Here is a 288358-nt window from a genome sequence, read left to right on the forward strand (position 1 = left end):
ATGTAAGTACACAATTAGCACAAAAATATAGGATGTTAAAGGGAAATAGCTGAGTTATTAGTGTGACAATGAACAAATTATATCTAAGATACTGAGAGAAACCAGGCTAGCCATCCGGGTTCTAGCCACATCACATGGAGATAACACAGAGGAGTAGTATGTTTTGGGCCAGTAGGTCATACTTAGATAAGCAGGTTAATCCAGTGAGGCATAGGATGCGAACAAGAAAGAGTTTAGAGAGACAACCGTGAGTGACACTCCAGGAGAGAGGGGTACTGAGTGGTAAGAGAAACCAGGCATACCCATCCAAGTTAAAAGTTGCTTGTTTATTTATATAACAATTTATTACACTTATTAGTAAGCAAAGAGATTTTCAGTTAGTGCACCATTAGTTTCTGTATATGCGCGAGTGTCTTGTGTTGGCTTGTAAGCAGCTTGCAACCCGTGCCCGACAAAGCCACTCTGTGTTTTTATTTTCAAAATGAAAAATGCATTTTGAACTTTAACTGAGGAAAGGTTCAAGCAAATATATGCCCCACAAGCACAGGCTGTGACCCTAGCATTTACACATACACATACACATGGTCTATAGTGGTTGTCCAAGGCCTACACAGGTAGTAAAATAAATGCACTTATCTGAGAGGGGAATTTCCCAAGTGGAAGGTTTAAAGTTTTCAAACATGACATTTGGCATACTCTCTTATTTTGCTACTTCAAGCTATCATAACATAATTGATCACCATTTGTGTGTCCTTGTGGTCGCCTAAACATATTGCTAATACAATTGCTTGCTTGGAGAGGAATTACACCAATGCCAAGCACAGTCTCTCTTGTCGCGAAGACATATCTCTTAGGAGAAATCCTCTCTGGTTGGCCATCACTGATAGGGCTACTTCTTATCACTCTTTTTGACTTTGTCATCAGAGGGCTTCTCTGTGGCTACGTCATCATCTTTTGGGTCCGTGCTGGAAGACTTTTCAGCCTTCTCAGTTTTGGGCTTGCTGGGTTTGGGGGATTCCTGCTCTGCCTCTGGCTTTTTTGTGACCTTCTCTACTTTTGCTTTAACATCTGCTTTTGGCTTCTCCTCTTTTTCTGTCTCTTTCTTGTGTTCTTCCTTTGTTTCCTTTTTGGGCTCCTCTTTCTTTTCTTCCTTTTTTGATTCCTCCTTCTTTTCCTCTTTTTTTGATTCATCCTTCTTCACCCCTTTCTTGGTTTCTTCCTTCTGTGTCTGTTCTCCCTTTACTTCCTCTTTTTTCGACTCATCTTTTTTTGCCTCTTTTTTAGATTCTTCCTTCATTACTTCTTTTTTTGCTTCCTCTTTTTTGGGTTCTGTCTTTTCGTCTTTCTTAGGTTCTCCCTTTTTCACTTCTTTCTTAGGCTCTTCCTTTTTTACCTCCTCTTTCTTCAGTTCCTCCTCCTTCACCTCTTTTTTGGGTTCTGCTTTCTTCACCTCTTTCTTGGGTTCTTCTTTTTGTATCTCCTCTTTCTTAGGCTTTTCCTCTTTTACAGCTTTTTTTGGCTCTTCCTTTTTCACTTCATCTTTCTTGTGCTCTTCCATAACACCTCTTTTGGGTTCTTGTATCTCTACCTCTTTCTTGGCTTCCTCTTTTTTAGTGTCTTCTTTCTTAGTCTCTTCCTTTTTAACCTCTTTTTTCGGTTCATCTTTCTTTGTCTCTTTTTTGGGTTCTTCCTTCGTTACCTCCTCTTTATGTGGTTCTTCCTTTTTAATCTCTTTCTTGGGCTCCTCCTCCTTAGCCTTCTTTTTCGGTTCTTCCTTTTTCACCTCTTTTTTAGGTTCTTCTTTTTTTACCTCTTTCTTGGGGTCTGCCTCCTTTACCTCTTTTTTGGGTTCTTCCTTCTTTGTCTCTTTCTTAGGTTCTTCTTTTTTTAATTCTTTCTTGGGTTCATCCTTATCTACCTCTTTTTTCAGTTCTTTCTTACTTTCCGTTTTGGGTTCTTCCGTTTTCACATCCTTTTTGAGGTCTTTCTCTTTAGTCTCCTTTGTCGGTTCTTTCGCCTTAATTTCCACCTCTTCCTTCTTTACTTCCTTTTTAGGTTCCTCCTTCATCACTTCCTGCTTTGGTTCTTCCTTCTTTAATTCTGTTTTGGGCTTTTCTTCTCTAACATCCTTTTTGGGTTCTTCCTTTTTTACTTCCTTTTTGGGTTCTTCCTGTTTTAATTCCTTTTTGGGTTCTTCCTTTTTGACTTCCTTTTTGGGCTCTTCCTCTTTAACATCCTTTTTGAGTTCTTCTGTCTTTATGTCCTTTTTGGGTTCATCCTTCTTTACTTCCTTTTTGGGTTCTTCCTTTTTTACTTCCTTTTTGGGTTCATCCTTCGTCACTTCCTGCTTTGGTTCTTCCTTCTTTAATTCTGTTTTGGGCTTTTCCTCTTTAACATCCTTTTTGGGTTCTTCCTTTTTTACTTCCTTTTTGGGTTCTTCCTTTTTTACTTCCTTTTTGGGTTCTTCCTCTTTAACATCCTTTTTGTGTTCTTTCTTTATGTCATTTTTGGGTTCTTCCTTCTTTACTTCTTTTTTGGGTTCTTCCCCTTCAGCATCCTTTTTGGGTTCTTCTTTTTTAACCTCCTTTTTGAGGTCTTCTTTCTTGATCTCTATTTTATGTTCCTTATGCTCCTTATCTTCCTTTGGCTCTTCCTTCTTCTCATCTGCTTTCTTCACTTCAGTTTTTGTTTTTTCTTCCTCCTTGTGCACTGGTTCCTTAGATTTGATCTCCTTCTCTTGAGGTTTTGGCTCAACCTTGGTTTCTGCAGGAACCTCCTTTACTTTCTTTTCTTCTTTTGGCTTTGTTTCCTTCACTGTTTTCTCTTTTTCTTGCTCAGGCTTCACTAAATCCTTCTGCTTAGGGGCAGCACTATCTTGTACCTCAGTTTTAGGAGGATCAGCCTTTGCAGTCAATTCCTTATCATCTTGTGCTTTATCCACGACCTTAGCAGGTTTGGCAAGTTTCTCTTCTGGTTTGGGTGTTTCTTTTTCCTTTGGCTTCTTCTCTTCTATCTTAGTTTCCTCTTTAGGCTGGGGCTTCTTTACAGGTGGTTCATCTTTTTTGCTATCTGTTTTAGCCCTGGGCTTATCCTCAGTCTTCTTGGGAGGTTCTTTTTCTTCAATCTCACTTGACGTTTCCTTAGTGTCTTTCTTTGTCTTTTTTTCTGTCTCTTCTTTTTCCTCCTTATGTTCTTTTGGTTTAGGTTTACTTGGTTGTTCTTCAGGAGCCTTTGATTTTTCATGAGTTGGTAATTTTACGTCTTCTTTCTTTTGAGATTTGGCATCTTCTTCCTCTGGAGACTTGACGTCCTTTTTCTCCCGTGACTTTTTCTCTTCATCTGCAGGCTTAGCTTCCTCTTTCTGAGGAGACATGGCTTCTTCCTCTGGAGACTTGGCACCCCCTTCTTCTGGAGACTCCACAATAGGAGACTTGGCTTCTGGAGACTTAGCCTCTTTTTTCTTAGGCAACTTGATCTTTTCTGTGACTGGTGATTCAGCCTCCTCTACACCTGGGGGTTTGTCTTGCTCAGTCTCTGGGGTCCTGGCCTCTTCTGTCTCTGGGGTCTTAACCTCCTTTTCTGGGGACTCAGTTTCTCCTTCCTCTGGGGACTTGTCTTCCTCCTCCCCTGGGGACTCAGCCTCCTTTTCAGCATCATCATCTTCCTCAGTTACCTCTTCTGTCACATGAATTTCCTCAGTTTGCTCTTCTACAATGACTCTTTCCTTCTCAGACTTTTCCACAATCGTGGTTTTCTCCTTACTTTTCACCTTGATGTGTTTCGGAGCCGCAGGAACTTTAGTAGAACTGTCTCCAAATGGCAACATGCTTCCTCCATAACCAATGCGACATTCCTCTCCCTCCAGAAGTTTTCTGTAGGAAACAGAGAGAGGAAATCTTGAGTGTTTACAAATGCACATGGTATATGTGATATGTGATTGTAGAAAAATGTAGGTAACTTTTTCGCATAAATTATGTTTAGATCAGTGATATAAACAATGTTTAAATGCTCTTCTGCACAGTACATACAACTGAGAAATCTTCCACTGGTTTACAAGGACACACTCTTGTAATATGATGGAAATAACTAAGGGCCTTGTGAAGGAAACAGTACTAACAAGTCTTAAGAAATGTAAGAAGTTACATTTAGACTTTAAGCGACTCCATTCCCGACCCCTTGACAAACATTACACCCGTTCCAAAATCTATAACATCCATATTATGTGATGTAAGTTCTCCTATGTCAGTAACCCCACAAAGCTGTACTCCTGCTTTATTTTTGGTGGACGATCAACTAAACAGTGGTAGGTAAGGGAGCTTTGAGGACAAGGGAAAGAAGTATAAAAAAGTACTGGTGGCATGAAAGCTGGGAGTGAATCTGTAGAGCCCTTGTGCTCTTTTATACTGTGACTGGTCTTGGTGCCTGGAATCTCTCAACATGCAGGTATGTGTTAGGCTAATTGTGACAGAAAACTGCACAGATAAACATTTTATGTTTGTATCAAGCGTAACCTTTTACCAAACTTTAGCATTTTTAAAAAACTTCCAGGTGGACAAAAAAGCTGTGCACTTTGTGCAGTTTTAATATTGTTCCTACAGGTGGTGCTACCCAAAGCCCAGGCTCAGTCAGCCGTCTGGTAGGTGCAAACTTAAGCATTTAGGGGCAGATTTACAAGCCCCTTGTGCCAGTTTTGCGTCATTTTTCCCTTGTTAAAAATTACGCAAAAGTGGCACAAGGGGCTTGTAAATTTGCCCCTTAGTACATTTGTGAAGAGCAGTACGTCTTCCACACCAGCTTCCTCTTTTGGCGAGTGCGCATTTTCCAAATTTATACCGTAAGTTCCTGGTCCCTATTCAATAGGGAGTAATGAGCCATTCAACCCCTCCCCCGCCCCCATTTCTCATATGCCAATTAATAGGCACTAGAAGTAAGGGCGGCGGGGGTGCTGCAGCACCCCAAAATAATCATGCGGAGTTCAGAAGGTGAACGAGCAATAAAGATGAGTTTAAAGACAAAGGTTAAATGTTGGCTATGTCTTTTGACAAATTGCTGCTTATTCTTTTAACATGAAGATTGGTGTTTAGTTTTCTTTCCCTTGCTACGATCTTAGTGCATTTTGTAAGGTGAACTATATGACAATATTGCTGTGATATAGAATGTGTGAAAAGGAAAGCTGTAGGATATCATTTCTTTTCCAACAGACAATTTTTTTTAAACCTGCAGATGATCTGTACATCTGTTTCAAAATATATCAGCAGTTAGGAAAGCACAAGCGAAGCCCATTTTTGTAATTCTGAAGTGTGATAAAAACAGAGATTTTAATAACATCAAAGCAAGACATCTGAGGATGTGCAAACGATAAATGTTTACAAAAACCCGATTTTCATCCATATCCTTTGTGCTGTTAGGTTATATCAATAAAACTGCATTTTAGTGCACAGTTTGTGGTCATTTAATTGGAAAATGGGCTGACTCTAAAAGTAGTAGATTTGGGAAAGGATGCTCCAAAATGCACCACTGGCTACATGCCACACCCTTTCCACCCTCCTGTTGAAATGTTGTGACATTAGCTGTACTTATTGCTTATGTGACACTTGGATTTTTGACGATCCCTATGACTTCAGTGATGTAACATTGATGTCAGCACCCCCACCCAGAAAATTGTTTCAGCACCACTGTGCCAATTCCCAGACCTTGGTCAGGTTCTCCTCAGAGAATCTCTTTCCCCTGACAAGCGAGCAGCTCCTCAGTGTACAACGAGCAGATGCAGCATTTTTCTCGGTCTTTGGTTCTACTGCTAGGTGACTTCTCTCTGACTTGCTTGCTTCGAAGCAAATATTCTAGACCGCTTGCTTCTTGCTCCAGAAGATTTATTTTAAGGAATGCATCTCCTGTAAGATGAAAGCCAGGATAGTGACCCCAGTATCACCCAGCAGTGATTTCTAGTCCCAGTCGCTAATCAATTAAGATAAAATTCAGACTCCTTAGTGACCAGGACTTGGAAAGCTGCTTATACCGGTGACAGGTCATCTGTAGAGCACGCGCGCACTTGAAGCTTCATCACTTCATTGCTCGAAGCAGAGGATAGGCAAAGACATCTCTTAACAAGACCCTGATGAACTGCTTATCCCAATAGATAGGTCGGGAAGAAAAGTCTCTATCTAAATCTCTCAGCGCACCATATAACCACTTCCTCGATCAGGGGTGCCCTTCAAGAGAACTAGTCACAAGTGCTACCATAGACCACAGCTTTCCAAACTTTTCATGTTGAAGACACACCTTTTTGTGAAAAAGATTTCAGGGACACGGTAAAGCGAGGAAGCGCTGCGAGCGAGCCCGAACCACCTATGGTGGGTTACAAGCCCCACACCCCACACACACATACCCCACACACACCACCCGACAAACACACCACCCCACACACACAACCCCACACACACCCCACACAACCCCCAACACACACCCCACACCCCCACACACACCACACACACACCCCTACACCCCCCACACCCCACCCACACACACCCCACACAACACACCCCACATCCCCCCCACACGCACACCCCACACACACCCCCCACACACACAACCCCCCACACACAACCCCCCACACACACAACCCCCCACACACACAACCCCCCACACACAACCCCCTCCACACACAACCCCACACACAACGCCACACACACACAAAAATGCAAGTGTCCGTCTGTAACACGACTGGTGCTCATATAAAGCACTCTGATACCTTTAGCTCTAGTTTGGATGTTTTCTACCATATCTTAGCTTGTAAAAACAAAACAAATGAAATGCATGCTTCCAAGTGGAAATACTGGCCCCGGGAGAGAAAGAAAGGGTGGATATGCAAGAGGATGAAACATAAAAGGAGGAAGGCGTGTGAAAGACAAGTAGGGGGAAGGGAGAAGCATTGGCACTTTGCAGACTGCGCCTGACATGTGTAGGATCTTAAGCAGGAGTCAGGCACCAAGCACATCTATGAAACACTACTTCAGAATGAAGGCAATGCAATAAACACCCCGTGTGTCCCTGGACTCGTTGCTGTGACAGCAGGAGGCAGCTCCATCTGACCGAAGTGTGGGTCTGGGGCAAACTAATCCCTGCCCTCCCCTCCCCCCTTAGCTACAGAGCTCCCAAAAAAGTCAGCATCGGGCGGCCTCAGGAAGCCTCCCTCCGAAGGGGCATATACATAATAATAAACAAGAAGTGCTAGTCTCACTCCTGGCCCTGGTCTCCGGGGAGCTGGACGGGAGCCTGCAGAGTTCGCGTCACTTTTGAACGAGTGTTGTTGTTATTTTTTTGCAAAAGAGCAGCCCTCGGAATCGCTCGCTCCTGTAAAGGTGCCCAAGGCAGCTAGCTCCTCAAGCAGTGGTGGCAGCGCTCCCCGCGAGAGCTTCAAATGGAACAAGTGGCAGAGTCCGGAAGGAGACTGGGGAGCCAGCGTCAAAAGACACGCATTGAAGACAAAGGGCATGGACACGCGGGGTGCGCACTCCCACTGACGGCTCGTCTTGAGGGTCTGCCATACATTGCAGCATTACACCTCCACTAGGAACCTGCGCACACCTCACTTTTTCCCCCTGTGTTGCGCCGTTTGCTGCCTCTTGCATTTGGTTTGCTCACAATTGTCCCTCGTGTAACTTAAGGTTTGCTTTTGTAATCTTCTCCTCCTCATGGATCATTCCTGTTCCTATTGTGAAGCGCTCCAACGCCTTCGGGTAAAGTCGGCGCGAAGAAAAGCGAATCCCTGCACTGGACCGAAATTACAGAGCAGGCGGGCGCCATCTCCAACTTTTCAGCCCCCACCCCCATTAGCATCAGAGGGCTTCAGCCCCAACTCATCCTCCTCCGTCGTGTGTGGCAGCCCGGGACCGCTCACAGCCGCACCCAAGCACTTCTTTTTTAAAAAATTTATTTATTTTTTTAATCCTCATCTGCCCGACACACGTTCCTTAGATGCAAAGAAGACAACCCAACCACCTCACTGCCATTGGGAGCAAGGCCCTGGAAATTGAGCCGCTACACAAACTAGGCAGAAGTTATTATGAGTTGGTAGGAGATACAATGCACCTTGTTAACGTTCCTCTAGGCAACTTCATGCCTGTAAGGCCAGTATGTAAATAGCGGAGTCGGGGCAGACCACAATACTGAACCAAGGAGTAAATGGGCATAATCATCTGATCTTTGGGGGGGGGGGGAAACCCAAGGAGGCGAAGAAAGCTTCACTTCCAATCTATCAAAAGTTTCCAAAATGTGAGGCTCTGGACTCTACAAGTTCTTTTCAAATCTACCTTAGATGTTTCATAGAGTGAGGTTAGCCAAGCGGAGTGAGTGGGAGGGATGGTATCCACCCAGTGCATACATATCTGCCGTCTTGCCAACAGGATAGCATAGAATAGAAAGGACCGCACTGCCCCAGTGATATTCTGATCAAACCCGAAGATGACAAGTGGTAGGGTTAAGGGAATGTTGGTCTTGAGAATTGAATCTAAAGTGACTTAAATCTCATTCCAAAAAACGGATATGTGGGGACATTCCCAAAACATATGTGTATCTGAGGCTGCTGGTAGTTGGCATTTATTACAGCATTTCCCGTCCTGATATTTAGATAGACGTAAAGGGGAGAGATACGCCCGGTGTAAGGTAAACAGATGATTTCGTCTAAGCCAGGCGGGTTTAACTAGTTTATACAAAAGGGAAAAGGAATTTATCCACATGTCCTCGTCTAATGACACAATTTCTCTTCTCCATAGCTCCCTTGGGAGATTGAAATCCCCATCTATCTCTTCCAATATGGACCAATACCAAAGAGCCATCTCCTTACCTCCTGTCTGTTTTTCTACTAGATGTTGTTCTAGGGGGCTAAGTCTCCCAATATTAGGATTTTTCCTGATTAATTCTCTGGCCCAACTACTGATTTGTATGTACTTAAATCTTGACAGAGTCGGCCTTACTTTCTCCCTAAGCTCCTCCCACTCTATCAAGATGCCTCCAGATATCAATTCACCCCATCTTGAGAACCCAGCTGTAATTAGGGGGGTTGCCAGGGAATCTTGCAGGCACAATGGGAGCCCAGGAGAGTCCCATATCTGAGCGTGGTTAGAAAAGTATGCCAGCCCTACTCTACGTTTAATTTGCACCCATGACTTCAATAGTGTTAAAAGAGTCTTGAGCCTCACCTTTTTGAAGAACTTTCGGTCTCCAAACCTAAATAGAAACCCGTCTGGCGGGAGGTTTGCCCCTACCAGCATTGCCTTAAACAATCTCCCATTTGAAGAGAGATCTGGTGACTTCAGGAGCATTCTTGAGTGGGAGAGCTGGAATGCCCAAGAGTAATACTGCAAATCTGGGAGGGCCAAGCCACCTTTTCCCCTCCTCCTCCTTAATTTTTTCCAGGCCAACCTAGTAGCTTTATTGCCCCAAATGAAAGAATTAATTTCTTGCTGGCACTTAAGAAGTTGCTTGGAGTCAAAAGCGAAGGGAATAGAATTGAAAATAAAAGTCAGTTTCGGAAGGATAGACATTTTTACAATGTTGACTTTCCCAAAAATTGATAATCGAAGACCCACCCAGGATTTCAATAGGGCCCTACATTCTCGGAAGACCAGATCTAAATTAACTTTTGCTAGGGTGTCAATGTCTTGCGTGATTTTATCTCCGAGGTAGCGGATTGAGGGTGCCATCCCAACGCCCGGATTAGCAATATTCCACGTCATGAGCTCAGTCTTCTTAGCGTTGATATCATAGCCCGATATGTTTCCAAATTCTTTGGCCTTTTCAACCACAATGGGGAAGGCATTTGCTGGATCACTGGTGTAAATTACTATATCATCGGCGTAAAGCCCTACTCTTCTTTCCCAACCACCGAATTCGAATGAGGAAATTCTTGGATCGTTCCTGAAGGATTGTGCAAGTGGTTCAATATACATGTTAAAAAGTAGAGGAGACAGGGGGCACCCCTGTCTTGTTCCTCTACTGATCTGAAAGGGCTGGGTACATGAACCGTTGACCAAAATGCTTGCACTGGGATTGGCATACAACAGACCAATTGATCTCCGAAAGTTTGGCCCGATTGCAAATTTCTTCAAGACCTCAGCTAAATATGCCCAATTTACTCGATCGAACGCTTTTGTAGCATCGAGGGTCATAATGGCCAAAGGAAGGGAGAACATTGAGGCGATATCCACTGCCCCAATTAGGTCATACGTAAGGTCTGAGAGCTGTCTACCCCGTATGAAGCCCTTCTGGTCAGTGTGTATTATTGAGCCAACCTCGCGTCCCAACCGATTCGCCAACACAGCCGCAAAGAGCTTATAATCGCTATTTAAAAGCGAAATTGGCCTATAAGAGCCACATTTGGCCGGATCTTTCCCGGGTTTCGGGATCAAGACGATAGTTGCCTCCCCCCATGATTTAGGTGGGGTAGCACCTTTGGCTAAGATGTCATTAAAGAGTCTTGTAAGCACTGAGACTATTTCGGGTGCCAAGACCCAATGTAATTCGCCGGGAAGACCGTCAGTCAAGTCAAGTCAAGTCAAAAGATTTATATAGCCGCTACATACCCAGAGCAGAGGGTCTCAAGGCGCTTGAAGAAGGGTGGGGAGTTACTTGTCGAATATCCACGTTTTGAGTTGCTTTCTGAATGCTAGGTGGTTCTGAGTAAGGCGAAGGTGAGTGGGAAGTGAGTTCCAAGTTTTAGCTGCTAGGTAGGAGAAGGATCTGCCTCCCATGGTGGTTTTGTTGATGCGTGGTACAGTGGCAAGGGCTTGTTTGGAGGATCGTAGCTGGCGGGAGGGGGTGTAGAAGGATAGTCGTGTGTTGAGGCATTCGGGTCCGATTTCGTAGAGTGCTTTGTGTGCGTGGGTTAGGAGCCGGAAAGTGATCCTCTTATTGACGGGGAGCCAGTGGAGGTTTTTCAGGTGATCAGAGATGTGTTCTTTACGCGGGATGTCTAATATGAGCCTGGCTGAGGCGTTCTGGATGCGTTGTAGTTTTTTCTGGAGTTTTGCGGTGGTGCCGGCGTAGAGGGTGTTTCCGTAGTCCAGTCGGCTCGTGACCAGAGTGTGGGTGACTGTTTTTCTAGTTTCGGTAGGGATCCAGCGAAATGTTTTTTTGAGCATGCGAAGAATGTTGAAGCAAGATGAAGAAACGGCGTTGACTTGTCTGTTCATCGAGAGTGAGAAATCCAGGATGACGCCCAGGTTCCGTGCGTAGTCCGTCGGGATGGGTGCTTTTCCAAGGGCCTCTGGCCACCAAGAGTCGTCCCAGGCGGAGGGGGAGGTACCTAAGATGAGGACTTCTGTTTTGTCTGAGTTCAGTTTCAGACGGCTGTGCTTCATCCATTCGGCTACTTCTTTCATTCCTTTGTGTAGGTTGGTTTTGGCCGTGTTAGGGTCTCTGGTGAGTGATAGGATCAGTTGAGTGTCGTCGGCGTAGGAGATGATGTTGAGGTTATGTTGGCGTGCGATGGCCGCGAGGGGGCTCATGTAAACGTTGAAGAGGGTGGGACTGAGTGAGGACCCTTGAGGTACGCCGCAGATGACTTCAGTGGCCTCTGACTTGAATGGTGGAAGGCGGACTCTCTGGGTTCTTCCGGAGAGGAACGAGGTGATCCATTCCAGTGCTTTTCCTTGGATTCCGATGTTTTTGAGGCGCTGTAGAAGGGTGCTATGGCAGACTGTGTCGAAGGCTGCGGAGAGGTCGAGGAGGTCCATTGTCCAGTAGAGTTCGAATGTCGTCTGTTGCTGCGATGAGGGCGGTTTCGGTGCTGTGCTTGGCTCGGAAGCCGGACTGTGAGGAGTCGAGGGATTTGTTGGTTTCGAGGAATGCGGCGAGCTGGTTGTTGACAGCTTTCTCGATGACTTTGGCCGGGAATGGAAGGAGTGAGATAGGGCGGTAGTTTTTGAGTTCGGTGGGGTCAGCTGTGGGTTTCTTCAGGAGGGCGCTGAGTTCGGCATGTTTCCAGCTTTCCGGGAAGGTTGCGGAGTTGAGGGAGTAGTTGATGACGTCTCGGAGGTGCGGTGCAATAATGTAGTCTGCTTTGTTAAAGATGTGGTGAGGGCAAGGGTCTGTGGGGGATCCTGAGTGGATAGAGTTCATCAGACGGATGGTGTCCTCAGTGGAGATTGGCTTCCAGTCATTGAGGATGTTCAGGGGGGGTGGGGGTCCTGCAGGGGATTGGGTGGGTTGGTCTCCGGGTTGGTTGTCGAAGCTGTTGTGGATGTCTGCAATTTTGTTGTGGAAGAATGAGGCTAGGGAGTCGCAGAGGGCTTGAGAGGGGGTGATGTCGTTGGAGTTGGCTGAGGGGTTGGTAAATTCCTTGACGATGTTGAATTATTCCTTGCTGTTGTGGGCGTTGTTATCTAGACGGTCCTTGAAGGCTGCTTTCTTGGCATTTCGGATTAGTTGGTGGTGTATGCGGGTGGCGTTTTTGAAGGCGTCCTTGGTGCTGGTGGTTGGGTCTTTTTTCCAGGCCTTCTCGATGGAGCGACAGAGTTTCTTGGATTTCTTAAGGTCATCGTTGAACCAGGAGGCCTTCTTGCTGCCTAGTTTGATTTGTCGTTTTTTCAGTGGTGCTAGGATGTCGGCGCTGTTGGATAACCATTGGGTGAGGTTGGTGGCTGCTTGGTCTGGGTTTGAGGAGTGGGCGGGGGGCTTTTGAAGAAGTGATGAGGAGATCTGGTCGATGGTGATTTTGTTCCAGTTTCTTTGCAGAGTGGGTTGGGGGTGGTTGTTGGATGTGGGCTTGTTGTAGGTGAAGTGAACGCAGCTGTGGTCAGTCCAAAGGAGAGCTGTGGTGTGACTGAAGGAAACATGTTTGCTGGAGGTGAAGATAGGGTCGAGTGTGTGACCTGCGACGTGGGTGGGGGTAGTGACAAGTTGTTTAAGTCTGAGGTTTGCGAGGTTGTCCAAAAGGGTGGTGGTGTTGCGGTCGTTGTTCTTTTCAAGGTGAAAGTTGAGGTCTCCCAAAAGGATGTAGTCCTCGGAGGGGAGCGCGTGTGGAGTGATGAAGTCCGTGATGTCTTCACTAAATTGTGCGCGGGGTCCTGGTGGCCTGTAAAGGAGGGTGCCTCTGAGTGTGGTCTTGGGGTCGATGTGGATCTGGAAGTGAAGGTGTTCAGAGTTGGCGAGATTGACGTCTGAGCTGGTTGAGATGCGGATGGATTTCTTATGGACGATAGCGATGCCTCCTCCTGTGTGGCCGGTACGGTCCTTGCGAATGATCTTATAGCCTTACGGGATGGCAATGGTGATGTCTGGGGCTGAAGAGGCATTCATCCATGTTTCTGTTAGGAAGGCGACGTCCGGAGAGATGGTGTCGAGTAGATTCCAGAGGTCAATGGCGTGTCTGTGGACCGAGCGGGTGTTGAGCAGGATGCATTGTAGGTGGTTGGGATCGGGTATCTGTTGTGTGTTCGTAGATGAGGAGTTGTTCTTGGTGCCGTCGAACTTGCAGGAGTAGCAGGAAAAGGGTCCATGGGTGTGTCCAGGAGCGGCTTGGACGCAGATGGGGGAGCGGCCAGGGTTAAGGGCTAGGAGGGTGGTGGCATCGTAAGTAATGCGGGAGGGGTGGGCATTACGAGGACCAGGGGCTCTGGCGCTGGGCGCGGTCCAGGCGCGGACGGGCGTAGACGGGCTTACCTTTGGCGCACCTTCGGCGGGGCCGTAGCGCGTGGACGCTGCGCGTTGGGACATCTGACATTAATGGATAGTGGAGGGGGCGGAGCGTGGGCGGGTCAGCTGGGAGGCGGTAGCGGGGAGGCGGGGCAGGGGAAAGCACAACAACAAAATGGTGGGAGGGATAGGAATCGAAACCAACACAGTACAATGCCAGCTATGAAGGAATGCACTGTAAGCAGTGAAAGCGCAAAGGACTGAATACTGCTACGAATATGTAAAAAGCGCTACCAAATGCAGCTACGTTAAAGTGGTACCCAAATGAGCAAAGCACAGAGCACTATGAAATAAACACGAAGGCTGATTGAAGGTGCCTCAGCTGTGGGCAAAAGCATTAACTTTTAAAGCGCCACCACAATGAGCAAAGCACAGAGCACTATGAAATAAACACGAAGGCTGATTGAAGGTGCCTCAGCTGTGGGCAAAAGCATTAACTTTTAAAGCGCCACCACAATGAGCAAAGCACAGAGCGCTAAGAGCTACGATACCACACACGAGGGCTGATTGGAATCGCTTCAGCTGTGGGCGCTGGGAAGAGGATTGCAGGCAGGAGCCAGGGAGCGTGGGGGAGCAACCGTTCGGGACGAGGTCCAGGCGGTCACCTGGACCAGGGCCCGCTGCCTTACCCCGCTTCACCTTTTTAATAGCTTCACTCACTTCTTCCTCTGAAATAGGTCTATCAAGCCGGTCACTTTGTTCCGAGGTGAGAGTGGGAAGAGTAATCTTCTCTAACCATCTAAGCTTAGACATCGGGTCGTCCGAGATCTCCTCCTTATAAATTTGCTGGAAAAACTCCAGAAATGCTTCTCCGATGTCTCTAATAGAAGATCTTTCGTGAGTCTCCCCCTCTACGCTGATGTGCTTTATGTGTTTTTTGGCATGGTCAGATTTAATTTTCCATGCGAGGACCTTACCCGCGGATTCACCATATTCAAAGTTTGAGAGCTTACTTGCTGCCCATCTCAATGCAACCCTCTCTTGGAGAATACTATCTAGCTTCTCCTTTAATTCCTTACGTTGTTCCTGCTCTTTATTAGTCCCATTTCCGGAGCCAATACGTTGGTCAAGGAGGGCGATTTCCTTTTCAATGTTGGCAATCTTTGCCCTGTATAGTTTCCCTCAATAAGAGGCCCTGTTGGTTATATGGCCTCGCAAATTTGCTTTATAAGCCTCCCATACTATACCTAGCTGAGTAGAGTTTATGTTGGTGTCCATGAAGAATTTGTTTCTTGGATGAGGAGGTCAGTTTCCTCTTCCTCTAAAAGAATCGTACGGTCAAATGACCAAGAGGTATGAGAGGATTGCTGAACTAATTGTAAGGAAAAATATATGGCAGAATGATCTGATAGGTGCGAGGGCAAGTACACTAAATCCTTCAAGGGGTCTCTTAATGAATAACTAAAAAGAGCATAGTCAATTCTCGACTTGCATTTGTGATTGTGATATGATACGCCAAGTGCATCGTCTGCTCTCTCCCTCCATGGATCCGCCAATCCAAGCGTTGACATGACAACCCCCAGCGCCTGCCTGGATTTCTTATAGGTTAATGCCCTTGAGTTGGGGGATTTGTCCAATTTTGGATTAAGTACTAAATTAAAATCTCCCATCCAAATTATTGGATCATGAGTTGTTAAGAGGTGGCTCTGAATTTTGTTCAAATATGAGGGGTCGTCCTGATTAGGTCCATAATAGCCTACCAGATTATATGGTCTGCCCTCTAGACTTACTTTGACATATAGCCACCTACCACTGAAGTCTTCCTCATAGGCAAGAATCTGTGCTCTAACTTGCCTTTTGAAGATGATAAGGATACCCCGGATATTCGCATTATGATTGGTACAGATAAAACAGTCTACCCATCTAATTTTCCTCAACATATCCTTCACTTCTTGTTGGAGAAGATGTGTTTCCTGAATGACAATGACCTGCGCTGGAGAGTCCCTCAAATATTGTAGCATTCTATACCTCCTACTCTTGACACGCAGGCCATTGACATTCCAGGACAAGAATTTTATTCCCATCATCTGATATCCTTACTCCTACACCGACTCACTGAGTCAATATAAAAAAAACAAGTCCCAAGGCAGGTTAAACAGAACTGAGATGTGTTTAATGAGGTTTGTAAGTGTAAATCGGTGTCTGACAAATGAGGATATGTTGCAGTTTTACTTTGTTGATGGTCACTAATAGAGGCCAGGAGTTCATCTGCCTCCAGAGGGGAATGGATGTTGTGCATTTTGTTATTATACATAACCCTCAGGAGGGCAGGAAACCTCATCTGGACAGTAGCTCCCAGAGCCCTGAACTTCTCCATTCTCTGGCCTAATTCCCATTGTCTATCAAGGGTTGTTTTCGACAAGTCAGACCTAATAACATAGGAGAAATCTGAGGCTTTTAAAGCTGTAGATTTAAGCGCTAAGTTCAATATCTTCTCCTTGGTGGAATAGGTTAGAAAGTTGACTAGGATCTTTCTCGGTTTTGATCTCCCCTGCTTTAAACGAAACGGGTCTCTATGGGCTCGTTGAATATCCCTTTCCAAGTCTTCAACAGATTCCTCCAAGTTCAGGGACTCTTTAAGCAAGGAGGCGATGAATTTTTTCATTTCTCCCCCCTCTTTTCCTTCCGGAACCTTCAGGAGTCTGATGTTATTCCTCTGTGAGTAATTCTCCAAAGATTCCACTCTTTCTTTTGTTGCATTTCCGTCACGTCTTAAGTAATATATCTTTTCTTGTGCAGATTCCAATTTGGCTTTTAATTCGCCTACTGTGCTTTCGAGAGTTTCTGTCCTTTCAGTAAGCAGGTCTACTCTCTTGTCAAGGGCATCAAACGCCGCTTTTATCTCTTGCTGGTTACCCTTAGATTCAGCGAATCCGCTTTTGATCTCATGTAAAAGATCTTCCATTGATATCCTTTCCTGCGTTTCCCGGGTTCCACCCACTGGGGGGATAGATTCATTGTTATTTCCTTTGGCATGCAGAGTTGAAGGTCCAATCTCCTCTGAGATATTATCAACAGGGACACCAGAGTCCGCGGCTGCCGAATTTGAAGAGGCAACCCCATGGGTATTGTCTATACCACTCATCTTTTTTATTTCTCCTTGAGGTCTATTCTCCCCCGCTCTACAAGAGACTTCTAGGACCTGTGGCAGTACCTTGAAATATGACCTAAGTGAGGGAGTAAGCCTCACAGCGCTACTTTTAATATTTCTGGGTTTTGGTTTGGTGCCTAGCTTTAAGTCTTTTAAGTCTTTTAAATCAGGAAGTCGGGGAGTAGTAGCAGTTGTGGCAATAGTGGCCGTATGTTTCCCTGTGAAAACAAAAATAGAAGACCCTAGGGTAATCTCGTTAGTGCCACATTCTACTTCATTTGCTCCCTCCTTCACTTTGCTAGAACCAGGTCCCTGCTCAATAGTAGTGTCTATGTGGATATCATCAATAGCTACAGCCCTTGTCTCACCTAACCCACCCGCTGGGTTATTGGTATCCTTGGCCCCCCCACACCCCTGCCCGGTCACCTTACTTGAGGGTAATTCTTGATCCGCAGCTTTTCCTGCTCCTTCCTCCTCTGCTGCTGCCTTAGCCTCAGTTTTGGTTTTAAGGCGACGTATCCGCTGTTTTATTTTGTCAGTGCGAGGGGGGGGGTTCGACACCCAGTCGCGTTACCTTTAATGTGGCTGGGCACTTTTGGGATGGTTGCAGGCTATTAGTGCCTCCAAATATCCCGCGAGCCGCCGCTCTGCGGCTCCGTCGCAGCTCCACGGCTGCCTCGGCCCACCGGGGAAGAGAGGCGGAAGGTGGGACCCTGAAGCCGCACATCCACTGGGTAGGAGTTCCTTCCCTACTCCGACTCCGACCTCTCCCGCAGAAACCAAAGCTGGAGCCGCCAACCTACTGCACTGTATCACCACAACGGGCGGGCGTCCACGAAGAGACCAGCAGAAGCCAGAAGTCCGAAAGTGCACCAGCGGCCAAACAGCGGCAAAACAGCGGCACGACCCGCCAGGGCGGACAAAGCCGACCTGCGCCACACAACACCGCCGCCCGGCGTCCACCGGCGTCCACCGCTCACCAAACTCAGCACTCCCCCGTGTCCACGCAAAGGAAAGGCACTCAACAGGGAAGGAGTACGTGTCCTTTAAGACTTGCTCTACCTGTAAAACATGGCGGCCGCCGGCTAGGGCAGGTCGCGTCTCTCTAACGCACCCAAGCACTTCACAGGTCGTTAAATTCCTTGTACATGTTAATGGGGCCTTGTTGTTGGCTCACCCCTTCTAAGAGCCCCTGCAGCTCGACAGACAGACAGATGAGATGCCGGCAGACGGCATCTCATCTCATCGCGCGACACACCTGTGGCTGGGGCGCGACACAGTAAAGTGTTGCGCCACACAGTTTGGAAAGCTGTGCCATAGACCATTGTTATAGAGATAGCTGATAGAAATATGCCTGGTCATATCAGCTTGGGTTTTCTGTTATGTCCTCTTCCATCCTCCATGACATAGATTTTTTGATTGTGAAACCCATTACACCCTCCTAGGACATTTAACCCCTTTAAGCTGTCACTACATCAAGCACTGGCAAAATCATTAGGTCTGTAGCTGGCTACCAGCTTTTGACTTTGTCAGTGCTGGCCAACCTCTACCATAGATACCCTGGCTGCTGGAGTACAGAAGGCTGAGTGAGGTAAGAGCTAAATGGTTTTCAGAGGGGAGGAAAGGATCTTTAGTGAGTGGCAGAGAGTTCACAGACAATTCCTATAAAACAAGCATTTGCAATGCAATAGGTCTCGCATTTACGCGAGTTTGAGCTATTGACATTGCAAATAACAAAGCCTTTTATTTGTGTTTTAGTTTTTAAAACAGAAATAAAAGGCATTGGCATTATCTAGAGCTTAAACTCGTGTAAATGCAAGACCTATTGCATTGCAAATGCCTGTTTATATAATTTAGCAGAAACTGAAGACATTTTGTGTTGAGTCTGAAGCAGAACTAGTTTGGGCTCTTGAGCTGAAGGGAACGGTTGCCTAAGTGCGTATTCACAATAGGCAACAGATTTCATATAAATATCAATCACTAGCAGTATATTGATGTACATTTGCGCTTGTGATGTGTACATATGTATGTGTATAAGTAAAGAGAAAGGGTATTTAGGTATATATCTATGGGCATCTACGTTAATGGAACAATATATAGATCTATGCTATGACAGTGAAAATATGACCTAAGTGAGGGAGTACTACCGACCGACCCCTGCCCTCACCACGTCTTCAACAAGGCCGACGCTGTCATCGCACCCCACCTGCGAGACATCATCAACACATCCTTCGACACCGCCATCTTCCCCGAAAGCTGGAAACACGCCGAACTCAGCGCTCTACTCAAGAAACCAACAGCGGACCCCACCGACCTCAAGAACTACCGCCCCATCTCGCTTCTCCCGTTTCCAGCCAAAGTCATCGAGAAGACCGTCAACAAGCAGATGGCCGCCTTCCTCGAGACGAACGGATCCCTCGACCCCTCACAGTCCGGCTTCCGAGCCAAACACAGCACCGAGACCGCCCTCATCGCCGCCACCGATGACATCCGAGCCCTGATGGACAATGGAGAAACAGCGGCCCTCATCCTCCTAGACCTCTCCGCGGCATTCGACACGGTCTGCCACCGCACCCTAATACGGCGCCTCAGCAACATCGGAATCCGGGACAAGGCGCTGGAATGGATCATCTCCTTCCTCGACGGAAGAACACAGCGAGTCCGCCTACCACCGTACAAGTCAGAGGCCTCCGAAGTCATCTGCGGCGTCCCCCAAGGATCATCACTAAGCCCCACCCTCTTCAACGTCTACATGAGCCCCCTCGCGGCCATCGTACGCAAACACCACCTCAGCATCATCTCCTACGCCGACGACACCCAGCTGATCCTCTCCCTGACCAACAACCCCGCCGCCGCCAGAGCCAACCTGCACGAAGGGATGAAAGAGGTAGCCGAGTGGATGACGACCAGCCGCCTGAAACTGAACTCGGACAAGACGGAGGTCCTCATCCTGGGCTCTTCACCCTCCGCCTGGGACGACTCCTGGTGGCCTCCCGCCCTGGGCACCGCACCCAAACCGACAGACCATGCACGAAACCTGGGCTTCATCCTGGACTCCTCCCTCTCCATGACCAGACAAGTCAACAGCGTCTCCTCGGCTTGCTTCAACATCCTACGCATGCTACGGAAGATCTTCTGGTGGATCCCCTCAGAGACCAGGAAGACCGTCACCCAGGCCCTCGTCACCAGCCGACTGGACTACGGCAACGCCCTCTACGCCGGGACCACCGCCAAGCTCCAGAAGAGACTCCAGCGGATCCAAAACGCCTCAGCCAGACTCATCCTCGACATCCCACGGTCCAGCCACATCTCCGGACATCTGAGAGACCTTCACTGGCTCCCCATCAACAAGAGAATCACCTTCCGCCTCCTCACCCACGCACACAAAGCCCTACACGACCAAGGCCCGAGCTACCTCAACAGCCGAGTCAACTTCTACGCTCCCAAACGCCACCTCCGATCAGCCAACCACGCCCTCGCCGCCGTCCCCCGCATCCGAAGAGCGACTACAGGAGGAAGGTCCTTCTCCTACCTGGCCGCCAAGACCTGGAACTCCCTCCCGTCCGACCTGCGCCTAACCCAAGACCACCTCTCCTTCAGGAAGAAGCTGAAGACCTGGCTGTTCGAGCAGTAGCGGCACCCCCCCTCCCCAGCGCCTTGAGACCCTACGGGTATGTAGCGCGCTTTATAAGTGTCACTGATTGATTGATTGATTGATTGAAAATGTATGTGGCTAAATTAAATATGCTACTGGGGAGAATGTATACTAATACATGTATGCCCCCCCACTCCCATTTTATACCACAGAATAAATGTCAAATGTTATGTTATTGCCATAGACCAACCCATCTAATGTGGAATAAACACTCTTCTTCCTCAGAGATTATTTGCTACTATGACTAGAGTATACTATCTCTGCTGATGCTCACAAAGCCTATTCAGTGTGCCTGCATCTCACTGTACGGATGTAATCCACTATCTCCTCTTAAATTGTTATTATATATGAATGTATTTGTTTATAACTACTACACAAGCCATAAATAAAATATGCAAAGGGTAACGTGTTATGGACTACCAATTTTGAGTTAGGCAACAGTCCTCAGGACACATTTGAGGCTTTGCTTCTTGTAAATCACTTCCTCTCCTATCCAGAACATTGCTGACAAAAAATAGATTACACTTTGCCCATAGATAGATCGATAGTTAGATAGATAGATAGATATATTGCGTTTACTCCTTGTTATTTTTCGCGGTTTTTCTGAGTCCCCAGATAGATCATGCAAAAACTATGTTTTCTCCTTTGTACTGCCGGTCACCGGTGTATTCAACTGTGTAGCCTTGGCCCGTGTCATGTATGTGCATGTAACTTGCATGATCGAGGTAACTATTAGCGGCGATACTACGTGTCTCTCGGACCTCTTTCAAGTGCTCGCCATCCTTTTTGTCAGCCCCCTCCCCCCGCCAGGGGCGGCAATCTGAGGGATAGCCCCAGACGCCACAAGCTCTAGCTACGCCCCTGGTCTGAGTGGGTGTATCAGTGTCTGAGTGGGTCTGACAGTGGGTGTGTGAGTGCCTGAGTGTGAGTGGATGTCTAAGTGTCTATGTGGGAACCACACCTCCCCCTTTATCCAACAAGAGTCCACAATTTTGCACAACATATCTCCCCAAGTTGAGTATTTTCTACTGGTTAATTACTAAGTATGCTACCTCCTTGGGTAAATGTCTAGTGCAAATTCTACACTACATCTGCATAATGGAGCATGAGGAAATGCCACCAGTGACCTTGTGTGTGTTTAATTTCTGCAATGTATGTTTTTTGTTTTAGCATTGTACAACGCTTTGAAACCTAGCTGGTTGAACTTGGTGCTACATATGACAAATAAATTAAACAGAGTGCAGGGTGTAACCGATCTCGCTCCACTCTCTCCCCTTTTAAAGGACTTGGGGCCAGATGTAGGTAAATACTATTTACTGATTCTTAAATACCGAATTTTACCGATTCGGTATTTAAGAATAGGTAAATAGTATGTAGGTAATTTTTCGGTAAATTTTACCGAATCGGTAATTACCGAATCGGCCCATAGGAATGAATGCGAATTACCGATTCGGTAAATACCGATTCGGTAAATGGGAAACACATACAAGGGTGGCAGGGTGTCACATTGACACCCTGTTGCAGCCCTGAATGGTGCATGGGTTCACATGTGACACACATACATGCTCTAAGGGCATGTATGTCTGCCACATCGCAGTGTTGTAAAAGCAAAGAATTGCTTTTTCAAAGGTTTTCTTTATTTACCACCAACTTGTAGTTGGTGGTAAATAACGAATCCTTAACTGAGGAATGCACTCACTTGAGTTTCCTCTACATTACGGATTCGGTAATTTACCGAATCGGTATGTTAAGAAATCGGTAATTTACTGATTACTTAAGTTACCGATTCAGTAAAATACAGAATCCTACAAAAATGCCACCTACATTCCAAATACCAAATACCGGTCGGTAACGGCCAAAATGTGGTAATTTCGGCCGTTACCGACCGGTATTGGGCGACATACATCTGGCCCTAGGTCTTCACTGTATAACACCAGATTGCCTACATGCCTACATTCCAGTCTATTTCAGGGGGAGCACTGTTATGTTGTTTGCCTTTATCATATAATGTTTATATTTGATATGTTTAGCTGATGTCTTTTGTACCGTATGTTCTTATGCTCGCTCTGTGGAATCGCGTTCCATAGAATATGGAACGCGAAGCTAGAGCAGTTAGCCAGAGCCCTGATGAACATCGTGCTGTCCGGTTGGGTTGCAAGTACCTGCTTGTATTTTTTCGACAATAAATTAGATTTACCTATTAAATCTTTCTCCGAGTGTTGACATAAAAAGCACTGAAGCTAGGCATCGGTGACATGTTATTTATGCTGGTGAAATATGCAACATTTCTAATAAATTTAACGTAGGAGTTCTGGATCTTGCGAGAGATAAAACTATGTGACAATGCAAAACCCAAGACAGAGCTTCTTGGCATGACTGCAGCTTGTTGTCACGAGGGAGGCCCCAGGGAGGTGGGGGTCCCTAGGGCTAAAAAGAGCCTTAAGAGGGGCACTCTAAAACCACGCCTATGGGTTCAGGGTATTCCTGCCCAGCCCCCCTTTTCTTTGTTTTTAAATTTTTATGTGGGAGTCGGCTGAAGCCGTGTTCCAAATGGCTGCCAACACTTCCTATTTGAAATGTTGGCAGATTATCAGATTTCAGCACAGGGACTATCGGATCCGCGCCCCCAGATATACAAGTTTGGTTCTCATTGAATATCTCTAAAACTACTGAACGGTTTTAAGCTATGCTTCCGTCTTTTGGAATGGTTTGGCTAAAGAGAGGTGCTTTTGGAAAGGCCTGGCTGTCCATTTTCAACAAAATATTTATAGTATGTGGTGCTGATTTGCAGCAAAAATAGAAGGCATAAACCTGTGTGTTGGGTTACCCTATCAATTTGATTTGTGGCCTGTATTGGCACTGGTGATACTAACATATTGGGAGGAACCCTTTATGGAGAAAGGGAATGGGTCTATTTATGAGCAAAAAATACAAAAAAGTCCGTTTTCCTTTTTTGTTGAATATTGAGACTTTTGTCTCAGAAAAGACCTTGGTTCAAGCACTGGGGATGTCACAATGTATATGCTTTGCATAACATTTGAGATAAAGGGCCAATGAGCTTGCAGCATTGGTAAGCAGTAGTTAATACAGGGGTGTCTCCTCCTGAAGAGTGGAGGAACGTCGCCCCACCTGCTGCAAGCGGAGCAGGCACATACAAACAACTAAAATGGCAGGTCAATGCCATTTTACTTATAAGGGTAGTGTGAGTACAGGGGGTTGGGCTGAATCCTGCGATTGCAGGATTACAGCCACCCCTGCAGTGCCCTTGTCGGGTTGGCTGGCTGGTTTGCTATGGCCAGCCCGACATGTGCAGTGCGCATCCAGCAATCCCATGTCTGTGAAAAAGGTGATGGGTAGCTGGTATAGACCCCCAGACTCAAAATAAGCGCTGGGTTAGCCTACTCCCACCAATCCTGGAGCTGCTCTCATACTAACAACAGCTCCAGAATTGGTTGTTGGTGTTCCACTGAGCGGGAAGGAGTCCTTCCCTTTCCAGCTCCAGGAGGATGATATGGGGAAAGAAGTGCCACACCCAGGGAAGCAGTAAATACAGTGAATTTCCTGCTGTCATGAGCCACCATATGTTTATAGTTACAACTGGGGACATGGCAGCAAGGGATGATTAAAGCCGTACTAACCCTTTAATCACTAAATATGTTTGGAATAGAATTATAATCTGGTGTGTGCCCACCTCTGAGGTCCACTGCCACAAGACCTAATAAATTCACATAGATAAACAGCAAAGAGAGGCACACAAAAAAATTGCATATAATATGCAACAAATGACATCTTTCAGAGGCTTCAATGTGGAGTCCAAGTCTTGGGCAAATTAACAGTATCCACCGAGCTCAGGCTGCCATCACCTAGCAAAGCAAACACAGTCGGATTGACGAGTAATCTAATCCTTCTGGATAAGGATTAGAATTCTCGTCAATCCAACTGTGTTTGCTTTGCTACGTGATGACAGCCTGAGCTCGGTGTATACTGTTGTGCTTTCCTGAGCTCTTCCAAAGACAGCTATTCTTGTCCATTGGAGTATTAATTTGCTTAAGACTTGGACGTGTGTTCAAAGAAGAAAAATAATTTTTAAGTACCAAGTAGAAGATAGAAGAATGGATACCAGTCCACGGTCTATCGAGCAATTTGTCCTGTATTTAGCCCTGAGGAAGCCCGTTGGGGGGAAACGCGTTGGCTGAGGCTGTGTGTATCACTCATCCTGTGGAAATAATAAAGAAGAATCCTCCACATTGAAGACTCTAAAAGATTTGTCATTTGTTGCATATTATATGTGATTTTTTGTGTGCCTCTCTTTGCTCTTTATCTATATGTTTATAGTTGTAGCCACCACTGAGTTGATCTTTAGTTGTTAGATTTAGAAGATGGACATAAAGACTAAGACTATGGGGAATCACTGGGTGTTCCCTAGGACTGTGGCACCACACCACAGCGATACTAAAAGAATTATATATAGTAATATGTGACATTAACAAATTCTTTTTTTTTTTTTAAAATTTTTGGAAGACCTTTATTGACAAAAACCACATACAATACAGCAACAAGCCCGAGGGCTAGCAAGTACAGTACATTGCAACATAAAGGGTACTAAGGACATGTAACAGGATCAATGAGGTCTAATTTTAAAGATTTTCCCTGTAGGATAGACAGAAGCAGGATATCTAAGAACAACGAGTTAGATCTGGCGTCATAGGAGCAGGATTGACAAATAGGAACTGTAATAAAATGCCAGATTCGCCGCCTATCGGACATGCAAAACGTCTAAACCCAGAAAAAGAAAAAAGAATAGAGGGCCCATAGAACCTAAAAGAAAAAACCAAAACCCCCCCCTCGCCACCCCCCATCCTGCACAAATGCAGCTGGCTACGGCCCAACCCCCCCCTAGCAATGTGCCTGTCGCCCAGAAAAAGGAGTCCCGAAATATAGAGAGTAAGAAAAGAATCCTAATCTATAACTCTCAAACATAGGAAAGGTGGGCAGGAGCCCACCACCCGTCCCTCGGCCCCACCGTCCCGCAAAGCCAGCAATAACACAGAAGGAGAAGCCCGGTGAAATGAAACAGTAAAATCAGGATGAATTAGAGTACCAGAATCAACACATAGCACAGTCAGGAGCAGTGACACACCACCCACAAGCCCAGGTCAGAAACAGGAGATCTGTAGACCATGGTAAGAAATGTTCACCCCTGTCCAGTTCTTTCTCCGCCTCCACTGCTAACCACGGAAACCCAGAGAAGCCCGGGAGATGTACACGATAGTCCAAACGGGGAACATCGTTTGGAGCACACAACCCTGTCCCGTACATACAAGGTCAATGAGAACCAGCTGGGCCAGGAGTACCCCACACCAGTGGTGCACAGCGAGGTCGATCCAAGGATGGAAATCCCATTGTCAGGCCCCTCCTGGAGTGATCTCCGGGTAGATGGGGATATAGTGCTGGAGTAGGACACTAGCCGTAATTGCAGACCGCACTTTCCATTTTGGCCAGGGCAATAAACAGCAGCAGCAAGAGGCATCTCGGGGTCTGGGGTCGCTGAGCAGGCACCGCTACGCAACGCCGCCATCTTGTCGCGGTCAGGCAAAGAACAAAGAGTCTCGCTACTGTCTAATGAGGCGGCCTTTTTAGAGCCTCCACGAGCACTTGTTAGATCATCCACCTTGTCGATCAGGATTTTAGCGGAGTGTAGCACTTCGGAGTGAAGGGAGACAATAGCCGCCAATAGTTCTCCATAACCCCGAGCAGTTCCATGTGCCTCCCCAGTCAAATCGCTTCGCACCACACATCCACCAGAACACCATGTCACAGTCTCTCCGAATACGCCCTCCATTGTGCACTTCGTAAACACCACTGATGAAGACCTCAATTAATGCAAGGCCGCTAGTATTGGCGTGCAGCTCTAGGAAAGGCAGGAAACAGGTCCAAAAGAGGCTGTAAGCAGCGCCCCAGAAGCGAGCCGCTCCGCCCGTCATCGAGGGGGGTAGAAAGATCGGGGGCCTCCCGACGCCAGCGGGGTAGTGTGCAAGCCTTCGCCCGCAGTCGCAATGTGGATATCTGCACTCATGCAATCTCCGTGAATAGTTCACCAGGCACAACCAACGCAGTACCTGCAGTCCAAGGAAGCTCACGTTCCAAATTCGGCCGCGTTTGTCGAAGATGGTCCGACCGGGTCTGACGCCCGGTGTTGATCACCCGGCATCCGGCCCCAGCATCCACTCGAGGCCCCGGACTCGGGTCCACTGCGGGCTGCAAACTTCAGTCGGACATCGCTCCCTCTTGCAGAAAGTCACAAGCCTCAGGATTACATCGCAGGGTGCCTGGGCACATCGGCTTCGACGTCGTGCCTTCTAGAAACAGGATCGCCGGCAGGATAGTCGCGAAGAAGGAGACGGTCTCCGGAGCCGAGGGACTACACGTCCGATCAGGTCGCCATCTTGGCTCCTCCCCCGACATTAACAAATTTAGAGGCACATCTTCAAATGATCGCCAACTCTTTTTCTCCTTTAGAGGCCAAAACATGTGGCAAAATATGCTCAGCTGAAACTAAACATTTGGTGTGACCACCAAACGTTTTATTTACTAATGTCAATGAAATCTTCAAGGTTTTGATCGCTCAGTAGAGCAATTCAGAGTCTGCAAACTATCCCCCAGGGTGAGAACTTTCTTATCATCCACCACCATTTCTACCTGCTGACAAATGTGACCTTATTGGCCCAGATTTAAAAAGTCTTTGTGCTGGCCCAAAGGGGTGCTTTGTATTTACTATCGGGCGCGAAAGGTGCACTGCACTGAAAAGGTAACATTTTCTCAGTTCAGAAACTACTTTACGATGTTTTGCATCAAATGGGTGTTACCTGTGTGGATCAGCACAATCAACCATAGATTTGATGTAAAGTATGGTCTACTAATATAGCCTCTCTAAGCTTTATGGCAAACCTAACACCTGCTTGAAGCAGGCGTAAACAAGGGGAACAGTGTTCATTTCTAAAACAATTTTTAAAACGGATGCATTGCATGTGTGCCGCAGAGAATCACACATGTCCAATGCATTGGTTCCTTCTGACTTCTATATCTAGGGTTAAGAATGTGTACAAGAAGTGTAGGCTTCCTGTAGAAATCCTATGCCAGAGAGTGCCCTCTCACCTCTGCACGATGGATTGTGGCTGTGTGTCCTGCAAATCACCCTTGCTTAAGTGCTGGTGTAGGGGATAACAGCAGCAGCAGGCCAGTCTTTATACACATATCATGTGCTGCATTTTCCGTCTTCCACAATTTTCTCCGTTGCACAATACTGCATAGAAAATGTGGTAACTGTGCTACGTCGTGTCAAGAAATAATAAATATGGGTCCCTCTGTTTTTTTTTTTTTTTTAATTTTTGAAAACCTTTATTAGAACAAAGCACACAGCTATTCAGCCTAACATCCCGGAGGCAAGGCAGCATGAAAGTACAGGAGAGCATTAGTGCAAAAGTATCAACACATAATCGTTGAAGGTTAATTTTATGTTTCATAAGAAGAATTAAACCAAAAAGAACGCCCTAGGGCGCGAAATGATGGCAATGGAGTCCAATGGTAGTCAGGGTGTCAGGGACGGGTAGGGGAGGATGAGCAAAGAAGGAGAAGCATTCAGGATAAGAGGAAGGGGGGGGGGGAGAAAATCAGGAGAAGGCAATACAACACATCACAGTTGGCGTCACAGGTCAGGGCGACACATGTTCATCTAAAGAGACAGGTTCCGGTGGTAGACAAACGTCCCCTCTATATGCATTCCAGGCCCCCCATACTTTGTGCCATGTCTGGGGTCTCCCTCTTGCCACATAGACCGTCTTTTCCCGGAACATACACCAATCCATATTGGCTTTCCATTGCACCACCAGGGGTGCCGTGGTCTCTCCCCACTTCTGAGCAATACCCCGCTTGGCCACCATGTTTCCCAGGGTCACCCACCTAGTCTGCGCTGTGTTGTGGTCAGACGGTTCCCATACGTTAAGGAGACACCGCCGAGCCTCTGCGTTAACGACCACTCCAGTAACTTCACCCATGATCCGGTGCACCCTCCTCCAGTAGGAGGCTATCACGGGGCATTCCCACAGAATGTGGAGGAAGGTAGCGAGGGCACCGCAACCCCGGCGGCAGAGTCCGTCTAGCGAATACCCCATGCGCACCAGTCGGGGACCTGTCACATATACCCGGTGCAAGATCTTGAACTGCACTAGACGGAGGCGAGAGGAGATTGCAACCTCCTTAGGGGAGGAAACCGCACTCTGCCAGTCCTCGTTGTCAATTTCCAGACCATCCGCCACCCACTGATCACGCAAGCCAAGGAGAAGGACTGTACGTACATTAATCAGTTTTTTATAGGAAAGGGAGATTGCGCTATCTGGCATGTGCCCATCTAGTATTCTGTCCTTCAATGGGGAGCTCTTGGGATATCACCGTCTGTTGGCATGGCCGAGAGCAGTGCATGTTTCAGCTGGGCGTAGCGGAAAAACTCTGTGTCACCCAACTGGTATTCGGTTTGTAGCTGAGGGAAGGTCTTAACGACGCCCCTGGAAAGCATGTCCTCCACCCTGGTTATGCCGATAAGGTCCCATTTATCAAAGCCCTTGTTGTGCCACAGTTTACCCAGAATGTCTGAATCATATAGAGGGGTGAATCTGGTCAGTCTACCCTGCCAGCCCTGTGCCTTGGTAATCGCCCGCCAAATATGGACCGCCGTCCTTGTCGGACCCGACATCCGCCGATCTAAGGATCTCGAGTACAGGGCCCGGTAATAGTTGCCGCCACCCAGGAGCCATCTGTCCATGGCATATCCGGGACTATCCCCAGGGCCGTAGAACCCATGATTGAGGGCCGCAAGCTGGGAGGACCAATAGTACCGACGCACATCCGGAAGAGCGATGCCGCCGTCGTACCATGGAAGCGTGAGCTTATGGATTGCGACGCGAGGTCGGCCGTCCCAAAGAAGGGTCCGCTGGAGACTCTCAAGTTCCCGGAAGTAGCGGGCCGGAACCGGGTCCTGGGCATTCTGCAAGGCGTATAAGAACCTGGGCAGGGACATCATCTTAAACAATGCCGCACGGCCGAGGAGGGAGAGCGGGAGTTTACGCCAGCTATCCACGTCACGCCGTAGACGCTGGAGAGGAGGGAGTAGATTGTGGTCGTACCGCATCTTTGAGTTCCCGGAGATGTAAATGCCCAGGTACTTGAAGCCATGGCTGGCAATCTGAATATTACAGCCTCTGGGGAGGCGTGGAGTATCCCCTTTGAGGACGTACAGGGAGGACTTGGCCCAGTTTATAATCAGGCCGGAGTAACGTCCGAAAAGTTTGAGCACGTCACAGGCCACAATGAGGGACCTACAAGGGGAGGTCAAATAAAGCAGGATATCATCCGCTTACAGGGAGATCCTGTCTTCAAAGCCAGGGGCCCAGGTGATACCACGTAAATCCGGGTGCGTACGCAGCATGGCCGCGAGCGGCTCAAGGGCCAAGGCGAACAGAAGAGGCGACAGGGGACAACCCTGTCTGGTACCCCGATAAAGGGGAAACGATGCCGATAAGCGGCCATTGACCGTGACATTGGCCAGCGGCTCGGCGTATAGTAGCTTCACCCAGCTCACAAAAACCGGCCCAAAACCGAGCTTCGACAGCACTGCCCAGAGGTAGGTCCACTCGAGGGAATCAAAGGCCATTGTGGCATCGAGGGACGCATGTATCGCCGGCTCTGCGAGAGTGTGGGCTCTAGCCATAACGCCGTGAAGTCGGCGCAGGTTCAGGGCAGTATTGCGGTGGGGGATGAAGCCCGACTGGTCAGGATGCACTAAATCGCCAATGACTCCAATCAGTCGATTGGCGAGTAGTTTGGCAAGAATCTTGGGCTCCACATTAAGGAGAGAAATAGGACGATACGACCGGCAAACGTTCCGCGGTTACCCCTCCTTATGGATGACCACGATAGTGGCCAGCCTTTGATCCAGGGGAAGATGGCCCGCCTCAAATGCTTCTAAGAACATTGTTCGCAGGTGCGGGGATACCGCATCCGGGCGAACTTTATATAGCTCGACCGGGATGCCATTGGGACCAGAGGCCTTACCGGTACGTAGTGAGCGGATCGCCAAGGCGATTTCATCAGCAGTTATCTCTCTTTCCAAGTCGGCACAGTCCTCCTCAGAAAGGCAAGGAAGATCAATCGCCGAAAGGAAAGCCGTCGAATCTGCCTCGGAAAGGTCCGAATTGGACGCGTAGACCCCCCGGAAGTAACCAGCAAAGGATTCGACAATGGCACTCGGGTCCGTGAGGACAACACCGTCATCACCCAGAATTTCAGGCACCACGCGGCTAGCCATCTCTTTCCTATCCAACCAGGCCAGCAGCTTCCCGGCTTTATCGCCTACATCGTAGATACGGCCCTGCTGTTCCTTAGCCAGAGTCAGAGCGACATTCGTCGCTAGGTCATGATATTCCGCTTGCTTCAGTGAAAGGGCATGTAAAACCTAAGGGTCAGGCTCGGGTCCCAGTTGGGACTCAAGACGCAAGACCTCTTCCTCGATGCTCAGCAAATCGGCATCCCTAGCCCTTCGGGCCTCTGCGATGAGCGCAAGAGCCTCGCCTCTAAGCACAGTTTTAAAGGCCTCCCATAGGGTGACGGCCGAGCCAACCGAACCCACATTTTCTGCAAAATAGAGGTCTATGGCTTTGGCCAGGAGAGAGCGAGTCTTAAAATTGCGGAAGTACCACGGGTTAATCGCCGCTGGCCGCCCCGACAGGACCACGTCAAAATCGAAGGAGACCCACAAGGGGGAATGATCAGAGATGCCCCGTGCCAGAAATCGGGCCTCAGACACGGCCGGCGCGTGCGCCGCCAGTGTGAGAACATAATCGATACGGGAGAGACTGCTGTGTGCACCCGAGAGGAAGGAAAATTGGCGGAGCGTCGGATGGAGAAGACGCCAGCCATCCACCAGGCCCATTGACTCGAGAAAGGAGGGCAGCCACTGTTGGGAGCTACGGAGGTCTCGAGGCGGTTGACGGTCAAGGGAACCAGAACAGACTGAGTTAAAATCACCCCCCACTATCAACAGACCAACCGGCAAAGACAAAATGGCACCACCAAGGTCCTGAAAGGTACTGGACTGCAGTCCTGGGGGGACGTACACCGAGAGTAACGAAAGGGAACGCCCTTCCCATCTCCCCGCCACTGCTGCGTAGCGCCCCCTCTCATCAATCACAGTGACGTCTATCTCTAGTGGAAGGGACGCACGCACCAGGATACCCGCCCCCCGAGATCCGGAAGAGAACCCGGAATGGGCCACCATCTTGTAGCCTTTGCGATTAAGAGCCTTACACGAGTTACCCACCAAATGTGTCTCTTGAAGGAGGACAATATCAGGCATGTGTCGCTTAAGCAATTGAATTACCACCCCTCTTTTGACCCGGTCTCCCAACCCATTAACGTTCCAACTGAGTACTCTTAGTTTCTTACCCCCCATCACCCCGCAGCCCGCCCCACCCAGTCCCAGCGGACACCGACATCAAGTAAAAGTCAACAGCGTACACGACCCATTGCCAGAAAGAAAGAAGAAAGAAAAAACCAGCAAACAAGAAAACTCGCTCGAACATACCCCCCACCCTGCACCCCTGCATCAGACTAAAAAGCCCCCCCAACCAGCAGTGTGCCTGTCGCCCCATTAACTAGTCTACAAAAAGTCCCCAGAGGAGTAAGGAATCTCCATGAACACGTCCCGCCACCCACCATGTAAGCGCCAGGAGAGTCAAGTTAGATAACGAATACCAGCACCGGCAGTCACTTGAAGCGGGGGTGCCGTAAGCCGAACCTTACAGTAGAGCTGAGTCTCACTGATCCGGACCACCAGAAGCACCTCCATCTTGGTCCTCTTGCTCGTCCCGCCGAGGAGATACAGTGTCCAACCATTCACTCACGTTGTCGGGGAAGTCAAAGAACAGGGCACGGCCCTTATGTTCAACACGGAGCTTGGCAGGGAACATCATAGAATATTTGTAGCCCATTTCCCTGAGTCGCCGTTTTACTCCCGCATAGCTCTGGCGTTGACGCTGCACTGTCCTCGTGAAGTCAGGATAAAAGTGCACCTCCGCATTCTGGTAGTGAAGTGGTCCATGTTTCCTGGACGCTTGCAGGACCGCGTCCCGATCCCTAAAGTTGAGGAGGCGCGCCACAATCGGGAGAGGCGCCACGCCTGACTTCGGCGGGCCGCCCGGTACCCGATGGGCACGCTCCACTGAGAAAAAGTTACTCAGTCCAGTGGGTTGTAAATGGGTTTGGATCAATTCCTCCACAAATAGGTCCGTCGCTGCTTCCTCGGAGCCCTCCGGTACACCAACTATGCGGACGTTTTGCCGCCTGGCTCGCCCCTCAAAATCCTCCAGTCTCCTAGAGAAGAGGTCCGTGGTCATCCGCAGGTTACGGACCTCGGTCTGTAGCTCCGAGACGTCGGAGGTTAGGCTGGAGGTTTTAATGTCTAGTGTCTTCACACGATCATTGGTCTTGCCCAAGTCGGCCCTTATAAGAGTGATATCAACAGCCATTGAGTCAACCTTATGAGTCAGAGTTTCATGCTGCTGCTGCATATCGGCCCGGAAGCTCGTGATGGCACCCATGATGTCGCTGAGGGTAGGCTCCGACCCATCAGGCGAGCTCGTCGATGGAGGGCCCTTAGCCGTGGCCCCCGTTGCGGGCGGTGTCTTTGGCTGAACATAGCGCTCTATGCGGTTCAGTTGCGTTTGTGACTTGCCTCGACCACCTTTGTTCGATGCCCTGTTGGGATCGCCTCTGCCCGCCATGATGGGTCCGATGAGAACAAAGGCGGAGCGCCACCCAAGCCCGGGTCCGCGGCGAGACGGTGAGGTAGGGCCGAACACACAAGACCAGGTTGTTGAAAGCGTGAGCTGGAGACACTATCACTTCGCCAGTGGGGACGGCAGGCAGCCACTACGCATTCCAATCATGCGAAGTGGCGGAGTCCGGAGGGACAATGGCGCAGTCCCGACACGGAGTTCAGCTCGACGCAGCTCAGCACTGGAACCACCGATTCGAAGGCGGAAGGCAGCTCCCGCTTCAGCGGACCACCAGCAATAAGGTACCACCACCGTGGATCAGGATTTCAGGCAGGATATATGAGGCGAGTCGGACGGTCCACGGAGCTCCGAACTTACGCGGCCATCTTGGTTGCCCGCGAAGCTCCTCCCATGGGTCCCTCTGTTATTGCTTTTGGTTCTCTCCATTCTTTCCTTAAGTCACAATCCTCTGCAGTCTGCTGTGTTCTGTTTGTGACAGAGGAGTACACGAGCCCCTCTTCTAGTTTCCTTCCTGTGGCATATCTACATTTAATGGCTTCAGCACGTCTGATGTTGATTAAGTTGATCATGATGTCGTCATTTTGTTAGCTGATTCCCACCTGCTGGTGCAGAGTCATGTCAGAGATGGAGCCTCTGGAATGTACCATTTGGTACAACTGTTTATTGCCCCACAGCATACAGGCAGATTGCAGGAGAGGTTTTGGGCCCTGAAAAGAAAGTATCTTCTGTACATTTAGCAAGATGGAAGCTGCTTTTCAACTCAAACCTTGAGCACCTAAAAGGGTTGGGTCTATTTCTTTCTGCAAAATCTTAGTAAAACTAACCAGTAAGGGTAAAGCAGGTAGAAGTTGTGTTTTGCAGTACCTAGGGCATGCACTAATTCTGTTATTAACGTTTGACTGACACCCAATCACATGCACAGCAGTGGTACCTGTAGGCGGCAATCTCAATGTCAAGGGCCATCTTCACATTGAGCAGGTCCTGGTACTCTCGGAGTTGGGAAGACATTTCCCACTTGGTGCTCCTCAGCTCGTTCTCCAGCTGTTGGATGGTGTCCTGGGGGCAGAAGAGGTTGGAGAGAGATTTAGAAACTTGTGAAGGACCATTAAGGCTGGAGAAGACTTAACACTTTGAGTTCCCCCGGCTCAATGTTGACTCTTCAATGAAACGAATCAGGAGTTGAGAGAACTAATGCCCATTCTGTTAACACTGGTAGGACATCTACCAGTGTCATTACGCGTGGATGGAGGCTTCAGTCGCTAGAGGAGGCAGACAAGTCCTTCAGGCTGTGGCCTTTCCCAGAGCCCCAATAATTACAAATAAAGGGGAGCAGGGAGAGGTTTCGTCCCAGCACACACCCTCCCTAAATGAATTATCGAAACAACAAAGGTGTGCAGCTCTGTGAAAAAAGGGGATGCCAAAGCCTACAGTGCCTGCCTTTCAGTGACAGAGTTTGTTGCAATGCCTCCAGTATAAGTTAACACTCATACAAATTTTATTTCTCCAAATCAGAATATTATTATAGCATCATAGCCAGTGCAGAGGGCACTAAAGGGTGTTAAAGGCCCTCTTTATATTATGTCAACGCCACAAGCGAGGCCATATTAAAAGGCACAGGGCCTTTAGCAAATGTTGCAGCTTGAGGCAGAAGGGATATAAAGCTATTATAAAACATTCCACTTCCTCTGTGTAGAATGTTCTAAAATAAACAGGGTGAAACAGAAAGGCAAGCGTTAGAATGTTGGAGCAGAGACTCCATTGCAGCCATTATTGAGTGTGAGCCACTCCATTCAATAGAGCTTTTCAGTGGAGCTTACAATATACCAATGTTTTAATATAACCTTATAGTCTGCTGTAGTGGGCTATACCAGCTATTAAAGGCCCGCTGAATCGTTAAAGGCCCGAGCCGAAGGAGAGAGTGTGGCTTTAATGCTGGTGTGGCCCAGCTCCAGAGGGCTGTAAGGCTATTAGAACACTCCACCACTAGAGGGCAGAATGTTCTAACAAATAAAACAAAGGCCGCATGGAGCCCGAGAGTATTGAAATCCCCTTGGGCTCCCTGAGGCCTGTAATCACAACAACCGGTGAACAACAACATTGGAATGTTGGAGATCCGGGCTTCAACCAGTGATTAGATGCCTGGGGCACTCCATTGTTTTTAATGAAGCTCCCAACATTCCAATGTTTTAATATTTCTTTCTCCCATTAATTGTTCTGAATAGATCTCGGAAAATGAGACGTCTATGATGAGCAGCACAATATTCCAAAATCTCAGCTCAGAGAGTCTGCCCAGTTAAACATCTTATAACTGTCCTTCGACCTTGTGTACTTTCGATTCTGAAGTCCACTGTAGACATTATCACTCCCATGACAGAGTGGCAATGTTCATATCTGTGTGTGTAGGCAGTCTAAAGGGTGGCATCCTGCGACACAGAAGAATCGACAGGCCTGAGGCTGTATGTCATGCCTCTCAGAACCCAGATACCTGGGGTTGAATACTGATCTAGTGTAAGTGGGAGCTACATTTATAAAGGGAATTCATTATCTTATGGTCTCAACGTTGTCACTCTTTCTCCCATCTAAACTGATCTTGTACACGTTCACTGTGCTAAAATCGTTTCCCTAAACATGCGAAACATTAATTTCTACAGACAGCTTTTACAAAACCTTGTTTTACTATGTATCTATTACTTTGACCACTTTTTACGCATTTTGACCTCCCATTTTAACACTATTTTTTTACTTGGGTTTTTTACAATGTATTTAGGTTTGTTTAATACCATGTCAATGTAGGTCAGTAGGGACCTAAACCTCTTTGCATGGTCAAACCCTTTTCTTTTCATTAAACTTACCCCCACATGCATCAAACTCCCGTTTTGCGTTTCCAAATTTGCGAATTTTACCGATTCGCAAATATGGATTCGCAAAACGGGATGCATCAAAAAAAGTGCATAATATTTCCGAATCTGTAAAAATCGCAATTTTTACCGAATCGCAAATATTATGCGAATTCGCTATTCCCATTGATTCCTATGGGCCAAAAGGCCCATAGGAATCAATGGAAATTGCGAATTCGCAATTTTGAACTCGCATAATGTTGATGCATTCCATGGGTGCAGGGGGGGGTCCAAAGGACCCCCCCCTGCACCCCTGAAATGTTTGTTTAAATGGATGTTTCACACACACATGTCCTAAGGACATGTGTGTCTGTAACATGACATTGTTTAAAATGTAAATTTGAACATTTTAAACATTTTTCGCAATTTACCACGAGGTTCAACCTCGTGGTAATTTGCACTTGCAATCTTCAAAATCGCAATTTAAAAAAAAATGATGCATTGCATTTAGGGAATCGCAAATTTGCGATTCCTTAAATGCAATCGCATTCTGGAAAGTCGCAAAATTAGCGATTTCCTTAACAAAATAATGATGCATCTGAAAAAGCATTTTTGGAATCGCAAACGGACGATTTTAAGGAATCGCACCGTTTGCGACTCAAAAAATGCTTGATGCATGTGGGGGTTAGTTATGTGTTGAGCTTCCGTATGCATTAACCTTAAATATTTGTCTGTCACACCAAACACACGTTTTGCTTTTAGATAGTCCTCTTTTCTGAATTGTATAAGTTGGTTACTAGATATAAATTTTGTATTATAAAATGCACATTTATTCACACTATTATTCATTGCTATGTGATAATCAAGTCTGCTTGAATGCATTCATGTCATTGCTTATGGAAGAAGTCTCTAGTGCTAGTGATTGCTTTGATAGATAAAGTACACTGCTCACTATTCTTTTTAAATTAAAAGTATATTTTCACGGAACAAAACTACATGAAATGGTCCTAAGGCCTTTTCTGCTAATTGTTTATTCTGAAAGATTCAACAATTAATAGATATGTTATATAAACTAAGAAAATAATGTGAAAAGAGAGCGGAGACTTCAGACCAGAAATTCTAGACAGAAGCCATACAGAATTGCATCACCTTTCTTTGCTGAAGGCTAACATGAGCACACATAGCCTTCACTCTGTGGGCCTATTTGCCTTTATTTTAACACAGATGAAAATTGCAGTAGTTGCTATTTCATTAAACATTGACTTGATTGTTCCGCAGAGATTAGCAGGTGTGGACCATCTTTAAAACTCAGGATTAGGCTTTTCCTTTAGTGTTTGGGGTAGTTTAGTTAGCCAGAGGGATGAGGGGGGGGGGCTACTGATTTCAAATTAAAATAGTCTTATGGCTTCACCAATATGTGACAGAGCTATGTGTTGCTCTCTCTATTGGTGAATTTGGTCATGACTATATAATTGATTTTTATAAGATCACTATTCATATTGTGTGCCCTAGAATAGATTTTTGATTTAAAAATGAATATTTGAAAATATCCTTTGTTTTCTAGTGTTCTTGAGTGTGCATTTCCATTAAGAAAGAGGGTTTGGATTAAACAAACTGTCCCTGTGATATTCAATAGGAATGAGCATTACCTGAAACTCATTCCAATAGTGTCCATTTAGTTTTGGGAGGTTTCTGTCCAACTGGCTTTCTGTCTTGGGTTGGTACATTGACAAAGTCCTTGGTGCCATGGCATCTAGAAAGGCTATTCCCAGGCCATCTTCTAGAAGAATTAACCGCAAATCGTATCAAAGCAACTTTTTGAATTGTACTAAATTGCCTATTGACATTTTGAATTTCTTTTTCAATTTTCTGTTCGTTTTTTAAATAGTAATTCTTTTCTTACGGATTAAAAAAAAAATCTTAAAACATTTCAACCTTTACTTTCATGAGTAATATTTACACTCTTTCTCAGTTAGGGAAAAATAAAAAAATTTAGTTTTAGGGGCCATAGAACGCAATGCAAGAATTGGTCTAAGATGTTATGGAGGCTGAGGTTATTTTAAAAGATGTTGAAATAAAATAGCAAATGGTGCTTAGAAAAACTATTTACTCATATGTTGCTCTTTTAATATCATCTTGTGTTATGGGACTTGCTGTGAGCATCACTGGCTTGATGGAGGGCGATTCCTCACTTTCCTCTCCTTTCACTTATAATATTTAAGATAAAATTACTACTGTGATTCTGAATTGTAAAAAGGGTGAAGCCCACATTACCCCACTCTTTCCCTGATCTGACTAGTGAAAGAGACATTGGTCAAATGAAGTAAGTGCCAGGAGATTACCCAGGCCATTGTGCACTCTAAAAAATAAGCACCACTGATTAGTGGAGGCCCAGGCCTGCTTGGTGGAGGTGTTACCTGATAGGACAGCACATCGGCATTGTGTTGGTCCTCCATATCCATGCGTTGCCTCTCCATCGACTCTTTGGACCCCCTCAAGGACTCCAGGTCGTTCATCTTAGACTGCAGCTGGCGGCGGTATTCTGAAATCTCCCCTTGGCTGGAGCGGATGGCATCGGTGTTCACGTGGGCCGCCTCAGACAACTTCTCTAGCCTCACTGCCAGGGCGGTGCCGCAGAGTGAGGAAGGGCGCGGGTGAAGGCGAGTACATGCAAAATTGGAGAAAATAAAAGATGTGAAGGAGTATTAATAAAAAAAAAGTATGTGAAGAGGAAAGCAGACAACTGATTATTAAAGATAACGCATACAAATACTTTATTTTTAATATAATATTTAATGGTAACTTAATTTCACATTCATTAGCGATTCTGTCCCAGAAGGGATTGATTAGACCTAAAACCTCTAAAAGTGCCCCTTATACATCACTTATTGCAACAGCTGCTCTTTTGAGAATTCTGAAGTGTAAACAGCATAACAGCAGAGGAACGTCTGAGCTGGTATACCCTTTTGTATAGTATAATGAATCCCTAGTAGAGGTAAGCAGCTGAAAAGAGTCAGGCAGGGGCAACACACAACCCTGAGTCAACACAGAACAAGAACCTGTGGTTGTAGACATTTTGCACTATAACGACATGCTCCCAAACTCTCTGCCTTGCTACAGCGTGTAATGCAGGGCCTGCAGCCCTTAGGGTGCGGGGAGGCCTAAGGGACTGGAGGGTCCCCTCATGCACCCATGCAATGGCAGTGCCATGTGGCAAAATAAGGAACACCTCCTGCTGCCTGTCAAAATCCTACTACCCGATATGCTTGGCAGTTTGCCGAAAGAAACAGAGTTGCAACTATTCTTGATTTATCCAGTGGCATCCGGCATCTCGGAAGAGTGGTGGGGCATTGCACTTTTCTAAGCCCCTCCCGTCCTCAGGCACACGCTCCACTGGACAATCCTGACGCTGCTCTCATGCTGCTGGTGGCACTTCAACCTGAAAGCAACATCAAGATTGGCCTGAGCACCATGAATTTGCGTCTCCAGTTAGACTGGGAACCTGTGCCTGCTGTCATCAACACGGCAATGCAGCTCGGTTTGGAGACAGCTTCGGTGCACATGGCAGTTTAGCTGGCCTGAGACGGCCGGCCAAACAGTCATGCGCACTGACACCAGGGAAAAACACTTCCTCTAGTGCCTGTCCATGACTTGGGCCAGCCGCCAAAACTCAGTGCTGGAAAAAAATCAAATACTAATAAACCTGGTTTATTATCGTTTTATTTTTCGTGTTTAAGGCTGCTGGCAGGGGGTGCAATGCTTCTCCACCATATCGGAGGAGCTGCCGCTGGATTTATTGCTGCAATACAGAAAATCACAGGGAAATGGCACCCATGTGACTGTGTCACTTCAAACATGCGCGAGAGTAAGGACAGAGCGAATGAACCACCAGGGAAAGAGACATTATGAGGAGAGAGGGCACTACGAAGAGTCCACAGAGACAGTAAGAGAGATATCTGAGTGAGAGGGAAAGCGAAAGAGTGAAAATAAGGTAAGTTTACGGAGCAATAAGTGAGCTAAGTAGCTGCTTGTGAGCACAGGAGAGAGAAAAGAGACAGACGCCAAAGAGATAGAAGAGAGACATATTGAGAGACATTGAGGCTAGATTCTAGAACAAACACAACTGGCTAACAGACACCTAACAGAGAGACAGAGGAGGAGATAGCGAGCGAGAGAGAGCAAGAGAGGATATAAAGAGATAGGGGGAGAGAGAGAGCAGGTGAAAGAGGAGAAAGTGAAAGGGAAATACAGGACTTGATTACCAGTGTTCCAGTGGTGTATTCAGTATTTATTGTACCTGATAAAGTCCAATACTCCTCGGTTTAGAATTTGTCAGGTGCAATAAATAGCTCCTAATTCGCAGGTATTCGGAGCTTTCCTCAGTAGTGGACAATACAATACTCCAAAATCTCCTTGTCCCAATAATCGCTCAATCAATCGGATTTGCATAGAGTGTCTAATCCCCCCCAAGGGTCTCTGTGAAGCTTTGCAAAGGTAGGCTACCGAGGACAAGACTGGCTGGGCTGTGGAGGGGGCCTTGCAGGGGGGCTCCCTAAGGTTTCATTACACTACTGTCTCTTTCTTTTATTTCTTGCCTTTACTCCCACCTCTTTTCTCTATCCATGTTGCAGTGTTTTTGTTACCATAAAATAACTCTCACCTGACCATAACAGAGGCCGTGGACCACTCAATGTGACTAAACAATGGATAGTCGTGCTTACACCGGTTGTCCCATAAAAACATAAGAAATTACACAATGGAATTAAACCTACATGGACAGGGTTTGATTATTTAAATAATAAACAACACCAGTCTAACCAATAATCAGGGCCACTTGAATTATGCCGCAGTGGAGGACCAAATTATGGGGCAAGAAAAGGCTAATTATGCGGCTTACTGTGGCACAACCTGTAGCAGTGTTATTTTGTCATTTTAACAAATATTTATAATCTTTGACCAAGGTTGTACCTCTTTAATTCTAGTTTAACACCCGATACAACAGCTGAAAGTAAAGGATTGCAAAGGATCTGCCTCCGGGTGGAACTAATTGTGTCTCATTTTGGTTTAGTAAACATCTGCACTGTTTAAGCTAGAATTTTTTCTGTAAATTATGATCAGATGCTGGATTATGTGGCAAATGAAGCAAATCCATGATTATGCGGAAACTATTGTGGACGCAGAATCGCATAATTGTTGACTTCCTTCAGCAAATTTGATAGAGAGAGAGCGAGAGGGGATAAAACAGTGGTGCCGTGCCCAGCATGTCTAGTACGGCCAGAGAAGAGTCAAAATCTCAGTATAATCATAGTGTATGTAAATGACAACTATTTAGAATAATTGTAGGTAAATTAATCTCCAACATAGTTTCAGATTTCCTGCACCTATATTTGACGTAAGGTTTCTGCCGTGAAAGGCTTAGTTGGTATGCAAAGGGTGGCAGATCTGGTCTTGGTGGCAGGGTCTGGCCAGGAGGGTTCTGTGCTCTCTGCTATATACACATGTTTCCAGGCTTGCTGGTCCGACACCGGGACCTGGCACCGTACTCCTTTGCGGAGGAAGGCAGAATTTCCACTTTTTTCATGCATAAAATGGACATGGAGAAAGGATGGGAAATGGCACCCGCCTCTTCCAACTGAAAATTTGGTGCTTCGAGATTCTAGAAGAGACAGACAGAGACAGATAGAGGCAGGGACAGGAACAGACAGATAGAGGCAGAGTGACAGAGAGACGGAGAGGGAGACGGAGAGGGAGATAGAGGGAGGGAGAGGGAGAGAAAGGGAGACAAAGGGTGACAGAGGGACGGAGGGGGGAGAGAGAGAGGGAGAGAGAGAGAGGGAGACAGAGGGCAGCAGACAGAGGGAGAGGGAGACGGAGGGAGTCAGGGGGAGACGGAGTGAGGGAGAGAGAGACAGAGGGAGGGAGACAGAGGGAGACAAAGGGAGACAGAGAGAGAGGGAGACAGAGAGAGACGGAGACAGAGGGAGGGAGACAGAGGGAGGTAGACATAGGGAGACAGAGAGAGAGGGAATCAGAGGTAGGGAGGCAGAGGGAGGGAGTCAGGGAGAGACAGAGAGAGGGAGACAGACAGAGGGAGGGAGACAGACAGAGGGAGGGAGATAGACAGAGGGCGGGAGACGGACAGAGGGAGGGAGATAGAGGTAGGGAGAGAGATAGAGGGAGGGAGACAGAGGGAAGGAGATAGAGGGAGGGAAAGAGAGGGAGGGAGACAGAGAGAAAGAGAGGGAGACAGGGAGAGAGAGAGAAAGAGAGGGAGACAGACAGAGGGAGACAGACAGAGGGAGACAGACAGAGGGAGGGAGACAGAGGGAGACAGACAGAGGGAGGGCGACAGAGGGAAGGAGAGAGAGGGATAGAGACAGAGAGAAAGAGAGGGAGACAGTGAGAGAGAAAGAGAGGGAGACAGAGGGTGACAGACAGAGGGAGACAGACAGAGGGAGACAGACAGGCAGAGGGAGGGAGGGAGACAGACAGACGGAGGGGGACAGAGTGAGGGAGGGAGACAGAGGGAGAGAGACAGACAGAGGGAGGGAGATAGAGGGAAGGAAAGAGAGGGAGACAGAGAGAAAGAGAGTGAGACAGAGTGAGACAGAGAGAGAGGGAAGGAGGGAGCGAGAGAGAGACAGAGGGTGACAGAGGGAGAGAGTCAGACAGAGCTAGGGAGACAGGCAGACAGAATTAGGGAGACAGACAGAGGGAGGGAGACAGACAGAGGGAGGGAGACAGAGGGAGGGAGACAGAGGGAGGGAGGGAGACAGAGGGAGGGAGACAGACAGAGGGAGGGAGACAGAGAGAAAGAGAGGGAGACAGAGAGACAGAGAGAGAGACAGAGAGAAAGAGAGGCAGAGAGAGAGAGAGAGGGGAGACAGAGGAAGACAGAGGGAGACAGAGGGAGAGAGAGGGAAGGAGGGAGCGAGAGAGCGAGATAGAGAGAGGGAAGGAGGGAGCCAGAGAGGGAGTGAGCCAGAGAGGGAAGGAGACAGAGAGGGAGGGAGAGAGAGGGAGACAGACAGAGGGAGACAGACAGGGAGACAGAGAGGGAGACAGAGAGAGGGAGAGAGAGAGGGAGACAGAGGAGACAGAGAGAGGGAGGGAGAGAGCGAAAGTGAGGGAGGCAGAGGGAGGGAGACAGAGGAAGGGAGGGAGACAGAGAGGGAGGGAGACAGAGACAGAGAGGGAGAGGGAGAGGGAGAGCCAGAGGGGGAGAGAGAGAGAGAGAGAGAGATGTGTGTATGCCAGGTCTGTTGGCTCAGTGGACGAAGGCGTCCACTGCAGGGGCCTGTGTTCAACCTCATGGTCACAGTTTTTTTTCTCTAACCCCTCCTCCCTCCCCCACTGACCCCGTCTCCACTGGTGCGGCCCTCGGCCACAAACCACACTGTAAATTCGGCCCCCAAGAGAAAGTTTGTGAGTACCCATGTTCAAGACTCTTCACTTCAGCATCCACCAATTTTTGGAGACTTGACATCTTCTCTCTTGGCGTTCACAGTATTCGATGTTTAGTGTTGGTTGCTGGGTTTCATGCAAGCCTCTGCCCAGTGGAGTGATTCAAGTCAAGCAAGCGATTTTAAGGCTAACCTATGTTTATAATAGATTGCAGCTGTTCCAGAAACTCTTTTAATGTGGACGGGGTTTGCACCTAGATGTAGTAAATGCATGCTAAGTCCACATTTGAACTCCGTCTTCTTCTGCAGTGCCTTGAATGATTTGATTTTTGGAGCCTGTACGCTTGAACCCGAGTACGTTTCACTCATTCCCTTTCTAAAGCTTGTTATCACCCTCACCTTCCTGCAATGGCTTTCTATGAGCACTATTTGTTCTTCCATTAACTTTTTTTGCGTGAACCTCTTTTGCCGCTTGTATTTGGTTTTGCACACTTCTCTTTGGTAGTGTCATCAGCTCCGGAACTGGAGTTTTTCTTTGTCCTGAGTGAGCCTTTATAAAAAATCTCTCCCTCCTCAGGAAAGCATGTTTGGGTTGGGAGAATACACATGGAACCTTAGGGGCGACTCTCCTTGGTGAAATTCTTCACTCTTCATCTCTACAAATTCCATACACCAGCAGCAGGTACACCTCTATCTGCCCTCAATATTCTAGTCTAGGCCACCAGCCCCTATTTCCCACCACCCCTCTATATGGCAGATTCTGGGACCTCAATATTATCTTGATTCTCTAAGACTTTTTAAGGACATGCTAAGATTATATCATTTCTTCCAAGGAAATACTGCAGGATTAGGTTGCACCTGTCCCTGGGATAGCTCTGTATGGTCCACAAAGATACCTCTGGCAGAATCTATTTAAAGAACCCACATATCACCTGCTCATGAAATACATAATTTTTGGGCAGAGCAGAGCAGTTATTCACCTACAAACAATTTAACCACCTCTTAAAAGTAGACCTCATTGTATCGCATTGATGCTCTCACCCAGTGCTAATGTTGTGGTCCAGATAAGTCAATTCTCCAAGGTGGCAACAGGGAAGCCTAGCAGATAAGCTATTCTTTAGGAATATTTGACTTACAACGCAAACAATTACAACACATGCTTTTACAATGCAGTTTTTACATCGCAACTACCATTGCATCGCATGAATTTACAACGCATGCCATTACAACACATTTTTTTAAACTACCATTACAACGCATATCATTACAATGCATACCATTACAACGAATAATACTTTTAGGACAACAGTAGGGTAAGTGTTGGATAGTGTAGGGATAACAATTACTATTCTCAATCCAGTGAGTGCAACAGTAGGGTAAGTGTTGGATAGTGTAGGGGTAAAAATTACAATTCCCACTCCAGTGAGTGCAACAGTAGGGAAAGTGTTGGATACTGTAGGGGTAAAAATTACTACTCCCATGTACCCCAAAATCCATACCCACCCTAAAACTAAAAAAAATCTCCATTACTTACCTTATAATTAGTTGTAATGGCATGTGTTGTAATAGTATGCGTTGTAATGGAATGCGTTGTAGTGACATGCATTGTAATGGCATGTGATTTAAAGGCAGTTACATTTTAATGACTGCATTGTAAAAGTTGTGTGTTGTAATGACTGGGTTGTAATGGATGTTTCCCATTCTATAGTGCATGGTGTGCATCATACTGTAGACTGAGACACCCCGCGATCCTGTGCAAACGGCCTATAAGGGTTGTTGAGAATGGAGGTTTGTTCAGCAGTGAGTTACACTGCACTGCCAGCTGGACCCCACCTATAAGCCGGACCACTCTGTTCTTCATGCATGAATTGTGGAGACTAAGGGATTGTGCATCTGAGTTATGGAAAATCCTCCTATTTCTGGAGAAAGGGTTAACTCTGGTGGAGAAAACACTGGTGTAGTGTCTTCCACATTGGGTATGGAATGGTAGAGGAAATTGCACTGATCGATTATTTTCTGCATTTAGCATGTCCTCCATAAAGCAGAGGACTTCCTATAATCCACCAACTATAAATCAAGTCCTAAAACCAAATGTAGTGTCCATAGCATGTGGATTCCACACTGCTGACTGGTTTCTATGCATTACAGCAGGGCTTCATCAGGGGAAATATAATTCAGCTCTTCAGGACTAAGGAACTTATAACGAGTGCCCCTGTAAGCTCAATGGATCATAAAAGAAGTTACCAGTCCCATCAAAATGATAAAATCTGTGCTTTTACTTTGGATTCCTTGTGTTTCACCAGAGGCCTAGGGGCCCCATTATGAGTCCTTTGGCTATACCAATCAGACTCTTAACAGAAGTTACCAGCCCAGGGGCTGGTAGCAATAGTTATTTGTCCTATTGGAGTTACGAGATCCACTGGACCATTGTGGATCCGTTTAGAGTTTGTCTGCTGGCAGCAGGTGAGATCTCTGTGGCACACTCTAGGGAAAATAAGGAATTACAAGTGAAATCAAATCTGGAATTAATGTTCCTCCGGCAATTCCTAATTTCAAAGGGGACCCTCAGGTCCCCACTTGTAAACCTCTGGTAACTCTGTACCCCCAAGGATTACTGATGCCTCTGATATTGGTAACAGCATGGGGTGGAGTTACCAGGCAAAACAAGCATTGAAAATGCAATAGGTCTTGCCTTTGATTAAGTTAAAGCCATTTGCTTTGCTAATGGTATTGTATAGCAAAGCAAATGGCTTTAACTTAATGAAAGGTGAGACCTATTGCATTTTTAATGCTTGTTATGTCAGTGCCCCTTAAGCACTGTCACCCGTTCTGGAAGTACCGGTATGTCACAGGAGCTTCCTGCAGTTCTAAAAGCACGGTCAGAAATCCAAAGAATGCCAAGTGTATTTATGTGGACTGAATGAAGATGCTGTCAGTCATTGTACAGGAGCAGGGGATATGGTCAGTCATTCTACCAAAGCTAAAGGAAGATGAGGGCAGTAAGTCCACAGATAAAAATAAGACATCAGAGACTGTATAGGCTCATACAAGGTGGCAACATTTCGGTAGGTGCAGTTGTTGTTCTCAAGACAAGACACAAGTATGATGTCAATGGATTCAAAGATCCGATTGTCAAATGGCGTAGAGGCACTGTCACATGAGGTCTCTGGGTCTCGCAGCCAAACCCCTTCATAAGCACCCTTACTTGAGCCTCTGCTTCTCCGCCCGGCCCATGGCGGCTTCCCCCTGGTGGGCGCTCCCAGAGAGAAGCACCAGGAAGAGCAGCGCACAGCCCTGGGATGGGCACATGTCCCGGCTCTTGGCAGCGGAGAGTGAGCTAAGCCCTCGGGCAGTGCGAGAGCAGCACATCCTCCTACTGTGTCTGTGCCCATGCAGAGGCCCGAATGTAAAGCATAATCTAATAGACAATAACACTATCACCATAAACAGTACAAACGTTCCTACAAAAAACACTAGTCTCCACATGCAGTAAACTACTTGGAACACCCAGGCTTTTGTAGGTCATTGAAGATACATTAAGCAAACCACCCACAAGGCTGTTTATAAAACGCAAGGCCCAGCAGTCACTGACAGCCACAATGTGGAAATGAGGCAACTCTCTGTCCAGTGACCCCTCCCGGCTCCGCCTCTTCTTTACAAAATGGCGGTGGATGTATGGGCCTTAGTCCTTCCTAGAAGGGCTGGATACAGGACGCCCCGGTGGCCCATCCCGGCAGCCAGCGACTCGGGGCCCGCCCTACCGCGGAGGATGCGGCCGGCACTGCACAGGCTGCGTATCAGGCCAGACCTTTCCATGAGGGTTTAGGGGGAGCGGTCAGCACCCCACGAGGAGAACTGTCACTGACTGGGATTGCACAGCTGTAAAGGGGTGGTAGAGTCTAGACCCTTTCTTTAAACAACACTTGACTGCCCCTCACGTCAAAGGAATACACAGGCACAATGACTCCCCGTCACTGTCATAGCCGTAGACTGGATCCCTTCCACACAGACCATTGCGGATGGCCAAGAGGGGTGACACTGGCCTGCTGGGAGGACGGCCAGGGCGGGTAGCGTTTGCGCAATGCAGACTGCGCCGATTGTCTATGGGTGAGCGGGGAGCTGAACTGACCTTGTTCCGCTTGCAACCCCTCCCCAAATTAACAGGAGAATCTGCCTCTCTCCCCTGATCCCTCCAGGACCCTTCTCAATCCCATTAACTGTCTGAAGGGGGCGCCAACCAGAGTCACAGACCTCTCACAGAGGAGGCACTTCAACGTTTGCGTGGGAGACTGGGTGTCTTCGCCTCTGTAGCGTGGGGGCACTTTACCTTTCAGCGCTGAGCTGCGCCACTCCAGGTTCTGTCGCCGCTCCCAGGCCTCCTCCTACGTCTTCCGAAGTGAAACCAAAGCTCCCGGAAGGCCCCGGTGTAATCTATTATTAGAGGGTACCCATGTGTGCGTTGGAAGCATTCGGCTTACTTTGATAACTGACGTGAATGCATGGGTTCTCATTCTCAATAGGTGTCTTTTCCTGCAAAGGGTAGAGGATATGAAAACAAGAGCGGTATCCCAAAGGCATCCGCGTGTTTATTTTTGCATTGCACTTTCACTTTAAGTGAAAGCGTGATGCAAAAATCAACACGCAGCTGACTTTGCTAAAGCTGAAAGTCGAATGCGAAGAAAAAAGTGCATTGGGAGTAATGAAGTGGAGAGAGTCACGCCACCGGTAAAAGATCCAATCCTGGTGGGCGTGGCCGAAAGGAGACAAGGCGGCAACAAGGAGGGACTAAGAAGCCTCCTTTACAATCGAAAGCCAGCGTTTTGCATGGAAGCTTACACTAGCCAATTAAAAAGATGGGCTGGGCTTCAACTCTGCCACCGAGAGCTTCGAAATCCGTATTGATTCCAATAAGCTCTCGGATGCCGAGAGCAGCGCATGCGTACTGCTATCTCCAGCCAAGACCTAAAAATGGGTACTTCTTCATAAGGCCCTAAATCTCCACGTGAAACCACGCAGAAATGGGTGGTGAGTTATTCCTGATTCCCTAGTACATCCAAATTTCGAAAGAGGCTGGGTCTGGTAAATATATTCTAGATTCCAAACTGCTTTCCGCATGTCCTGGTGGTTACCGAATAAGCATGGGCGAATTTTGCGGATCTCGCGTTCGCAAATTTTGCGGATTTGCGGATTCGCAATCCGCAAAATCCGCGAATTCCCGCGAATTTGCGGATTTTTTTTTTTTTTGTTCGCCCGTGTTTCTGCCAGTTCGCGAGGGTTTTTACAATTTCGCAATTTGCGAACTTACCTGTCGGGTCGCAAGTTTTGCGAACTTGTTGTTTCTACGTGTCCAGCCTGTTTGGAACACTCTTCTTCATCACTGCCACTCTCTGTCACCACTGCCACTCTCTGACTACTCATGCCACCCTCTGGCCCACCCATGCCACCCTCAGTTTCATCACCACACCCTCTGGTTGTCCAGTGTACATTATTTTCGGCAAAGCAAAGCACACCTTCCCTGCCTCAAGTGACCTGAATTAATTTGGGGCTGATTAATGTGTCACAGAATATTTTTTTAGCTGGCACCTGCTTCCTTAGTGCGCCCTGATTAGTGATCTTTTGCACTTGCTAAGTGCTTTCATTGTTGCAAAATTAGTTACAACACCTGCCCTGCCCCAACTGACAATAATGAATTGGGGGCTGATTAATGGATTTTAACTTCCAGCCTGGCTCCTGCTTGTCTCCCTTAGCTGTAATTCAGGACCTTTGTGGCATATGTGTAACTATTCTGAGGTTCAGAGCAGGGTCACATAATAGTTTCAACTGGCAACTGAACTCTGGAGGGGCCCCTCAGGAAGCACTACAGGAAATGGCTACTAATGATGAGCCTGAACTTTTGAACCTGGTAAGTAGTTACTTTCAGTTTTGCTAAGATCGTATTTCTGCAATTTTGCACTTATTCGCGGGGCGCGAACTCACGCGAACAGTGCGAGCAGTGCGAGCAAAATCCGCTGCTCGCGGATTTGCGGATTTTGCGGGAGATTCGCAAATCTCGCGGATTGCGAATTTCCCGAAAATCCGCAAAATCCGCGAGCGGAACGGATTTTCCGCCCATGCTTATTACCGAACATTTTCTCTCAGGTTTGACCTACTGAAATTGGCCTGGTGATAAATGCAGAGGTGCGGAGTTTATTGTACCAGATAATTACCGATTGTGGGTGTGGTAAACGACCTTTCATTCTGATCTCTGCACAAACAGTTTGCGCGGATACCGGAATCTTAAAGCCCACTTGTGATCGAGGGCTGAAGTCAAGTTATGAGACTTATATAACCTTGCCTGCATCCTGTTCTCCAGTCAGTCTATATTACTGTATTGACTTTGCTCCTTTATTAATTTTTTATCGTAAGTGTGGTCTCGCTTCCATTCATTTTCAAACTGTGTTAGACTGGATTGCTTCTATTATTTATTGACCCAGCCGGATACAAATTCTGCTTGGCTTGCTAACACAAACTGAGTACTGTGGCACACAAAAAAAGAGCTTTCCAGGTTAGAGGACAAAACAGTTGTCTTTACTTTACTCGCTCCTTCATCGTTCACAATCACCAGAAATAGACTTTTTAGAATCTTCCGTTGTTTTTATGAAGTCTGGTTTGAGGCCTTTTGTGAAATCATTCACCGGATGGCCCATAGAGGGTTCATCTTCCACCTCTTTATCAATGGTAAACTGCTTTAAGGTAGAGTTCGGGTCTAAAGTGACTTGCAGTCCCTTCTGGCAATAAATAATACTCAAAACTCCTGTAAAAGCATAGATCAAGTGGAGGTCAAAGAAAAAATAAATTGTTATTTGTACAAAAACGGGGAATAGTTTTAGAAAACACTGTAAACATATTTTTTTTATAAACCGGCTCTACTAGTATCATGCCACATGGTATGAAAATTAGAGATCAGGAAAGTTTTGGAATATGGTAATGTGTTACACCATCAATGAGTGAACATAAAACATATGTAATGTACATTACCCACTGCCGACTGGCTCGTTAGCTTCTAGGACTCCCTCTGTAGCAAGGGTAATTAAATTACAGAACGTTTGTACTATTACCAAAATTGTTTGGCATTTTGGCACCACCACATGTGGTATTTTCAAAGCGTGAACCTAGCCAAAAGATGCAGGAGCACTGTACAGGGTCGAAGGCAGAGGTACAGTCATAGTGATTCTAGGCAGGAATGCTGGATTGAGGGAGGAGTGGACTCTTTACTCTTTCACATTGTAGTGTTCTTTAAAGAGATGTTTTTTCATCTCTTTTCTAAACAGAAGAACAGTATGGGTGGCCCTCATCGTTGCAGTGATGTTGCACCAGATCTTGGAGAAAGCCTGTTGCCTTGTTTTTCAGGTTTTTTTTTCTGTACCATTTCATCTACAGTCTGATGGTGCCTGGCACTCGTGGTAACCGATTACATGGGGAAAAATGTGTTGTAGTATAAATGAATATTGAAAACTACTTTAGTTCATGTTTTCCTGCATTTTTCTGAGCTTGGACACTAAACTCTATGGCAATATTGCTCATCCAAAGTGTGGTAACGTTACTGCACCTCCTGGTATTACTACAGGACTAAGTGCTGTAAGGTTATAAAGTGCTATGGCAGTTTTGAAAACTGTTTTGGGAGTCCAGGTAGCTTTCTTCTGTTAACAGGGAAAGAGGTGGAAATTTGGGAGACCCAGACCTCTCACCAAAAATCTCCGGATGTTCATCGGTCCCATCTTGAGCCTGGTTTGGGTGAGAAACTGTAAGTTTAAATAGGCACTGGGGTCATATTGAAAACTAGCAAGCTACCTAGAGAGGTATATCATTCTTTGTGAATAGACTTGAACCCATTCCACCACTTTGAAGATGGTCTCCTGTCCTGGTCAGGAGAAAATGGTGTGGCTGCAAGTCTGGCCTCAGGGAACTGCAAAGATTGCAGCCGGCCTATGTGTTGACCCATGAAGAGGCTAATATAGCTCAGCCTTCCATTCACTGAGTTGAGGACAAAGACTCCGTATGGTTCCAGTCGGTCAAAATAAGTAGGACTTTAGTACCCTGACTTCATCGCAACTTTATTTTGTAAGCTTAGAGGTTGGGGTACTTCACTCCTTGATCAACAAGAGGATCCCTATTGAGGACATGCCAAAAATCTGTACATCAGATACAAACCTTGCAGTTAAATCAGTGGTCAAGATACCAAAAGTTTAGGTTGGTCTCGGAATATGAATATTGAGGGGCCGATTCCGATTCGGTAAAATCCCGTACGAATAGCCGTGCGGAGCATTTTTCCCGTACGAATTGTATCCTCGAACGTCCCCGTACGTACGATGTAGTACGATGCGTACCCAAAGCAGTTCTCCGTCCGAATCATACCAAAGCCCGTACGACTCAATAATCCGTACGAATTGCATTCTGAACGCGCAGACCGTAAAGATCGAAGCATCATTTTTTGACCCAGCAAGTACGATTCGTCCAGTCAACACTCCGTACGACTCTTTTTTTACGAGAGCTCAAAACGTCCGGAAAAGCAGAATTCGACTCAAAATGTGTGCAAAACGGACTTCTGGTACGGTTCGTACACCCCATGATCTTAGGGGTACGGTTCGTACACCTACAATCATGGGGTACGGTTCGTACACCCCATGATCGCAGAGCAGGGCCGGACTGGCTACCGGGCAGTTGTGTGTGCTGTCGAGCAGGGGGAGGATTTCTCCATGGTGTGAGCTCATTTCGTTGATGGGGACCTGCGTGCGCTGTGAAATAAAAAAAGCAAAACGAATTTCGTTTTGCACACACAGGTCCCCATCAACGAAATGACCTCCCTGCTCGGCAGCACACATAACTGCCCAGTAGCCAGTCTGGCCCTGTCGTAGAGGGACGGTTCGTACACCCCAGGATCGTAGGGGTATGGCTCGTACACCCCATGATCGTAGGTGTACGAACCGTACCCCTACGATCATGGGGTGTACGAACCGTACCCTATGTGATTTTGTGTCTCTACTTACGAATTGCTCATACGTGACGTTTACTGTACGAATTGGTTACTCATTCCCCAGTCCGGATCGTACTTGTCGGGTCGTATGGCATGTTTACGATTCATACGGTTCACTTTCAGGGTCTGTATCGTACGGATTTTCCCTTGCTTTTCGTACGGTTCGCAACGATTCAACGTATTTTTTTACTACGGATCGTACTACGGTTGGGTGTGATGTGGGTTAGTCGGGAGGATGTCAAGGACGGGTCTGGCTGCAGCGTTATGTAAAGTTTGGAGACTCTGTAGGAGGTGTGCGGCGTTTCCTATATAGATAGAATTGCCATAGTCCAGTCCTCTTGTGATGAGAGCCTGTGTCACGGTGCGTCTGGTATGCAGCTGAAGTCACTTGAAGATTTTACGTAGCATGCGCAGAGTGAGGAAGCAGGAGGAGGAGATGGCTTTGATCTGTAATTTCAAGGTGAACTTGTTATCTATGAGGATTCTAAGTTCTCTGGGGTAGTCAATGGGTTTGGGGCGGGCCTCAAGTCTGGCAGCCACCAGGCATCGCTCCATGGGTTGCAGTTGTTGTCGAAGGAGAAGGAGCGTCTTCCACTTCTGCTTCGGTAGATTTGAGGACCAAAATATCGCTTAACAGAAATATTGTGTCATAAATGTCATTGTACTATTGAAGTTACATATAGAAAATCTGCCCCAGAATGAGTGATAGTTATGAAAAAGATGTTTAAGACACAATAGTTCTATTTTTGCTAACAATATTCGGATTAATCGGACATACACATCTTTATTTTTATTTCAATTTTTTCATGCTTTAGTTTTATTACCATACTCATCTATCTGTCTGTCTGCCTATATATTCCATGAAAAAGCAAAGTTTGAAGTAGCTTTATAGTTAGGATTTGTAATTCTAGCTTACTTTACATTAAAAAAAATTAAAAATTGGCCAAATAATAGCACTTTTTTAGTAAGTTCTGTGAAGATTCGTTAAACAGATGAAAGTTATTGGCAAACCAAAGAAGGCATTTCCAATGGAAGCACAGACCTAACTATAAATACCCAGTGATGACCGCCACTGGGCTATCTATCTATCTATCTATCTATCTATCTATCTATCTATCTATCTATCTATCTATCTATCTATCTATCTATCTATCTATCTATCTATCTATCTATCTATCTATCTACCTAGGTTTTATTACACTATTTGTGTAATATTCACTGAAAAAGCAAAGGTAAAAGTGGCGTTATAGTTAGGTTGAAATTATACAAATTAACGTTAAAATACCCAAAAAAACACTGAAGTACGCCAGTTATAATTTAGTCAATTTGACCTGTCTCATGTTTCAGTCTCAATGCTGACTGAATTAATTGTAGTCTTCCTCTGCTGACATAAGGCGATTTATTAAAATGTTGCAGTGAGCACTCCATAGGTGTGCATGTGATTCTTCTCTCCACTTGTCCTCTGTCTTTTTCAGTGATGCTCCTCAGTGCTTTGTTCCGCCCCCATTCCTGCTTTCCGATGTAAATATGTGTTTATTTATTTTTTATGCTGTCCCAGATGTTGCAAAGTGCTACAGGGCCGCTGGTTTCCTTTCTTTGCACTGGTGCATGTTTGTGTATTCACTTTTTTTTAGATTTTAATTTACCATCAAAACATGGTCCTCGGCCATTTTAGAAGGGTAAATAAAAGATGGCTACCATAGTTTTCCACGCATGCTTAACAACCCATACATGTAGCTACGACATGATTCATGCAAGATGATGGCCTAGTATGCATGTGTTACAATGCAAGCATCTTGGGTCAAGTTTGCGCTATATAAAACTTTATAAATAAAATAAAAAATCTATCATATTGTGTACACATGAATGCATTGAAAAACATGCTTCCATTCCAGGCTATCTCCTGTGTCGAAGCTGTGTTGTAATGCTCGCCAGGCTGGTGATTTATACAATTTTTAAAACTTGCTTGTAACTTTTGTTTTTAATATTTTAAACTTATAAAGTGTTACCTCACTTTCTTGCTATTTTGCACATAAAACGCACTGGGCACTTTGTTTTTGGTGCCACGCGCTGATTGCACGCTGTTTGCTGCTTGATTGGGGGAATCACGGGCAGGACACTGCCATCTTGGCGGTTAACATTCTAGCTTTCTGTTACCTAGAGCTATAAATCCTCAGGCTGACACGACCGGGCAACGCTACCTCCTGTGTCGAAGCTGTGTTGTAATGCTCGCCAGGCTGGTGATTTATACAATTTTTAAAACTTGCTTGTAACATTTGTTTTTAATATTTTAAACTTATAAAGTGTTACCTGACTTTCTTGTTATTTTGCACATAAAGCGCACTGGGCAATTTGTTCTTGGCGCCACGCGCTGATTGCACGCTGTTTGCTGCTTGATTGGGGGAATCACGGGCAGGACATTGCCATCTTGGCGGTTAGCACTCTAGCTTTCTCTTACCTGGGGTTATAAATCCTCATTCTGATGCGACCGCGCGCAGCGGGCGCGCCAAAGGCAAGCCCGTTTGCACCCGTCCGCGCTTGGTCCAGGCTTAGGCCCTATCCCACTGGTCTTTTTACATCAGACTCTCGATCCTATTCCAGGGAACAGCTTATGGGTTGGGATCCTGAGGGGGGCAAGGCCTGCTGCCCAAGGATCACTCCCAAATTGACCATGGAGGCACAGCCTGCGCGCTGTCCCACATGCTTTCTTGCCATGCCTTGTATTATTGAGAATCTCAACAATACGCAGAGTAATACATCCTGCGATAGGATTAACAAAACAACTCAAGTGCCACTCAAATGTCTTCTTCTCAATGCCAGGTCCTTAATCAAGCACAGTGTGGAATGTGCCATTTTTATGGATTACCACAACACCAAATTAGCTTTTATAACAGAATCCTGGTCTGATGAAGCCTCGGGCCTGATCTTGTCAAAGCTACTCCACCCGGCTTTTTTTGCTATACTCTGGATAGACCAGTTAAGAGAGGCGGTGGGCTGGCAGTCATTTATCATGACTCTTTGAAACCCTCTTTTGTCAAAGCCTCTAATCAGGCATGTGAGGCACTATCAATTAATATTCAAACATCGGCTCATGAGACACTTAACGCTATCCTCCTTTATCGACCTCCAGGGCCTAGGAGTGCGTTTTTAGACTCTATTGGAACACTTTTAGAGGAAGGACTGTGTAACAAGTTCTTCACGGTCATGGGAGATTTTAACTTTTATCTTGAAGATCTGAATGATACCGACAATGTAAAACTGCAGCAAATTTTTAATGGAGGCGACCTCAAGCAGCTTGTGTCAGATCCCACTCATTCTGCGGGACATACATTGGACAGTATCTCTTTCAACAACCCCAATCTTAGTTATACTAATACGGTACCACTTACCTGGACTGATCATGCAGCCATTCTATTTGAATTTAAACAAGTTTTGCACTATCATCAAAAACCTCCTGTTGAGGCAGTCACAATTACTAGAGCCTGGAAAAATATTGACACTCTTGCACTAGGAAATCTTTTAAAAGTCTAATTACCTGCACTATCTTCTAATGTAGAAGAAGCTACGGCCTCCTACACAGACTGAGTGGATTCCGCCTGTAGGAAATTAGTGCCGGACAAACTGAATATTCTCAAGCGAACATTGCCCTCTGCCCCGTGGTATACTGACAGTTTAAAAACACATACATTAGACTGTATAAAGCTAGAGAGAGCTTGGAGGAGAGAATATAATAACACTGACCAGGAGGTCTGTAAAGTAAGCCTTTCTAACTACAAAAAATTGCTTGCCGAAACTAAAAAGACATACTTTGGGGAACAAATCAGAATCGCTGGATCTTTATCCAAAGTTCTGTGTAAAACAATATCTGCACTTACTACCTCTTCTAGCCCCAAGACAAAAGAAACTCTGAACTATGTGAGACCCTGGCTGCCTTCTTTCTACAAAAGGTCGAAAACATTTTTTTCCTTCTTCACCCTTATGCCCACTATCATCAATGTGGTAGCTTTAACAGGGTTCTCTGAGTCCAACAGGCCCACCCCCAGGCTAGACCATTTTACATCTTTGGATTGACATGGAGGTACCAAACTTTTGCTAGAGATTCGATCAAGCTCCCCCCTGGACCATAGTCCAGTCACGGTACTGAAACTGGTTCCTGAAATTATTGGTGAGGCTCTCACCCCATTGTTTGGCTCCATTTTTAATACTGGTTATTTCCTGGGCCCCTGGAAAACAGCATCTATTCTTCCTCTGCTCAAAAGCCTAATCTGGACCCAAAGGATCCGAGTAATTATAGACCCATCTCTCGTCTTCCTTTCCCAAGAAAGATGATTGAGAAGGCCATGAATGGCCATCTTAGCTTGTTCCTTCAGAACAACTCTTTGTTAGACACCACACAGTTTGGTTTTCGTGCGGAAAATAGTACTGATGTGGCATTAATTAAATCTACAGATGAGATCAGAGAGGCCCTAGATCAGGGTAGTGCTGCCCTACTCATCATGCTGGACCTCTCGGCAGCATTTGATACGGTCCATCATGAAGTTCTGATGGACCGTTTATCAGTGGTCGAAGTCCAAGGAAATGCCTGGGATCTCCTAAAATCTTTCCTGACCAGTAGAATACAAACTGTGGACCTTGGTAGAGATAGGTCTAAGCCTTCTCTCTCCCTTGCGGAGTGCTGCAAGGGTCCTCGCTCAGTCCCACATTGTTTATTGTATATGTTGCTCCGTTGGCAGTTTTGATTAGATCTTTTGGATTCCAGCTAACCTCTTAGGCCGACGACATGCAAACTGTGCTGTCTATTCATAAAGGATCAGAGGCTGAGACTGGTTCTAAATGTCATAAATGTATGCAGGTGACTTCAGCCTGGATGGCATCATACTGTCTTAAACTTAATACAGGAAAGACCGAGGTGATTGTATTCGGGAACACCGCCAACCTCTTGACACCTGATTGGTGGCCAAATGCAATGGGCATGCCTTCAATCCCGGTGGAAAAGGCAAAAAAATCTGGGAGGGATCCATGATTCAAAACTTTCCTTTGGTGATCAAATTAGCCGGGTCGTTTCATCCTGCTTCTTTATTCTTAGAATCCTGAGGAAAATCAAATTTCTCCTCCCGGGAGACAGACTGAAGACAGCAGTCACAGCGCTCATTCGGTCACGGCTGGATTACTGCAATAGTCTCTACATTAACATCCAGAAGAGACATTTGGTCAGACTCCAGATCGTGCAGAATGCGGCAGCCATGATGCTTACAGACACACCCAGGTTTGTCTTGGTGAGGTCAGGACTCAGAACTCTCCATTGGCTCCCTGTCAAATTACGGATTCAGTTTAAGGCCTTGTGTATAGTCCTTAAAGTTTTTAATTGCACTGGTCCCGACTTCCTGAAACACTCAATACAATGGTATGTTACCAGAAGAGTTCTGCGCTCAACGCAAGTCAAAGAAGTGATCCTCCCCGCTGTAACAAGACTAGCTGGGGTGGCAGGAGCTTTCGTCACTGCGCCACCAAGGCCTGGAATAGCCTGCCTTTCCTTCTTAGAAACTCAACAGAGCTTCTCCCTTTCAGGAAAGGATTAAAAACATGGCTATTTTCTTAAATGGTCATCTCAGCTAACAGTCACAGATGTTCTATTGGTTGGTAGCACAAAGCGCCAGGACACTTCAGGGTAACAGAGCGCGCTAAAAATCCCAGTAACATAACATAACATAACATAACATACCATAACATAACATAACATAACATAACATAACATAACATAACATAACATAACATAACATAACATAACATAACATAACATAACAATCTAGGAATGTGTTTTCTTTAACATAAAACCCATTGCAAGGCTACAAGCCATGCATATGCCTGCGCCTAGATGCAGGTGTTTTGATGCATGCGTTTGCATGTGAGTACCAGGAAGCATTGGCTAAGCCGATCACTCAGCCTTTTAGGTCTATGGCATATTGGCATTGCTGATGTGATTATGGCTACTTCAAAAGTAGCTGAAGCCTAAAAATATTCTTTGTTCACTATACACGTTTGGTGAGACTTAGTTGTAGCTCTCGGGGCAGTTGGAAGCAACCTAGAGGTTGGGGGTGAGAGGTTGGGGTGAGGGAAGCAAAACAGAGGGTTCAGGGCAGAAAGCAAACAGTCAGGGCAACGTGGAAAGGGGGTGGCATCAAATGAACAAGAAAGAACTCAATACGGAGTTAAAGCACAAGGGAGAGAGGCTTGAAGGGCAAAAGCTGTATAAAAGTGGGAGTGCGCGCAAGAGTTGTGGAAAATCTAAATTTTAAAATGTTATGAAAAGAAATGTGGAGTGAAAAGCAGGCAGACACATTGAACGATAAAACTTCATGCACTCTAATGGAATACTTAAGAAAAGCGGGCTTTGCGTTTCTAAAATTAGGATAGTGTAACAATAAAAACTTAAATGTGCACATAAAAGTCTAGGAGAGGTCACAGATTAAATGGTTTCACCTTGGTAGTGCATAAGAGGGCAAGTGGAAGGGTAAATCTGTATAAAACTGTAAATGCACCGAGAGCGGTTAGAAGAAAAAATATTTTGAAAGTAGAACCTTTATAATGTTTTGAATTGATGTTTGCTGGGAGAAGTGGGGGAGGGGACAAAGAATGTGGGAAACTCATGCACTCTCCGGGAGTGCTATTAGAAAAAGAACAAAAAGTTCCTGAAAAGCCCAGACTTGTAGAATCTTTGGTAGTTCGGACTGGACTGTTCCCATGGGGCAACAGGGTCAGAGCTGATTTGCATATCGCCATTGTCTAACCCAGGGTGGTGTGGAGTGCAAAAAAACGATGGATTTGGGCCCAGATCTTTGGACTGGGGTGAATGTGTGACATTGATCCACATTCTGTCCATCACTTGTTTTGTTTGCAATTGCCGCCATAAGTGCGCTGAGGATGCTTAGACGTGGGTCCCAGGCACTCCACACCACTGGAGTCAAGCTAGCCAAGCTGATGAGAGGTGTTACCTCGAAACTGGTCCGGTCCTCGGATGCTTGATTCCGTTCTGGGAAGGACATGGCTTTTGTGGTTCGGACTGGACTGTTCCCATGGGGCAACAGGGTCAGAGCTGATTTGCATATCGCCATTGTCTAACCCAGGGTGGTGTGGAGTGCAAAAAAACGATGGATTTGGGCCCAGATCTTTGGACTGGGGTGAATGTGTGACATTGATCCAAATTCTGTCCATCACTTGTTTTGTTTGCAATTGCCGCCATAAGTGCGCTGGGGATGCTCAGACGAGGGTCCCAGGCACTCCACACCACTGGAGTCAAGCTAGCCGGGCTGATGAGAGGTGTTACCTCGAAACCGGTCCGGTCCTCGGATGCTTGATTCTGTTCTGGGAAGGACATGGCTTTTGTAGTTCGGACTGGACTGTTCCCATGGGGCAACAGGGTCAGAGCTGATTTGCATATCGCCATTGTCTAACCCAGGGTGGTGTGGGGTGCAAAAAACGATGGATTTGGGCCCAGATCTTTGGACTGGGGTGAATGTGTGACATTGATCCACATTCTGTCCATCACTTGTTTTATTTGCAATTGCCGCCATAAGTGCGCTGGGGATGCTCAGACGTGGGTCCCAGGCACTCCACACCACTGGAGTCAAGCTAGCCGGGCTGATGAGAGGTGTTACCTCGAAACCGGTCCGGTCCTCGGATGCTTGATTCCGTTCTGGGAAGGACATGGCTTTTGTAGTTCGGACTGGACTGTTCCCATGGGGCAACAGGGTCAGAGTTGATTTGCATATCGCCATTGTCTAACCCAGGGTGGTGTGGAGTGCAAAAAAACGATGGATTTGGGCCCAGATCTTTGGACTGGGGTGAATGTGTGACATTGATCCACATTCTGTCCATCACTTGTTTTGTTTGCAATTGCCGCCATAAGTGCGCTGGGGATGCTCAGATGTGGGTCCCAGGCACTCCATGACTGGAGTCAAGCTAGCCGGGCTGATGAGAGGTGTTACCTCGAAACCGGTCCGGTCCTCGGATGCTTGATTCCGTTCTGGGAAGGACATGGCTTTTGTAGTTCGGACTGGACTGTTCCCATGGGGCAACAGGGTCAGAGCTGATTTGCATATCGCCATTGTCTAACCCAGGGTGGTGTGGAGTGCAAAAAAACGATGGATTTGGGCCCAGATCTTTGGACTGGGGTGAATGTGTGACATTGATCCACATTCTGTCCATCACTTGTTTTGTTTGCAATTGCCGCCATAAGTGCACTGGGGATGCTCAGACGTGGGTCCCAGGCACTCCACACCACTGGAGTCAAGCTAGCCGGGCTGATGAGAGGTGTTACCTCGAAACCGGTCCGGTCCTCGGATGCTTGATTCCGTTCTGGGAAGGACATGGCTTTTGTAGTTCGGACTGGACTGTTCCCATGGGGCAACAGGGTCAGAGCTGATTTGCATATCGCCATTGTCTAACCCAGGGTGGTGTGGAGTGCAAAAAAACGATGGATTTGGGCCCAGATCTTTGGACTGGGGTGAATGTGTGACATTGATCCACATTCTGTCCATCACTTGTTTTGTTTGCAATTGCCGCCATAAGTGCGCTGGGGATGCTCAGACGTGGGTCCCAGGCACTCCACACCACTGGAGTCAAGCTAGCTGGGCTGATGAGAGGTGTTACCTCGAAACCGGTCCAGTCCGCGGATGCTTGATTCCGTTCTGGGAAGGACATGGCTTGTGTAGTTCGGACTGGACTGTTCCCATGGGGCAACAGGGTCAGAGCTGATTTGCATATCGCCATTGTCTAACCCAGGGTGGTGTGGAGTGCAAAAAAACGATGGATTTGGGCCCAGATCTTTGGACTGGGGTGAATGTGTGACATTGATCCACATTCTGTCCATCACTTGTTTTGTTTGCAATTGCCGCCATAAGTGCGCTGGGGATGCTCAGACGTGGGTCCCAGGCACTCCACACCACTGGAGTCAAGCTAGCCGGGCTGATGAGAGGTGTTACCTCGAAACCGGTCCGGTCCTCGGATGCTTGATTCCGTTCTGGGAAGGTCATGGCTTTTGTAGTTCGGACTGGACTGTTCCCATGGGGCAACAGGGTCAGAGCTGATTTGCATATCGCCATTGTCTAACCCAGGGTGGTGTGGAGTGCAAAAAAACGATGGATTTGGGCCCAGATCTTTGGACTGGGGTGGATGTGTGACATTGATCCACATTCTGTCCATCACTTGTTTTGTTTGCAATTGCCGCCATAAGTGCACTGGGGATGCTCAGACGTGGGTCCCAGGCACTCCACACCACTGGAGTCAAGCTAGCCGGGCTGATGAGAGGTGTTACCTCGAAACCGTTCCGGTCCTCGGATGCTTGATTCCGTTCTGGGAAGGACATGGCTTTTGTAGTTCGGACTGGACTGTTCCCATGGGGCAACAGGGTCAGAGCTGATTTGCATATCGCCATTGTCTAACCCAGGGTGGTGTGGAGTGCAAAAAAACGATGGATTTGGGCCCAGATCTTTGGACTGGGGTGAATGTGTGACATTGATCCACATTCTGTCCATCACTTGTTTTGTTTGCAATTGCCGCCATAAGTGTGCTGGGGATGCTCAGACATGGGTCCCAGGCACTCCACACCACTGGAGTCAAGCTAGCCGGGCTGATGAGAGGTGTTACCTCGAAACCGGTCCGGTCCTCGGATGCTTGATTCCGTTCTGGGAAGGACATGGCTTTTGTAGTTCGGACTGGACTGTTCCCATGGGGCAACAGGGTCAGAGCTGATTTGCATATCGCCATTGTCTAACCCAGGGTGGTGTGGAGTGCAAAAAAACGATGGATTTGGGCCCAGATCTTTGGACTGGGGTGAATGTGTGACATTGATCCACATTCTGTCCATCACTTGTTTTTTTTGCGAAGAATAAAAGGAGCCAATCAGAGAAATTGACAACATGCTATGCTCCAAGCTTGGGATAAATACTAGAAGGATGGGCTAAAGCAAATAAAACCATCTAAAGGACAGCAAGAAAATAAGAATGACAAAAAGTCAATGGTAAGCAATGGGCGGAGTTGTTTCCAGGCCAGTTATGACGTGTCTCCAATAAGTTTTTTGTAACCAGACAGCTGTACTGCCTGACAGGCTTCGACCTAAAAAGGGCTATACAGTCAGAGTGCAAGATATCTCGAAACAATTATTACGTTTTAATTTTGAAAAAAAAAAAATTACGCGTACCTTATTTTTTCTTTGCCCATTCAAAAATATTTGTCTCTGTTGGAAAAACCCATGCCTAAATTTCTCCTGGTAAATCACTAGTGCCTTTGACAGCAGCAGGTGTGTGCACGTTTTAGGGTGGATCATTACCTGAAAAGGATTTGCAAAAATCCACATACATACGTGTTTGTAAGGGTGTAGCACCCAAAAATGAGCCCAAGTCTGCTGCTACCCATACACCTGTAAACACGGTTATTCTACCATATTGACAGGATTTCCACTTCCTTAAGTGAAATCCTGAAGGTAAACTTCCACCAACCAGAGTCAGGATAGAGGTTTTCTGCCCCAACGTTTGACTTTGAGGGTTCAAAATGCTTTGTGAGTCAGGCATATTACTTTCATTCTTCCAGCTACTCCTACAGTTCCTCCGACATGGAGGGACCAGTGCTTGTATGTATGTTATACGGAGTGGAGTCCGCTGTGGTGCTAATGCATGGGGCATTGATGTATGCGGGCAGCCATCAGGGTGGACACTTAATGAGATCATTTCAATGTAATAAATTACATTTAACTACAGACACCAGTCTTCCCAAGATCTGAGGCCTTTTCATGGTTTCCTTCAGATACGCCTTTGACACGCCTCTTGCTTGGAACAAATGAAGTGTTACAGGTTTGAGTTTACGTTGTTGCGGATACAGAGTTCTTGCTTGTCCTTCAGAGTGACACACGCGTCACGCCAAGAATGAAGGCACGCGTTTGAGTGGTTGTCACTCCAAATGAGTGACCTGTACTTCATTTGATGCACTGTCGATAGAATACCTCTGCAGTTTTCTATATCTCCCCGGAGATTAGATATTCTTTCACTCCTGCAATTTGCTTCTCAATCTGCTCTTCTGTTTATTTATTTTGCAGCTTTATGTAACGTGAACAAGACCCAGGGGTCTCAGAGCGTTTTACTTGATTCACGTGTGCAAGTCTTTTACATGAAGATAGTTGTCAGTTTACAGTTACAAGTTATCACAGGATAGGGTGACCAGACGTCCCGGATTTGGCTGGACAGTCCCGGGTTTTCACCAGCTATGTCTGCAATTTTGGCTCATGTCCCGGTTTTTAGAGGGCGTGACTGAAAACAGTGAGAGGCACTTTTTGGGGTGTTCTAAAGCTGTGATAGTTAGCAGCTGTTTAAGTGAGCAATTAAATTAATAGGTATTATTTTGATTGTAGAAATTACATTTTATTCACTAATGCATCTTCTGTGATCCTATGTTGATGACAGAGTCATTCTGGGCCATTCCGTGGATGAAAAGTTACAGTCCTTCTTCTATTTTTCCCAAATGTCCCGGTTTTGGGTTCTCAAGATCTGCTCACCCTATCATAGGAACGTTCCAAACATTACACACAATAAGAATAAAACTGTGGCATTGAAATTGCTTGTGGGAATATGAATTAGGACAATCTAATCCCCACTGAGGGTGGATCATTTAGCTGAACTAAAACAGTCTTGTTGAAAGCCACATGCTCCTGGGGTTTACTCAAGGACTATACACACATCCAACATGGCACTGAAATGTTTGTGGTGGTTGAGGTGATAATGAGCGCTCTATGCATGTTGAGCACCTTTGATTCGAAGATCTGCATTTAAAAAAAATGCATCCCATGGTGGCTAAAGAGCTTCTAATTTATTTCAATGTATTTGCTCAAGTCTGGCGTTCATTGATCAGACTTCAGTGGTATGGATCAATGCTGCAAGGCAATCAGACTCAACTGTCACCTCCTACCACCCTTGGAGACTCATAAGACAGCCCCTTCCAGCAGAGAAATCGACATCACTACTTGTAACAGCTCCATCCTGAGAAGACACTGACCTGTAACAGCGCCCTACTGCAAGTAGATGTATACCACCACCGGTAGGAACACATACTACACACAGTGCTGTCAGTGAAAACACAGAAATGCTGGTACTCACTATTCAGAGTACCTATTTGCTTCTGAGAAGTGCAGGTACTCTCCCTTTCAAATTAAAGAAGTGTGGGTACTCAGTACCGGACAGTACCTGCCCATTTAGCACCTGAAGAACACTGGTGACGTATAAGAGCACCATAAAGCAAACATCCTAGCAGAAGAACCAATGGAAACGGATGTATGACGTTACAACGCATACTTTTACCACGCATACCTTTACAACGCGGTTTTTACAACGCATGCCTTTACAACGCATAGCGCTTTGGGGTGCTGGATAGTGAAAGGTTTAATTTACTATTCCAACTCCAGTCCCCGTGGACACTAGGGAAGGTGTTGGATAGTAAATTAAACTTATTCCCTATCCTAGAGCACCCCCCAGCGCAATGCGTTGTAATGGTTTGCGTTGTAATGACTGCGTTGTAATGGTAGTGCGTGGTAAAAGTTTCGTTGTAAAGGTTGTATACCGATGGAAACACTCTAAATGCACATACAGATAAACAGCAAAAGTTAGAAGAATAGGTTTGGTTTTCATGGTGAGTGAGGTCTGATTGTGTAAACTGAGAATTTGGATATTATGAGAAAAATGCAAATTTTATGGATTTTCTATTTAGCCCAAAGAATAGTCAAATTATTTCTCAAGCTTTATACTTCTTTGGAGTTCTAATCAATTATGTTCTAGGCTGGTTAACTTTTTTTTACTGTCCTTGTTGAAAACTTAGTCTGTGCAACATGTGATCTAGGTACTTTTAGTGTCAGTGTGAGGACATTTTGCACAGCTGGTTTATCTGAACTATGATGCAATGTTTATTGGTTGTGCGATGCGTAATTTGCGTTGTTTTTGTGTCTTTAAGAGAGCCGTATCGTACAACTGATTACATCTAAGTTGCTGATATATTTCTGTGTCTGTGTTATGTGTGACTATTGTTTTGCTTTCAGTGTGAAGGCCATACCGAAGAACTGGTGACCAGTTAAGCTTGTCACTGGTTTTTGTGCGGCCCGAGTAAATAACTACATATAGGGTCCAGCTTCGTCCATGTGTGTGTGTCTGTCTGTCTGTCTTTCTGTCTGTCTAATGGAATTTCATTCGTAGAAGCCTCATTATTAATAATAAAAAACGCAGGACATCTCTATAAATGATTTCAAAACAGGAATGTGAGCCCATAAAAACGTGGGATTTGGTCATAATGTTCCTCTAGCTCCCTCTTTTTTTAAATAAAATTCAACAAATAAACTAAATACACTAAAAAACAAGCTGGTTGTCATTTGCCCTACATTGCAGAAGGTTTGGAACTGGAAGAAGTTGCAAATAGTTGGCATTAGCAGGAAATTTCCAACAGCCTGTGCATCTTTACCACAACCGACATTTATCCTATGCCCCAGAAAATTCACCTTTTCATTTTTGACAACAGCTTGTGGTGCCCTGATTACAAGGGGTCCCCAAACTGCAAATTCGTGTTCCACTGGGACACTGCTTCGGATTACCCTTACAGGGAAGGCAATCCATTCGTTTCTGAATCTTGTAGTCCTGGCTGTAGCCCCGTTGCTCATTTCGGCACAAGCCCTACTTGATGGCAGCATGCTCTAGTTTTTGGGGTGCAGTAGCTGCATCCATGTGAGCAGCCTACTGGCCCCTTGTGGAAATCTATGGCCAGATGTTTGGGCAGACAGGGATGCCATTGTGTTTATTATATTTTGTATGTTTGCAACCATTATTAGCGTAACATATTTAGAAATTGCTAATCCTGATGTTAGTACATCTGGCCAAAATCCATCCTTTGCAGGTTAAGCTTTTGCATTGTTTGAGGTTTTCGCAAACACAAAAGTCACAAACAATAAATGCTGCAGGCTCATAACATGGTTGTTCCACTTTGGTGGACACTTGCCTGCACCAAGTTCACTTTGAGGACAAACCACAAACAGCTTATATACATGTTGACTGCAGGTGGAGGGACCATTCCGATGGCACAAATTAGCAAATTTGACTGCTAAGTTGCAGGCTTTTTGTTGTGAGGTTGAGCATGTGCAGGTGGCTTTCCTGGCTTGGGTGCCTGTGTGACTGATGGATGAGGGTGATTGCGATTAGCTCAGGTGGGCATTGGTGATCTAGAGTAGGTGGATGTCACAGCGGCCACAGTGGGTCACTTGAATGAAGAGTAGTGAAACAAGTGTCTGACATAGTGGTCATTTTGGAACAGATACTGGAATACATTATTGTTGGGTATCTGAATAAAAGAGATTGTGCAGCGTTGTAGCAAGGGACAGGACATTTGATCTGCCAGTGAGCGTACATGTTAAGTCCTTTAATTTAGCCTTTGTGGATCGTCTGGGCATGTAGTGTAGTGTATGGAGAGGCATGCAGTGTCTTTATGATTGGCTTTGGATGGGGAGACTGAAGGTCTAATTGAGAAGTGTACCAAGTACCATAAGAGTGGTTGAGGTAAAAGCAAGTACCCTATACCCTGATGCCTGTAAAGAGACAATGGAACCAGGCCAGTGATATAATGGACCCTTTCCACTGTTGCACAAACTAGTTACATTTGCCATTGATCAATAAATGTTTCCACGTGGCTACTATTTATTTTTGTAGCAAGTGGACGATGTGAGTTGTTATTAGGTTTCTGAATTAGGTTATTTTAAAAAAGATCTGCTAGTACGTGGATGCCAGATAATGAATGGGTTTCAGTCTGTGACAGAGGAGATTCAAAGTTTCCTAAAAGAAAGACATCTAGCACAGAAAACGGCTATACGATCAATAGGTGAATCATCAGTAGGAGCTTATGAGAAGAGGAATGGAGTAAAAGAAGGTGTGCACAAAAAGGAAAAGATCTGCCTAGTAGAACAAAGTGCCTTGATATCCAAGGATAACCTTTATCATGAAAACCGGACTGTCTGAAGATTGTAACCCTATCTTGGAAGATCTGGTACCTCAGGGATATAGAATCCTGAATTGCATCACTCCCTCTAGACATATAATGGCAGGTTGGTTGCCTGTATTTACCGTAAGTAAATCCCAGTTCGTTGTAAACCCTTTTCCCAACTTACCAGCATTAAGACAATTTTCTTTGAAACTGGATTGCTTAAACAAAGCATTAAAACAAGAATGTGATGAGCTGTATTTTACTTTATCGCTTATTAGTGACCCTTGGTTAGATGAACTTATTCTATATACTTAGACCCGCCATGTAAACCTGGTAGTTTTTGGAGACTTTAACATTTTAGAGGAATGTAGTCAGGATCTCAAGAGTCATGAACACTTAACATTTCATACCTAGATCAACAGAGTAAAGAAACAACTCCGATGATAAGCCATTAAATTAACTTGTCTAGTTCATCAAACTGCCTTAGCATCACACTCCTTGCACAAATGTCCTGTTCTGGCCATTTTTTAGAACGGTGATAGATTAAACCCAGATCTGTTGACTGGGTGTGAGTGTTTGATTGGTTCAGATGCTCCGTCCATCACCACCACCTTTTGTAACGCTTTGTTGCCATAAGTTGGCAGGGTATGCTCAGACGTTAGTCCCTTGTTCACTTTGCCACTGGATTCAAGCAAGCCTGGCTGAAGACGGCTGAAATGCCAGAAACCGGTCCTAGGAAGCTTGATTCTGGTCCAGGGAAGGCATGGCTTGGCAGTTCGGGCTGGACTGCTCCCATGAGGTACATGGGCAGACTGATTTGCAGATGGCCATGTCTGAACTGGGGTGGCAGAGTGGGCTAAAGAACGGTTATGGGTTAATCCCAGATCTGTTGACTGGGTGTGAGTGTTTGATTGGTTCAGATGCTACGTCCATCACCACCCCCTTTTGTACTGCTTTCTTCGCCATAAGTTGGCAGGGTATGCTCAGACGTGAGTCCCTTGCTCACTTTGCCACTGGATTCAAGCAAGCCTGGCTGAAGACGGCTGAAATGCCAGAAACCGGTCCTAGGAAGCTTGATTCCAGTCCAGGGAAGGCATGGCTTAGCAGTTCGGGCTGGACTGTTCCCATGAGGCACAATGTCAGACTGATTTGCATATGGCCATGTCTGAACTGGGGTGGAAGAGTGGGCTAAAGAACGGTGATGGATTACACCCAGATCTGTTGACTGGGTGTGAGAGTTTGATTGGTTCAGATGCTCTGTCCATCACCACCCCCTTTTGTACCGCTTTGTTCGCCATAAATTGGCAGGGTATGCTCAGACGTGAGTCCCTTTCTCACTTTGCTACTGGATTCAAGCAAGCCTGGCTGAAGATGGCTAAAATGCCAGAAACTGGTCCTAGGAAGCTTGATTCCGGTCCAGGGAAGGCATGGCTTGGCAGTTCGGGCTGGACTGTTCCCATGAGGTACAGGGTCAGACTGATTTGCATATGGCCATGTCTGAACTGGGATGGCAGAGTGGGCTAAAGAACGGTGATGGATTAAACCCAGATCTGTTGACTGGGTGTGAATGTTTGATTGGTTCAGATGCTCCGTCCATCACCACCCCCTTTTGTACCACTTTGTTTGCCATAAATTGGCAGGGTATGCTCAGACGTGAGTCCCTTGCTCACTTTGCCACTGGTTTCAAGCAAGCCTGGCTGAAGACGGCTGAAATGCCAGAAACCGGTCCTAGGAAGCTTGATTCTGGTCCAGGGAAGGCATGGCTTGGCAGTTCGGGCTGGACTGTTCCCATGAGGCACAGGGTCAGACTGATTTGCATATGGCCATGTCTGAACTGGGGTGGCAGAGTGGGCAAAAGAATGGTGATGGATTAAACCCAGATCTGTTGACTGGGTGGGAGTGTTTGATTGGTTCAGATGCTCCGTCCATCACCACCCCCTTTTGTACCGCTTTGTTCGCCATAAGTTGGCAGGGTATGCTCAGATGTGAGTCCCTTGCTCACTTTGCCACTGGATTCAAGCAAGCCTGGCTGAAGACAGCTGAAATGCCAGAAACCGGTCCTAGGAAGCTTGATTCCGGTCCAGGGAAGGCATGGCTTGGCAGTTTGGGCTGGACTGTTCCCATGAGGCACAGGGTCAGACTGATTTGCATATGGCCATATCTGAACTGGGGTGGCAGAGTGGGCTAAAGAACGGTGATGGATTAAACCCAGATCTGTTGACTGGGTGGGAGTGTTTGATTGGTTCAGATGCTCCGTCCATCACCACCCCCTTTTGTACCTGACTGGCGTCACACAGAAATAATTGTGTTTTTAAAACCAGGCTGACCCCCAGAACATCAGACCTCATACCGCCCAATCCCTCTTCCTAATGTCGAGGCTAAACTCCTTGTAAAAGTGATTGCCAATTGTATTGTTCCACATATTACTGAGTTAATTCGCCCTGATCAATCTGGCTTTATGCCAGGTCGCGCCACACAACATAATATTCCCCGCACACACAATGCTATTGCGTCCGTGGCGACGCTTCTCCTCGCAGACATTGACAAGGACTTTGACTTGCTTAGTTGGACTTACCTCTTAGCACTCCTGAGTCGCCTGAATATTGGCCTCCGCCTCCTCATATATATTCACCTCCTCTACACCGACATTACTGCTTATGTCAGCGTGGTAGACTTACCTCGCGGACTTCTCCATCAGGCAGGGAAGCAGACAGGGATGTCCTCTGTCCCCCTACCTTTTTGCATTGGCCATGGAGCCGCTCGCGGCTTGGGTAAGGATTGATTCCCCGGTCCATGGTTTTGAGTGGTCACAGGAAATCTCAGACCGCATAGCGTTATATGCGGAGGATGTACTGTTCTTTATACAACCTAGTAGATCGGGCCTGCGTTTACTCAGGATAATGCAGATCTTTGGTGAGACACTCCGGTCTCTATATGAATGCCCATAAATCTTTCCTATGGCCACTACAGAAGGAGACCAACTGGACGAATGGGCATGTGAGGTAACAGTGGTCCCAGACGGGTTTAAATATCTCAGGGTGTTCCTGTTGGCCTCCCAGCCGATTTCATGGAACAGAAATCTAGCCCCACTATGGACACAGGGTAAGGAACAGGTGCATTTTTGGTTGCACTAACCACTATCTCTGTTCGGCAGGTCTGCCATTTTTAAGATAGTTTCCCTGCCTCACCTCCTCAATCAGCTTCAAAATCACCATTGTCCAATACTATTCACCTGGTTTAGGCAACTAAACACACTCCTTACTCACTTCCTTTGGAGGCGGGGGTGAGCTCAGCACGCCTGGCTCTAAAAGCCTGTTGCCAAACTACTTATTGCAGAGGTATTGCGACTCCAGATGTCCAGGCATACCATGCTGCTTCACATCTTCTTATTCTCAATGACTGATGGTATTAAGACAAACAAGATCCAGCTTATGCAGTCGAACATTGGTTAATGGACACTACTTCATTACATACGATCCTATATTCTGGACAGATGCTTAAAAAGCTACAGCCCACAACCAGGAAGGTTTTTGTGACATGGCGGCAAGCGCTCAGCAGAATGGGGTGGTAGGGTAGACTGACGAAGGAGGCCCCTCTTTTGCATAACGGCCTACTACCACAGCTGTCCATGTTTTCTAGATTCGTAGGCTGGGAGGCCATTGGTATCTCTACGGTTGGGGAGGTCCTACATGGCTGGACCTCAAAGTCCTTCCAGGAGCTCCAAACAGAATTAGACATGCCCGCTCGCAGTTTTACAGATACCTTCAATTCCGCCATGCATTCTTCTCATATAGCACACCAAGAAGATATACTTGACTTTAATCCCATCGAGGCCAAAGTCTTCATGGGGGAATTGGGTGACAACAAAATCACTGCGATATACTGTACACTTGTAACCAATAGCCCCAATACAATCAACACAACACGGGGCGCCTGGCAAAAAGATCTTGGCCCTATAGACGACGATGATTGGGCCAATACGCTGGAGTCCCCGCGCAGCGCAGCCATCCCAGCACGCCTCCGCCTTATACAATTCAAATATCTTCACTGGATCTATTTCACTAGACACAGGCTCTGGCAGTTGGGATGCGCTGTAAGGTCACGAAGGGGACTCTCATGCTCACCGTCTGGAAATGCATGGCATTATCGAGGTTTTGGCGAGGGGTAATCGCTGGCTTCTCGGACGTGCTGGGATGGGATATTCCACAATCACCATTACTGGTTATGCTACATATCACAGTAGGAATTGGGGGCAATAGGTGTAAGCTCCACTTATTATTTCTCGAACTCACACTTTTGAAGCAAGATATTGCTAGGGCATGGAGAGGTGTGTCCCCGCATTTGGTGGTGGATTGGAATAGGGGTCTTGACTTCTCAGTGGGGCTGGAGATACCAATCTTCAGGGTGAGGGGGTGCCCCCAGAAACGCCCTTAGATATGGAAGAGGTGGGCAGACTATTGGGGACTTTATTTGGAGCCCATTCTCCCTACATCAAATATTGAGGAGTTGGTGGATAATAAGATGATGAGCGACAGATTGGATAATAACTATGCATTTGTTCGACCTGGTAGGTTGGGAACTACATGTGTCAGACTACATAATGGGAATATGACACTGTTTTTGGGGTTTTAACTCAGATATCCTTATCTTCTAAACAGTTGTATTTTGATACTGTAAATGTTGACCTCACTATTACTACTATGCCTATTGTAATATTGGTAACCCTGGCTACACCAGGGATGATTCGTCTGTCGACAATAAAACTTTGTTGTGAAAAAAAAAACATTAGCGTTGATAGAACTGGATATTAGAGTTAGTTGATCCTGGAGACTTAAGTACACATATGATTTTTTTATTTTTATTTCAATTCCAGGTGACTCCCTTGGAAACTAACCCTGTTATACTCTCTTACAGGCAGGGGCGGTTTCTCCATAGGGGCGTTGACTCCCTGCCTGCAAGCCATAACATCACATACATTATCCCGGTGGACAGGAGATGTACTGCTGCGAGGTGTGATTTATTGCGGGGACCAGCTGGGGCTGTGTAACTGCACTGCTCATGTCAGGTTGACCGGTATTTTGCTTGTGGCCAGCCCAATATGCGCAGTTCAGTCTTTCCCAGTAATCACTGTCAGGGAGATGGTGACCAGAGACACAGCCCCATCGGTCTTGGATAGAGCGATGTGTTTGCCTGTCCCAGCCAATCCTCGCAGTACTCTTATGCTGTTTATTATTATAAACAGCATAAGAGCAGTGCTTTCATTGGCTTAGGTGAGTTATGCTTTAGATACCCCATACACAGCTCAGTACAGCAGGCAGTGTAGTGGATTTTAAAGTCGGCCCGAGTGTGTGAAAAGAAGATCCACCATTGAGGTAAGGTGATTATTTTTTATTATATAATGTCCTGTGTAATGTAACGAGTGCTCGTGTAAAGCACTCCCATACTGTCAGGTTGAGTAAATACTGCGAAAAAACAGTAAACATTTAATATAGCAGCAGCATGAGGCCTGTAATGGCCTTGTGATAGGTTCCTGGTCTATAAGAAAATGCATAACAAAAATGTACCTTATGAATCCACCATTTTTGAGAGACACCAGCCACCACCACATACAGGTGAGACCTGGAAGTGGGTGGTCCTGGGAGTGGTTGTTTCCTTTGAACTAGGTTGCTTGTTGTTACTGATGAGTACTGGAGTAGATCTCTGGTTTGAACTACATTATGCCCCACAACAGATTACGTATGGAGCAGATTCCTGCTTCCAGCAAGATTGTTCACTGGTAGGAGTGTGAGCTAGAGTGGACACCTGCTTGGTCTAAAACTGTATCCCATCACTAAAGTTATTTTCTTCTCCGAGCGATGTTATGTCTAGACAATCAGAGAAGAGATAGCTAGACAGATACAATGTTGCCAAATAACAACAAAAGTGTTTATGAGGGAAAAATACACCTGGATCTCTCTCAGGGTGGATATGAATTGAGGCTAAGAAAGGACTCATGGAAGATTTAGAAAACCATTAAAGCCCTGGCTTTCAACCGTTAAAGCCCTGCCTTTCAAAGATGCATAAAAGGCAGAGGAAGCACAAGTAGAAAAATACTTTAAAAAGAGGGGATGATGCGACGTAGGGCTATGAACTTGCACACAACTGCTATGTAAAGCAATATTTTGCAAGATAGCACGCATGCCCAATTTTGTGTGATCTTTATGTCACCTGCCCAGACAAATAGAGGCTCCTTTTCAGGGGCGTAGCTTCAGGGGGGTGTTGGGGTGGTACGCTCCCCCAATAAATGTATTTTCTCATAAATAGTCGGCTACAGGTGCTTTCAGTCGGGTATTGTGAGAGGTCAGTCGGACCTTGTGAGAAAAGTGTGCATGTAGGTTTGGCCGGCTGCTTTTCACCGGCCAAACCAACATGCGCACTGCAGGTTTCTCTGTACTGCACAATAAGTGAGTGGGGGTTGCTCGAAACCACAGACCCCCAGTCACTGAATGAGCGGCGAGTTTAACTTCTCACACCAATCCTGGTGCCGCTCTTGGCAAAAGAGCACCATCTGGATTGGCTGCAGCAAGGCGCTGTTGCCAGGTCTAGTGTAGGCCTTTATACACATGGTACCGCGGGGGTGGGAGGGTCAGCCCAACGGAGCAATGACCAATCACTGTAGTGGTTTATTGTAAAGCCATGCAGTGATTGGCCATTTCTGCTGTGTCTGGGTTGGGCTGGGGTGATCGGCCTGCCTCTCTTTCTCTCCCCTCCTCTCCGCAAACGGAGGGAGAGACCACACCAATGCTGTTGTGGCAACTCTGAGGCAGCCAGGCTTGAATCGCATTGCAGTAGTCACAACTGGACTGGATCATTCAAATCGATCAGGATATCGAGGAGTTACCATGGAGTGGACTACTGATGAGGTCAGACGACGGCACACGCACAACAAAGTTGATCAACAACACCAGCCAGCCACAGTTCTTCTGAGCAAAAGTAGGCAGCAACTTAAGTTGGCAACGAACGATTCGAATAAGCCAACAGTGGCACAATATAGTTTGGGATTAAGGGAAACGCATTATGCATTACAGACGGTCGACAGTTACAGGAGGGGGACAGGGGAGAATGCAGCGGGAATCTGATTCCTCTTTGATTCCTATCCTGATACAAATGTCCATTTGTTCCGTCAAATTTAAATCCTTGTACAATACATTCCCTCTCATCCAGGGCAATGTATGCCCCCCTCTCTTTCTGTTGTTCGCAGAAAACATGGCCCGCAGTGCAGGCCCGTATAATTTAATTTGTTGCGTAAGTAACCCGGACGGGTCTCTCCATTTGGCAACCCCTGGCTGGGTCACCATTTGGCCATAATCCATATTACATGTAGGCATGGGCGGAAAATCCGTTCCGCTCGCGGATTTTGCGGATTTTCGGGAAATCCGCAATCCGCGAGATTTGCGAATTTCCTGCAAAATCCGCAAATCCGCGAGCAGCGGATTTTGCTCGCACTGCTCGCACTGTTCGCGTGAGTTCGCGCCCCGCGAATAAGTGCGAAATTGCAGAAATACGATCTAAGCAAAACTGAAAGTAACTACTTACCAGGTTCAAAAGTTCAGGCACATCATTAGTAGCCATTTCCTGTAGTGCTTCCTGAGGGGCCCCTCCAGAGTTCAGTTGCCAGTTGAAACTATTATGTGACCCTGCTCTGAACCTCAGAATAGTTACACATATGCCACAAAGGTCATGAATTACAGCTAAGGGAGACAAGCAGGAGCCAGGCTGGAAGTTAAAATCCATTAATCAGCCCCTAATTCATTATTGTCAGTTGGGGCAGGGCAGGTGTTGTAACTAATTTTGCAACAATGAAAGCACTTAGCAAGTGCAAAAGATCACTAATCAGGGCGCACTAAGGAAGCAGGTGCCAGCTAAAAAAATATTCTGTGACACATTAATCAGCCCCAAATTAATTCAGGTCACTTGAGGCAGGGAAGGTGTGCTTTGCTTTGCCGAAAATAATGTACACTGGACAACCAGAGGGTGTGGTGATGAAACAGAGGGTGGCATGGGTGGGCCAGAGGGTGGCATGAGTAGTCAGAGAGTGGCAGTGGTGACAGAGAGTGGCAGTGATGAAGAAGAGTGTCCCAAACAGGTTGGACACGTAGAAACAACAAGTTCGCAAAACTTGCGACCCGACAGGTAAGTTCGCAAATTGCGAAATTGTAAAAACCCTCGCGAACTGGCAGAAACACGGGCGAACACAAAAAAAAAAAAAATCCGCAAATTCGCGGGAATTCGCGGATTTTGCGGATTGCGAGTTCGCAAATCCGCAAATTTGCGGATTGCCAATCCGCAAAATCCGCTAATTACATGCCCATTGCATCTAAATTGGAGTATTACCTGACTGTCACCCTTAATTCTTTTAAACAATCTGAAAGAAACCTTTGCTGCTCGCTAAATCATGAACATTGTTCTGGCAGCTCGTTGCTTGCTAAAGTGACTGATTATAAGTAAGTTACCCAGCAGGTCACAGTAATATTGAAGTTACTTTTGGGAGGGAGGGCTGTATTAATACTCTTCACTAGCCTCCGGAGTCCTTCGAGTTTGACTTCTTATGGAGAAATAGTAGAATGCCTGAAAGGACTTGCGCATTTTTAGGCCGAGCCTGGACTGCGCATGCGATGCTCTGCGAGCCATGCTGTATTGGAGTATGTACTTGAAGCCCCTCCCACTCTCCACCCATATTGATCATTGGTTTATGTCATTGCCCTTCGTAAATGCTAGATTCTGATTCCTTATTAGGCTTGTTAGTACTGCCTTGTTTTCATTTCAGGGGCCCATCTGGAAATGTAAGCCTGTTGACCGCTACAGGTTGCACACTTGGTTTGCATAGCACAGGGGCGGCCTTAGGCATGTGCAAGCTGTGCACCTGCACAGGGCCACCAAACCCCAGGGGCCACCACGCCAATATATATCCTTAATATATTAATCCTCTGAGGATGGATACATATTTGTGTGGGGGCCCCTGGCAGGGATTTGGTGGCCCCTGGCTCTATACAACTTCCAAACACCCTGACCCTCCCCCCCCCCCCTCTTCCCTGGCCTCCGCACTCCCCCCCCACCGGACCCCCTCTTCCCGGGCCCCCTACCTACGCTCCCTGCCCAGGGCCGCCATGAGCCTAGAGCCGCCCCTGCATAGCAGAGTCAACTCTTGCTCCCTTTGCAGACGAGGGTTAAATGCAAGAAATGAATTGCATGGATCAGTGCATACCAAGCGAAAGTGTCGTTCAGAAGGTTATGCACATGTTCTTGTGGCTTGCTTCAACTTCTCATCCCTCAGCATAAATTACTGGGAGGTGCTTGTTGGTACTGACGAACTTTGAACATTACGATGTGTTTTTTAGGTGTTGCCTGAAACAGTACATGCGCTTTCATTTGCGAGGTCTCTGGTAAATTAAACAAGCATCTGCAATGTAAAGATCTCGCATTTACGCGAGTTTGAGTTATTGGCATTGTAAATGACAATGCCTTTTATTTATGTTTTAGTTTTTAAAACATAAATAAAAGGCATTGTCATTTACAATGCCAATAGCTGAAACTCTCGCAAATGTGAGACCTATTGCATTCCAAATGCTTGTTTTCAATGCAAACACATTACCATATGTTTAAAAATAAACGTGACAGACCGACCCATTGGGGGTGTGCAGTGTGTGACGGTGGCATTCTCTCGCAGAGCCTTTAGTCAAACAATGTAAGTATCCAAGCGCTATATTTCTGCAGCTGAAAACTTGCAAAGAGTTCTAGGCTGACTAACATGTTGATAATACAGTATTGGGAAACAATAAAGCAAGTTCAACTTGAAGCTTATTTACTTGTGGGTGATTCATGCCTGATTTATGATGGAGATTAAGCTTAATGTCTCTTTTAATGGAGTATTTCAGATAATTAGATATTCACCTGACATTATGAAATGATTCGCATAAACTTAAGTTCTGGCCCTGGGCAGAGAGGAAAGTGGTTTAAGTGGAACTGGAGAAGCGGGTTTTATTTGATAGTTTAGGGGCCCTCTGACTCCTGAGGAGCCCTGGCTCAGCCCTGTGTGCTGTCTTTATGGCCTGACAAATGGCTTACATTTTTACTGCTTGCATTTGGAAGTAATAAACATTGTGGTATGCTGAAAGCAGCCGCCTCCAAACACAAGCAATACAATTTCAGCCCTTGGTTTATCAGGACATAAACAGCTGCATTCATTCCTTAACATACGATCATTTTAATGTGAATCCATTCCACCTGGTACTCACTTGTCTCGAAGCATGTTGCTAATGTGTACAGTGAGTTTTGATTTATAGTGCTGTGTAGGGTTTCAGAGCCCCTCACATCACACCCGCATTATACAGCAGTGGTTAATTTGTAAAAAAATAAGTGCTGAGGCTCTTGTCAGGAGGCAGCTTGCACCAACCCATTACTCCTGTAACACTGCATAAAACAGAGCTCACTAATAACCAGGAAGTGAGTACAGGACCTGGCCTAATGGCCCAGAGCTCCAACCTCGGAGCTGGAGAACCAGGTTTGAGGTTTCGGGATCGGTTCAACACTATGTGATTCATGACGAATCACATAATCTCCCCGTGCCTACCACAAATGAATGTGCCCTTCACTGGCTCTCATTAAACTATAGCGCCGGCTCAAATGAAGCACTGTTATACAGAGACAATGGATCTCACATGTGTGTAAATCAGTGCATAGGAAATGTTACATAAGACAAAGAGGACTACATGGTGCAGGTGTCACATGTTATCCATACTGGTGGTACGCACTGGGCAGTATAGTTTAAGACAAACTGGTCTGAAACAGCACAAGCTCATACATTTTAAACATAGCACTGTGGGTGTGTTGACTTTACTAATAAAATTAACCCTTTTAAGAAACATTAGGATAATGACTGGAGAACACAAGCTTAACACTCTAACCCATGCCTTGCTGTTTGTATGCAGCTCTTTGATGACCAAGTTAATAGCTCCTCTCTCTCCTTTGTAAGGCTTGTAACTTTTAAAATGCAAGTAACAAAAGCATATCTCTGACAAAAGCATTAACTGACCCATTGAACTATCTACATTCTATGCACGGTTGTGATCTGCCTGGTACATGTTGTCTGCAGCAGGCATATTAACCCTCTGCGCATTACCATTGCCCTGGGCACAGACTAGCAGAATGGGGAAATGCGTGGGCAGATATTAGGTGCAGCGTGAAGGTCTGTTGACATGTCACTTCATAAATCAGAAAATCCTCTCATTTTTTACATCATAGAGAGTAATAGTACCCAACACTTATGCCAATGCCTACCATTGATTTGCCAACACAAATCCAAGGGAACCCCTTTATACCTGAAGTGATTTTCGAAGGCATCGCTGAGCTTTGGCGTACAATTCATGCGTTTGTTTGACACCAGGACTGGTTGACACTACTAAATTATGTTATATTTTTCTTTTCAGTATCTGGCAAAGCCTGACAAACAACAAGAGTATCCAACAGATCTCCTTTGCTGTTCTTGCACCCTTACACACAACAACCCCAGCGTTTACGGTAAGGAACGTGATGCAATATCTTTTTTACATTTTAGTTAAAGGCTATGTATGTGGTCTACATGGTGGATGGGGTGGGTGCACATCACTGTTTATTTGAGGCATAGATATGTGTAATCAATTTTACAAGATAGATTTGAATGACGGGAGCTCCCCTGAAGACAATGAACTGGCTCAGGGATAATAATGGCTGGCATTATCCTTCTGCTACAACATAATTCCAAAGTTTATCTTTCTGTTTCCCCTTTTTTAATTTCAAACATTCTACCCTCAGTGGATGGAATGTAATAATAGCTTTATAGACCAGCTGCCTCGGGCTATACCACTTGTTAAAAGCCCCAAATTATTTCTTGAAATAGGCCCTCACCTGTGGTACAAGCAATGTCTGCTTTAGTGCCTTCAGCAACTAGACTGGCACACTGAGGCAGCAGGCTATAAGGCTGTAGTTTTCACTGTCAGGTTGTGCAAAGGTGAGCTGTTTGAGACATATTACAATAATGCACAAGCTATGTATTTATACAAACATTTTAAGTTTTTGCACAATACCTTTTACTTTATACTTTGATTATTGACAGGTAACCTTAATATTGGTAAGACACCATGAATACAGTAGAACAGCTACTTGCAAGGCCATTCAATGGACTGAGACGTGAAGACAAACTAACTGTAAGACAATTAGGACCTGACCGGCCAGACCTTAAACTACAACAGAGTGCCCAAGACAGAGGGAAGACTTACAAACATAAATTCTCAAACACCTGGTACACAAAAGTTGATTGGCTTACAGGGTGTACTTCAACAAATTCCCTGTTCTGCTTCCCCTGCTTGCTGTTTGGTGGTCCGCGGTACAAAAGGGGGTGGTAATGGACGGAGCATCTGAACCAATCAAACACTCACACCCAGTCAAAAGATCTGAGTTTAATCCATCACCATTCTTTAACCCACTCTGCCACCCCAGTTCAGACATAGCTATATGCAAATCAGTCTGACCCTGTGCCTCATGGGAACAGTCCAGCCCGAACTGCCAAGCCATGCCTTCCCTGGACCGGAAACAAGCTTCCGAGGACCGGTTTGTGGCATTCCAGCCGTCTTCAGCCCGTCTTGCTTGAATCCAGTGGCAAAGTGAGCAAGGGACTTTTTTACATTTGTCACCCCGAGTGGGATGGGTATGCTCAGACGTGAGTCCCATGCACTCCACACCACTGGATTCAAGCAAGCCGGGCTGAAGAAGGCTGGTATGCCAGAAACCGGTCCTCGGTAGCTTGTTTCCGGTCCAGGGAAGGCATGGCTTGGCAGTTCGGGCTGGACTGTATCCATGAGGCACAGGGTCAGACTGATTTGCATATGGCCATGTCTGAACGGGGGTGGTGTGGAGTGCAAAAAAACGATGGATTTAGGCCCAGATCTCTGTACTGGGGTGAATGTATGACATTGTTCTGCATTCTGTCCATCAATTGTGGTTTTCGCATTTGTCACCCCGAGTGGGGTGGGTATGCTCAGACGTGAGTCCCATACACTCCACACCACTGGATTCAATCAAGCCGGGCTGAAGACGGCTGGAATGCCAGAAACCGGTCCTCGGTAGCTTGTTTCCGGTCCAGGGAAGGCATGGCTTGGCAGTTCGGGCTGGACTGTTCCCATGAGGCACAGGGTCAGACTGATTTGCATATGGCCATGTCTGAACTGGGGTGGTGTGGAGTGCAAAAAAACAATGGATTTAGGCCCAGATCTCTGTACTGGGGTGAATGTATGACATTGTTCTGCATTCTGTCCATCTATTGTGGTTTTTGCTGTTTGGTGGTGGCATTCCTTGGACAAAACAAGGAGTAACAGACTTGAAGCCGTTGTCAGACAAAATAAAGAAGCATGCACACACCAGAAACCATATGGAGAACCTGACGAGACTGGGAATGTTGGGACACACACCAATTGACACCCACATGAGCGGCGCATACGGCAAATCAATACAGAAACACAATGAAGCAGTAGATAGGAATAGACACATATTGTCAAAAATTATTGATTGCATTTGTTTCTGTGGTGTTTTTGAACTGGCATTATAAGGGCATAATGAATCTGAAAGTTCCTCAAATCCTGGTATATTGACAAGCCTTGTGGATTTAATAGCAAGTATAGGCACTGAAATGGAAGCACATATAGCAGTCTTTAATGGGACCTCTAAAATGATACAAAATGAACTCCTTAAGTGTACTGTTAATTTCAAAAGGTATATCGATAAATAAAAAAATCTGTGAGGTACTTAGCATTTTTATCTCAAAGTCTGTTATGAAGGTCTGCGGCTTTACTGAATAAGCAGCGAACTAAATTATTATATGACATCTCTTTAATGATGTAATACCTACACTTTCACAAATGCTTTATTAACCTTCCTTTCTCAACTTTGCTTGAAAAGGCATAATGTGCCCACTCTTTTAAAACAATTCTCCGGTGAGAACCCTCCTGTACCCCCCTTATGTCAGTCGGGCTCGCTCGCTACAGTGCACTCCGCCGCAACTTTTATGCCCCGACCATTTTCAAATGTCACCAGCTGCCACTGCATCAGATGACTTACAGTCATTTCTAAATTTGGAAATATTCCAAAACCTTCATATTTGATTAATCTTCTCATTAATTTTTATAAAAGGACAATCTCAAAAGTCAGACAAACAGCACTATAACTTGTTTCTTGAAATATACAGTGTCAGCGTTTTCTTTAATTATTTAGTTTGAAGCTGGCAAAAGCAGATTGCATTCGCATTCAACACCATATGAATAACCACCCCCAAAATAAAATCAGTCCACCACGGACAACTGAGCTGTAAAACATACCCTAATGGATGTAGAAAGAGAGAGTGTGTGTGAGAGGAGAGATAGAGAGAGAGAGAGACAGAGAGAGAGAGAGAGAGAGACAGAGAGAGAGAGAGAGAGAGAGAGAGAGAGAGAGAGAGAGAGAGAGAGAGAGAGAGAGAGAGAGAGAGACCCAATGGCCATTAACATAAGCTCTTTGGTGCATTCAGTTGCTATATGCTAATTTCCTCCCTTGGAGAAGATGTTGGTGCTATTAAATTGATGCATGGTCCTTCCTGCAATACTTTATGCAGCAGGAGCAAATTATTGTGTGGCTGTCCTGATTGTTTGGTGCAGTGAATTTGGCATTTGATGGAAGTCCTTGCGTGCTCTCTATGTGCCATGGTAGCCCAATTTTTTTTATCACACAAGAGGTGTTCTTTCCACACAACCCATTGGAGGGTCGATTTGAAAAATATTAACTGTGTTTAGGGACTCAAATAATCCCTGTTAGTTTCATTATGCTCCGTGTTTATCATTTAGTTGACCTCAAAAATATGACGGACATTATCGGCCATGGCGGGGTTCATGCTTGCAGCATGCAGGACGATAAATGGTGCTCAACCGTAGGAGACATTTTTCTGCAGTTTCCTATTGGAGATACTTTAGTGGCAACTAAACACAGGAGCGGGTCCATAGCAGTGCAAAACCACACCCCTGTGAGATTTATCACTGTGTGCCTGCAGCTTGTGGCGCACCCATTGAGTTTGTGTGGTAGCTTGGCAGCACAACTTATGTGATATGGTGCCAGGTGCAAATTTATGTTGGGTGCAATGTGTCTGATTCTGAGCGTAGCGCGGTTTAACATGTTATGGTCCACACTATCGTCCGCTGATCACCAAAAGCTCAGGACCGGGGTAAGCGGATCCAAAGATAATTTAACGAAATGGCAAGAGGGGCTTTTTGCGCTTATAGTGTTATTATTAAATGGATAGTCTATCAGGCTTAGTATTGCTCAAAGGTTGAGATACAGTCCCTTGCCAAAACTGTAGGAATAGACAAACATTTTTTGTCTATATAATGAACATTAAACAATTCTCTTCCTGAGCAGTTACCAAAGCATTATCTTAGAATCAATTCACAAGAAACATCCAAATGATATCACAACAAATCAGAAGAAATGAATCCAGTATATTTCAAAAACTTCTTCTTTATTTTTCTTCTCTCCAGTCACTCTGTACTTTTTCTTTTCTTTTCCTTTGCCAACACGTGTTTCGTCCTAACTAAATACAGTTAACGGACTTCGTCAGGGCTAAAGAAAAATTAAACAATTATAAAATTACTAAAATTCATAAAAGTTTATGTAATATAGTATCATCAACATAATACTAGACATTTTATAAAATATATTCATTTTTGCGATGTGATTAGAGGTCTATTATGGTGGAACTCGCTCTTTTCAACCGCAACAAAGGACAATTAATAGTTCATTAATCTGTAATGCTCTCATCCAGAGCATGAGAAATATAGTAAGTTATAGAGTTGCTGATATCATTTCCTCTCTTTTTGAGATTTTTCTCAATGATCTTCCTAAGAAACTTTGAAAGCATGATTTTCTAACCTGTAAATATGTGAATAAGGTTTTTTTTTATGATGGGAATTATTAGTAATGTCTCTGGATGAGAGCATTACAGATTAATGAACTATTAATTGTCCTTTGTTGCGGTTGAAAAGAGCGAGCTCCACCATAATAGACCTCTAATCACATCACAAAAATGAATATATTTTATAAAATGTCTAGTATTATGTTGATGATACTATATTACATAAACTTTTATGAATTTTAGTAATTTTATAATTGTTTAATTTTTCTTTAGCCCTGACGAAGTCCGTTAACTGTATTTAGTTAGGACGAAACACGTGTTGGCAAAGGAAAAGTACAGAGTGACTGGAAAGAAGAAAAATAAAGAAGAAGTTTTTGAAATATACTGGATTCATTTATTAAGCGGATCCAAAGGCAGCCCATGCAAAGGAAATTGAAACCATTGGACATGATTTAGTTTAATGATGTTCCAGATACTATGAGAGAGGAGGTTGTAGCTTCTAAATATAGCTTTTAAATAGCAAGGCCACACTTGAATGAAATGTAGGCCCAACTTTCTACAACCTTAGTACTATTTTATTGGATCAAAGATTAAGCACAAGACACTTTCTTTCCTGTTCCTTTTCAGACGTGGGATTACTTGGAAATAGTTTAATCGTCTTTGCGTGAGTTGGACTACCTATAAATGGAATAACCATGCTGTGCTGGTGGGCAGTGAGCTGCTTTCAGAACGTATTAGGCTGCGAGCTCTGCTGCTCTCACGACCGGCACAAATAGCAAGCCTGAGCGAGAAGCAATCAATTTGTATGCTTAGCTTCCAGGGTTCCCAGGTTTCTGCGCAGGCCTGGACTGGCCATAGTGAGCACCGGGCGTTTTCTCTGGTTTGTGACACATGGGGGACAGTTTTGCAGCAGTGTAAAATCGGCCTCCTGTAACAAAAGTGGCAGCAGTGCATCTCAGTAGCACCCCTGCGCCTCTCCCCCCCAGAGCAGGTAAACAGGATGGGCCAGGGATAATTCCTGTTCCCAATCTGACCGAGCTCCTGCATGATGTGCTGCTTTAGTCCAAATTTCTACCTTTGAATTCTGGGACTTGTAGTCCTGTTGTATGATAGAATAAACAAGACTACAAGTCTACAAAACCCAGACTGCAGCAGCACATCACGCCTGGACTTGGGAAACATGTCAGGGTGGTATGATCTGAGTTGACAGCCCAGCTATCACTAGACATCTATGTGAGATCACCCAGGAGAGGGGCTTTGGCTTCGCCCATATGTTGAGTGCTAGAAGTACCTATTTTGATTAGGCAGAAGGTGAGTGCTTCCACAAAAATAGTGCTTGCATTCCTCACAGCTGTAATTATTTTGCTTATTTATCTATCTGTCTGAGCTTGCACTTTCAGGGGCACACACATGAAATTGTAATGCTATTAAAGTGTTTTAGCTAATAATTAGCTAGATAATGTATGATATTTTTCTCTGGCAGCAACACAGAAGGGAGGATGGCAGTTATTAATCTACAACAGTGCAACTGTCAGCTGAACTGGTGACCCACACCAATATTATTCTACAGTTATTTGCTTCCACACAAATACATACATTCTTTTAAAACTAGGTTTTTTGGCATTGCTGGTGCTTGTTTGGTATGTTTTGTGCTGTGGAAAATGATTGATTATGGAACTGTGGCTCACCCTGAAACGGAATATTTCATAAGCTTCCCTTGATAACCGTTTTGAAGGTAATTTTACTGTAAAGTCAATTGTTTTGACCTGCCTTTTCAGTAAATGATTGGGAGCAAAACCAACCCAAAAACATCTGTATGGTGTTGAACTTCTTTGTGACACTGTTTGGGGCCAATCCCTAGCAGACCGGTGATCCTGTTTGCACATGAAAACTGCAGTTTTCTGTTAAAACGTAATTACAATTGTCCCAATATTCCCAGCCACATATCCACTAAAAACAAAAGGACTGGAAACATACCTGGAACAAGCATTGGCAAAGCCACTAGGTCACAACTTTGTGACATATTGTCTTTGCCAATAGTTGTTAAGCATGCTGCACAGCATCTCCACTGCTGTGCAGCATGGCTAAAGTAAAACAAAAAGAAAACACACCTTTGACACAACCGTCTGCGTCATTTTGTAGGCGTTCACACCACTCATGTGCGCACCTCTAAAATTACTTGAAAGCTACTGTTTAGGTCAAAGCCTACCAGACAGGAACGCTGTCTGGTTTGCTAATTACATCTTGGGGACATTTGGAACGTTTCCCTGGGGATGCATTCCATCATTACTTACCATTAGCTTTGGGTTTTATAACTAGGGCTCCCAGTTTTCCGTTATTACTGATTTTTACGGATAAATACAGACAGAAAACAATATGTTTCCTATCTGTATTTGTTTTTAAAGGTGGAAAAATACTGAAAAGTGTGCTTCTTGACTCTCCATTCTGTCTTACATGAACTCCAGGCAAAAGCTGAGCAGATAGACATCATGGGGAGTAACAAAATAGGATGACGTTTCCTTAAATACAGGCATAAGTTAATGTATATTTGCAGTATAACTCTAATATATACCTGTGGGTGTAGTGTTTTGTTATATGTGGCTGCCTAATTTGCCAAAACGCGACAAGCATCCACTTATGAGTGCTGTATAAGAGTTAAATAAACATGGTAAATACCATTTTACGACTCCATTTATTTTAAAAACACAAAATAAATATGGATAAATTCCAATAATACCGCAAAAGAAAATGAATATGGATTAATACAGATGGAAAAGTTAAAAGAATAATTATCATAAAACCGGGAGCCTTCTTTATAACTTACAATTGCTTGCTTTCTATTTGCTGGATATGTCTGTTTTTAGGCTGTCGAGCTTGAGTTCGTCCATTCCATTGCGGAACCCCTATTTACTGTATTCTTCCAACAGTACTGAATTTATGTAAACAGGCCTTTACATCATCTTCTTATCTTGTCACATTTGCTGTGCATTCAAAGACAGAGGTCAAATGTCAGGCTCTGTCTTCCAGGGAACTTGGTGTTTACTTTTCTTTCTCTGACTTCAAAGTGAGTGGATTTATGTGACAATCAAGCTTGTTACTCATGGGTGTACTGTAGCTGTTATCTACCACAGACCAAAATGTAAATGTCTATCAAAATTAACAGTGTAGATATTTCAGAATATGGAAAGCAAAATGAAGCAAATTTTGGGGTAATTCTAAAGTGTGGTGGAAACAAATATTTTAATATGATCAAAACAAATCAATACACTAGGTGATGACATTTCCACACATTATCATTTGTGGGCTGCATACTTTTATCAGTGAAACTGTATGTCTGTGTAAATGTGAATGGTCATTTCAAATGCAGATGTGTTGTTTGTATTGGCAGTGCACTACCACACCATATAAACTCCCCTTTACCCCACTCCATTCTACTGTGCACCACTCCACGTCATTGCACTCTACTCTGCATCACTCCATACTACACCTCTCAACTTCTCTCCACATTGCGCCACAACACTATACTCTGCAGCACTTCACACTATGCCACTCCAGTCCACGCTGCATCACTGCACTCTACTCTGTGCCATTCCACTTTACGCCACTTCACCCAACGCTTCTCTACTCTTACACCACTCTACTCTGTGCCAATGCACTCTACCTCACACTACTATACTTTGCAAAACCACACTCTTCTCCACTGCCCTCTAAACGAATCCACTCTAAACCACTCTAATCTACTCTGCTCTGCACTATACTCTATGCCACTGCACTCTACACCACTTCACTCTACTCTGAAACCCTTTGATAGTCTGGCACAAAGCAGTCAGGCTTAATTTAGAGATAATGTGTTAAGTATTCAAGCAGTAATAAAGTGAAAACACAACACAAGAAATATTCTGCACCATTTTAGAAAAATAGAGTAAACTTTAATACATTTTTTGAGACGAAAACATCCAAATAGTAGAACTGGAGATGTGCAATTTTAAAGAGTTAAGTGAAAATAGTGTCTAGAAGCATAAAGAGCCAGCTGTGGTTATCTGGTCAGGCCGAACTAGAACAATGTCACAAGTTCAAGCCCACAGCGATGGAGTGTGGGCCGGATACAGAGACCAAGTCAGGCTCGCTGAGCAAAGTACCTTAAATCCTGGCTTGCTGAGGGTTGCGAGAATCCATGTCAAGGATGCGATGCGCAGCAGCGGTGTTGAGGAAGCTTCGGGGCTGCGATGCAGAGTCCTCGTCTTAGATGTTGACTTCGAGGGGTCTCCGAAGTGAAGTCCTGGGTCAAGGATGCGACGCGCAGCAGCGGTTTCAAAGAAGCTAAGGGGTTATGATGTGAATTCCTGCTACTCTACTCCACACTATTCCACTCTATGCTATTTCATACTGCGCCACTCCACTCTACCCCACTGCACTCTATGCCACACTATGCTGCTGCGCTCTACGCCACTGAGCTCTATGCCATTGCACTCACCACTTTACTAAAAACCAATACAATCTGCGTCACTGCATTCTGTGACAATCTACTCTGCGCCTCTGCACTGTACACCACTATACTCTACTTTACTCTACGCTACTGCACTTTACGCCACTCTAATCTACAGCATTGCACTCGACGTCACTTTACTCAGCACCACTCTATGCCACTGCACTCTACTCCAATGCACTCTGCACCACTCTACTCTACACCATTATACTCTACGATACTCTACTCTGCAACACTGCACTCTTTGCCACTAAACTGTATGCCACTCTACTCTGCACTACTCTACTCATCCCCACTGCACTCTTCTCTGCAACACTCTATGCCACCTTACTGCACTCTACCCCATTGAATTCCACTACACTATACCAATCCACTCTACACCACTCTAATGTACTGTGCACCACTGCACTCTATGACACTGGACTCCACACCACTTCACTCTGCACCACTCTACCATGCCAGTACACTCGACCCCACTCTACTATGTACCACTGCAATCTTCGCCACTGCACCACTGTACTTCTGCATCACTCTTCTCTATGCCAATCCACTCTATTCCAATGCACTGTACACCAATGCACTCTGCCACTGCACTCTACTCTGCACTACTCTACAGCGCTCTGCGCCAATGCACTCTACGTCACTACCCTCTACGCTACTGTACAACACTACACGCAACTCTAATCTAGTCTGCGTCACTGCACTCCACACCACTGCACTCTGCCCCACTCTACTCTATGCCACAGCACTCTACCCCACTCTAATCTACACCTCTGCACTTTACCTTACACCTTTCTACTCTACACCACTTCACTCTACTCTGAAACAATCTACTCAATGTCACTGTACTCTATGTCACTGCACTTTACACCACTGTACCCCACTCTGCGCCACTACACTCTACGTCACTGCAATCTACTTCAATTGACTCTACACCACTTTACTCAAAGCCAAAGCACTCTACGCCAATCTAATCTGCACCACTGTACTTTACACCACTTCACTCTAGTCTACTCCAGAACACTCCAATGTATGACACTCCACTCAATGATACTCCACTCTATGACGCTCTACTACATTAAACTCTACTCCGCTCTGACACTCCACTCCACTCTATGCCACTTTACAACACTACTCAACTCTACAATGATGTGCACAACTCCTGCTATACTACTCCGTGCCACTATACTCCACTCTATTCTATGACACACTACTCCACTCTTCTCCACTGCTCCACTCTACACCACTCCACTCTATGCCACTCCACTCTACACCACTTGACTCTACAATACGCTATACAATTCCATTCTCCTACACTACTCTGCTCTATTCCACTCCACAACAATCTACTCTGCTCTACGCCACTCTACAACACTCTACTCCTCTCTATCCAACAGTCTATGCCACCCCACTCTACTGGACACCACTCTAAAATAATCTATGCCACTCCACTCTACAACAATCTACTCAACTGTACACCACTTAACTCTACTCCACTGTATGTCCTTCCACTCTATGACCCTTTATTCTCTCCACAGCACGCTGCAACACTACATCACTCCACTCTGACACTCTTTATGCCACTCCATAACACTCCACTCTACTCCACTTTATGACACTCTACTCCATTCTCCTTTACCTAATAACTTTTAGCCATGCTGAACAGGAGCCACGCTAGTGTACACCATGCTAAAAGATTTTGTCAAAGCGAATAGCTCTTGAATACGTGAGACCTACTGGCTTTGCCAATGCTTGTTTTGTTTTAGTTACTCATCTGAGTTGGATCGGTAACTAACAACAAAACACATGAAAGTGTTTTATTTTTTTCTTAAAGTGGGCAGGGTGAGTGGACGCAACTGAGGCGAATTCACCGAGGGTGGTCAGGAGCAACACTGTGGACGTTGGGGTTCTGGGAAGCAAAACAGGGAAGACGGGGGACACTGAAGCAATACAAGGAGGGGTGGAACATGGAAGCCACAAGGGGTGGCAGGAAATATGGGGGAGGGCATGGCAACACAGAAGAGGCATAGAGGAAGGAGCTGGAACAGATGCAATATAGCAACGCACAAAGGGAGGATCGAGGAAAACACACAGGACAGGCAAATGCACAAGAGGGAAAAGAAGTATATGAGGGAGACAGCACAAAAAGACAAACAAAGTTGTTTGCCAACATCAAGCACATACACAAGGCAAAGAAGGATGGTAAAGAAGCAATGCTCCAGTGGAGGTACAAACACCAAGATTGACAAGAAAGTGCACGAAAAAGAAGAAGGCAAATGAGAGTGACCAGGAAAGCCAACCAATGGTAAGCATGGGGCGGGCTCCAAACCCCTCTAGGGTCATGGTTAGCCACAATAGGCCTCACACCGCACCTTAGACGCTGTCTAGTAGGCTCAACCTAAAAAGAACTGAAAATTGTGCAAGAACACTGCTTTCACCCTGTTATTCCCTTACCTTGTTAGCAGGCCCTACATGATTTGCCCCCTTTGCTGCTTACAAACCACTGTACAGAGCCCCTTTTAGATTCCAGGCCAGCCCTTTGCTTGCAAACATTTATACGACCTTTGTAGCTTCCATATTTCCATATATTTGAAAACATTGACGTTAGGCAACAGAGGGTATGACATTATGCAGCTGTACGAAAAGGGCACACAGATTAGGAAAGTACTTCAGTGCCTTACTAACGGTAAAGGCGCTACACATAAAATGATAACATAACATGACTGTAAAGTCCTCTGCTCCCCCCACAGGTTGCTCTGACACAGGTGTAGTGTAGTACTATCTTTTATTGATTTACAACAAGGATATATGAAGCTAAGGGCGCCGAGCGTCTACTGCCTTCAGCTCCGGTCGCCAACTGCCGTTTCTACAGGTTCGCGCCTTCCGTCTCGTTCTCCTGCGCATCTTTCTGCTCTAGCCTGCGGCGTCACGCGTCATCGCGTATGCGCCCACCGAGGCTAGAGCGCACACCACAAATCTCCCCCCTTTAATGAAAACAAAAGGTATAACATTTCCCCCTCTCTGAGAGTGTCCTCCAGCCTTGAACATTGTCTATGGGGGCCACCGGGGGACGGCACCAGCTAGTGTCCATCCATCACAAAGTCACTATAACGAGAGGGCACTACAATTGCCCTTCCGCTGCGGGTGTGTCTTACCGGCATGTTCTCTCTCGCCTCTGTCTCTTCTTGGGACACCCCCGCTTCTCTCACTTCTGTTCTCCTCTCTGCGTTCGCTTGCACTCCTCCTCCGTCGGTCGGCTTGGCTCCCAGGACAATCGCTTCACTGTCCTCACCTGCACCTTCTCCTTGGTTGTCTATGCCGTGATCTGAATGGGTTGTAACCTCCGGTTGATCCATGTCCCTTCCTACTTCTTCTGCTTTGGGCCAGACTAATATTTTGTTGACTCTGGCCATGCGCTCTTGTGACCAGACTTTGCCATCACTGAGGAGGGCCGCTCTGCCACGCACTTCCCTAACTTGTAGTGGCTGGCTGAATTTGCTTTCGCCCTTTTTTTGTAGAGTGGGGAGTTTGATCCTAACCCACTCCCCTTCTTCCAGTGCCGTTTCTTTCGTGCTGCGTCGTTTGTCGTAGTGCGCTGCATAGATCCTCTGGGCCTTCTCTAGATTGTGCTGCACCACCGCTGGGGACCACTTGCTGGTGAGGGTCTTCTCCCTCCACGCTACGTTGTCCCGGGTGAAAGGGTGCCGTCCTCTTAGCACTTGGAATGGACTATACCCCACCACCGAGGGTGTTATCCGATAGGCCCATATCATGTTCATTACTTCCACCTCCCAGTCTTTTCCTTGCGATATGGCTGCCTGGATGGAACCCATGAGCACCCTGTTGAACCTTTCGACCTGGCCGTTGCAAGAGGGATGGTACACGGCAGTGTGTTTCCCTACTATTCCATTTCTCTTCATGTATCTCCCCCACTTGTCCGACACAAATTGTGGTCCATTATCGCTGAGGATGGTTTTGGGTATTCCCTCTCTGAGGAACACCGAGGTGAGAAACTTCAAGATCGTGTCCGTGTCCATTGATTCTTGTATGTCCACTTCTGGCCACTTAGAGTACTTGTCTATTAACACACAGATGTACTTGTTCACACCTCTACTGTCCAGAACGGGCCCCAGAATGTCTATGGCCACATCCTCCCATGGGCCCTGCGGGGTGTCGAACTTACCCAGTGCCGGTCGGAGTGGGCGGAGCACCTTGTCCGCTCCTTGGCATTGCCCACACTCCCGCACTTGTCTCTCGATGAGGGCATCCATTCCTGGCCACCAGTACATCTGCTTGACCAACGCCTTGGTTTTCACTATGCCCAGATGCCCCTCGTGAAGCAACTTTAGCAGTCGAGGTATTATCGTCACTGGGGGAACCACTCTCTCTCCTCTGTACAAGAAAATCCCGGAGTCACTTAGGGACAATTCTTCTCTTATCTCATAAAAACGTCGGACCTCTTCCGTTAGCTTCCTCTTGTCCGGCCATCCCGACGTGAGATGTCTCTTCACTTCCTTCTTCACCTCATCGTGCTCATAAGCCGCCTGCCATTCCTGCGCACTGATCGTTGTCTCGTGGTCCTCCATGCTGGCCACCATCTCCTCTGTGTCCGGTGCCTCGTCCGGCGCCTCTTCCATGGCTGCTGCCCGACTGAGGTAGTCAGCTACTCTGTTCTGCGTGCCCGGAAGATATTCAACATCGTACGTATAATCGAGCAGCTTCAGGGTCATTTTCGCTATTCTCGGGGTGGCAGTGTCATGGCCCGATGACGTCAACACTTTGATGAGCGGCTTGTGGTCCGTTTGGAGTCTGAATTTCGTGCCCCACACGAACTGGCGAAACTTGTTCAGCGCCCATGTGACCGCCAGCATCTCCTTTTCAATTACGCTGTACCTCTGTTCCGTCGGGGACAGCGCCCGGGATGCGAAGCTGATGGTTTCTTTGGTTCCGTCCTCCCTTTCCTGCGCCAACACAGCCCCCAAGCCCTTGTCGCTCGCATCAGTTGTCACAATGGTTTTGCCCGTGGGAGCGTACCCCTGCAATGGGATGGCGTGGCTGATACAGTTTTTTATGGACTCAAATTCGGACTGGGCCTCCCTGTCCCATTCGAATTTTGTGTTGTGCCTAATCAGTTCTCTCATCCTGTACGTTCTTGTGGCAAAATGTCTGACAAACTTGCTGTAATACTCGGCCATTCCAAGGAATGACCGCACCTCCTCTTTAGTTGTCGGGGCCTTGGCGTCTTTTATCGCCTTCACATTCTGTTCCTTCGGCGAGATGCCATGCGTTCCTATCTCGTGCCCTAGGTAAGTCACTGAGCGAGACCCTATTCTGCACTTGCTCCATTCCGCCGTCATTCCTTTGCTTTGCAGCACTCCTAGCACTTGATGTAGTTTCTTGTCGTGCTCACCCTTGTCGGAGCCCATCACTAGGATGTCATCCTGGAAATATTGCACTCCCGAGATGTCTTTAAACAACCTGTGCATCAACTTCTGGAAAACGGCCGCAGCGGACGCCAGGCCAAAGGGCATTCTCTTGAATTGGAAGCATCCAAAGGGCGTTATGAAGGCTGTGTACTTCCTGCTCGACTTGTGCAATTCTATCTGGTAGTATGCAGACGTGAGGTCTATGGTAGAAAAATGGTTGATGCCTTTTGTCCTCGCTAGCATCTCCTCTATCCTGGGGAGCGGGAACCTCTCCACGATGAGATTTTTGTTGAGCTCCCTCAGGTCCACGCAGAGCCTGACCTTTCCATTGGGCTTTTTTACTACCACCAAGGGCGATAGCCATTCCGCACTGTCCACTGGCTCGATGATGTCTAGTTCTTCTAACTTCCGTAGTTCCTGGCGCACCGCTTCACTCGTGGATATCGGTATGTTCCGGACTTTATGCACTACTGGTACTGCTCCTTCCTTAAGAACTATTTTATGCACAAACTTGTCTAGTTTGCCTACCGTGCCCTCGAAAACTCTGGGGTATGCTGTCTTCCAATCTTCCTCCTTCGAGAGGGGCCATTCGTCCGTTAGTAAAATCTGTTCTTTCCCTCCGGGATTGAGTATGATGCCCAGATCACCTGCGTCTCTCCATCCGAGTACCGATGGGCCCTTCTCTGCTACGTACAGGGTGCACGTGGCCACTCGTCCTCTGAATTCGAATTCCAAGTCCCTGCATCCTACCAGTGGGATGGAATTTTCAGTATACGAGATGGGTCTGATGTCCGGTGGCCACAGGTCGGGTCCTATGACAGGTGCGAAATCCTCTTCCCATATCGACCTTTGCACGATGGTCCATGGAGATCCTGAATCCACGGCTACATGTACCTTGACACCCCCGATGTGCATGTCGGTGCGGGGCTTGTCCCTGCGCTTCCCGGATACATCCAGCACTTGATCCTCAATGCACAGCACCAGGTCATCCTCCTCTGGGTCATCCTCTTCACTCACGTTGGCCGTGGCTGCGTCGATGCACTTGACCGTGGCCTTCGACCCCTTCTTCCGACATACCTTTTCGAAGTGACCAGTCAACCCGCAGAATGAGCATCTGGTGCGAAACGCGGGGCAACGCCTGTCCTGGGCCGTGTGCGCAGCACTGCCACATCTGTAGCATGCGAATTTCGTCCCCTGGATGGGACGAGATATCTGCTTCCCAGACCCTCTCGTGTCCTTCCTCGGGTCTCCATATGTGCTTTTGGGGTTGCTGGATTGTGGTGCCTCGTCGATCTTGTTGATCATTTGTCTCGGCCCGCTTTCCCTTTTTGCCGCGTCTGCACCCCTCTTCGACATTTCCGCCTTCTTGACCATCGCCACTACTTCTTTGAGGGTTGTCTCGTTCATCGCCCATAGCTTGTCTTGGACTGCTCTGCTGGTGGTGTGCATTACAATTTGATCTTTGATGTATTCATCCTGCAGGTTTCCGTACCTACACGTGATTGCAAGCCGGCGAAGAGCTGCCACGTAGTCGTCAATGGATTCTCCCGCCTCCTGTTTTCTCTGTTGAAAGTTGTAGCGGTCTATCGAGACGCAGACTGCTGGGCGGTAATGGCTGTCCAGGTCGTCCAATGCATTTACAAAGACATCTGTCTCCTCTGCACCCCTCTCTTTGGGCACCAGGTTCTTAAACACCCTTACCCCTTCTGGGCCTAAGTTGTGTAGCAACAGTCTCTTCTTCCTTTCGGGTTTGTATTCACCTTCACTCTCGTCTTCAAGAGCCTCGATGTAATTGAGGAAGTATTCCTTCCAGTCTTCCCATTTTAATTGGGGTTCACCAGGTCTGGTTAGGAACGGGACGGGCGCCATTAGTGCTGACGCTTGGTTCGCCATTCTGGCTTCGCCTCTGGGTCCTCCTTCCCGGGCCCTTTGGGTAGGCTCACCTGCCACTCCTGCGTTCCCTGCCGTGTCACCTTGGCCCCTCGGGCTACCTGGGGTATTGTCCCTCGTAGTGGGCACTGTCAGCGCTGCCTTCCCCCTTTCCTCTGGCTCGGGGGAGTCTCCCTTGGTTGCCAGGTTGGTGCCTACGGGCTCCCGGGATCTTGGGTCGCACTAACCTGCCTTGGGAGGCTGGGGTTCTGTTCCTTGCTGTGCTGCCGCGCTGCTGCCACGCCCTTGCTCTTCCTTGTAGGACCAGTGCCTTGCTGGGGGTCTTCCTTTTTTTTCTTCCAGTATGCTGCACCTGGTGAAGTCCAGATCTCAGCCTCGTCGCCACTGTAAAGTCCTCTGCTCCCCCCACAGGTTGCTCTGACACAGGTGTAGTGTAGTACTATCTTTTATTGATTTACAACAAGGATATATGAAGCTAAGGGCGCCGAGCGTCTACTGCCTTCAGCTCCGGTCGCCAACTGCCGTTTCTACAGGTTCGCGCCTTCCGTCTCGTTCTCCTGCGCATGCGCGCCTTTCTGCTCTAGCCTGCGGCGTCACGCGTCATCGCGTATGCGCCCACCGAGGCTAGAGCGCACACCACAATGACCTATTTAGGAGGAAGGTAGTTTCACTAAAATGTATTCTTTTCAACGTGGTTATTAAACACGATGCATGCTAAACCCTAGGAGACCTGGGGAGGAACGTGCCCATTGACCCACCCGCTCCCCACACCCTGGAAGCTGCAAAATCCGCGAGCCTCCAAGGAGAACTAGAGGACGGTGCTGTCGCAGCCTACAATTCCCGAAGCACCCCCCATCCCTAGCAGCTCAGGTTTCTCCACACCTTTCAACATCTCAGAGCTGGCAGCTGAAAATCCAAAGTACATTCCATTTCTAGGGACCAACACGACGTCTTTCCTGTTTCCACATACATGCTTTAGTGGATTCAAAAATAAAATTTAAACTAGAATGCCTATTCAACACTGTGATGACTGTCACTTTCGTTTTCTAAGCTTTGTCCCTCTCAAGATGAACTGACCCAACTAAACCCCTATTGATTTACGGGACTTGGTTTGACCCTAAATCCTGCCTTGTGTCACGTCATGTATTGTGCTGCACAGTGCCAGTGATTATTATGAGTCAGTTAAGTGTTTTCTAATAGCGCAACACATTGTATTTTTGAAAAGTCTTTTTAGACATTCATTTTTGTTTTTGTATGCACTCATTATAACTGCTAATAACAAATGTTTTTCTCTCAATAGCCTTTTTTTAGTGATGAACAGTGCAAAGTTGTCCAGCAATTATATGTATTTGTTATACATTTAGCGCATATATTTTTCTTTTTATTTGCTGACCCGAGTTGGATCATTCAATAAAAAGAAATAAAAAGTGGCATTGTAATTTCATAAGCATGACCGTGCATGGTGTATGCGCTAACAAAATAACAACAAAGACAATTTTTCTTATTTAACCGTGCTGTACACTTTCGGGCTGTGGGACAGCATGGATAACACGTATTGGAAAACCCAATAGGTCACAAAGGCAAGATTTGTTGTCTTTTCTAAAGCTTGCTAGGTCTCGCTTGGAACAGCTCATGCGCTGCATGTGCTCCAGCTTGCGTGAGATATTGTATAAGGGGCTTGAAGCTTGCCCATTTCTCAACATTCGTTGGATTCATTGCACTCCTATTGTAGGCTGACTTCACTTCCTCTTCTTTTGGCTGGAGCATGGACCAAGTACTGAGTGCTTCAGCTTGATTGCTATCCTTCAGCTGATCGCGCTGTGATTGAAGTACTACTTATATTTTTTCTTCCTCCTTGTCGTCCTTGTTGAACCTCTTGCCATTAGTAGATATGTTTTACTCTGCTACACACACTTCAAATAAGCCCCTTTCTTCTTTGAAATGGATATTTATTGTGACAACTGATGTTTTCTACTTCCAAATGTATTTTGACTAGGACATGGACATGGGCGCAATCACTTTCATTATGTGAAAGGATATGTTAGCCAAATGTCATATTTTTTTTCTTTTTCGCTTATGGAGAGATTAACAGACTACTCAGAATCACAGGGGTGTTGTGCCTAGACCTAACACACATTGGCAAAGCCATTACGTCTCACCTCTTCTGCAAATTAGTCAGAAGGGGTATTAAAAGCTGAATCCTCTTTCTGGCTACCACAAACCCTTTGTCATGAAGCAAGAGTGTGGCCCTGAATGCATTCTTTTTGATTAGATGCATACATTTTCAGTGATTTATTTTTTAAAAAATCAAGAAGGGGGCGATATTGATATCTTGAGTAATGGGTTTGAGAATCGTAGGATGCATTTTTAAGGAAAACAAATCCAGTTAGCCCACATGCTGTTTTTTGATTAGTCACTCAATATTTGATGAATCTGCAAAGTGAACTGACCCACTCCGAGTAATTTGGAAAAGTCACATTTAAGCAATCACTGGAATGAGTGAAAGGAATGAGAAATGTGGGAGCCCATTTGTCAATTTCATTTAAAAAAATACTAGAGACTATGTGAAACAAATGTAGCACATGTAAACCCAGGGCTGGGGAAACAAGAGAGCAAGAAAACATATTCCCCGGAAACAGTATTACATTGTGACAGGTTTTTGCAAACTGAAAAGTCATATTTGTGTATCTACATGCAACCAAAAATGGTGGAATTCCCAGTAAGGAAACAGTGTTAGAGACTATTTTAGGAGAAAGCAAAAATCTTAGTATTGAGGGCCCTACAGCCTCTGGCATTGGGGGACTGGGCAAAAGAGCTATCTGAAGTCCACGGTCTGACTCAGGTCCCAAAGTAGATTTCATTTGACCATGTCCTGCAGGGTCTCGGAATGCAGGGTCTTGTGCACAAAGCCTACTAGCTACTGCTGAAGATCAGGATCTTCTGTACAGGGTATTGCACAGGGTATTACCTAATGTCACATCCTGCGCTCAGAGCTCAGAAGGCATGGCCAAAGGTCTAGCCAGGTCGGTTCAAAGGGAAGGATCAATCAATTTAATAATGTTGAATATATCTGGGGCCTCTTGGTAACCAATCCCTCCACAGGTTTGCCACTGGTGGCACGCCCCACTCGAACAACAGCACTCCACCTCTTTCAGTTTTGATACTAAGTTGTGCATGCCAAGGATGGAGATAGCTCTGGTATTCTACAACTCTCCCCGTTGCACTCACGTTCTGTAACACACACAGCATCCTACATCCATTTGCCATCCTTCAGTTTTCCTAATATTTTATTTTTACCTTTGTTGGCTCTTTGCTTGGTCTTAATTGTCTGTAACCTCATTGATAGTTCATGGGGATTCAGAGAGTTGGGGTGGGGGACGTACTTCTTTTGATAGGGGAGAAAGTTTGTTATGACACATTTTTGATATAACAGGTGTGCCATTCCATATCTAACATGCCTTTGGCTTGTTACTGCATCCAAGGGATACTGGTTTCTATTTTTGGTTAGTTGATGACATGATGTTGGTGTTAATGCTATATATCCAGGTATTCTGTGAGAAGCATTTAAAAAAAATTCAATGAAGAAAGTTTTGACAAAGAGAAAGACCAGAGCATGGCAGAGGCTTTGTACTCATTGGGATCTTGCGACTCCACAGATGTTGTCAAGTGATGTCATCAATGATGAAATTTGTGATGTATTTTTACATCAGATCATGTGTTAGGTCGTGGGAAATACAATTCAATGTTATGGTACGTATTCAAATACACACAGGAAGCCTTTGTGAAACCAACCAAAGTTTCCAAATGTTTCCTATCTACTCGAGATGTATTTTAAATCTGCTGTCCCAACTCCTTATGACTATTTCCTTATCAGCACATCCGAGCATGAAATCCCTCGAAGAAAGGCGCACCTTCTTGAGATTTCTAATAAAAGGTGCCTGGGACGGTGGCAGGAGGTGGTTGGCCTAGCAGGGCTACAGCAGTACTGCAGGGTGTGGCAAATGGATTAGAAAGGAAGCCGCTTGGCCGCAGTGCGCTTAATTAAGTTCTTTTTTCATTTCATTTCATTTCATTAGAAAAGTAATGCAGGCATAGGGTGCCCCGGTTTTCAGCAACAAAATGAGACAGCCATTGACATAGGAGAAGGACTAAATGTTGGCAAAGGTCAATGCATTGTCAACATTTAGTCGCATTTTTATGTCTGTGGCTGCCCTGCTTCTCTCTCTCTCTATATTACCTACTGGCTATCGCCAGTAGGTATATATAGTTAGGATTAATTCCCTATGGGATTTTTGAAAATTCTATGTCTAATAACTTTGGCGTTTGTGGACGGAATCGGCTGAGATTTTCAGGAAAATGGCACATTTTGTTTCTGAGCAGCCCCTGAAAATTTGGTGGGGTTTCGTCAAGGGGGGGCTGAGAAAAAAGGGGGGTCCCAAAACGCGTTTTTTACATTGAGTTTTCCATAGGGCGGTTGGACTCACTTTTAGCTCGAACGGCTGAATGGATTTGCACGAAACTTGGCAAAATTGTAGGGACTGTTAGCCCGATGTGCCTTTGCTAGGTCTCAATATATGTGCTTCAGTGGATTTTGAGAAATTAACGTTTAAATCAAGATATATATCTGTAACAGCGCTCCAGGCAGCGATCCGGTCCGCTTACTTTTCGCGTTTCGGAACTTTGCGCGCAGAAAGCTGATTGGCTCTCCGGTGTCTGTCAACATTCTAAACAGTCCGGAGCGGCCGCCATCTTGTCTCTCGGTAGGATCGAGAGAGAAGAAGAGGTGAAAAACGAAGGGGGAATTTAATGAAAGGGGGCAAGGTATCCCCCTCTTGACCCCCTAGGAATGTTGTTGGGGTTATTAAAGGGTCCCGTGGGGAAAAGAAAAAAAAAATGATTTTTCACGGTAGAAGCGCTTCACGGGCCGCGAACTGGGCCGCAAACTGGTAGCGAAACGGGAATTCGCCATTTTGTGCTTCGTTAATTAAATTACTAGGTATAAGGGGGTGCGGGAGACGTATCCTAATCCCCTATGTGTCCTGAGGGTGGCTGAGGAGGCTGATATATGTTGATACATCTCTTCCAGCGGCTGTGCGTGAGCTTTTTTTTTTTTTGCTGCGTGACAGTCCGGAGCGGCCGCCATCTTGTCTCTCGGTAGGATCGAGAGAGAAGAAGAGGTGAAAAACGAAGGGGGAATTTAATGAAAGGGGGCAAGGTATCCCCCTCTTGACCCCCTAGGAATGTTGTTGGGGTTATTAAAGGGTTCCGTGGGGAAAAGAAAAAAAAAATGATTTTTCACGGTAGAAGCGCTTCACGGGCCGCGAACTGGGCCGCAAACTGGTAGCGAAACGGGAATTCGCCATTTTGTGCTTCGTTAATTAAATTACTAGGTATAAGGGGGTGCGGGAGACGTATCCTAATCCCCTATGTTTCCTGAGGGTGGCTGAGGAGGCTGATATATGTTGATACATCTCTTCCAGCGGCTGCGCCATCTTGCCTTTTTTCCAATGCCACAATTTTGTCGTGCACGGCAGCCATTTTAGATGCCAGGCTGGTCCCAGGCTATCACCTACCCCTGCGGATGTAGTTTATGGCCCCAGCTGTAGAGAATTCAGACATGCCAACCCTCCCGATTCAGGCGTGTGACTACTGATTTCAGTGCTAGTCTCCCGCCTCCCGATTTCTGCAAGCAAAAACCCGGGGGCATATTACGAACAACTAGCGATAATTTTTGTCTCTAACTTGTTTAGAGACAAAAATTATCGCCGCACATCGGCGATTTTTATCGCAGATAAACCTTGCTATTATCGCAGAAAAGTCAGCGATATTCATGTATTATCGAGCAAATGCTCTTAGCCATGTTATCCACCTCCCATTGGATAACATGGCTAAGAACTGCTCAGGGCAGGTGTTAGATTTTGGAGATATTCGCGCTTAGCGCGAATATCTCCAAAAGTTGGTAATAGGAGAAAGCGATGTTAGGGACTGTTTCCAGTCGCTAACATCTTGGCACGCCACTTTGCATGTTATTAGTGATAAGTATCACTGACATGCAAAGCGGGGCCCAAGATGGTCGCTATCTCCTTTTAGCTGTCACTAACTGGTGTTAGCGACAGCTTGGTAATAGGGAGATAATTTTATCTCCGCTTTCATGGCTTTTAAAGCCAAAAAAGCGGAGATAAACCCCCTTGATAATATGCCCCACGATTCCTTGGGGGTTTCAGCTGACAGGGCTTGGTATTGTGTTACATGGTAATTTTTCCAGGAAACGTCAGAGGGTCGATGCAGGGGTTCTATAAGAGGTGATAAACCATTTAAGCCTCATGAATAAGCGCATGGTCTTTTAAAGATTTGTGAAGTACTCGGGGCGGCGGTGTGTGTGTGTCCTCTTTCAGGAGCGGGCGGGGGGGCACTGCCAGCAACTTGCCAGGTCAGGTAGTGTTCAACACGTGCATCACCCTTTCTCTGCCTGCTATTGCGCTCCATGCTTCGGAAAGGTAAGAAAAAGAACGTGCATTTGAGTTTGAAATGTCCGATCCTGCAGCAGCACACTTCCAAAGCCCACACATGACAATAACCCGATTCAAGGCCCTATTCACCCGTTTTTAAAAAAATAGATAACACTCCAACAAAGTAAGATTATAAAACTTTATTAACTTTTAACTATAATGAACGGAACAAAAACTAAAAACATTTAAACATTTTTCAACTCAAAAAGCAACAATGGTTAGAAGCTGTCTTTTGTGCGAATAGTCCCAAGGCAGCACAACGTGCAGAGTTCTGGACGGCACCCAGGTGATGTCGCCTGGGTGCCGCACTGGTTTTGGGATCCTACAATGCAGCACAGAAAAACAGCGTGGGGCGTCCCGGGTGGTGCGGGGGGAGGCCTCGTCAGTAGCGGTCTGTTGTGCGAATAGTCCCAAGGCAGCAGAACGCGTTGAGATGTTGATGGGACTGTGTCCAGTGTCCCATGGCTGACACAACATGTACGATAGGCACCCAGGTGATGTCCAGTAAACTGCCGCACTGGTTTTGGTATCCTACAATGCTGCTCCGAAAATTGGCGTGCGGCGGCCCGGTGGGGGGGGGGCCGTGGGGGAGGCGGCGTGAACGGGCCTCCCCAGGTGGCGGCCATCTAGCTGAGTTGCGCCCGCTCTTGCGGCTACAGCGTCTCGCTCACCATGTTGTTGAGTTGCTCCCACTCTTGCAGTGCTGCGATGGGCGGCTGCCACATGGCTCTTAAAATGGCGGACGGCTCCTCGGTTTTGGGCCTGGTCCACTGAAATGGCCCTGGGACACCTTGGAACTCGGACGCTTGCCTGCTAGGGCTTGGGCTCCATTCTCGAAAAGCGTCCCCTCAGCCGTGAAGATTCTACAAAAGTCTTGGGGGCCCCCGACTCCCGCAGGCTTCCGGTGGGGAGCGGCTGCCATGATTGCTCGCGGAATGACCACGACGGAGCCACGAGATGGTGGTGCTCTCATGCTGACGCCAGCTTCAGTCTGAATGATCCAGAAACAAGGTGGGGCTTTCATCGTTTGGGAAAAAAAAATGTTCTAAACCAATGAAAAGTGTTATTTTTAGGTCATATGACCAAGACTTCCATCTTTAGGAAACCAAAAGTAAAATGAACCAATGAAAAGTTTTATAAACAAGTCACATGACCTGTTATGCAGCATAGGGCTACAAAAAGCGTAGAAAATCCGTTGGCACGTGAGGCGGCGTCAGTAGCGGACCGATGTGCGAATAGGCCGAAGGCAGCACAACGCGCCGAGATCCGGATGGCACCGAGGTGGTGTCCAGCAAATTGCCGCACTGGTGTGGCCATCCTACAATGCTGCGCCGAAAGACGGCGTGTCCAGCTGAGTTGCGGTCACTGTTGCGGTACAGTGACTCGAACGCGCCGAGATCCGGATGGCACCGAGGTGGTGTCCAGCAAATTGCCGCACTGGTGTGGCCATCCTACAATGCTGCGCCGAAAGACGGCGTGTCCAGCTGAGTTGCGGTCACTGTTGCGGTACAGTGACTCGAACGCGCCGAGATCCGGATGGCACCGAGGTGGTGTCCAGCAAATTGCCGCACTGGTGTGGCCATCCTACAATGCTGCGCCGAAAGATGGCGTGTCCAGCTGAGTTGCGGTCACTCTTGCGGTACAGTGAGTCGAACGCGCCGAGATCTGGATGGCCCCGATGTTGTGTCCAGCAAGTTGCCGCACTGGTGTGGCCATCCTACAATGCTGCGCCGAAAGTCGGCGTGGGGTGCCCCGTTGGCTTATGAGGTGATGTCAGTAGTGGACCGATGTGTGAATAGGTCGGAACCAGCACAAGGCGCCAAGATCCGAATGGCAAGTCCTGGATGTTGAGTGCCTCAGTTGAGAGTTCTGAGCAGTGCTTGTAAGACTGTCTGAAGCTTATTTGCACCTGCTGCAGCTTCACTATTGCCCTGGTGTGGCCAAAGGTCGCACATGACATAGGCGGCCGGCTCCCGAGGTCCGGCGGAACTTTTTTCCTTTTCCTTTCTGCTTCTTTTCCTACAATCCGTTTCATCTGAAGACACGACCAGGTCCCTGAATGTGTGCAGGGGGACGCTATTGATTGAATGAAAATGGCGGCTTGACACAAAGCTGACTCAAGCGTTACTGTTGATGCTATACAGACAAAAATTGGTTTTCAGTTTGTACATTCTTCAGGTTTTTTTTTTCCATCCAAGTCTGATTGAGAGTTTGTAGAAAAATGGCTTCAGATTTTCCACATACTACTCTTCAACATTCTTCCTAAATGTAACAATGTGAAACTCACTAGGAGAACGGCTGTTTCTGTTTCCTTTCAAAATGCTGCCAACAATATTTTCTGAATGGAAGACACCATCTTGTAGCATAAAGGGCCGAAAGGGGTTCTGGTCTGGCCGATGGTTGGTGGAGACATTTTGACTATATCTTGGACCTGCCCGGCCTCGCCCAAAATGGCGCCGGTATAAATGGGACTCGTAACTCCTTGCCCGCAAATGTATATCTAGAAAATGTTATTGTAAGTGGCCCTGTCGTATTTTAATTATAAAATGTACGTCCACCGATTCCGCAACTGTTAGACACCTTTGTTCTTGCAACCTAATGGCCCGCTCGTTACGTTCTTCTACAGTGTAAATGTCTCCTCATCATATACGATTTCAGTTTGCTCCGTGGCCGGCCCACGTGGTTATAGGCCCGTATTTGTATACTGACATTTTCACAATAAAGGTTTTTAAAACAAAACACGGTAGTAGTATTTACATTGGTAAAGTTTTTACTTTTAGTCACTGTTTTCGAATCAGTAAAAGGCAAGTGAAATAAAGCAGTCCAATTACATGACGGATAAAAGGTATAATATGTAGGAACGCAGTAAAGATAAATGGTCAAGGGCAGTTGTGTTTTTCATGCCTGCAACATAAAGTGATCGATAAGAATCTGATAATCAGGCGTATCGGCGACTAAGACAGCAGGCCGAATCTCTTTTACTCAACGGCTCCGTCATGGAAGGAAGAAACGCCCTTTTTCTCGAAAAAGGAATATATTTTACTTGCAAGACAGTTGTAAATTTTCCGGGAAAGTACATTAGCCTGGAATATTATAACATATGTTTGAAAAAAAAATATTGTTCGAAAACAATAAAAAGCGTAATTTTTAGGTCATATGATCAAGCTTTTCATCATTAAATTAACAAAAGTAAAATGAACCAATGAAAAGTTTTATTAACAAGTCACATGACCTGTTATACTTACGTTACGCGCTGCGCGCCGCGCCTCGGATCACTTCCCGGTGCGCTAACGCGGCGTGTCATATAACGCATTACGCGACAACGTAGGTCAAGAATATAGTCAAAATGTCTCCACCAACCAGCGTTCGGAACACAACCCCTTTCAGCAGTCCAAAAAGTTCTGTTAAATGACAACAGAGGGGACAGGCAACAAGAACCATCAGTCAAAGAGGGGAGGGCAAGTTCTTCTCTTCCGGGTCATGTTGGGGCGCTACCGGAACTGATCGAATTGGTAGTCTACAGTGTTTCTGGATGTTTCAGACTAAAGCTGGCGTCAGCATGAGACCACTACCATCTCGTAGCTCCGTCGTGGCCATTCCACGAGCAATCATGGCAGCCGCTCCCCACCAGAAGCCTGCGGGAGTCGGAGGCCCCCAAGACTTTTGTAGAATCTTCACGGCTGAGGGGACGCTTTTCGAGAATGGGACCCAAGCCCTATCAGGGAAGCGTCCGAGTTCAAAGGTGTCCCAGGGCCATTTTAGTGGACCAGGCCCAAAACCGAAGAGCCGGCCGCCATTTTGAGAGTCCTGTGGCAGCCGCCTATCGCTGCACCGCAAGAGCGGGAGCAACTCAACTACATGATGAGCGAGACGCTGTAGTCGCAAGAGCGGGCGGTAAACAGCTGAATGGCGGAAGAGGCACAGTGTAGCAAAAGCGGGCGGAATGGCAACTGAAACGGTAAAGGGGCGCCCCACTACAGCGTGTCTTCAGGTCAAACGGATTGTGGGACAAGGTTCAGAATTGAAGAGTCATCAAAAGGCAAAAAGTTCTGCCGGACCCCGGGAGCCGGCCGCCTATGTCGGGGGCGATCTCAGGCTACACCAGTGCTATAAGACTTGGGGAGGGTGTCGGAGCCAAGCGTCTTCTCCGAGTCCATGGCCATCACACCGCCCCTCAGGGGCCTCCGTCAAGCTGTTTAGGAAGGTAACATATCACATTGTTTTCTAATGCAGTCAGGTCCACAAACGACACTCACTTACTTTGAGAATAGTGAAGCTGCAGTAGGTGGAAATAAGCTTCAGACAGTGTTACAAGCACTGCTCAGAACTCTTAACTATGGCACCCAACATCCAGAACTTATGCCATTTGAGAATGGCAGTGACATCGAAGCAACTCAGGGACCAAAACCATTAACGTACTTTCACGTATGAAAATCTTACTTGGGGAGGGGGCAGGAGCGAAGCGCCCCCTCCCAGTCAGCGCCACCACACTGTATGTTGAAAATTTGAAGCCATCGTTCTACAAAGTCAACCAAACTTGGATTGAAAAATCTAGAAAAATGTACAAACTGAAAACCAGTTTTGGTCTGCATAGCATCAGTAGCAACGCTTGAGTCAGCTTTGTGTCAAGCCGCCATTTTGATTCAACCAAGCACAGGCATTGAAAAAGGCTCAAACTCAGAACTCTGAACTATGGCACCCAACATCCAGGAGGTTGCCATCTGGATCTTGGAGCCTTGTGCTGCTTTCGACCTATTCACACATCGGTCCACTACTGACATCATCTTATAAACCAACGTTATGTAAATAGTTTTTTAATAAAATGTTTTACCCTGTTTCTTTGCTGGTGTGTTGTCTATATTTTTAATATTTGCATCGGGTTTGTCGTTATTTTGTGCGGGATGGGTGATGGAGCCGAGCTGTCTTGCAGCCCTCATGGTGTGGAGCTCAGTTCATCTCACTATTTTCGTATTTCTCATGAAGGGTTGTTCCTAATATTTCTATTTTAGCGAGGTCAAAAAGAGATCCAATTAGTGGCCTACTGATTTTGCTCGATTACTTTTATTTTTTTACACGATTTTTCACTATCTGCAAAGACTAAACAGAGTATTGCGACTTTGTGCTTGTTTGTAAATAGAGAATGATCCAAAGAGAACCAATTCTAAAACAGTAAATGCTTGGACAACAATCAATCAAATGGAGAGACAAGCAGGCACGACGGATTACAACGGGGGTAAAGGCCTGCGTTAACTACCCTTCAGTATCTGCAAAGAGAGAGTACTACTAAGACAAAAGAGGGGAGGGGGGGGTGCAGCGTTCAAAGCACATCAGCGTGCATAAATACGAAAATGTTTTTATCTATCACGTACTTGACATTTTAAAGCTTTTCATATTTGCTATTAAAAAACCAATGAAATTCACAGAAAAAACCATAGGTTATAGTGGATATATAGTTAGGAATTTGCATTTACAAAACCTTGAAAATTCAATGAAAAAACCATTGGTTTTAGGCCATATATAGTTAGGGATTTGCATTTACAAAACCTTATTTTACTCGCATAAAACCATTGAAATTCCATATATAGTTATAAGCGCTAACTATATATCGCGCACCCGCAATCCACTGCTGATGATGTCACATATTACATCATTCATGACATGGTTAGTGACATCACTGATGACATCACTGATGACATCTCAAATGACATCACTGATGACATCACTGAAAACATCTCATTTGACATGACTGATAACATCACTGATGATATCATTCATGTGATAATACGATGAACCTCTTCAGACTCTAATATAACCTTAGATACAATCAGTGTAAACAGACACTCACAGACTGTCACTCATCCATGGAGTTACTCACACACCTAGTCAGTCATGCAAAGAATCAATCACACCTCCATTTTCTCAACTATACAGTTATACACACCTTACTTATTCAAACATATACTAACACATATTTACTTTACTCTCTTATACAATCCCTGATACATGTTCATAATGATCCATACAGCCACTCACACATTCACTGGCTCTTATGCACAGTTATTTATAGATGTCAACTCTCACATGTACTGTGTTTTACATATGTACTTACTTTGACATGTAGCACTGAGATATCCATTCACTCACTAATACACTCAGGCACAGTCAACCGCCCATACAGCTGTTTCCACATACACTTTTGAACCCATACATATAGTGAATCAACTACTCACACATCTATGTACAGAGTCACACACCTCCCAGCCACCCATACACACACACTCAGTTTCCCATACAAATACTTGGACAACCAATGAATAACCCATACAGTTACTCATATAGCTACTGATCAACATATGCAGCAGTTTGTAGAACAACAGATAAAATGATGCACAAATTAAAACAGTTTAGTCACTAACCCATGCACTCAGTGAGACACATTTAATCACTCACTCATACAGTCAGTCATGCACCTACTAAATCCTTCATCCAGACACTTATACATCCACTCATTCTTCAATATATAAGACATATTTTAACTTTACAGAAACATACAGTCACTGGATGTTGTCATCAGTGATGTCATCAGTGATGTCATTTGAGATGTCATCAGTGATGTCATCAGTGATGTCACTAACCATGTCATGAATGATGTAATATGTGACATCATCAGCAGTGGATTGCGGGTGCGCGATATATAGTTAGCGCTTATAACTATATATGGAATTTCAATGGTTTTATGCGAGTAAAATAAGGTTTTGTAAATGCAAATCCCTAACTATATATGGCCTAAAACCAATGGTTTTTTCATTGAATTTTCAAGGTTTTGTAAATGCAAATTCCTAACTATATATCCACTATAACCTATGGTTTTTTCTGTGAATATATATATATATATATATATATATATCTCAAATACCAATGACTCGCTGCACACGCCTTGATGCTGGTTGCAGTTTCTTTATTTCAAAACGTGACAAACACCTACGCGTTTCGAACCGTAGTTCCCTTCGCTGGCACCGGCTGAAGAGTGCTCCCGCTGCGACAGGACAATTTGTATGCGATATATATATATATATATATATATATATATATATATATATATATATATATATATATACATATATATATATATATATATATTACCTACTGGCGGTCGCCAGTAGGTATATATAGTTAGGATTTTTTCTCTATGGGATTTTAGAAAATTCTATGTCTAATAACTTTGGCGTTTGTGGACGGAATTGGCTGAAACTTTCAGGAAAGTGGAACATTTTGTTTCTGAGCAGCCCCTGCCAATTTGGGGGGGTTTCATCAAGGGGGGGCCGAGAAAAAAGGAGGGTCCCAAAACGCGTTTTTCCCATGTTAATTTCCATAGGGCGGTTGGCCTCACTTTTAGCTCGAACGGCTGAATGGATTTGCACAAAACTTGGCAAAATTGTAGGGACTGTTAGCCCGATGTGCCTTTGCTAGGTCTCAATATATGTGCTCCAGTGGATTTTGAGTAATTTAGGTTCAAAAAAAGATATATATCTGGGCGGAGCCTAACCACACATCTGATCTGATTGGCTGTCAGCACTTCATCCAAGAAGTGTTGGCAGCCATCTTGGGACCAATATACATGATAGCACCTCATTAAAAAGCATTGTAGTTAATAGAGGGTTTTAGGACTTTAGTTACATTATAAATCATTTGTTGATGGTACCATACTCGTTTTAGGAATTGTGGTGGGTTCTAAGGTGATTTTACCATGTGAAAAAACCTTCTGCTGTGATATCATGAATATTGTTTGAAAGAAAACTAATATCTCATGATTTTCCCACAGTGGTTTGGAAGGGGATCTATAAGCTAAACTGAAAGCATATTTTCTGTAAATTCACATTATCTTTCTCAGTCATGTGAAAATGAAGTCTGCCATTCTCAGTAAAACATGTACATCCAACAAGGACAGAGACTGTCAGTTGATTCCTTTGTGTTCTACTGCAGCCTCCTAGAGTGTTCTAAAGAACAACTAGAGCGCTAACAGTCCTACTTATTGCAAAGGTATGGCACACCTGAAGCCATCTTGATTGGAATAAAGTGGTAACTCTTAAAACATTTAATTTAAAAAGAAACAACATGAGGGGGTATATTTTGCCATAGAAAGTATGATTAGTGCTGCAGAATGAAAAATTAGGGCACATTTTGAGTGACTTCTCAAATCCTTTTCTATTTCATTAAAACATTCTGACATGCAGTCTCCCAAAATGGCCACCAGAGACAAAAGAGCCCAAATGTAGCCCAAATATCACCCAGATGTAGCCCAAGTATAGCCCAATGACAGAATGTCCCAGAGTGTTCTAAAGAACAACTAGAGCGCTAACAGTCCTACTTATTACAAAGGTATGGCACACCTGAAGCCATCTTGATTGGAATAAAGTGGTAACTCTTAAAACATTTAATTTAAAAAGAAACAACATGAGGGAGTATATTTTGCCATAGAAAGTATGATTAGTGCTGCAGAATGAAAAATTAGGGCACATTTTGAGTGACTTCTCAAATCCTTTTCAATTTCATTAAAACATTCTGACATGCAGTCTCCCAAAATGGCCACCAGAGACAAAAGAGCCCAAATGTAGCCCAAATATCACCCAGATGTAGCCCAAGTATAGCCCAATGACAGAATGTCCCAGAGTGTTCTAAAGAACAACTAGAGCGCTAACAGTCCTACTTATTACAAAGGTATAGCACACCTGGAGCCATCGTGATGGGAATAAAGTGGTAACTCTTAAAACATTTAATTTAAAAAGGAACAAAATGAGGGGGTATATTATGCAATAGAAGGTATTATTAGTGCTGCAGAAAGAAAAATTAGGGCACATTTTGAGTGACTTTTCAAATCCTCTTCTATTTCATTAAAAAATTCTGACATGCAGTCTCCCAAAATGGCCACCAGAGACAAAAGAGCCCAAATGTAGCCCAAATATCAACCAGATGTAGCCCAAGTATAGCCCAATGACAGAATGTCCCAGAGTGTTCTAAAGAACAACTAGAGCGCTAACAGTCCTACTTATTACAAAGGTATGGCACACCTGAAGCCATCTTGATTGGAATAAAGTGGTAACTCTTAAAACATTTAATTTAAAAAGGAACAAAATGAGGGGGTATATTTTGCCATATGAATTATGATTAGTGCTGCAGAAAGAAAAATTAGGGCACATTTTGAGTGACTTCTCAAACCCTCTTCAATTTCATTAAAAAATTCTGACATACAGTCTCCCAAGATGGCCACCAGAGACAAAAGACCCTAAATGTAGCCCAAATATCACCCAGATGTACCCCAAGTATAGCCCAATGACAGAATGTCCCAGAGTGTTCTAAAGAACAACTAGAGCGCTAACAGTCTTACTTATGACAAAAGTATGGCACACCAGAAGCCATCTTGATTGGAATGAAGTGGTAAGTCTGAAAACACTCAATTTAAAAAGGAACAACATGAGGGGGTTAATTTTGCCATAGAAAGTATGATTAGTGCTTCAGAAAGAAAAATTAGTGATCATTTTGAGTGACTTCTCAAATCCTCTTCTATTTCATTAAAAAAATTCTGACATGCAGCCTGAAACATGCACTTTGAATACCAGCAGCAGACGTCCCTGGTGAGCAGTAGCTTTACTAAAGTGATCTAATGTGCAACTAGAGTGCTAACATTCAGAATTTATGGCAAATGTGTGACACATCTGAATGCCTTCTTGATGGAACCAAAGTAAACAAGCATTGAAAATGCAATAGATCTCGCCCTCGTTTAAGTTAAAGCCATTCTGTTTGTAATGAGGTGGCTTTTTAGCTTTGCTTTTATTAGTGTTTTTTCAACTTTCATGTAAATAACATGCATCTGTATGCATATAAGTATATGTATGCATGCAGTTATGTTTGTATTTATATAGATATACAGATGATATATGTTTATATATGTATGTATATATATATATTCACTGAAAAAACCATAGGCTATAGACCATATATAGTTAGGAATTAGCATTTACAAAACCTTGAAAATTCACTGAAAAAACCATAGGTTATAGACCATATATAGTTAGGAATTAGCATTTACAAAACCTTGAAAACTTCACTGAAAAAACCATAGGTTATAGACCATATATAGTTAGGAATTCGCATTTACAAAACCTTATTTTACTCACACAAAACCATTGAAATTCCATATATAGTTAGTTGCACTAACTATATATCGCGCACCCGCAATCCACTGCTGATGATGTCACATATTACATCATTCATGACATGGTCAGTGACATCACTGATGACATCACTGATGACATCTCAAATGACATCACTGATGACATCACTGATGACAACATCCAGTGACTGTATGTTTCTGTAAAGTTAAAATATGTCTTACATATTGAAGAATGAGTGGATGTATAAGTGTCTGGATGAAGGATTTAGTAGGTGCATGACTGACTGTATGAGTGAGTGATTAAATGTGTCTCACTGAGTGCATGGGTTAGTGACTAAACTGTCTTAATTTGTGCATCATTATGTCTGTTGTTCTGTAAACTGTTGCATGTGTTGATAAGTAGCTATATGAGTAACTATATGGGTTATTGATTGGTTGCCCAAGTATTTGTATGGGAGACTGAGTGTGTGTGTGGGTGGCTGGGAGGTGTATGACTCTGTGCATAGATGTGTGAGCAGTTGATTCACTAGATGTATGGTTTCAAAAGTGCATGTGGAAACAGCTGTATGGGCGGTTGACTGTGTGCATGAGTGTATTGGTGAGTGAATGGATATCTCAGTGCTACATGTCAAAGTAAGTACATATGTAAAACACAGTACATGTGAGAGTTGACATATATAAGTAACTGTGCATAAGAGCCAGTGAATGTGTGAGTGGCTGTATGGATCATTGTGAACTTGTATCAGGGATTGTATAAGAGAGTAAATATGTGTTAGTATATGTTTGAATAAGTAAAGTTTGTATAACTGTATAGTTGAGGAAATGGAGGTGTGATTGATTCTTTGCATGACTGACTAGGTGTGTGAGTAACTCCATGGATGAGTGACAGTCTGTGAGTGTCTGTTTACACTGATTGTATCTAAGGTTATATTAGAGTCTGAAGAGGTTCATCGTATTATCACATGAATGATATCATCAGTGATGTGATCAGTAAGGTCAAATAAGATGTCATCAGTGATGTCATCAGTGATGTCATTTGAGATGTCATCAGTGATGTCATTTGAGATGTCATCAGTGATGTCATCAGTGATGTCACTGACCATGTCATGAATGATGTAATATGTGACATCATCAGCAGTGGATTGCGGGTGCGCGATATATAGTTAGTGCAACTAACTATATATGGAATTTCAATGGTTTTGTGTGAGTAAAATAAGGTTTTGTAAATGCGAATTCCTAACTATATATGGTCTATAACCTATGGTTTTTTCAGTGAATATATATATATATATATATGTACACATATGTATATATATATATATATATATATATACACAAAGTCTGTTCTTTATGGTTATGCTTTTGTAAAGCTGCACTGTCTCTTTAAAGGAGTGGCCTGCTCCATGTAGCGTGTCATGTGATCAAGGTCCCATGAGGACCGAAACGCGCAATGGCGGCGGTGCTGGGCAGAGAATAAAATAACATTCAGCACAAACAGTTATAGATGGGACGAGTACAAGGGATATGTATATATCGACGATAAACCAATCAATATAAGAGCCCATTACAATTGCAAAACCGAGTTAGCAGTGTATGTTCTCACGTGCTCGTGCAATTTGAGGTACGTTGGTAGCACGAAATTGCCAGTGCACCAACGTATCCTACAGCACCTGAGAGCGATAGTGAACTGTGACAAAAGTTACCCAGTAGCTCGCCATTTCGATCAATTTCATAATCGAAACCTTTCCCATCTTAGTTATTTTGTAATAGATGCGGTAAGAACCAGCAAGAAAGGTGGCGATTATGAAAAACAATTAAGGCAGATGGAGTCCCTATATATAGTTCGCCTCAACACCAAGATCCCGGGAGGTTTGAATATGGGGGAAGATCTGAGCACCTTTTTGTAAAAATCTGACCGTTTAGTTACCCAGGTCCAAATCTCGTGGGCAATCTGGCAATCATGTTGTTAGACATTTCCTGGTCATTACATTACCACCTTAAGCTGTATGTCAGTGTATTTGCTTTCGTTCCATACACACCACAGGCGCCATGCATTACAGCTTATCTCTTTTCATGAAGAGTCGACACTACAGGTGATGATTTATGTCAGGGACTATAGGCTGCTTATATGCATGAAATGATATCTGTCATTCTTTTTGACAAGTGGACAAAGATGAAATTCTATGAGTAGACATATTTTAAATCACTGAAACAGTTTATTTTGGAATTTTATTCCCTTCACCCCCTGATGTCTTCCTATTTATGTAAGTAGGACATCCCAGCACTCCCTCACCTTCTGGTTATTTTTCTGTATCTTTTCTAGCGGTAGACTAGTGCATAATGTCAATTGGATTGATACTACACGCGCTTGAACATTGATCATTTACTACAATAGTGGAAACCCATTCTAAAGAGCTCAGTAACAGTTATCATGAATTCTCATTTGACGAAGTTATGGCATATAATGGAATCTTTGAACATTTTCCATATGGTTTAGTTAGACCTATAAGGTAATTACACAGTGTGGTACAAGCTATAGAACGCAAGGACTTGATTTTAGATTTGTGTATATATATGAAATGCCATTATTTGTCAATTAATGTATTTGTACAATTAATGTGTTGCGTATTTGCACAGTCAATAATTTTGCGTATTTGCACTCATAATGTTTGCACAAAAACGGCTGCTGAGCATTTGCACTTTATTATGTATATATATTCAATATTATTATGTGTAAATTAACGTATTTGTACAATTAATATGTTGCGTATTTGCACAGATAGTAATTTTGCGTATTTGCACTCGTAGCATTTTTATAACAATGGCTGCTAAGCATTTGCACTTTATATAAATAATTCCTAGCGTTTGCTGTTAAAAGTTATACCACAACCTTAGTAAGAATGGGAATATTTCTAAAGATATGTTCTTACCAAACAATGTCATGCAAAACTTCCAACTTTGCTCCGTTGTAAAATGGCCGAACTATTGACAACGTACAATGTGAATGGGTTCCTGCCTTAGTCCTCTCTTTAGTTCAATGAAACTGTAGAGGAGTTTTTGGCACGTTTTATGCAATTGACTAATGTACTTAAATGAATCATGTACCGCTTACCCGCTGACAGTGAGCAAGGGCGTTCACGCCCGAAACGCGTCTGTTTGGCAGTGTGTTGCACCTCTGCACTTTATATGCATTAAAGGACGAAGAAATATCCTAAGAAAGTCTGGCTGTGGATTTATTCATCTGTGTCTGCGCACTGGGTTCGGTGTGGAAGCGTCGCACGAACTTTCCGGTTGGAATCTATATATATATATATATATATATATATATATATATATATATATATATATATATATAGATAGATAGATAGATATATATATATATCCAAGCTCGGACTCTGTTTCTTTTCGTTGCAAAACAAAAGTACAGCAAAGTTTCTTTATTCCGCCATTAGCAGTATGGACAGACGCTTTTCAGACACAAGTCCTTCGTCAATGTTTACTCCATATATATATATATATATATTACCTACTAACCTACTGGCAGTTGCAAGTAGGTAGTTACAATTAGGACCTAGTTTCCATCGACAAAGCGTTTTTTGTTTTCCTAATAACTTTACCACAGTTTGACAAATCTTCATGAAATGTTCAAACTTAGTACGCCAATCACTTCAGCTGCTGCCTGAAACGTTTTGGGGTGATTTGTCAAGCAGGGGTCGAGAACAAAGGGGAGAGAGTGTTTCCCCATGCAATTCCCCATAGGAATTTTAGACACCACTACAGCTCGAACCGCTGAATGGAATTACACCAAATTTCACAGAAAGCTAAATATTTGTCAAGAAAGATCTCTTTTTTTTTATTCGGTGTAAATCCGTTCAGTACTTTTGCAGTTATTAAATAAAAACGATTTTTGTATACCTAAGCATGCAGAGCCTTCTGGAATCTGACAGGCTTCATGATGAGATCTGATTGGCTGCCACCACTTCAACCAGAAAATGGTGGCAGCCATCTTGGGACTCAGGACTCAGTCCCCCCAAAAAATGCAAAAAAAAACAAAAGAGGGCAGGTTAGGAATACTCTGACCCCTTAGGCCTGGTGGTGAGGTCCCACAGGTACCCTGCCTGGGGCACAAAACAAATTGCCGCAAATTCACAGAGGATCCACAAATCCGCTGCAAAATAATATTTAAAAAAAACAAGCGTGGTCTTTCCCTATTTGTTTTACATGCCCCCTGGTTGGGCAAGGTCCTGGGGGGATTATAATGTTTATAGTTGTGTCAGAAGGCGTGGGCAACCTCCCCAGGCCGATTTTTGCACCTATGGACACCGTCCTCTGGGGCCTGCACAAATATAGGGGAGGGGGCAAGGACTCCCCCTTCTGGGGCAATTTTGGCCCTGGAGATCCTATCCCCTGGGGCCCGGCCAAAGTTAAAGAGGGAGAGGGGGCACGCAGACCCCTCCTTGGCTTAATTTCGGCCACAGAGACCCACATCCTCAGGGCCAACCCCTATTTAAAAAGGGAGAGGTCGCGCGGCCCCTGTCCCTGAGTCATTAATGGCTCTGAGGACCCCATCCCCCACAGCTGGATCCAGGTGTGTCTCAGGGTGGCCATCCCTGGAGCATAGTGGTTTCCCAGCCTGTACTGCAGCGGGTAGGGACACCTGTGTTTTCACTTACTTGGCGAAAGCAATTTCAAAGCTCCCACCAAGTGAGAGCAAACATGAACTCATCTGCCAGTGGGCAGGAGGATATAAAATGCTCCCGCCTGCTGTTTTTAATCTTCGCTGGATGGGCAATTTCCCGGGGGGATTATGATGTTTATAATTGGGGGAGAAGACGTGGCCCACCTCCCCAGGCCAATTTTGGCCCTGTGAACCCCATCCTGTGGGGTCCGGCCGAATATAAGAAATGGGAGGGGAGAAAGGAGCCAGCTGAGGCCAGAGGGTCCTTGTGGCTTATCCCACTGCTTCCAACAAGCAGATGGTGGGTGGCACCCACCCTTTATTGGCTGGGCCCCGTCGGACAGAGTCCCCTGGGTCAAAATCAGCCCAGGGAGAGGGGCCACGCAGCCCCCAAATTAACCATTGGCCAGGCCCCGGGGGATGGGGTCCCCAGGGCTGATATCGGTCCAGAGAGGGGGGCTGCTTGCCCTCCTCCCTATTTAGTAAATGGCTGGGCCTCTGGGGGATGTGGTCCACTGGGCCGAAATCAGCCCAGGGAGCGGTGGTGCATGCCCCCTTTACTAAATGACTGGGTCCCAGGGGATGGCGGTTCCCAGGGCTGAAATCGGCTTCTGGAGGGTGGCTGCGTTCCCCCCATCCCTTTTAGTACACAGCCGGGCCCTAGGGGAAGAGTTACCCAGTAAGGGGGGGGGGGTGCATGCCCTCCTTCAATATAAATATAATGGTGGGTCTTGGGGAATGAGGTCACTGGGGCAAAAACACAGCCCAGGAGGGGGGGTCATGTACCCTTATTCCCTAATAAACATACGCCGGTGCCTAGGGCCAAAATTCAGCAGTTATAGTTACAGTTATCTCAAGTAAATATAACTTGTGCTCTAAGGTGAATATAACTCGCGCCCCTGCCATGCACTGCAAATTATCCCACATATTACATCACTCATTGCATCTTCTATGACATCATTAATAATATCACTGCAACATTTGCTGTAAATGTATGAACTAGAAAACTGTGCATGGCGGGGGCGCGAGTTATAGGGACCTTAAGGCACGTGTTACAGTTGCTTGAACTGTAACTGTAACTGCTGAATTTCTATGGTTTTTGTGTGTGTAAAATTTGAACCTAACTAAAACGTCCCTGTAACCTCTGTTTTTTTAATGAATTTCTAAGACTTTTAAAATCTATTTTCTAACTATAATGTCCCAGTAACCTTTGTTTTTTAGGTTTCGCCTGGCGTCCACTGCGCAGCAGTGTTCGCGCAGGCGAAATCTTTTGTTTAGCAGTACGGGGCTTTGTCCCGCCTGTCTCTTCCATTGGCTAGCTCCATAAATGGAGGCTAGCCATTGGAAGAGAGATCTGTCAGTCATTGTCCGAGCAGATTCGTGGGCGTTCCGGCGATTTTTTCTCTCTCCGCCCCTTTAACAACGTCATGCGGCGGTGGGCGGATGTTTTTTTTTTCTCCGGCATGTTTTGGTCATTTCCACCGTGTTTCCAAGGAGTGCTGCTTGCTGTCGGGCATGCAGAGCTCGGCCGAGAGCGACGCCTGGGTGCTGCAGTTCAGCGAGGCCGAGGACTGGCTGCTGCTGGGCGGCTGCCGCAACAAGTGCCTGTCCGTGCTCAAGACGCTACGCGACCGGCACCTGGAGCTGCCCGGGCAGCCCCTGCATGGCTACCACATGAAGACTCTGCTGCTCTACGAGTAGCACCCGCGCGAGTCCGACTGGGACGAGGCCTGCCTGGGCGACCGGCTGAACGTCATCCTGCTGCAGCTCATCTCCTGCTTGCAGTGCCGCCACTGCCCGCACTACTTCCTGCCCAACCTCGACCTCTTCCAGGGCAGGCTGCACTCGGTGCTCGAGAGCGCGGCCAAGCAGACCTGGCGGCTGGCCCGGGAGATCCTGACCAACCCCAAGAGCCTGGACAAGCTCTAGCGGGCGAGGGGGCCCGAGGACTCAGCACAGACTGAGGCTCTGCTCACGGACGGGGCAGAGGCTCTCCGTGTTGGCGAGGAGACGCTCTAGGTGGGCGAGGGAACAGCATCTACATTTCAAGGTTGGCAGTTTCGTTTTCCATAGGCTGGCTGGCTCTGACTGGGGATGTCTTGTAAGTTCAGAGGGTGACTCACTCGACTGCATGCATGTTAACGCGGGATGTCCTTAACCCCAGTATTTAGCTTGGCATTTAATGCACCCCTCTTCCTTCCGGCCTGGAATAGATTGTCGGGCGGCAGCATTAGGGATGCTTTCCTGGCACCCCCTCCTGATCAAGTCACTTGAGGGAGCAAAGGTCTGCTATGGGGAGATGCTTTGCTCTGCTCGCTGGTGTGTTGGTTCAGGCCCTCGTTGTATTTATGTAGTGCTTACTACCCCAGACAGGTGTTGAACTGCGGTCTGTCAAATACCAAGGTGTTGCTTATTGCTCAAGTTACCCCAGTGGCGAGCTAACATGGCCGGGTAAGTATGACTATTGGCGCGTGTTCAAATGGGCTCGAGATTAGCTAGTGTTGGATTGCAGGGCTAGGATTGTCAGACCGGTGGTTTGAGGCTAGAATGGAAGGTTGTGCAAGGATGGCAGGAAACCAGGTGGGAAATGGAGCCCACGCATACCATCTGTAGATGAAAACATTCGTGCTAGTGCTCCGTGTAACTGGGGAGGGTCAACTCCAAGATGCAGAAAACTGAGTGCACAGATCATTGAGCCTAAAATCACAGGGTTTAAGCCCCTTGCAGCTAAAACAGTCTTCCCTCTTTAAAAATCGGGTACCCGAGACGATTCACACTGTATTAAACTGGAACTGTGAACATTGCATTTATTTTTAAAAGGAAATACTGCACTCGGAAAGCAGGGACTGCCAGATACTTCTGGCCAGCCACATTTTTACTAAACTAGAACTATTCATAGTGTCGTTACTGGTAATGTGTGTGAGGGGGCAAAATAGTTGGCGTGCCCCCCCCCCCCACCTGTTTCCATCCGCTATATAAATAAAACCCTTGGTACAGACCGGGTATGCGTGCTGCGCAATGGGAATTATTTGCAATGTCAATAGCTCAAACTTGCGTAAATACAGGATATATTGCATTGAAAATGCAATAGGTCTCGCATTTGCGAGAGATTAAGCTATTGCCATTGTAAATTTCGGTGATTCCCTCGCCGCCTCACGCCCGTCCGCCATCTTGGGTGTGGGCTAGAGACGCTGACGCCACGTTTTGGGGGTTAGCGGTCTAGGGGCAGATGTATCATCCGTTTTTTTTGTTGCAAACGCTGCGATTCGGAAAATAGCAGCGTTTGCGACAAAAAAAACGGGATTTGGAATGTATCATGCAAAAAGCCTCGCAATATTAAGGAATCGCTAATTTAGCGATTCCTTAATATTGCGAGGCTTTTAAGAAAATGCAAATTGCGATTTAAGATTTGAAATGTATCAAGCATTTCAGTGTTGCGATTTTTGACTAAGAATTCGCAAATTACCATCAACTTGTAGTTGGTGGTAACTTGCAAATTTTTTTCAAAAAGCACTTTTTTTAAATTGTAAAGGTGCCATAAGACGCTCATACATGCCCTTAGGGCATGTATGTGCGCCATATGCGTACACATATCAAATTCAGGGGTGCAGCAGGGTGTCCTTAAGACACCCATGCACCCTTGAAATTATTCTCAATTTGCGATTAGCTAATTGCTAATCGCAAATTGAGTATAATTTTACATTCAATCCTGTGGGCCTCCTGGCCCATAGAAATGAATGGGAAATTATTCCTTAATTGCGATTAGCAATTTGCTAATCGCAATTAAGGAATTCTAAGGATTCGCTAATAAATAGCGAAATTCTACATACATACCATTTTGCACTTCTCTAATAGCGATTCCTTAACAATCGCTATTTGAGAAGTGCAAAATGGTATCTTGATACATCTGCCCCCTAGTCTTTGCGAGTGCCCTTAGGCAAAGACTATTTAGGAGACCACCTTGCCAGTGCGCCGATCAGAATCAGAACGACTTGCTGCTGTTTCTTTGGAATTCCTTACTGTTCTTTTACATTGTTGGAGGCTAGCTCCTTTTTAAATTGTGTTTATTGCAACTTTGGTCAAAATCGTAAGACTGTTCTAATAATCGAATTTCTGTTCTAATATTACTTAGTGACCCCACGCTCCCCCATCTTTCGCATTGCTTGCACCATAAAATTGAATTTAAGCACATCTCACAATTTCGGTGATTCCCTCGCCGCCTCACGCCCGTCCGCCATCTTGGGTGTGGGCTAGAGACGCTGGCACCACGTTTTGGGGGTTAGCGGTCTAGTCTTTGCGAGTGCCCTCAGCCATATACTATTTAAATCCACTAGTATGCAAGCGCGCAGCGGCGCGCCGGAGGAGCGCCAGAGGAAAGCCCGTCTGTGCCCGTCCGGGCCAGGACGGGCCCAGGGGCCAAAAACTCTGTTCAAACCCGCACTTATTCGCCGGACGCCCTCTGGGCCCTAAAGACAGATTCCACTGGGCTAGATGAGGTAACGCTGGCCAAATTACAAGCTGAGGCCCTGGTGCAGACAATAGGTACATGCCCCCGGATTAATCCTACAATCGTTTCTCTGCAGTCACATGGCCTAAAAATAGCGACACTCAACACACACTCATTGCAAAAGCATCCTTTAGAGGTCTTTTCCCTACTGGTTGATGGTGAAATTGACATTCTTGCCCTCTCAGAGACATGGCTCGGCACAGCATCAACGCCAGACATTCTGGCTGCCCTACCTCCGGAGTATGACGCACTGTGGCATAATCGCCCTAATGACTGTAGAGGGGGGGGGTGTGGCCTTTTTGTTTAAAAAAAGTCCTGCAGTAAAACAGATCATAGCAGAAAACTGTGCCTGCGCGGAGCTGTTAGGGATTAAAATCTTACTTAAATCCTCATGTATTGTGATGCTGGTCGTATACCGCCCGCCGCAGAGCTCACCGGATTTTAATGATATCTTTGTTGAGCTGCTGACGGATTTGACCTCCAGATACAAGTCACTTTTGGTGGTAGGTGATTTGAATTACCACTGGGACAAGGTACCACTACCCAGAGACCCTACTGAGATAGAGTTTGAAGTTAATCTCTCAGCGCTCAACCTACAACAGCTAGTGGTGGGCCCCACTCATGTGAAGGGCCACATATTGGACATTGTCTGGTCCTCTCTGCCTAAGACAGAAATAATTGAGGTTAGTCCTTGCATCTGGTCGGACCACTTTATGATAAAGTGCTGGGTTCCGGGTGACCCCTTACTGGCTGCCCCAAATCAGTTACGGAGGAAAGTTTGGTCCTGGAATAAGATTGAGGCTGACTCTCTAATCGCGGCCCTGCTCTCTTCCGCCCCCCCTAAAATGAGTGGTATTAATTTGGATCAGGATGCTACGGTGCTAAAGACCTGGATGCTCGCCGCTCTAGATAAACTAGCCCCGGAGCGGATGGAGAGGACTAAATCTAAAGGGAAGGGAGCACCTTGGTTTGATGCCTCACTGAAAGAGAAGAAGCAAGCCCTCCACAAGGTAGAGAGAAGGTGGAGACTTAATTACTGTCAAGTAGAGGCTGAAACCTTTAAAACTCTACTCTCAAAATATAAGGCAGACATCTTGGAGAGAAAGTCAGCTTTCTATGAGGGAAGAATTAGGGAGGCGATTAACATACAGAGGGAGACCTTTGTGATACTAAGGGAACTCACGCAGCGGGTGGGAACATTTCTATGAGTGATCAACCAGACTGTGACTCTTTCCAAAGTTTCTTTCTTCAGAAAGTACAGGATATCATTACTGATATCAATGCACGGCCAGTTACAACTATGCTGCCCAGTCTGGTGGCTCAGGTGCCGTCTAGGACTATGAACAGTTTTCCTCCCATCGACGACAAGCGATTAGCGGAACTTGTTGAACAAATCAAATAAGGCTCCAACACAGCTCCATGCCCCACAAGAATTTTTAAAATGGCCTCAATGCCAGGCATCCAGCCCCAGGTGCTGAGTCTTCTGAACAACTCACTGGAAGCAGGCTATCTCCCAACTCAGATGAAGGAAGCTAGGGTCTCCCCACTTTTAAAGAAGGCAGGAACGGACACGAAGGCTTTAAAAAACTATAGGCCTATCTCCCAGCTACCATTCCTGAGTAAGATCCTAGAAAAACACGTCCTGGGCACATTAGCCGGTCATCTGGAGGAACACCATCTCCTTCATGCCAGGCAGGCTGGGTTTCGGCCCCAACACAGCACAGAACTAGTCATGGCCTCGGTCGCCGACGAGCTGAGAGTCAGGGCAGACAATAAACAGCCATGCGCCCTGATTCTTTTAGACTTGTCAGCGGCTTTTGATACGGTCAGCCACACCTCCTTGCTGGACCGTATCGTGAAGCTGGGGATCACAGGCCAGGTGCTTAAGTGACTGGAATCCTTCCTGTCAGGACGAACTCAGAGGGTGCAGCTGGGAGACCAGTTGTCTGGGATTAGTGATGTGACATGGGGTGTGCCCCAGGGGTCTGCACTATCCCCCCTACTCTTTAATATTTATTTACAACCGCTGGTGGAGGAGCTTATGCGTAGGAATTGCAAAATCTTCAATTACGCAGACGATACCCAGCTATTGGTTCAGCTGGAAGACACCAAAGAGGCCCAGGAATCAGTGAGGAACCTGCTCAGTTTCACAGTCAACTGGATGACTAACAATCTGTTGAAAGTGAATGCTGATAAAATGGAGGTGCTGGTGATCAGCAACCGAGGGAATCCCTGGGGTGACCTGTATTGGCCCCCAGAGTTAGGAACTACTCCCTCTCCTGGGATGGTGGTAAAAAGCCTGGGTCTGAGGATCGATGCAGACCTCTCGATGGCCCCTCAAGTTTCAGCTGTGGTTGGCTCTTGCACAGGTGTGTTGAGGCAATTACGAAAGCTAGTCCCCATCTTATCAGCCTCCACCCTGCAATCGATTGTATCTGCCACAGTTATCTCAAGACTCGACTATGGCAATGCCTTATATCTTGGCTTGCCACAGAAGCTGTTGAGGAAGCTGCAGGTAGTACAGAACGACGCAGCAAGGCTGATCTACTTCCTGCCCAGAAATTCGCACGCAACCCCCCTGCTCCAGAAGCTGCACTGGCTACCGGTGAAATTCAGAGTTCAGTTTAAGTGTCTCTGTGTGGCCCATAAGGCACTCTTTGGGAAAGCCCCAGAGTACATTAAGCAACGTCTGAAGAGATATGTTCCTGGTAGATCTCTGCGCTCGGGAAAAATTTTCAATTTGATCCAACCCAGGTTTAAGCTAAAAACCAGAGGAGGTAGGGCCTTGTCTGTGCTTCTCCCGCAATTGTGGAATGAGCTCCCGGCCACTGTGAAGGAAGAATAACAGCTACTACCCTTCAGAAAAAAACTGAAAACCCACCTATTCAGAAAGGCAATGACTCCGGCTTAATTGGGGAGACATCAGAGGGTGTGGGGTAACAGTGTGTTATGTTCTTCTGTTAAGCGCTTAGAGACCGGCGGTGATAGGCGCTATATAAACAAATCGGATTGGTGTCAGTACAACGCGATGTATTACAACGCGTTCCGTTACAACGCGTTTTTTACATCGCAAATACCATTACAATGCATGCCATTACAACGCATGGCATTACATAGCAGATACTTTTACAACGCATGGCATTACATCGTAAGTATAGGTAAGTATATCTTTTTTAAAAAAAATGTAATAAAATTAATTTAATTAAATTAAAATAATAAAAATAATATAACATTTTTAAAACAGTAATTAATTTAATTATAGTAATTTAATTAATATTAAAATTGATATTAATGTAATATATTTAAAATAATATAATTAATGATATATAAAAAGTTTATAAATAGAAAATAATATAATGTAATTATTAACAATAAATATAATTATAATTTAATTAAGTTATAATTAATACATAATATAATTATATTTAATAAAATATAATTTAATTATAATCGTTTATTAATACAATTAAAATAATAATTGTAAATATAGTTATTATTTTAATTAAATTAATGATATATAAAAAGTTTATAAATAGAAAATAATATAATGTAATTAATAACAATAAATATAATTATAATTTAATTAAGTTATAAATAATACATAATATAATTATATTTAATAAAATTAAAAGAATTTAATTAATTAAACATTTTTAAATAATATAATTTAATTTTAATTGTTTATTAATACAATTAAATTAATAATTGTAAATATAGTTATTATTTTAATTAAATTAAATTAAATTAATTTAATTAATTTAATTTATATAAAGTCGTAATACCCCTGTACCCCAAAAAACAAACCCAGCCCTAAAACCTAAAAACACCCCTGTACCCCAAAACCCAAACCCTGCCCTAAAACCTAAAAACACCCCTGTACCCCAAAACCCAAACACTGCCCTAAAACCTAAAAACACCCCTGTACCCCAAAACCCAAACACTGCCCTAAAACCTAAAAACACCCCTGTACCCCAAAACCCAAACCCAGCCCTAAAACCTAAAAACACCCCTGTACCCCAAAACCCAAACCCAGCCCTAAAAACTAAAAACACCCCTGTACCCCAAAACCCAAACCCTGCCCTAAAACCTAAAAACACCCCTGTACCCCAAAACCCAAACCCTGCCCTAAAACCTAAAAACACCCCTGTACCCCAAAACCCAAACACTGCCCTAAAACCTAAAAACACCCCTGTACCCCAAAACCCAAACCCAGCCCTAAAACCTAAAAACACCCCTGTACCCCAAAACCCAAACCCTGCCCTAAAACCTAAAAACACCCCTGTACCCCAAAACCCAAACCCTGCCCTAAAACCTAAAAACACCCCTGTACCCCAAAACCCAAACACTGCCCTAAAACCTAAAAACACCCCTGTACCCCAAAACCCAAACACTGCCCTAAAACCTAAAAACACCCCTGTACCCCAAAACCCAAACACTGCCCTAAAACCTAAAAATACCCAAACACCCCAAAACATATACATCAGTACCCCAAAACATATACTCCTATACTCATACTTATTTTAAAAAATACTTAAATTAATATATTTAATTTATAATATTTAAAAACGAAATAAATATTTTTAAATAATTAATAATAATTAAATCAATTATAAAATATTAAATAAAATAAAAAAAAAATTTAAATACTTACCAATACTTACGATGTAATGCCATGCGTTGTAATAGCATCTGCTATGTAATGCCATGCGTTGTAATGGCATGCATTGTAATGGTATTTGCGATGTAAAAATCGCGTTGTAACGGAACGCGTTGTAAAAGATGCGTTTTAACGGTAACACACCAAACAAATCATAACATAACATAACATAACATAACATAACATAAATGACAATGCCATTTATTTATCTGTTTTCAAAACCAACACATAAATAAAAAGTTTGTCATTTACAATGCCAATAGCTCAAACTTTTGCAAAGGCGATACCGTTGCATTGTAAATGCTTGTTTGTACTTGGCAGCAAGCACAGAATCCGCTTGAAATCCAACAAATATATGGTACATGATTCGCCCATGAAGAAAGTCTGTGCTCCAGGATGTCGATTTCACAATTCATTTTTAATCAGCTTGGCTGACGCATTTCGACCAGATGGTTTTTGTCAAAGCGCTGCATCATGACATCCTGGAGTGCAGGCTTTCTTCTTGGGCTACTCAGGTATGAGAAATGTGTTGGATATATTATCAGGGCCACTGGAATTACAGGATTGTGCCGGCGCAGTGGTTTTGCACAATTGTAAATTTGCAGCATTTGCCCCATAATCCATCATCTGCTGCACAATCTGGTGTTAATTTAACTAATGCCCAGGCAGTGTTAACAAGTTTAACAAGCATTGGCATAGCCAATATGTCTCGCTTTTGGGACCTTATACGAATTTAGTTATGCAGCACAATATCTATGGTGCAACAACATTAACAGTTGTATGGTTAAACATTTATAAGGCCCCAAATGGGAGACCTATTGGCTATGCCAATGCTTGTTTTTATTTTCAAAAGGACAAGCAGTGCTATCAGGCTCCGGCTGCCACTTAGAGGTAGAGATAGAGAGGTGTGTAGAGAGATAGAGTGAGAGAGAGAGGTGTAGAGAGAGGGGTGTAGAGAGAGAGGGGTGTAGAGAGAGGGGTGGAGAGAGAGGGGTGTAGACAGAGAGGGGGTAGAGAGAGAGGGGTGTAGCAAGAGGGGGTTAGAGAGAGAGGGGGTGTAGAGAGAGAGGGGTGTAGAGAGAGAGAGGTGTAGAGAGATAGGGGTGTAGAGAGAGGGGTGTAGAGATAGGGGTGTAGAGAGAGGGGTGTAGATAGAGTGGTGTAGAGAGAGAGGGGTATAGAGAGAGAGGGGTGAAGAGAGAGAGGGATGTAGAGAGAGAGGGGTGTAGAGAGAGGGGTGTAGAAAGAGGGGATATAGAGAGAGGGGTTGAGAGAGAGGGGTGTAGAGAGAGAGAGGGGTGTAGAGAGAGAGAGGGGTGTAGAGAGAGAGGGTGTAGAGAGTGGGGTGTAGAGAGAGAGGGGTGTAGAGAGAGAGGGGGGTAGAGAGAGAGGGGGTAGAGAGAGAGGGGGTAGAGAGAGGGGTGTAGAGAGAGAGAGGGGTGTAGAGAGAGAGAGGGGTGTAGAGAGAGAGGGGTGTAGAGAGAGAGGGGTGTAGCGAGAGAGGGGTGTAGAGAGAGGGGTGTAGAGCGAGATGGCGTTTTCTCTGCACCAAAGACAAATGATCCATATTTTTTTTATTTCGCAAAAGCAGGGCTTGGTTAGTTTCAGAAACTGCAGGAGGTAGAAGTGTCCCTAAGATCGAATACCCCCGTGGGGTTGGTAAATGAAAAGTTCTAACCACCAAGTGTGTATCTAAAGTCTTGTATCAATCCACAACGTTTCTGTAAAATCTAAACACAATCACAGTGATATCAACATTCACAGCTTCTTACAGTACTACAAGGGAAACATCTTGCATAAAATTGCACATGATTTTATTACATTTGATAGTGAAAAATGTTTTTTACAATTATCAGGTAATATCCAGAGAGATTACAAAAAATCAGTACACAAGTATTGCACAAGTAAATTAAAAATGTTCAGAAGGACAAATAGTCTATGGAAATTATCCAATATAATAAACAAGCAATTAAAAACAATCTTGAGCGTAAAAGTCGAGTTTATAGTTTCAGAAACAACATTTAGTTCCAGGCCAGGGATGGACTGAGAAGCAAAACCGGCCCTGGCAAAGTGCTCGGCCGGCCCCCTGGTGGTGCGACCCCGCTCTTTGTCGGGCCGGTTTTCGGCCGATTTTGTTACAAGGCCGCTTTTGCAGCTATGCTGCAAAAACGGCCCTGTAACAAAAACGGCCCCCTGGGCATAAAAAACCGGCCCCAACCCTTACGGCGCACCAGGGGATTGCCCGGGCCGGCAACGGCCAGTCCGGGACTGTTCCAGGCATTAAAGTGAACGACTGCAAAGGAATGTTGTAACGTCTAGTCTCTTTGTCAGTTCTGTGGGACAACCGGCTGCCCAGAAGTTAGCCATTGGCTCCTGTGATGTGGCAGCAAAATTTAAAACAAGAATGGAATGAACCACCATATAATGAGTCGGAAAGGCCACCCTTCCAAAAATTACACAAAAGCAGGCTGTGTTCTTGGTTTATATGAGCCTTCTCGCCTCCTCTGTTTATAGCAATAACAAATTTAAAATGTCTATGTTTGACACAAAAACTTTAAAATCAATTGTACCAAAAATGTCAGCGATTTTCAACAAAGAGTGCCTTTGTTAAGAGTTTGCCCACTTAACATGAGAATTGACATCTCATGGAAGCAAGAGTGACAAATACTTGCGACCTAAGCGCCCACATGTTCGCGAGAGTGATGCCTTTGTTAGACACCGCGAGTAAATATGGCACTGTACATTACTCCGAGACCTTGCATGTCGCCTCACATGTTCATTTGTTTGAGGAAATACATTTAAATAGACCAAATACAGCATTATGAAACTTAAAATGGACTATTGCATATTAATGACTACATTTTACTTTAAGGATGATTGGCATAGACATCAGATAAAAGTGTTATGCAGAGGCATTGTTGTTGGAGATGAGAGGACGAAGTAAAATAGACAAGCATGGTAAAAGATTAACACACAATTGCTTATCCATGCAGACTCACAGCAGGAGGACAGCAGATAAAGGCATTTACGGGCTGAGTCACAACAGTTCCTCTTTTTACCCTGGAGGGTCAACGTTTGCCTCCACTTCATCACCAGAGAGAGGCTACAACTTAGTTTCCTATTACCATTGCACGTACTGCTATTCTCAGTTTAGTGACATCACCAAACTCGTTGAAAGCGGAACAACGTTCTTTCTACAGTAATGAGCATGTAAGCAACAACTGGGAAAACAACAAAATAAAGGGATTGGCTGCTATCTTGTGGCCAATTGAAGCAATGATCAATATATTACCCAAGCGGAGCATTACTAAAATCAATATCACTTAAACTGAATTAAATGGATTGATTTTTTCTTTTTAACTGATTAATTTTGAATGACAACATATTGAAACAAGCATTGGCCATGAAAGTCATCGCGATCACGATCGCTGTGAAAGCGAAAGTGATCGCGATGACGTGCTAAAACACGCAAGGAATGCGCGCGGAGCAGCGTGCGTGCTTGTGCGTGTTCTAGCCAGCTGGTTGCCGCTTTGGGAGCACTTCCTAAAGCCCTACTAAATGTCTCTCCGAGCAGCGCTAACGCGCTGAATCAGCGAGACCTAAAAATGACAAAATAATGAAGCAATACTATTGAAAAATGTGCTGCATTACGTAGCATAATTTGCTTAATCATGCCACATTATTTACTCAAAGGTGCTGCATACTTTGGCCCTTCCCTGCTGCAGTGGCCCTGTATATATTTATTTTACAGAGTTTTATGTAGCGCGAAGTTGACCCGAATCAGAGCGCTTTACATAGCACCAGTTGCATTACATGAGGACACATTCATTTTGTTTTTGTTAGGCACCGGAGATTAAGTGATTGGCCCAGAATCACAGGATGTTTAGCGTCATAGCCGAGACTCGAACCCAGTTTCCCAGATCCGAGGTCGACCACCCTAGCTGTTAAGCCAACTCCTCTCCGCAATATTTTATATCATATATAAATATATATATGTGTACACACGCATACCTCGGTAACAGTTACATTCAATTAAAGACTCCCCCAGCCCTGATGTGATGGTTTCCAAGGAAAGGTTTGTGATCCTGGCCTGCAGAGGTTCATCCCTCATTAAGTCCTGCTGTGCTGCCTCAGTGAGGTCACTCAGCACAGCAGGAGACCTTAAAACAAGTAAACCCTGCCACTGGTGTAATTAGAGGGCTAGTGTGAATGTGAGCCTTCACAGCACTCTGATAAATGGCCATTGTAATTGCATTTGTATAGCGCTTAAATATGCGTGCTCAACCGACCCTCTCTCAAAACGGGACATGTATTTATTTATGCAAAAAAGTATGGAGTCGGGATGCCGAGACCATCCTCAAAACGCTGTACAGGGTAATCTGGGATGTCTGGTCACCTTACGAGGGCCCTGCAAGGACAAGTGCCGGCAGCGGCGGGGGCAGGGCCGAGGGCTGGACCAGCCTGTCAGCTTTGCTAGTGGGAGAGCGACTGTGATCGATGAGTGGGCTGACCATGGCCGCTGAACATTGCCCGTAGCCCAAGCTGCGCCTTGCATTGTCCCATCACATCGCACAACCATTTCCTACTACTGCAGAGTTCATGACACTGCGCCTCTTTCTATTAATTTTAATAGCAACACTTCACACTTTGCTTAACTTGTGAAGCTTAAAGAAATATTTGTGGTAGCAGGGCCTCGGATATACAAACCCCGGTTATGGCTGTGAAGCTCACAGAAACGAATACATTTCTGGGGGTTTTGGGGTGTGAACTGTAACAATATTATATATTATCAATTCAAATAAAGACTTTTAAGGGGTTTTATTTTTTTTGTATAACACGTTAGTTTGTGGTATCAACACTCAATATTTAGCTTTCCTCTAACAATGCTAATTTAGAGTGTGTGTGCTCCTGTATAAACACATATACAATTATAAAGATAGATCTTCATATATATATGTTACCTGTTTGGCGATGTAGACTAAATTATCTTAGAGATGCTTAGTCTTTTGAAAATAGATATTTTACTGTGTTAATACCTTCCAACTTTTTGTCGACTCTACACCATTTTGGTCAGGGCCGTTTCTACCATTAGGCAAGACTAGGCGGCCGCCAAGGGCGTCAAAAGGGGGAATTTTGTTTAAAATTTGAAATTAAACAGCAAAGAAATTGAGCAAACTAGGAGAAAAAGGGAGGGAAAGCATTTTTCAATTCTCGCCTAGTGTGGCAAAACACCTAGAAACAACCCTGATTTTGGTCCAGCAACCCAAGCCTCATCCTTCAGAGGTTTGTGAAGGCTGGTCAAATAGGTCAAAACAAATGTGGGGTATCTAAAGGATTCATTTTCCACATTCACTCCTATATGGTTATTCAAATTTACACAAACGTTGGCATGACACTCGAACTGTACTCTAAATAGACCATTCAGCTGTTTCCACTGAAGAAAAAAAATGTTTCAATTACATCTATTTCTATGTCTTTGCCATTCAGTTCGTCCACCTATTTAAATATAAAAACAAATCTGATTGTCTCGCAAACTAGACAATTACTCCAGTTAAGGAGATGAGTGGCAAACCTCTAGCAGAGAATCAAATCGCAAGTTGCAGAAATAAATTCTGTCCTTTGAACTGTAACTGACAGAGGAAATGAAAATTAGGATTTAGTATTCACACTCTCAAAAGTGCTATACCTTCATAACATTTGAACTCCACAAACAATTTTGCCAAATTTGCTACACATAGCCAAAACTAAATGGGTCACCTCTGCCGAAAGTGAAGTAGATTCATCAAAAGGACTAAAGCTTTCAGTGAAATGAAAAAAGTGCGTTTCCTATAGACAAACTAACTTGACTATCCGAAAGAAACACGTGGTGATTGAGTCCTTACCTTAGAATTAACCCCAGGTGTCAGACTGGATCAAGAAAGTTTTGGTCAGCAGTACCCCTGCGCGCCGGTAGATGTCGTCGTTTCCGCTCCGTGCGCGTCGTTGGCGTCGTTGTCGCCTATATGATGTCGTTGGAGCTACTTAGACGCGCCCTGACGTAATTTCTTTGTTTTTCCGCGCCACCAAGGGCAGAACCGGGAGGAGCAAGTACGCGACCATGACTCCAAGTCATGCCCCGACTGCTGGGCCATGGCGCCGAAGACTTTTGCAGGAGTAATCCCGAAAGTTGCTGGAAGTCCGGCAGTCGGCTCCGTGCCGCTCAAGGTCCCAGTCTCGTGGGAGGTCAAGGGACCGGTCGCGGAGCCGTCACCATTGTTCCTCTGGATCTAAGTCTTCGCACTCGGGGTCAGGTAAGCTGAAGCATTCCAAGAAGAAGTTGAAGAAGAGTCGTCGCTCTTTGACTTCCCCTCACCCGTTGCGCAACACGGCTGAAGGTGTGGGTGGTGCCACCCCAGCGGCTCCGGCGGAGCCTGCGATGTAGCCGCCGGCCTACCCACCCTTTCCGGGTCCCTCTGCGATGCCTGCTCAGGTGCAAGAGTTTCTTGCTGCCATGGCCTGACTCTTTGGGCCGTCTGGCCCCGCCGGTGCACCTACGGGCCCTGTGGGCCGACTGGGGGCCCTGCCCTTCCATCGCCGGCGGCTCCGGGCCTGGCGCCACTGGCAGCTTTGTCCCCAGTGCCGCAGGACCCCCCTGGATCTGGGCTCGGATCCCATGCGACACTGGTTGACCTCATAACACCTCCAACGGTGTCGGCCCCTCCTCCGGCACCACCTCCTATGTCGTCTGGTGCCACCACCGTAAGCCCCAGTTTCAGCCCTGAACCGGACACAGGGCCAATTACGACACTGATGGGGCCTTTTTACCCCTATGTCCGTCCTCCTTATTTTCAGCCTGTTTCACAGACTTCGGAGGAAGAAGAGGACTGGGTGGGGTCTGAGGACCCTCTCACATAACAGTGTGATTATGATCTGGACTGGGCAGAGGATTTGGGGGATGCCAGTGGTCTTGACACCTCACCTGACCTTGGCATACTGTCTCCTCCTACTGTGGCTATGGTGGAGGGAGACAGTTACGCAGTGGTGTTGCATAGGGCATCCGAGGCCCTCCAACTCGAACTCCCTACAGTGGCCATCAGGACTAACCTCCTGACAGAAGTGCTTCAGCTGGCTGCAACCTATTCCGAGCCCTTGCTGCCTTTTAATGATGCACTTTCTGATGTTCTTTTGGGCACTTGGTTCAGGCCCAACACAGGGGCTCCTGTGGACAGGAACGTGGCCAGACGCCATCGCCCGCTCCGGGAGACACCCTCTTTCTCTCCAAAAACCCCACTCCCGAGAGCTTGGTTGTCCAAGCCTCTGCTTCCCAAAGCGCCTTCCCTTCCGCTCTCTGGATAGGGAATCCAAGAAGCTGGAACAGCTTGGCAAGAGGCTGTTTTCATCTGCCAGCTTAGGGCTGTGGTTGGTGAACACTGCATGCCTCTTGGGCCGTTAATCCCACTCTGTGTGGGATACAGCTGCGCAGGTACTGTCCGGAGGAGGCACAGACAGTACTCTCCCAAGCTATAGCAGCTGGGAGATACGCAGCAAAGTTCACCATTCGTTGTGGGCTGGATACAGCTGACTCGCTGGGCAGGGCAATTTCCATGACCGTGGCTTCTCAGGGGATGTCCAGAACACTCTGATGAACATGCCTTTTGACGGCATTCGCCCTTTTGGCAATAAAGCGGATAGTGCCTTGGAGAGCTTTAAGGACTCACAGGCTACGGCCAAGTCCTTGGGCTTGTCGGCCACTCACCCTCCTCCGCTTTTTGCTCTTTTTGGGGCCACAGAAGGGGTGCCCCAACACGTTCATTCCAGCGTGGACGTGGAAACTGTTGAGGCGGTTCTGGGGGCCAGCGGGTGGGTCAGTCCATCTCCACCCCCGCAGCATCCACTGCGAAGCCTTCCTAGTCCGAACTTTCAGGCCCATCAAATGCCAGTGGGCGGCAGAATTCGCCATCATCTCCCCCACTGGCGCAACATAACATCGGACAAGTGGGTGCTGCAAATTGTCCAAAGGGGCTACTACCTCCCATTCAAGACTTCCCCACCAGCCATGCCACCTCAGTACCTCTGCATATCGGGGGACCATCTTGCGCTTCTTCAGCAGGAAGTCACGGCCCTCTTGGCCAAGGGGGCCATCGAGCACATTCCTGGGCCAGAAGTAGGTCCTGGTTATTATTCCCACTACTTTCTGGTCCCAAAGAAGGACAAGGGCCTGCGTTCTATCTTGTACCTCAGGAACGTCAACCGCTTCTTCCGGAAGGAGAAGTTCAAGATGTTGATGCTAGCTCGGGTCTTGTCTGCCCCCGACCCTGGAGACTGGATGGTAGCGTTAGACTTGCAGGATGCATATTTCCACATCCCCGTCCTGCCGGCGCACAGGCGTTACCTGCCGTTCATGGTAGGTCACGAGCACTTTAATTTTTCCGTGCTCCCCTTCAGCCTTACCAGCGCCTCTCGGGTGTACATGAAAGTGATAGCGGCAGTCGCAGCTCATCTGCAGAGATCAGGGGTTCCAGTCTTTTCATATCTTGACCCCTGGTTGTTGAAGTCGGGCTCGCCCAAGGCATTCATCTCCCACCTCCAGACTACAGCTGACCTCCTGCATTTGCTGGGGTTTTCCATCAACGTGCCGAAGTCGCACCTGATTCCCTCGCAGAAGCTCCTCTTCATTGGAGCAGTTCTGGACTGGACGCAGTTTCAGGTTTATCCTCCCGAGCAGCGAGTCTGGGATATTCAGGCTATGATTTGATCTTTCAGCCTCTATCCCGGGTATCGGTCAGGATGACCCTTCTGCTACTGGGCCTGATGGCCTCCTGCATCCTGCTAGTAGATCATGCCAGGTGGCTTATGCAGCCTCTGCAGTGGGACCTGAAGTTCCAGTGGGCACGGCATCAGGAAAACCTGTCCGATCACGTCCAGATCTCAGAGGGCACTGCACGACAATTGCAGTGGTGGCTCACGAATCGCGATTGGGTCAATGGTAGATCCCTCTCCCTTCCCCAACCGGAACACACAGTTGTGACGGACGCGTCCCTTTTGGGATGGTGCGGCAACATGGGAGAGGCGGAGATCAGAGGCCTCTGGTCTCCCTCGGAGTCCCGGCTATATATCAACCTTCTGGAGCTTCGGGCGATCCGGCTTGCACTGAAGGCATTCCTTCCCTCTGTGATGGGGAGAGTAGTACAGGTGTTCACTGACAACACCACCCCATGTGGTACTGCAACAAACAGGGCGGGGTGGAGTCGTGGACCCTATGTCAGGAGGCTCTGTGCCTCTGGACATGGATGGAACATCAGGGGGTTTCCCTGGTGGTTCAACACCTGGAAGGTTCTCTGAACCCCAGGGCGGACAAACTCAGCCGCAGGTGCATATTGGATCAAGAATGGCGTCTGAACTCTGACGTGGCGCAAGGTCTCTTTCAGTAGTGGGGAGAGGCTTGGTTAGATCTAGTTGCCACCGAAGAGATTGTGCAATGTCATCAGTTCTGTGCGTGTGAATTTCCAAGGCGGCACTCGCTAGGTGACGCTTTTCGTCGCGAGTGGAGCTGTGGTCTACTATATGCCTTTCCACCTAAACCACTTCTATCCAGAGCGCTGAAGCCAATGAAGCACAACCGGGCCCAAGTCATTCTTGTGGCTCCAGACTGGGCTCGAAGAGTATGGTATCCCGAGCTACTCAGCATGGCTATTGATCCCCTGATCCAACTGTCTCTTCTGGTGGATCTTCTGTTGCAGCAGCAGGGAACGGTCCTCCACCTGAACCTGTCCAGCCTCCACCTCCTTGCATGGAGATTGAGCGGTGGTAGTTGAAGTCTTTTGATCTGCCTCCCGAAGTTTGTGATGTAATCTTGGCAGCCAGGCGTCCCTCCACTAATATGGTATACGCCTGCAGGTCGAATACATTTGTGGCATGGTGTACAACAAATGCTGTGGATTCCCTTTCTGCCCCTCTTTCAGAGGTCCTTCTATTTCTCCTTTCTTTGGCCCAGCAGGGCTCTGCTCTGGGCACTCTCAAGGGCTATCTCTCGGCCATTTCAGCCTTTTTACAGCTTCCAGATCAGCCTTCCCTTTTCAAGTCCCCTGTTGTAAATAGATTCTTAAAAGGCATTACTCATCTTTTCCCTCCTGTTTCTTTAATAATGGCTCAGTAGGACTTGAACCAGATTCTGACATATCTGATGTGTGCTCCCTTTGAGCCACTTCACAACTGTCCTCTTCATCTTCTTACTTTAAAGACAGCTTTCCTGGTGGCTATCACGTATGCCAAAAGAGTGAGAGAGCTCCAGGCCCTTTCTTCTAACCCTCCTTTTCTCTCTGTCCATCCGGACAAAGTTGTTCTGAAGACTCATCCATCTTTTCTGCCGAAGGTTGTCATTGCCGAAGGTTGTCACTGCCTTTTTACAGCTTCCAGATCAGCCTTCCCTTTTCAAGTCCCCTGTTATAAATAGATTCTTAAAAGGCATTACTCATCTTTTCCCTCCTGTTTCTTTCATAATGGCTCAGTAGGACTTGAACCAGATTCTGACATATCTGATGTGTGCTCCCTTTGAGCCACTTCACAACTGTCCTCTTCATCTTCTTACTTTAAAGACAGCTTTCCTGGTGGCTATCACGTATGCCAAAAGAGTGAGAGAGCTCCAGGCCCTTTCTTCTAACCCTCCTTTTCTCTCTGTCCATCCGGACAAAGTTGTTCTGAAGACTCATCCATCTTTTCTGCCGAAGGTTGTCATTGCCTTTTCTGCCGAAGGTTGTCACATCGGGGAGACTATAACTTTGGCTACCTTCTTTCCGCCTCCGGATCCCTCAAAAGAGGAAGAGAGGCTCCACCGTCTGGACTTAAATATGTGCGCTCTCATTCTATCTCAACCGTACACAATAGTTCCAGATAGATGACCAGCTCTTTGTTGGCTACGTGGGCGCCAAGAAAGGTCGGGCCATGCACAAGCGAACCATCTCTTGGTGGGTCGTTCTGTGCATTAAGGCTTGTTATTCTTTGGCTAAAAGGGAGCCTCCAGTGGGGCTACCCACCCATTCTACCAGGGCGACGGCAGCCACTACTGCTTTGGGATGAGGAGTTCCCTTGCATGACATCTGTCAAACAGCTACGTGGGCCTCGCTGCACACGTTTACCAAACATTACTGCCTGGACAGCCAAGTCCGGAGAGATGGCTTCTTTGGCCATTTTGTTCTCCAGGACTTCCTGGTGTGATCTTGGTTCGCAGTTCTGCCACAGGGGTTGGCATTGCTGGGGTATCTGTTCTAAGGTAAGGAATCTATCACTACGTGTTTCTTTCAGATGCACAAGTTACTTCGCTTCGGTAACGATATATCTGTAAGAAACATTAGTAGTTATAGATTCCTTACCGCCCCACCCATCCTCCCCGTTCTGCGAACTGATTTCTAGGGTTAAGGTCATCCCTTTCAGGGCCCTAGTTTCATGGCACCAGTTGTCAGTTTCTTGCATGGCTCTGCGTTCCTGGTGCGGATAGTTGTGTACAGAACTGATGTCAGCACGCATGGGCGCGTCTAAGTAGCTCCAGCGACGTCATCTCAGAGACAACGATGCAAACGACGCACGCGGAGCCACACCACGACGCCTACCAACGTCCTGGGGTACTGCTGAACTTTCCGGATCGAGTCTGATTCCTGGGGTAATTCTAAGGTAAGGAATTTATCACTACTAATGTTTCTTACAGATATATCGTTACCGAAGGTAAGTAACTTGTGCATTAGGAGAACTAATCTCCCAGCTTTTTCATGATGCCTTGCTGTTAAGTGTACGCAGTGCTCAATCTGTTAAAAAAATAATAACAATAAGTGCAGGGCCCTCATCAGGAGTCCACTGCAGTTTGGCCCACCCATCGCTTCTGCCAGTGCTACCAATGACACCCCAAACAAAATTACTAACCATCACACTCCTACAAGTGTGACATTTCAGACTATTCCAGGACCCCAAAGTTATGGGAATGGCTTGGGCGGCAGGTATTAGTCATTTTTTATATATTTTGAATAATAAAGAATTGTTGTTGTCCTCATCTCTAAATGAGATATACAGCACCATGATGTGGCAGACTGTCAAAAGTGCCGGTGTTGACAATTGAGTGCCAGAAAACACTGGCTCAAATTAAGCAGAGAGTTTACCATAATTCCATAGTGCCAGGACACCCAACTGGGTACAGTCAGCACTTTAAAAATATATTCATTCATTGAAACATAGCTAAGTTTGATCTATCACTCTGGCCCACATTTATTAAAAAATTGCACAGTGCAGTGTTACATGACAAGCAGAGGTGATGTGTTGTGCAAAGAGTGCAGTATTAGACTAAGGCTCTGAGAATGTAAAAAATGTTTTGCAATTCACAAAGGAATTTTACGAGTAGTATGTTCTTGACTCAGCACATAAAAGGATAGGCAGTCTTAAAGATAGTACTCATAAATTGTGAATTGCAAAAAATTGTAAACTTACACAAAAGTGAATGTTTACCTTTGTGAATCAGGCCCTAAGGGTTGTACCACAGCACAAAGCTGAGCGAAAAGTATCTTGCATGAAAGTTGGACTTGAACGACACCCTTCAGTACAAATTTCTACATGTAGATAACAGCCCATGAGTAAATTGTGCATTATGTTTAATTTCATATAGAATGCAAGTAGTATGCATAGAAAAGTCACATAATTTTCCTTTTACCCGCTAGGATTTTATTCAAAACCAGGACACATCATTTTAGTAGCACTGGCGCTGTATGGAAGTCTACGGATGCTTACACCTCTTTTGCATATAACATACACTCGAGACACACAAAACCATTATCAACTAAAAAAAAACTTTTGTACACAAAAGTTGATTAAGGATACTTTTTTCCACCTCCTTGTGTTCCATGAACGTTGGCACAAAAATACAGTCAATCTAGACTCCAGTGTAGCTGTAATTGTATTTATATAATGCTTACTACCCTTGACGAGATGTGGAAGCACTTTTCGGCGAGTAGCACGCTACTTCGGAACCCGAAAGATTAGTAGTATTAGTAGATTAGCATAGGGAAACATGAGTTATTCATTTGAGCTGTGGACATGCGAGTCTTTTCATTTGATTGAATAGGATGCAGGAGGGATAGAGGAAGGAAGAGTCTAGAGAACATTATTTGGGAGGTCATATTAGATGAGGTTTGGGATTAGTCAAAAGAGGGCAAGAGGAGGGAAGAGTCTAGAAAGGGTGATTAGGGAGATCATAGTAGTAAAATGAGGCTTGGGAAGGGTCAAAGGAAGAATACAGGAGGAAAGAGTCTAGGAAGTGTTATTTTGGAGATAATAGTATTTGGGGTGAGTAAAGGGGGAATAGAGGGGGCAACAGACTAAAAAGGGTTATATGCGAGATCATAGTAGTAGAATGGGGTTTGGGATGAGTCAGAGAGTGGAGGTAGAGAATATATTGAGATTGGTATAGGATGAAACATATAGTAGTGCATTGGAGTGAGATGAAGAATTGTTTTCCCTTTCTTTCTACAGTAGAAAATAGATATATAGACACGTGACTACATAGAAATGGTATACATGTATAAGGCAATAATATAGAGCTGTAAAAAGGTATTGTATAAAGTTTCATATTTGCAAGTATGGATAGACAGCTGGACATTCAGACTTTCAGGTGTTGCTGTATGTGTGTGCCCTAAAGAAAGGCTGCAGTGCTTCAGCATGCACTTCCGGTGATTCACTGCTGACCTATAATTGAAAGCGCGCATGTGGGGGATGTCTTTCATCCACAGCACTTGTATGCAATTAGAATAAAGGCTGCGAAAGGCTGCACGCTCAGCTACAGTTTTGCTTGGGCTGCTGGTGCATCCCACGAGCTTTGCTTCGATGGGGAGGGGCGGGTCTTCTGCAGCAAGAGCAGAGCCATGACTCAGCAGTGCAGTAACCACCGGTGTGCCATCCCGCCCCTCCCTTCACTGAGCCTTGACGCACTCTGCTGCACTGGTGCATGAGTGGGCTATGACGGACTGATCCATCTGTCAGGAGAGGCACAGACAGGCCCATTAAAACTCAACAACATCATTTGTTATGGCACCGGTATTTTAATACTGCGCTCTCAAGATGTATAAGGGCAATACAAATTCTACACTATAGCCACCACATGCATACATTACAGTATACTTAGATAAAACAGTTCAACTGTAAGGGCACAGAACTCTGAGGTGACTTGCAATATTTTCACATCTGATTGGTGTTTAGTGATACTGTTTTCCTTCACAATTGTCCAGCCTTCCCTGCAGCCTTTCAACTTCCAGCCCCACCCACTTCTTTACTACAGTAATAATTGCCCCATTGCAAAAGAGCCGGGGTCATTTTCCAAGATTCGAAACTCACAGTAATAGACAAAAATACAGAAATAGGGTACATCAAACAAATACAAAAAATTATGAAAATACTGCCAGGGTCAATTTCAATGATTCGAAACTCACAGTAATAGACAAAAATACAGAAATAGGTTACATCAAACAAATACAAAAAATTATGAAAATACTGTATTTAATTCCCAAAGAAAAAACATGAAATGAAATGAAATCCAGTATCTGTAAAGTGCACAATCACCAGAGGGTGTCAAGGCGTTGGGAAGATTAGGCAAGCTATTGCTCACAGTCACATGGTGCTGGGGTAACCTGCCGCTGGCACCAGGGATCAAACCATGAACCCCGTGGTCCGGAGTCAGGCGCCATGGCCACTGCGCCACACCTCTTGCCCCCAATGAAAACATTGAAATTATCATTTTAAAGGAAAGGTTGGAGCTATTCAAAAGTAAGTTTTATTTCTAAAAGACAGTGTGATCTGATATACTCTAGAGTATCACAGTTTTTTTCCTCCTAGTACGTGCATCCTTTTTGTAAGTGCATACCAATGCTTCGGTTGAGGCCACCAGCCATCCATACTGGGTTCTGTTTGTTGTACTTGCACTGCTCCAGCTAATCAAGGTAAAGGCCCTCATTATGATGTTGGGTGGACTGCCGCCGACACTCCGTTGGTCCCCCGACATCCAGGGCAACAGTCCGACCACCGGATTATGATACCAGCGGCCGGAGCGCAGAGGGCGGGGGAAAAGACCGCAGCCTCCCATAGGATCTAGGATCCAGTCGGGCGGCGGTCGGACTCCTATCCCTACAATGGAGGCAGTGCCTGTGGAGGTAACGCCATAGGGAATAGGCAGCGTCGGATTGGTAACGCGGGCATTCGGGCAATGCCCGATGGGCCGGTGTCCAAGGGCTGCTGTGGGCTGCTTTTTTGAGCAGTCTGGGGGGGTATTTTGGCGCTGTCTCTGTTCTTCTGATACAGTCAGCGGCCCAGTGGGAGTCTGAGTGGCCTTTCTAGAGGCGGATGGGCGCTCATTACCTCCGTTTAGCACAGGTATCACTCCCTTTGTCTCTCTGGCCGGCCCATTAATGTCTGCACATACTGAGCGGGGGCAGGGGCGGTCTCACTTGTTTCACCACTAACGCGTGCATTTTTTCACCCCCCCCCCTAAAGTTTTTTTTATAAGATTACACCAACGCAGTAATATGACGAGTGTTTATGCAAATGTGGGCCGATTTTTTCTTTGTGTGTGCCCGGGACGATTTTCATTCCCAATCCAACCCTGGGAATAGGATGTCCCTTTCCAACTGCCTTTTCATGGCGGTCCGACCGTCATAGAAAGGCAGACGGAAAGGGACTTTGGAGGCCCCAAGCAGGGCCCTCATGGGCCACTGGAATGTGGCCTTGGGGGCGGGGCACATGTAGTACCCCCACGCACATTCATGCACGGTGCATGAATGTGCACAAAGTGCTCAAGATCACCGCGGCTTATGCTGCGGCCCTTTTCCAGCACTCCAGCACAAGCCAGTGTTATAGAGCACATTCAGACCACCGTGTTGGCTTTCCTATCGTAATACAGCTGGTGGGCCCTCCAACTCCTTTGTCGGGCGGTCCCATTCCGCTGTGATGGCGGTTGGTCGTCCAATTGACCGTTATAATAATAAGACCCAAAGATACTAACTTAGGTTTTAGTTTCCAGTTTAAAATTCCTTCAATTCACAGAGCATTTTCATATTTTCTGTTTTGCTTTTTTTTATTTATATGTATTTTATTAATGTGCTAAAATTCTTTAATTTTTACAGTCGCAGATCCCCTAAGCAGGCATTGTGAATCACAGGTGAAGAAACACTGTGTTAAGTAGTTTACCACAGCTCACTTTCACAGCTGCCTCTGGCGGGAGAAGAGCCAGACAGACATCCCTTGCTACACACAGGGTGACACCTCACTTCGAGTATTTTTAGAAAGATTAAAGTGTAAATGAAAACACACCATGGAGTGCGAGATGCAGCAACTTAACAGCCCCACCCAAGCGGAAGGGGTCTGCCTGCAAAAGAATGTCACCCCTTATCAAAGCACAAGCACATTCTGGCGGACAGAGGGGGCGCTGTGGAGAAATATAATGTAACTGGCCCTGAGAAAAGACATTCTGTCCCTCAGGAGCAAAGCTAAACTACCACCTCTAGTATTCTTATTTTTGCCCTTCAACTGCGCCCTCAGTGCAGCACTTGGGAGCAATGCAAAATTACATTTACACTAATAGGAAAATATTTAGGGATTATTAACTTTCCCCAAAATATTCCAGGACTGGAGTTAGAATAGTAAATTAGCCTTCTGAGAGCCCACAACCCCCCCCCCCCCCCTTCTAAAGATGTGGGTGTGGCACCTTCTTCTCACAGGCTTGAATCTCATTCCGAGGCCAATAAAATTAGTACGATAGAGTTGAATAGCAGCTGCAGCAATTTACAGCCCTGCAAAGCGTAGAGACTGTGTCAGCAAAGCACTTTTGAATCATTCTGTATTTTATTCTGTCCACGAGGAACATTATTCTGCCAAGCATTAAAAGGAAATATATACTAAATGTGCATACGTTATTTTTCAGGTAACTGTGAGACTATCGGCCCCTCCACCGAGTTATCCTTTGCTCCCAGACACACATTTTCCTTGTCCCCACGTCCATTTTCTTTTTTAGCCCGTACCACTCTTCTGTTCCCCGCTTTCTTATCTTGCCCTTCTCTGTTTTTGTTCACTTCTCCTCATACCTCTTCTCTTTGTTCCACTCTTCTCTTCTTCCTTTACTCTTTTCACTCTGTTGTTTCTTACTCACTTTCAACTCTCACTCTCTGTTCGGTTTATCTTTCTTCATCTCTATTTTCGCTCTGTCCTCCATTTGTCTGCCTTTTTATGCGTCCTTCTCCACTTCCTTATTCCTCTGTAACCCTTAACCTTCATCTATGTTATCTATTTTGGCTGCTTCCTCCCCCATTTTCACAACGTATTTCGCCTTTCTGTCTCTACGGGTCCTCTGTCTTTACATGGGGGCCTGTTCGCCTCTTTTCTGCACCTGCCCCTCACATTTCATTCTACTCACCTCTCTGTATATTGTCTCTGTGCTTCAGATCACTCTACCCTAACTTATTTCTCTTATTTTCTCTAGTACTCTTCTTCCTCTCTCCACTTTACTTTTTTCAATCTCTTCCTTACTCCCCTCTTTTCCACATTTCTCCTCGCTCATTTCCCTTTATCATGTATTCTTTTCTTCTTGCCTATGCCAATCTTTTATTCCATCCAATCCCTCTTCTTCCTCTTCCTTTCCTCTACTCTCTCGTCCCCTTTTTATCTTCTTGACTCACTTTTTCTGTACACCGCTCCCTTTCCTATTTTCGATTTTACTCACACTTCTTTCCCTCATATCACTGCATATCCCTCATGTTCCCTTTCCTTTTCCCTCCCTCTTTTCACTCGTATTGCTTTCTTTTCTATATACTTTCTCTTCTTCCCCTTTTTTACATACCTCCTCCATCTTTTCTATCGTCTCCTTTCCCCCTTCTTTCCTTATCTCTCCTCCTTCCCTTGTCACTTGTTCGTTCATTCCATTTACCTCTGCCACCTGGTTGCCATCTCTTCACCAGCCTGAAAAAGGCATCCTCCCTCCTTCTGCCAGGTCTTAGAGCCATCTTGAATGGGGCAGTGGTTACCTCTATTCTAGGTCACACTAAGGTTTTCTATTGGGACTTTGTTAGGAAAAGCCCCAAAGCCTCAAAGCTCCATCAGGCAGGAGTCTGCTGCGTCTATGGATCAGCGAAAACAGGCCAGTCAGACAAGCCCATCACTGGCTCCCTGCAGGCACTAGAGTCCAATTAAAGCGCCTGTGCGTGCGCTCTAAAAAGAAGAGGGAACCCACCCCTTTATTGAATGAAAATGTGGGCCTGCCTTCCTTGCAGAGGGCTGCTTTCAGTGGGCAGCAATTTCCTATATCAGAAGGGTTTTAACCGTTTTTCGGTCAAAGGCAATAGACCAGGACGTCTGGGGTTTTGGTGGTGGAAAGTCCTGTTAGATAAGCTCTTACAGGAAAAGTTTTTATATCTTTAAGACCGGTCGTAAACCTGACCCGTTCTAACGCCGGTCCTCACAAGCTAGATTATCAGTGTAAGGGCCAAGAAAGATCGGTTTGTATAGTGGGCAATAAATATCTATCTATCTATCTATCTATCTATCTATCTATCTATCTATCTATCTATCTATCTATCTATCTATCTATCTATCTATCTATCTATCTATCTATCTATCTATCTATCTATCTATCTATGCATTTATCTATCTATCTATCTATCTATCTATCTATCTATCTATCTATCTATCTATCTATCTATCTATCTATCTATCTATCTATCTATGCATTTATGTATGTATCTATCTATCTATCTATCTATCTATCTATCTATCTATCTATCTATCTATGCATTTATGTATCTATTTATCTATCTATCTATCTATCCTCTCTCCTCCTAGTCATTCTGCCACTCAGCACCTCTCCCCAACCCTCGATTTCCCTCCCCTTCTCTTTGTACCCCTTTCCCTCTGTCCACCCCCTCATTGTTAGTCTCATCCAACTTTCGCCCACTGCCTCCTCTCCCTTTTATTGCCTCTATCATTTCCCTATCATACTCCTCATCACTCATTTTCATTCACTGATGTGTTTTACATTTCTACCTTCTTCCCCATATTTTAATTACCCTCCACACTTTCATTACTATTCCATTTTCCTTCCCATTTTTCTTTTACTCTCCCTTTGCCCTATTTCACTTTTCCGCTCCCAACGCCCCTCTCCATATTTTGTTAAACCTTGCACCCTTTTTAAAACTATATACTCTATTCTTCTCTCTTGTCCTGATTTTCGTTCTCTCCTACCCCGGATTCCCCTCTCTCACTTGGCACTTCCCTCTCGCTCGCCCTTCACACACTCCCGTTCCCTCCTGTTCCACGTTTCACTGCCCCCTGAGCGTTTCTCACATAAGGTACTCTCCCTACATATCTCTCTGCCCTTCCCAAGTTACGGCCCTCCTCTCCGCTGCCACCTGTCAATCTCTCACTCACCTTTTCATCTTTACTTTCACTCCCCCCACACTTCCACTCGCCTTCCCTCTCCCACTTTTGCTATGGTGTGCAATCTTCACCTTCTCACCCTCTTTAACATCTCTTTGCTCCTCACTCTGCTCACTTCGCCCCCATCGCTTTTAGTAAATTTGAACAAATTAAGGCCCATCCGAATTCTTCAAAGAAGTCGACAAAGACCCGTAACGGTCAGCCGATTGTTGCAATGATAGATTGTGGGTGGAGCTTGCATTGTATCTATGAAGCTGCTGCTTGATATCTGCCCACAGTGGCTTCACGTGCCCAAGAGCACACTCTATGCGGATCAACATCCTCAAATATCTCTTCTGGGGGCGCATAGACTGCAGATCTTGAGGTCTCGTGACCTTGGAACGTCCCAAGGCCACAACTATCCTGAACCTGACGTGGACGTTCACAATTAAAAGGTGCCAGTGCTGGAGACTTTGGGTCACATGATCTAAACCAGAAACCAATGATAACTTCTCAGTGAGTGTATTCTTCACTTTTTATCATCTGAGTCCCTTGCTTCCCCACCACCATCTCACCTGCTAATTTGTATTTCCATCTACCCTTACCTCAGACATAGGTGGCCAGGCCTACTGGGGGTTTTGTAACTGAGCATTGCCACTTGGTTTTACAAAGGAGAAATAAGCATATCAAGTCATCTCCTGGGCTTCCTAATGGCCAATTGACTCGTCTTCTAGTTTAAGATCCATCGCACATACAAATAATTTTTGTCCCAGAAAAAGTGACATTTTGCACCCACAGCCACACTCCTCACAATAGAGTCATATTTCAAGTTTGCATGGTTTATCTGGTGCCCGCTGTGGAGCATCGTAGGTGATTCCTGTATTAAGTTGAGATAGAACAAGACTGTTGACAACCTTCTGCTACAGCACTCACCTCTGAACCATTCCTCGCTGTGTAGGGTGGCCATGGCGGTGTGCCCCTCCATCTGTGCCCGAATCTCCTTCAGGGCGGAGCTGATGTCGGTCTTGGCCACCTCCCGTACCTCCTTGGACACCTGGCTGCCATGGATCTGGTTCAGCATCTCCTCCACCTCCTCCTGGTGGCTCTGGCGCAGGAAGCCGGTCTCCTCCTGAAGGGAGAGGGCCTTCTTCTCTAGTTCGGACTGTACCAGGCCAGACTCCTCCATGTAGCGGGCCAGGGCTCTGGTGGCCGCCTCCGTCTCCTCCCGCTGGCGGGCCTCCTCATCTAGTCGTTGCCGTAGCTGCTGGAGGTCTTCCTCCAGGTGCTCCTGCTCCAGCTGCAGTTGCCCTTTCTCGGTATTGAGTTGCACCATTGAGACCCTCATATCTCGGATCTCGCGGTCGTAGAGCTCGCCCATCGCCGACCTCCCCGCCTGCTGTTGCCTCAGTAGAGCGGCCTCAGCCTCAAGGCTCTGGTTCTGGGCCTCCAGCTGCCTCACCTTGTCAATGTAGCCAGCAAAGCGGTCGTTGAGTGCTTGAAGCACCTCCTTTTCATTGGACCCACCGTTGAGGGTCTCCAAGCTCTCCGTGGAGGAGGTGACCTGGCTTGGGCCGCCCCTGCGGTAGGGAGAAGCCACGGCTGAGCTGCGGGACCATGACTGGAAGCCGCTGGAGGTCACCGAACTCGCTGACCTAGAGGAGTGGTGGTGGTGGCGGCCACCGGAGAGGTCAAGGTGCTTGCGGTAGCCAGATGAAGGACCATACAGTGGGTCAAAGGTGTAGCTCATCATGATGGGGGGAGGGCAGGGTACTGTATGAGAGAATATGGCTGGCAGAGGGCACTACCTGAAAGAGAGTGGCACAAGGTGCTGTCTGAGAAAGAGAGTGGCAGAGGGGTACCTAGCTAAGGGGTGGGCAGAGGGTGCTTTCTAGAAGCTGGGGATGAGGGTTCCCCCTGGGAGATAAAAAGCGGCCCAGGGCACTGCCTGAGAAAGGGGTAGGAAGGAGGCACTCTGGGGGAAAGGGACTTTAGGAACGCAAGGACAGGCAGAGGACTCTGCCGTGGAGAGACGGATGGACAGTGGACACTGCCCAGGAGGCAGAAGGGGCTACTGGGGGATGCGCGGAAGACGCTACCTGAAGGAAAGGAGTGGGCAGGTAATACTGCTGGAGGACAACTGGACGACCAGAGGGCACAGGCAGGGAGCGGACGATGCAGAGATGGCACTGCCCAGGAGGGGAGGATGGAGAGAGGGCACTCCGTAGGAGAAGGACGTAGAGAGAGCCGGCACGGGAGGTTGCAGGGGGGACACTGCGGCAGAGAGCAGGCGCTGCAGCTTATATACCGCAGAGCAAGAAAGTTCTGAACTCAGCAGAGCCGGGAGGGGGCGGCCCCCACCCTGCTTAAAGGTGCAGAGCAGAGAGCGCGCGGAGAGGGGGCGTGGCATGACACGCAGAGCACGCGTTACATCTATTCCGCATCCCAAGAGCGGCTCACGGTACAGACCCCTGGATAGGGTACGGGATAGTCCGAAGCTTCAATTCCAAGGCACGGAAATGCAGACTCCTACGAGGAGCAAGTCCCGGAGGGCCCGGGTCTCTGAGAGGCGGGGCCGGAGAGGTGGTCGGAGGTCTTCAGTCACCACTCTTGCTTCCATCAGGTTTCTTTCGTGAGGGATGCTAGGACGCACACAAACCTATTTGTCTTTTGCGAAGTAATAATCACGAACAGAACTCGGCGCTTCAGCATTGCCCATGTGTGCTCTTATACAATGGAAGGGAGGAACATGTAGCCACGGGGACTCCAGCTTTCAACCAGATAGGACATAGCTTGGTGTCTAACCCATCCTCTCCCGCTGCTCTAAGTCTATAGCTACACCGGGGTGCGGCCATTCCTGGGGCAGCTGAGAGACCCGGGCCGTAGAAGAGAGGTCGTCTCACTCACCGGGCCCAAATAGAAAAACCCTAAGTTATGAACCCCTTGGGTTGGACACTGATCGGATAAGCTGTATGCGAACACTTTACTCAGGGCACAAGTCCAAAAAAAGAAGTGGGGGGGACTAACCAGGTTAGGCAGTATGCAAGTGAAATCATGACACGTGCCATCACAGCGCATGATGTCACGACGTGTGACATTGCACATGACATCACAGGAAGTGACATCAAAAGAAGTGGCATCAGATATGACACCGGGACAAGTTCGTATGGTATTCAATAAGCGGAGTGTGGAAATCGCACTCAAGTTTAAATTCTTTGCTATGGTTTGTTGAGGTAGGTGGTGCAGTCGAGGTAAACCCCCTGTGCAAGGGTGTATAAAACTAGAAGTAGCGTTAAGTCCCTAAGTAGCAACGTCTCCTCAATGCACTCGAAGGAAATTTCTTGTGTTATTTTTAATAAGAATTCAAATTTTTTATTAGCTGACTTTACTCTTAAGAAAGCGATGTAAATACCTAATCCTGGTCCTTTATAAAATAGCACCCCATGGTTTGAATTGTGATTGTCCCGACCTTTGTGGGACGAACCACAAAGTTTTGAGCTCTTGAACTGGCTGTGCAAGAAAGCCCTACATTCAGAACTTCCTAAGTGTCATTCATAGAGGCAGAGAGTTGTGAAGCCCTCCTTCAGGCTCAAGAGCGTTGATGCAGGCCTGGCTGGCACTTGGGAAGATCTCTCTTGAAGTAATCCTGCCCAAAAGGGGTTCATTGACACCAAAAGAAAATACACATTTTCTTTCGGTAGCAGGCCTAGTGTAAAGCACCTTTTTTGGAAGTGGGTGGGAAATAAGCAGCACGGATGAGCCCAGTACAGCAACAATGAGCTTAGCCAACACTTTCCAACTGAGGAAACACAAAATAAAGCTTAATTAAACTAAAACCCTAATATGTAATAACAAATCCAAACAGAATTCATAAAGATTCACTACCTCTTTAGTAAACATGAAACTTATACCCCTTTCAATACAATAAAGTAGGGTGTTTAAAAGTACTGAACATGTAAACCACTAAGGCCCTCCATATTGATTGGCCATTAAATTCCAATATGTGCACTCCTGCTACAACATATATTGGAATTATAAGTATTGCTATTATTATCGCTTCCCTAGACACATTTCAGAGGGGTAGGTACCCAACACAGGTAATAACCACAATCCTTGTTAAGGTGAATCATTAAATTCACAAAATTAACCAGAGCTACACCATCTGGTAGTTCTGGCACAGGGCAGGCAGGCTTAACTTACAGCAAATGTGTAAAGTGTTTATGTGGCGCTAAAACTGGGGAAAGGAGTTGATACCCGATACCGGGACAAGTTCGCGCTACATAAAACTCCGTAAAAAAACTGTAATAAAGTTGAAATGAAAACCAATTAAAAAATACGCAGTATCATGTAGAAAGGATTAAAGAGGCAATAATTTGGGTCAGGCGTCTCTAGGCCCTTTTTTAGCCCTCCTGACAGAGAATCTTGTTTGGTATGAGTCGGATCCAATGGATGAGCCGGCCCTGCCATATGCTGATGTTTGTAAACAATGGACACCCTGAATTTACAGGACACATGTCATTGCTGATCAGCAGTGGACTGCCTGGATCTTTGTGAAGCCAGCCTCTCATTAGGCCTCAATGGCAGGCAATCACACCAGCTGAATGGAAAGGTAATGACTCTCGTTCTGCCTTGCACCCGTGACCCTTGAACACTGCAAGCACACATGTGACACCTAGAAGAACAGAATGGAAACGCCAGATATCCTTGGGACCATATCACGTGCCTACCTACTGCATACAACTCATTCATAGCCACCGTCATGATGTACTTCCCAGGCAGCGATTTAAATGGCAAAAGGAAGGCACTTTCCTTCTCGTGCACACATCAGGTAGTGTGTCTCCACAACGGTTCGGACTTCAAACATAAGTGAAGCCTTGTTTTCATAAATTACAACAGGAGGCATAGATACCCATAATAGTGGGTCATTCAATGGAATGACTTTAACAAGGAATTTTGGAGCAGAGATTTTGCTCAGGCATAAAGGGTGCATGGATCAGTTCGACTTATTACTTCTAAGGACTCCCTTACTAGCCTGCCCAATTGACAAATTGGTCAAGCATTAGTAGATAAGCAGAGTATCAGAACAATATCAATACGCGTATCTATTTCCTTGTTTTGGACAACACGAGAACTGTGGAACATTGGAAGTGCGGATAGGCACTCCTTTGATGGGCAAATAAATTATTTTCATAGCTCAAGGATATACCCCAACCACCTGCCTCTATTATATATTTTTTGTATTTGTTGTCCTGAAGAAGGTGGTCCTTAAGTGATAACAACCACCAAAATGTGCATTGACCTGGATGTTTGATACCCAACCCACAACACTGTCACCGAGACTTTAGTACATCAGTCTTTATGGTGACCATTGCAGTGTATGTAATCTTGGGAGGGTGTGATATGATCTGTTGAATGAAAGAGTATGTATATTGGTGTGACAGGGCAGTATGCAAGTGTGGTCAATCAATAGGGGTACATAAATATAAGGAAACAAAACAGATAATTTTGTTCATGTCAAAGAATTATGTGCATGTTTATTTTTTGTAATATATGAAATTGTTGGATATCTATACAAAAGAAATGTGGAAAAAAGTGTTACATAAAAAAATCTATGTTTTTACTCATTTTGATGAAATAATGATTTTGAATAAATGATATTAAAAAAAAATATTTTCTATACAAATAAAAAAAATCACAAGATGTAAAAATTGTAAACCTGTCATGTGGTCATTGCGAATAGCCCTGCAAAGCCATAGCAGTATCATAAAAAAGTAATCTTGGTCTAGTGAGAGTTCTGCATGCTTATTTATTATTGTCTCCCCTTCTCACAGACCTCTAAATAATCCATGGGGGTACCCTTGTTAGTGTGTGTACTTCCCAGGCACAACCAATCAAACATGAGCCTTTTTATAGCTAAGTACACTAAACTGGCACCCGGTTGGCCAGAACTAGACCAGGATCCTTACACCCTGAAGCTGCTCCCTCATTGGTTCATCGGATCATATGCAACGATTATGTTTATCATTGACCAGCAGCCAAGTGCATCAGCTGCCCCTGGCTTTCATGTTGGTTCTCATGGTGCTGCCTCTGCTCTACACTCGTTGTTCCTGGCATTGACGCTTATGGTAGTTCCAGTTTGAACCCAGCTATATGCAAATCAGTCGTGCCCCAGTGCCCCATGGGAACAGTTCAGCCCGAACTGCCAAGCCAGGTCCTCCCTGGACTGGAAACAAGCATCCTAGGATTGGTTTCGGGCTTTCAGCCCTCATCAGCCAGGATCGCTTGATTCCAGTGGCATGGAGAGCACGGGACTCACGTCTGAGCATACCCGTCCCACGCAGGGTGACAAATGCAAAAACAACAGTTGATGGACAAAATGCAGAACAATGTCGTACATTCACCCCAGTACAGAGATCTGGGCCTAAATCCATCGTTTTTTTGCTGCTCACCATGCCATTCCAGTTTGAACCCAGCCACATACAAATCAGTCTTGACCCTGTGCCCCATTGGAACAGTCCATCCCGAACTGCCAAGCCAGATCCTCCCTAGACTGGAAACAAGCATCCTAGGACTGGTTTTGTCCCTTTCTTGCTTATGGCAGTAGCAGCATGGATAGAAAGTAGAGTGCTTTACTTTCTTTAGTTTCTACTCCACGCTCTTCCCTAACCCTCTCAGCACTACTAGAACTAGAAGGCTGTTGGAGGGACTAAGGGCGGCATCAACCCTGTGATGTCTTTGGCGGGCAAATAGTGTGTGATCTCCCTTCTTGACCCTGGGGATTTCGGGGAATTGACGTCCATAGAATCCCCTGCAGTAGGTCAGAGGAGGATTTTAGAGTCAGCATCCCTTGAGACCATCTGCCTGCCTGAGCTTAGATGGGCTTCTTGCTCTGCATACCCTGGGTTGGATAGGAATAGTGTGGCATAGCAGTTTCCTAATAAAAACGTCTGAATTGGAGACTATATCTGTCCTGCTGTGTCCACCTAGGAGCCTACAAAGCACTGTCATTGCACCTGTAGTGCCCAATTTTACTCAAGGACTATCCACACTCGCTGTGCCAGAGCCCCTTGTTCTGAACTTCTAGTACAAATCTAAGACCTGACAGTTGTACCTCATTCTTGTCTTGTGTCAACCATTCTGTAAAAAGAACAATTGATGGACAGAATGCAGAACAATTTCATACATTCACCCCAGTACAGCAATCTGGCCTAAATCCATAATTTTATTGCTCACCAGGCCATTCCAGTTTGGACCCAGTCATATACAAATAAGTCTTGACCCTTCACCCAATAGGAACAGTCCAAGACGAACTGCCAGGCCAGGTGCTCCCTGGACTGTAAACAAGCATCCTAGGACCGGTTTCAGGTTTTCAGCCCTCATCAGCCAGGATAGCTTGACTCCAGTGGCATGGAGAGCACGGGACCCAAGTCTGGGCATATCCGTCTCACTCGGGGTGACAAATGCAAAAAGAACAATTGATGGACAGAATGCAGAACAATGTCATACATTCACCCCAGTACATTGATCTGGTCCTAAATCCATTATTTTTTTGCTCACCATGCCATTCCAGTTTGGACTCAGCCATATGCAAATCAGTCTTGACCCTACACCCAATGAGAACAGTCTAGCCCAAACTGCCCGGTCAGGTCCTCCCTGGACTGGAAACAAGCATCGTAGGACTGGTTTCGGGCTTTCAGTCCTCATCAGCCAGGATAGCTTGACTCCAAAGGTATGGAGAGCATGGGACCCACGTCTGAGCATATACATCCCACTCAGGGTGACAAATGCAAAAAGAACAATTTATGGACAGAATGCAGAACAATGTCATACATTCGTTTTTTTGCTCACCATGCCATTCCAGTTTGGACCCAGCCATATGCAAATCAGTCTTGACCCTGCCCCCAATGGGAACAGTCCAGCCCGAACTGCCAGGCCAGGTCCTCCCTGAACTGCAAACAAGAATCCTAGGACCTGCAGATGGCTGGCTCTAAACTGGGGTGGCGGAGGTGGGCAAAAGAACGATGTTTTTAACCCAGATCTCCTGACTGGGGGAGAATGTCTGAATCATTCAGCATTCCGTCCATCATTTGTTGCAGTTACACTTTTCGCCCTAAGTGGGAAGGGTATGCCCAGACGTGGGTCCCTTGCTCACTGTGCCACTGGATTCAAGATAGCCTGGCTGATAAAGGGGGACATACCCTGAAACAGGCTCCAGGATGCTTGTTTCTGGTCCAGGGAGGACCTGGCTTGGCAGTTTGGTGTGGAATGTTCCCATGAGGCACAGGGTCAAGACTGATTTGCATATGGCTTGGTCCCACATCTGAGCATAGAGTCATACTCGGGGTAACAAATGCAAAAAGAATATTTGATGGGCAGAATACAGAACAATGTCATACATTCGTTTTTTTGCTCACCATGCCATTCCAGTTTGGACCCAGCCATAGGCAAATGAGTCTTGACCCTGCACCCAATGGGAACAGTCCAGCCCGAACTGCAGGCTAGGTCCTCCCTGGACTGGAAACAAGAATCCTAGGACCTGCAGATGGCTGGGTCCAAACTGGGGTGGTGTAGAGGGCAAAAGAACAATGGATTAAACCCAGATCTCTTGACTGGGGGAGAATGTCTGAATCACTCAGCATTCCGTCCATCATTTGTTGCAGTCACCCATTATGTTACAGCCTGCAGACACCATTCTCATATGTGCCAGAACACCTCAACCTTGGTCAGCAGCACACATTTTATTCCAAGATGGGGTCGGGCCCTCTGACCGGTAACACACATTCTCTTACAGAAGTGGAAACTCCCACTCAGATCTGCCGAGTCACCTCTGTCACGATTGGTGGCACGCGCTCTGCTCAAGCACACCCACATCTGGCGGTGCATCTCAATTCTGATCTGCAGCATGACGATGCCTGCCAATAAAGATGACGCCTCTGTAGGCGTATCATTACTCCCAGCTGGTCATCGCTGTACCTGCTCTCCCTGTTTTCTGCACATACAACAAATGCATCTGAGGCGCTCGTGTTCAGATGCAGGGGCCCTGGAGGTCTCCCCCTTTCGGCAAGTGCAGGGTTAAGGCGCGTGAGCGGCATTGATCAGCAGCAGGCTGCTTCAAGCAGGCAGGTGCAGAATTCCCCTGCGCGGCTCCTGGTGGGAAGCGGGAGCTTGATTCTCATCACGACAGGAGGTGGGGCTGGAGCGGGTGGAGGTGGATACCGAGGACGCGGTTTCTTTAAAGGGACAGCCACAGTCTCTGCGTTACTTAATTTAGAGTAGATGTACCGTGCCTCAAAGATCAAAGGGCGCTCTCCGTCAGAGGCAGCAAGGCTGTTCAGCAGCCTGTCACAGAGCAACTCGAAAATCAACTGAGCACTGTAGATGCAGTGTAACAGGGCCGAGTGTGCAGGAATGCAGTGGGCATACTACCCAACAGGACTGGGATTTCTGGTGAGCAGGAATGATGCTCCATAACAAGGCTGGACCTTCAGGTGTGCTGTGTCTGTGAGGATGCTCCATCACAGGACTGGGACTACAGGTGTGCAGTGAGGATACAGGACTGGGACTACAGGTGTGCAGTGAGGAACCAGGACTGGGACTACAGGTGTGCAGTGAGGAACCAGGACTGGGACTACAGGTGTGCAGTGAGGATACAGGACTGGGACTACAGGTGCGCAGTGAGGATACAGGACTGGGACTACAGGTGCGCAGTGAGGATACAGTCACTACAGGTGCGCAGTGATGATACAGGACTGGGACTACAGGTGTGCAGTGAGGATACTCCCATCACAGAGCTGGGACTATGGGTGTGCAGTGAGGATACAGGACTGGGACTACAGGTGTGCAGTGAGGATACAGGACTGGGACTACAGGTGTGCAGTGAGGATACTCCCATCACAGAGCTGGGACTATGGGTGTGCAGTGAGGATACAGGACTGGGACTACAGGTGTGCAGTGAGGATACAGGACTGGGACTACAGGTGTGCAGTGAGGATACAGGACTGGGACTACAGGTGTGCAGTGAGGATACTCCCATCACAGAGCTGGGACTATGGGTGTGCAGTGAGGATACAGGACTGGGTCTACAGGTGTGCAGTGAGGATACAGGACTGGGACTACAGGTGTGCAGTGAGGATACTCCCATCACAGAGCTGGGACTATGGGTGTGCAGTGAGGATGCTCCGTCACAGGGCTGAGACTTCAGGTGTGCAGTGAGGATACTCAGTCACAGGGCTGGGATTAAAGGTGTGCAGAGAGCATACAGGACTAGGAGTTCAGGTGTGCAGTGAGGATAATCCGTCGCAGGGCTGGGACTAAAGGTGTGCAGAGAGGATACAGGGCTGGGACTTCAGGTGTGCAGTGAGGATGCTCTGTCGCAGGGCTGGGGCTAATGGTGTGCAGTGAGGATACAGGACTGGGACTACAGGTGTGCAGTGAGGATGCTCCATCACAGGGCTTGGAATTCAGGTGTGCAGTGAGCATACAGGGCTGGGACTTCAGGTTTGCAGTGAGGATACAGGGCTGGGACTTCAGGTGTGCAGTGAGGATGCTCTGTCGCAAGGCTGGGGCTAATGGTGTGCAGTGAGGATACAGGACTGGGACTACAGGTGTGCAGTGAGGATGCTCTATCACAGGACTTGGAATTCAGATGTGCAGTGAGCATACAGGGCTGGGACTTCAGATCAGCAGTAAGGGTACTCTATCGCAGGCCTAGGACTTCAGGTGTGCGGTGAGGATTCAGGGTTCAGACTTCAGGTGTGCAGTGAAGATACAGGGTTCAGACTTCAGATGAGCAGTGAGGATACAGGGCTGGGGCTACAGGTGTGCAGTTGGGGTACGCCATCACATTGCTGGGACTTCATATTAGCAGTAAGGGTACTCAATCACAGTGCTGGGATTTCAGGTGTGCGGTGAGGATACAGGGCTGGGACTTCAGGTTTGCAGTGAGGATACAGGGTTGGGACTTCAGGTGCGCAGTGAGGATGCTCCATCACATGTCTAGGCCTTCAACTGTGCTGTGAGGATACTTGGCTGGGACTTCAGATTACCAGTAAGGGTACACTATCGCAGGGCTGCGACTTCAGGTGTGCGGTGCGAATACAGGGCTGGGGCTTCAGGTGTTCAGTGATGATACAGGGCAGGGACCTCTGATTAGCAGTGAGGATGCTCCATCACAGGGCTGGGACTTCAGGTGTGCAGTGAGAATACAGGGTTCAGACTTCAGATGAGCCGTGAGGATACAGGGTTCAGACTTCAGATGAGCAGTGAGAATACAGGGCTCAGACTTAAGATGAGCAGTGAGGATACAGGGTTCAGACTTCTGATGAGCAGTGAGGATACATGGTTCAGACTTCAGATCAGCAGTGAGGATACAGGGCTCAGACTTAAGATGAGCAGTGAGGATACAGGGTTCAGACTTCTGATGAGTAGGGAGGATACACGGTTCAGACTTCAGATCAGCAGTGAGGATACAGGGCTCAGACTTAAGATGAGCAGTGAGGATACAGGATTCATACTTCATATGAGCAGTGAGGGTCAGACTTGAGCTGATCAGTGAGGATACAGGGTTTAGACTTCAGATGAGCAGTGAGGATACAGGGTTCAGACTTCATATGAGCAGTGAGGATACAGGATTCATACTTCATATGAGCAGTGAGGATAGAGGGGTCAGACTTGAGCTGAGCAGTGAGGATACAGGGTTCAGACTTCAGCTGAGCAGTGAGGATACAGGGCTCTGACTTAAGATGAGCAGTGAGGATACAGGGTTCAGACTTCAGATGAGCAGTGAGGATAGAGGGGTCAGACTTCAGCTGAGCAGTGAGGATACAGGGTTCAGACTTCAGATGAACAGTGAGGATACAGGGCTCTGACTTAAGATGAGCATTGAGGATACAGGGTTCAGACTTCAGATGAGCAGCTAGGATAGAGGGGTCAGACTTCAGCTGAGCAGTGAGGATACAGGGTTCAGACTTCAGATGAGCAGTGAGGATACAGGGCTCATATTTCCAGATGAGCACTGAGCATACAGGGTTCAGACTTCAGATGAGCAGTGAGGATAGAGGGTTCAGACTTCAGATGAGCAGTGAGGATACAGGGTTCAGACTTCAGATGAGCAGTGAGGATAGAGGGTTCAGACTTCAGCTGAGCAGTGAGGATACAGGGTTCAGACTTCAGATGAGCAGTGAGGATACCCAATATTGTGGCTCGGAGTGAAGCAGTACAGTGTAGATACACCATACCACATTTAACAGCATAGGAGTTACTCCTTAAAATACAGAGTTGTGCAAGAGTACAGTGCAGACAGTGCTTTAGACAGTGCAGTTACTCTGTAATGAGGCTGTGACGTAGGAGTGCAGATACTCTGAACATGGCCAGAAGCGTGGAAGGACAGTGCAGGTACCTAAAACGAGGCTTTGCTATAGAGGTACTGTACAGATATTTTGTAACTGGGCTAGGGGTGAAGAAATCTCATAACTCTCGTAACTCATTGTTTTTCCTCCCATGACTATGTACAACCAGACCACCTATGTATCATTGCTACCTAACCTTCTTTCTATTGTTTAACCATTTGCTCATCTTTGCACTAAATGACTTGTTTTATTTATGACTCCTTTGTCTTTTTATCCCATTTGTGTGTAAAGCGCTCTGATATCCGTAAGAATCTTGTTCGCGCTCTATAAAACGTTCAAAATAAATAAATAAATAAATACCAGGGCAGGCAGTGCAGAAACCCCCTTAGGATACTCCATAGAATGCATAGGACTGCAGGAGTACACTGCAGACCGTGCTTACTTTGCAAAATAATATGTGCTGTTGCCCAAAGTTTTTCTCAGTGGCCCACTTCTGGAGCTGACAAATGTCAGTATTGCTGAATGCCAAGGATGCGTAGTCCTGATTCCACCACATGCCTCCTCCACCACCAGACCCTTCTACCCCTTTATGTCACTCTTGTTTGTTCTTTTTCATCTCTACTTTCTCCATTTTTTCCATCTTTCTCTTCCTCCTCCTTTCCTCCTTCTGTATTTCTCTCTCTCTTGCTCTGCGTCAGAGTATGATGATGGAAAATGAGCCTTGGTGGTCCTCAATAATGAGTGCCATCGGCCCCACCTGTAACCACTGGCCCAAATAAAGCAGAGTGTGTAGGTACTCCAGATACTCCATAACAGGACTGAGGTGTAGGGGGGCAGTGCAGACAGTCCATCCCAGGACTGGACGTGCAGGAGAACAATGCAGATACTCTATAACAGGACTGAGGTGTAGGGGTGCAGTGCAGACAGTCCCTCCCAGGGCTGGACGTGCAGGAGAACAATGCAGATACTCTATAACAGGACTGAGGTGTAGGGGTGCAGTGCAGACAGTCCATCCCAGGGCTGGACGTGCAGGAGAACAATGCAGATACTCTATAACAGGACTGAGGTGTAGGGGTGCAGTGCAGACAGTCCATCCCAGGGCTGGACGTGCAGGAGAACAATGCAGATACTCCATAACAGGACTGAGGTGTAGGGGGGCAGTGCAGACAGTCCATCCCAGGGTTGGACGTGCAGGAGAACAATGCAGATACTCTATAACAGGACTGAGGTGTAGGGGTGCAGTGCAGCTAGTCCATTCCAGGGGTGGACGTGCAGGAGAACAATGCAGATACTCCATAACGGGGATCTGATGTTAGGGTGCAGTACACATACTCCATAACAGGGCTGATACTCAACACCCAGAGCTGCCAGTGCTGGAGTCCACGCCAGACTCTCCACAAAACGGCCAGGAGTGCAGGAGTGCATTGCATGTATTCTCTAATAGGTCTGTCATGTAAGGGAACAGTACAGATACTCTGCTATAGGGCTGCGAGTGCAGAAGTGCAGGGCAGATATCCCACTACCAGGGCTGGCAGCGCATAACTAGGGTTCAAATACTATACAGAAGGGCTGTGATGCCGGAGCACAGTGCAGATACTCCATGCCATGGCCAGCCGTGCAGGAGTCCACACCACAATCTCCATAAAATGGCCAGGAATTCAAGAGCACAGTGGAGTGAATCTAGAACCAGCTGGGAGGGCAGTGGGATGGAGCAGATCAGGGATGAGGGCTTGTGGTCCAGCGGCGCTTTGGGCAGAACTAAAATGACCATCCCTCTGAACCGACACGCCATCCTTCCTAAGCCTCGGGGTCCCAAGCCCCATCTCTTTGTATTTACCAATAAATCATCTTTATACCACAGGGAGGCAGCTGAAGGTTGAGTTTAGGGGCGTACGCTGTACAATGCACTTAAAATATAACCATGACCATCATTCAGTGGGCAGGGTCATTTTGAGAGCTTTGGGGGCCCATGGTCAAACGTACTTTGGGGTCCCTTTTCAGAACAGCTTTGAATTTATGATCCAGTTTCAGGATTTTCATGCCCTCTGCTGAGAGGGAACCGCCACATTTGTCCAAATTCTAAATGTGTTTACATTTAATATTCGGGGGTAGTGATGTTATCATTATTGCATCACAGCATCCCACTAACATTACTGCAAATAATCTTTCCCACACCCTCCCGTTTTCACTTATGAGGTCCTGTTTTGATCTAAAACAAAGTTTGTAATGGATGTGATGAATGTTGCATGAAACACATACACAACATTTCTCTGCAAACTGTCTGTAGTAGAGTTTCACAGGTAACCAACATTACAAGTAAATGAGAGCAAAATGTATTTAAAACAAACTATTTAACAATTATTCAAGGTCATCAGGGTAAGACTCTCTGCAGAATAGAAGTGGTTCTATCAGGGGGGCCCTGAAAGGCTTGGGCCCAGGGCCAGAGCCCACTGTGCCCATGCTTTTAAACGTCTCTGTCAGTGGGCACTATTTCCTATTATTTATGTTTTTTAAACTCCACCGACTCCCTTAGAACCAATGCATATATTCATTGTTTTAGTGTGGAGGGCCGTCCTTAGCAAGCATTTACGAAGGTGCCTTGATGGAATCAGTATGAAGGTGTGTGAACATCCCATTTATAATATTGCTGATATGAAGACAGTAGTTTTACTTCTTAGTGGCGCCAACAGCAATGGCAGGTATATCTGAACTCCATTCTACATTTCCCCCTCCTCACGATGTATATTGCAGACCAGCAGGAAATGCAAGAAGTAACCTTCTCTAGTCAGGGCTTTTAACACGGCCATTACTTACTCAGCAGAGATTGACAGAGAATTGATATCTCAGCATTGCAGCTATATCAAGAACCAGACTACAGCAGAATTTCTAAGGAGGAGTTGTGTCCTTGTGGGGAAACGGAATGGACACACCTAGCAGGGCTGCCATATTTTGAATCAGGCAGAACTAGCACTTCTCCACAGAGCTGCTATGATTTTAATGGGGCAGTAGTTGCACATCTAAGCAATAAAGTCATATTTTAATTGGGACAGTGAATGCACTTTAAAGCAGGGCTATTGTATTTTAAGTGGAACTGCACTTTTCAGCGTGACTGCTATATATTTAAAGGAGGTACTTTCCAGCAATACTGCCATACCTTCTTTCGGACAGCCACAACTCTTCCCACCTGTATCTCAAATTTTAGTGGGTGAGTTTAGGAACCTCCAGGTAAAACTATCATTCTTTTAGTGGAGCAATACATGTGTTGCTCATCAGAACGTTTGTAGCTTGAGCGGGACATTACTGATCTTTGGCAACAGCAGCAACACATGGAATGACTCCTGGTGGCCATCAGACCTAGGACACACACACACTCCCTCTGACCATGCCAGAAACCTCACAATCATCATTGACAACAAGCTCACCATGAAATCACAGATCAACACAATCTCTTCCACCTGGTTCCTCACTCTGAGCATGCCACATAAGATCTTCAAGTGCCAATCTTAACACACAAGGTGCACTGTGACACAGGCCTTCATCACCAGTCAACTGGAGTACCCAACACCCTCTATGTAGGAATCGCCGCACACCTCCTCTTGAGACTTAAGACCATAGTAGCCGCCGCAGCCAGACTCATCCTCTGCCTTCCCGATGCACCTTCCCGATACTCCGCGTACAGAAGAAATGCCAGTTCAATCTGCTGACTCACACACACACAAGGCTCGACACAACCAAGGCCAATGACTCGCCTATATTAACCACCCCCTGAACTTCCACCAACCGTCTAGTACACTATGCTCTGCCCCCCTTTCACTTGCCCACACTCCTCACTTCTACCGAAGCAGAAGCGTAGGGCACTTCTTCTCCCATATTACGGAAACAACCTGGAACAGCCTCCACACGCAACTCCAGACCATCATCTCTCTTGCAGAATTCCGAATGACCCTCAAGGCCTGGCTGTTCAAATTAGCCCCCGGGACCTGCAAGCGCCTGGATACCCTATTGTGTGATTAGCGGTACTTTATAAATCCCGATTGTTTGACGGATTGATTGACTGACACTTTAAATATGGATGCAACAAGACAGTATCAAAACTTCTTAGCATGTCTGCTAACAAATTTACACTGCTAGTGTCAAATGTCTCAGGCTATATCATATATTCTTAGCAGAACGGAATCAGCACCTCATGAAGGTTGTTATTTTTTTAAATTCAGCAGCATCATAACTTCTAAGTACCACTGTGTTACTTTTAGTAGAGTAATATTGACAGCTGGTTGCAGTCTCAGCAAGGAGACCAATTTTTAGGTCGAAGTCTACTAGACGCTAAAGACATATTGGGGTCATTCATAAAGCTGAACTAGGAATGCATTCCGTCCGTTGCTTACCATTGGCTTTGTGGATTGTAAGTCACATTTTTATGGCTTCTATTTGCTGTCTTTATTTTCTTTAGGCTGTAATGCTTGAGTTTGCCCCTCCTGTTGCCCAAACCTTGTTCATTGTATCCTTCCACAAACCCACTTTCCATGAACAGGCCTTTACCTTTTGTTCTTAACTTGTCACATTTGTTGTTCATTCAAAGGCAGAGGCCAAATGTCAAGCTCCCTCTTCAGGGAGAGCTTGGTGTTTACTTTTCTGTCTCTTACTTCAAAGTGAGAGAATTTATGTGACAATTCTGCTGAGTAGGAGGGAGAGGGGGAAAGACAGGTCTTCCTTCATGATGCCCTCACACACCTGAGAGGTGTCATGCTTCATCATTGGGCGTTGCTCCTCGTCGGGCCGGGGCTGCAATGACCGACGGGCTCACCGTAAACTGGGAATCATCGCTGCCTTGACAAGGCACGTAACATGTCGACCATACGCACGGAGACTGCCCATTAGGAACATTATTTCCCCATAGGGCGTCCATATATTTTTAATTAGGCTGGATCTACCTGAATCATTAAAAATCACACGTGAATAGGACGTATCCAGACTTATTTTAAGACTCACTTCACGTGCACCACTCCTCCCATGTCCTCTTAGCCCCGTTTACGGTGAGCCCATCGGGCTTTGCAGCACTGGCTCGACGAGGAGCAACGCCCAATGATGAAGCATGACACCTCTAGGGGTGTGTGAGGGCATCATGAAGAAAGACCTGTCTTTCCCCCTCTCCCTCCTCCTCCCACTCTAGAAACCGCATACTATTTTTTCTCACAGTCCTCTTGGAGCTCTGTGTGTAGGACCTGCATAAATATTGGCTCCCGGTCCCACCCTCCCCCTTTTCTCAATTCTGCTCAGTATTCATTTAAGAGGAAAGGGTGTAGAATGTGTTATTTTTTTGGCACACAAAAAATTAGCTGTGCTGATGTTTCTGAATAGACCAGTAGTAGTACAAATGAAGCAATTTGTTTGTAAATCTGAAGTGTGGTGGAAACAAATATTTGTATATCATCATCATAAGACATCAATATGCTAGGTGATGACATTTGCACACATTATCGATTGTGTGAAGTAAAACCGTTTTTGGTGCAAATGTAATGATTATTCCAATTGAAAAAATGTTTTTAAGGGCAATGCGCTATCACACCATGTATATTCTACACTACGCCACTCCCCTCAACGGCCTTCCACTCTATGCCACGCCACTCCATTCTATGGCACTCCACTACACTCTACAACATGTCACTATACTCTACACCCCTTCATTCTAAAACACTCTATGGCACACAACTCCAACTATGCCACTCACTCCATGACAAAACACGCCACTCCACTCTGCGCCACTCCACACACTTACCCCTATGCACTCTACCCCACTCCAATCTACCACTCTCTACTTCAATCTATCCCACTCCACTACAATGTACCCCAGTCTACCCCACCACACTCGACTTTGTTACAATATACTCCAATCCAGTCTACCCCAATCCAATGCACTCCAGTCTACCTCATTCCACTACAAACTACACCACCCCAACTGACCCACCCCACCCCACCCCACTCCAATCTACCTCATCCCACTCCAATCTACTCCATTTCAATCTACCCCACTCCACTCCAATCTATCCCACTCCACTCCAATGTACCCTAGTCTACCCAGCTCCACTTAGCTACATTGTACTTCAATCTACCTCACTCCACTTCACTCAATCTATCCCACTCCACTGTACTCTACCACACTCCATCCAATCTACACCACCCAAATCCCTCTGTCAACTCCACTCTACCCCAATCTAACCCACTCCACTTCACTCCAATCTTCCACACTCTACTCAAATCTACTGCACTTCACTCACATCTAACCCATTGCTCTCCACTCCAGTCTACCTCACCCTACCCCATCTACCCTACTCCAATCTAGTCCTCCCCAACTTACATCACTCCAGCCCAACCCACTCTACTCCAATCTACCCCACACTACCCCAATCCACTCACTCTACCCTACCCTGCCCCACTCTACCAACTCTGATTCTACCCACTTCATTCTACCCCACTCCACTCCAATCTACCCTACTCCAAACTACCCTGGTCCAGTCATCCCTCTTCAATCTACCCACTCCAATCTCCCCCACTCCAATTTACCGTACTCCACTCCACTACTCTAATCCACTGAATCTACACTACCACTCCATTGTAATCTACTGTATTACTCTCCATTCCAATATACCCCACTCTACTCTTCCGCAATTTATCTCACTCCACTTCAAACTCAACTCCACTCCAATCTATCCAACTTTACTCTACTCCAATCTAACCCACTCCACTCGACCCCACTCTTATCTACCCTCTCCAATCCACTCAATCCTTCGCACTCCACTCTACCCTAATCTATCACACTCAATTCAACTCTATGCACTATGCCCCAATCTACCCAATCTACCCCACTCCACTTTACTCTGGTCTACCATATGTCACCAAATCTGGCCCAGTCTACCACTCTACATTCCATCATACCCAATCTACCCCATTCCACTTCACTCCGGTCTACCACTTAGCACCAAATCTGCCCCACTCCAGTTCACTCCAACCCACTACATCTCACACAAACCTACCATACCCCACTCCAAACCAAACTACCCTACGCCAATCTACCCCCTTAAATCCACCCCACTCCAATCTGCCCAACTCCATTCTACCCCAATCTATTCCACTCCAATCTACCTCACCCAAACACAATCGACCTCATTCCAATCTACCTCACCCCATCCAATGTACCAGACACCACTTTGTCCAACTCCACTCCAATCTACCCCACTCCAGTCTACCCCTGTCCACTTCAATCTACCCCATTCATACTACCCCACTCCTATCTATCTCACTCCAATCTACCCCATTCCACTTCAGTCTACCCAACTTCACTCCAATCCACCCTACCACAATCGACCCAACCTATCTCAATCCAATCTACCCCGCCCCACTCTACCCCACTTGACCTAAATGTGCCACACTCAACTCCAATCTACTCCTCTCCACTCCAATCTACCCCAATCTACTCGAATCTACCCCACTCGCTCAAATCTACCCCAATCTACTGCACTCCACCCCAATCTACCCCACTCCACTCCAGTCTACCCATTTATATCCCACTCCACTCTACCCTGATCTGACCATCTCCAATCTACCCCACTCCAATCTGTCCCACTCCAATCTACTAAAATTAAACAACAACAAAGGAGTGATTTTAATCAAACCAGGGCACACCTGGCTTGATACAAGATAGCACAAGATAGCTCAGGACATAAACCAATATTTTAATAGAACCCTCACTCACCGACCTGGTCGGTGACATGCTTCATCATAGGGTTGCACCAGGAGGGCCTAATGCCTCCCTGGTGTGCTTCTACGCTTGTTGTTATAGTGGAGCAACAAAACAAAGGTGGTATTTGTGTGAAAAAAAGATGTGAAAGTTAAAAGACTATTGGCTCTAGCCAATCCACTACTTTATTCAAAGCTGGCCAATCGTCATTAAAAGGAAAATGAACGGATATAGCCTGAATCTATAAAGTAACCAGTGTAATCCAAATTGGAAGTGAAAAATTGGTTAACATGTTTCTGCTTGATGTCGCTAATCGCTAAGCATTCAGCAGGACCTATTCGTAGGTTCCTCAGCGGTATGCACACCCTAAGGCGCACCCAATCCCGAGGAACAGTAAACGGTAACAACTCACAGTTTGTACCCGTGGTCAAATTCTTCATTGCATAAGACCAGTTTGAACCTGTAAATAAACAGAGTCACAACAACACTTGATCAGCATTCAGTAGATACATGTCTGTACAACACGTCAAACTCTTTAACCATAAGGAATTGTCCGAGCTATAAATAGAGTTTTTAGAAAAATACACTAAGTCACTAACCATAATTCTGGGAGAGAACTGACGCAAGACATGCTAAAAAATCATTATGTTTTAGATGTACCAACACTCCCCATTTGTCGCAGTTGAAGTGTATTGGTTGTACTCCAATATACCCCATCCCAGCCTTCTCAACAACAATCCACTCCCCCTATCTACCCCACTCCACCCCAACCCAATCTACCCCAGTCCAATCCAGTCTACTCCATTTTATCTGAATCTACTCCAATTCAATCTACTCCAATCCTCCACTCCACTTTACCCCCTCCAATCTACCTCACTCTACCTCAATCTACTCCAACCCACTCCGGTCTACCCCACCCCATCCCAATCTTCCCAACAACAATCCAATCTACTCCACTTCCCCAATCTACCCCACGCCACCCAAGTCCAATCTACCCCAATCAAATCTATCCCACTCCAATCTACCCCACTCCAATCCACTCTACTCCACTTCACTCCAATCCACTCTACTCCACTTCACTCCAATCTACCCCACTCCAATTTAGTCTACTCCACTTCATCCCAATCTACCCAATTCAATCTACTCCAAACCTCCACTCCAATTTACCCCTCCAATGTACCCCGATCTACTCCACTCCAATCAACCCCACTCTACCCCAATCTACTCCAACCCACCCCAGTAAACCCCACCCCATCCCAATCTTCCAAACAACATTCCAACTCCCCCACTCCCCCAATCTACCCCACTCCAATCACCCCCACTCCAATCACCCCCACTCCAAACTACCCCAATCAACCTCAACTCCTTTCCATTCTACCCTATTATAATCCACCCAATCTACCTCACTCCACTCTTTCCCAAGCTAACCCACTCCACTGCAATCTACCCCAATATATCCCACAGCGCTCCACCCTAGTATACCTCAATCTACCCTATTCCAACTCCCATTGTCCCCACTCGAATCTACTCCAGTCTACTTCACTTCAATCTACCTCACTTCACCCCATCAGGCTTGGTATGACATTTTTGAAGTGTCCTTCCAGTTAGTGGTAATGATTCTAAGTGAGATGGCTAAGAATAAGTTAATAAAGTTACCAGCATCACTGTGAGTTTCCCAGACAGGAGAAAAGCAATCTAGAAAAACGTGCGTAATATGGAAGGGGACATTAGAAGATGAAATATCATTCAATTTCAACCAGATATGGGACCAAAAAGATTTAAGAAAAGGACAATGGAAAAACATGTGAAGAAAATCACCATTTTTATTGGGATATGACCAATATTTGGGAGAATCCAATAGTTTAAATCTATGGAGATCGCTAGAAGTAAAAAACAATCTATTATAAAAATAGTATAAAGTCTGTGTGGTGCTGGCAGAGCGAGAGGAGGTATGGATGTTTGGCCAGAGGGTATCCAAGGTATGAAGGGGGAGGTCAAGGGTAAAGTCTTTTTCTCATAAGAGTTCCAAACTGGATTAGGTTCTAATCTTAGTGGGATGGGATAGTATCCTTTAAATGGTGGCAGCTTTAAATTGGGAGGAAAAATCAATAGAAGAAGGGAATGGTTGTTCAGGTGTAACAATAGGGCTTTCCTGAAGGTAGAAACGATTAAGAGTATCTTTAAGTAGAGGATAGTGAGAAGCATATAGAGAGGAGATACCATAAAGGGTTTGAAGTTCAGTATGGTACAGAAAAAAGTACTAGGAAGAGAAACAGGGAGCATTGAAAGGTAAAAATTAATGATTGGGAGAAGCATCATCTTAATTGTGGTTATTCTACCCCACCAAGAGAGTAAAAGTGGAGAGCAGAGAGTGTTTTAAGTATTTCAGCATGGTTACTTTAAAAAAAAAATTTTTTTTTAACATTTTATTGAACAAAAGCAGAGGAAGCAATCAGTTGACAATCATGAAGTACAAAAGTGACATAGAAGGCATACATTACAGCAGTACATTACAAGTATGAGTGCGGGGAGGACCATTCCGGGTCATCGTCATTTCGGTTGTAGGGGAAGTACAAAGCTGGCCTCTATAAATATTCCAATGTCCCCATTTCTTATCCCAAATTCCAGGACATCCCCTGACCTTATATACAGTTTTTTCAAATAACATACATACATCCATTGCAGCGACCCATTTGATCAAGAGTGGTTTAGTTGGCGAGCCCCATTGCATTACAATTTCACGTTTTAGCAAGAGAAAGCCAAGAGCCGCCCATTGTCGTTCTATTGCAGTGAGATCCGTGGGGTCCCATACATTTAGGAGTCCGCCCTTGGAAGACAGGGGAACAGGTTTTCCCAATGCATCTGACATCTTGTGGACAGCTCGCTTCCATAGGTCTTGAATCACTGGGCATTCCCATATAGTATGGTAGAAGGTACCAATGTGCCCGCAGTTACGGAGACAGAGATCTGTCGCGCGTCTATCAAATTTGGCTAGGAGGGGAGCGGACATGTATGTTCTGTGTAGTATCTTTAACTGCTTAAGCCTAAATCTGTGATTGATAGCTGATTCGCGCGGGGACATCAGTGCCTCCTGCCATTCCGTATCTTCCATGGTACCAATGTCTCCTTGCCATTTGTCTCTCAGGAGCTGGAAGGTGTTGGGCATGTTATTGCAGAGCTTGCGGTAGGTACGGGAGATCACCTTGGCTGGAAGGGGTTCTGATAAGAGTCTATCCTCAAGAGGCGAGTATTTTGGAATAGAAGCGAGATCAGGGACATTAGTGAGTATGGCATGTTTGATTTGGAGGTAGCGGAAGGCCTCAGATTGGGCTAACTCATATTGTTTCTGGAGATCAGCGAATGTCAATAGTTTGCCTTTGTGAAGCATATCACCCAGGGTAGAGATGCCGATCGTGTCCCATTTGTCAAATTCCTGATAGTGGCAAAGGGAGCCTAGCAGATGTGAGGTCCAGAGCGGAGTGGATAGTGTGAGAGTGTTGGACCATCCGAGCCGCCTATTTGCCCAATGCCAAATTGTCAGTGTCTGTGACATTGAGCCTCTATAGCGGGTGCGGGAAGGCTTACCATACAAGGCCCTGTGGTAGCCCTCTCGGCCAGTCTGATATTGTTCAAGGTGGAAAGCAGGATTCGTCGGTGGACCAAATAGCCAAGAGTTAGTGGCAGTCCGTTGAGAACCCCAATAGTAGAGTCGGATATTGGGCAAGGCAATACCGTTGTCGTACCACCCCTGCGTGAGTGAGGAAAGAGCGATGCGGGGAGAACCACCGTCCCAGAGCAGGAGGCAGAGGTCTCCTTCAATGTGTTGAAATAGGAGTTGGCAATGGGAAATGGGCAATTCTGCAAGGCATACAAAAAACGAGGGAGTGCAAGCATTTTAAAAAGGGCCACTCTGCCCAGGAGAGACAGAGGGAGTAATCTCCAGTGTGATATGGCGCTATGAAGTCTTTGTAGTGGGCCCTTGAGGTTACGGTCATAGAAGATTGTGGGGTCTGGGGTGACAAAGATGCCAAGGTACTTGAATCCGTCCCGGGCCACATCGATCGAGTATCCCTTCGGGAGTGGCCGTGCAGCCTGTATAGGACTGATTTGGACCAATTGATGGAGAAGCCCGAGTATTTGCCAAAGTTAGTGATAACGTGTAGTAGGCTATTGATAGAGGGTTTAGGGGAAGAGACGTAGACGAGGATGTCGTCAGCATGGTTACTTTTAATGGTCTCTTTGATATTGTTGGAGTAGAGAATACCAAGACATTTGATATGTGTAGAATTCCAATCAAAACCGGAGTCAAGAAACATAGAGGGGAGGCAGAATTTGTTTAGAGGCATGATTTCCGATTTATCAATGTTCAAATTTATAACCGGAAACATTAGAGTAGTCCTTTAAGAGGGAAAAGAAGGTTGGCAAGGAAACGGGTTGATTAGAAATGAATAACAAAATATCATCTGCATATGCAGTAAATTTGATGTCTAGCTTATGAAATTGAAACCCTGTATAATGTGGATGGTGTCTAAGTATTTCAAGGAAGGGTTCTAAGGCCAGGATAAAAAGGAGGGGAGAAAGATGGCAACCTTGTCTAGTCCCCCAGAGAAGAGGAAAATATCGAGACTGGCAACCATTTACCTAGACGGAAGTAGTTGGTGCAGAGTATGAAAGTTGAATGAATTTAAAAATAGGGGGGCTAAAACCATGCCATCTTAAAGCACCAAAAATAAAATCTCAATTAACCCTGTCAAATGCTTTTTCAGCATCCAAGGTAATAGCAGCCACAGGAGAGTCAAGCTTGGAAGCCAAATGTATGATATTGAGAAAAGTACGTGAATTATCTGTGATAGAACGTCCCTTAACAAAACCGGATTGATATAAGTTAATAAGATCAGGAATAACTTTATTAATTCGAAGGGCAAGGAATTTAGCATACATTTTACAGTCAGTGTTTATCAAAGAAATGGGCATATAGGGCTAGATGTAGGTAAATCTTTTTTACCGATTCTAAAATACCGAATTTTACCGATTCGGTATTTTAGAATCGGTAAATTAGATGTAGGTAATAATTCGGTATTTTTTACTGAATCGGTAAGATTCGGTAAATACCGAATCGGTAAATACCAATTCAGTATTTACCGAAAAATTCAAGGGTGGCAGGGTGTCACTTTGACACCCTGTTGCACCCCTGATTAGTGCTTGTGATTAATGCACATCTTTGCATTTACATAGGAATTCGTTATTTACCACCAACTAATAGTTGGTGGTAAATAACAAATCCTTAAAGCCCTGTAGCACTGTTTACAGTGCTACCTACATCTGGCCCATAGTTCTTACAAAGGGAGGGATCTTTGTCTTTCTTAGGTATTAAACAGAGCATTGCTTGCGTGAAAGAGTCTTGCGGTTCTCTAGTGAGTAAAAAATGACTAATCAGTGAAAGGAGATGGGGGATCAAAAAAGATTTGAAGTGCAAAAAGAATCGAACAGTAAAACCATCTGTTCCCGGTGTTTTGTCTTTGGGCAAAAGAGCAATGGCTTCAATAATTTCTTGTTCTGAAATAGGGACATTCAGGGCAACTATTAGGGGTTTTTGGAATTTTCTGAAAAAAATAATCAATAAGATCTGGAGAAGGATGAGATTCAGGGGTGTGTAGAGAGAGATGTAGTAATCGGTGAAACATTCAAGTACCTTGGAGTCCGAAAGATGAAGAGTTCCAGAGTTATCTCTAATGGCTACAATTTTGGATCTTTGCTTTTTGATTTTTTGTTTTGAGATAATTTGCTAAGAATCTTCCTGATTTGTTCCGACCACCATATATTTTCGCGTTAAATTTGAGAAGAGTATTACAAGCAGAATCCCAGGATAATTTGTTACATTGCATTTTTGCTGTAATGAGAAGGGGTAGTGTGTCAGAACAGTTGGTAGAAAAGTATTTATGCTCCAAAGCTTTCATTTATTGTAAAATCAATGTTGAATTCGAGAGGGCTTTCTTTTTTTTCCGGGAAACAACATCTATAATGAAGCCCCTAGCAGACGCTTTGAAGGTATCCCAAACAAGATGAAATTGAGAAACTGAGGGGATATTATGAAGAAAAAACTCTTGAGCAAATTAGGGTGAACTGTTCAGAAAATTGAGAATCCAAAAGAAGGGAATTATTAAAGCATGAACGCCGGGATGTGGGGGAAAAAGAGGGGTAATCCATATCTATGATGACGAGGGCATGGCCGGAGATGAGAATGGAACCAATTTCAACCTTGTTCATGAATTGTAGGGTAGGTTGTGTGAGAAAGATGTAATCGATACACAAATGAGATTTGTGGACAGAAGAAAAAAAATAAAATTCGGAAGAGTGAGATGTGCGGCAAGCATCGATCAGTCCCCTTGAATTAATGGCTTTAAGGAATCCCTTTTGCATCTTATTTGGAATGTATCTGGTCTGAGATTTCCGATCAAGTAAAGGATCCATAAGTTGGTTACGATCCCCGCCCACAATCAAGTTATCAGCAGAGTGAGAGGAAAGAAGGGTGGAAAAATCGTTCCAAAAAGATAGATCAATACCATTTGGTCCATAAACATTACAAAAAGAAAGTTGAGTGTTATTGACTTTGACATTTAAATATAACCATCTACCATTTGTATCACTAAACTCATTTTGTAAGAGGACATTCAAGGATTTATGAAATAAGATTATGACACCATTCTTGTTGTTTACAGCTGGTGAGCAAAAAATGTCACCCACCCAATGTTTACGTAATGAAGGTAAATCTTGTAACTTAAAGTGTGATTCTTGCAACATCGCTACATGACAATTCAATTTAGCAAGATGAGACAGTACCCATTGTTTCTTAATGGGGTTACTCATACCTTTAACATTCCATGAAATGATGCGAAGACCTTTCTTGAGTTAAAAGTATAGAAAGATAGGCAATTGGAAAGTAGACTAGAGTGAGAAAGAACCAAATGATAGAACAAATGTATAGAAAACAGAAAGATGAAATGGTTGTATAGAAAATCTAAAAGGAGTACATAAAGAAAAGCAGGAAGGAACCGGTAAAATATAAAAAGAGAAACAGAGCAAAAAGGAATGAGAATAAAAAGATTGACGAGAAAGAACCAAAGTAAAAGGCAGAGAGAAGAATGGAAAAAAGCATTAAGGAAAAATGCACAATTCCAAGGATAAGAAGAACTTGAGTGGACCCAGAAGCGAAGAAGAAAAGAAGGAAAAAGAGATAAGAGGGAAAGAAAGGAGCAGGAGGAGGAGAGCAAAACCCCTCCAGAAGAGATATCAAAAAGAAGATGACGGAAAGCCCGAAGGCTTTAGTCATAGAGAACAACACAAAAAAAGACATTAATGTGTGAGGGGGGCGACAAAGTACAAGACAGCCACACAGAAGAGAGACACAGGAAATAAACAGCTTACCAAACAATAATAGATAAGAATATGGAATGAAATCCAAAGACAAAAGAGTTAAACAAATGAGACAAGATGAAGGAAAGTTACCAAACAATAAGGAAAAATGCAGTGGGGTGCATACAAAATGGCGACATGGGTAAGGAACGTCGTCAGCAGAACTGCAAAAGGGAGACCTGGGAAACATGGGAAAGAAAAAGAGTTTGAAAACTACATAATAAAAACCCAACACAACAAATCAGAGTAACAGTAACAACACAATTAAGGTTTGCTCAGTTCCATAAGTTCTCCCTTGTGAGCGTGAATACATTTCCGAAGGTAAGCTGGATCTTCAAAACTCAAAGTTCTTTCCATGTAGGTAACTTTGAAGAAGCAAGGATGGATTAACTCGTAGCAGGCATTCATGGATCGCAAGGCAGGTCTGAGGTCGAGGAATTCCTTACGCCGGTTAGCAGTTGACTTAGAGACCTCTTGAAGAAGAGTCTGTGACCCGACCATAGCATTTGCTTATGTTGCTTAACAGTGTTGAGGATTGCCTTGAGACCTGAATATAAAAGGAAGTAGGCGATTATACCTCTTGGTTTTGAAGAAGAAGATGCACTCTGTGGCCCCAGTCTGTGAGCTCTTTTGATATTGAAGTCTGTGGATTTAGGAAGACCAGCGATCTGAAGGACTTGGGTTTTCAAAACGGTAATCATATTCGAGCCTTCAGAACCTTCTAGAATACCATAAATGCGCAGGTTGTTGCGCCTATTGTGATTTTCCAAATCCTCTGTGTTTTTTTTCAGTTGGCTAACTTCTTTAGTGAGACTCTCAACTTTGGCAACAACTTCTTGAGCATCACTAACTTTTTGCTCAACAGCAGAGAGTCTCAAATCAAGACCAGACCATTTTTCCTCCATACTTTGAAGAGTGGCAGCGGTATCGGTCATAAATGGCCGAATGAGGTGCAGTTCCTCCAAAATATCCTCCAACGTGAGAGGGAGCGGCGACTTTGAAGGAGAGGGAGTGTCTTTCTTGATGCATTTACCAGAGGAGGCGGTTGAATCTTTACACCCTCCAGAGGCGGCCCCCTAGGATTTATGTGGATGATCCATAATGGTGCAGCAAGTAAAGTACAACAAATAGGATGCAGCTGTGTAGAATAAAGAGGCAAGAGCAAAATCAGCGCTGGCATAAAGAGGAGGAAGTACCAAAGAGTAAAGTCTCCATCAGACTACAAACACATGGAAGTAGTAGATGGGCAGCCAAGTTCGGTAGTGAAGAGGATTCCAACACTAGTCAAAAGAAGTGAGCATTCAAAAGGTGTTGAAGAAAAGCGATACGAGCACAGCCATATTTAGAAGGGCAAACCATTGGAAGCAAAAACTCAAGCCCATATACTAGCCTCCAGGTCTCCACAACATGAACGGAGGCGAGTTAAAAGAGAAGGATATGGGAGAATGTGGCCAAAAACATTCCTTCCAGCACCAGAAAAGCACCAGAAAAGGACAAAAATTGTGCTACAGCAGGAAGAAGAAAAGACTACTGATAACAGTAGGTTAACAGCATCTCGGCGATGTAGGTTGCTGTGCAGGAGAAAGTGCCCAAAATGGTGGCCACAATGAGGAGAGAGCTTATGGAGCAAATAAACAGTCAAAGAGACCCTTTCATGGTCTGAAAACTTGCCAAAGTGTCCTCTGCTGGTTCCGATGTATGAATCCGTCATCGCGGCGAAGGAATGCTGCACAGAATAGGTTCCTTCGTTATCGATCGTAGCTCGATGTCACGGAGCTCTTCAGGTGGCAGCCATTATGCGCCGCTGCGCGCCTCTTTTGTTTTAGTTTTTGTATCTCTGGCGGCAGGCACCAGTTGACCAACCTGCTGAGGGGTGTGGGCTCCTGGGTGTGGACTCCTTTAGCTCTATACCTCTGGGTATGTAGCGCGCTATATAAATCTTTTGACTTTGACTTTGACTATTTCTCTCTTCTTATAGTTAATGAGACATATTGCCTTCAGTGACTTTTAACTACTGCTGCTCATCCCTCTGCTCCCAAGCACTGCTTACACTTGCATAACGTAAACAAAGCAAAATATACAAACATTGGGAAAGCCAATAGGTCTTGCCATACAAGGGCTATTAACTTTGGCAATGTTTTTTTTTTGCTATGTTGTACTCCAGTGTGGCTGTTGTTTAGCATGGCTAAACATTAGTGGCGTGGAGTGACACAGAGTTGAGGGGAGTACAGTGGTTCAGTGATAGAGAGTGTTGTAGAGTGCAGTGCCATAGAGTGCAGTGTCATAGAGTGCAGTGGCGTAGAGTGAAATGGAATGGAGTGGTGCAGAGTAAAGTGTGGTGGAATAGGGTGTAGTGGTTTGGAGTGGATTGAGCGAGTGAGGCAGATTAAATTGGTGTAGATTGGGTGGTTTGGATTGGGGTCGAGTGGGTTGGATTGAGTGGAGTGGGGTGGATTGGAGTGTGTGGACTAGATAGGATGGATTAGATTGGAATGGGTGAATTGAAATGGGATGAGGTTGGTTGGATTGGATTGGGGTGGAATGGATTAGAGTTGGGTGGTTTGGAGTAGGGTGAATTAGAGTTGAGTACAGGGGGTGGATTGGGACTAGACTGGAGGGGGGTGGATTGCACTGCGGTGGATTGGAGTGGGGTGGGTTGGATTGGAGTACAGTGTGGTGCGATGGATTGGAGCGTGGTGGGCTGGATGGATTAGATTGAGTGGGGTGGACTGAACTGGGGTTGGGTGAATTGGACTGCAGTGTGGTTTAATGAATGAAATCAATTAGATTGGAGTGGGGTGGAGTGGGATTGATTGGATTGGAGTGGGGTGGTCTGGGGTCGATTGGACAGGAGTGGGGTGCCATGAGTGAGGTGGGATGGAGTGGGGTGGAATGTATTAGGGTAGAATGAAGCGGGGTGGATTGGAGTGCAGTAAATTGGATTGCAGTGGAGTGGATTGAAAGGAGTGAGGTGGATTGAAGTGCATTGGATTGAGGAAGATTGGGTTTGGGTTGAGTGAACTGGATTGAGGTGGGGTGAGGCGGATTGACTGAGGTAGATTGGAGTGGGGTGGATTGGATTGAATTGGAGTGGGATGGGTTGGATTGGAGTGGTGTAGAATGGATTTGGCTGGATTGGGGTGGTCTCGGTTGGGGCAAGGTGGAGTGGGGTGGATTGGATTGGAGTGAAGCTGAGTTGGATTGGGGAGAGGTGAAGTGGGTTGGGTTGCATGGTTAGGATTGGAGTGGGGCAGATTGTTTTGGATTGAGAGAGGCAGATTGGAGTGTGGGGCAGATCGTTTTGGATTGGAGTGGGGCAGATTGTTTTGGATTGGAATGGGGCAGATTGTTTTGGATTGGAAAGGGGCAGATTGTTTTGGATTGGAGTGGGGCTGATTGGAGTGGGGCAGATTGGAGCTGGGTAGAATGTTTCGGATTGGAGCACAATGTTTTGAATTGGAGTGGGGTAGATTGTTTTGGATAGATTGTTTTGGATTGGAGTGGGGTAGGTTGGAGTGGACTAGATTGTTTTATATTGGAGTGGGGCAGATTGTTTTGGATTGGAGTGGGGCAGAATTTTTTTTAATTGAGTGGGGCAGATTGTTTTGGATAAGAGTGGGGCAGATTATTTTGGTTTGGAGTTGGGTGGATTGGGGAGGGGTAGTGAGGTGGATTGGATTGAGCTGGATATGGGTGGATTGGATTGGTGTGGGGTGGATTGGAGTGAGGTGGACTGTGGTAAATTGGAGGGGTGAATTGGGATGGAGTGGGTGGATTGGGGTGAGGTGAATTAGGTTGGATTGGAGTGAATTGGTGTTGGGCAGATTGGAGTGGGCGGATTGGAATGGTGTGGATTGGAGTTGGGCAGATTGTTTTGGATTGGAGTGAGGCAGATTGTTTGGGGTTGGAATGGGGTAGATTGGAGTGGGCAGATTGTTTCGGATTGGAGAGGGGCAGAGTGGAGTGGGCAGGATTAGAGTGGGGCAGGCTGTTTTAGATTTGAGTGGGGTGGATTTAAGTGGGCAGACTGGAGTGGGGCAGATTGTTTTGGATTGGAGTGGGGCAGATTGGAGAATGGAGTGAGGCAGATTGTTTTGGATTGGAGTCAGACAGATTGGAGTGGGGCGGTTGGGAGTGGCAAGATTGTTGTGGATTGGAGTGGGTTGATTAGAGTGGGGCAGAATGGAGTGGGGAAGACTGTTTCAGATTGGAGTAGGGCAGATTGTTTTGGGCTGTGTGGGGTAGATTGTTTTTGGATTGGTGTGGGGAAAATTGGAGTGGGGCAGATTGTTTTGAATTGGAGTGGGCAGATTGTTTTGAATTGGAGTGGGGCAGATTGTATAGGATTGAAATGAGGGAGATTGTTTTGGATTGGAGTGGGGCAGGTTGGACTGGGACAGATTGTTTTGGAATGGGGTAGATTGTTTTGGATTGGAGTGGGGCAGATTCCAGTGCAGAAGATTTTAGTGGGGCAGATTGTTTTGGACTCTAGTGGGCCGAATTGTTTTGGATTGGAGTGGGACAGATTGGAGTGAGGTGTTTTGGAGGATTGTGGTGGATTAGATTGGGGTGAATGGTTAAGATTGGAGTGGATTGAATTGATGTGGGGTGGATTAGATTGAGTGGGATGGATATGTGCACGGTGAGGTGGGGTGGTTTGGCATGGATTTTAGTGGTTCGGATTGGAGTAGGGTGGATTGTGGTGTACTGCACGATTATGAGCATAATTTCAGAAATTACACGGAAGAAAGAAACAATGTCACTTCGCAATAAAACAATCTTCATCTTTTGAGAACAGCTCCCACAAGGAAAAAGAAAATAACACATCAAAGAATACTTAGCAAAATAAAAGAAAGGTAACTATTGAAAATAAATCCATGCAATTTTGTTTGACCTGCTGGACAAGGTTTTGCTAGTCACACACCTTCTGTTTACAGGGCACTAAAAGTTAAACAGAACAAAATAAGTGCCTTAGTCACATCGGGAGCAGCAGACGGGTACGGATTAAGTTGAATCAATTCATGCTTGGTTTATACTCTACTGAGAGGAATGGAAATTATGTTAGGCCTGCCTTGATGAATTATGAGACTGTAAAGAAGAGTGCCACGCAAGCCTACAAATGGTAAGCAACTGCCAGGTGCCAAGTCAACAGTCAACAGTGTCTCACAAGTGAGACGCATGAGCTATAGCATGCTCTCACATGCTTGACCCTAAAAACAGAATTGCCTGAGGAAGCCAGGAAAAGCGTCCCATCAGCCCGTCTTGTGAAATTTGCTAATTTCACAGAGTCACAGAGCATAGAATTTCAGTGCATAGAACAGGAGAGTGAAGTGGGGGAGATAAAAGAAGCGCAAGGATATTTATTAGAACATGATCATCCCCAGGAAGAGCACTGTGACTCGTACACTACACTATATAAGTATGAAGAGAAAGAGTCCCCATTTCTTTAGCTTTTTAACCAGTAGAAATTTTTGTAATCAGTGTTTTACATTGATTTTAAAAGTATACAAACGCAGGGCCTAATTTAGCATTTGGCAGACAAAATAGTGTCAATCAAGACGGAGGAAGACATTACCTCCACCATCCTGATGATACTTCATCTGCCAAATTTAGAGATGAGCGCTGGCCTAGCAGTAACCTCTGTGCATTAAAAGGAACTCCAGAAGCTGCAGTTACTTTCATCAAACTAAACGTTTGGTGGATGAACATGATCTTTTTTGAAAGCCATTCACCAAACATATTACATTTTTTGTTTTTCAGACACAAACTCCCAAACAGAGATTTTGTTTCTGAAAAAAAAATCTTGTAACTGTAAGACCCTGGGAGTTTTCTCCCAGAGTGTGAGGGTTATTGTTTTTTTCCTGTCCGTCACTGACAAGTTTTTCTTTGGGGTGATGAACAGGGAAAAAAAGTTGTAACACCGCCAAGCCTAAATAAGGTGGGTGGTGTAAAGTCCTTCCTACCATGGCTTACCCTTGAGGGAAGTATTCCATCGATGATGCCAACTGGGGCTCCATGGATATGCCAGTCTCTAAATGAGTCAGATAGACCAAGAGTTTGTCAGACAGGGCACTCTGTCACGTATGCAAGGGAGTAACTTGCATGCAAACTCTAAAACGGGGGCCATAATCTTAAGGGCGGTTTGCTAAGAAAACTGTGCCTTTGCTGTGCTGGTGCTTTGAATAGCTGTCTAGCCAGGCTAATGCTTACAACTAGCCCAGATATTTTATAGCAGAACTGGCAGTGCAGGAGTCTGGTGCAGATATTCCATAACATGGGAAGGATGCCTGTGTTTGCTGCACATAATCTGTAATAAATTAAAACTGGACTGGGAGTGCATATATTTACTGTCAGTACCCAATATTATGCCCGGGAATGTAAGTATACACTACAAATATGACACAACATAACTAGGAGTGTGAGTGTACATTGCAAATGTACATGCACCCGGTTTAAAACACTGCAACCGGCCATTCCGCTAAATGTAAGGATGCCCTACCAAATCTGATTAAAGCTAAATTAACTACAGAGCAAGCAAAGTATTATGGAGGTAAGAATAAGCTGGGGAAATTATTGGCTAAGTATCTAAAAGTTAATAGAGATCTATTTTTGATTAAATTACGGGATGTGTTAAAATGGTAAAATGGAGGAATCTTTATTCCAGTTTATATTCTCATGATTCCTTTCTTTCCATTAAATTCCATTATTAATTATGTTTTTGGAATATCAATAGGTAATTGTTCTCATTTAGATTTCTGCACTGTAGAAGATGATTAATATTGAAATGAATTATTTAATGTAATGCAATTATGTAAAAAAGTGAAAGTCTGTAAGCAGTATGGTTTTTCCATAGATGTTTATTCATATTTCTCTGATGTATTTGATCTTAAACTATTTTCCCTTTATGAGATTTTGTGTTCTACTGCTTATGCACAAGGCACCCTTTTATCAAACTATGATTTACCTCACCCGTAAACCAGGAAAGGATCCTGCCTTTTCTAAGAATTATTATCTTATATCATTAATTAACAATGATTGCAAAATATTTCCTAAAGTATTAATCAGAATGTTGTTCCTAATCTTGTTAAGTGTTAAGTGAAAGTAAGTTGGGTTTGTTAAGGGAAGAGTTTCTTCAGACAATGTCAGAATTTTCTTGAACATTATTAGCAACACAAATGTAATGAAATACTGCATTGTAGCTTTGTCTTTGAGATAGAAAAGCCTTTGGCTGATTGAATTGGGTCTTTATATTAAGGGCCTTGAAATGCCATGGTTTAATTTCTAAATCTTTAAGTGTGACTACTTTATTATATAAAGCTCCGCATGATTCTGTTGTTGGTAATACTATAATTCCATCTCTTTCCCTATTAAAAGAGGAGCTATACAAGGCTGTGATTTGACTCATTTTTATATTTTATCTCTTGAGCCTTTCCTAGCCAGCATCTAATAAAATCCCAATATTTGATGGGCTTTTCTTCAGTTCTGTTGAAGTTAAAGACTCTTCTAGTGCAGACAATGTCCTGTCTTTACATGAACACTTCAGAGAGTGCTTTAGTAGCTTTTCATAAGAAAGTGGGAAAATGTGTTTATATTTCTAGCTCAATTGAAACAACTTGGAAGTTCCCCCTCTTAAATAAATTATGTGTCAAAGACATGTTTTATGATTATGATTTAATGTGGTGTAATGTATAAATTAAGTATTTGGGAGTTTGGTACTCCAGGTGGCCAACCAAAGTTTTTTAAATTGCTCTTTATTGAGTTTTAACAGGCATAAAATACTGTACATTTTCATTAACAGGCGATACATGCTTGATGATGTGAATATTGTGTGTGGTGTAATCATGCAGATGTGTAACAATCATGAGCAGGTAACAGTTTAACATTTGACAATGAAAACATATAGCATGTAGTATTAAAATTGCGTGTAAGTTGTATGCAATTCAGTCCAGCAATGGATATTTGTTTTCTTGTGCCTGAATAATTCTTGTGTAGGTTAGCGGTTAGCATAGTGGTGAATAAGGGAGCTTGAAGGTCCCTAGATGTCCCCTTTGCGGTGTAGTTGCCAATTATCTATGTAGTGTTGGCTTATGCATGATAGTGATTAGGGTGGTTGGTTCTGGCTGGGGACACTACAATCAGTTCTTCATGGCCTTGTGTCTCAGTGGTTTGTAGCAGGATGAAAGCATGGCATATAGTGCATTTGTACAGGGGTCATCTCGTCCGATTTTGCTTGTAGCACCAGTAACAGTGTGTCCCACTTCGTGAGGGGTGTCCCCCGTCCTGTCTGTCAATGTATATGTTTCAGAAGAGGAAAACATTTGTCGAAGAACAAATTTAACAATTGACATTGAACACTGAATAGATGCTCGTGGGTCTTGGTTATTGGTGGAATTGTTTTACTTTATTGTGTACTTCCAAAAGATTTTCAGCCAAGGCATTTCACCTTACAAAGGATTCATCAGGGCAAGAGATCGGAACCACTGGGACACACAAGATTCTGTTATAAAAATGTGCAACGTGTGTCCAAAAGGATGAATCCTACCATGATCCTGTGGTTCACATACACAAGTCACTTCTCTTAACCAATATCCAAGATGTGTTCCTCTAGGGCCAGTACTTGAAAGAAACCTTTCCAGAGAAATAGCTACAGGAATCCTAATTCCAAGACTCCTTGTCAACCTATATGGGCCATGTACAGCACCACCAACCTCCGTCCCATTTTTGGAGCTGTAGCCAGTCAAATTATAACAGATGACTGACACCTGGCCCCTGAAAGAACAAAATATTTTGTCATCAGGTCTTATAGTGAATGACTACAATACGTTCCATTTTATGCCAAGAGGAATCCGTATGTCCCAGTGGTTCTGATCTCTTCCCCAGATGAAGCCTTTGTACGGTGAAATGCGTTGGCTGCAAATCTTTTGGAAGTACACAATAAAGTAAAACAATTCCAACAATAACCAAGAACCACGAGCATCTATTCAGTGTTCAATGTCCATTGTTAAATGTGTTCTTCAACAAGTGCTTTCCATTGCCTATTTCCTGTACTAAAACATGTCTAATGTATGGTCATTGTGCAGCTGACCATTGAGGTGGGCAATGTATTTTTCTGTCTGTTGTTGTGACTACATCAGGTGGTGTGGCTTTGAATTTCCTGGCTGCTTTTCTTTCTTGTTTACTGTCTTTGTATATGTGTCAGCAAAAATAAAAACATTTTTGGGAAGCATTTGGCAGAGCGATGTTTTTTTGGTTGTGTCAACTCTTAGATAATGATGATTGTCTTCCTTTTGTTCACCTACAGGAAAAGTATAATTTACCAAAATCTTTTTTAAAACAACATAATAGATTACAATAATTGATTATAATTCTTTACAGAATGTTCCTTTGCAGAGGGTTGTTAATTTATGTAATTTTGATTTACCCCTAGAGCTTCAGTAATAGTTTGTATTGAATGCTGGTGTGGTTGTTTATTTTAATTATAAAATAGAGGCATAATATGAGATAGACCTTAAAAAATCTTTTTCACTTTTAATTTGAACTAAAATATGGACAAAGATTATACCTACTTCATGTGCATCCAATATTATTTAAACTCACTTTTTTCTCTATAATTGAGAAATTCTTTCTCAATTTCCATTAAAAACGTAAAACTCTAATGCTCACTTCCTGTTGGTTATACTTATTTTTTCCTAGTACTTTTACATATATGATCATTGAGTACAGTTTAGTTCAGTCCTTTTGGATACTGACTTGGAAAAATAATATTTTTTTATACATCCACCCAGTGCTCTCCTATCTTCGCAAATTATTGTTCATGCACGATAGCTGATGATTTTCAATCTCTTACAACGAAAGGTAAATTATTAGACAGATTTATTGCATATGTGCTACAACAAATTTTTCTGAACTGGAAATATAGTTCCAGTTTTCCTGTAATGTAATGTATGATGGAATGGGATATACGCATAAGATTAATACTATTCATTGCTATTCACCTCCTATATTCTTGAAAAATAATAAACCATGGTTACACTTGACAAAATACCTAACAACAAAAATATAGATCTTCTCATTCTTGCACAATTACAATTGATGACGTTGCTAAACCTCCTTCTAGCAATTTTATGTTGTGCAGATTTCACGAGTTATTAACATGGAATTTTATATTTTATTTCACAACATTGTTATTTTGTTGTAATGTTGCATTTTGTTAGATTCATATCTTTATTATGACATCTTTTCACTATTCCTTCCCTTGTAACAACTAGATGTATTTCTCTGTTTTTTCTTAGAAACTCTTTTATGTGCAGTATTTTCTTATTACCAGGCTCTCCTCTCGTTCTCATATAATGTTTTTGCATTTTGTTATTAGGTTTATTTATTTTTCTCATTTTTGTGTCTTCTATTGGATCACCATTATAGCTATGCTTTGTTTACATTATTGTTTATCTCTAATATACCTCACACTTATTGAATACAAAAAATCTGTAACTGGGCTGGGATTGGAGGTGTGCGCTGCATAACATGGCTATGAGTGTAGTTGCACAATCAAAATAATACGTAATATAACTAAAATGTATGCGTACACCGAATAATGAGAGTAATGCACTAACTGTGTTGGTACTAATACAGGTATACATTGAAGAACTACACACCATGACTAAGCCTGTAGTTATACACTCTAGACAGGCCAAACAATGACTGGAGGTACAGGTTTATTCTGCTGACACTCAGTAACGTGGCTAAGGTTGCAGGCATATACAGCAGGTGCACCCCAAGTGGTTTCCGAGTGTAGCCGTATACTGCAGCTATGCCATAATAGACCTGTAGGTATATATAGTAAAGATATTATATAGCATGACTAGTTGTTCAGACATACACTGTAGATATTCCATAACACAACTAAGAGTGGAGGCTACACTGAAGATACTACATTATGTGTCCAATAGTGTTGCGTGCACTGTAGATGGGTCAAAGCATTCTGGAGTTCAGCTTGCACTAGAGATATTCCATAACTAGGATGGACTGTAGGAGTATACATCACATAATACATAACTCGGTTGCGAGAGTAGTCTATTCTCAAAGTACTCCGTAGCTGGGTTAATTGTGCACATGCAAAGGTAGATACTAGCAGAAATGTAATTCCTGGTGTATAATGTATGTCAAGAGGCTGAGGACGAACCTGTACACCACAAACAACCAATAATGTTTAGGAGTTTAAATATGCCCAATAGAATTGGAGAGAGTGCACCTACAACAAGGGGACAAGGAACCATTTAAAACAGTAAAAATAGAATTTCCCCTTGGGAAGTACCAAAATGTGAATCCACTCACGTTCAACCTAGCAACAGCAATCACACATGTTATGTAAATACAAACGTCTGTGCCACTGCAGCGTGGAAAAACACCAGGTCAGAATGAGGTGGGTTCAAAAGCACTTTTGTTGTTTTATTAATAAACATCTGTTAAAACACACACATTCTAAAACAGTAGTAAGGCTTTTCTTAAAGTAAAACACTTATCAACCTAAAGACCAATTCCTATGTCTAGTAGACAATGCAAAAATTCTGTTGTTCTATGGTGCGGCGCAAATTACATTCATACAATGAATAGAAACAAATATAACACAGGGAGAGACACAAGACGACACAAATGGTCTATTGCACATTCCTGCTCAGTGCTAACATTATACATGATATTTGATCTACAGATTGTCAATCTTCATCTCAGATATGTTCATAGATCCAGTCTTTTTTACAGTGTTGATGCGTTTCGGTGGGTCGTATGATTTATACCACCTTCTACAAGACAACATATACTTTCTCCCACATAGAGAACAATTAAATTAAAACCTGTTGAAGAACAGTGTAAGTATAAGATACTGATTATGCAGTGTACAGCATCATAAAAAATGACCCCCTGCCCTGGTCCTTTGCATGCTGAAAGTGGTGCAATCCTGTGGAACATCCCCTATCTTGCTCTCTTCCTTTCAAGCCACTATTCTCTCGTAAGGTGTTCTCCTGCATATTTACATATGTATGGAACAAATATGCACTATTGCGCAATTTCTTACAACAAGAACTCACATCTATCATACCATTCCATTGATTCATCTTCCACTCACCAATCAATGGGAGTGGCAGGGTTCTGCTATGACGAATACAGAATGCCAACAGGTCTCCCTCTGTAAATGGTTCCCAAAGGACGAAAACTCAAAACAGGACCCTAAACGTGGATCAGTAAATAAATCAGAGGTTACGGGGAAAAAGTCTTTCACCTGGGAGATACAGCTCTATATTCGACATACAGGCTCCTACCCAGAACCCTGCCACTCTTATTGATTGTTGAGTGGAAGACATTTTATTCCTTTTGTGCGGTAACTGAAAATCTGACGGATGCCTCAACAGTTAGGTATCGTCTCCCTGCCAGGACCGTTTCATTTCAGGCAGCGGGATCACAGGATGCCTGAGAATATTGTGCAGCTACAGGCCAATGCATGCTGGCGGCCATCTTGGTTGACCCCACCCCACTTCAGATACTTCATGAGGGGGTTGCTAGTACAAAGCTGAATTCAAGATACTGCACAACGTGATCGTGGATGCACTGCAGAGACCACATAAAATGACAAGAATGGCTGGAGTATGCTGCAGATACTTCTTAAAAGGACTGGCGTGCAGGCTGTGCTGCAGATACCCACAACAGGGGCTAGGAGGTCATGTTTATGCTGAAGATGTTCCATAAAATTGTAAGTGTGCAGGTGTACATTACCCATAATCCCCACTAGAGCTTGGAGTTTGGGTGTAGGCCTCAGACACTGTCTCAGTTGCGTGTGCCCTCATAAGTTAACATGATCAGGAAGGTGGGTGTAAATTGCTGTTATTCCACAACTTTTCTGGCTTTGTAGGTCGACACTGACAGAACTGCATAGGTGGACTCGGAGTGCAGGCGTGCACTGCACAGAGCAATGGTATTAGAGCATGTGAACACTCGAGCTAAACAACCTCTATGTGTTTATACTCAACACAGGGCTGGTGCTGCTAATGTATTTATTTATTTAATGCGTTTTTATATAGCGCGGACTTTACCCGAAGGTGTCAGAGCGCTTCACAATAGGACAGATAATTGGACAATAGGACAAATAATAGCCTGTGAATACTCGAACTGGTCTATATAACAGGGCTGGGAGCAAACTGTTTATGCTCCAGGATGCCAGATTTGTCAGAATAGTCAATAACTTGAGGAAGGCCTTCTTGTTTCACACTAGAGGGTGGGCACATTTCAATCATTCATATTCATGCAAATACTAACTAAGGCAAAAACAACAACACGTTGCTTCGGAATCCCAGCTCAAACTAGAATGTACAAAAGTGCACAAACATTACTTTACCAAGTTTAGGTAAACTTCATTTGATGAAAACATATATATATAGACATTCAATAAAAACTGTTTACTAATGTATAGTAACCAATCCAGATAAGAAATCTTCATACTTTAAGTATTTTAAAGCTAAACATTCCATCAAATCAGCTGAATAAAAATATGTATTCATTCGGTAAATGAGAGAGAAAAAATGTGTTTTAGTCTGAGAACCAAAAATAAGCTCACATACAAACACACATACCAATTATACAGCTTTTAAAGTTACTTTCCACAATCTAATGTGATGATACAAAATGTGTAGACAGAAAAGGAAAAAGTCCACAACCAATAGCCACTGATTTATGATTGTTGTCAGGAGGATTAATTTATCAGGACAGCCTCCAACTCGTTACTTAGTGGACTCTCGTCTATAAAATGCAGTTTTGTTTTTTATGGGGCTAACGAGACATTGCCCTCATAAATTCAGAATATATTACACAAAAGACCTAATGTTCAGTTGTTCTCGATTTTTATATAATACGTGCACATTTCAAGAACGAATGGTACTCTAAATGGATTTTCAAATGTATTTGTAAGATTAAATCTGACAAAAGGAGACATGACAGTTCTCTGTTACTAATGGTGTTTTTCAGTTCGGCATCACTAAAAATCCCAAATGGACAGTGTTTTAAAATGTACAGTTCTATTCGTCTAAAAGTTGTGAATTAATATAATACATTGTATGAACGAAGTGTGTGCCTTTATGAGGACTTCACGGTGGAGCGTGAAAGGCCAATAAATGACATGTCTGACGAGCATCAAGTTCAAGTTCAAGTTCGAGAATTTGTATAGCGTACTACTCACCCAGAGGGTCTCAAGGCGCTTGGGGAGGGGGTTCATTATTTATTGAATAGCCAGGTTTTAAGTTCTTTTCTGAAGGAGATGTGGTTTTGTGTGAGGCGGAGGTGAGTGGGGAGTGAGTTCCAGGTCTTGGGCGCCAAGTAGGAGAAGGATCTACCTCCCATGGTAGATCTTTGGATACGTGGGACTGCGGCGAGGCCTTGATTAGAGGATCTTAGTTGGCGGTTGGGTGTATAGAAGGATAGTCGAGTGTTGAGGCATTCGGGTCCTAGTTTGTAGAGGGCCTTGTGTGCGTGGGTGAGGAGACGGAAAGTTATTCTCTTGTTGACGGGAAGCCAGTGGAGGTCTTTCAGGTGGCCGGTAATGTGATCTTGGCGAGGGATGTCCAAAATGAGTCTCGCCGATGCGTTTTGGATGCGTTGGTGTTTTTTCTGTAGTTTGGCTGAAAGTCCGGCGTAGACGGTGTTTCCGTAGTCAAGCCGACTCGTAACCAGTGCGTGGGTGACAGTCTTTCTTGTTTCGGTGGGGATCCAATGGAAGATTTTTTTGAGCATACGAAGTACGTTGAAGCATGAGGATGAAACGCCGTTGACTTGTCTGGTCATCGAGAGGGAGGAGTCTAGGATGAAGCCTAGGTTACGAGCGTGGTCTGTGGGTATTGGTGCAGAGCCCAGATCCGAAGGCCACCATGAGTCGTCCCAGGCAGAGGGGGATGATCCGAGGATGAGCACTTCCGTTTTGTCTGAGTTAAGTTTTAGGCGGCTGTTTTTCATCCATATGGCTACATCTTTCATGCCTTCGTGGAGATTGGTTTTGGCGGTGTTGGGGTCATTGGTGAGGGAGAGGATCAGCTGGGTGTCGTCCGCGTAGGAGATGATGTTGAGGTTGTGTTGGCGCGCGATGGAAGCGAGTGGACTCATGTAAACGTTGAAGAGAGTGGGACTAAGAGATGATCCTTGTGGTACACCGCAGATGACTTCGGTGGCCTCTGATTTAAATGGGGGGAGGCGGACTCTCTGGGTTCTTCCGGCGAGGAACGAGATGATCCAGTCCAATGCTTTACCTTTTATGCCGATGTTGCTGAGGCGTTGTATGAGGGTGCTGTGACAGACAGTGTCGAAGGCGGCGGAGAGGTCGAGTAGAATGAGGGCCACTGTTTCTCTGTTGTCCAGTAGTGTTCGGATGTCGTCTGTTGCTGCGATGAGGGCGGTTTCGGTGCTGTGTTTGGCTCGAAAGCCGGATTGTGAGGGATCGAGGGAGTTGTTGGATTCCAGGAAGGCGGCGAGTTGGCTATTGACGGCTTTCTCAATGACTTTGGCCGGGAATGGGAGGAGGGATATGGGGCGGTAGTTTTTAAGTTCAGAGGGGTCTGCTGTGGGTTTCTTCAGGAGGGCGCTGACTTCGGCGTGTTTCCAACTTTCTGGGAAGGTAGCGGAGTTGAAGGAGCAGTTGACGACATCACGGAGATGGGGTGCGATGATGGAGTCTGCTTTGTTGTAGATGTGGTGGGGACATGGGTCGGTTGGCGAGCCAGAGTGGATGGAATTCATTAGGTGGGTGGTGTCTTCAGTGGTGATTGGGTTCCAGGCGTTGAGGTAGTTGGGGGGTGGTTTAGGTTCTGAGGGGGGTGGGGGGGATTGTTCGTTGGAACTGTTTTCGAAGCTGTTATGTATGTCGGCAATTTTGTTGTAGAAGAAGGAGGATAACGAGTCGCAGAGTTCTTGGGAGGGGGTGATGTCGTTTGAGGCTGTGGCGGGGTTGGTGAATTCTTTGACGATGTTGAATAGTTCCTTGCTGTTATGGGCGTTGTTATCGAGTCGATTCTTGAATGCTGATTTCTTGGTGGATCGAATCAGCTGGTGGTGTTTGCGGGTGGCTGATTTGAAGGTTGTCATGTTGTCGGTGGTTGGGTTTTTTCTCCATGTTTTCTCGAGAGTACGGCACAGCTTCTTGGATTTCTTAAGGTCATCGTTGAACCAGGGGGCCTTTTTGTTGTCTTGTTTGGTGTGATGGTTTTTCAAGGGTGCTAAATCGTCAGTGCTGTGAGTGATCCATTGTTTGAAAATGATGGCAGCTTGGTTTGGGTCCGAGGAGAGGGCGGGTGGGTTCTGGTTGAGCGATGTGAGGAGTTGGTCGGTGGTGATTTTGTTCCATTTTCTCCGGGGGATAAGTTGTGGGGGGTTATGGGTCGAGGTGGTTTTGTAGCTGAAGTGAACACAACAGTGGTCCGTCCAATGGAGAGCTGTGGTGTGATCGAAGGAGATGTGTTTGCTGGAGGTGAAGATTGGGTCGAGCGTATGTCCGGCTATATGGGTGGGGGTGTCAACAAGTTGTTTGAGACCAAGATTGGCCAGGTTGTCCAGGAGGGTGGTGGTGTTGCTGTCGTTTTTCTTTTCCAGGTGGAAGTTGAGGTCTCCCAGTACAACCCATTGGTATACTGACTGACTTTTTATTGAAATACACACCATGTTGCAAATTAGACACCTGTACATAACAAAATGCCGGATTATGATTGGTGTTTAGGTGGTTGATATCTAGCTGTACGATTCATAGCTAGAAGCTGAGATAAGCCTCATTACTGTCCAACCACCCTATCATTAAGTCTTGTTGTCATAACACCTAGCTTTGGAATGAACACCAAAATCTACACGTTATTCCCCACTACTGACAAAAGTGTGTAATATTTGTAATAGGAGTAATAGCTACTCTTTACTAGGATGGAACCCAGGACACCAGAGGCAACTCTAAAGACCACAGAATGTCCTTTCTATCTACAGGAAGGAGGCAGATATATGGTCTGGTCTCACGCATTCATTAACAATACTACACTCATTGGGTAATGACCAACAGAAATACTGCACCAAAATGTCTATAGTGACTACAGCTCTTACTCCAGCTCTCTTAGTCAGGAGCGGCCCATGCAGGTAAGAGAGGTGGGGTGGACGACAGACAGATGAAGATGAGAGAAAATAAAAATAAAAACGCGTACCTTGCGCTCGCCAACGATACGGCGAGTGCAACGTAAGTGGGTTTTTTCTATTTTTTTATTTTTCCTCGTTGTCTGTCGACTCCCCCCCCTTCCCAAGCCCGCCCCACTGCTCTTACGTGCACGGGCAGCTCCTGCTCTTAGTCCACTTGTCTATCCAGACACCTGCCAGGTGACCCGATGTGACATCAGTTACTGCAGAAGGTCACCAGGATCCCATATCCATACAGATAGCTTCTGACTGTACTGCCATCCACTGTACATGTTGCCTGAGATTGCAGTGCTCAGTTAGGTTCGGTTCTGGACAGTAGAGGTGGGCGAGTCAATAAATTAACAGGGCGAGCCGAAGCCCAGCCAAGGGTCTGTCCGGGATGCAAAAGCGCATGACAAGCCAAGCCCTAAAACATTTTGCATTTAAACCATGCAACAAACAAGTATAAATATGATGAAGTCTCTTTAAAATTCAAACAACTGCATTTCTTAAACATGTGGAAGAGCTTCACCCTAGTAGATGGATACTTGTAAATATTTGCTGAGGGGCCGCAAAGTATGGTTTGTGGTGTGACCGAGGGCCACTCTATGGCGGTCGGGGATCCTGGGTGGGTCAGGGATTGTGTAAGGAGGTCTAAAAAATGTTTAATAAACTGGCAAGCATTTAGTTGCAGGTTAACTAAAGTTAAGTGGTGCAGGACACTTAAAGGCATCTTTTTTGCTCATTCACCTTCTGAACTCCAGCATGAACTCCGCAGCACTCCCTGTACCCAATTCCAGCACCTATGCCCAGGTCTGGTGGTGGCACTAGACCCTTACGCGTCTTTTCAACAGACAATAACGTCAATAATCACTTTGTTTTTTCACATTGATGATCAAGCCTTAAGCAAAGAGTTCTGCTAACTTCCCTTCGCCCTGCTCAAGGACATATATAATGTGGAAGTTATTACAAAATTGCCACCCCTCTGCATCCCCAACCTTCATTGCAAGCTGTAAAGTCAGGGACCGCAGTTTTGAAACAGTGCTCCTGAAGGTTTTCGCCTCGTTAGTATACCTCTGTAAAGCTTTCATCTCTATGCCAACAGGTTCAGACATTTTATGGTAGTCAACCTTTAAGAGCCTGAGGTCAGTGGTTACAGTATCAATTCTGTGCTCTAGGGCTGACTGGTTTCTCTCATGTTTACCAGCACATCCCCAAGCATGGGTTTCTGTCTTTGGTCAGTCATTGACCTTGTGCCCAACTCAATCACCTGTTGATTGACATTGTTCTTCAGAAAGGCATTTTTCTTCAGCTCATGCCGCACGTGTTTGCAGACTCTTGTCTTGCCAAATCATCACTGTAGCATCTCCATGCAGAAGGGCACCTAAGAAGATGAAAAGTCCTTTCTCCAGAATCAATACAGCTCCAGCCCCTGAGGTCACTCTGGCTTCCCTGCTCAAGATTCCTTGCCAGGATACGTTGATCCATTTGTAGTGGGCCTGACCAATACTACTTTCTTGCAGTACCCAGAAGAAGGGCCGCCCTAACTGTTGACTACATCTCTGGCCATGACTCCCCTTGCATGCTAGAGTTCCCAAGAAAGCCTCTGACTTTCAGACCCAGCTCAGGTAGGTCAGCCTGGGGCCCCCTGCAGTATGATATTGAGTGTTTAACTTTTAAAAGCAGTTGGATTGTACATTATGGTGGTTGTTTCTCATTGTGATGGTGAATGAGTGGTAGTGAGAAACTGGGGGTTCTTGTCTATGTTGGCTGTTTTACACTGGGTGATAAGATTTTGCAATTTGTAACAAAATGAAGGGTTTTTAGAGTAGAGGGAAAGGGGCGCTCAGCTACTGTAAACGCAAGGTAAATAGGATTATAAATATTTGGTGTTGGTGATGTAGGCAAGGGGATAAGCCCTATAACCCCTCGAATGCGTCTGTTCCCAGAACAAACCTTACATACAAAAAACAAGATGCCTATTGCACACAACAAGAGAGTCAATAATTATCTAATTCACTAATCTGGGCTGGCTGCAAAATACATTAAAGAAGACATTCTTTAAGACATTGTGGTTTCTCTGACAGCTGTATATGTATAATTTTTGGAACATGTGTCCACTGTGGCACGGATTAGTGAATTAGATCATTATTGACTCTCTTGTTGTGTGCAACAGGCATCTTCTTTTTTTAAGATTTTGCAATGTGTCTCTATATTGCTGCCTGTGCTGCCAAAAAGACTTTAGGACGATTTAGTGGATTCATGTTTGAAAACGAGGTATGTTTTTTATAGTATTGGGTACAGTATTATTACACTGTGCATCAGTTGGCGCATTATGTGAATTTACAGTTCTGCAATGTGTATATCATTCATTATAACTGTATTTTAGGCGATACACATAGTAAATATCAATTTGTCTTAAAAAGAGAATTGGGCTGTGTATCTGTACTACTGGATGTTGTCATCAGTGATGTCATCAAGTATGTAATTTAACATGCCATGAGTGATGTTATATGTGAGGTCATAAACAGTGCATGACGAGGGAGCATGTTATGGTTAATTTACCGAACCATAACTGATGAATTTCAGTGTTTTTTTAAAAGGTTTTGTTTTATAATTAAACTTCACTTTAACTATGCCTTTTTAGTGAATAGATAGACAGACAGACAGGCAGACAGATAGATAGATAGATATATAGATAGATTGATTGATTATAGGAACAGCTATACAAGAATTAACAATAACAGAGCAACTGTGTACTACAACAGGTTTTTCTAAGCACATGTATGTTGCACTTGGGGGGGGGGGGTATAAAACAGTCCTCATGTCACCTTAGGCTCTAATGTATCAGTGAAGGCTGCCGTCAAGGAAGCCACCACAGGCAACTGCAGTTACCATGTTGGTGGACATGCTGCGGTGGAAAAAGGTGGAGAACAAGGCAAAATATGTAGGTCAGCACAGAGCAAATGGATTCCTGACAGTGGTGACTTCATCCCCTGAGACATTGGAGTGGAGGGCAGTCTCTATTCCAAGAGTGACAGGAAAGAAGTAGAAATTCAGAGACACTTCATCCTGTACCTGGGCTGTAAGCATAGGGGGATCTACAGGAGCTGGGCCACCTTGTATTTTTGTCTGGCTACCCTGTGTCTCTGTGGGCCCCCTTTTTGTTAAGTAAGCCTTTCCAAGTTTGCCCATATTTCATTGTGTGTTATCCTTTGTTATTAGGGGTGCGTTTTATTTTAAAAAAGAGCACTGTGGTGTTTTCTGTTGTTTGGAGGAATTCAGAAAGGAACCACTGTGCTGCTTTAACGTTTGGCGAAGAGGTCAGGGTCCTCTTCCACATGCTTGTTGACTGTGGCAATGCAATGGGTAAGGTCCCTTGCTGTGCATGGCACAAGGACAATGGAGCCTTCTGTACAAATGATTTTCTTAACAGGGAATTGTTTTTCCACATGAAGAAGATTCTTCCAATACAATCTCAATCAAATCCAGGAGGTTATGCAGTCTACTTCCCATCCTGGAAGGGAGTATAACTTACTCCAGCTGTGTGCTTGGAAACAAAGCAACTAGTCTCTCCAAATATTGAATGTTTTTACATCGTGACTGTGGCTTCATCACTCTGACCCCCTATGTAACCAAATGCACCCAACCCAGTAACAAATATATATTCAGTATTTGGGTACTTGAAGATTGGAGATAGACTAACAATGGTACTGTCAAACCTGGCTAACAATGTAACTGTTGGGGATCTGTGGATCCCAAAAATGTCATGTGGTTCCTGGTCAAGATTCATGACCTGATACTATGAACTTGAGTTAGGCTCCACCAATGCTTGGGCCAGTGAAGCTGACACTGGGTTTACGGTACCCCGGCCCGAAGCTTGGATCCGCAGTCCCAAATGACAATCCGCAAACCTTAAAAATGTCATCATCATAAACTTGCAAAAGGCCAAGTAGTGTGGTCCAAGCCCTATGCCCTATGCGGGTTGGCCGGCAATAGCTGGTTAGATGCAGTCAAACCCCACTGTGCACAGCCATAGGCTGTGAGCAGCTTGAGTTGGCCACCAGCAATGGTGATGGCTGCCTGCTGCTGTCCATGGCGAGTTTTAATGCAAGACCTGGCCAGAGCCCAGGCCCTATGGTCACCCCACACTGGGATCAGCCTTTGTTAGATGCCCTTGGTGGTTTGGTTGCAGAGCTTGGTCTCCAGCTCCAAAAGGCTGACGGCAAGGCCCTGAAGCCATCTGCTGGTCTGCATAGATGAAGGCAGTGGGGGTTGGTTGCATGTGGTAGGTTGAGCGGGGGCCTGGGCAAGAGTAAGCCCTGTGGGTAACCCCCATTGTGCATGGCAATAGACCATAGTTGAGGTGTGGGGTTGGCCACCCACCAGGCCCACGCCAACCCCTGCTGTGCACAGCTGAAGTGTATGTTGGCTGCACACAGCAGGGGTTGGCTGCCTGTGGCCAACCCCGCTGTGCATGTCTGAGGGCCATTTACAGTGGTGGCTGGCTGCCTGCAGTGGGCAGGAGATGACCTGAGTTCATACATTGTGGCCAAAGGGGTATGTAGTGGCCATGACTGCCTGTGGTGAAGTTGCCTATTGGGCAGCCCAAAGACCAGACCTTGTTGCTAAATCCTCCTGCACAATCCATCATCACCTCCCCACGTGTATACACTGAGTTACTGAATCTCAGTCACTGTTTCATTCACTCATCTAGCCTCCTATCAACTACTTTCACTCACAGTCACTCACTCTCAATAACATACAAAATAATCAAAATAAATTTTTCTTATTTAAACCATAAAAGTTGGTTCTGAAATGAACCTTTTTTATTTTTTTAAATGGGAAAACGGTGTTAAAAAACACTTTTTTAGACATCCGGTGGAGAAGCACTACCACTTTAGTCTCCGTAATTGGTGACCTTATGGTACACCATGCAATGCAAACCCCCAGTTGCAAACCAGGGATCAATCTGTTGAACATCTTCATGCACCCTTTTCCAATATGTCAAAAATGTGTACAGTTCGTTTACAGGTATAGGTATTTACATTTTGTTGTGTGATACAAAAATATCTTACATGCGGCACCATCCGTTTTCCTCCTCTTGCATGCTTTGAACTGTTATTCGTGCCAAGTATTAAGAGGCCTGTGCACTGAATATGTTTTAAAGCTGTTTTTAACTTAAATACCTCAGCTCAGCTTCCTGTCACACAAAATGCACATCATGCACTTAAAAGACAATTTTTTGCACTAGATGGATTGGTGAAATATTTTCAGACAACGGATTTCCATGTTGATCCCAAACTCTCAGTCCAAACAACTTCGTGGGGCATATTACCAACAACTAGCGATAATCATCGCTATGTTGGCTTAGCGGGAATATTACTATCGCCACCCTTCACCTGTTTTTATCGCTGAGATACCTTGCTATTAACAAGGTTTATCTCAGAAGCGATAAAAAACAGGCGAAATGCGTGAATATCGCTGTCAATACAGCGATATTCGGGCATTACTGTGACAATGCTCTTAGCTATGTTATCCACCACTCATTGGATAACATGGCTGAGAACTGGTCAGGGCAGGCGTTAGCTTTTGGAGATATTTGCGCTTAGCGCGAATATTTCCAAAACTACGCCTGTGTTGATCATAGGCGAAAGCGATTGCAGAGACTGTTTTCAGTCACTGACATTTTGGCACGCCCACTTTGCATGTCATTAGCGATAATTATCGCTGACATGCAAGGCGGGCCCCAAAATGCCCGCTATCGCCTACAAGCTGTCGCTAACTGGTGTTAGCGACAGCTTGGTAAGAGGGCGATAAAATTATTACCGCTTTAGCGGGAAAAAGTCCAGCTAAAGCGGCGATAATGGCTCTTGGTAATATGCCCCCTAGTTCTTTGTTTGTCTTCTCTCCATGTTCCTCTACATTTCCCCTCTTCTGCCTGTCCTGCAGCCATTGTAAAGGAACAAAAAGTTTTGGATACCAAAATGGAAAGGCAAACAGTCTCCTATGAAAAGAAATGCAATAATCTGTAAAAGCATTTTAAGAACTATCTGAATGTACATTAGCAGAAATAACAACTTTTTCAAAATTCGTGGTACTTGGGAGAAAAGTATTTAAAAAATAAACAATTCCTAGGCAACTGAGTCCTGAGACTAGTTCAAGTTCAAATAACTTTATTTGATTGTAAACCTTACAATCATAAAAGCACAATTCATAGACATACAGTTAAAAACAATCCAACTATTTCATTTATAAGACAAAAATTTCTTTAGACAATAAAAAAGACAGAAGTAACAGGCAGAGTGAACATTTTTAAAAAATATATAAATAGTTACAGCACGATAAAAAAGTTAAAAATACCTAATGACAATAGCAGCATAATTATCCCTCCATACTTTTCCTGAAGGTAATTGCTAGTTTCAGAAAACTACAAACAAATAAAGTGCAATCGCATTTCAACAGTTGAAGGTAATAAAGTGCTGGTTTCATCTGTGCAAATTTCAGTTTTTTGAGGCAAGGTTTTAGATATAGCCTCCGAGGTATTATGTAATAAGGGCAAATAAATAAAAAGTGTGCCAGATCTTGCGGAGACTCTCCGTCGCAGCCGCAAGCTGGCAACACCTGACCTCGATGGGCCCCACTTGGTACCGCCAGTAAGAGATGAAACAGATCAAAATGGAACCTTGTTAGTAGATAACATTCATATCCGGTCATGGGCCAGGATAGATATGGTTCCATTTGTAGACAGGTTTTAAGTAGAACATGTTTCCTAACACTGTCCTTCTGCAACTCAACCTCCTCTCGGGCGGTATACCTAGTTGTCATAAATGTGTTTTTCACAAAAATGACATCTGATTTAGTGATAAGGTTTGGGGTTAAAAACAAATCAGGCTGTCCTATTTCGGTAAGGCGATCATTAATATACTTCAGCCACGGGACCTTGAACCTGCCATCCCATGTTAAGGCTTCTTTTAGTATTTCATGGGTGAGGGGTATGTCGTTGTTAAGCCAGCAATTCAACCAACACAATACGGGATTAGCTGCTATTCTATCACTTAAGTAGGGTACACCTAGCTCCTCGTGTACTGAGAAATTTCCGGTTCCCCTTGGCAGCCTCAGTATTTTCTTCAGGAAATTATTTTCTACAACCTCCAAATCCCTCAACTTACTGTAGCCCCAGAGCTCACTTCCATAGCAAGCGACGGCAACACTCTTTGCCTGGTATAGTTTAAGTAAAGCAGCCACCGGGCTGTTGCCAATTTTTCTCGCGAAGCCAAGTATGGCCGCATTAACACGAGTTACCTCGCCCTTCTTCTTGAGAACAGCGGGGCCCCAAGATAATTGATGATCAAGAAGGACCTCAAGGTATGAAAAGGTATTGGTGGTTGGAATTTCTTCCCCATTTATGCAAAATAGATTAGATTTTCGTGATCCTAGGCCTGTCTTCATAGCATAGGACTTAGAGTTATTAATACTTAGGCCTCGGGACTCCATAAAATCAAAGAAGGAGTCCTGAGACTAACATTATAACCACTGTGTTATATCATAGACCTATATTTTAACTCTTGTGTTGTAGAAATGTTATAGCTGAAACTGAATTTTAATACCATATATGTAATGGTTTTATTGTTTCATGTTTTTTATTGTTTGATACATATTGCCATTATTTTTATGATTGCTTATTGTAGTGGTACTTGGGAGAAAAGTATTTAAAAAATAAACAATTCCTAGGCAACTGAGTCCTGAGACTAGTTCAAGTTCAAATAACTTTATTCGATTGTAAACCTTACAATCATAAAAGCACAATTCATAGACATACAGTTAAAAACAATCCAACTATTTCATTTATAAGACAAAAATTTCTTTAGACAATAAAAAAGACAGAAGTAACAGGCAGAGTGAACATTTTTAAAAAATATATAAATAGTTACAGCACGATAAAAAAGTTAAAAATACCTAACGACAATAGCAGCATAATTATCCCTCCATACTTTTCCTGAAGGTAATTGCTAGTTTCAGAAAACTACAAACAAATAAAGTGCAATCGCATTTCAACAGTTGAAGGTAATAAAGTGCTGGTTTCATCTGTGCAAATTTCAGTTTTTTGAGGCAAGGTTTTAGATATAGCCTCCGAGGTATTATGTAATAAGGGCAAATAAATAAAAAGTGTGCCAGATCTTGCGGAGACTCTCCGTCGCAGCCGCAAGCTGGCAACACCTGACCTCGATGGGCCCCACTTGGTACCGCCAGTAAGAGATGAAACAGATCAAAATGGAACCTTGTTAGTAGATAACATTCATATCCGGTCATGGGCCAGGATAGATATGGTTCCATTTGTAGACAGGTTTTAAGTAGAACATGTTTCCTAACACTGTCCTTCTGCAACTCAACCTCCTCTCGGGCGGTATACCTAGTTGTCATAAATGTGTTTTTCACAAAAATGACATCTGATTTAGTGATAAGGTTTGGGGTTAAAAACAAATCAGGCTGTCCTATTTCGGTAAGGCGATCATTAATATACTTCAGCCACGGGACCTTGAACCTGCCATCCCATGTTAAGGCTTCTTTTAGTATTTCATGGGTGAGGGGTATGTCGTTGTTAAGCCAGCAATTCAACCAACACAATACGGGATTAGCTGCTATTCTATCACTTAAGTAGGGTACACCTAGCTCCTCGTGTACTGAGAAATTTCCGGTTCCCCTTGGCAGCCTCAGTATTTTCTTCAGGAAATTATTTTCTACAACCTCCAAATCCCTCAACTTACTGTAGCCCCAGAGCTCACTTCCATAGCAAGCGACGGCAACACTCTTTGCCTGGTATAGTTTAAGTAAAGCAGCCACCGGGCTGTTGCCAATTTTTCTCGCGAAGCCAAGTATGGCCGCATTAACACGAGTTACCTCGCCCTTCTTCTTGAGAACAGCGGGCCCCAAGATAATTGATGATCAAGAAGGACCTCAAGGTATGAAAAGGTATTGGTGGTTGGAATTTCTTCCCCATTTATGCAAAATAGATTAGATTTTCGTGATCCTAGGCCTGTCTTCATAGCATAGGACTTAGAGTTATTAATACTTAGGCCTCGGGACTCCATAAAATCAAAGAAGGAGTCCTGAGACTAACATTATAACCACTGTGTTATATCATAGACCTATATTTTAACTCTTGTGTTGTAGAAATGTTATAGCTGAAACTGAATTTTAATACCATATATGTAATGGTTTTATTGTTTCATGTTTTTTATTGTTTGATACATATTGCCATTATTTTTATGATTGCTTATTGTAGTGTGTATATATTCTACATGTATAATTTTTTACAATAAATGTAACATTTTTGTCTAATCAATTTGTTATCATCTGTTCAGTACACTGTTATTCATTCTTTCATCTATTGAGTTGCTTGACCTGCTAATCGACGGGCTCACATGTTGCCTAGGAATTGTTTATTTTTGAAATATTGTTGCCCTGTCCTAGGAACGTCATCCATTTTCAGGGGGTCCCTTCTTTTTACATTGTAACTTGGGAGAAAAGTCCCACCTCTCTGATTGCAGAGGGCCGCAGACTCAGAAAAAGATTTATATCACCATAGCATTTTCCCATTAGAAACCAGGGATCAATCACATTAGAGAAGCTTCAGAGGAAGCACAAATCCTGAAAAAGCAAACAAAAGTGAAAATTGTATTGTTGAATACTCTGCACTCTATGAAACACTCCTCACACTATGAAAAAACAACTCCATATTCTACACAGTTTAAAGGATACAATTTTCAGTTTCTTCTCAAATACTGAGAAAGGTAAGCTTCTGGTCTAACCAAGGTATATGCGCAATAAATTGGACAGAGCTAGCAAGCAGCAAGATCGCGGTAAGGGAAGTCATCTATAGAGGTACAGCAAGAACATGATGTAATGGAAGTTGCAAGAACATCAAATGGTGAAAGAGCATATAGTTCTATATGAGATTCCTAGTGTAGACATTTTCACACACCCAAGAGAAGTGAAGAAAGTAGATTAATGGTCAGAGGTACTTCTGGTTTTATCAGAAATTCAACATGGGTTCTGCACAGGGCCGGACTGGGAACAGAAACCAGCCCTGGCAAAATGCTCATCTGCCAATTCCCCCCCCCCCTCCCCCCCCCCCCCCCGCCCTTGAGGTGAGGGGGAGTGCAGCTGAGCAGTTTGCCAGGGCCGGTTTCAGCCGATTTTGTTACAGCGGGCCGATATTACAGAAACCCCGGTAACAAAAACGCCCCCCCAGGGGTCCAAAACTGGCCCCCAACCAAGCGGCCTACCGGGGAAACGCCCAGTGCCCGCTATGGCCAGTCCAGCCCTAGTTCTGCATGGACTTAGGAATCTTAGCTTAATAATCAATAAGAATACGGTGGATAAAAAGGCGACACTTTATGTTCCATTTATAAACCTATCAAGCTCCTTTGATTGAGTTATTCATTGTAAACTTCTGGAGTTTGAAGGGGAAGCTAGATGTTGACCCTGCCATTGTAAACTTCTTGAGAGAGATCTTTGCAGGGACTACAGCAAAGTTAAGGTATGGGATTAATGGGGAGTGTATTGAGGCCTTTAATGTCAATATGGGGGTTAGTCAGGATTGTGTACTAGCATCATTTCTGCTTATATTAAATATAAATGATTTGGAAAGGGTGCTGTTGGATGGATGAGAATGCAAAGACATGCCTTAGATTGGCCACTGCCCTGTCCTGTCCCTCCTATATGCAAACAATGCAGTCTTAATGCACAGTCACCCAATGCACTTCAGCATGTTTTGAATTAATTTGCTACATTTATGGAAATTTTTTACATGAATGTTAATCTTAGTAAGTATTTTATTATGTATTGTGGCCCCTCTAAGAGCAAATGTGTTAGTAAACTAATTATTTTAAGTTTAAAGATTTTTATTTGATGAACGAAAAATAATTATAGCATAATACAGATATAATACAAGATTAATATCATAAACTAGAAAAAGATAATAAGACATCATATCAGAAAGAGGAAAGTAGGAAGGGAAAGAAAGAGAAAAGGGGGAGGGAGAGAAAGAGCGAAAAAAGGAAGAAGTGAAGATATAATAATTAAATAAGCAAACAGCATTACAATAAAATGTTCCTAATACATTATACTAGCGTATAACAATGAAATAGAAAAAGTTAAACAACAATGGTTACAAAAGTCAAGGTGGTTTGAGTCTTCCATGGAGGGTTCATGCAAAGACATCTTTTCAGCAGATACATTAAAAAAGTTTGTGACAGGCAACCAAAGTAAGTGTCTTTTAATTGCAAGTGAGACGGGATATACATATGCTCTATCTAACCTATGATTATAGCAGATTCCATACCACCATGCCTGAAATAAAACCGCAGAGGTATCCTTCCATGATTTTGTAATTTGCTGAAAGGCAACAGCAATGAGTAAATCAATAATGTGCACCCCAGTGGTTTGTGATGACCAATCCTCAGAAATACTTCAGAGAAAAATATGAGTGAAGGAAAATGGGATATGAATATGAGAAATATTGTTAACGTGTTGCCAGACACGAGTCCAGAAAGAAGGAATTAATGGACAAGTAAATAACATATGTTTGAGTTCTACGGATGCATTGGTACAGGACCAACAAGTAGAGGGAATGTTAGGGTCGATCTTGTGAAGTTTAGGAGGGGTGATGAGGAGTCTATTATAAACAAAAAATAGGGTCTGTGCTGTATTGTCTGCTCTAGAGGACTTACGCATTTTAACCCAGATTTTTTCCAGAGTGAAACGGAGAAGGATTCACCTTGATCAGATTCCCAACTATGTTCTACGCCTAACTTACCTCGCGAAAGGGGGATGTTAGTTAAGAATTTATAGATTTGAGAGGCAGAGGGCGTATTACATAAAATTAACATTATGTTAGAGGAGGGTTAGAGGGTAATTCATTATAGGAAGATTGAGCTGCTGCAGTCAAAGATGTGTATCTGTGCTGACATGATGAGGGAAGGGAAAAACAAGATTGCATTGTTGGGAATGGGATACAAACACCATCTTGAAAAAGCTGATGAGTTCATGTAAGGCCCTGAGCAAACCAATCTTTCCAACAGATAAATGTATTATTAAGTTTAATATGCTTATTATACCAAAGTGGTCAATTTAAAATCTGTGTACGATCATCTTGTAAAGTGGAGAAGAGTGGTTGGAAAATTTTCGAGCATTTTTAAAAATGGGAAAAGTTAAAGAGGGAGAAGTCTGGGAGAATGAGATAAACTCTACAAAAGAAAATGGATGAAAAAAAAGAGATTTTTCAACTTCCAATCATAAAGGGTAAGGTATAGTATCACATTGATTGTCAGATAGAAGAAAAGCAGATTGGTTAAGAAAGAAAGCAGAATGGTAGGAGTGAAAATCTGGGAAATTAACGCCTCCCATAATTTTAGGTGTTTTAAGCTCAGCAAGGGACATTCTTGGTGTTTTATTATGCCATTAGAATTTGGATTGAATAGTATACAGTTTTTTGTAATAAGATGTAGGAATATTGATTGGGATATTAGAGAAATAAAACAATATGACAGGAACTAACATCATTTTTAGGTCTCGGCTAGCGTAGGCTGCTCACATGCGCTGTGTCGCTGGCGAAATTTAACGTCTCTAAGTAGTGAGGGTAAACCCGACCCCCTTCTCCATTGGCTGGCCTCCTAAACGGCGGCCAGCCATTGGAGAAGAGGTCTCAGTGGATGTCATTCTTTCCATTTAAGCCCTGTCTTTTTTGGATAGAGGGGTGTGTTTTTTCGTTTCTTTCTCTCCTCTTTCCATTGGCTGGAATGTAAACAACAATTCAAAAACACGCCCATTGTTTACATTCCAGCCAATGGAGAAGAGGAGAGAAAGAAAAACACGCCCCCCAGTCTGCAAAGGACGGCACTTGGGTTTGATCTTGGATACTCTTGTACGTATAGTCAGTTTATTCTTTTGTCTCAGGCCATTATAGATTTTTTCCACTTCTTTACCTGTAATTCATTACATGCGCCTCTTTACCATGTGAAACGTTTAGACTCTCCATTTTGCTCCCTCTGTGTAGCATTACTCACCTGCGGGAGAGGGGATGCTGTTCAATGGACCCTTCTCCGGCCTCAGGCTGCCAGTCTCCCCAGTCTGCTCCCGTCTCTGACAGACCCTGAATTCCTCCCACTCGACGTGATCCCCCGGCACCATGAAGGTACCGCATTCGTTGTCGTTTTCGCTGCCGCCGCAGCCCCCCGCCTCGCTCTTCATGGTGCCGGGCTCTGCTGCATAGTGGCTGCTGCCATGTAAACACGTCTGCGGCCCGGCGCGAGGCCGGTCCGCAGCGATGGCAGTTGCCATGGTTACTGGGCTGTGCGGCTCTCGCGCCAGGCACGGGGTCGGGCGGGCGCCCAGCTCTGGGGAAGCTGCAGGGCCCGCCGCCGGTCCATGGAGAACGGGAGCCCTTCTAGTCAGAGCCCAGTCACACCGTGGTGCGGGCTCTCCGCCGCTGTTTGGAAGCGTCGAAGACGGGCTGTGATAATCCCCGACTGCTCGCCCCCCTTCTGCACGCTCCTCCTGGTGCGTGAGCGCCGTCATTCCTCCCTCTTGCTATTCTTCCAGGCGGCTGGAACGGCTTCTGTTCTGTGACATGATGAGGCCAGGTGTTTCAGTCACAGCACACTTAGTAATGATTTCAAAACCTGCAGTGCGCGCGCGGGGATTAACCACAGCATCCCCGTGAAATACGTACCAGAGGTCTAAAACGTTCACAGATTAGCTTGTTTTTTAGTTTTCCTCTGAGCTCACTAGTTGCTCATGTTTACGTGCAGATTATCATTCATTCCAATTGAAGATGTCGTTATAACCTCATATCTTCACAGATATCGAGGTAAGCCACAAGGCATGTTATTTTCGTTTTTTTAATTCATGTTCGAGTCTATGACTTATAAAGTTTTCTTAACCCATGCTATCTTTACAGCTTCACTGTTTCAGCATCTTAGCAAGAACAGACAGACTTTTTTCCCCCATGGTGATTGGGTCTTATTATGGTGGCACTTTGAATACATCCTGTTCTTTATCGAAAACGTACTCACCCACAACTTTATTGCTGGCCTCTCGAGCACAATCATAACACCGTGCTGCCCCCTGAGGGCATTTATGAGCCGCTGCAGCCAAACAGTAAGTAACGCATTCTGTTCTGGTGGTGATTTGGGTGGCTCCACCCTACCTGGCCGCACAAAGTTGTCCTGGGCTGTACTTGTACACACATGCGTAGTTATTGTTTCCAGTGTTAGCAGTCCTCGTTCAACGTTATAGAATGTCTATCTAAACTGTTGAAACAATTGCCTGCCCCCTCCCCCCTAGTTCCCGGTCTGCACACTTCCCTGTCTGGGCACAAGTGCAGGTCTCTGTACTATCAAGGTATCTCGCGCTCGGCGACTCCTTCATTCGGCCCTAGCTGTTGGGCCATGAGCTTGTTGCATTCTGGGACTTGTAGTATCTTTTTGCGTTGTACTGTAAGACTTCAATTCCAGCATGGCCTGTGTGGCTGCGATCTTTGAGGGATCCTGAAGGTGGCCAAACTACTAGCTAAATCCAAAGAGCCCCCAGCTCTGTACTGCGGGGGCTGCAAGGCTCTGTGTGTGTGTGGCTGTGTGTGGCTGTGTGTGTGGCTCTCTGTGTGGCTCTGTGTGGCTGTGTGTGTGGCTCTCGGTGTGGCTCTGTGTGTGTGTGTGTGTGTCTCTCTATGTGTGCGTGGCTCTGTGTGTGTGGCTCTGTGTGTGTGTGTGTGTGGCCCTGTGTGCGTGCGTGTGTGTGTGTGGCTGTGTGTGTGGCTCTGTGTGTGTGTGTGTGTCTGTGTGTGTGTGTGTGGCTCTCTGTATGTGTGGGTGCACATGCAATAGGTCTCGCATTTACAAGAGATTAATCTATTGGCATTGTAAATGACAATGCCATTTATTTATCTGTTTTCAAAACCAACACATAAATATAAATTTTGTCATTTACAATGCCAATAGCTCTAACTTTTGCAAAGGCGAGACCGTTGCATTGTAAATGCTTGTTATGGTATCCAGTCGACCCCACCATGATAAATACAGGGGGTGCCATCGCGAAGTGGATACAGATACTACTGATAATAACTCCTTCAAATTTAGATCGACAGTATCTTTAATATAAGTGGTGAACAATAAACCAAGATATTTAATCTTGTTTGAATTCCAATGAAAGGATAAAACTGAAAAATCAACATGAAAGCATAAACTATTTAAAGGAAGTATTTCACATTTATCCACATTTAATTTATAACCAGAGACAAGGACAAAGTGATCGACTTTTAACAAAAAGGCTTTTAAGGATGTTTGTAGATTAGAAATAAATAATAAAATGTCATCTGCATATACTGAGAGTTTCAAAAATGTGTCACCATATGGGAAACCTGTAATAACTTTATTTAATCTGGTTTTGATTAAGAAAGGTTCTAAGGCAAGAATAAATAATAATGGAGAAAGGGGGCAACCTTGTCGGACTCCTCTATGTAGCTGAAAAGAAGGGGATACAAGACCATTGGCTAAAATAAAGGGTTTGGGAGAGGAGTATAATAAGGAAACATAATCGATGAATTTCGGGCCAAAACAAAACCCTACCAAGCAAGCGTTTGAAAAATAAAAGTCAACTGACTCTATCAAACGCCTTTTCAGCATCTAATGAAATTGCTGCTAATTAATTTTTATACGTTTTGGATTTATTCAATAATTTAAAAAACAATCGAGTCTTATCAGATAAATGACGTTCTTTAATGAACAGCCCACTTTTTAGAAGTTGGACATGGTCCGACCGACTTCACCTGGACAGTTTTGGAACAACCCTTCATCCCTGAGCATGTGTCTGACATGAGCAAATATTTGTTCTCCAAAGAGCAAAAATGGGTGTACAAATTGAATAGTGATAAAGACGGACTTAACGAAGATATACCTTGGATGTCATTGTGAAAATATTTTAAGCACTTAATGAACTTTGATTAATTGATGGATGAAGATCTATTCTGAACATAACAGTTATTTCACTCATCTTGAGGTAAAAAGATCATGAATCTCTTTTAGATAAGATCTCCAATAGCTTATTTACTATGACTACCTGTTATACAGTTCTACATTCACTATGATTGCCCAGTAACGATCAAAAGAGCCTCTTTTAGATAGTCCATCGACTTTGACTGACTGCCTGCTATACAGGTCAACTTCCACTATGTTTGCCCAGTAATGCTCCTGCATGGTACTTATAAGCACTACCTGCATAATAATATATATCTACCCGCACTGCTAAGGAAAAGTGTTTTTACAGGCTCCTAGAACCACTTCTATATTATGCAATTGCCCTACCTGCCTAATACAGATCCACTCGCATTGCTAAGGAATGTTTTTTTGGAGATCATAAGTTCTTTAAATCACTCCTATAACATTGAGGGATAATAGTATTATATCGTCATAAAACAAGCAATCAACTCGGCTCGCTCTCGGTGCAGAATGTAGTAACATCGTGAGTTGAGTGGTGTTGGTGCATCGAGATTACGTAATGTTAGCCATCGTACATGACATCATGATATTTTATTTTTACTAAACTGCAATTGCGAATTAAAAACTACATTTCCCAGAATGCATAGTGAAATTGAGATCGCACTGACTCGCGTCTCATAACGAACGGTTTCAAGTAGGGATAACAGGCTCGTAGGGCTTGCTTTTGGAACTTGAATGAATAACATGACTATATCGCGTGATATATAATAGCAAAAAGCAATCAGAACAAGCGCTTAATTTTATCAGACTGACTTGCGTCTTTTAATGAACTGTTTAAATTGGGGCTTACAGGCTCGTAGGGCTTGCTTTTGGTACTTGAATTAATAACATGACTATACCGTGTGTTATATAATAGCAAAAAGCAATCAGAATGAGCGCATTATTAAATCAACCCAGTTCTATCTCTGCTCTATGATTATGTAGAACTTAGCAATATTGAGATTGAAGCCCTACATCGTTGTATGCCATCTAAGAATCACTTTGTATCAGCAAACTTTATTCTAAAGAAACGGCAATCCTGAATGATCAACTACATTTCCCGTTATCTTTTGGGAAGTGCAGATTGGACACGTGACGTGAGAATCACGTGTCCCCAAACGCTTGCCACGAATATGGCGTCCAGGCGTAGTCCTTTGCCCCCCCCAGACAGCGCAGAGAGACGCCCAGGAGAACCGACGGACAGGTCAGTGCCCATAAGCACGCGCAGACTACTAGGCAGCGGTCCATGCTCGCTTGAGATTGTTACTCATTCTCGGGCGGGCACGATCGCTCAGATAACGCTGCGTGATAAGCGAGGAGTAAGCTTAAGGCGGGCTGGTTGCTACTAAATATGAGGGTGCCTTGCTCATTTGAACTCTGGGCATAATGTCTCCCTCTACTTGGTAAAAACGCAGTATTAACGCGTCGCAGTATTATGGTGCGTTAAAAACGCAGTACTATCGCGTCGCTTGGTGAAGCATAAGGAAGCTGACTGAGTGTGAAATGTGCACATAGAAGTCTGGGCACATTATTTGACTAACCATGATTATGTGTGTCGTTTTCACTGACATAATGAGAGCTTGATTAAAATTCGGCTTAAACTCACGATGCAGAACCAGTGCGTCGCGTATTTGACTCTAATCATTAAGAGTCGATATTTAGCTGCACTACACCATCTCATAGAAGGTAACATGTTCCAGTATAATTATGACACGATAAAAGAGTGCCACAAGACTGACTATGAACTTGCTATATCAGAGATATCAACATACACCATCTCTGAACAAATACTATATGTAAATATCCTAACTGGTCATCCTCTTTGTTTTTACTAGAGTGGTGCTCCACTTACCTGAGCTGTAGCCAGGTGGGGTGAGGCATTGTCCTCCTACCAAATAGGTAAGCAGATTTTTTCTTTGAGTAATGGGTCATTATCCATACCTTCGAATGATAATCTGAACAAAATGTACGATGTGCTATTGACAATTTTGTGATGTTTGTCTACAATTGGTTCTCTTTCTCTCCTTGTATTCTGTCCTTGACACAACGATTCTTCATTCCTCTGGAGGATATTTATCATGACCTGGAACCAACAGGTGATATGGTTTATATTTTTTTATTAATCTTGCAGTAGCGACTACATTGGTCCTGAAGAAAGCAGTGGCTAAAAAGTCGCCACATATGCTGAAACATGTCAACCTTTTTCATAAACAGATATTTTGTTAAATCTGTTTAATTCATACCATGTTTTAAATCTTGGACGATTTGAGAGATACCATTAAAATCTCTTTTCTACTCATTTCTCTCCAATTTTATATACCTCACCTTCTCACTTTTTCACTTATGCACTGCAAATCAGTTACCCCTACATACATTCATTTTGGTACTTCCCACCTACATATACAGCTATCATTGGTTGAGCGCCAGTCACAGCAACATCTAGTGGCTGGCAGCGTACTCTCCTTGGGTACAAGGAGAACCCAAATGATGACAAGTGCGGTACCGAGCTGGAACTGATGGCTACTTTTTTACACCCTAGAGTTCCATGCTGCGCCTTTAGGATACATTGGTGCACTACTTTCCCCTATCACTCCCTGGTGTTTCTATTAGTTGTGTCTCGGACGGTTAACATAGTTGAGTTCTCTTTGACCCTTAGACACTCTTTATTATTATAGTGTATAGTGTATAGTTTCTCTCACACAGTCTGTGAGTGAATCTGCCCTGAACTTTAGGAACTGTATGGAGGCAGTATCCCAATGGATGATCCAGAACTTCCTAAAGTTAAATGGAGAGAAGACAGAGGTCCTGATCTTTGGGGGCAATCAGGACGTCCACAGAAACCACATTGTTCTTTCCCAATCAAATCCAAATATAGAATCTGAGAGAAGGGCAAGTATTTTTGCAAAAATGTTAAAATCTAAATTGATCAAAGAGATGGGCGTATAATTTTTGCATGAAGTATGGTCTTTGTTTTCTTTAGAGAGGAGACATATTAGGGCTTCTTGAAAGGATCCTTCAGATTAGAGCTAAAATGTTGAAATAGTGAATAAAGGTTAGGAAGAAGGATCTGGGAGAAATGAGAGTAGAATTCAATTGTAAACCAATCAGGTCCCGGAGCTTTAACTTTTTTAAAAGAATGAATGGTGGTCAAAATATCATTAGTTTGAATATTGTCTTCTTGGGAAGAAAAGTATATTTCAGGAGAAGAAGGAGTGATAGAAGATAAGTAGTGAAGAATATCTTCTTGGCGAGAGGTAGATTTAGGGGTACAAAGAGAATTGATAGAAGTTAGTACATTCTAAAATATTATCTTCATTTTTATGAATCCTAGTGTCAGCTGAAGTTAAAATTGAATCAGTTTTAGTTCGTTCTAATTTAATCTTAAAATAGTTAGCAAGCTTTTTCCCAGCCTTATTTTAGGCACCATAATATTTAGGACTGGATTTAAGCAAAATTAGATTAGTAGCTTCTGTTGGAGTCGTAGTAAATTAAAAAGTGTCTTTCAGAAGCGCATCTAAATAAGATTGGGGTTTAGTAGAATGGAAGAAAAGTTCTAACTGTTTAATATGCAAAGTGAGTGTTTGTAATTTTTTGGAAGAGGAATTACGTTTCTGAGCTACAAAAGAAATAATGAAGTCCCTAGAAGCAGCTTTGAAGGTGTCCAAAATTAGTGATGGGGAGGTATTTGAAGATTAATTTTCTAGAAAAAACGTATTTGAAAAATGTTGAAAGGCCGGGGTAAATGTGGGGTCTAAGAGAAGGGAGTTGTTGAATCTCCATCGTTTAGAACCCACAGTAGGAGGAAGCAAATCTAAATTGAGAGATACGGGAGCGTAATCTGAAAGCAAAAGGGATCCTATATCGGAATGTGAAATTTGTTGTGTGAGGGCCTTAGATATAAACAGGTAATCTATGCAGGATTTAGTTGTTGCTCCCATGAAACTGAGCCACTGCAGTAGGTAAAATAAAATTATAATAACGTTGTGTTATTATCAATTTATTTTTTCGAACAGTGGGACGACGCTCCTCTGCCTCAGCGGAGGAGCCGCCACTGCAAACGAGAGAGAAAAAAAATATTGAACAAATGAGTGGTGCTCACACCTAGTGTCGATGTCGAGTGGCATGAAATGTGGAAAGCGAAAGCAAGTCCCCTTTGAACTCTTCACTCACAAAAGTAGACCTGAAAGGCCCTCTGGAGAAGGACGTTCTGCTTGTGGATTACAGCTTCAGTAAATCAGTGATGCCCCAGTCACAGGGAGGTGTGATCCTAACTGGGCTGTCTACTACTGATACAATTGCTCAGTTCTGCCTGTCACCAGCTTAGATGGCTCAGTAGGAGCTCCCAGCCCCGCTTAAGCTGGTGGAGCAGTGACCTCATGATGCCACTGACCTGAGGCCTTTTTCAACAAACAATTTGTTCAAGATCCTTGGTCTTAGCCCTGAGATCTCCTGACTAATATTTAATAAAACTATAAAACTATCTGTTAAAGACTAGGGAGACCAAAACAATACGACCACCCAGAGAAGCTAAATGAAATTACCAAAGACAATATAAAATGCTTCTGTCTGGACAGTCTTGAGGAGGAAAGGTTTAAGAAAGAATGTCACACGCAGAGTGTTGTCTTTCCCTCAGGAAGTACCGATTATTATTATTATATTTCTTATATAGCACCTGAATCGACCCCCGAAGGGGTATCTCCGCGCTTGCCTTGGGAACCCGTCCTGGCTTTTCCCTGTGAGATAGCCCCTACAGGGCACCCTCAAGGTGAAAGCCAGGCATCCCACCATGGGGGGGCCGCTGTGGAGATTAAGCAAGCTTAATGCCCAGAGTTGCAGAGTGTGAACCCATGATTAGGTCAGGCACCGAAGCGAGAATTATCGAGTCCAAGGACATTTTTGAGCTCAAGACCCTGCCGCGTCGGGAATTGAACCCTGGTCCCGGGTCTGACCTCAGCTTCAGGGTCTGCCCGCTCTAACCAGTGAGCCACACTTCTCCACTCTGCCTGCTCTAACCAGTGAGCCACACTTCTCCACTTTTAATACATAGCTCTTTTTGTAATTGAGTGAGCATATGGATTTATGAGAAATTAATTATTGATGTAAATGTTATGATTTTCTTTTAAGGAAACCAAAGTTTTATTAATTGAATGATTGAGAAGAAAGTAACTGCACAGTGGCGGCTGGCACGGATCAGGGGTGGGGGAATAAACACAAAAAAAGTACCTTTTCACCACGTCTCTCCTCCGTCGTCTCTTCCAGCCGTCACAGAATTAGGAGCACACAGGCTCCCCTAAGCCAATCACGAAGCTGCTGTCAGCAGCCTCATGATTGGTCTGAGCGCCATGGTTCGGCGCTCAGACAGTTAGTGGGAGCCTGTGCTAGTTCTCCACCCAGGCGGTGCATTACATGGAGAACATGCATAGTGCACATGTCTGTTTGGCTGGCCGAATGCGGCCAGCCAAAACAATCATGCACACTGACAGAGTGCACTCACCACTCCCCCCCCTGCTCTGTGAGCAGAGCATCCCAGCCCAGCCCAGCCCCGACCTGCTAAACTGCTTCATTCATACAATGATAACTTTGTGTTATTTGCATTTCATTTTTCCTTTTTTACACTACTGGAAAACAGTGGGGCAACACTCCTCTGCCTTAGGAGAGGAGCCGTCACTGTTTGTGCGACCAGGTCCTGCAGCATAGTAATCGTGGTGTGTACTCTTTTGGTCAAGTGGTATAATCAAGCACCAATAATTCATGCACCCGAAGAAGTACTCCCGAGTTGAAACAGAAAAGCAGCAATGGAATGGAGGGGGAGGAGGAAAGAGTTCTACTGGAAGTGCTTCAAGCTGTGGACGTAGAAGAAGAAGAATAACCAAGGTTATGGATGTTCTCTACATACTGCAATAAAGTGAAAAGCTATTTGTTGTGGAGAGATAAACAGAACCATGATCTTTTGTGCTATGAACCAGCACCTACAAAAATTACAACAAAGCCTTCTTCACAAGTTTGAAGAATTCAAGAAAAGTCCCCCTCAAAAAACTGTTCAGCAACATTAATCCAAAAAGTTAAAACATATGTAAAGTTAAAAAAAAGTCTACAATGAAATTTAACAAAGTTAAACAAAAAAGGGTTCTAATATAAAGATCTTAACAAAGAAAAAAATAACACCCCCCTCAAAAAGAACAGTGGAGTTGGCAAGCCCACAGCGGGTTGGTACCTCCACAGCGGGTTGGGTAAAGAACCCGACCAGAGGCCTGTGAGTTGGGTGCCAATGGTGGGTTGAGCACAGGACATATGGGTGGCGAAGGGGTTACACAAGTTATGATCTGTGCTGTGAACCATAACTGGCAAACTTCTCTGATTTGTTGAGTTTGGGCCAGAACGATAACCCATAACATGCAACAGATCTCTCAAATGTTCAGAGACACTGGTGGCACACTAAAAAGTTAAAAATCGAAATATTATAAGGGAGACACAACATGTGAAGGGAAGAGGCCAACAAGTGTCATCGAGCACCCAGCACTATCTTGGTCACATGGTTTGTGCGTTAAAATATTTATAATTTTACCTGCCTGGTCACAAAGCTAGCTTTATCCCATAGACAAAATGGTGAATGTCACTGTGTAGTTATAGTTAGGATCTAGTAACCAAAGGAAATGGATTTTTTAGTTTGCTAATATCTATTGGGTCGTTTGACGAATCCTCATGAAACTTGCCCAAAAAAATCATATACCATAGGTCTTTCCATGAAAGTTTCCGCGTGATCCGTCATGTTAGGGCCAAGAAAAAAACACTTTTTCCAATGCAATTTCCATAGCGAAATTTAGACACCACTCTAACCAAAATGGCTCAATGGAATTCCATCAAATTCGTCAGAAAGCTTGATCTTTGCCAGAAAGAGTGTGTTTCATGATCTGTGTAAATCTGTTCAATAGTTGTTGAGAAATTAAAGTTGAAAATTATAGATATCTGAACGGTTGGGAAACGCGACGCTTACAGGAGTCCTGCAGGCATGCAACTTGAAATTATAAAGTAATCAGATTGTGCGAGGGGATCTTTTCCCATTGCCCATTTTGCTCTTGTGCTCTAATTGGCTGGCCACAACATCCAGAGAAATGTTATGACCATCATTAGCTTTATCAATCACGGAAGAAATGAAATTGAATCACTGGAGACAAGCAGGGGCGCAACTGCTCAGTGTCCTTATGGTATTACCATCTCCATATTTAAATCAAACCAGGAACATTAGGTGACTCCACTATGCCTGCTGTACATATCAGTCTTTGAAGCACACACAATCCCTGACTCCTGTAAGGGATCAGTTTTGCACCTACTGCACAAGAAGGGAATGGCCCAAACAAACTACAGAACTATTGCCCTTCTAGATAGCAAGGCCAAACTTTTTTGCACAGATTCTTCTAGCCCAATTGGTGGAATGGGCAGAATTAAAAAAATTGTTGCCAAAATTTCAGACCAGGTTTCGGAAGAGGTGCAAAACACAGGATAATATATTCAGAATCAACCTAATAGCACAAAAAGCAATCAACAGAGCTGCACCTTGGGGCAAAGTAAAGAATTCGGTCATTCTGGACTCCGTACTAAATCTCATCCGCATTCTACACAGATGGTGACTTTAGGGGATGGCACCAGAGTTTATAGAAAGATTCCCACTAAATACAGAGTAAAACAAGGCTGCATATTGACCCCATGCCCCTTTAATCTGTACACAGCAGATTTAATACCAGAGTTTTAAAAAAATCAGGGCCTTTCCCTATAACTGGACTCTGAGTATGTTCCTGTGTTGCAGTATGGAGATGATACAGTCCTTTTAGACCACACATCCGTTGGCTTATCACACTCTCTAGCTTAACTCCATAGTCAAGAACAACCTAAAGTTAAATACTGCAAAAACAAATACATCTCCTTTGGAGCACCTAAAGGTGAGCACAATTGGACAATCAATGAGGAATGAATCAAAGAAATAAACACGTAACAGTACCTTGGGGTCTGGCAAGACGGTAACATGACCCATAGAGCGCAACATAAACCCTTGCTAAACAGAGCAATATTTTTGCACAATCGACTTTGTCAACTGTACATAAAGCTCCATAGTCCATTAAATGAGCACATACTGAAATTGTTTAGATCTAAGTTCCTTCTGGTAGTGTCGTATGGTTCATCTACTTATGGTAACAAACTGCATGATGATCTAGAGTTTTTTGTGTCCTCCAGAATCAGATTTATTTTCTGTCTCCCAAACTGTACAACTTTATGCCAATTAAGAAGGGAATTTGGTATTAACTGTGCCAGGTTGGCTAATTTACTTTTTATCAAACATTGCTTCAGACTGAAAAATACTGCAGTAGGCTTGCCCAAGAATGTACTATGAAGAGACCTCGGCGTGAATCACAAAATCCGCATCTCAAAGGATATTAATAACCTCACACAAATTTTAGAGGAGCTGAGTCTTAAGAAACTCTGAGATAGCACTGCGAACAACAACTCTTTCAAGAACCTTTCTAAAGAGTCCGTGTAGAGATTGTAATTCATAGAGAAGCTGGAAGTGTTATCAGTTTTGAAGAGTGGGGATTTGTTCCTCCCCACACACAATTCACTTAAGGCTCAGAGAAATACAAGAAACATTCAGGAAATCACATGCCAATTTTTGTAATAAATAGTCTGTATACTTATGTATCTTTAGACACCAAAATGAAAAAGATCGGGGGGCGTGGCCAGCAGCCGATGATGGCAGCAGCTTAGAGGGAGAGCTCCGCGGCTGAAGCGGCCTCCGAGGAAATCCGACCAGTGATCCGCTACATTTATGTCCCATGCGGGACGGTACTGATGCCCAGGACCGGGCGGCAGAGGTACGGCAAAGCGGAAAGAAAATCCGAGACCGGGGAGACGAGATCGTGTAGACCCGGAGTGGGCCCCTGAAGAGATCCTGAGCCGGGGACTTGTCTGGACTGGTGAGCCGACAGGAAGTGAGCCGACCTGGGCAGAGGGCAGCCGGAAACGGCCGCCCGCGACGACATCGGAAGAGCGACCCGCCGACGTCCCGCTGCACTTCACAGGCTTCGGGAGCCCCGAGCGCGACCCCAGGCCCCCCCGCGCTGAGTGGCGGGGAGCGGCACAGACGACCGGAGGGGACGGGCGGAGCGGCGGAATTCGAATCAGGGCCCGCCATCTTGAGGACCCGGCGGGGACCCAGTAACTGGCCGGTCTGGTGCAGGTACACGCCGAGTGAAGGCACACTGTGAGAGAGGCGGGCGCAGGTGGGCACAAAGGCTTCGGGGCCATACCGAGTAGCCCACGTGGACTCTAATCCCCAGACACTGGCAGGGATACCAAGGAGAGACGATTGCCCCACGGAGGAGGTGGGGGGGTGAGGCAGAGACCTAAAGCGACGGACATTGGTGGGGCGCAGCAGGAGCGCACTCACAGCCAGATACTCGTCCCGCACCACCCGGTGGGGCACCTCACCATACATCGGCCTCACGTATAGCGGACCAGGGAGATCACGCACCGACACGTCGTGTGCCGGCGGCGAGCCGGGGGATACCAGGCTGGGGCGCCGAGAGCCACGACGGAGGGAGGACTGTGACCCGGAAGGCTGGTAGCCCCAGAGGAGTGTAAAGGACCGGGCATCAACAAACAGGCTCGATGGCCGGCAAGGGGCAGAAAAACAACGCGACGCAGTCCCGCCTTGACCGCTTCGCATATGAGAAACCAGGCACCCCCCCACCGGACGCCAGATCACAGGTGGGCAAGTCAGTGGAGGCGACGGGAGGCAAAAAGGCTACCCTGGATGATGTAATGCGAGCTCTCACCCAGGTGCAAGCGACGGTGGGGTCCATCTCAGCTGAAATTACACTGATTCGGGCGGATTTCCACAAGATGACGGAGAAGGTGAATAATATGGAAATTGTGACGAAAGCCTTGGTGGAGGATGTATCAGAGCTACAGATTAATATGGAACGTATCTCAAAGGAGAATAAGGAACTGAGAGATAAGCTCGATGATCAGGAAGGGCGCTCGAGGCGGAACAACGTCCGTATAATAGGTGTGCCAGAATCGGAGGACACAAGAACAATGGATCTGTATGTGGAGAACTTAATCAAGCAGCACCTACAACCTAAGGGACTCTCGAACTTCTTCACTGTGGAGAGAGCCCATAGGGTCCCTGGTGGACGCCGTCAAACAGGAGCCAACCCCAGGCCGATCATAGCACGGCTCTTTAATTTTAGGGACCGTGATGTCATTCTACAGGCAGCGAGGACCTCACCCCCCATCAAGATTCAAAACGCAACGATCGCCTTTTTTCCGGACTACACGGCGGAGGTCGCGAGGAGGAGGAGAACTTTCTTCGAGGTCAAAAAAGAACTACGTGCCAGGGAGATCCCTTATTCAATGCTCTTCCCAGCCAAACTTCGGGTGGTGGACGACAATAAGACTTGGTTTTTCGAAACCCCGGAGGCTGCACAGGACTGGCTGGAGGGCTGGCGGACGGCGGGTCTCCCTCGTCGCTCCAGCAGACATTCCAAGCATCGCACTGGTGGGTCACAGCGGGGCCCGCAGTCGACAGGGGAAGAAGAAGAGCCACTATCGCCTCTGAGCGGTATTCAAGAGGGGGGCGACGAGGGAGAGCAGTAAGCCCTGGTACCTGACAATTTGAACTGTGATCACCGCAGACCGAGAATGCCGCTGTGGACACTGGGCTGAGGGCCTCCGCGAACAAGGAGGAGGCCGCCGACTGCGGAGAGTCCTTCGCCCCAGCGAGCAAGTACTATGTTTTGGGGGGGGATCAGGCACTCTGCTAAGTTGGGGGGGCGGGCAGTTCGTAGTCCGTTGAGCAGGGGGGCAGGGAGGGGGGGAGTTGGGGTAAGGGTAGTAGTTGGGGTATTGGTTTGTTTTCAGGGTCAGGACATAACAGGCAGGGCGCCAGAGCGTGGAGTACAGGTACCATGGCACGGCATGAAGACTCACTACCGGTCCACACATGGTGGGAGGAGGTGATATTATGGGGCAGGCAATCCCGCTGAACATTATGTCCTGGAATGTGAGGGGTCTGGGAGACAAAATAAAGAGAGGGCTAGTGGTACAGGGCATAAAGAGACTGAATCCTGCTCTGGTATTACTGCAGGAAACACATCTAACGGGCACAGCGACTCGGGCCCTGGATAGAAAGGGGTACAGCATGGTTGTGCACTCTGAATTTACCAAAGGTTCCCGTGGCACAGGGATTTTAATGCACCGAACGTCAAAATTCATAGTCCAATCCACTAAAATCGATACACAGGGTCGCTTTGCTGCGATACATGGGCGGTGGGAGGGGAGACCGCTCAACGTGGTGTCAGTATATGTCCCGCCGGCACTGCATACCACTGCTCTCCCAGAGTTGGGAAACTTTTTACTGGAACTGCCGGAAGGGGACCTCATTGTAGGGGGCGACTTCAATGCCGTGGCACATAACACGATGGACCGCTTCCCGGTGCGCACACACACACCGGGGCCCTCCCGACTGCACGAATTCATGGAGGCACAGGGGTTGGTGGATGTATGGAGACAGTCCCACCCAGATGACCGTCAGTACACATACTATTCTGCGGTTCATGACAGCTTATCAAGAATTGACTACCTTCTCACACTGGGGGGGGGCCTCCTCACTGTAGCCGAAGTCCAAATCCGTCCACGAGGGATCTCAGATCACTCCCCACTGACACTGTCTCTTACCAGTCATGAACGTGCACGTAAACGCATCTACCCTATCTACCCATGCTACCTTCACGAACCATCAGTGGCCAAAACACTAAAAAGGGGCACTAAGTCTTACTTTGCCGAGAATACAGGGTCAGTGCGCTCCCATACAACCTTGTGGGAAGCTTACAAGACAGTTTTGCGAGGGCAGGCTGTTTCCGCTATAACACACCATAAGCGCACAAAGCGTCAGACACTGCTAGACTTGGAGGACCGACTGGACAAGGCCACACAAGTTCATGAGAGAGACCCGACCGGGCACACGAAACACGTGCTTCGGCTGTGTCAGCAGCGTCACGCGGACCATGAGCGCCGCAAGGCAATGGACGCAATAGCAGCAACAACGAACAGGGTGTACGACGTGGGCGACAAGGCGGGAAAACTGCTGGCCTGGCTAGAAAAGAAAAGGGGAGGACAGAGGGCCATTCTGCAGTTGAAGGACCCAGACGGGGTGGTGCAGACCTGCCCGTCAAGAATAGTGGAGGTACTGGCGGATCATTTCCAATCAGTATACTCCCCGGACTACGAAGTTACCCGGGAAATGGCGGTGGGGTCTCTAGAGGGTGTACCTACCAATACACTGCCACAGGATAAACGAGACGAGCTAGACTCGGACCTGACAACCGAGGAGATACAGGCGGCTATAGCGGCGTTACACCCAGGGAAGGCACTCGGCCCCAATGGGGTGCCGATTGAGTGGTACAAGACCATGGCGGAGACGCTGTCTACGCCCCTGCTCCAAATGTACAAAGAGTGTCTGGGGGAAGGGCGACTGCCACCCGATCAGCGTACGGCCACAATAATAGCAATACCAAAACCCGGTAAACCCCCGGAAGACTGCGGATCATATCACCCGATCTCCCTCCTAAACGCAGAGAGTAAAATTCTGGCGAAACTGCTGGCCACTAGATTGCTGCCACAACTGGCGCACCTTATACACCCGGACCAGTCGGGGTTTATGCCGCACCGGAGTACAGCGATGAACCTCCGCCGGCTTCACGGCGTAATGGCACGCGCTCCACTACTGCAGGAACAAGCGGCGGTGCTCTCCTTGGATGCCAGGATGGCGTTCGACATGGTGGAGTGGAACTATCTCCTTGCGGTCCTGGCACACATGGGTATTGGCACGAAATTCATATCGTGGGTCAGGCTACTATACACTGAACCCGTGGCACGAGTGACGGCCAATGGCCACATCTCGAGGGAGTTCCCGCTAGCGAGAGGCACGAGGCAAGGGTGCCCACTCTCGCCGTTGCTATTCGCCTTAGTTTTGGAACCCTTGGCGACAGTCATCAGGACCACACGGCTGCTGAAGGGCATCCAGTGGGGAGGCGACTGGGAAGACAGGGTCTCCCTGTACGCCGACGACATGTTAGTGTACCTCACGGACCTCGAGCATGGGATACCGGTCCTGTTGGCTTTATGCGAGAGACTTGGCACGGCGTCGGGGTATAAAATTAATTGGTCGAAATCAGTACTCTACATGCTAAATGGCACCCCACCGCCCCTGACTGCAGACTGCCCGTTGCTAATAGAACCCCTCTCCTTCAAATACCTGGGAATCCATATTACACGGGAACATGCGACCTTCCTGGACCTGAACCTAAAGCCATTGCTGGATAGGTTCAAGGCGGACGTGCGACACTGGAAGTCCCTCCCATTGACGTTGCTAGGTAGGGCGGCGCTTTTCAAAATGATGGCACTGCCACGCTTCTTGTATGTCCTAGAAAACACGCCGGCAATAGTTCCACCATCATATTTCAGACAGGTAGCGGCACAAGTATCAGGCCTACTATGGGGAGATAAACCGGCCAGGGTCGCGCATGCGAAAATGGTGAGGGACTGGTACAGCGGGGGGATAGCGCTCCCACACCTTGAATTGTACTACTGGGCAGCACACCTTAAGGTGATTAATCAGTGGATACATGCAGCACAGAATGATCCCGCATACATGGCTGACAGGAGGCAACTAGGCCTAAACACCCTACTGGCCCCGCTATATAATAAAAGTCTGTTAACGAAATTGATAGGCCCGACCAAACACACGGTGGCTTTGTGGCATAAAGCCCAGAGGCGACTGGGATGGGAGGGGGTGATCACCAAGCTAACACCGCTGTGGGATGCCAAGAGCCTAGGTAACTTACGACGTAGTAAAGGGTTTGACCAGTGGGACGACATTGGGATCTCCACAGTGGGGGACATGTGGACGAGGGACGGGGTGATCTCCTTCGCGGTCCGAGGGAACAATACGAGATGGCGATAACTGAAACATATAGATATATACAGATCAGACATGCACTCCTGTCAGTGTTGGAGCCAGGCACCGAGGTCCCAGAATCGGCTCCGTTAGAGGACCGGCTACTAACAGACTACATGGACGCAAGTGCTATCTCACTCACATACCGCAAGCTGCTCAATAACTTGCCAGACCCACTGATAAAACTGAAAGAACGTTGGGAGGACGAGATTGGGGAATTGGATGAGGCGGACTGGAATGCAGCATTGGCATCGCCCAAGGAGGCGGGTATATCTACACGCTTTCGACTAGTACAGTTTAAAGTCCTACATAGGGTCTACTACACCCGCACGACACTACACAGAATCCAGAGGGCTGATCACCCATACTGTCTGAGGAATTGTGGGGAGGAGGGTACGCTGTTCCATACGCTGTGGGACTGCCCAAATATCCAGGATTACTGGAGGAGGGTTACACGCACAATGGGCCAGACCTTGCACACCTCATTGATTCCTGAACCCAGAGTATGCCTACTGAATGTATGGAGCCCGACAGACCTTACACAACATGGGAAGGGATGGGTGATTATTGGGATGATGTTGGCCAAACGTGACATAGCACTGAACTGGGGGGCAAGCACTACCCCGACCCTGACTCAATGGAGTAGAAACATGGATATGCTAATGATTACTGAAAGGGCAGTCTACCAACAGAGACTCAACCCACGAAAATGGAATAAACTGTGGTCACCCTGGAATGTATATAGAATGAGATCTGTGAGCCATTACCCGAGGGTGAGGATACAGAGAGTGAAGGGGAAGAGGAGGGGTTATTTTGAGAGGGAGGAATGGGGGAGGGGATAGGGACATAGGGTGAGGCGGGATGATTGAGCCTGACGAATAGAAATGACGATGAGTCCAGTCTGGTGATGTAACATGCTACATGCCTAGGGAAACCTATATTCTCGCAAAAACTGATAAGTACTATTATGCAAACTGGACAATGCCGAGACCCTGTTTGTGGTTAAGTTTTAAAAAAGAAAAATGTTAATTTGAAAAGTTGCATAAATGGCTGCTGACGGCAGAATGTTGATGCCGCGCAGTAAAATATGACGATGCATATTATCCTTGTTTCTGCAACAATAAAAACAAATTTAAAAAAAAAAAAAAAATGAAAAAGATCTTCTGGAGGGTTCCGGAGACATACCAGTTCCAACATACTTTTTACTTTACCATGTGCAAGCACTGGCAAATTCAACAAATTTGACACTTTGAAACATTTTCAGGAAAGTATCACTGCTTTATCCTAGAGTTACTCTAGGCAACCAACTTTAACAGGGAGCCAGCAAAACAGTTACTTCATAGGAAGAAACAGTATTCAGTCAGTTCCAGGCACTTTTATCCTCTTGCTATAGATTCCAATGGAAGTGGCCCTGATGCAAAGGATACAGGATACTGAAGTTTCTCAAGGATACTGTGGATAGGCAGTCATCAAGTGCCTTTCAGCAGCTACTTCTCCATCCATGAATTTGGTGAGGCAGTACTAGCCACAAAGGCCGACGTCCCTCTAGCTCCTCCTGGTCCTGACAGAAGTCCAGTCATCACTGGGCTACCAGTCGCTCAGTATCGCAGTCACTGTGTGATTCTTCCTTGGATGATAACTTCCCTTCTGGGTGACATACTCTCCAATGACTCTCCCAGGTTCAGCAGACTTGTGTGCAACTTTGAGCATTGGGTTCTGGCCTCTGGTACTGCACGTTGGCGGTGCTGGGCTACCAACTTGCCAGACCAGTCTTCTTCAGCTGTTGTGGCCCTGTGCTCGAACAGGAGGTCAGCCACCTGACCATTGGAGCATCTTGCTGCAGCTGTGCTCCAGAGATGACTTCTCCATGAGCAAAACGCAGCAGGCACAGTCTCTTCTTCTTTGTTAGCCACCAGGTTCAGCAGGTGCAGTTCACATGGTGCAGCCTCTCTTCACCAGGTCCTTGGTGCAGCAGGGCATTTCTTCTTCCGTCCTCTTTGCCAGTCCATTGAGATCTGAGTTCTGGGTGCCAGGGGTGCCCTTTTTGTGTCAACAAAAAGAGAGAAGACCCCACATGTTCCAGGGAACAGTGTACTACAGACACTGAAAAGTCTAAAAACAATCCCTGGAAAAGGTGATTCACTCACTCACACTCCCTATTCTGAGTAATTTTTTATAATCACTGGTCACAAACTACTTTAGACCGTTCACAGACTTTTTATTAAAAACATACATAAAAGGAAAATTCATTACACATTACAATTTATAATACATGTAAAATCAGAGACATATCATTTTGTGCACGAAATAAAAAGCAACATTAAAAAGTATTCATTAATATATACAGATAAAGCAGAGAAAGAATTTTTTTTTTTTACAGATGCTAAAGTGTCAACCTATTCATAACAAATGAAACAACATACTAATCTAAGGCAAGAGATGTTTCCTATGAACAAAAACAGAAACCCCTTATGTAACCAAAGTACCTATATCTGTTACTGATTGTAAGATTCAAATGCCCTGTCTACATATTTCGTATATATCCTCTATAGCAGTATGCCTGGTATTAGGAATTTCCTGGGCTTGAATTCTAAAAAACAAGAAATGCGTCGACGCGTTTTGGTGTATCGCCCTTGGATGTTGGCACACCTTCTTCAGGACAGTTCAAGATCGTTTGGGGTTGAAGGCATATTATCCTTCCTGTGTATAGAAAAGGATTAATCAGTACATTGGAATTGTTGTATTTTAATATAATGGTCGTTTCCTTTCTTATAGATGAGTACACTTCCTAAGACTAGGATTCTGTTTGTACATTGTGTACACATTTCTATCAAACATTGTAAACCTATGTACATACAACATTACATTCCATTTTATATCATCACTCAGATGGTGATAGACTTGCCTCTAGTGTTCGTTTTTAGCTCTTATGTTACAACCTCCGTTATAACCTAGTTTATGACCAGTTCTTTTATGAATGCACTCAGTCACACCATTCACACCGAAATTACTAACCTTAGCGGGAAGGACTCATATTCATAATATAGAATCGTTTCCACGTAGTACTAGATATTAAACTTGATCTTCTCTTTAAAGAGTAAAATCTGATGGTAAAATACACATAGAATAGTGTTGTCACTATAGGAATTTTAGATATTCCTCTGGATATATATATCATACTCTATTTACATTTCTAACTCTAGGGATGTAAACTCTTTATTACCGTGAAAGATGTTCACTTGCCCTTGTTTCTCAATGGAACGTTGCTAGTATAGTTGGCACAGGATAAGGCCTTCTGGATAATCAGGCTTGAAGCTGTTGCCTTATTCAATTTGATGGATGGAGCCCCTATATGTGGTGATACCGGTATTTACATTAGAATGGATATGTGACGTTTTGTGATTAGTTCACCGTATTACCACCTACGGATGTATATATACCTCCAAGAATCAGGGGTATCCTCTTCCCCGTGGTTCACTTTTCTGTATTACACTCCCGTTCCATTCTGGATAATGGTTAGGGGATATGCAGTAGCACTAAATGATCTGCATGGGAAGCAAATTGCAGTTTGTAACCCAATGTTTTTATTATTACTTTTGATTAGTTTTCAAAATTTAGTTCTAATTTATTTGATATTTTTCAGACTTCCTCCCAGACTTTTTATAGAATTTACTGTCCATTAATTCCTGTTAAGTTATTCCTTTTGTATTGGTATTCGATGTCTCTACCATTAACCAAATGCCAGTACTCTCGATAAGACCCGTTTTCCGTATGTCATTTTTACTAATGACATCCTATTACTGTCTCCCTTTTTGTGTAAGCGTGACTAGTTTTATTATTATCGCTGCTCCTATACGTGCTGCTGCAGGGGTGACCTTAGTAAATTCCCCGGTATTACAATATGAAAAAACAGCCCCCATTGTTGCACTATTAAGTAGCCGTGGAGTTCCCCCTTTGTTATACTAGAAGTGAATTCTACATTCTCATATGGGCTCTGCTGGGCGCCTGGTACAATTAACATGAAACTAGTAGGCAACCGGCTTTTTAAGACCCGACCGTTCTTTCCGCTTACCTTCGCTGTTTTCCTATAACGTGCAGCCACGGGTACGTCCGGTTCTCTGCTTCCTCTCTGTTCGAGTGAAGCTATGGCGTTGCCGTATATATGCACAGGCAATCGCCCTTTCAGGTAATAGTTATCAGCTGCGATTTTTTTGTCGGAAGACGTGCATGCGTATATGCATTTGTTTTCCTAGTGAGAGCGGGCGCCATTGTTTAGTGGTGTAATTTATATCTAGTGAGGTCGGATATTTAGCTAGAAGGACAAGATTAGAATGCCTTTCTATGATATATTGCGCTTCTCTTATTAATTAAATTGAGTATAGATTCCACCAACGATTTATCTCCCGGGGGACTGGGTTTAATGTTAATTTTCTAAAACCGCTTAGCGGGTTGAATTACACATCAGCGTTACATTATTCTCAATCTAGGGTCATGTTTCCTTACATCGTCAGAGTCACAATTTGGAATATGCGTTTTATATATTTCTATTATCAGCTTCCTACATTATTTTAACTAAAGAAAATTACGGTGTCACCTGTTGTTGTGAGGGGGATTGTATGCCGTAATCTACATACTGAATTCACCTCCCAATGTGTATTTCCTAAATGAGACTATCCCAGTCTTCTTTGGTATTCAACCCCCTTTTTACAGTGTCAAACTTCATAATATACCACTGTTCTTGGTGTTTACGTTTTTTCGTGCTAATGCCTAATCTTGTTTGTTCTTTGATTTTCTCTAGTATTATCCATTTTATCTCTGTCTCATTGTGACTTTTTTCTTTCCAGTGGTTTACCAGTGGGGCATTTTCTTTGCTTAGTCTAATAGCTGATTTATGTTCTCCTATGCGGGTCCTCAGCTCTCTACCTGTCTCGCCTATGTAGCCCTGGCCACATGGGCATAAGATTAGGTATATCAGATTTTTACTTCTGCAGTTATTTAGTGTGTTTATCTTATGTGTGACTCCATTTAGGGATATTTCCTTTGTCACTATACAGGAATCACATACACTGCATGAGCCACATTTGTGGTTTCCAATAGCTTTTGTGCCTGTCAAGGTTTTTTGTCCTCCTGTTATGTCCTCTCTGTAGGTATGTACCAGAGTGAAACGCAAATTTTTATTCTTTCTATAGGCATAAAGCGGCCTGGGAAGTTTAATTTTCATTCCTTCGTTTAAGATTTTCCCGTTGTGATTGATTATATTTTTTATTTGGTTGGCAATTCCAGAGAATTGACTGACCATGACAATTTTATCCATTGTTTTATTTTTCTCTTTTTTGTCTAACAAGCTTTCTCTGTTGTAGTATCTTGCTCTTTTTAGTGAATGGTTAACAAGTTTCTTCGGATATCCCCTATCCATGAACTTTTGCTTAGTCACTTCAGCATGTTTGTAAAAGTCCTCTAAAGAGGTACAGTTCCTCCTTAGGCGGAGGAACTCTCCAAAGGGGATGTTGTCCTTCTGACTTTTCGGGTGGTAGCTGTTATAATGCAAGACCGTATTACGGTCCATTTTTCTTTTTATACAGTTCTACCGCCAACTGGTTATTGTCTACCTTAATACTAATATCTAAAAAATCTACTTTGCTGTTGCTGTATGATGCTGTGAACTTCAAATTTTCATCTCCTAAATTGAGCCAACATAAAAACTCTTTTAAAACTAGTTCAGGTCCAGACCAAATGAAAAAAATATCATTGATAAATCTTACCCAATTTTTGATATTCTCATAAAAAGGACTTATTTCGTTATATATGTGTCTTTCCTCAAAGATACTCACATAAATGCATGCTAGGCTCGGTGCGCAAGTAGCGCCCATGCTCGTGCCTTTGCGTTGGATGTAAAGATCTTTTTTGAAGAGAAAGATGTTATTCAGTAGTACCATTGATACACATTGGACTATAAAGTCCTTATCTGCTCCTACTATTTCGTTCTCTTCAAGAAGTGTTCTGATGACATTTATTGTATCTTGTTGTGGTATATTTGTGTAGAGAGACTCTACATCTAAGGTTACCATATATTCTGTATCTTTATTGAAACTAAGTCCCTCTACTTTTGTTATCATATCAGTTGTATCTTTAATGTAAGATTTTTGCACTTGTACTAGTGGTTTTAAAAATGTGTCCGCGTATATACTCAGGGGCTCTAGTAGAGAGTCGATAGAGGCCACTATCGGTCTTAAAGGTGGATCCTCCATGCTCTTGTGGACTTTAGGGAGTCCGTAGAATGCAGGCGTTTTGGGATTATCGTTGTTTAAAAATTGTAACTCTTCTTCACTGATTGTGCCATTATTCCTGGCATTAGTTAAAAAGGAAGCTACTTCTCTTTTTAACGCTACTTATCTATGATGTGGTACCCTTGTATAATGTTCAGCATTAGAGAGGAGGGATAGAGCTCTCTTCTCATAATCACTGGTGTTAAACACCACTACCCCCCCTCCCTTGTCTGCTGGCTTTATAGTTATGAGAGTATCTTGGGCTAAAGAATTTAGGGCCTCTCTCTGGTTTTTTGAGATATTATGTTGTATATGGTTTTTACTCTCAACTACCTTTCCTACTTCCATTTTAACCATACTTTCAAAGATGTCTACATTTTTATCCACCATGCCTAAGCTAGGGGTAAAGGTAGATTTAGCTCTAAGTCCTGAGTCCAATGGGGGGTCCCTTTCTGGTCTACCTTCGAAAAATCTACGCAACCTAATTTTTCTAAAGAACGATCTTAGGTCCTTTTCTAATTGAAATTTATTAATGCCCACAGTGGGTACAAAGCTAAAACCCATTCTGAGGACTTCTTCTTCTATGTCTGTTAGCGTTCTGCTGGACAAGTTTATAACAGGGTAGTCCCTACCTCCAGTAGACCTTGTTCCTCGTCCTCTTGTATTCTTGAGGAGCCGGGTTGTTCTGATACTCCTGTTCTTGATCTCGTATTTGAGGTTTCCTTGTATATCCTCCCCTCCCCCTGTTGGGGAAACCCCTGGATGGTCTTTGTGGGCGCTGGTCTAAAAAATCGTCATAATTTCTATTTTGATGGTTGTAGGTTCCCTCATCTCTATGGGGTATCTCCTCTTCTCCCCCACTACTTTCTGAGGAGCCTGAGAAATTCATATGTCTCGGGCGTCTATTTTGAAATCTTCCCCTTGTCCCTCTGTCCCAGTTCTGTTCTGGTTTTTCTGTATAGTATTCTTTTCTGAGGAACGGGTAGATGACCTCTTGGGTGAATTTGGTTATATATTTTCTTAGTTTTGAGTTTTTTTTGTTAGTTAAATATTCGCAGTAGCCGTTCATATCCTGGTTTATTTCCTCTATCTTTTTCTTGGCCTCTTCTAATACATTGGTTTCACTTAAGGTTTTTTCTAATTCTTCAATCTCCCTCTTTTCTATAAGTATAGTATTTTGGGCTGTTTCCATTATTAGGATCATCCAATCCCGACTGCACCTATTTGAGATGAATGTCCAAGTTTCTAGAAATTTGGGATTGTTCACGAAGAGGCCCGGTTCATTACGGACTTGAAGTCCCACAGGGATCGTGCCAGCTCTAACATATTGTGCCATAAATTCGGCATGTAATTCTGTGCGAATAATTTTCTTTTTCAGGTTTACCAGTTCATTCCATTTTTCTCCCCCATTTGGAATTACTGTTATGGAATTGCCACTTCTATTGGCCCCAAGGATTTTGTTTAACTGGTCCTCGCTGAAGCCAAAGGTCTTCATCGAATCCATATTTTAAATTAGGATGACCAGATAGCAATTATAGGAGTAGATTTCCTAAAAGAGCTCAAGATTCTCTCCAGCACGCAGCTGTACATTAGAGTCAACAAAAAGAGAGAAGACCCCACATGTTCCAGGGAACAGGGCACTACAGACACTGAAAAGTCTAAAAACAATCCCTGGAAAAGGTGATTCACTCACTCACACTCCCTATTCTGAGTAATTTTTTATAATCACTGGTCACAAACTACTTTATACCGTTCACAGACTTTTTATTAAAAACATACATAAAAGGAAAATTCATTACACATTACAATTTATAATACATGTAAAATCAGAGACATATAATTTTGTGCACGAAATAAAAAGCAACATTAAAAAGTATTCATTAATATATACAGATAAAGCAGAGAAAGAATTTTTTTTTTACAGATGCTAAAGTGTCAACCTATTCATAACAAATGAAACAACATACTAATCTAAGGCAAGAGATGTTTCCTATGAACAAAAACAGAAACCCCTTATGTAACCAAAGTACCTATATCTGTTACTGATTGTAAGATTCAAATGCCCTGTCTACATATTTCGTATATATCCTCTATAGCAGTATGCCTGGTATTAGGAATTTCCTGGGCTTGAATTCTAAAAAACAAGAAATGCGTCGACGCGTTTCGGTGTATCGCCCTTGGATGTTGGCACACCTTCTTCAGGACAGTTCAAGATCGTTTGGGGTTGAAGGCATATTATCCTTCCAGTGTATAGAAAAGGATTAATCAGTACATTGGAATTGTTGTATTTTAATATAATGGTCGTTTCCTTACTTATAGATGAGTACACTTCCTAAGACTAGGATTCTGTTTGTACATTGTGTACACATTTCTATCAAACATTGTAAACCTATGTACATACGACATTCCATTCCATTTTATATCATCACTCAGATGGTGATAGACTTGCCTCTAGTGTTCGTTTTTAGCTCTTATGTTACAACCTCCGTTATAACCTAGTTTATGACCAGTTCTTTTATGAATGCACTCAGTCACACCATTCACACCGAAATTACTAACCTTAGCGGGAAGGACTCATATTCATAATATAGAATCGTTTCCACGTAGTACTGGATATTAAACTTGATCTTCTCTTTAAAGAGTAAAATCTGATGGTAAAATACACATAGAATAGTGTTGTCACTATAGGAATTTTAGATATTCCTCTGGATATATATATCATACTCTATTTACATTTCTAACTCTAGGGATGTAAACTCTTTATTACCGTGAAAGATGTTCACTTGCTCTTGTTTCTCAATGGAACGTTGTCTAGTATAGTTGGCACAGGATAAGGCCTTCTGGATAATCAGGCTTGAAGCTGTTGCCTTATTCAATTTGATGGATGGAGCCCCTATATGTGGTGATACCGGTATTTACATTAGAATGGATATGTGACGTTTTGTCATTAGTTCACCGTATTACCACCTACGGATGTATACATACCTCCAAGAATCAGGGGTATCCTCTTCCCCGTGGTTCACTTTTCTGTATTACACTCCCGTTCCACTCTGGATAATGGTTAGGGGATATGCAGTAGCACTAAATGATCTGCATGGGAAGCAAATTGCAGTTTGTAACCCAATGTTTTTATTATTACTTTTGATTAGTTTTCAAAATTTAGTTCTAATTTATTTGATATTTTTCAGACTTCCTCCCAGACTTTTTATAGAATTTACTGTCCATTGATTCCTGTTAAGTTATTCCTTTTGTATTGGTATTCGATGTCTCTACCATTAACCAAATGCCAGTACTCTTGATAAGACCCGTTTTCCTTATGTCATTTTTACTAATGACATCCTATTACTGTCTCCCTTTTTGTGTAAGCGTGACTAGTTTTATTACAATCAGTAACAGATATAGGTACTTTGGTTACATAAGGGGTTTCTGTTTTTGTTCATAGGAAACATCTCTTGCCTTAGTTTAGTATGTTGTTTCATTTGTTATGAATAGGTTGACACTTTAGCATCTGTAAAAAAAAAAAATTCTTTCTCTGCTTTATCTGTATATATTAATGAATACTTTTTAATGTTGCTTTTTATTTCGTGCACAAAATGATATGTCTCTGATTTTACATGTATTATAAATTGTAATGTGTAATGAATTTTCCTTTTATGTATGTTTTTAATAAAAAGTCTGTGAACGGTATAAAGTAGTTTGTGACCAGTGATTATAAAAAATTACTCAGAATAGGGAGTGTGAGTGAGTGAATCACCTTTTCCAGGGATTGTTTTTAGACTTTTCAGTGCCCTTTTTGTGCCCAGATAATGCCCTCAAGGTAAACATGATCAAGTAGCCAATGAGCTACTAGGTTCCCTCCCGCCTTATGACAACTTCCTTTGAAGTGTAGCATCTGGCTATCCCACGATTCCCTATTCTGCTCACTCAAAAGATGGCAGAACCCCTCTCTCAGTCTCTAGAACACAGCACCCCCCCCTGGGGTGTGGCTACCTGTGGACTACATGCCATTGAAAACTGAAAAACGGTTTGACAACTGATTCCTCCTCTCTGCCCCTCGTGCAAGCCTTTCTACCTAGACAATAGAGCAGCTCCTCTCCCAAGTGTTAGCCATTTGCCCTCCAAAGGTGGCTTCCCCTTTTTGGGCCTATACCCCATGTGGCTTCTTGCCTGGAAGTGTAAGGAGGTGAGGATCGACAGGAGGGCGAGGACATTTTCGGCACATTCAGGGATTAACTAGGAATCATGTTGGTACAATTGGGGGTATTATGCTTTCCTTGTATCTTGTATACTGTCAAGGTTATGTATATGTTTTTCTTTCCTTTCGATATTAGCAATCATGCTTGAGGGAACTACAAAACTCATAGGTAGAGTGGGTGCAAAGACTCGCAGCTGGTCTAGTTGGGGCTCAGGTAATTAAATGAGCTCACGCACGCTAGCTGCCATGCGTAATTAATGTTGTTTGCATTGAATTCGAAAGCATGTTGGAGAGAACACTCTCAAGTATTGAGGGCGAGGTGCTTGATGGAGCTGCCGCAAATCTTTGTTTCTGCACTACAGAGATGGAGGGTCTCCCATGTTGGGCAGTCTGCAGCAACTGGCCTCCAGGTAGGAGTGCACTGACTGGAGTCTGTTGTAATCAAAACGGGGTCCTTTTCCATGGTAAACTCAAGATGGTATTTATTAAGATAGTAAGTTCAAGATAAAGATACAGTGAGCCCCACCAGGAGCAGCCTTCTGCTGCTCAGCCCATTCTCCCAACTATATTTTTAGCAGGGGAAACCCAATCAACCCTTGTAGGCTTGGGCAATATGTAATTCAAGACACAGGTTGCTACAAGGGACTTATTTTTAAGTTATTTTCTACGATTTGTTGAGTTGTATCAAAGTAACACACTCCGTAGTATCCACGGGATAACAGTCTTATTCAACAATTGTAAATGAATTCATGGAAGGTTGAAAGAAAAACAGAGCAAGGAAGGTTATATTTCAAATATGGTCTTTACTACACAAATGTTTGGGAGATATATATAAACAAATCAATTGGAGCAACAGGGTCATGAACAAAGAAAGACAATGTTTTCTCTATGGTTCATAACACTATACATCAACTCCTGGTTGATCAAACAAACAACCCAAATTATTCAATAAAAAGTGATTGTAGGTTGGTGTCAAAAGACAACATTAAAGGAGATGATGACGGGGTGTCGACGTTTCGGTCTTTGCTTATTGACGACTGCAGCAAATTGTTGAATAAGACTGTTAGCCCGTGCATTCTCCCAACTGACAACCACACTCACCCAACATTCCACAGCATCATCCACACCGACATTCCAAACCACACTCACACTGGCTGAGCAGCAGGTACAACAGAGTCTCCGGAAAGTACAGTGTTTTCTGAAACCAGAGCGTGAGCCGCACTCCTGCCTTGCGGAAGGGTTTACTAGAGCTTTGCTGCCTGTGGGCTCATTGATGGAAGCTGACGATTGAAGCGTTCAGTCAAAGGTTAATTAAAATGCGATATGTGCCTGTTTATTATTTATGACTCTGCAGCCCATGTTTGGCTGCAAGGGTTTGGCATTTCTCAAAGAAATCTTTGCACTGCTACCCTGAAGCACCACTGTGCGAGACATTGATATATATATTAGGGGTTCAGAGTGTGCCTAGTTTTCTTATATAGATGTATGGCTTAAATTCATTGATATGACATTTGAAGTGCAGAATGCCTTTTTCCCTTGTTCTGTATGTTAAGTTGCTCTCTTAACAGGTCGTGTCCAGGCTATGCCAGGTTGGGGGTGAAACAATTAACCACTTTATGGGATCAATTCTATCACTTTCTAGACCATATTTAAACGAGAGAGTTTTCATATTGGCAAACAGGCAAGCTTGTTTGTGTTATATATGATGTTTCACTTTTACCTGACAGAAGCATAAGTGTTTCTGGAGAGAATACATGGGTGGTAAAATGAACTTTTGTTGTTGTTGCAGTATTAATGCATTCCTATTCAAGCCTGCCAGTGAGAGAAACCTTTTTTGATGCACACGGCAGAAATAACCTTCCAGTTATCATAGGTCTATCCGTGAGGTGCTAGGTAAATTAGTAAGCATTCTTATAGACCTCTATTTGACTGTAGCTTTAGTGACTCTGCGATTAAATATATATTGTTTTTCTTGCAGGTCGCATTCCTCCCTGTTCTCTTCCCATATCTTTTCCCTCGTTTGGTCGTTCTAGAATTCTGTACCTTTATGGTAGGCAGAATTGGGGATATCAAGAGGTGGACCCACTTTGTACATCATACTGAGACTAAGGTACCTTCGCACAACCGTGAATACCTGACAGGAAGAGTGTGGAAAGGTCACGGTCCCTACCTCAGCGGGGAAGCATCCTCGCGCGGGGGCTGGCTCGTCTAACCCAGATTGCACCTTGTTCCCTTTCCCCAGGAGTTCTTCTCTCTCTCATCCCCTGCAGGTACGCCAGGATCCGAACGCGGAAGACGGGAAACCGGAAACAGTTCTTTATGACCCCGGAAGTCCCACCCCCAGCTACGTGCCGGAAGATACAAAAGCCGACGATCCACAAAGAAGGGGGTTCCAACCCGCGGACTCAGGCAGGAGGCAGCAAGGAAGGAACCGGAGCGGAGAGCGAGGAGAGAGGAGTCGGAGGATCGAGTCGTAGTAGAGGAGAAGGACGCTGACGGAGACGTGTGGTCTGAGGACTGGTGGAGTCCTCAGGAGGTGGCTGGAGAGCGGCCGCAACTCACCAGGGAGTTGCGGCGGGCCACGTGAGTAATCGTCATCCTTCTCCGTGTGTACTTTGTAGATAGTTGTAAATATTGTAGAAAGAGTCACCACCCCGAGCACCGTAGCACTGTAAATCTATACATAGGTCCCTTCCACCCCTTGAGCACCCTATTCACCCCTTCTTCCCCCTATCGTCCGGTCTCTTCCACCTCCCCGTCCTCCCCACCCTCACCGCCGCATCATACGTACCCTCACTCCCCGGTGTCGGTGGTTGTTTGCGTTGCTCCACGTGAAGCAAGGACTAACGGCCCTGTACTTTTCTCTCGCCCCAAACCTCCGAGGTCCACCGGTGTACGTCGAAAGACCAGACGACTCAGCGGAGAGCGAGACGGCCCATCGCCCTGACGACCTCAGCCCAGCAGCAGGAATCACCCCACAGCACATCCCGGTCTGACGTCCATTTTCCTCCGGATACCGCCAAGAAGACAAGTGGCCCCTCTCAGAGACTGTATCTCACCCTATATACTTGGCAAGAATAAAACCAGCTACATCATAGCGCACTATATCTGGCCTCCCCGCTTGTTATTCCGGTCCGGCGAAACCCACAACCCAGAGGTGGTGTCATAAGTGGGATTTCCCGGAGGCATGGAGGCCGCCGTCAAGAAACTGGCGGAAAGCCAGGAACAACTCGGACAGATGTTGGAACGGTTTATGAAAACCGCAGAGGATGATCGCGGTCAACTTCATGATGTACTGAAGGGACAAGGCACGGCCCAAGACCAGGCCCTTGGGAAACTCACGGAGGCCATGGGACAACAGAGACCCGTGGCTCCCCTACCTTCTGTGGTCCTGCAGAAATATGTAACGGGAGAAGACCCCGACTTCTTTTTCACGAACTTTGAACGACTGGCACAGGCGGGGAACTGGCCTGTCGACCGCTGGGGGCATTATTTAGGACCATTGTTGACCGGTGAATTACAGTCAGCTTACCAACAGGCCAACCTACAAGGACAGACCCCGTATGCTGACATTAAGGCTTGCATCCTCGAGCGTCTAGGGATAGACGAGGACTCCTACCGGATGCGCCTGAGACAAGTCCGTGAGGGACCCCAAGAAACTCCCCGGGCGCTCTCCTATCGTATCCAAGACTTGACAACCCGGTGGTTGAAACCCGCTACCTCCACCAAAGAGGAGATAATAGCTAAAATCAATCTTGAACAATTCCTCGCTTCCCTTCATCCGGCCACACAAAAGTGGGTGCGGCAGCACGCTCAGCTGACACTGGACCGAGCTGTTGAGATCGCCAGCGCCTACAGCAAAGCACAGGAAGTGCAGAGAGTAAAAGAAGAACATCTCCCTCGGGGGCAACATGGTAACCACCTCCGGACCCAAAGACCCCCAGCACCCAGAAAGCCGGACCCAATCCCCTTTGTACCTTATCCGGTAATGCCTAGACCACCCACACCCGGACCCCAATGTTATCATTGTGGGGGTTTTGGACATATTGCTCGCCATTGTCCGCAAAAGGAGGAGCCCATGGAAGTGGGCTTATCCCGGAACTATGTATGCCTCATGTCAGGGACATCACCCCCACCGTTTCGATGTCCAGTAAAGATTAACAACCATCCTCTGATGGCACTGGCTGATACCGGGTGTAGACACAGTGTGATTCGCCCACAGGACATGCCGAATCCCGTTGGCCCTATCACTGGGACTGTTGCCATCAAATGTGTGCATGGAGACACCAAAAGCTACCCCACCGCCCGAGTATCCGTACAAAACAACACAGACCGCGGAAGTTCGCTGAACGTAGGACTGATCCCTAGCCTACCAGGACAAGCAACACTGGGAAGTGACTACAGCGGTCTCCCCCTCCTTCTACGGGACACTACATGTTCCCTTGAAAAATGGTGAAAAGAAGCCCCGTTTGCACACAACCCAACCCTGAGTCATCCCTCGCTTAAACAGGTCAAATCGAAAAGCCAAAAGAAAAAGGAGAGAAGAGGATACGCGGGGGCCTATCCCGTACAAGAAGCTCCCCATCCTTGGGAAACGGATCGCGAATTTCGAGCAGCACAGCAGGAGGATCCAGTGTTGCGGGATGCCTGGAAACAGGCCAAAGACAACGAGGATCCGGCACATGTAGGTCCCTACTTCTTCCGTTCTAATGGATTGCTATACCGAAAGGCCGGACCACAACACAAACCCCAACTTATCATCCCTGGTCCGTTTCGAGACAAAGTGTTGTTCTTGGCCCATAGCCATCTTTTGGGGGGCCATTTCGGTGAAGAAAAAACAGGACAAGCAATCCTTGAGAAGTTCTACTGGCCCGGAGTATATAGCCAAGTCAAACAGTACTGTAAAGAATGTGCCATCTGCCAGAAGAACAGCCGCTACCGACCCCCTAGGGCACCCCTCCGTCCTCTTCCCCTCATAGATATCCCCTTTAGTCGGGTGGGGATGGACCTTATAGGCCCACTGTTGCCTTCCAGGAGCGGCTGTAGATACGCTTTAGTGGTGGTGGACTATGCTACGCGCTTCCCGGAAGCCGTCGCCCTAAAACAACCCACCACCCAAAACATAGCGAAAGCCTTGGTATCCATCTTTGCCCGGGTTGGCTTTCCCCGGGAGATCTTAACAGATCAAGGGACCCCTTTTGTATCCGCCTTAATGCGCCAGGTATGCTCCCAGTTAGGCATTAAGCAAATAAGAACCTCGGCACACCACCCCCAAACCGACGGTTTGGTAGAACGCTACAATGCCACCCTGAAAGCCACCCTTAAGAAACTGTTGGGTTTGGAAAGCAAGAGGTGGGAAGAGATGCTGCCTCTGGCTCTATTCGCCATCAGGTGCAAGACCCACAGCAGCACTGGCTATTCGCCATACGAACTGTTGTATTGGAGGCCTCCCCGGACATTGTTGGACATGGCTCGCGAGGCCTGGGAAGCAGAACCTGACCGTACCCGACCCCTGCCTGAGTATGTTGACAATCTAAAAACCCATTTAAACCAAATCCGGGACATTGTACGACAGAATCTGGAAAACGCACAGACGACCCAAAAACAACAATATGATAAGGGAGCTAAAAAGCGGTCCTTTGCAATAGGGGATCTGGTGTTGTTGCTCCTACCATCCTCCGACCACAAGCTTTTAGGGCAGTGGCAGGGTCCGTTCTCCATTATTAGACAGGTGACTCCAGTGATGTATGAGATAGAGACCGAACCTACTCGAGGGGTCCGCCAAATATACCACATCAACCTCCTGAAGAAATGGGAGGGCCCCCGTCCCGTCCTATCCGGTGACCAGGTGGTTTCCACTCTACCCTTTGATGGTTGCCTAGACCCTGACCTCCCTCCGGTATTGCAACAGGAACTGAGGAGTGTATTGTCCCCAGTACAGAGTGTCTTCTCCTCCCTTCCAGGACACACAAATCTAGTGGAACATGCCATCAAGACGGAGCCAGGAGTGACTGTGAGACAACGGCCGTATCGGGTTCCGGAGGCCCGCCGACAAGTAATAAAACAAGAGACCGAACAAATGTTGCAGATGGGCATCATCGAGCCGTCGGTTAGCAGTTGGAACTCTCCGATAGTCCTGGTCCCCAAACCCGACGGCTCGGTGCGTTTCTGTATTGACTTTCGGGAAGTAAACAAAGTCTCTAGGTTTGATACCTATCCCCTCCCGCGAGTCGACGAAATGATTGAACGATAGGAGCCGCAAAGTACATCAGCACTCTCGATTTATGCAAGGGATACTGGCAGATACCCTTGAAGGACGACGATAAAAGAAAAACAGCCTTCTCTACACCTGATGGCCTGTTTCAATTCCGGGTGATGCCTTTTGGGTTACACGGAGCCCCAGCGACCTTCCAGAGGGCCATGAATCAGGTCCTGCAGCCCCACTCCGACTATGCGGGAGCCTATTTGGACGATATAGTAATACACAGCGAAACATGGGAACAACACAAGGGACACCTCCGAGCGGTGGTGACCTCTCTGGGTAACAGCGGCTTCACCATAAACCCCGCTAAAACAACCTTAGCCGCCCAAAGCGTCAAATACTTGGGCTACCTCTTAGGCGAAGGCCTCATCCGACCCCAAAACAACAAAATAGAAGCCATTCAGTCTATCCCGTTCCCAAAGACCAAGAAGGAACTCAGGGCCTTCCTGGGGCTTCTGGGTTATTACAGACGGTTCATTCCTAACTTCTCACAAACCGCTGTTCCCCTGACTGATTTGTTAAAGAAGAGTAACAAAACAGAAGAGGAACTACGCCATCCCTCTGTCCCTCTGATACAGGCTTTTGAACTCCTAAAACAAGCCCTGGTGACCAAACCCGTCCTTGTTAGCCCAGACTATATCCAACCGTTCATCCTACAAACGGACGCATCCGACCAAGGGTTGGGGGCCGTCTTATCCCAGAGAGACCCCTATGGGAACGAAAGGCCCATATTATACCTAAGCCGGAAACTCTATCCAAGGGAAATGAACTATGCCTGTGTCGAGAAAGAAGCCCTGGCGATAAAGTGGGCAGTAGACAGTCTTCGCTATTACCTTGAGGGACGGGAGTTCGTGCTTTATACGGATCATGCCCCCCTGGAATGGATGGCCCGCAATCGAGGTCACAATGATCGGGTCCTTAGATGGTTCCTTTCCCTTCAACCCTATAGGTTTAGAACGGAGCATAGGAAAGGGGCCGAACAGGGTAACGCTGATTACCTCTCCCGATTCCCTTGTTCTCTCTCCCCTACTAGAAAGACAGCTAGGGAAAGGGGATGTGGAAAGGTCACGGTCCCTACCTCAGCGGGGAAGCATCCTCGCGCGGGGGCTGGCTCGTCTAACCCATATTGCACCTTGTTCCCTTTCCCCAGGAGTTCTTCTCTCTCTCATCCCCTGCAGGTACGCCAGGATCCGAACGCGGAAGACGGGAAACCGGAAACAGTTCTCCATGACCCCGGAAGTCCCACCCCCAGCTACGTGCCGGAAGATACAAAAGCCGACGATCCACAAAGAAGGGGGTTCCAACCCGCGGACTCGTGGCAGGAGGCAGCAAGGAAGGAACCGGAGCGGAGAGCGAGGAGAGAGGAGTCGGAGGACCGAGTCGTAGTAGAGGAGAAGGACGCTGACGGAGACGTGTGGTCTGAGGACTGGTGGAGTCCTCAGGAGGTGGCTGGAGAGCGGCCGCAACTCACCAGGGAGTTGCGGCGGGCCACGTGAGTAATCATCATCCTTCTCCGTGTGTACTTTGTAGATAGTTGTAAATATTGTAGAAAGAGTCACCACCCCGAGCACCGTAGCACTGTAAATCTATACATAGGTCCCTTCCACCCCTTGAGCACCCTATTCACCCCTTCTTCCCCCTATCGTCCGGTCTCTTCCACCTCCCCGTCCTCCCCACCCTCACCGTCGCATCATACGTACCCTCACTCCCCGGTGTCGGTGGTTGTTTGCGTTGCTCCACGTGAAGCAAGGACTAATGGCCCTGTACTTTTCTCTCGCCCCAAACCTCCGAGGTCCACCGGTGTACGTCGAAAGACCAGACGACTCAGCGGAGAGCGAGACGGCCCATCGCCCTGACGACCTCAGCCCAGCAGCAGGAATCACCCCACAGCACATCCCGGTCTGACGTCCATTTTCCTCCGGATACCGCCAAGAAGACAAGTGGTCCCTCTCAGAGACTGTATCTCACCATATATACTTGGCAAGAATAAAACCAGCTACATCATAGCGCACTATATCTGGCCTCCCCGCTTGTTATTCCGGTCCGGCGAAACCCACAACCCACAAAGAGGTAACACCTCCTCCTGTGGCAGACCTCTATTGTTACATTTCTTGGGAGTCATTCAGACATCTTACCAGGCTAGCAGAAAGCTGTCCCAGAGGACAGTCGTTGTGTGCAACCGTACTGGAAATGCTGAACAATCAAAGTGGCAACTTCTAAAGTTGCACTTTGCCAAAAAGTGACTTTAAATTTAATTTAACCTTTAAAACAGATTGAATGCACTGATTCTACTGATACCTTGCAGTACCAACTTTAGCAGTCCCATTCAAAAGTTAGCAGTGTTGAGATCTCAGTTTGTAACTCTGTATTTACCAATAGAGCTACTAGCCTTTCCATAGTAAAAACAACAATTTAAGGTTTTTACTGCTGAAACAAGTAAAAGTACACGTTCCACCTTTTATATACAGCACCCTGCTTAGGAGGCTGAATGCATTTCAGAGTCATCATACCAGTACCTAGCAAGCAAACAGGGGTCGAAATGCGGGGATGTACTTGCAGAAAGCCATTTCCTTACAGAATGCATTAAAAAAAATATAAAATGTTTACAATTTTGTAAGACTAAGTAGTGGTCCATGGGACCAGTCCTGTCTCTTAAAAATATTTTATCAACATTCACAAAGTTGAAAAAAATTCACAATACATCCCATTGCTATTTGGTATTTGGAAGGGGTACTTACATACCAAAATGCCTTTTTGCAGTTGCAATGCATCTGGCCCAATGAGAGTTGCTTTCCTGTGTAAAGTAATTCTAACTTGCAATCTGAGAGGCAGTATAAAAGTGTGTTTCCAGTGTCAACTATTCTTTACTGTGATAATACATTCACATGTCTCTTTTGTGTTGTAGTAGTAAATGTGTGAATAGGTATTTATTAGTGCAGTTGATCTAAATAAAGTGTTATTGGGCCATAGGTATTTTCATGGCCAAGGCATATAAACATATATCGCCAATGTATAATTCTAGTTAGGTCAGAGTTTCTGTGGGAAATGAATATTTTGTTTCAAAAAATTCATTCATTTTGTCTATTTCATGGAAAGTTTTGCACCAATCCCTCAAGAAGGAACTAAGAAAATGGGTTGAGTGCCACAATATTGTTTGCAGCCTCACAGACTCATGTAACATTAACTTTACACAGAAACAAAATCTGCTAATACTCATGAAGCCTCTTCAATATGATTTTATCTCACTGCACAGATTTAGCCCCTGGTATTCCAATGTTGGTTAACTTCCCTTTTCAAAAATAATACGCATGATAAAAAAAAACGCCATGACATAAAATATATATGGAGATCAACATAGAGGAATAATGCTATGATTCAAAGACGATGATATTAACATTTGTACAGTACCCTAGGCACTTGTTACTATAACATTTTAATATTACCCAACTGGGGCTATTTCGAATTTAAGTTACAGAGAGAACAAGAAATGATTTGCCCAATCTCCTAGATGCCCCATTTCCACTTCCGAAAATGTGCTTTTAAATTGGAATTAGATTTGAATCATGTGCTTTAAAACATATGGCTTTTTAAAACACATTTGCACAATTTTTCCCAAAAATGGGGCGAACAATATCAAAATCAAAACGTATAAACAAATGCATAGCACACGTTAAACATAAAACCACAAATGTCAACATTTTTCACAACTTTTCTGCTGGTGGAAGGCCTCTACCAGGCGACCCAGATCAACAGTGCACCTGAACCCTTTGTTTATTTCTTTCATGTCGCCTTCATCAGTGGGGAGTAGGTCACACAATATATATTACTGGCTACTGCTCTGTTCTGCTACCCAAGCTCAGAGATGACAAACTTCGCCAGGCATAATCTGAGAAGAAAGTGACTTCCGGTAATACGTGAAGAGATGCAACAGAAAGCTGTCAGATATCTTACAGTGTATCGTACTATGTGTCAATAAAGCAACAAAGTTAGGGTAAAAGAAAAAAGGTGATTGAAATGGGACACCAGATAAAGGGAGCGAAAGAGTTAAAAACAGCGAGACAGAGCGAAAGCCGCGATGAAGGTGAGAGGACGAGAGAGAGAGAAGCGGGAGGAGAGGGTGACGTAGAAAGGAGTAGAGGGAGCGACAGAGCAGTGAGGGGGAGGGAGGAGCCCGGGCTTTGCGCAGTGAGCTCTTCCTCGCGCTCTGACCTCCATCTGTACTTGTGACAAAGCAGGGATGGGACCAGGGGCATTCTCGGGAGGCTGTAAAGAGGAGAGGAGTGGCCTCTCTCTGATTATTCATGTCTGAAGTGCTCTGGCATTTATGTGTGAGTGTGTGAATGCGTGTGAGTGACTGTGGGTCTGTGAGTGTGTGCGTCTATATGTGTGTTTACGTCTGAGTGTCTGTATGAATGTTTATATGTATGTATATAAGGAGGTTTCTTAAAATGTGTGCCCGAGTGCTGTTGTATACATTGATCTTGGGCTGCATGTAAGCATATAGGTAATTCTTTAGAACTATGTGTATTTGTCATGATGTGCACGTCACTCTGTCAGTATGCAAAAAGATATATATCAGTGAGTTATCGAATGAGTCAATGTATTTTGTAATGGGTTTGTGATGATGTGTATCTGTGGGTTACTGTGATTGTGTACATGCATGCGTTTATCAAGCGAACTCTAACGTTTTTATCAAGCGTGTCACTAATGGTGTACTAGAGAGAGAGAGAGTGTGTGTGTGTGTGTGTGTGTGTGTGTATGTGTGTGTGTATGTGTGTGTGTGTTTGTATGTATTTATGTATGTAGGGGAGATCCCTAGATCCTGGGTTTATTTATTTATTTGTATTTTGAAGGTTTTATAGAGCGCGAACAAGATCCTTGCAGATATCAGAGCGCTTTACAATGAACAAAGATGATTATACAAAATGATTAGCAAGACACCATATAGAGAAAAAGCATAGAATAAAAAAAAATAAAACTCACAGTAAGAATCGTTAAAATACCAAAGCATGGGATTAAAGTTGTTTCAAGAATATAAACAGCGAGTCTCGGATGAAAAAGGTTCAGGGCTGGGAAGAGTGGTCAAGTGAATTTTGCCATGAGAATGTTCTTGTCACCCTAGAGAACTGCACTTGAAATGTTGTCGCTAAGTACAAAGAAGCTGCTAGATAGGATTGTTCTCATGATCGCATTTAAAATATGCCATTGATTTGTTAAAACAGTGAACCTTTCAAGTTAATATGTTACTCAAACTCCCTTCCTATTCAGTACACCTGGTAGTTGAACCATAGCCTCAGGCAGGGGCGGACTGGAAACCCAAAGCAGCCCTGGCAAATTTTGTTAGACCAGCCCCAATATGGTGCAAAGCGAGCGAGCGCAGTGAGCGACCCTGACCACAACAAGGGTGCCGGGGGACGGGGCGCATTTTTCATTATGTATCCAAGGGCCATATGTAGGTGGCCAAATACCGATCGGTAACACCGAAAATGGCTCATTTTCGGTATTACCGACAAATATGTAGCCATGTGAGATGTAGGTAATACCGAATAGGATCGATAATAACGAATCAGTAAAAACCTTCCGTCACCGAATCGGAATTACCGAAACAATGAGATCCGAATCGGTAGAAACGAATCGGTAAAACCCCCAAATATGCTATGTAGCAAACCCCGGTATTACCGAATTTGGCCAAAATCGGTGATAACGATTCGCTAATTACCACGTTTCTGGAGCATGTGGTAATCAGGAGGAGTCTATATAAACACACCCAAAATGCATCTGTATGACCACAATGGCAGGCCTCTATCTCATAGCAAGGCGCCTACGGCTGGGAGCAGCAGGAATGAGGATCTGGAGACGTGAGGAGCAGGTGTACAGAGTACGCATCACTCTGTTCCAGTTGACAGACGCTGAAATACACGAGAGATACAGATTGCACCCAGACACCATCCTGGAGCTAATACGGGACCTAACACCCTATCTGGAGCATCAGACACCAAGGGCCCACGCAATCCCCCCCCATGTCCAAGTACTCTGCTGCCTGCACCTGCTAGCATCAGGAAGTTTCCAGGGTGTGATAGCAGCAGTGGGTGGAGTATCACAGAGCTGCCTCTCCCGGATCTTCAACACCTTCCTAGACGCCATGATGGACAGAATGGAACATTACATATCCTTCCCCAGTACGCAGGTGGAGCTGCAGAGAACCAAGCTGGAGTTCTATCAAATTGCCCACTTCCCCCACGTGATCGGCTGCATCGATGGGACCCACATTCCCATCTGCCCACCTGCAGCAAGTGAATACATTTACAGGAACCGCAAATCCACCCACTCAATCAATGTGCAGGTGATCTGCAATGCCAAACACATTATCACAGACATTGTGGCCAAATACCCCGGGAGTACCCACGATGCTTACATCTTCAGGAACAGTGGCATACATACACGTCTGCTTGCTGGTGAATTTGCCGACGGACACATACTAGGTAAGTAAATGTCACACACCCTGATGTACACCCTGCCACAAGCTGTTGGTCACACCAATCAATGCCACTTACTTCTCTTCATAGGTGACAGCGCATATGCCCTCCGGTCGTATCTCCTCACACCATATCTGAACCCAACCACCCGAAGGGAGAGGAGATACAATGTGGCACATAGGAGCACACGCAACGTGGTGGAGCGCACTTTTGGTATGCTCAAAAGCAGATTCCGTTGCCTCCACAAAACAGGAGGTGCGCGTCTGTACAGCCCCTTAAAATGTTGCAATATTATTGCTACGTGTGCAATGCTACACAATCTGGCCACCAAAAAAGGAACTGCAGTGGAACTGACTGAGTCAGAGGGCGAAGACGAGGACAACCCTCAGCCAGAGCCCAGCGCGGCTGGTGCTGCAATTGAACATGATGGGAGACATAGACGGGCAGAGATAACATCACACTACTTCTGAGTGAGTAACGACACTGAGGCATTTCCAATTACATGTACAGGTGTTTATTTGGCACACCTACAGCATTCTGAGTAATGTCCAATTGGACATGGGTTACATCACCCATCACATGCATGTGGACAGCCAGAGTCCTTCACTTCTTGCGTCCCCGTGCTGCACGTGCATGTTCCCTATCCACACTGACTTGTGAGTTGGACCGTTCCTGTGCTGGGACAGTACGTCCACTACGCCTCCTGCACTCGGTGGGTGAGGGTGTACCACGGCTGGAAGCCTCCTCACTGTCCCCCCCCCCTTCCATATTTGAGGCATTAGCATTCTGCATGAGCTCTAGCACTGAGGTCATGGACACCATCCCCCTGGCCACATCCCTGCTGCAATGCGACATCTTCTCCTGCATGGCGATGGACCGGCGACACATCAGTGCTGTCGTACTGGCCAGCCGGTTCACCGACGAAGTATAGTCTTGGAGTCTCACTCTCAGTCGGCGCATGCCAACACGGTCCTGCTCCAGCTGGCTGCACAGGTTGTCCACCGAGGTTGCTACCCTCTCCATCCCTGCAGACATATTCTCCCCCATGGCACTGATACCCTCCTCCATCTTGTGCATATGTCTGTTAATGTCTGCCACCTCCCTGTGTAACGACTTCATCTCCCTCCATTGCAGGCGCTGGACCTTCAGCATCTTTCCTTCCAGTCCAGCAAACACACTGCCACCCTGCTCATATTCCACTGGACTGACCGGCCTTGCCCTGCGGCGTCGTGATGAGATGTTCGCACCCTCGGATGCTGAACCAGCCCGCTCCCTGTTGGATCTCTCTACAATGGGACTTTGTTGGCGCTGGCTGCCCTCCTCCTCCGACTCCTCCATCTGCTGGAGGGTGATCACGGCATGCCTCCTGCCTGACTGTGGTTGTGGTGGTGGTGGTGATGGTGGTGGTGGTGGTGTAGGTGAACGTCGCAATGGTGACTGAGTGAGAGGGGATTGCGGCCCTCCCTGGTGCTGTGGTGATGTCTGTGGTGAACGATTGGCTGGCTGCGATGGCGCAGAGCTGGTGTTCCCTGCAGCCATGCTGTCTTCATCGTGTTCACTCCCCTCTGGCCTGGCTGACCTGCCTCTGCTGCCCTCAGCTGCACTGCGAGATGACTCGCCTGAAATGACACAAATGTAAATTTTCTCAATGCTCTGTCTGCAATGCCATTGCATTAAAGTACATGCCAACAGTGCACAGTGGTTATCCTGACCTGTCCAATTATGTTACCATGCTATTGTGTTAGCTGCCCTGACAGTCCTGATCATGATTTCACACTGACTACATCACCCAGTATGCATTGCAGGTAAGCAGTAAGACATGGTGTGGAGTGGGAGCACTTTTACCACTATGGGGGTTGGGGTTTGGGAGGGGTTAGGGCAGCATGCTGGGCATGCTTCTTACCTTGTTTTCTAGCTGCTCTGGCGGAGCTGTCTGCGTCTCCTATGCCACTCACACTCTCCCGCTGGATGGTGGACTCCACCATCTGTTCCAGTGGTGTTGGTACTGGGGCTCGATTTTTTCCTCCTCCAGTTTTCCCTGCCAGCCTATGTCTCTCTGCCATCCTCTGTTTTGCATTTTTTCTGAGGTCGTACCACCTCTTTCTGATGTCCTCTATGGTGCGCAGGGTCACACCTATGGCATTGATCTTGTCCCGAATGCCACTCCATATTTGCCTCTTCTGTGCGTCTGGCACTTGGTGGGACTGGGCTCCAAACAGCTTGTGGTACACTTGGGTGACTTCCTCAATCAGGATCTCAAGCTCCTTGTCGCTGAACTTGAGTTTTCTTTTTCTATCACCTCCCTCCTTCTCCTTGTCCTGGCTTGCCATTGCAATGCTTGTTCTGTTTTTCTTCTCTTTTCTTTTTCTGGTCTATGTTGCTGCTGCCTCCTCAGCTCTCCTGCCTGCCTGTCTGCCTCACAGTGAGCTCCAGGCCCTGTGCACCTGGCTGGGTGTGGCAACTTCCTGTTTGGGAAGTAAATGGGTGTATCAGGATTGGCTGATTCACCAAAACGCTGTTTTTCGAATTACCGATTCGGTATTTCCGATTTTGGGTGTGGATTCGGTAACATCGAATCGGTATTAGCCTTTCGGTATGCATTTTTATTACCGATCTGGTCACAATCGGTATTTAATACCGATTAGGAACGAATCGGTAATGTTTAACGAATATTTACCTACATCACGTTTACCTCATTCTTAATACCGATTCGGTATGAATCGGTATTACGGAGTCGGTATTTGGAATTTACCTACATATGGCCCCAAGTGTGTTAGTTTTTAAAGCATAGTAAATGATTGCTTTACAGTGCACCAGGATACACCAATCTTTATTGGGGCTCTTCAGTTATTCCCTCACTATCACCCTCCAATCGTGCCTCTCATCTCTCTATAACCCCTCTCTGACATGTATTTAATTTGTATTATTGCACCTCTCATACCAGTGTAGGGTGTCGGAGCTTTTAACATCACACACATACAGAAATAATGAATTATGCGTGTGTAAATCTGCTTATAGAAAATGTTACATAAAACAGTGGGGGCTACGAGGTTTTTTTTTTTTTAGTTCAAAATATTCTTTATTGAGAGTACATTTTTGTATACAAAACAAAGGCAAAACATTCGTAATACTTGCGGCCTGGTGGGGCCATTAGAGAGAAAAAGAGGAGAGTAGGAGAAAGAAGAGGGGGGGGGGGAGATGTTGGTCACTGTTCTAGATATGCATCGAGAGCTTCCCACAAGTTATCTTTAGCGGTGTGATTCGCCACCTTGTGTTTGGCAGTGATATTGTCAGCCCCCCGGAGGAACGTGACCCAGTTGAACCAGCGTTTGAAGGTGGCTTAGCTGGTGTCCTTCCAGTTACCCAGGATAGTTTTAACCGCAGCTGTCAGAAGTACATCGACCAGGTCTCGTGCTTCTTTGGACTGAAGTTCTACTGAAAGGAAGGCGGTGGCTATCCCCGCTAGTCCTCTTTGCGTTTTGCTTCCTGTGACTGTGTCTATGAGGTTGTAGACCTTGTTCCAGAAAGTTTTGATTTTGGGGCATTCGTATAGCATGTGGGATAAGTCTCCTGTTGCCCTCTGGCAGTTCCAGCATGTGCTACTCTCGCTCGCTCCTACTTTCCCTAGTTTCGCTGGTGTCCAATGCAGCCTATGAAGTAGCCAGTATTTGGTCTGTGCTAGTTGTGGCTTGATTTTGTTTTTGGACGCTGCCGTCCATAGCCTGGCTCTTTCTTCCTCGTTTAGGGGTCTCTGTATGGTCTGCTCCCAAAAGGCTAGTGTCTTGTTGTTCAGAGATGTGGTGCGCGGTGTGATTAATTTGTAAATTTGCGCTGTTTGGTGGCCTGTCTTGTTTAGGTTTTGTGTGTATTGTATGATGGTGGGTGTCTGTTTCGAGAGGCTCGCTTTGGTGACAGCCGCTTTGATTTTGAGGAATTCGTAGAACTCCTTGTTCGGTAGTGATGTTGTCTGCTGTATTGCCTTGTATGTGAGCGGGTTGTTACCTGCTTCTAGTTGTGACGGCGTTGTGATGCCTCTGCTGTACCATTCCTTGCTGTTGAGTGTTTTTCCCTTGTAAGTGATTTTTGTGTTGTGCCACAGTGACTCCCATTTGGTGCCCTTGATACTCACTGCCATTTCTCTGTCTACTCTCAGCAGCGCTGTCTTTGTGTTGTGGATTATCGCGTTTTTGGCCTCTGGGTGTTTGTGCGCCGTAAGAGCCATGATCGGATGTGCGCCCCCTAGAATGCCTCTTTCCAGGTCCAGCCATACCGGCGTGTACTCCGGTGTCGGGGTTATCCAGTGTAGCCCCTGTTTGGCCAGGCATGCCGTCTGGAAGGCCTTGTAGTTTGTGAGATTCAGACCTCCCTGTTCTTTTTTGAGTCTGAGTTTAGCCAGGCTTATTCTTGGTTTTTTTCCTCCCCAGAGGAAAACGTTGATGCATTTGTCTAAGCGTTTGTGGAAATCGGTTGTGAGCGTGAGGGGCAGCATGGAGAGCATGTAGTTTAGCATGGGGGTAATCATCATCTTTATCGTCTCAATTCTTCCCCACCAGCTTATGAATTTGGGGCCCCACGTGTCTAGACTGGACTTTATTTTTTTTAACATCGCCTCCTCGTTGTGGTCTAGTGTTGTTCTTAGGTCTCTTCCGAAGAGTAGGCCTAGGTATTTCAGTGGTTTTTTCTGCCACGTTAGGCCTGACGAGCCCAGTACCGACCTAGTGGTGTGGAAGTTCATAGGCTTACATTCCGATTTCTCCCTATTCAGCTTGTAGCCTGAGACCTGCGCGTATTCCTCTATTGTTTGTACGAGTGCTTCGATCGACTCTTGTGGGTTGTTTGTGGTGATCAGAATGTCATCGGCATATGCAGCTAGCTTGAAGGCTTGCCCCTCTATTTGCACCCCCGAGATCCGGGGGTTTGTTCTGATCATGTGGAGGAGTGGTTCCAGGGCCAGCAGAAACAGCCCTGGTGATAGGGGGCATCCCTGCCTTGTTCCCCTGCCTAGTGTGAATGTGTCCGATGTGGCTGCATTCACCACCACTCGAGCCCGAGGGTTTTTATAGAGGGCCATGATCATTCCCCTATACTTCTCGCCCAGTCCAAACTTGAGCATGCACTGGTTCAGGAAGGGCCATGAGACTCTGTCAAAGGCTTTTTCTGCATCTAATGCGATCATGACGGCCTTCTCCGCACTGCTAGCCGTGCGATTGATTAGGTGGCATAGCAGTCTGGTGTTGTCTTGCGAGAGTCTGTTTTTCAGATAGCCCACCTGATTTTTGTGGATGAGTGTGGGGAGATATGTGTTTAGTCTCGCTGCCATGATTTTTGCGTAGATTTTGCAGTCCACGTTGATTAGGGAGATTGGTCTGTAGTTACGTGGGAACTGGGGGTCTTTCCCCTCCTTGGGGATAACAATAATGTTTGCCTCTGCCATTGAGTCAGTCATATTGCCTATATCCGCGCATGCCTGGAAGGTTCTGACTAGGGTGTCATTGAGTAGCGGTTGGAATTGTTTATAGAAAGCAGCTGTGAAGCCGTCCGGCCCTGGGGCTTTGTTTGGTTTTAGTGCGTCTATGGCCATTCTTACTTCTGCTTTTGTTATGCCTTGGTCTAAGGCCTCTCTCTGTTCTTCGCTTAGTTTGGGTAGCTCGAGCTTCTCTAGCAGTTTGGCTCCGCCGTCTGCCTCCAGTGAGGCATCAGCTGTGTATAGGTCCTTGTAAAACTTCCTGAAAGTCTCGAGGATTTGTTTGCTGGTTGTGTGTGTCCTGTTGTCGGCGTCCGTGATTGCTGCTACTACGTGTTGCCTTTGCTTGGCCTTCAGGTACCCAGCCAGGGCTTTCCCCGCTTTGTTGGCCGAGCATAAGTTAATGGATTTGTACCTGTTGATCCATGTGGAGGCTCTCTCGCTCAAGATTCTATTTAGCTCATACTTCTTTTTTGTTAGTGCTGTGAGTGTGTTCCTGTCTCTTAGATTGGCTGTGTGATTCCTCTCTAAGTCCTTAATCTGCTCCTCAAGTTCTTTGATTTTTTTGTTCCTGCCCCTGTTCATGCGTGCCTTAATGTTGATGAGTTTCCCCCTTATTGTTGCTTTGAGCGCGTCCCACAGTGTCGCTGCCTCTATGTCCTCTGTATCATTGTACAGGAGATATTCTTTGATCGCTGCCTCTATTTCGGTAATGTTGGCGGGGTTCTCTAGTATGTCACTATTGAGGCGCCACCTCCTGCTTGGTGTTTCGTTGTGCTTACCACTCAGTGAGAGAGATATGTGTGCATGGTCTGAGACTGTTATGGGCCCTATTTCAGTTGTGTCAGTCAGGTGTGTGTGTGTGTCGGACATGAGTATGTAATCTATCCTGCTGTATGAGTTGTGGGGGTGTGAGTAGAAGGTGTATTCTCTGGCGCTAGGGTTTTGTAGCCTCCACGGGTCCGCTAGTGCGAGTTTGGTGCATAGGTTTTTTAGTGTGTTATGTTCTTGTGACGTGTGGCTGGGTCTGTGTGGGTGTCTGTCTGTGGCATTATCCATTACCTGGTTCATGTCCCCTGCCGCTATTATTAGTTCGCCCAGTGGGATTTTGTTTAATTCGTTCTCTAGGTCCTCCCAGAATTTTTTGTCTGCCGTGTTCGGTCCATATATGTTTGCTATATGTGCTATTTCGTCACCTCTTTTAATAGATGTGATCAGCCTTCTTCCCTTGGTGTCTGCGTTATTGTCGTGCACCTGGAACTTCCCTTTCTTACTGATTATGGTAATGACTCCTCCCTTTTTGTTAACTGCCGGTGAGCACAGCACCTCGCTAATCCAGTTGGCCCTGAGCCTGCTGGCGTCTTCCTCGGACACTCTAGTTTCTTGGAGGACGTATATGTCCGCCTTCAGTCTGTTTAGGTATTCTAATGTTTTCCGTCGCTTGACGGGGTGGTTGAGGCCCTTGACGTTAAGAGACACTATTTTTATGTCCGAGGCTATCTGTGCCTGGCCGCTAGTGTCAGGTGACGTCATGGTGTGGTCGTATTATCGCTTGTCTTAGAGAGGGATCTTATTTTCTGCTCTGCGGCCTGTCTTTGTTTGCCAGCTGCCTCCTGACCTTGGCGCCCCCCTGGGGTGTGGGATGGGATGGTGGGTTGTGTGTGGAAATAGGGAAATAGAGAAAGAAAGAGTAGTGCCTCCACCAGGCTAAGATTGTCCGTGCTCCATGGCCTCCCCCCCTGCCCTCACCCCCTCCCCCCCCTGCCGCCCCCCTCCCCCCTGTTAACGTACTGTAAGCGTGCGACAGCAACGGTTCCCGCCCTCCGCTCCCCCGGGTCCGTATGAAGCAGTTGAAACACCTCATAGCCCCCCCCCCGTGCTGCGCCGTTTTGTGTAAAGGATATAGCCTTCTACGTGTCCATAGTCCTTGATCTTGTGTGAGGTAGACTTTGTTCCCTGGGTTCGATGACGCCTGGCAAATGTTTCTGTGTCATCCGCGGGCCCCGCCCTCTTGGTGAGGCGGATCCTTCTTCTGATGAGGTGGTTTCTGTCCCCGCCGTCTTATATTGCGGATGTGGTCTTCCAAGTGTTCAGAGACTTTGTTTTCTGTGTGAGGTAGTCTATGTTCCCTGAGTTCGATGGTATCCTGCATGGCATAAAAGACTTGTGTTTCTTGGTTGACTGCCTGGCCTAGTTCTCTTGGTGAGGTAGATCCTTCTTCTGATGAGGTGGTCTCTATTTCCTTCTGGTTAACTGTTACTACCTGAGTTGGGGTATTATCTGCCACCTGCTGCCCCTTTTTCTTCCGCCCCTGAGCTGTCTGAGGAGGCTCTTCTTTTTGCCGTGCCGGGGTTCGTCTGTTCCATCTCTTCTTGTTCTGGCTTTCTGAGGTATTTGCGTAATTCTGCTGGGTCGTCAAACATACGTGTGTCCTGGCCATCTATTATCTTCATTCTTGCCGGGCCTACAAAGCTGAAGGTTAGTCTTGCTCTTTTCATGGCGTCTCTTAGTGCAAGAAAGCCTTTCCTTGCTTCCACCGTGTCTCTGGAGAGGTCTTGGGTGAAGATTATCTTTCTGCCTTTCCAGGTAGGGGTTTGGCCTCGACGTGCGAAGGCAAAGATGGCGTCGGTGTGGCTGGATCTTAGTGGTTTGCATATGATCGTTCTTGGGCCTTTTTCATGTGCGCTTGTTTTGTGGCGGGGATTCTGTAGGCTTTGTCAATCTCCAAGGCTCTTTCAAATTTTATGCCGGTCAGTTTAGGTATCAGTGTCTCAAGTAGCGCCGCACAGGAGCCTGCCCCCTCCTCCTCGTCCTCTGGTATGCCCAGGATCCTGATATTCCCCCTCCGATTTTTGTCCTCTTGCTCCGCGAGCCTTCTCTGTACTTCGCTGGAGACTTTGGAGATGTAGCAAATGTCCTTTTCCATGATGCCTGATTTGTCTTCTATGTCACTAATCCTTTTCTCTGTCTCCGCTACTCTAGTCGCTATCTTGTTTTGATCTGCACGTATGGCTGTGAGTTCTAGCTGGACGTTGTCCATGGAGATCTTTGTGGCCTTGGCCAGGTCGTTAGCCTCCGTTATTTTCTTGACGAGCAGGTCCATCGCAGATTCTGTGTTTTTTAGGTCCTTCATTTTGATCGGAGACTCCAGGTCTTTCCTTATCTTTTTTGTATCGCCGTTCAGCATCTCTAAACCTCTTCTCTCTTGGTGTATGGACAGTTTCTCTTTCTTTTTCAGAGTGGGCTGTACCTCCTTTGATGTAGCGCTGTTGCTGTACGTGGCTGTGCCTGTCCTTGCTGTGTTGCCAAAATTGAACCTGCTTGGCCACTTTATCGACCTGGTTCTTGTTTTTCCGGACGCCAGGGCTGCCTTCCTGAGCTTGGTGTTGACTTACACTTCCCTGTGTGCCTTGCTGCCCTATCGCCTCGTGGGCGTCGTCGCCTGGGGCTTGTATGTGTCCTGCTCGCGCTGCCCCAATTGCGGTATACTGATGGGTTGCCGCTGTGGTCCGATGTGGTCTGGAAAGAATTCACTCTCCTAAGATGGCTACCGCTTTTGCCCACCTTTACCTTGGTTGAGCCTTCTTGATTACCGGCTGCCGTTTAATGCGTCTTGATTCTCGATGGACTGCGGTCGTTAGCAGGCCCTCCGGCTAGCGCTGCCTTGTGGGTGATTTCGTTGCATTGTTTGTTCTGTTTGTTCTCGCCTCCGCGCTCGTGTACTCTCTGGGCATGCTGGTAGGGACAGCCCCCTCTAAGATGGCCGCCGTCTTTTTGTCTCTTCTCCTTTTGTCGATTTAGGGTTTGGTGTGTACTTCTGATTGCTGTGGCTGTTCCCTTTGAGGCCAGTGAAGCTTCACCGTTTTTCGTCTCTCACTGCTTGTCTAGGCGCGCTGCTTGTCTAGGCGCGCTGCCGCGGCTACCGCAGCGGCGTTCTTGCCCTTCCCAAGATGGCCGCTGCCTTTTTTTCTGCCGTTCATATGTGCCCCGGTATCCCTGTTTTCGCCGGCTTTCGCCGGCCGCTGCCCAGGCTTCACTCCGCTTGGTGCTCGGCGGACAATGCTGCTCTGCGCCACACTGGAGCTGCCCTCGTGTACTTACGCTGCCGCTTTCCGGGGGTTGCCCGCTGCTCCGCTCGCGCACCCTTCGTTGCGAGCTTCGCTGCTCACCTTTGCCTTCGTGCGGTCCGCTGGCACACCTTCCGCGCCTTCTCGCTTGGTAAGTGTCCGGTGCTGAGGCTGCTTCTGTTGACTGCCGCGCCTTTTGCAGCGCTTGCCTAGCGAACAAGATGGCCGCCTAGCCGCCTTCAGGCTGGATATTTTAATATTCAGTGCGCTCCTGTCCGGTTCCTTGTGTGGCCGTCACCGCCTTTGCTCCCTTCCTGCCTCGTTGTCCCACAGCTCCTGACTGGGGTGCACCTTGTTACTTCTGGTCGCTGTGGCTGAGTCGTCTCTTCACTGCTCCGCCATCTTGGGTTCCACCTCAGTGTTCCGAAAAGTGGCGTTTTTGGTTGCTACGCCATTTGTTGCTCACACAGGACTTCTTCATCCGTTGCCCCGAGTGTTCCCCTACAGCCTCTGCCGTTTTGTGCGGGAGACCGAGGGCTATCGCTGGTTATTTTCGCCGTTCTTAGTCCCGGGGTTGCGGAGCACTCGAACTTAAGCGACCGCCTATACTGGTATTGTTTCTTTTTAAGTGCTTGGTCCAGGGAAGCACAAACTCAGGATTCAGAATGTGCCATAATGGTTAGGGTTGACTTTACTAGTAAGAACTTATTTCTACCCAAACAAACCCTTTTTAGCTAAAGTAGGATAATGAAAGACTGGGGAAAAACATCACTTTCTAATCTAGATTACAATTGTAATTGATGAACTGCACAGTGACAAAAGGATCACTGTGACAAAAGCAGTAACCCACTGAGATATGCACGTAAAATACTGTCCTGTGATCTGCATAGTTCACGCTCTATTCAGCAGCAGGCATATTAACCCTCTGCGCAACTTTAGATGAGTCAAAATTGCCCCTAGACAAAACTCTCATCTCTCTCCGGCAGGTACATTAATCACCAGGGTTATCTTGGCACTTTTATTGTTGCCTGAAAACTGTTGGATATACAAGGAAGTCTGCAGTGCTTTTAAAACTGCTGCACTGCTACATAACAGGACCCCAGTAACGAAAGTGACCCCCACCTTTACAGCCTCCCGTGGAACTGACAGATGTCTGGTACAGCCAGTCCAGCTCGGTGCTGGCCGTGACATGCAAAACTCTGTTTCTGTAAGTGAACAGCATACCTGGCTAACATAAATCAAATGTTCAAGGCAATTGAGCCACAATAATCCAAAATCTTTTGTGTTTGAAAGCCACCTATACATGAGAAAGAAAAGGCAAAAGGACGAACTGGAACAGTCTACACAAAGAACTAAGGGCCAGATGTACAATGCACGTTTGAGGTCACAAGCGGTCTGATTGACTGTAAAAATGCTTTTTTAAATGTACAAACACCAAATTGTGATTAAGTAACTTGATACCGAATCGCAATTTGCATTTGCGACCCAATTCCTATTTGGTGTTTGGAAGGGGCGTGTTAAAGGAGTCCCTTCCAAATACCGGATAGCAGTGTTATGTGTTAATGTTTTGCGACTGAATTGCAGACGCTTAACAGTAATACTTTACCCACAATTCAAAATTGGTGGTAACACATTCGCAAATGGAAAGAGGCTCTTTGAGAATGTTAAACAAAATATTTTTAGGAGCAGGCAGTGGTCCCAAAGACCACTGCTTACTCTTAAAGAGTGAAACTTAAACGTTTAAGGAAAATGGGCTCCATTAAAAAAAGATTCCTTTATTTAACAACAATCACAGACACAGTGGTCTGCTGACCCCAGCAGGCCACCATCCCTGTAATGGCTATCATTACTAATGGTTCACGAACTGCGACCTACCTCAGTAATATTCATGAGGGAGCTCAATTCCTGACCCACTTGACATCAGTAATTTAAAAAAAGTTATATACATTAGGAATAATGATTTCCTAATTGCTATTCAGAGATTATCACAATTAGTAAATCGCTGTTCCTAATGTTAGTACATCTAGCCCTAACAGCCGTAGGTTGAAAGCTATTTTGCTGTTGCCAAGACTCCAATTTGCAAAATTGGAGCCTTTGTGACCGCAAGATAGCTTTTGAGTATGGTCAAAACCCAAGTACGATTTGGTAACTTATTATCAAATCGCAAAATAGGTTTGCGACTACATACCGAGTCGCAAATTGAAAAGGGCGTCTTTAGGGCATACCTTCCAATTTTCTTCTTATGGAATGTATCAAAGGTTTGTGACTGCGATTGTGGTCACAAATCATTGATAGGTTACCAACACCTCAAAGGAGGTGGTAACCTACTCGAAAATGAGAAGGGGTCCCTTAGAAACCCCTTCCACTTTGTCATTGTTGTAAAAAACATTTCTTTAGAAGTGGTAGTGGTCCCTGCGACCACTTCTTACTCATAAAAAAAGGCTTTTGATCAGCGCTTTAAACAAATTAAATTTTTCATATTGCACCAGGCTTAACTTGCCCCAACCCAAATCAAAAAGTATTTTTCTAGGTCAGATGCAGCCTTCCCTAGGTGCCGCTTATTAAACGCAGACATACTTCACATGTTGTGGCATTGCCCTGACTTGCGCGAATACTGGGCCAATGTGACATCTAGCCTAGCTACCTGTACCTCACGAGACATCCCCCTTCACTGGAAGGCACACATATAGCATTTGTTTATTAGGAGTAAGAAACACAGAGCAGCCACCCGGTTCCTTGATCTGGGGTTCATAGTGGCTAAACGCCTAATCACCAAGAGGTGGAAGTCCCCAACGTCTCCTCACGCCATAGCCTGGCACTGTTCCTTACTTAACTGGGCAGTGCACAGAGGGTTGCATTACTCCGGGAGGACTTGCTTGGGATCCACAAGTTTCCTCTGGCGCACCACTGGGACTCTATGGTGTCGAGTTTGCAGGGCATCGATAATGTCATGGAGAAGGGGCCCCAAGAAAAGGAACAGGACCAGGAACCCACCGCTTAGCAATTGGTAGTGCACGCACACAGAGCTGGCCTCACTTACTAACATATGCTTCCACATTACAGAGATGCTGTCATTCGGCTCTAACAAGGCTGCTCCCTTTTTAACACATGCAGCAGTGGGTCTCAGGAGGCTACCTTATCCTTCCTTTGGTTACTTTGTCCTCATTTTGTTGTTTCCCACGTCCATAGTTTGATTAAGTATCACACCACAGCTAATATGGCTAAGACGTAGTATATCACAATGTCTGACATGGTACTGCCGTAGTCATTGCATGAACAATCCTCCAGGAACTATTACCAGTAACTCATTCGCTAGCTTACCTGTTAATGAGATGGATTGTATGCTGAACTGCATAACTTTGTTGTTGCCACGCAGGGTGCTGATGCACTGTTTATATTGTATGAAAATACCAAAATGTGAACAAAAAACTTTAAAGAAAAAAAAAGGTTGCGGTGAAGAATAAATTGCTTTATTTAAAAGCAATCACAGACATAGTAGTTTTCTGACCTCAGCAAGAGACCATCCTGTGATGGCAGTAATTTATAGTGGGTTGCAATTTAAGAGCTACCTCATGCATATTAATGAGGTATGTTAAATTGTGACTGCCTACGAATCAGAATTTTGTGAACCAACATATTTGAACATGTTTGCAAAAAAACAATCCATTCACTAAAAGTTGGTGTGCAAAATGCAACCATTTTTATTGAATGCATTGTACAAACATCAGGCCCCAAAAGACAAAGGTAAACTTTAGCAGCTCCAAATATTGATTAATACACACAGGTTCAAATGCCTTCACTGTTTTGAGCATAGTTGTTTAAAGAAGGGGAATGTTCTGTAGTGTTGCATGACCTAACATGAAGAGTGTCTCTGAGAATTCATCAGTGGCAAGAGCTTCATCAGAAAAAGAAATTGTATGGACTCTCCAAACATGGATGTACCTTGGACTAGAAGAGACTGCTAGGTGTTTCCTTGGAATCGCATATTCTGTGTGGAATGGCTGAGTGTTTCAATCATAGATTTGCACTGGAATAGTACAGACAAGAGCAAGGGACAGTATATCCTTGTCATATATGTTTTCCGTGTCAACAAAGACTAACTAGGAGAATTGACTGAGTGATTCTGTGTCATGTCTGTCCTGAGATAGCAGAGATTCAGGATAATGATGTAGGGTCTCTAGGGAAGTACTACAGCGTTACCATGAAACAGATATTGGGCAAACCACCGAAGGACTGATTGTTCCTGTCATTTATTTGTCATGGGATATCATGGTGTGTAGAGAGAGCCAAGGGTTCCAGTTGAAGGTCTGTCCTAGGAAAGTAGAGAATTGGACCATGAGCAGAGTATCCTACTATGTGTGGTCCTACTGAAACTCTGGCAATTTTCATTCAGGCATGAAGTTTCACCTCACTATTAAACTAGTTTTGTCAATTAAATCAGCACCAAAACTGTATCCGGAACATTTATTATTATTTATTTCATTTTTTAAATTTATAAGGCGCAACAGCTACCCAAAAAGGGTTTCCCGGCGCCGAGACACAGCATAATGATGGCAGGGAGATACTGGCTGTTCAAGTTATTGTTCGAATAGGCAAATCTTAATGTGCCTTCTAAACATGGCAGGGTTTTCCTCCTTACGAATGAAAGGGGGGAGTGCGTTCCAGAGGGATGGTCCAAGGTGGGCGAAAGATCTGCCTCCCATTCTTGCCAGTTTGAATCTTGGAACGCATGAATTGAACATGAATTGGCCTCAAAAGTTCAAACCTATAAAAAACTATTTGAGTTTCCTATTTTAGTTTTGTGACTAGTGAGACCCAAGCCATGGGTACCTAATTCAACTGCAGTGGCTGAAGAGATGCAAACCTCTGTAAATGAGTCTTTGGTAAACTTATCACACCTTTGACTAGAAGGCCCAGGTTCAGCTAACACTTATTGATGGCACTGTTAAAAGGCATCTGCAGTCAAGCTTCAGAAGGAACAAGCACACAATGTCATGAAAAGGGAGGAGAGTTGATCTCTATACCTTGTATGAACATTTGTGACTGAAGACTGATCAAACCTGGTTCGTTTCCAAAGACGGTCCCTGAAAAACTCAGTTTCTCCATTATCCGGCATGCCACTCTGAAATAACTTTGGAAGAAAATTGTTGGAATCCCAACATGACTTTTTTGTAGGAAGATAATCACTGCAGTCTTTTTTCCAGGATCATATAGATCCATTGCTTTCCTTTTATTGTGGGTAAATTCTCCCATAGTCAAAATCACCAGGTAGGGAGGAGGAAATTCATTTGTCCATTCTGTTTCCTCGTGTAAATACTCAATAATCAAAAGAAGGGGGGGAATGGACAACTTGTAACTGCGTTACCAAGGTTCTCTATCTCTCTTAATAAAAAACCCTCATACACGCATTGTAGGAACGTTGGCGGTATATCTTGGTTCTCCGCCTACACTAATGCGTTATTGCATCATCATTGGGTTTTTGTGTGTCGTATGCATGCCTCAAGCCTGAGGCAACCACTGGAAAACGCAGTAGTGTCCAGGGACAGATGATAGACCATACTCATATGTAAAATGGATAAAAAACAATCACTCATCCCAAGAAAAAGACTTTAATTCAAAAATGGATGAGGAAAGTTGTTAAAAGTTGTAGTGTGTATATATGAGGATCGGGTTTCTGGATCCACTATACATCTATTAATCTCTCAGTCGACATGTTTCTGCCCCATTATGCCCAGCCGGGTCTATGGGGCATTCATCAGGACAAGAAACAGTACTTACACTATTTGTGAAGTAACTTACAGTGGGTCTTGTGTACCACTTTAATCTGGGCGAGGCTTTCTTGTGCTGACTCTCCCCCCAGAAGTCCTCCGGGGGTAGAGTCAGCACAAGAAAACCTTATGCTACGAGCGGCTCCGGAATATTATTCCGCCCCCCCCCCGCTGAAGCAAGCGTGAAGGGCATAAGAGGCACAATATTTCCTCGCCCAGATTAAAGTGAAACTCCACTGCAGACTCCTCAACTGGCGCTGTGCACAGTTGACATTGGTCAAGTTGATCTATACGCCATTGATTTACATCTCCTAATGTACATTGTACATTCACAAATTGTTGTGGCAATTGCGCGGCATACAGGAGTACAGAGCACTAGCACTTGCTATGTATTAAGTGTCATTTGACACATTTCAAGATGTCTGACATGTATTCCAGTGAGGTACTTGAAATGTGAGTCCATTGTTCATGTTCATGAATTACACTTACTAATGTGTATTGTACAATCATCAATAGTGGTGACAATTGCGCGGCAATCAGGAGTACAGAGTGCTAGCATTTGCTATGTATTTGGTGCCATTCGGCCCATTCCAAGATGTCCGACATGCATTTCAGTGAGGCACTTGTAATGTGAGTCTATTGTTTATGTTCATGAATTACACTTTGCACACAATGTTTTATTAGTATGGTAGGTGAATAAAAACCCTTGAATTATGGACTGCCTGGTGTGCCTTTGTAACTGAGAGCGCATTTACTTGGGAACTTTTTGTGTATACGGATGGCTGGTGTGATTACTAAATAAATCACAGAGAAATTGGCACAAAATCTGGGCTCACTCTCGTTATTCTTGGACAACCTGTGGAAAGAATGGCGTTTTCTTCATATATATATATATATATATATATATATATATATATATATATATATATATATATATATATATATATATATATATATATATATATATATATATATATATATATATATATATATATATATATATATATATATATATATATATATCCAACCATAGCAGAACCCATGTGGAAAGAAGCCTCACGAAGGGAAGTGTAACTGCCCTCTTTATTAAAGCAACAGCCTGCCAGCAGGATTGTTCATGGAAACCTCGTATTTCAAAGTAAAAACGCCAGACGCGTTTCAGAAATAAGTTCCTTTCTTCAGTGGCGTATTGGCAAGTGTCAGCTGCGGGCGCTTTATGGAGAGCACTCAATTTAACATCCCCTGCTCAAGTAGGCGTGGCAAAAGGCCTTCTGGGTGATGTAGTCCACTTCCAGTGAAACCACTGTGGGCGCGCCTGCACGCCAGCACCAAATAACAGCCCAGTCAATGAAAGTAACAATGGAACCACCTGCCCAGCTTTGCGTGTCGTTGCTCAGCGCTAAGAGCTGGAATCCTCTGCATGACCCCTCTTTATTCAGCAAGGCAGCATCCAACCACAGAATGGTCGGTACAGCAATAGCTTCTGCCACAAAGTCCCGACGTGTTTCAAGCTCCTCTCTCTGCAGTGGATTGCGGGCGCGCGAGATACATTGTACATTCACAAATTGTTGTGTCAATTGCGCGGCATACAGGAGTACAGAGCACTAGCACTTGCTATGTATAAGTGTCATTTGACACATTTCAAGATGTCTGACATGTATTCCAGTGAGGTACTTGAAATGTGAGTCCATTGTTCATGTTCATGAATTACACTTACTAATGTGTATTGCACAATCATCAATTGTGGAGACAATTGCGCGGCATACAGGAGTACAGAGTGCTAGCATTTGCTATGTATTTGGTGCCATTCGACACATTCCAAGATGTCCGACATCCATTTGAGTGAGGTACTTGTAATGTGAGTCCATTGTTTATGTTCATGAATTACACTTTGCACACAATGCTTTATTAGTATGGTAGGTGAATAAAAACCCTTGAATTATGGACTGCCTGGTGTGCCTTTGTAACTGAGAGCGCATTTACTTGGGAACTTTTTGTTTATATATATATATATATATATATATATATATATATATATATATATATATATATATATATATATATATATATATATATATATATTCACTGAAAAAAACCATAGGTTTCAGGTCATATATAGTTAGGTATTAGCATTTAAAAAACCATTGAAATTGCTCCTATATAGTTAGTTGGACTAACTTTATTTCGGGCACCCGCAATCCACTGCTGATGATGTCACATATTTCAACATTCATGACATGGTCAGTGACAACACTGATGACATCACTGATGACATCTCAAATGACATCACTGATGACATCACTGATGACATCTCAATTGACATCACTGATGACATCACTGATGACATCATCCAGAGACTGTGTGTTTCTGTAAAGTTTAAATATGTTTTACATATTGAAGAATGAGTAGATGTATAAGTGTCTGGATGAAGGATTTAGTAGGCGTGTGACTGACTGTATGAGTGAGTGATTAAATGTGTCTTACTGAATGCATCGGTTAGTGACTAAACTGTCTGAATGTGTGCATCAGTATGTCTGTTGTTGTGTAAGATGCTGTATGTGTTGATCAGTAGCTATATGAGTGGCTATATGGGTCATTGATTGGTTGCCCAAGTATTTGTATGGGAGACTGAATGTGTGTGGGTGACTGGGAGGTGTGTGACTCTGTGCATACATGTGTGAGCAGTTGATTCACTAGGTGTTTGAGTTCAAGAGTGCATATGGAAACAGCTGTATGGGCGGTTTACTGTGTGCATTGGTGTGTTGGTGAGTGAATGTATATCTCAGTGCTACATGTCCAAGTAAGTACATATGTAAAACAGTGCATGTGAGAGTTGGTATATATAAATGACTATACATTAGAGCCAGTGAATATGCAAGTGGCTGTATGGATCAATGTGTACTTGTATCAGTGATTGTTTAAGAGAGTAAGTATGTGTTAGTATATGTTTGAATAAGTAAGGTGTTGTGTGTATAACTGTATAGATGAGGAAATGGGAGTGTGATTGATTCTTTGCATGACTGACTAGGTGTGTGAGAAACTCCATGGATGAGTGAAAGTGTGTGAGTGTCTCTATAGGTGTATAAGTGCATATGATAGTATTGTATTGATGAGTGACTGTATGTATGAGTGATTTTATGGGTGAATGGGTGGATGTGTGTGTAGACCTAGGAATCAGTGAGTGCGTATGTAGTAGCTGGTATTGGTGTGTCAATGGTTTCAAGAATGGGTGTATCAAAGGTTAGATTAGAGTGTGAGGAGATGCATTGTATTATCACATGAATGATGTCATCAGTGATGTCAATTGAGATGTCATCAGTGATGCCACTGACCATGTCATGAATGATGTAATATGTGACATCATCAGCAGTGGATTGCGGGTGCGCGAAATATAGTTAGTCCAACTAACTATATAGGAGCAATTTCAATGGTTTTTTAAATGCTAATACCTAACTATATATGACCTGAAACCTATGGTTTTTTCAGTGAATTTGCACGTTTTTTAAAAATGCTAATTCCTAACTATATATCACCTGAAACCTATGTTTTTTTCAGTGAATTTCCAAGGTTTTTTAAATGCTAATACCTAACTATATATGACCTGAAACCTATGTTTTTTCAGTGAATTTGCAAGGTTTTTTAATTGCTAATACCTAACTATGTAAGGTTTCTAACCTATAGTTTGTTCAGTGAATATATATATTTTTATTTTCAAGTTTTTTTTATATGATTACAGGGTCCGCGCACCGTGAGCGCTCCGAAAGCACACCATAAAAGCTCTGAGCTCTTACCCCGACAAATTTAAAAAAATTACTAATTCATAATATCTACGTTTTAACGTTGATTTTAAAGGTAGACAATATTTGCTGTAATGTAGAAAATGTTTTTTTCAAACTTTTTAACAACAGTATATTACTTTTTAAAGTAGTAACAAATCTCGAGAGGGTGCGTCGCACGTGCAGGCAACGTAAGAGCTCCGTGCGCGCAACGTAAAAGCTCCGAGCTCTTACCCCCGAAAGTTTTATAAACTTTAAAACGTTATATCTACGTATTCATTGCACAATGTAAAGGTACACATTATCTGGGATAATAAAGAACATGTTAATTTAAACTTTTAAAGACCATATATAACTTTATTAAAGGAATTATAAATCTCGCGAGGGTGCATATTACGTAAGCGCATCGTAAAATGACGTAACCGCTCCGTAAATAATACGTAAACGCACCGTAAGCTTACGGAAGCTTACGTAAGCGCTCCGTAAACGCTCCGTAAGATTACGTTTAACCATGTGACCTGAAAACAAGACATTCTATTGGTTTATAATACTTCCTACTCCAATTGTAGAAATACCCCTCCCATGTTCATCATTGTTCTTTGGCTTTCAGAGAAGCAACATCTACTTTCAACAGCTCCTGGCTTGTTTGGAAATGGCTGAATGTGAGGAATCAGAACATTCTTCTTTAGAAGACTTTGTGGAAGAGGACCCCCATCCATCTAAAAAAGAGTCCATAGTCTGGAAGTTTTTTTCATTCCCAGAAGGTTTGAAGAAAGTCAATGCACCGCATGTCACATGCAAAATATGTGACACAGTATTGTCAAGAGGCAATCCAAATAAAAAATACTCTTTTGGAACCTATAGCATGGAACTCCAGGTTAAGAATATGCACCCTAACAATTGGGCTAGAGCTGTGGTGCATAGATCTGAAGAGCAGGGCTCTGCTCCTAGTACTTCAACAGCACCACCAATGCCAGCTTCCACGATTGCCAATATCCAGCCGGAATTGAAAAATCTAATGATGCAGTGCATACAGTGCAATAAATTAGTTGCCTTTGGACAACAGTCTGTAGAAGTTATTTTGCAGAAAAACAGGAGCCACAAGTGCACCAAATGATTTTTTGCTTTATTTTTCATGGTTTGTTCATGTTGAACAATTGTTTTGGTTATAAAGTCCATTTTTTTTACACCGTTTATCTAGCATCCAAAATAAATACAAAAAAAACAGTTCTTTTTAGAACTACCTCTACTGGTCAAAAAAAGAACTATATTTCTATGTTTGTATGTAAAAGTTTGTTATAGTAAATGTAAAAGTGCAAAACTATAAGGATGTGGTACAGCATAAATCTATAGGGTGTTTACCTATAGTATACTGTAATACTTCCAAAGCACTGAAATGTAACATATGTATATAAATATGTTACAACTCAATGGGCCACATGTATGTAATCTCCATTTACCTACTCTTAAATACCAAATCATACCTGTTCAACATTTAAAAGTAGGTAAATGGGATGTAGTTAATTTCTCTTTTGAAATTACCAAATCTATATAATTCAGTCATTTTACCGAATTGGTATTTACCGATTCGGTAATTGCCATTGATTCATATGGGCCTTGAGGCCAATAGGAATCAATGTCAATTACCGAACCAGTAAATACCGATTTGGTAAAATAACTGAATTGTCAAAGGGGACAGGTTATCACTTTGAGACCCTGTTGCACCCCTGATTCTAACTTGTGTGCCATGTCACACACATATATGCTCTTACGGCTTGTATGTGTGCCACATGGCACAAATGTACATGCAAAGATGTGTATGTACACAGGAATTTGTTATTAACCACCGAATAGTATTTGGTAGTAACTAACGAATACATAAGGGCCTGTGGCACTGTTTTCAGTGCCACCTACATCTAGATTTACCAAGGAAGTGCACTGGGGAAAGTGGAGTGCCAATAAATGAAGGCTTACTAACACGTAAGAAATGGATAACAGAGTGAAGGAAGGAAAATAAGATCAAACACAAAAAAATAAAGAAAGAGGAAACTGACTGAGGTAAAGAGGAGGAGTGGTAGAAAGAGAAAACATACAAGATTAAGTGTCAGGGAGAGATATGTAGAGAGAGAGAGAGCAAGGGACTGAGAAAGAGTGAGGCAGTTATTCTGTCACAATAACAGAGTGATAACAAACTTATTTTTCTGTCTCATACTTACCTTATAAATAATAAAAACTTAGACACTATTGCGAAACAAGTTTTTTATTTGTTATACTTACCTTCTAAGATATAAAAAAGTTAAGGAAATTTAAAAAAAATATATAATATCTGTAAAACACAAGAAAAAAATAAATTGTAATGCAAACAATGTATATTTCACAATACAAGAAAGAAGGAAGAAGATTAAAAGATGGGAAAGTTAGATGGCACACACACAGAGACAGATGCCACAGGTAGAGGGTAAAATGGTGCAGGCAGAGAGTGAGATAGAACAAGTAGAAGGTGAGATGGTGCAAGCAGAGAGTAAGAGGACACAGGCACAAGTATATATTGTGCAGACAAAGGGTAAGATGGCACACACTGAGAGAAACATGGAACAGCCAAAGGAAGACATAGCACAGTCAAAAGAGAGATGGCAAATGACCGTGAGACAAGGGGACTGAGGACACAGAGGGAGTGAAGGAAACAGTGAGAGAAGGGGACTGAGTGAGGGAGCAAAGCAAGATAAGTGATGGAGTGTGGGTGAGTTAAAGAGAGTGAGTGTAAGGGAAAGGCAGTAAGACAGTGAAGGGACAGAGGAAGTAAGGCTAACAGAGAGACAGTGAAGAAAAAGAAGTGAGGATGTCAGAGTTCAAAGAGAGTGACAGAAGGAGTAAGTGAAGTGGAGTGATAGAAGGAGACTCAGTGAGGGATCGAAGAACGGAAAATGAGGTAGTGTAGGTGAGGGAAAAGGAGTGACAGAATGAGGTGATGAAGAGAGTCACATTAAGAGACAGGGAGCGATGGAAGGATAGACAAAAAGAGAAATAAAAAAGTTTTTGGGGTCAGTCGTACTTACCTTATAAATGAAATATCTGTGGAAACGAAAAAACAAATCAGTTATAATACATTATTCACAATACAAGAGACAAAACAGAAGAAAAAGGAAAGAGGAGTTAGGGAAGGAAAATGAGGGAGAGGGAAGGGGGAATTAGTGCAGGTGCGTTAACAACAGTGAGTCTAAGAGAAAGGGAGTGATGGAAGAGTACAGAGAAAGTAAGAGGACACAGGGAGTTTTATGAAGGTGTGTTTGAAGTGCAGTTAGGTGAGTGTCAGAAGAGGAATTCGTGAATGAGCAAAGGAAGGAAAGAGAGGTGAAGGGGAGTGAAACAGAGGGACTGATGTAATATGAGTGGGTGAGAAGACTAAGAAGAAGGGAAGTGAAGTATAGGGAATGAGGATAAGTATGGGAAGCAAAATAAAGGGACAGGGGTGACGTAGGGTAAAAGAATGACAGTAAGTAACTTTTGTTTGAGACTTTTCTTACTATATGTACGTAAGAAATTGCAAAACAAATTAATAGAATCCTGTTGCACACTACAAATACTACTACAATTCCAAGTATATATCGGACCCTTAGCACGTCTCCCTAAAACTTCATCAGCTAACACCTCATCTGCATTTCTAGGCACAATTTTTTCTTTTTCAACTGGACAACCGTCCTTCACCTCATATGCTCGACCACTGGTGTCAACTGCATGCACCAAACCATTATCCTGAAAGTAACTCTCTTCATTAAAAAATGGCTCACTACTTGAACTATGCTTCCATTCTCCCGAAAAAACATCACAAAAATTAGTTCGATTGATTACTCTTTTCCACTTACATTTTGATTTCAAATCATTGATTGCCTTATCTAGTGTACGAACTCTATTGATTACTAAAATATACAGCTTTCTCTTCACTTCAAAAGCCTGATCAACAAACTTTTCTATTCTTTTCTTTTTCTTGTAAAAAGTTGTTTTCCTATTATATTTCTTACGATTTTTTAATAAATTCAAAACTACTCTGTTACGAAACATTCGTCTACGAATGTCAATAAACTGACTTCTCCTACGATTACCAGACACACTATGATCTCCTTGGACCATTATACAATTTTTTGTTGACCTCTGCTTTTTCTTTCTAGTTACAACTTGTTGTTTTTTTTCCGTAGAAACACTTTCTTGACTTTTTCTGCATTTTAACAATTTCCTTAAAAATTCCTTTGTTTGCTTACCAGGAGCATTTTTTCTTTTCTCCGAAGATTGTCCTTTGCATGAATCTTCTAATTGAGTCCTCTTGGTCGATAAAACTTTCTTATAAAGTCTCTTTTGGCGGTCTTTCGTAGGCATAATCTATTATGACTGTTGATATTTACAATCTGTTGAAAAGAAAAATGTGACATATTTAAGACCACTACTAACATAACACATAGCAAACACATTAACTAAACATTATAAACACTAGTTCACATCTCTCTTTGTGTATCTCATATCACTCTTTGCCTGCACTATCTCCCTCTTTGCATGCCTTATCTCACTCTCTCCTTCCACCATCTCTCTGTTTGTATTGGTGTGTCATCTCAATCTCTGCCTACACCATCTGTCTGTTTGTGTGTGTGTCATCTCACTCTCTGTGCCTAAAACGATTTAACAAGCTAAATGTTTTTTGCTGAAATGACTGGCTTTAAGATTTTTGACAAGCATCACACTGAGTGTGTATGTGAATTAAGGAATTATTCTTTCATCTTTTTCCTTAATGTTAGCTGTGTGTGCTTACAGTTTGTATCTTTTGCCTTATACAGTAGACTTCTTTTTAAAGTGTTTCTCATGCTTGAATTCAATGCTGGTATAGAGATAGTAATAATGGTTTTATTGGGCTTGTGTGGGCTGTGAAGGCTGTGTGGGCTGTGAGAGCTGTGTGGACTGTGAGAGCTGTGCGGTCTGTGAGAGCTGTGTGGGCTGTGAGAGTGTGGGCTGTGTGGGCTGTGAGACCTGTGAGAGCTGTGTGGGCTGTGAGAGTTGTTGAGGTTCCGTGAATCCTGAACCTGTTCAATAAAGGTCGTCGTATCTAGACGATTTTGGTATCAGCGAACCGCAAATGACGAGTGCGGTATGCATGAGTGTTTTCGTCATGTTACACCGATGGATTCACTGTGCATTTGACGATCTTGTCTCAACCCTTGGGTTCCATTTTGTGTGCGGCAGCCATTTTGTGGATTGCCCTCACATAGGCTGATGACTACAGGATGACTGTGGCTAAACAAGTCTCTAGGGACACATACACCTTAGCTGAATTCTGTGTGACCTGGCCGAACTGACTCCCTTGCCAGATGCTAAACTTGTTGAGCCAGTTCCTTGTTAGGCAGCTGGTCAGATAGAGATCAAAGAACAGGAGATTGTAAAGTTTGGTATGCATATACACACCCCTTATCCTACCTCTCATCTGTTTCTATTCCTTTTTTATGACCTGTTTACGACTAGGCTTGTCCAGATTGTGTGGGAAGGTATGTTGGGTTTTTTGCATGCTTGCATAAGCTAGGACTGCCCCTTACTTTTGTGCTGAGTCATGTAACTCTAAAACATATATAAGACCTCTGTTATCTGTATTCTTCAGACTGCCTCATTCAATTGCTAAGCCAGTTGGGTGACGTAGCCTCACTTAATTAAGTTTAATAAAGATGTCTTTTTCATATTTCAGCTTCTGTGCCAAGTTCTTTATTGATATTAGTAAGACCCCTGAGAATGAAGATTTTCCATTTTATCAAATGGCGCAGCCAACGCGGGCCTCATCAGAGAAGTGACTTTCTGTGGGAGTGATCTTGCCAGGAGACTGAAATCTACTGAGGAAGACAGAACAGGATTCTACTAAGAAGGTACTCTGTGCACGGGGATTCTGGAGATTCTTTGTTTCTGCAGCCCAGTATATTTCTGATCTTCCTGATTTTGATCCTCCACATGATGTCACTCCTGACTGAGAACCTTTTTGGCGTGAGTATTATAAAAGACCGTTAGGTCATGTAGAACTTGACAGTTAGAATTTGGATAACGTTTGGATTAGTAAAAGTAAGAGTTAAGTATAAGTGGGTCGCTCCCAGTCCTTTGTTCTTTGGTTCTGTGGCTCTTTGCTTAGTTTGTTTGGTCCTTTTTGAAGATTGCAATTTTTAAAAACCGAGGGTCTTGTATATTTACGAGTGTATCGATAGAGATAGCCCCTTGAAGTTTGAAGCTAGATTAGTGAGCTATAAGATGCCTGATCTTAGCAAATTTGAAGATTTGTGTTGGCCAACTTTGTATACGTTTGGATTAGCCGGCTTCCCCTAAAGGGAATATCTAAATAGGTTAGATATAAAAACATATTTCTTCCTTGGTGATTTTGTATCCCCAGGGAATTAAAATATGACATAATACAAAACAAGGATCCTTTGTTCTGTGCAATTTTATGAATGGAGATATGCAGAACGATTTTAGGTGTTCTGTCAGCCAAATTTAGTGAATTGAGTATATTTTTGGTTTCCTGCACATACAGCAGTCTGTTGGGCTGTTTTTGCAGTCTTTCGGAACACTATTGAAAAACGTTTCTTGTAAATATGACTTACAACTAGTATTCGCAAATGGTTTCGTTCAAGTACAGTCTGTGTGAGCTGCTCTTTATTTCTGTCTTGAGTATTGATTTGTGGGTCAAATGTGTGTTTAAACGTCTATGTGGTTTTCCCATTAGTGCAGCTTCTGTTAGTGAATAAAGATGGCGCTATTCACGAAAATGCCTGGCGCGCTGTATTGTGTGTCCTGAATGTTTTAACACTTTCTGTTTCTGTCTGAAATAAGCTCAATGTGTGGTTGTGGGTTTCTTGATGTTTTCAGTCTGTTAAGTAAAATGTTAGATTAATTAATATTAGGTGGAAATTAAATGAGAATGCAGCAATTTGCCATGCGACATGCTAAAATCGCTATATGTTGCTATTTAATGTATAAACTAAGCAAAAACGCATATGTGCAAAATGTTAAATGCTTAAAATAGATAAAGTTAAAATTCGCATTCACTAGGAATATGAAAGGCCTCAAAAATAAATTGTGTGTTTTTTTTAGAAAAATGAATTTATAGCATTTTTTGTACCTACATGCATTGTACTACATGGAAAAGGCAAACACTTCAGCTAAAGTGAATTTTTGCTACATTTAAATGCATCTTATTGCACACGCATTTTAAAACTTGAAATGTCTATTTTCAGTAAGGCTGAAAGCGTGCTCAGATGTGCCGAGACTGCCGTTAAGGAAGCAGATGTCATTTTTCAAAGGCCATGGATAACATCGGAATGTTTATTTAGCCACGGTTCAGCCGTTAGTAAATGACGGTTTGAATTTTGCATTTCAGAATAGTGTTTTACAAGGTTACAAAAATAAGGTTCATTATTTTGTATCACAGGAAGACATTTCAATTGTGGTTTTCCTCTCTTTAAGCATTTTTTTTAAGAATTCTTGGTTCTCCTGCTAGATAAGAAAATCCTTTTAGTGGCGCGAAAATCTGTCTTGTTTTAAGTTAGGCTTCTGTGCTTAGGCTCATAAATGAATGCATCTAAACATGATAGGCGAGGGATGCAGCTTACATTTATATGTGGAATTATCATAAAAACAGATAATTGGTTTCATTGAAAGAAATTATTAATTATGGAAAAATTATTTGAGAAAAAAATAAGTGCTTTCTAAACTCGTTTTTTGATATTTATAAAGCTTAATGCTCACACTTTGACATCCTAGCATTAAAATTGTGCTATATCGCATAATGAGAACATTAGCATATGGAATTTTTACTTAGCGCAGGCGTTTCAAACTCGTTTTTATAAGGTTTTATATGGGATATGTCTAATATCCAATATCTGCAGTGTGTAAAGGACATTCTGAGGATGAATAATATGTAACACAAGTATAGAATATTTGTTTTTAAGTGCCCCTAATAGCAAAGTCGAATTTGGGTAAAATAGACCATTTAAAAAAAAGTATTTTTGCCATTTAAAATAGCTTTAAAGTGCATTAGGCCTCAGTAAATGTATACATTTAGGTATAATTCAAATTCGCAGGTTGTCCCCATTTGGGTTTACTTTTCAATGGCCCAGTGAGATCCAATTAGGGTTGCTGAAATAAGTACCATTGCAACAAGCATTGTTCTGAAAACTGGTATGTGTGTTATTAGGTTCTGTGAATCATTCACAGTAAATGTAGTAGGCCTTCTGTCTTAGTCAGCCTCAGAATGAGCAGACACTGTGGGCTAGGAGAACAGGCTGCTCAAGTTGCGCTAAGATGCTACGTTTAGTTTTCCTGTAAACAATGGATGAGGCTGTCATGTTGACATTTGTGACTTTTTAAAATTCGAGCCTTGTCTCTGTGGAATGCAGAATGACATTGCTAAACAGGCCTCTGAAAGGTGGAATTTCTGGTTTCTCCACAAGAACATCAATAAAATTGAAGAACTTAATTCCAAAGGAACAATATAAAAAAAGGTTTCTTTGAAAATGCCAACATCATGACATTTGTATTTCTGCTCTATGAAATGATGTCTGCTAGTTGCTTTATTTGACAGAAAATGATTGAAATTTTGAAGGCTACGTAAATAAGTGAGAACGATTTGCCAATTAAGAATTATTTTTTTACAGTGGAGATTGTGGCACAAGGCTAACATGGGGTGTCAGTGAAAGGATTTTACTTTTGAAAAATGAAAAGGGCTTCATGTTGCAAGGTGACTGACAAGATGGTAAAAGTTAAGTAATGGACATTTATTTTTGTGTCTGTTAATACGCATCATGTTTTGTCTTCTGATTAAAAGTTATAATTGACATTCATTGGTCATGAGAATATCTCTCTTTTGTGTGTTGTGTATTTTTTTCTTCCTTTTCTCGCTTCTGCTTACAGATCATTTATGGATCATTCTGGGTGATTTTAAGGCTGACAAGACACGTGAGTTTGGTTGGTTGAAAACAGATGTGTTTTTGAAAAGAAATGTTTGTGCATTTTACATATTCTTGCATTTTATGCTTTTATGAACTGTTCCTGCTGGTCCTGTGTGTCAGAAGTGACACACAGTAAGTTGCATTTTGACATCCAAATCTCCACTACATGTTGATGTGCTGTCAAAAAGGAGGGTTAGGATTTTATACCTGACAAATTAAGAAGGCCCGAATGGCCCGAATATTGGGTTTTGGGACATGGTATTGTGCGCCATCGCTCATTTATATATGCTATTGTTTTGTCTATGCTTTTTGTGTTTGATGCTTGATATACAGCAAGTATATCTGATGGCTTGACATGTGCGTTATGCATGTTTTTTGTTTCAGGTTGTTGCTTTTGATATAATTACAAAGTTTACTTGTGTTGTGAAGGGATATACATGACGATGTGTATCGCTACACTACAGCTGGGTTGATTTGCTAAATTTCACAAATATGATATTTTCATTTTTGTGAACACGACACAGACAGACACTTCACCAGTGTATGTCAAATTTGGCTATAAATAGTATTCAAAAAAATTAAAGAGATATACAGGATCAAAATGTGTCACTTGCTCCCTCTTCCCTTAAAGGAACAGGCAGCCCTAAAATTATGTATCCTGATTGGACGTAAGGATCAAATTATAGATCTGTGACTCTTGTACATGGTGACCTAATTTCTATATTACTTCACTCAGTTTTTTTCTGCTTCCTAAGTAGTGTATGGCTTTGTATCATAAAGGAAACCAGGTTTAATTTTTTGCCCTGAAGAAGGAACTGGAACATTAGCTAAGGTTACCGTATATGATGTAGCGGCCAGCGGTATTGTGTCACATGCTTGACTATCACCCAAGTAATTTCTTGTTCTTCCTATACATTTTTCTTTTGTCACTACTCCCCTCACCAATGTCGCATCATGCCTAGTTATTGGGGATTTTACCTGTAACCTAGTCCCATTTCTCTTTTTCCATATTTCTTTCACTAGTCAGCTTTTTATTATTGTTGACGTATTGTTCAGGTTCACACTTGTATGATCAGACTTGTTTTAGAATTTTCTTTAGGCCTACTTTGATGTGTCCCAGTCTAACTGTTAGGGTAGTGACGGACTGGTTAACTGACTCAATATTATAGTAAGATAAGTTTTCCACCTCAATAGGAGACACCTTACGTTTTTTTGAATATGACAAATTCAATGCCTATTCTAATTTAGTTTTTAGTTCCTTTTTCTGCTGCTTTAATTTTTGATGGACCAGATATATTTTAAATAATGGAAATACCAGGACTCTCTAGTTCTTGTCTTTTGTTTCCACATCTTGATCATTAGCTTTTGTATTGTATAGTCCACCTGATGCACAATTATTAAAGTGAGGTATCAACATGTCCCTGATAAAATGTATCATGTGATCTCTCTTTTGAGGTGTTCTAGATAAGGAATTTAGGAACACCTATATGTAATCATTGAGAAAAAAATGTGTTTGCACCATTAGACAATGCCACCATATGTGAACACATCCATTTAGATAGAATTCTTGTGTAGTTATCTACCCTTAGATGATGGAGGATATGCTCTCACACGGAAACCCAATTGAAAAGACTAGAGACACTGTTTTGCCTACTGCCTTTATGTTTGTATTGCTTTTTGAGAATGACAGTGTATTCTAGACCAAAATTGTCCCATGGCGTGTGGCCACTCCTTTGAAGATCGCAGGCCACCTGTTTGCAGTCCCTTTGTTATACAATGAACTGTTTAAAGCATTGCACTTGCTTCATCAGAAGGCGTTCAACATCAGAAAAGAAGGAGGAGCTGGTTTTGCCACATAACCAGAATTTCAGTGAAAAAGAGCGCCTGTTATGTGCTAGTTAACCTCTGACAGTGTGCAGTCCCTTGAGCCCCTTGGCCTGAGTTTTTGGCCACACACCCCCTTTTTCCTTTGCTCCATTGGAAGTGCAGTGCACTGGCGGATCCAAGATTGACAAAAGGCACTACTTTCTGGTGCTCATGAAAGAGCAGCCTGAGCGTCCTCTGACACTAAATGATGAGTGTTGGAGCCTGAGAATGGTCCCGGGTCTGCACGAGATGATCTGTGCCCTTGATCAATAGAGAGCACACTACCTGTAGTGCCTGCCGCAATGGAGAGATACTGGTGCACTGCCTTGAGACATTGAGACTTTTTGAATGAGCTATGAGTGTTTGCCAGGAGGGCACTCCAACGGATCATGAAAGGCTTGAATGAAGAGGCCCATGCGGAAGAAAACAACAAAAGAAGATTTGATGGACAATAGAAGTCTGCCAGAGAGGCTTTTTGAACGGACTCTGGGCATAGTTGGTTTCACAAGAGGTTTCCGTGTGATTGTATAGACTAGGTGTTAGGAAACCGATTGTTTTGCTGGCATTGTTTTAAAGTACTATTCTGTTTAGTAAAAGCAGAATAAAGTAAATTTTCTGTGGAAGAGTACCCCCTTTCACCTCAGAGCATTGATGAGGGTCACCACTGTTTCACCTGAACATACAAAAATTACTGAAATACATAGAAGCCCTAAAAAATGTTACTAGATAATTTTAGGATTTGCTTTTTGCTTAGGGTTGTGAAAAATTATTTCATTTGTAATAGTGGTCACTTCTTTCTCCTGTTTTCTATATGTTCTTAATAACATGTTTTCTAGTGTTTTTTTAAACATGACATTGTCATTTATGGGTGGGATTGTTTTTCTCTACTCAATTGACTTCTGCACCCACTTCCCAACCTATGTATTTTCCTTCTACTGCTTCTTTGCACTCTTTTCACCCTTTTCCTGAACATGGGCAGGTTAGAAGATCAGAATTCGTAAGCAATTCTTTTGTACAGCTTCTGCATCAACACCAGTTAGTAGTGAACATCACTAATTGTTGAGGTGTTTGATCTTATGTCACCTACTACAGATAGAGGTATTCCCTATTTTGTCTGCCATATGTGGCCTTTGTGCTACTTCGTGTTCGAGGAGACCAGTCCAGAGAGAGTTGCTAAGTACTAGGATTATGCTCCAGCAACATCTTGATGATCTGATGAATATAGACCTGGATTCACACTGACATGAGTTTAAATTATTGCCTATGTAAGGGTAAAAGGAGGTTCTGAGGTTCTGTGAATCCTGAACCTGTTCAATAAAGGTCGTCGTATCTAGACGATTTTGGTATCAGCGAATCGCAAATGACGAGTGCGGTATGCATGAGTGTTTTCATCATGTTACACCGATGGATTCACTGTGTATTTGACTATCTTGTCTGAGCCCTTGGGTTCCATTTTGTGTGCGGCAGCCATTTTGTGGATTGCCCTCACATAGGCTGATGACTACAGGATGACTGTGGCCAAACAAGTCTCTAGGGACACATACACCTTAGCTGACTTCTGTGTTACCTGGCCGAACTGACTCCCTTGCCCGAGGCTAAACTTGTTGAGCCAGTTCCTTGTTAGGCAGCTGGTCAGATAGAGATCAAAGAACAGGAGATTGTAAAGTTTGGTATGCACATACACACCCCTTATCCTACCTCTCATCTGTTTCTGTTCCTTTTGTATGACATGTTTACGACCTGGGCTTGTCCAGATTGTGTGGGAAGGTATGTTGGGTTTTTTGCATGCTTGCATAAGCTAAGACTGCCCCTTACTTTTGTGCTGAGTCATGTAACTCTAAAACATATATAAGACCTCTGTTACCTGTATTCTTCAGACTGCCTCATTCAATTGCTAAGGCAGTTGGGTGACGTAGCCTCACTTAATTAAGTTTAATAAAGATGTCTTTTTCATATTTCAGCTTCTGTGCCAAGTTATTTATTGATATTAGTAAGACCCCTGAGAATGAAGATTTTCCATTTTATCACAGTGTGGACTGTGAGAGCTGTGTAGGCTGTGACAGCTGTATGGGCTGTGAGAGCTGTATGTGCTGTGAGAGCTGTGAGAGCTGTGTGGGATGTGAGCTGTGTGGGCTGTGAGGGCTGTGTGAGCTGTGAGAGCTGTATGAGCTGTGAGAGCTGTGTGGGCTGTGAGAGTGTGGGCTGTGTGGGCTGTGAGAGCTGTGAGAACTGTGTGGGCTGTGAGAGTGTGGGCTGTGAGGGCTGTGAGGCCTGTGAGAGCTGTGTGGACTGTGAGCTGTATGGGCTGTGAGAGCTGTGTGGGCTGTGAGAGCTGTATGGCTGTGAGAGCTTTGTGGGATGTGAGCTGTGTAGGCTGTGAGGGCTGTGAGGGCTGTGAGAGCTGTGTGGGCTGTGAGGGCTGTGTGAGCTGTGAGGGCTGTGAGGGCTGTGTGGGATGTGAGGGCTGTGTGGGCTGTGAGAGCTGTGTGGGCTGTGAGAGCTGTGTGGGATGTGAGAGCTGTGTGGGCTATGAGAGCTGTGTGGGCTGAGAGCTCTATGGGCTGTGAGGGCTCTGTGGGCTGTGAGAGCTGTGTGGGCTGTGAGAGCTGTGAGAGCTATATGTGCTGTGAGAGCTGTGAGAGCTGTGTGGGATGTGAGCTGTGTGGGCTGTGAGGGCTGTGTGAGCTGTGAGAGCTGTATGAGCTGTGAGAGCTGTGTGGGCTGTGAGAGCTGTGTGGGCTGTGAGAGTGTGGGCTGTGAGGGCTGTGAGGCCTGTGAGAGCAGTGTGGACTATGAGCTGCATGGGCTGTGAGAGCTGTGTGGGCTGTGAGAGCTGTATGGGCTGTGAGAGCTGTGAGAGCTTTGTGGGATGTGAGCTGTGTAGGCTGTGAGGGCTGTGTGGGCTGTGAGAGCTGTGTGGGCTGTGAGGGCTGTGTGAGCTGTAAGGGCTGTGTGGGATGTGAGGGCTGTGTGGGCTGTGAGAGCTGTGTGGGATGTGAGAGCTGTGTGGGATGTGAGAGCTGTGTGGGCTGTGAGAGCTGTGTGGGCTGAGAGCTCTGTGGGCTGTGAGGGCTCTGTGGGCTGTGAGAGCTGTGTGGGCTGTGAGAGCTGTGTTGGCTGTGAAAGCTGTGAGAGCTGTGTGGGCTGTGAGAGCTGTGTGGGATGTGAGGGCTGTGTGGGCTGTGAGAGCTGTGTGGGCTGTGAGAGCTGTGTGGACTGTGAGAGCTGTGTGGGCTGAGAACTCTGTGGGCTGTGAGGGCTCTGTGGGCTGTGAGAGCTGTGAGGGCTGTGTGGGCTGTGAGGGCTGTGTGGGCTGTGTGGGCTGTGAGAGCTGTGTGGGCTGTGAAGTCTGTGAGGCCTGTGAGAGCTGTGTGGGCTGTGAGAGCTATGTGGGCTGTGAGAGCTGTGTGGGCTGTGAGAGCTGTATGGGCTGTGAGAGCTGTGTGGGATGTGAGCTGTGTGTGCTGTGAGAGCTGTGTAAGCTGTGAGAGCTGTGTGGATTGTGAGAGCTGTGTGGGCTGTGTGGGCTGTGAGAGCTGTGTGGGCTCTGAGAGCTGTGTGGGCTGTGAGAGCTGTGTGGGCTCTGAGAGTGTGCGCTGTGTGGGCTGTGAGAGCTGTGAGAGCTGTGTGGGCTGTGAGAGCTGTGTGGGCTGTGAGAGCTGTGTGGGCTGTGTGGGCTGCGAGAGCTGTGTGAGCTGTGAGAGTTTTGAGGGCTATGAGGGCAGTGAGTACTGTGACGGCTGTGTGGGCTGTGAGGGTTTTGAGGCCTGCCAGAGCTGTGTGGGCTGTGAGAGTTTTGTGGGCTGTGAGGGCTGTGAGGACTGTGAGGGCTGTGTGGGCTGTGAAGGCTGTGAGGCCTGTGAGAGCTGTGTGGGCTGTGAGAGCTGTGTGTGCTGTGAGAGCTGCATGGGATGTGAGGGCTGTGTGGGCTGTGAGGGCTGTGTGGGCTGTGAGAGCTGTGTGGGCTGTGAGACCTGTGTGGGCTGTGAGAGTTTTGTGGGCTGTGAGGGCTGTGTGGGCTGTGAGGGTTGTGAGGCCTGTGAGAGCTGTGTAGGCTGTGACAGCTGTATGGGCTGTGAGAGCTGTATGGGCTGTGAGAGCTGTGAGAGCTATATGTGCTGTGAGAGCTGTGAGAGCTGTGTGGGATGTGAGCTGTGTGGGCTGTGAGGGCTGTGTGAGCTGTGAGAGCTGTATGAGCTGTGAGGGCTGAGTGGGCTGTGGGAGTGTGGGCTGTGTGGGCTGTGAGAGCTGTGAGAACTGTGTGGGCTGTGAGAGTGTGGGCTGTGAGGGCTATGAGGCCTGTGAGAGTTGTGTGGACTGTGAGCTGCATGGGCTATGAGAGCTGTGTGGGCTGTGAGAGCTGTATGGGCTGTGAGAGCTGTGAGAGCTTTGTGGGATGTGAGCTGTGTAGGCTGTGAGGGCTGTGAGGGCTGTGTGGGCTGTGAGAGCTGTGTGGGCTGTGAGAGCTGTGAGGGCTGTGTGAGCTGTGAGGGCTGTGTGGGATGTGAGGGCTGTGTGGGCTGTGAGAGCTGTGTGGGCTGTGAGAGCTGTGTGGGATGTGAGAGCTGTGTGGGCTGTGAGAGCTGTGTGGGCTGAGAGCTCTGTGGGCTGTGAGGGCTCTGTGGGCTGTGAGAGCTGTGTGGGCTGTGAGAGCTGTGAGAGCTATATGTGCTGTGAGAGCTGTGTGGGATGTGAGCTGGGTGGGCTGTGAGGGCTGTGTGAGCTGTGAGGGCTGTGTGGGATGTGAGGGCTGTGTGGGCTGGGAGAGCTGTGTGGGCTGTGAGAGCTGTGTGGGATGTGAGAGCTGTGTGGGCTGGGAGAGCTGTGTGGGCTGAGAGCTCTGTGGGCTGTGAGGGCTCTGTGGGCTGTGAGAGCTGTGCGGGCTGTGAGAGCTGTGTTGGCTGTGAAAGCTGTGTAGGCTGTGAGAGCTGTGTGGGCTGTGAGAGCTGTGTGGTATGTGAGGGCTGTGAGGCCTGCGAGAGCTGTGTGGGCTGTGAGAGTTTTGTGGGCTGTGAGGGCTGTGAGGACTGTGAGGGCTGTGTGGGCTGTGAGGGCTGTGAGGCATGTGAGAGCTGTGTGGGCTGTGAGAGCTGTGTGTGCTGCGAGAGCTGCATGGGATGTGAGGGCTGTGCGGGCTGTGAGGGCTGTGTGGGCTGTGAGAGCTGTGTGGGCTGTGAGAGGTTTGTGGGCTGTGAGGGCTGTGTGGGCTGTGAGGGTTGTGAGGCCTGTGAGAGCTGTGTAGGCTGTGACAGCTGTATGGGCTGTGAGAGCTGTATGGGCTGTGAGAGCTATGAGAGCTATATGTGCTGTGAGAGCTGTGAGAGCTGTGTGGGATGTGAGCTGTGAGGGCTGTGTGAGCTGTGAGAGCTGTATGAGCTGTGAGAGCTGTGTGGGCTGTGGGAGTGTGGGCTGTGTGGGCTGTGAGAGCTGTGAGAACTGTGTGGGCTGTGAGAGTATGGGCTGTGAGGGCTGTGAGGCCTGTGAGAGCTGTGTGGACTTTGAGCTGCATGAGCTGTGAGAGCTCTGTGGGCTGTGAGAGCTGTATGGGCTGTGAGAGCTTTGTGGGATGTGAGCTGTGTGAGCTGTGAGGGCTGTGTGAGCTGTGAGAGCTGTATGAGCTGTGAGAGCTGTGTGGGCTGTGAGAGTGTGGGCTGTGAGGGCTATGAGGCCTGTGAGAGCTGTGTGGACTGTGAGCTGCATGGGCTGTGAGAGCTGTGTGGGCTGTGAGAGCTGTATGGGCTGTGAGAGCTGTGAGAGCTTTGTGGGATGTGAGCTGTGTAGGCTGTGAGGGCTGTGAGGGCTGTGTGGGCTGTGAGAGCTGTGTGGGCTGTGAGGGCTGTGTGAGCTGTGAGGGCTGTGTGGGATGTGAGCGCTGTGTGGGCTGTGAGAGCTGTGTGGGCTGTGAGAGCTGTGTGGGATGTGAGAGCTGTGTGGGCTGTGGGAGCTGTGTGGGCTGAGAGCTCTGTGGGCTGTGAGGGCTCTGTGGGCTGTGAGAGCTGTGTGGGCTGTGAGAGCTGTGTTGGCTGTGAACGCTGTGTAGGCTGTGAGAGGTGTGTGGGCTGTGAGAGCTGTGTGGGATGTGAGGGCTGTGTGGGCTGTGAGAGCTGTGTGGGCTGTGAGAGCTGTGTGGGATGTGAGAGCTGTGTGGGCTGTGAGAGCTGTGTGGGCTGAGAGCTCTGTGGGCTGTGAGGGCTCTGTGGGCTGTGAGAGCTGTGTGGGCTGTGAGAGCTGTGAGAGCTATATGTGCTGTGAGAGCTGTGTGGGATGTGAGCTGGGTGGGCTGTGAGGGCTGTGTGAGCTGTGAGGGCTGTGTGGGATGTGAGGGCTGTGTGGGCTGGGAGAGCTGTGTGGGCTGTGAGACCTGTGTGGGATGTGAGAGCTGTGTGGGCTGGGAGAGCTGTGTGGGCTGAGAGCTCTGTGGGCTGTGAGGGCTCTGTGGGCTGTGAGAGCTGTGTGGGCTGTGAGAGCTGTGTTGGCTGTGAAAGCTGTGTAGGCTGTGAGAGCTGTGTGGGCTGTGAGAGCTGTGTGGTATGTGAGGGCTGTGAGGCCTGCGAGAGCTGTGTGGGCTGTGAGAGTTTTGTGGGCTGTGAGGGCTGTGAGGACTGTGAGGGCTGTGTGGGCTGTGAGGGCTGTGAGGCATGTGAGAGCTGTGTGGGCTGTGAGAGCTGTGTGTGCTGCGAGAGCTGCATGGGATGTGAGGGCTGTGCGGGCTGTGAGGGCTGTGTGGGCTGTGAGAGCTGTGTGGGCTGTGAGAGCTGTGTGGGCTGTGAGAGGTTTGTGGGCTGTGAGGGCTGTGTGGGCTGTGAGGGTTGTGAGGCCTGTGAGAGCTGTGTAGGCTGTGACAGCTGTATGGGCTGTGAGAGCTGTATGGGCTGTGAGAGCTATGAGAGCTATATGTGCTGTGAGAGCTGTGAGAGCTGTGTGGGATGTGAGCTGTGAGGGCTGTGTGAGCTGTGAGAGCTGTATGAGCTGTGAGAGCTGTGTGGGCTGTGGGAGTGTGGGCTGTGTGGGCTGTGAGAGCTGTGAGAACTGTGTGGGCTGTGAGAGTATGGGCTGTGAGGGCTGTGAGGCCTGTGAGAGCTGTGTGGACTTTGAGCTGCATGAGCTGTGAGAGCTCTGTGGGCTGTGAGAGCTGTATGGGCTGTGAGAGCTTTGTGGGATGTGAGCTGTGTGGGCTGTGAGGGCTGTGTGAGCTGTGAGAGCTGTATGAGCTGTGAGAGCTGTGTGGGCTGTGAGAGTGTGGGCTGTGAGGGCTATGAGGCCTGTGAGAGCTGTGTGGACTGTGAGCTGCATGGGCTGTGAGAGCTGTGTGGGCTGTGAGAGCTGTATGGGCTGTGAGAGCTGTGAGAGCTTTGTGGGATGTGAGCTGTGTAGGCTGTGAGGGCTGTGAGGGCTGTGTGGGCTGTGAGAGCTGTGTGGGCTGTGAGGGCTGTGTGAGCTGTGAGGGCTGTGTGGGATGTGAGGGCTGTGTGGGCTGTGAGAGCTGTGTGGGCTGTGAGAGCTGTGTGGGATGTGAGAGCTGTGTGGGCTGTGAGGGCTGTGAGAGCTGTGTGGGCTGAGAGCTCTGTGGGCTGTGAGGGCTCTGTGGGCTGTGAGAGCTGTGTGGGCTGTGAGAGCTGTGTTGGCTGTGAAAGCTGTGTAGGCTGTGAGAGGTGTGTGGGCTGTGAGAGCTGTGTGGGATGTGAGGGCTGTGTGGGCTGTGAGAACTGTGTGGGCTATGAGAGCTGTGTGGGCTGTGAGAGCTATGTGGGCTGTGAGAGCTGTGTGGGCTGAGAGCTCTGTGGGCTGTGAGGGCTCTGTGGGCTGTGAGAGCTGTGAGGGCTGTGTGGGCTGTGAGGGCTGTGTGGGCTGTGTGGGCTGTGTGGGCTGTGAGAGCTGTGTGGGCTGTGAGAGCTGTGTGGGCTGTGAAGGCTGTGAGGCCTGTGAGAGCTGTGTGGGCTGTGAGAGCTATGTGGGCTGCGAGAGCTGTGTGGGCTGTGAGAGCTATATGGGCTGTGAGAGCTGTGTGGGATGTGAGCTGTGTGGGCTGTGAGAGCTGTGTGGATTGTGAGAGCTGTGTGGGCTGTGTGGGCTGTGAGAGCTGTGTGGGCTCTGAGAGCTGTGCGGGCTGTGAGAGCTGTGTGGGCTCTGAGAGTGTGCGCTGTGTGGGCTGTGAGAGCTGTGAGAGCTGTGTGGGCTGTGGGAGCTGTGTGGGCTGTGAGAGCTGTGTGGGCTGTGTGGGCTGCGAGAGCTGTGTGGGCTGTGAGAGATTTGTGGGCTGTGAGGGCTGTGAGGACTGTGAGGGCTGTGTGGGCTGTGAGGGCTGTGAGGCCTGTGAGAGCTGTGTGGGCTGTGAGAGCTGTGTGTGCTGTGAGAGCTGCATGGGATGTGAGGGCTGTGTGGGCTGTGAGGGCTGTGTGGGCTGTGAGAGCTGTGTGGGCTGTGAGAGCTGTGTGGGCTGTGAGAGTTTTGTGGGCTGTGAGGGCTGTGTGGGCTGTGAGGGTTGTGAGACCTGTGAGAGCTGTGAGTGCTGTGTGGGCTGTGGGAGTGTGGGCTGTGTGGGCTGTGAGAGCTGTGAGAACTGTGTGGGCTGTGAGAGTATGGGCTGTGAGGGCTGTGAGGCCTGTGAGAGCTGTGTGGACTTTGAGCTGCATGGGCTGTGAGAGTTCTGAGGGCTGTGAGAGCTGTATGGGCTGTGAGAGCTGTGAGAGCTTTGTGGGATGTGAGCTGTGTGGGCTGTGAGGGCTGTGTGAGCTGTGAGAGCTGTATGAGCTGTGAGAGCTGTGTGGGCTGTGAGAGTGTGGGCTGTGAGGGCTGTGAGGCCTGTGAGAGCTGTGTGGACTGTGAGCTGCATGGGCTGTGAGAGTTGTGTGGGCTGTGAGAGCTGTATGGGCTGTGAGAGCTGTGAGAGCTTTGTGGGATGTGAGCTGTGTAGGCTGTGAGGGCTGTGAGGGCTGTGTGGGCTGTGAGAGCTGTGTGGGCTGTGAGGGCTGTGTGAGCTGTGAGGGCTGTGTGTGATGTGAGGGCTGTGTGGGCTGTGAGAGCTGTGTGGGCTGTGAGAGCTGTGTGGGATGTGAGAGCTGTGTGGGCTGTGAGAGCTGTGTGGGCTGAGAGCTCTGTGGGCTGTGAGGGCTCTGTGGGCTGTGAGAGCTGTGTGGGCTGTGAGAGCTGTGTTGGCTGTGAAAGCTGTGTAGGCTGTGAGAGCTGTGTGGGCTGTGAGAGCTGTGTGGGATGTGAGGGCTGTGTGGGCTGTGAGAGCTGCGTGGGCTGTGAGAGCTATGTGGGCTGTGAGAGCTGTGTGGGCTGAGAGCTGTGTGGGCTGTGAGAGCTGTGTGGGCTGTGAGAGCTGTGTGGGCTGTGAAGGCTGTGAGGCCTGTGAGAGCTGTGTGGGCTGTGAGAGCTATGTGGGCTGTGAGAGCTGTGTGGGCTGTGAGAGCTGTATGGGCTGTGAGAGCTGTGTGGGATGTGAGCTGTGTGGGCTGTGAGAGCTGTGTAAGCTGTGAGAGCTGTGTGGATTGTGAGAGCTGTGTAGGCTGTGTGGGCTGTGAGAGCTGTGTGGGCTCTGAGAGCTGTGCGGGCTGTGAGAGCTGTGTGGGCTCTGAGAGTGTGCGCTGTGTGGGCTCTGAGAGCTGTGAGAGCTGTGTGGGCTGTGAGAGCTGTGTGGGCTGTGAGAGCTGTGTGGGCTGTGTGGGCTGCGAGAGCTGTGTAGGCTGTGAGAGATTTGTGGGCTGTGATGGCTGTGAGGACTGTGAGGGCTGTGTGGGCTGTGAGGGCAGTGAGGCCTGTGAGAGCTGTGTGGGCTGTGAGAGCTGTGTGTGCTGTGAGAGCTGCATGGGATGTGAGGGCTGTGTGGGCTGTGAGGGCTGTGTGGGCTGTGAGAGCTGTGTGGGCTGTGAGAGCTGTGTGGGCTGTGAGAGTTTTGTGGGCTGTGAGGGCTGTGTGGGCTGTGAGGGTTGTGAGACCTGTGAGAGCTGTGTGGGCTGTGAGAGCTGTGTGTGCTGTGAGAGCTGTGTGGGCTGTGAGGGCTGTGAGAGCTGTATGGGCTGTGAGAGCTGTGAGAGCTCTGTGGGATGTGAGCTGTGTGGGCTGTGAGGGCTGTGTGAGCTGTGAGGGCTGTGTGGGCTGTGAGAGCTGTGTGGGCTCTGAGGGCTGTGTGGGCTGTGAGAGCTGTGTGGGCTGTGAGAGCTTTGTGGGCTGTGAGAGCTATGTGGCTGTGAGAGCTGTGTGGGCTGTGAGAGCTGCGTGGGATGTGAGGGCTGTGTGGGCTGTGAGAGCTGTGTGGGCTGTGAGAGCTGTGTGGGCTGTGAGAGCTGTGTGGGCTGTGAGAGCTGTGCGGGCTGTGAGACCTGTGTGGGCTGTGAGAGTGTGGGCTGAGTGGGCTGTTAGAGCTGTGAGAGCTGTGTGGGCTGTGAGAGCTGAGTGGACTGTGAGAGCTGTGTGGGCTGTGAGAGCTGTGTGGGCTGTGAGAGTTGTGTGGGCTGTGAGGGCTGTGTGGGCTGTGAGAGCTGTGTGGGATGTGAGCTGTGTGGGTTGTGAGGGCTGTGTGAGCTGTGAGAGCTGTGTGGGCTGTGAGGGCTGTCTGGGATGTGAGAGCTGTGTGGGCTGTGAGAGCTGTGTCGGCTGTGAGAGTGTAAGCTGTGTGGGCTGTGAGAGCTGTGTGGGCTGTGAGAGCTGTGTGGGCTGTGTGAGCTGTGAGAGCTGTGTGGGCTGTGAGAGCTGTGTGGGCTGTGAGCTGTGTGGGCTGTGAGGGCTGTGTGAGCTGTGAAAGCTGTATGAGCTGTGTGGGCATTAAAGTCAAACATTGCGCAAGGGGCTTGTAAATATGCCAATGAAAACATTACACTATCTCTATACCAGCATTAATGTCAAATATTGCACAAGCGGCTTGTAAATATGCCAATAAAACTATTACACTATCTCTATATCTATTAATTCAAACAGACACTCACTGTGATCCTTGTCAAAAATCTTTAAGCCACACATGTTATCAAAAAACATTTAGCATGGTAAATCAATTTACACACAGAGCACAACCCATTTAAATGAACACTACACTACAATGCAGAAACCTGACTCATTTTCAAAATACAACAGGAATGAAACCCAATATGCTTGTTATGCTTCCCAATACTGCAAACAGCCCTCTCTCTATATTACTCACGTTTAAAATCGCTTTTGAAAATATAGAACAGTGTCAAACACACATCAGATTTTCTTAACCAGAATCTCTGAAATGCACCTCAGACACTGAAACCAGAAATGGCACACTTTCCCACTCATTCTTCACACATATTTCAGGTCTTAACCAATGAAATCTCTTCCCACACTATTTCAAAACTAAACTAACATTTCAATTGGTTCTACATTCCCACAATTTCAAACTCACATAATATTCACCCATCCCCCTAGTGCTCATTCAATCTGTCACCATTGGTAACTCCCACCTAAGAAAGAACAGAGTTTAAAAGTTCATTATACTTTGTTGCAAATGAATCCACCAAGGTTGTTAGAGCTTTCAAAATAACAGCTAATCATCTGCAATGTTCCTTTCAATGACCTTTTCTGAACCAATACAATTGCTTCTTTTAAAAAACAAAACTATGCACCCTAATATGCTCTTTTCCATTTTCAGAAAGCACCAATCATTTCTTAAGCTTCAAGTGCAGTGAATGTCCTCCTCTTTTTTTTCTACAATGCAAGCTTTCCAACTGCCATTTCATTTACAGCCCTCATCTGCGTACAACCAGACCTGCTTTGAAGATGCCTTCAGTATGGGTTGTAGGGCACAGTTTTGTATTCTGGTCTAAAAGGTATGCAACAAACAGAGGAATTTTAAACCTTGATTTACCAAATGTGGATATTTTATGGATTGGCCAGAGAGGATTGAGATGTCACCAATTGATACCATTGGTGAAATCCTTCATGCATCTCCCACATCCTGACCTCATAATTGTGCACTGTGGTGGAAATGACGTATGCACTTTGACTGGGGTTGGTCTGGAAATGCTATTGAAGGACATCTTTGGACAATTGATGTCCCTTTTTCCTCAAACTGCCTTTGTCTATTCCAATATATGCCAAAGACAAAAATGGAATTGGTCCAATCAATTTTGTCCACAGATTGAGAAAGCAAGGAAACATGTAAATAAATCTGTTTCTGCATACATGAGAGACTATGGAATGGGTTGCATATACCACAACAACTTGCGTTACAACATGCAAGGCATCTATAGGACAGATGGTGTACATTTCACTGATGAAGGGAACAGAGTCTATCTCTGTAACATCAGACTCTGCATTGGTACTTACTTGTAGGTGCCAAAAAAAAACACAATGAACACAGCGGCTCTTTTTAGAGCCAACTAACATGTAAACACTCAAATATAATTTTTAACTTTATTTTTTGTATTAATTTTTACCGAGGTCCGCGCACCGAGCACTCACGGAGCACTCCCCGTGTGCTGACCTATCGTGTTTTCTGTTATTTTTTTTTTTAAAAACATTATTTTTAACCTTAGGAGTACTTGAGCGACCCCCTGGGAAGGCATAAGGGGTCAGGGACACTCTACCCTACCCCTTTCCCATGTTTTTAAGTTATATTTTTCACTCTCTTCTGAAACCACAAAATGGCGGTGATATGGTTCGCGCACCATGCATTTACCGAGCACTCACGGTGCGCGGACCTATTGCAATTTAAAAAAAACTAAAAAAAAAAACTAAATGGAAATGGACATCATCTCCTCTGTAGATACCTTGTATGTTGTAATGTAAGTTATTGTGGTGTATTGAATCCATACTATAGTCTTTCAGGAAAGCAGAAACAGATTTGTTCACATGATTCCTTCCTTTCTCAATGTGTGGTCAGAATTGGCGTAGGGGAACGTGAGTTCCTACTCTGGTGAAACACACTTGCAGTTCTATATACTTACTTATGTTGTAAACTAGTGCATCAGAGACAGTCAGTGACAGAAAGGATACAGGACATGAAGAACACAAAATTGTATCACTTTGCTACTACCTCATAAATTACATTTAAATAAGTATAATTTTCAAAACAATTTTTCTTTACTAAATTAAAATTTATTGATCAGAATTCTCAAAATCTAAAAGAACTTGTAGCATTTCTTCATCAGAAATTTCATCCATCAAAGTGTCTTGAAATGATTCATCGAAATCAACAATGTCTACACACTCCATTAACTCCATGTGTTTATTCCAAAAATCTCCTTCATGTTCTTCATGATTTGGTTCATCTATACAATCAATAAACGTTGCTGTGATTTCAATGTCAAATGACACTTCATTTTCAGCCATTATTGAAGTTAGTGTACTATTAAAAGAAAGAGAAAGACAGTGAGATGTTGCAGGGTAAGAGTGACATAGGGCAGAGAAAAACTATTAAATTCTATAAGAAGAGTTACTATTGTGTAAAACACACACCAGAAATTGAACACCAAAAATTCCACACAAAAGTACCTCAGACACTATAGTCACAAAATGGCCGTATTTCCCTGGACAGTGTATAGTATCAAGCAAGAATTAGAAATATAAAGCACTGCATCTGATGTTGCCCCACTCAATCCATAAGTATAACAGAAAAACATTAACCCCTTCGAAGCTAATGACGAGCTGGGCTCGTCATGGCGCTTACCTGCCGTGCGCGGATGACAAGGCCAGCTCGTCATGAAATAAAGTAAAACAGCAATTCCCAGCGCAGGAGGGGAAAACGCCTAGCAGCCATGTGGTTAAATAACTTACAGAAAACCTTTTTCCTATTAACGTAAAGTGAACAACAGAGTTCTCCTTACAAATTAACAACTCACCTTCTAGAAAACTGTTGTACAGTAAATTCTGCCTCAATCTCACACCTCAGAAGTATACCTTAAACACTAAAATCTCAAAATGGCTGTGTTTCCCTCTCATTTTTCATACATATTCAAATACCCAGCCAATCACATTTCATCACACACAAAATCCAAGCCAAAGAAACATTTTAATTGGTTCAAGTTATCAACACATTCAAACTCACATAATCTTCAACCTACCCCCCAATGCTCTCTACCAATTACCATACTAACTCTCCACAAAACACCTACCTAAACCCAAAGGTGAAAGAGTCATCACTCAATGTTGCACTCAACCAACATCTAAACACTGAAACTTGTTATTTTAATGTATTTCTTTTTTGTCTTTTTGAGCCGCGGTCCGCGCACGGTGCGCGGACCCCGCGATATTTTTTTTTTGTGTGATTTTTTTCAACCTTCGGGGTCCTTTACAGACACCATCTGCCACAAAAACAAGATGGCGGACAACACTTCCTCATTTCGACTGAATGGAATGTTGACAGATGTCCAACAGCCAATCAGAATTCCGAGCGCGCACGCCAAGGTCCGCGCACGTGCAAGAACAGTGCAAGGACGGTGCAAGCCCGTGCGCGCACCGTGTCCCGCCTAAAGATATATAATTTGAAAAAAGTCGATTTTCTCAACAATTACTGGAGAGATTTTTACCAATTATACAAAAAAATGATTTCATATCAGTCTTTACAATTTTGCCAAGTTTGCAGTAATTCCATTCAGCCGTTCGGGCTGTAGCTGTGTCTAAAGGTCCAATGCAAAATTGCATTGGACTCATTTTCACATTAAATTTTCTCAAAAACTACTGGAGGGATTTACACCAAACATACAAAAGGCACTGCTCCTTACCAGGCTCTACCATTTTGCCAAGTTTGGTGTAATTCCATTCAGCCGTTCGACCTGTAGCCTTGTCAGAATGTCCCTATGGAAATTAACATGGGGAAAACACGTTTTGGGACCCCCCTTTTTTCTCGGCCCCGCTTGACGAATCCCCCCAAAACTTTCAGGAAAGGAGCGGAACGCAGCGAGGCAAATTTAAGGAAAATGACAGGCAGATTTCTCAAACAGTGCCAAAGTTATACCCAATAGAATGTTCGCCATTTCCTATGGTAACTAGGTCCTAACTATATATACCTACTGGCGACCGTCAGTAGGTAATATATATATATATATATATATATATATATGTATATATATATATATGTATGTTTTTTTTATTTTTTTCAACCTTCGGGGTCCTTTACAGACACCATGACAAAACCTAGGGGGCTCAGGAATCTCTACCCTGCCTCCTTGTCAACTATTACACTTCTGTTTACAACCACTATCATCTGCCACAAAAACAAGATGGCGGACAACACTTCCTCATTTCGACTGAATGGAATGTTGACAAACGTCCAACAGCCAATCAGAATTCCGCGCGCGCACGCCAAGGTCCACGCATGTGCAAGAACAGTGCAAGGACGGTGCAAGCCCGTGCGCGCACCAT

General features: G+C 45.2%; 1 protein-coding gene across 1 annotated transcript; it reads right to left on the minus strand.

Annotated features, from left to right (window-relative positions):
* Positions 1-313: 313 nt before the first annotated feature.
* On the minus strand, positions 314-147092 carry NEFH (neurofilament heavy chain). Its single transcript, XM_086943233.1, has 4 exons — positions 146147-147092; positions 38541-38740; positions 34218-34342; positions 314-3872 (listed from the first exon to the last, which is right to left on the minus strand). The coding sequence occupies exons 1-4, from the start codon at positions 146961-146963 to the stop codon at positions 890-892; spliced, it is 4125 nt and encodes a 1374-aa protein (XP_086799359.1). The 5' UTR covers positions 146964-147092; the 3' UTR covers positions 314-889.
* Between the last annotated feature and the right edge of the window lie 141266 nt (positions 147093-288358).

Source organism: Lissotriton vulgaris, chromosome 11, assembly GCF_964263255.1.
Source record: "Lissotriton vulgaris chromosome 11, aLisVul1.2, whole genome shotgun sequence".
Classification (NCBI taxonomy): Eukaryota; Metazoa; Chordata; class Amphibia; order Caudata; family Salamandridae; genus Lissotriton; species Lissotriton vulgaris.

Bases quoted from the DNA above. Each gene is read 5' to 3' on its own strand.
- NEFH (XM_086943233.1), bottom strand. From the start codon at position 146,963: ATGATGAGCTACACCTTTGACCCACTGTATGGTCCTTCATCTGGCTAC. The intron at 34,343-38,540 runs GTAACACCTCCA...TTCTGCCCCCAG, and splicing joins CCGATGTGCTGTCCTATCAG to GACACCATCCAACAGCTGGA. The intron at 3,873-34,217 runs GTACCACTGCTG...TGTTTCCTACAG, and splicing joins ATTGAGATTGCCGCCTACAG to AAAACTTCTGGAGGGAGAGG.